Source organism: Macaca fascicularis, chromosome 20 (assembly GCF_037993035.2).
Source record: "Macaca fascicularis isolate 582-1 chromosome 20, T2T-MFA8v1.1".
Taxonomy (NCBI): Eukaryota; Metazoa; Chordata; class Mammalia; order Primates; family Cercopithecidae; genus Macaca; species Macaca fascicularis.
Window position 1 is genome coordinate 63131313 of NC_088394.1, and position 216014 is coordinate 63347326.

At 53.0% G+C, this 216014-nt stretch overlaps 17 protein-coding genes and 2 long non-coding RNA genes across 191 annotated transcripts; 10 read left to right on the forward strand and 9 right to left on the reverse strand.

Moving 5' to 3' along the window:
• Positions 1-533: 533 nt before the first annotated feature.
• PHAF1 (phagophore assembly factor 1) lies at positions 534-38745 on the forward strand. 3 transcript variants are annotated; one of them, XM_065536869.1, is made up of 18 exons: positions 534-597; positions 712-832; positions 8471-8612; positions 10338-10420; positions 15697-15780; positions 20398-20441; positions 21548-21627; positions 21919-22013; positions 23917-24014; positions 24104-24216; positions 30059-30192; positions 30580-30663; positions 34194-34276; positions 34735-34778; positions 35277-35320; positions 35471-35529; positions 36482-36554; positions 37245-38745. In XM_065536869.1, the coding sequence occupies exons 3-18, from the start codon at positions 8567-8569 to the stop codon at positions 37329-37331; spliced, it is 1251 nt and encodes a 416-aa protein (XP_065392941.1). In that variant the 5' UTR covers positions 534-597; positions 712-832; positions 8471-8566; the 3' UTR covers positions 37332-38745. The 3 variants fall into 3 exon arrangements, with proteins under 3 accessions (XP_065392941.1, XP_005592251.1, XP_045238290.1); XM_005592194.4 differs by lacking the exon at positions 8471-8612; XM_045382355.2 differs by lacking the exons at positions 8471-8612; positions 20398-20441; positions 21548-21627; positions 21919-22013.
• On the reverse strand, positions 38308-41425 carry B3GNT9 (UDP-GlcNAc:betaGal beta-1,3-N-acetylglucosaminyltransferase 9). Of its 3 annotated transcripts, none has more exons than XM_045382357.2 (2): positions 41332-41425; positions 38308-40858 (listed from the first exon to the last, which is right to left on the reverse strand). In XM_045382357.2, coding segments are annotated over exons 1-2 (1392 nt in total). In that variant the 5' UTR covers positions 41334-41425; the 3' UTR covers positions 38308-39468. The 3 variants fall into 3 exon arrangements, with proteins under 3 accessions (XP_045238292.2, XP_005592250.2, XP_045238291.2); XM_005592193.4 differs by lacking the exon at positions 41332-41425 and adding an exon at positions 41050-41147; XM_045382356.2 differs by lacking the exon at positions 41332-41425 and adding an exon at positions 41044-41147.
• Positions 41426-44492: 3067 nt separating this feature from the next.
• Positions 44493-53947, reverse strand: TRADD (TNFRSF1A associated via death domain). 4 transcript variants are annotated; one of them, XR_012429011.1, is made up of 6 exons: positions 52809-53947; positions 51454-51594; positions 46821-46979; positions 45687-46512; positions 45418-45604; positions 44493-45282 (listed from the first exon to the last, which is right to left on the reverse strand). XR_012429011.1 is itself a non-coding variant. In XM_074027341.1 (6 exons), the coding sequence occupies exons 2-6, from the start codon at positions 51497-51499 to the stop codon at positions 44972-44974; spliced, it is 981 nt and encodes a 326-aa protein (XP_073883442.1). In that variant the 5' UTR covers positions 51500-51594; positions 52809-53947; the 3' UTR covers positions 44493-44971. The 4 variants fall into 4 exon arrangements, 3 of the variants coding, with proteins under 3 accessions (XP_073883442.1, XP_005592259.1, XP_045238223.1); XM_074027341.1 differs by having other exon boundaries at positions 45687-45964; XM_005592202.5 differs by lacking the exons at positions 51454-51594; positions 52809-53947 and adding an exon at positions 50137-50211 and having other exon boundaries at positions 45687-45964.
• FBXL8 (F-box and leucine rich repeat protein 8) lies at positions 50243-54507 on the forward strand. 2 transcript variants are annotated; one of them, XM_005592200.5, is made up of 3 exons: positions 50243-50356; positions 52076-52278; positions 52970-54507. In XM_005592200.5, exon 3 carries the CDS (start codon positions 53087-53089, stop codon positions 54188-54190), a length of 1104 nt encoding a protein of 367 aa, XP_005592257.2. In that variant the 5' UTR covers positions 50243-50356; positions 52076-52278; positions 52970-53086; the 3' UTR covers positions 54191-54507. The 2 variants fall into 2 exon arrangements, with proteins under 2 accessions (XP_005592257.2, XP_005592256.2); XM_005592199.4 differs by having other exon boundaries at positions 53182-54507.
• Positions 54508-54992: 485 nt separating this feature from the next.
• On the forward strand, positions 54993-60237 carry HSF4 (heat shock transcription factor 4). 20 transcript variants are annotated; one of them, XR_012429009.1, is made up of 14 exons: positions 54993-55218; positions 55807-55915; positions 56004-56131; positions 56231-56355; positions 56593-56668; positions 56830-56894; positions 57395-57497; positions 57578-57677; positions 57750-57874; positions 57995-58222; positions 59124-59229; positions 59329-59394; positions 59572-59641; positions 59926-60237. XR_012429009.1 is itself a non-coding variant. In XM_005592198.5 (13 exons), the coding sequence occupies exons 1-13, from the start codon at positions 55096-55098 to the stop codon at positions 60078-60080; spliced, it is 1389 nt and encodes a 462-aa protein (XP_005592255.1). In that variant the 5' UTR covers positions 54993-55095; the 3' UTR covers positions 60081-60237. The 20 variants fall into 20 exon arrangements, 7 of the variants coding, with proteins under 7 accessions (XP_005592255.1, XP_073883434.1, XP_005592254.1 ...); XR_012429010.1 differs by having other exon boundaries at positions 60023-60237; XR_012429001.1 differs by having other exon boundaries at positions 57578-57874.
• Positions 58827-61019, reverse strand: LOC123570537 (uncharacterized). The gene is made up of 2 exons (XR_006694802.3): positions 60837-61019; positions 58827-60522 (listed from the first exon to the last, which is right to left on the reverse strand). It is a non-coding gene; the product is annotated as an uncharacterized lncRNA (long non-coding RNA).
• Positions 60376-66146, forward strand: NOL3 (nucleolar protein 3). Of its 5 annotated transcripts, XM_045382290.3 has the most exons (5): positions 60833-61048; positions 64427-64465; positions 64581-64883; positions 65039-65356; positions 65459-66146. In XM_045382290.3, the coding sequence occupies exons 3-5, from the start codon at positions 64589-64591 to the stop codon at positions 65464-65466; spliced, it is 621 nt and encodes a 206-aa protein (XP_045238225.1). In that variant the 5' UTR covers positions 60833-61048; positions 64427-64465; positions 64581-64588; the 3' UTR covers positions 65467-66146. The 5 variants fall into 5 exon arrangements, with proteins under 5 accessions (XP_045238224.1, XP_045238225.1, XP_005592262.2 ...); XM_045382289.3 differs by lacking the exons at positions 60833-61048; positions 64427-64465 and adding an exon at positions 60376-60493; XM_005592205.5 differs by lacking the exon at positions 64427-64465.
• On the reverse strand, positions 66014-74304 carry MATCAP1 (microtubule associated tyrosine carboxypeptidase 1). Of its 7 annotated transcripts, none has more exons than XM_074027337.1 (8): positions 73606-74304; positions 70645-71025; positions 70400-70474; positions 70174-70317; positions 69789-69921; positions 68560-68865; positions 68365-68462; positions 66014-67342 (listed from the first exon to the last, which is right to left on the reverse strand). In XM_074027337.1, the coding sequence occupies exons 3-8, from the start codon at positions 70454-70456 to the stop codon at positions 67178-67180; spliced, it is 903 nt and encodes a 300-aa protein (XP_073883438.1). In that variant the 5' UTR covers positions 70457-70474; positions 70645-71025; positions 73606-74304; the 3' UTR covers positions 66014-67177. The 7 variants fall into 7 exon arrangements, with proteins under 7 accessions (XP_073883438.1, XP_073883439.1, XP_045238219.1 ...); XM_074027338.1 differs by having other exon boundaries at positions 69255-69921; XM_045382284.2 differs by adding an exon at positions 71863-72044 and having other exon boundaries at positions 70400-71025.
• Positions 74305-74354: 50 nt separating this feature from the next.
• On the forward strand, positions 74355-77138 carry LOC123570538 (uncharacterized). Of its 2 annotated transcripts, XR_010583752.1 has the most exons (3): positions 74991-75420; positions 75693-76060; positions 77010-77138. It is a non-coding gene; the product is annotated as an uncharacterized lncRNA (long non-coding RNA). The 2 variants fall into 2 exon arrangements; XR_006694803.3 differs by lacking the exon at positions 77010-77138 and having other exon boundaries at positions 74355-75420; positions 75693-76197.
• Positions 74724-80531, reverse strand: EXOC3L1 (exocyst complex component 3 like 1). Of its 19 annotated transcripts, none has more exons than XR_012428993.1 (14): positions 80296-80531; positions 79962-80014; positions 79370-79530; positions 79070-79289; positions 77572-78184; positions 77376-77493; positions 77114-77239; positions 76912-77012; positions 76592-76702; positions 75711-75818; positions 75483-75605; positions 75247-75402; positions 75031-75155; positions 74724-74949 (listed from the first exon to the last, which is right to left on the reverse strand). XR_012428993.1 is itself a non-coding variant. In XM_074027290.1 (14 exons), exons 2-14 carry the CDS (start codon positions 80005-80007, stop codon positions 74739-74741), a joined length of 2238 nt encoding a protein of 745 aa, XP_073883391.1. In that variant the 5' UTR covers positions 80008-80014; positions 80296-80531; the 3' UTR covers positions 74724-74738. The 19 variants fall into 19 exon arrangements, 12 of the variants coding, with proteins under 12 accessions (XP_073883391.1, XP_005592268.3, XP_073883389.1 ...); XM_074027290.1 differs by having other exon boundaries at positions 75483-75624; XM_005592211.4 differs by having other exon boundaries at positions 75711-75840.
• A 1953-nt stretch (positions 80532-82484) lies between these two features.
• E2F4 (E2F transcription factor 4) lies at positions 82485-89261 on the forward strand. Of its 2 annotated transcripts, XM_005592219.4 has the most exons (10): positions 82485-82680; positions 83080-83189; positions 83328-83489; positions 83798-83841; positions 84740-84801; positions 85023-85323; positions 86135-86362; positions 87955-88002; positions 88223-88267; positions 88364-89261. In XM_005592219.4, exons 1-10 carry the CDS (start codon positions 82546-82548, stop codon positions 88477-88479), a joined length of 1251 nt encoding a protein of 416 aa, XP_005592276.1. In that variant the 5' UTR covers positions 82485-82545; the 3' UTR covers positions 88480-89261. The 2 variants fall into 2 exon arrangements, with proteins under 2 accessions (XP_005592276.1, XP_045238965.1); XM_045383030.2 differs by lacking the exon at positions 88223-88267.
• A 228-nt stretch (positions 89262-89489) lies between these two features.
• On the forward strand, positions 89490-94035 carry ELMO3 (engulfment and cell motility 3). Of its 4 annotated transcripts, none has more exons than XM_005592221.4 (20): positions 89490-89761; positions 89910-89950; positions 90049-90121; positions 90316-90366; positions 90556-90725; positions 90815-90914; positions 91020-91171; positions 91253-91331; positions 91431-91481; positions 91566-91688; positions 91787-91918; positions 92022-92123; positions 92221-92329; positions 92442-92578; positions 92672-92835; positions 92937-93049; positions 93151-93255; positions 93359-93441; positions 93529-93615; positions 93697-94035. In XM_005592221.4, the coding sequence occupies exons 1-20, from the start codon at positions 89684-89686 to the stop codon at positions 93907-93909; spliced, it is 2163 nt and encodes a 720-aa protein (XP_005592278.2). In that variant the 5' UTR covers positions 89490-89683; the 3' UTR covers positions 93910-94035. The 4 variants fall into 4 exon arrangements, 3 of the variants coding, with proteins under 3 accessions (XP_005592278.2, XP_005592279.2, XP_045238963.1); XM_005592222.4 differs by having other exon boundaries at positions 89490-89534; XR_012428997.1 differs by lacking the exon at positions 92937-93049.
• Positions 94036-97212: 3177 nt separating this feature from the next.
• Positions 97213-118098, reverse strand: LOC102131866 (Leucine-rich repeat-containing protein 29). 50 transcript variants are annotated; one of them, XM_074027314.1, is made up of 8 exons: positions 118048-118098; positions 114895-114996; positions 100321-100611; positions 98668-98871; positions 98386-98529; positions 97947-98164; positions 97673-97847; positions 97213-97438 (listed from the first exon to the last, which is right to left on the reverse strand). In XM_074027314.1, exons 1-7 carry the CDS (start codon positions 118069-118071, stop codon positions 97679-97681), a joined length of 1152 nt encoding a protein of 383 aa, XP_073883415.1. In that variant the 5' UTR covers positions 118072-118098; the 3' UTR covers positions 97213-97438; positions 97673-97678. The 50 variants fall into 50 exon arrangements, with proteins under 50 accessions (XP_073883415.1, XP_073883399.1, XP_073883398.1 ...); XM_074027298.1 differs by having other exon boundaries at positions 100321-101259; XM_074027297.1 differs by having other exon boundaries at positions 97213-97494; positions 100321-101259.
• Positions 118099-118205: 107 nt separating this feature from the next.
• On the forward strand, positions 118206-120330 carry TMEM208 (transmembrane protein 208). Its single transcript, XM_005592223.4, has 6 exons — positions 118206-118297; positions 118905-119000; positions 119426-119485; positions 119566-119702; positions 119855-119939; positions 120034-120330. The coding sequence occupies exons 1-6, from the start codon at positions 118292-118294 to the stop codon at positions 120169-120171; spliced, it is 522 nt and encodes a 173-aa protein (XP_005592280.1). The 5' UTR covers positions 118206-118291; the 3' UTR covers positions 120172-120330.
• Positions 120331-120441: 111 nt separating this feature from the next.
• On the reverse strand, positions 120442-139122 carry FHOD1 (formin homology 2 domain containing 1). 42 transcript variants are annotated; one of them, XR_012428962.1, is made up of 24 exons: positions 138850-139122; positions 130984-131090; positions 130539-130603; positions 129371-129438; positions 129193-129298; positions 129025-129119; positions 128648-128759; positions 128468-128562; positions 128232-128375; positions 127959-128107; positions 127551-127682; positions 127409-127432; positions 127020-127073; positions 125393-125508; positions 124702-125312; positions 123075-123230; positions 122669-122851; positions 122462-122581; positions 122224-122291; positions 121636-121826; positions 121349-121541; positions 121101-121263; positions 120828-121025; positions 120442-120753 (listed from the first exon to the last, which is right to left on the reverse strand). XR_012428962.1 is itself a non-coding variant. In XM_005592239.4 (24 exons), exons 1-24 carry the CDS (start codon positions 139048-139050, stop codon positions 120671-120673), a joined length of 3528 nt encoding a protein of 1175 aa, XP_005592296.3. In that variant the 5' UTR covers positions 139051-139122; the 3' UTR covers positions 120442-120670. The 42 variants fall into 42 exon arrangements, 24 of the variants coding, with proteins under 24 accessions (XP_005592296.3, XP_015298484.3, XP_065392918.1 ...); XR_012428960.1 differs by having other exon boundaries at positions 127551-127727; XR_012428961.1 differs by having other exon boundaries at positions 122224-122380; positions 127551-127727.
• Positions 139123-140615: 1493 nt separating this feature from the next.
• SLC9A5 (solute carrier family 9 member A5) lies at positions 140616-164454 on the forward strand. Of its 18 annotated transcripts, none has more exons than XR_012428982.1 (17): positions 140616-140838; positions 144175-144477; positions 146654-146817; positions 147009-147087; positions 147376-147553; positions 148092-148312; positions 148534-148736; positions 148968-149057; positions 149154-149224; positions 149940-150069; positions 151521-151609; positions 151770-151896; positions 154151-154228; positions 156284-156454; positions 156969-157035; positions 158021-158158; positions 163021-164454. XR_012428982.1 is itself a non-coding variant. In XM_005592244.5 (16 exons), exons 1-16 carry the CDS (start codon positions 140652-140654, stop codon positions 163491-163493), a joined length of 2691 nt encoding a protein of 896 aa, XP_005592301.2. In that variant the 5' UTR covers positions 140616-140651; the 3' UTR covers positions 163494-164454. The 18 variants fall into 18 exon arrangements, 6 of the variants coding, with proteins under 6 accessions (XP_005592301.2, XP_065392923.1, XP_045238247.1 ...); XR_012428983.1 differs by having other exon boundaries at positions 156972-157035; positions 163021-163191; XR_012428980.1 differs by lacking the exon at positions 154151-154228 and having other exon boundaries at positions 156265-156629.
• A 6790-nt stretch (positions 164455-171244) lies between these two features.
• Positions 171245-181516, forward strand: PLEKHG4 (pleckstrin homology and RhoGEF domain containing G4). 2 transcript variants are annotated; one of them, XM_045382626.2, is made up of 21 exons: positions 171245-172246; positions 172414-172509; positions 172585-172708; positions 172794-172887; positions 173282-173359; positions 173441-173554; positions 173724-173822; positions 173916-174064; positions 174219-174357; positions 174458-174574; positions 175994-176176; positions 176432-176934; positions 177009-177255; positions 177981-178070; positions 178152-178373; positions 178466-178636; positions 178717-178894; positions 179934-180050; positions 180202-180438; positions 180527-180642; positions 180839-181516. In XM_045382626.2, exons 1-21 carry the CDS (start codon positions 171745-171747, stop codon positions 180842-180844), a joined length of 3582 nt encoding a protein of 1193 aa, XP_045238561.2. In that variant the 5' UTR covers positions 171245-171744; the 3' UTR covers positions 180845-181516. The 2 variants fall into 2 exon arrangements, 1 of the variants encoding a protein (XP_045238561.2); XR_012428959.1 differs by lacking the exons at positions 177009-177255; positions 180527-180642; positions 180839-181516 and having other exon boundaries at positions 180202-180315.
• On the reverse strand, positions 181468-213692 carry KCTD19 (potassium channel tetramerization domain containing 19). 5 transcript variants are annotated; one of them, XM_065536848.2, is made up of 15 exons: positions 213309-213692; positions 196254-196404; positions 194956-195147; positions 193606-193737; positions 191162-191372; positions 189255-189415; positions 187918-188018; positions 187022-187164; positions 186751-186834; positions 186362-186476; positions 185329-185956; positions 183399-183590; positions 183065-183219; positions 182635-182736; positions 181468-181719 (listed from the first exon to the last, which is right to left on the reverse strand). In XM_065536848.2, the coding sequence occupies exons 1-15, from the start codon at positions 213591-213593 to the stop codon at positions 181606-181608; spliced, it is 2766 nt and encodes a 921-aa protein (XP_065392920.1). In that variant the 5' UTR covers positions 213594-213692; the 3' UTR covers positions 181468-181605. The 5 variants fall into 5 exon arrangements, with proteins under 5 accessions (XP_065392920.1, XP_065392922.1, XP_073883384.1 ...); XM_065536850.2 differs by lacking the exon at positions 182635-182736; XM_065536847.2 differs by lacking the exon at positions 181468-181719 and having other exon boundaries at positions 182289-182736.
• On the reverse strand, positions 206094-206445 carry LOC123570559 (large ribosomal subunit protein eL43). The gene has a single exon (XM_045382627.2). It carries the CDS (start codon positions 206411-206413, stop codon positions 206135-206137), a length of 279 nt encoding a protein of 92 aa, XP_045238562.1. The 5' UTR covers positions 206414-206445; the 3' UTR covers positions 206094-206134.
• Positions 213693-216014: the final 2322 nt, after the last annotated feature.

A 216014-nucleotide genomic window follows, 5' to 3' on the forward strand; every position in this document is an offset into this window, starting at 1 on the left:
TAACGCCCACAGTCCTCACTCGGTTCGACTCCTGCCCCAGGGGCGACCGGGTGGGGACGTCATTCCTGAACAACTAAAAGCTGCTGCGGCCAGCGTCACCTCCAGCCCCAGCGGAGACGGTGGGGGCCGTAAGGCTTAGGGACTCCGCGTCCTCCCTCCAGCTGGGCCTCAGCGTGCCCTCTGTACTTGCCTTCTGCGACCAGTCAATGTGAGTCGGATGTGTGTGTGGACTGCAGACGGGTGTTGTGCAGCTGTGTGACGTGTGTGTTGTGTGGTGAACCGTTCTTTGTGTAGATATGTGACGTGTGTGTGCTGTGGTGCACGGATATAGGGGCTCACGAAGTACCGGACTCCTCGCTCCTAGAGCCCCGATGGTTGCCGACGTTACAGCCCTGCCCGGCTCAGCCTCAGCAACCGCGGTGGAACCCGGAGTTTGCGCGTGCGCGGCTCCGCCTCAGGCTCCTCCCCCGCGCTGGCACTCCCGCCTCCGCCGGCCCTCCCCGCGCTTTACGGCCCGGCACGCCACTTTTACTGCAGTCGCTCCCGCCGCCGCCGTAGCCCCCACCGTAGCTTGTGCTGCAGGTGAAGTGAAGTGAGGTGAGGTGTGGTGTTGGGCCGGTGCCGCCGCCCCTGCCGCGGGGGAGGAGGTGGAAAGTGGGGCTGCGGCGGGCCAGCGGGGGCGGCCTGTCAGCCGCTGCTTTGTCTCCTCAGCTTGGGTCCAGTCTGCGCTGCTGCACGGAGGCCGCCCGGGCCAGGCGAGCCGAACCAATGCTGGACTTGGAGGTGGTGCCCGAACGCTCTCTGGGGAACGAGCAATGGGAATTCACGCTGGGTGAGTTTGGGGTCCTCTGTCAGGACCCCATTCGCTGATCCTTGTTTTCTTCTGGGCTCTTCCCACCTCTGTTCTCAGTCTCTCACGCCCCTGCGCCCGCAGCTCCTCACCTCTTTCGTCCTCTCGGCTGTCCGAGCTCCAGGCACTAGACACCAGCTCCAAGTGGCCCGATTTGCCTGTCAGTTGCTCATCTCGGGTCTCAGCAGGGTCTCTTCTGGGACGGTGGGACAGTAGTAGTAAAGACAATAATAGCTGGCTCTCCCCAAATGCCTAATGCCCGGCCCTGCTCTTTTTGAACGTAATTCTCTCTAGTACCCTTCGCCGGCGCCTAAGGATAGGTACTATTGTTATTCCCATTTCCATTTTACAGACTAAATAATGGCTGAGAAGTGGCTGATCCCTCTGATCACCACTGTGGCCTGTGGTCTGTCTCTCACTGCTTTTCTGGGCTGTGGCTTCCTTCCCCTTTTTTGGATGGGAAACCTAGGTTTGGAACCCATGTTGGGGCTCTGGTCAAGGGAGTTGAGTTTGTGTGTGTTAAAGGAACAGCTGACTTGCTTCCCTCTCTTTTTTTTTTTTTTTTTTTTTTTTGAGACGAAATCTGACTCTGTCGCCCAGGCTGGAGTGCAGTGGCGCGATGTTGCCTCACTGCAACTTAACGCCTCGTGGGTTCAAGCGATTCTCCTGCCTCAGCCTCCCCAGTAGCTAGGATTACAGGCACGCGCCGCCACACCCGGCTAATTTTTGTATTTTTAGTAGAGACGAGGTTTCACCATGTTGACCAGGCTGGCTGGTTTCGAATTCCTGACCTCGTGATCCGGCCACCTCGGCCTCCCAAAATGCTGGGATTACAGGCGTGTACCACTGCACCCGGCCCCGCTTCCCTCTCTTTTGAAATGTAGTCTGTATCGGATGCTGTAAGCCTAAACCCAGACCTCAGTTGTGACAGGTGAAGGTTGGATGAAATAGGAGTTAGGGGGACGTAACATTTAGTTTCTAAAAGATGCAGTTTGGTCGTTTGGGGTTTGCTGGCCCAGCTTTCTCCCTTCACCCTCTCCATTCCCAACATCACTGCTTTTATGTGTACAAGGATGTTTGTATTCAGTAACCCCTGTGTGTTTACTTTGATGTTCCAGCACTAAGAAAAGGGGGTGGGGGTAGGTGTTGGTGCTGTTTGTTTATGCAGGCCTGAACTTTAATCACTCTAATGTGAGCTACTGGACTAAATCAGCTGCTTCATTGGATTATATATTATCCTTGACTCTGGAAGACTCAATTCTGTGGAGACAGTGTATTGGAGAAACCAGGTGGTACAGATTGCTGGTAGGGCCCTGCTGATACTTAGTGGCTACATACATCCTGTGTGTTGTAAGAGCCAGTTTTTGTTGTTGGTGTTCTGTTTTAAGACAGTCTCACTCTGTTGCCCAGGTTGGAGTGCAGTGGCACAATATCAGCTCAATGCAACCTCTGCCTCCCAGGTTCAAGCAATTCTCCTGCCTCAGCCTCCTGACTAGTAGCTGGGATTACAGGTATCTGCCACCATGCCTGGCTAATTTTTGTATTTTTAGTGGAGACCAGGTTTCACCATGTTGGCTAGGCTGGTCTTGAACTCCTGACCTCAAGTGATCTGCCTTGGCCTCCCAAAGTGCTAGGATTACAGGTGTCAGCCACCGTGCCCAACCATAAAAGCCGGTTTAATTTAGGGGTCTTGGTCAAATTCTTTCATAACTTACACCACTCCTGCAGAGTTCTTTCCAAAATATTAGCTGGTACGAAATGCTTCATTCTTTTGTGAAGCACTAACAGCTTAGTTGGGAGGCTAGTGATACCATGCTAATGCTGTTTGGCTTTTTGTTAACTCCTTTCCTTCCCTCTCCTTGACAGCTTCTACCCAAGCAAGATCCTCCCAGGGCTGGGTAAAAACCACAGCCATAGCTTCAAACTGTGCTTGATAGTGTGACTAGGTTGTGGATCTCTTGGTGGTACAAGCATTCAGAGTCCCTTGGTCAAAAGTAGTGGCTAGGGACTGGGTGCAGTAACTCATGGCTGTAATCCCAACACTTTGGGAAGCTGAGACAGGAGGATGGCTTGAAGCCAGGAGTTCAAGACCAGCCTAGGCAACATGGTGAGACCTCGTTTCTACAAAAAAAAAATTAGGTTAGTCAGGCCTGTAGTCTCAACTACTCGGGAGGCTGAGATGGAAGGATCACTTGAGGCTGGGAGGTCAAGGCTGCCATGGGTCATGATCATACCACTGGGCATGATCCTGGGTGACAGAGGGAGACCCTGTCTCAAAGAGACCAAAAAAAAAAAAAAAAAAAAAGTTAACTAGGATATTAATTGAGATCAGGATTTCCAGAAAACTGAGTGAGAGAGCAAGGCTTCTCTCGGAGCTGTTGTTTTGAGACCCTAACCCTGACACCTAGCTCTGGTAGTTTCCCAGGAATCAAGGATTTACATAGTTCTTTCAAACTGTCTAAATAGCAACCAAAAACAGTGAGAAGGGCATTTCTGTATATTAGGTCCAGAATTGAATTTTAGGGGAAAGCTCATAGACTGACCCAGAGCCTTCATGATTCCCGTGGGTCTTAAAATTCATTTTTACATGGTGTCTGCTTGAGAGATGGTGGTCATTTAACTTTATCAGTCATTTTCCACCCCTTTCAATCAGGAAAGTCATTTTCCACCTCTTTCAATCTCCTCCCTACCCCTGAACACATCCAAACTACATTTGGGGCTGTTAGGTAGGGATTGGTCTCAGAAGGGAATCTGTTTTAGAATTACATGCCTAGGCTAGTGAACCAGGAAGAACTTACCTCTTGCCACCACAAGCTTGTAAGATAGGTGTTGTTATCTCTTTTTGCCAGGTGAGGGACAGGTTCAGAGAGAGAGATGATAAATAAAAGTTGGCAAACAGGCATTTCCTGCTTCCCACGGCTCTGTCCTTCTGAGAGTGGACTCAACTTTGTCACCAGGTTTCTTATTGGAATCTGTGCAATTGCAGATGCAATTATCTGCCTGGCATCACAATGGGAAGCTGCATCCTGGCAGCTCCTTGGCTGCCTTCCTGGTGGTATAATGTTGGATGATTAGGGAAATGCCAGCAACACAGGGACAGGAAAACCTGGGCCAAGCAGAATCTCTGTGAATGTGAATGTCACTGATGGTTTGACCAGCGGTGGAGTAAAGGCAGTGCAGATTTGAAATGGTTTTTTTTTTCTTTTTTTTTTTTTTTTTTTTGAGACGGAGTCTCGCTCTGTCGCCCAGGCTGGAGTGCAGTGGCCAGATCTCAGCTCACTGCAAGCTCCGCCTCCCGGGTTCCCGCCATTCTCCTGCCTCAGCCTCCCGAGTAGCTGGGACCACAGGCGCCGCCACCTCGCCCGGCTAATTTTTTGTGTTTTTAGTAGAGACGGGGTTTCGCCGTGTTAGCCAGGATGGTCTCGATCTCCTGACCTTGTGATCCGCCCGTCTCGGCCTCCCAAAGTGCTGGGATTACAGGCTTGAGCCACCGCGCCCGGCCTTTTTTTTTTTTTTTGACACAAAGTCTTACTCTGTCGCCCAGGCGGAGTGCAGTGGCGCGATCTCAGCTCACTGCAGCCTCTGCCTCTTGCAATTATAGATGTGTGCCACTAGCTAATTTTTTACTTTTAGTAGAGATGGAGTTTCACAGTGTTTACCAGGCTGGTCTCGAACTCCTGACCTCAAGTGATCCTCCCGCCTCGGCCTCCCAAAGTGCTGGGATTATAGGCGTGAGCGTTTGTGCTGGGCCCTGAAATGTTTTCGATGAGAGTTGCAGAATGTATTGATGCAGAGGCAAGTCTCTGAATTTGTTTTTGAAATTAGTCTTGAAAGGGACTAAAAAAGGTAGATTTAAAGGGTCAGTGGAGAAAATACCTTCTCCGAGATTACCTTGTTCCACAGAAACTGAAGGCTCAGTGTGTTGAAGGCATCATCTACCTCTGTGAATTGCTTACAAACATTGAAAATTAAGTAATAAACAGTGCACAGTGATTCATGCTTGTAATCCCAGCACTTTAGGAGGCTGAGGTGGGGGAATCACTTGAGCCAAGAGTTTGAGACCAGCCTGGGTAACATAGTGAGACCCTGTCTCTATTTAAATAAAAAATAAATAAAAATTTTTTAAAAAATGATCTTATTCCCTGAAGAACTTAGTCTAGTGATAGAGAAGGATTATAGAAATAGTTCGTTTTATTATAATCAAGTAGAAGATGTATAGGGTACTGTGGAGGGGAAGAAGGGACTTAACCTGACGTAGGAGTTCAGAGGAGGCTTCCTGCCAACCAACAGGAGCTGGAAATCTTCTAGTCAAGTGAAAGAGGAAAAGAAGAACACAGGAGAAAAGATAAATGATGTGTGCAGGGAACTATAAGCAATTTGGTATTATAATTAGAGCATGATGTACTGGTAGAAGAAGAAAATGGATTTCCCATAGTCCCAATTCTGTTTGGTTTTAGCTGCCTGGGATACTATCAAGGATACTTTGTGCTGGAATCTGTGCAAATCTGTGGAAAAGAGGATATGTATTAGTGAAGTGTATTGTGGGCATTGGTTTAGGAAGAACTGGATTTGGCAAGGTGGGGAAGGAGGAGAATTCTAGAGGTTTTTGACTTGAGAAACTCTGTTAGATGTTGGACATACATATTGAGACCTAGAATACAGAGAAGATGAAAAGATCACTTTAATCTGTTGACGTTTATTTGCCTTTAGATGTATATAGAAAATAGATGGAGATATGAGTCAGAAACTGGGTGGTTAGTTGAACCAGGGATGAGCAGAAGAAACATAGCCCATTGGAGAGACTTGGAAAAGTTAGAGGAGAGTAGTATTGGTGGAGAGACAATAGGAGTTCCAGAGAAAGAGGGTGGTCAACAGGATTCATGGTATAGGACCTAAGTGTTCACCTAATTGCTTTGTTTCACAGATGTGCATGACCACCGACAGTTGTGCCTGGCACAGTGATTGGGTGCTGGGAGGTATTGAGGTGAACAAGACAGACAAGGTCCTACCTCTGTGAGGATATAAGGGAGACTAACAAATAAATGGTATGAGAGACTTCATTGAATAAGGCGGTTAGGGAAGTGAGGTGTGACCAAGACCTAAAGTGCAAACAAGAGCCAGCTTTGGGTAGAACATTCCAGATTCCAGCAGCAACAAGAGCTAATTCAAAGGCCTGAGGTGAGAAAGAGCTTGATGTATGCAAGTAACAAAGGGTGAACGGTGAAAAGAAGATGTAGATGGCTAAGATCCAGAATATTCAGGGCCTTTGGTGATGACATGTTGCTTGGGTTTTATCTGCCTGCAATGGGAAGCCCTTCCATTGAGAGGTTATAAGCAGGCAAGTGATGAGATCTGTGAGACAAAGATTTGTGCGGTTTAGAAGGCTGACCATTCTGTTAGAGCTGGGATAGTGCTCCTGTTTCTTTGCCATTCATATAGTTAGTTCCCTTTAGAGATCTTTCGTAGCCCTCCTTTACCAGTAGCTGTGTGATGACCAGTCATCATGGCTGCTTCATCTGCTCTGGGTGAGTTTCTTCTTGGGTGACTCAGGATCCTAAGATGCTGAGACATCCTTTGATGTGGTAAGTGGAATCCTCCCTCAAGAAACTGGCATGGGCTGGGAGCGGTGGCTCAGGTCTATAATCCCAGCATTTTGAGAGGCCGAGACGGGAGGATAGCTTGAGCTCAGGAGTTTGAGACCAGCCTTGGTGGCATAGCAAGACCCCGTCTCTTTGGAAAAAAGAAAAAGAAAGAGACTGGCCATGTGGATCAGAGAAACCATGCAGCCTTCCTCTTTCTTGACATCTAACTGACTGAGCTTGTCTGTCTTCTGCACATGGATGTTTGTCCATTCCTCCTGGGATTGACAGCATAGATGTTCCTCCATTTAGGAATGGCAAAGGTGAGGGATGCATCCAGCTTGTTCATATTCTCGAATATTTATTGAGTCCCTACTATGTGCCAGGTTTTATGCTATGAAAGGCTGAAAAGTACTTTTTAATTTTTTTTTTTTTTTTTTTTTTCGAGACGGAGTCTCGCTCTGTCGCCCAGGCTGGAGTACAGTGGCTGGATCTAAGCTCACTGCAAGCTCCGCCTCCCAGGTTTACGCCATTCTCCTGCCTCAGCCTCCCGAGTAGCTGGGACTACAGGCGCCCGCCACCACGCCCGGCTAGTTTTTTGTATTTTTTAGTAGAGACGGGGTTTCACCGTGTTAGCCAGGATGGTCTCGATCTCCTGACCTTGTGATCCGCCCGTCTCGGCCTCCCAAAGTGCTGGGATTACAGGCTTGAGCCACCGCGCCCGGCCCTACTTTTTTAAAGATTATAAGTCAGCCTTGCGATGATTGCCTTCAACTTTCTTCAAATGAAGAATGGCCTCTCAGATGAGGGCAGAATCAGATTGTTTGTTTAAATGAGATGAGCCATGAGCTTTTTACCTTCTTTTTTTTTTTTTTTTTTTTTTTTTTTTGAGACGGAGTCTTGCTCTGTTGCCCAGGCTGGACTGCAGTGGCCGGATCTCAGCTCACTGCAAGCTCCGCCTCCCGGGTTCACGCCATTCTCCTGCCTCAGCCTCCCGAGCAGCTGGGACTACAGGCGCCCGCCACCTCGCCCGGCTAGATTTTTTTGTATTTTTTAGTAGAGACGGGGTTTCACCGTGTTAGCCAGGATGGTCTCGATCTCCTGACCTCGTGATCCGCCCGTCTCGGCCTCCCAAAGTGCTGGGATTACAGGCTTGAGCCACCGCGCCCGGCCGAGCTTTTTACCTTCTAATTAATTTTTCATCTGTAAGCTCTTTTTTGCACATCTCATCTCTTTGACCTGGAGGCCAACTGATTTAAATGTGAACTGGCTGCCATCGGATGAAGCCATGGTCCCTTTTCCTTCCTTTCTCTTGTCACCCATCCTACAATCCATCAGTCCCACTCAGTAAATATTTATTCAACAGTCACTGGATTGGCCAGGTGTGGTGGCTCACACCTGTAATTCTAGCACTTTAGAAAGCGGAGGTGGGAGGATTACATGAGCCCAGGAGTTCAAGACCAGTCTGGACAACACAGTGAGACCTCTTCCCTACCAAAAATTTGAAAATTAGCCAGTTGTGGTGGCACATGCCTGTAGTCCCAGCTACTTGGGAGACTGAGGTGGGAGGATCTCTTGAGCCTAGGAGACAGAGGTTTCAGTGAGCTAAGATTGTACCACTGCACTCCAGCCTGGGTGACAGAGTGAGATTCTGTCTCAAAACAAAACAAAACAAAACCAGTCACTGGGTGGTTAGCTCTGAGCAGGGTATAAGGCATCCAGAGAGTGGTGAACAGCAGACACACTGTTTTCAAATTCATTTAACTATTAGTCTTTGTTTTTTGATTGTCCAGGACCTGTCTCTATGTGTGTTTCTACTTGTTTAAATTATAATGGACTCTGGAAACATTTTTTTTTTTTTTTTTTTGAGATGGAGTCTCACTCTGTCACCAAGGTTGGAGTGCAGTGGTGGCATCTCAGCTCACTGCAACCTCTGCCTGCCAGATTTAAGCAATTCTCCTGATTCAGCTTCCCGAGTAGCTGGGACTACAGGCACGCACCACCATGCCCAGCTGAATTTTTTTTTTTTTTGTATTTTTAGTAGAAACGGGGTTTCACCAAGCTGGCCAGGCTGATCTCAAACTCCTGACCTCGTGATCCGCCCGCCTCAGCCTCCCAAAGTGCTGGGATTACAGGCATGAGCCACCGCACCCAGCCTGGAAACAAACTTTTTGATGGTCTCGGTGAGTCCTTAGAATGTTGGAGATGTCATTGGAATTTGGATTACTTAAACTGGAGGCATATGTAAATCTGCTTATAATGGGCCATGAGTTAAAGAACCAAGTGTTAAGAGTTAGATATTCAGGAATGCCTCACCCTGTCGCTTTTTTTTTTTTTCCTCCTGAGGCAGCACCTGGATCTGTCACCCAGGCCAGAGTACAGCCTCCACCTCCCAAGCTCAAGACATCCTTTCACCTCAGCCTCTTGAGTAGCTGGGACTACAGGAGCACACCATCATGCCTGGCTAATTTTTTTTTTTTTTTTTTTTGAGGTAGAGTCTCACTCTGTAACCCAGGCTGGAGTGCAGTGGTGCAATCTCGGCTCACTGCAAGCTCTGCCTCCCAGGTTCATGCCATTCTGCTGTCTCAGCCTCCCAAGTAGCTACAGGACTATAGGCACCCACCACCACGCCCGGCTAATTTTTTGTTTTTGTTTTTTTTCTGTTTGTTTGTTTTTTTCAGTAGAGACAGGGTTTTGCCATGTTAGCCAAGATGGTCTGGATCTCCTGACCTTGTGATCTGCCCGCCTCGGCCTCCCAAAGTGCTGGGATTACAGGTGTGAGCCACTGTGCCCGGCTGCCTGGCTAATTTTTTGATTTTTTGTAGAGGCAGCGTTTCATCCTGTTGCCCAGGCTGGTCTCAAACTGCTGAGCTTAAGCGATCCACCCACCTTGGCCTCCCAAAGTGCTGGGATTACAGGTTCGCGTGAGCCACTGCACCCAGCCCCTGTCACAATTTTTTTTTTTTTTTTTTTGAGACAGAGTCTCGATCTGTCACCTAGGCTGGGGGTGCAATGGCATGATCTTGGTTCACTGCCACCTCTGCCTTCCAGGTTCAAGTGATTCTCCTGCCTCAGCCTTCTGAGTAGCTGGTCCTATAGGCGTGTACCACCACGCTCAGCTAATTTTTGTATTTTTAGTAGAGACAGCATTTCACCATGTTGGCCAGGCTGGTTTCGAACTCCTGACCCCAAGTAAAAAAAAAAAAAAAAAGTTAGCTGAGTGAGGTGGCTACACTTGTAGTCCCAGCCCCAGCTACCCAGGAGGCTGAGGCAGGAGAAATGCTTGAACCTGGGAGGCGGAGGTTGCAGTGATCCAAGATCATGCCACTGCACTCAACCTGGGCAACAGAGCAAAACTCCATCTTAAAAAAAAAAAAAAAAGATGCATGGACCTTTTTTACATTTTACATTTTTATTTTTTTAAAGCTTATTAACTATCATTAGTGTTAGTCTCTTTTATGTGTGACTCAAGACAATTCTTCTTCCATTGTGGCCCAGGGAAGCCAAAAGGTCGGGGTTTCACCATGTTGACTAGGCTGGTCTTGAATGCCCGACCTCAAGTGATCCTCCCGCCTTGGCCTCCCAAAGTGCTGAGATTGCAGGCATAAGCCACTATGCCTGGCCCATGCATGATTTTTGTGATATCCACCACCACAGATAAGCAAAAGAGTCCTTGCATTCAAAGAGTTGGACACCTGTGCACAGTCCAAGTATTCTCTTAGTGCTTGCTGCTTAACTTTATTGTAGCTCTTACTGCTTATTGAACTCTTATTTACTCATGTATCTGTAGACCTTAGTAGCCCCTAAACATCCCCAGGCTTTACTATAGGGACCAGTGCCTAGTGAAGTGGTAGATGTCAATAAATGTATAGCCAAAATAACCACACAGGTTTCTTGCTTTATTTCAGGAATGCCTCTGGCTCAGGCAGTAGCCATTCTTCAGAAGCACTGTCGCATCATCAAAAACGTCCAGGTTCTCTACAGTGAACAGGTGAGTGGTGGCTGATTTGTTTATTGAAATAGCATCCCTCGGCAGTGAGTCACTTCCAGAGCTGATGCTTTGGGAAAGGCTGACTGGCAAGGATAGCTGTGTTCGAATGGGAGAATCTCTAGCACCAGCCAGTTATCAAGTATCTTTTCTTTGATTCTGAAACTTTTGCTCTTGATTATCTAGTGCAGCTAGGTTTGGAAGAGCAGTAATAATTGAACCTGTGTTTCACCTGTGCTCAACTTGCCTACAGGCCCTTAAACAGGGACTTTTCAGTGGTAGGTTGCTTCAGAGGCTGTCGCTGGTCTTTTAGGGTGCTTACCGTCCACTTCCGTGTTTAAAATTGTCTTTTCTGCTTTGTTGGTTAGTTTGTGTTCAGGATTGTTGTAGTGCAGATCTCTAGCGAGCACAGCATACCAGATTTGAAAGGAAACAGATATAATTCACCCCTTTATCTCTCTCAAAGTGTAGTCTTCCCACCACTGGACTCTCCGAAATCTGCAGTTCTGTGACACAGACCATGTGCCGCCATGTTGAACAGCCTTTGTGGTGTCCTATGTGTCACAAGCCTCAGGGAATAGTTTTGAGCCTACAGAGGCTAAAGGATGTCCTCAATGACTTCTCTGAGACCCTTTGAATACTAGTTTGATTATTTCAGTTCTATTTGTTCCAATTAGTTTCAGATCCTAAAGCAAACAAATGACAGCTTATTTCTGACATGAAGAATGTTATAAATTATAGGTGGGCAAAATTTCTGAGAGGCTTCTCAGTTTGGCTTGGAGCAGAGTCGGAATTGAGCCTGTTACCTATACCCAGAGATTACATTCTGCCATGTTGTACCCCTCTACCAGCCTAGTGAGACCCTCAGGTGAGAGATCTGAGAGAACACATGCTTAGTCTCCAAGCAAGTGCTTGAGTATTCATGTGCCTGTGACAGAACAGAGGACTTGTAGGAGTGCGCAAGGTTTCTTGAACCAGTGTGAATTCTCAATGCCAAAGTGGATTCTCATTAATTTTATTTATTTATTTACCTTTTTTTTTTTTTTTTTTTGAGACAGAGTTTTGCTCTTGTTGCCCAGGCTGGAGTGCAATGGCGCAATCTCAGTTCACCTCAACCTTCACCTCCTGAGTTCAAGCGATTCTCCTGCCTCAGCCTCCTCAGTAGCTGGGATTACAGGCATGTGCCACCATGCCCCCGCTAATTTTGTATTTTTAGTAGAGACAGGGTTTCTCCATGTTGGTCAGGCTGATCTCAAACTCCCAACCTCAGTTGATCCACCCACCTCGGCCTCCCAAAGTACTGGGATTATAGGCGTGAGCCACCACGCCTGGCCTATTTAACTTTTAAGAAAATGTATTTTACGGCCGGGCGCGGTGGCTCAAGCCTGTAATCCCAGCACTTTGGGAGGCCGAGACGGGCGGATCACGAGGTCAGGAGATTGAGACCATCCTGGCTGACACAGTGAAACCCCGTCTCTACTAAAAAATACAAAAAAACTAGCCGGGCGAGGTGGCGGGCGCCTGTAGTCCCAGCTACTCGGGAGGCTGAGGCAGGAGAATGGCGTGAACCCGGGAGGCGGAGCTTGCAGTGAGCCAAGATCACGCCACTGCACTCCAGCCTGGGCGGCAGAGCGAGACTCTGTCTCAAAAAAAAAAAAAAAAAAAAAAAAGAAAATGTATTTTACTTTTTTTGAGACAGTATCTTGCTTTGTCACCCAGACTAGAGTATAGTGACACGATCACAACTCACTGCACCCTCAATCCCCTAGGCTCAAGTGATCCTCCCACCTCAGCCTCCTGAGTAGCTGGGACCACAGGTTCATGCCACCATGTCTGGCTAATTTATTTTTATATTTTGTAGAGATGGGGTCTTACTATGTTTTCCAGGCTGGTCTCAAACTCCTGAACTCAAGTGATCCTCCCACCTCGGCCTCCCAAAGTGCTGGGATTACAGGCGTGAGCCACCATGACCAGCCAAAATTTTTTTCTTTTTTCTTTTTCTTTTTTTTTTTTTTGAGGCGGAGTCTTCACTCTGTTGCCCAGGCTGGAGTGCAGTGGTGTGATCTCGGCTCACTGCAAGCTCCGCCTCCTGGGTTGGCGCCATTCTCCTGCCTCAGCCTCCTGAGTAGCTGGGACTACAGGCGCCCGCCACCGCACCCAGCTAATTTTTTGTATTTTTAGTAGAGACGGGGTTTTCACCAAAATTTATTTCTTATATCACCACCATCATTGTTTGTTATTCCAATATTTGGGTATAAACAGTGCTAGCATTAAGCTGATTTCCCCCAATATCTTCTAAACAACTTTAACACATTAGCAAATATGGGTTTGACCAGGCACCGTGGCTCACACCACTAACCCCAACACTTTGGGAGGGCCGAGGCAGGAAGATTGCTTGAGTCCAAGAGTTTGAGACCAGCCAGGGCAACATAGTAATTCCCCATCTCTACAAAAAATTAAAAATTAAAAATTAACCTGGAGTGATGGCGCACGCCTATAATCCTGGCTATTCGGGAGGCTGAGGTGGGAGGATTATGAGCAGTGAGGTATGATTGTGTCATTGCACTTCAGCCTAGGTGACACAGCAAGACCCTGTCTCAAAAAAAAAAAGGGGGGGGTTTTGAGTCTGAATCCTGATTTAGATCTCTGCTTTTCTCATTTGTAATTCATGAGAGTTGTGGCATATTAATAAGTAATCTAGTTATCTTTCTGTAAAACAGTATAGTTTCTTGATAATAGAATAATCTTCGGGTTTGTTTGTTTTTGAGACAGACTCTCGCTGTGTCACCCAGGCTGGAGTGCAGTGTCACGATCTCGGCTCAGTGCAACTTCCACCTCCCAGGCTCAAGCAATTCTCCTGCCTCAGCCTCCTGAGTACCTGCGATTATAGGCATATGCCACCATGCCTGGCTAATTTTTGTATTTTTAGCAGAGATGCGGTTTCACCATGTTGGCCAGGCTGGTCTCAAACTCCTGGCCTTAAGCATTCCACCTGCCGCGGCCTCCCAAAGTGCTGGCATGAGCCACCGCACTGAACCAATGTGATGCTTCTTAAATTTGGGTCCTGTTCTCTTCTTCTGCCTACTTTCTTCCCTTCCTTACCCATTTGTCTCTTTGTTTCCCAAATGCAGAAAACATTTTGTCTGCATTAAACGTTTCAGAAATATCTTCTTGTCTGTATGCAAATCACACCTTGGAAATGAAATGTCAAGTACATCCCATCTTTCTTAGAGGGATAAGGTATTAACTAGTAGCAGATACTTTTTCTGAACTGCTTCATATGGAGGACAGCTAGGTTACTGGAAGAACCTGCTTAAATGCCACATAGTACATGTGTATTTTGGTTTTAGAGATATAAAGTTTAATAAAACATTGACTCTGAAAGTAATTTGATTGCTTTTGAAAATTGCTAGGTTATGTCCTGAATTATAACAATGCCAGGGGAAAAAAAAAGATCAGATCTTGGGAAAGTATAGGAAAATCCAGATCCTGGCACATTCCTCCTCCAAGCAAGATTCCTGAGAGACTAAAATGTTGCTTCACTCTGCTTACTTCCATGGAATGGCTCTCTCCAAAATGGAACTTTGTGTTCTGGGTTGATACTGGTAATCCAAGGTCAGAGTTCATTGTTCCATTATCTTGCTTGAGACCTAATGGTTTAGACATTCATATAGACCTACTAGAAAATTATAACATTCTTCCTTTAGTTTTTGTCAAGCATGATGGTACTACCTGGGCCTGCTGCCTTGTGGGGATCATTGGGATGGAAGGAAGCAACCTGCACTAATCCCAAAAGACTCTTAGGAGAGAATTTCTCCAATAAGGCCAACACCAGCAGTGACTTGTGGCCTTCCAGCCTGTGTCTTTGTCTCTGATAGCCATATCTCCATCATTCACTTTGTCTAACTTGAGAAGCTCTATAAAGAAACTAAACTTTTGGCTGGGCGCAGTGGCTCACACCTGTAATCCCAGCACTTTGGGAGGCCGAGGCAGGTGGATCACGAGGTCATGAGATCGAGACCATCCTGGCTAACACAGTGAAACCCCGTCTCTACTAAAAATACAAAAAAATTAGCCGACCGTGGTGGCGGGCGCCTGTAGTCTCAGCTACTCAGGCGGCGGAGGCAGGAGAATGGCGTGAACCCAGGAGGCGGAACTTGCAGTGAGTGAGATTGTACCACTGCACTCCAGCCTGGGCAACAGAGCAATACTCCATCTAAAAAAAAAAAAAAAAAAGAAAGAAACTAAATATTTTGAGCAGCTATGTGTTAAAGAAGGGTGGGGTTTTAAATGGTGTTTTTCTTTCTACTATTGGGCAGCCTCGATCAGGGCTGTGGAGAATCTTCAGACATTGAATCCTTGAATTAATTGAATTGGACCAGAAAGACGCAGATGGGGCAGGCACAAGAGGAGAGTGCTGTGTGCTCGGTATTGGGCTAGGTGCTTTCTGACCTACTGTCTCTGTCCTCCTAGCAACCCTGGAGGGAAGGGATGAAGGTATTCCTATGAAGAAACCAGAGCTTAGAGAAGTTTTGAGAGTTACCTAAGGTCACCAGGGTTCTATTCACTGCTTTGTTCTGCTACTCCCCTCCCCCAGGATTCAGAGGGGGCAAATGCAGAAATGTGACTCTTTAGATCTTTGATTTAGGCTTTTCAGGAAGAAGCACATATGAAATGGGATGGGAGGTTGGTGGGAGAGAGAAGAGGGATAAGAGGGTCATCTCATAATCAGATCACAGTATATTTCTTTGTCCTAGAATTTGATCTAAACCATCAAAGAATAAAAATGTGTTGCCTGTGGATGGTACGAACAGCCCGAGTCTGAATGGATGTAGGTTCAGCTGGTAGGCGTAAGCAGTATCTACTGAGTTTAGATCCTGGACTAGGCCTTTTCACATGACGTGTATTCCTCACCAACTGCTCTGTAGGTTCGATGGCAATGAACTTCATACCGCATATGTGGACCCTGGATCCTGAAAGGAAAATGACCTGTATACTCATATAACTTTGTCCCTTTTCCCAGGTATTTTTACTCAAGCCCAGAAGGGAGAGGCTCTTTTCATCCGATATTAAGAAACAGCAGCTGCAGGCTAGAAGTAAAAAACACCATGTATTCATGCAGCAGTTTTTTTCTGGTTTCCAAGCATCATTAGCTGGAGGAGAGAGGGACTGCCTGCACTTAGATATTCCCTGTGTGTTGCATTTATATTGTAAGGCTTTCAGTAGGTGTTCGGTGAATAAATCAGTTACTCAGAATGTGTTTTATTTTTGTTTTGTAGTCTCCTCTAAGCCATGACCTCATTCTTAACCTGACTCAGGACGGGATCAAACTACTGTTTGATGCTTTCAATCAGAGACTTAAGGTAACTATAAATGACAACTAATGTTTCATGTCCAGCTGGGCCAGTCTTTCTGGAGCTGATTAGTATGTGCTATTGTGAGATGTTTCAAAAACTTATAAGTAGGTGTGGACTTCTTTAGTTCAGAGATCACTACAATGTAGGGAACTGAAGCTGTGCCCATTCCCCTAAAAAGAGGGAAAATGGAAGTGGTTGGGATGGTCATAAAGAGGCTGGGAAGAGCTGCTTTCCCAGGCTCCAGAGGGGAAGGTGAAAGAGTGTTGAAGATTTGGGAAACATGCTGTGGGGAAGGGGCTTTCATGTCCAGGAAAACAAGATAGTTTTACTTTATTCTTTTGTCAAACACTGTAACTTGGTTAGAAAATGGAAACTGTTCTTCCTAGAATGCTGGGGCTTGGGTTAACACCACCAGCAATGAGTTGATTCTTTAACCCTGAGGAGGAAATGTAATAAAACAACTTACTAATATGTGGGGCTATCTTAATTGGCATTTGAGTGCAATTTGCTAATACCTGTTTCAGTCCAGTCTATTTTTTTGTTTTATTTTGTTTTGTTTGAGATGAGGTCTAGCTCTTTCACCCAGGCTGGAGTGCAGTGGCTCAATCTTGGCTCACTGCAACCTCCACCTCCTGGGTTCAAGCAATCTTCTGCCTCAGCCTTCTGAGTAACTGGGACTACAGGTGCACACCACCACACCTGGCTAATTTTTTGTATTTTTAGTAGAGACGGGGTTTCACCATGTTGACCAGGCTGGTCTCGAACTCTTGACCTTGTGATCTGCCCGCCTCAGCCTCCCAAAGTGCTGGGATTACAGGCATGAGCCCCCGTGCCCAGCCCAGTCTTTTTTTTTTTTTTTTTTGAGACAGAGTCTCGCTCTGTTGCCCAGGCTGGCATGCAGTGGGGCAATCTTGGCTCACTACAACCTCTGCCTCCCAGGTTTAAGCAATTCTCCTGCCTCAGCCTCCTGAGTAGCTGGGACTACAGGTGCGTGCCACCACGCTCGGCTAATTTTTTGTGTTTTTCGTAGAGACAGGGTTTCACCATGTTGGCCAGGCTGGTCTCCATCTCTTGACCTCATGATCCACCTGCCTTGGCCTCCCAAAGTGTTGGGATTACAGGCGTGAGCCACCGTACCCAGCCCAGTCTGTTTATATATACTCTGTTTATAAATGCCTGGGCCTCACAGGTTAGTCATGTGACACCAGAGTCATGCCTCAAAGTCATGAGGTTGAATGGGCCCTGGGCAGTGGCATGCCAGAGTTGTTGTCCTTGGGTTACGGAGTAGCCTTTCCAAAAGACTTGGGTACTTCCCAGTTCTCATCATCCATGTCACAAGTGAACTGCTAAGGAGAGAAAACAGAATGTGGAAAGAAAATCAGTATGTGGAATTAGAATTCCTCATTCTATCCTGTCTTCATGGCCAGAAGTTCCACACTGGGAAAGGGCAGAGGATAATCATCAATATGGCATAATCACTAATTGGGGGGAAATTAATCTAGTAACATGGAAATGCCTTTACAAGTAGTCATTTCCCTTTGACTTGGTAAAAGTCCACTTTAGAAAATGTAACCCAGAAACACTGGGGGAAGGTAATGGCATTTCATGGTAATGAGAAGCTGGAAGTAACCTAAATGGGCAACAAAAGGGATGGCCAGCAGCCCATAGAATCACAGCATGGTGAAGACAATGTCATATGTTTAGTGAGTGCTTAGTACATACTAGGCACATGGCTGGGTGTTTCACACGCATTTTCTAATTTAATCCTAACACGCCTGTGAGTAGGAACTGTTTACTAGCAAGACAACCGAGGGACAGAGAGGATAAGTAGGCTACCTGATGCCAGGCTTTTAACTCAATATTGACAATATATGGTAGCTGACCACTTAGGCTCTGTTGATGGGTCTGGGAAATAAATGAGAAAAGCTGAAGAAATGTACAGAAGTGTGAGGAATGGGAAGTACCTTTGGATAGGAAAGGAGATAAAATCGAACCGGCAATCCTCTTCTGCTTTCTGTGGGATCCCCATGAAGGAGAGACTGGGGTCCTGCCTGAGTGTTCTGGAAACTGAGCAAGTAATCACCCAGATGTTTTTGGTTGGCACCAGCGTGACCTGACCTGTCTTCCTGCCCTTCCATCCAACACCTTGAGAATCCGCCTCTTCTGATGCTGCCTCCTACAGTTGCTCCCCACCCCCTGCCTCAAGCCTAAGAGAGACAGCCCTGTGGAATGAGGCTTTATAAGTCACAACCTTTACAGCCACCTGTCTTTTCCATTTTTATCTTGGCTGCTGCCACATCTCATCCCCTCTGGGGAAATCAGGAGCTTCTGTAGCCCAGAGGTGGAAAATTATGGGTTTTAACCTTCCCAGGGGCTTGTCCCTGTAGTGCAGCAAGCTCCAAGAGATGAAATCTGCTTATTCATGCTTCTGGTGACATGAAGGACTCCAGGGTGGCCAGCACTCTGGGTCCATTGCCACAAGTACTGCTTCGTCCCCTGTGATTAGCTCTGGTCCACTCTTTTCCTGTTGATCAGGCAGGGTCGAAGCACCTATATGTGTTAGATCCATATGGCTGTTGGCAGGTGGGGTGCCAGTGATACAGGAGGAATATCGTGCAGGCTCACTTGCACAGGGCGGGTGGTGGGAAGCTTTGGGGGATGATTGGCCAGCTGTAGGGATAGAAGTGAGGGAGGTGAGTGCCTGCGCCTGCTATGAGCCTTCTGGCTGAAGGTAGAGGCCCTCTGCTAGACGAGCCTCAGTAAAATGGCATGCCAGTTTGGCATGGTATACTCCCATGCCCAGATATTCTGAAGGGGACAGTGGCTATCTTCTGAATCATAGCTGTTCCCCTGCCCTTCCTTCCACAGCCCCTTCTGGCACTTCTTTTCATGCTTTCAAGCTTCACACCAGGCAGAATTGCCTAACATGAATTGAACACCTTCCCTATGCAAATTAATGAGTCCCTCAAGGGGCTTAACTTAGTGGACCAGTTAATAGAATACACAAGTAGGGAGGAAAGGGTTCATTCCAGTGCTGTGATTGCCTAGCAGAGGGAGCAGTTCTTTCTAGCATATAGGATCAAAAGAGCTACATTGTAGGCAAGAAGTTTCCAATTTGGTTCAGTGTTGTGGTCTCTAAATAAAGTTAGGGATAGGGTCTCTGGCCAAAAGTGAACCTACTATCTATTATGTCTCAGTTTCTGTGGCAGTGCCAGATAGTCCTGCATACAATGCCCCACAGCCTCTTCTACAATCAGGGTCAGATTGGCAGGACAAACATATTGAGCCAGCTCTGCTTGTGTCTCCACAATGAGAGCCAAACCTCCCAACTGGAGGATGGTAGATGGTGCTCTGAGCCCCTACTTGTGCTGCTGGCTGCCAAACCCTTGACACCATTGCATGGAGGACTTCATAGTGCTTATTACTTGGCACCACTGATGGCGGAGTGTTAGGTGATGCCTTTTCCTTTATCTCTGCCCTGCCCTGAGTTCTTTGAATTTCATCTGAGGCTGAACCCGTTAAAGAGCAAGCTTCACAAAGGTCCTGAGGCTTTCTTGTTTCAACCAGATCCTCTTCATCAGGGACATAACTGAATACTGTCACACTTGTGTGACAAATACTATGGCTTGCTTTCTAACGGGATAGACCTCCCCCTCCATCTTTTTGTTTTGTAAACAAAATCAACTTCAAAATAAGCTTCCTTCCTTCCTCCCTCCCTCCCTCCCTGCCATCCTTCCATCCATCCATCCATCCATCTCACTCTGTCGCACAGGCTGGAGGGCAAGTGGCGTGATCTCGGCTCACTGCAAGCTCCAACTCTCGGGTTCAAGCAGTTCTCCTGCCTCAGCCTCCTGAGTAGCTGGGATTACAGGCGTGTGCCACCATACCCAGCTCATTTTTGTATTTTTAGTAGAGACAGGGTTTCACCATGTTGGTCAGGCTGGTCTGGAACTCCTGACCTCATGTGATCCACCCACCTGGGCCTCCCAAAGTGCTAGGATTACAGGCGTGAGCCACCGTGCCCAGCGAAAATAAGCTATTTTCAAAAGCAACCTGACCTGGGTTTTAAAATGCAGCAAAGTATGAGATGGGAGGAAGGGAGCTTAGTGTCCAAAGCAGAGCCTTAACAAGCTTCATGTCTGTGGAAGAGATCATTGTCCTATAGGGTGGTGTGTGCTCCAGCCTGACCCAGGAGTGGATTGCATGTAAGAGCCTTGACCCAGAGCATCCATGGACATCTGTTGAGCAGTCCACTAGGAGAGGGCGAGGAGGTTATGCTGTGTGTTTTCTCCGCAGTTTCAAAATGAGAACAAAGGACTGTCGTGGTGGCTCATGCTTGTAATCCCAGCACTTTGGAAGGCTAAAACAGGAGAATCATATGAACCCAGGAGTTTGAGACCAGCCCGGGCAACATAGTCTTTTAGTTTTGCTAGGATTCTATCTCTACAAAAAGTTTTTTTAAAAATTTTAAATGAGAACAAAAGACAACATGCAGTGCTTCCATAAAATTTCTATTAGTAATAGATTTTTTTTTTTTTACTAGTTATTCTATAAATGTATTTTTAATTGTTTTTAGTCTCTCATCACCTTCAGAGCATTGACAACTCTTAAACTTTTTTTTAGGTGATCGAAGTGTATGATTTGACTAAAGTAAAGTTAAAATATTGGTAAGTTTTCTCCCCTGCTGGTATATGTCACACTTGGTATAGACAGTCCATATATACTACCTTCGTTAAGTTAGTAAAGATTCACATCTGTCACAGATGTGAATTATAGCCTGGTGCCATGATTTCCTGAGGCAACCTTCAAGCCTGCTCAGTTTCCTGGAGAAGAGAAGTAAACCTCATTAAGAATACGTGATGTGTTTAACACTTCACGTATATGTCATCTAACTTAATCCACTCAACAAAGCCAGACCTCAGCTCAGAGGTGATATGACAGTCTCCTCGGTCATAGCTGCCCTCCCCCTGACAGCCTCTCTTATCACCTCTTTTCATGTTTTCATGAGTAATAGAGGTGGTACAAACCAGATAGGTCTGACTCCAAATCCTATGCTGAAGAGAATGCCAAAGAGACCACCATTTTAGAGCTCTAATGTACTTTTTTAGAATTACAGCGGGAATGACATGCACAATCCAAAGTTGTTGATCCCCCATTATGGCAAGGCAGCATGCCCCATCTAAAAATCTAGAATACTCCTTTCTTTTTTTTTTTTTTTTTTGAGACGGAGTCTCTCTCTGTCGCCCAGGCTGGAGTGCAGTGGCGCCATCTCGGCTCACTGCAGCCTCTGCCTCCTGGGTTCAAGCAATAGAATACTCCTTTCAGTAAGGCTCCTTAACTGGCTTCCCTTTCCCTTTTTGAGGGTGTGAAGAGGACCTGATTCCTGGGGCAGGCTCAGGCAGTTTTGCTGATAGAGGAGTAGACAAGCAAATGTGTGGTACCACTGGCCCCTGCAGGTTCTGGTTGTCTTTTAGTTTTACTGGGGCTTTCATACCTCAGAGTCTGGTGGCTTCTCTTCTCTACCCTCTTCTTAAGAGTCACTGGTGTCTTAAAGCCCCAGAGGATCAACTGTGTGTATCAGCCTCATGAGAATTGACCTTCTCCTGACCTCATTCTCTTATTTAAAAGTTCTCTAATTAAACTTTGTATTTTGATATAATTAGAGACTCACCTGCCTGCATCTTAAAAATAACTCTCCCAGCTACTATCATCTCACATGATCTGTGAGCCCATCTTGTGAAGCCTAGTATTAAAAAATATTTTTGTTTTTCAGTGGCGTGCATTTTAATTCTCAGGCCATAGCTCCTACCATTGAACAGATTGACCAGTCTTTTGGCGCAACCCATCCTGGAGGTAAGCCAAGTCATTCTGATTCCTCTGGTCATCAGTGGCAGTTCATAGCAATAAACCTGCCCAGTAGTGCCATCCCACCCCACTTGCTGGAGTCAGGCTCCCATAGGATTGTGGGGTTGGTACTTGGGTGTGAAGGAAAGATCCTCCCCCTTGTTTTCAACTCAGTAGGTCAGTTCAGAAACAAGCCACAAGGAAGGTGTTGTCAGTCATCACTCCCTGCCAGGCTGGTTTATGTTAGCCATTTCAGATGCCAGTCAACCATGTTATTTTCTTCTCCCCCACCCCCAACAGTGTACAACTCCGCTGAGCAGCTCTTCCATCTCAACTTCAGAGGACTGTCTTTCTCTTTTCAGTTAGACTCATGGACCGAGGCTCCAAAGTATGAGGTTAGCCCTTCCTGTCCCCTGGTGTTTGTTGCCCAGTGTCTGTGTGGTATGGCTCAGCAGACGGTGTCATGGGATGGGGATAGAGGAGTGGGTATTAGATAGGCAGACTTTCTTTGGTTTCCATGTATTTGAGCTCTTTACGGGACAAGGAAGGGGCAGAGTGGGTGGGACTGACAGAGGAAGAACAATGCTCAGGCTGGCATTCCCAGGAAGAGGATATTTGCCACCATGGAGTGAGGTCAGGCTCACTTTTCAGAGATAAGTTCATTCATTCCTTATTTTCAAACTCCTAATCAGCAGTTTTCCTGGTTACCTAGAATCTGGAGATTTCATCCTCTGGATTTTCAATTACCTTTATTTTTGCAGACATTTCATTCATTCTTAGGGCTGTGAAAATGATAAGCTTTCATAATGCTTATTTTTTTTTTTTTTTTTTTTTGAGATGGAGTCTCGCTCTGTCGCCCAGGCTGGAGTGCAGTGGCGCTATCTCGGCTCACTGCAAGCTCCGCCTCCCGGGTTTAGGCCATTCTCCTGCCTCAGCCTCCCGAGTAGCTGGGACTACAGGCGCCCGCCACCTCGCCCGGCTAATTTTTTTGTATTTTTAGTAGAGACGGGGTTTCATTGTGTTAGCCAGGATGGTCTCGATCTCCTGACCTCGTGATCCGCCCGTCTCGGCCTCCCAAAGTGCTGGGATTACAGGCTTGAGCCACCGCGCCCGGCCTCATAATGCTTATTTTAATTAAGGAAGCATTTCTGCATTTTCCCCTATGAAGAAAAGGAAAACTAGGCCGGGCGCGGTGGCTCAAGCCTGTAATCCCAGCACTTTGGGAGGCCGAGGCGGGCGGATCACAAGGTCAGGAGATCGAGACCACAGTGAAACCCCGTCTCTACTAAAAATACAAAAAATTAGCCGGGCGCGGTGGCGGGTGCCTGTAGTCCCAGCTACTCAGGAGGCTGAGGCAGGAGAATGGCGGGAACCCGGGAGGCGGAGCTTGCAGTGAGCCGAGATCACGCCACTGCACTCCAGCCTGGGCAACAGCGTGAGACTCCGTCTCAAAAAAAAAAAAAAAAAAGAAAAGGAAAACTGACTAGGTGTGGTGGCTCACGCTTGTAATCTCAGCACTTTGGGAGGCCAAGGCGGGAGGATCACTTGAGGTCAGGAGTTGGAGACCAGCTTGGCCAACATGGTGAAACCCTGTCTCTACCAAAAATATTAAAAAAAAAAAAAAAAAAAAAAAAGGCCGGGCACAGTGGCTCACGCCTGTAATCCCAGCACTTTGGGAGGCCGAAGTGGGCGGATCATGAGGTCAGGAGATCGAGACCATCCTGGCTAACATGGTGAAACTCTGTCTCTACTAAAAATACAAAAAAATTAGCTGGGCATGGTAGTGGGCGTCTGTAGTCCCAGCTACTCAGGAGGCTGAGGCAGGAGAATGGCATGAACCTGGGAGGCGGAGCTTGCAGTGAGCCGAGATTGTGCCACTGCACTCTAGCCTAGGTGACAGAGCAAGACTCCATCTCAAAAAATTAGCCGGTTGTGGTGGTGCATGCTTATAGTCCTAGCTACTCGGGAAGCTGAGGCAGGAGAATCACTTGAACTCGGGAGGTGGAGGTTGCAGTGAGCTGAGATCGTGCCACTGTACTCCAGCCTGGGCAACAGAGTGAGACTCTGTCTCAAAAAAAAAAAAAAAAAAGAAAAGGAAAGGAAAACCAAGCAGAATTAAAGGTGGACTTGCATGGTTTTGGGGAGTTTACTGACCCAGAGCCAGAGAGCCAGGTTTGAGGATGTGCTTTGACCCTTTGACCTGAGCAGCTCTTGAAGACCATGAGTGACAGGGAAGACCAGAGCCTGAGTCCCATGACCTGTAGTGCCCTAAGTAAAACTCTTGACCTTTGTTTGCAGCCCAATTTTGCCCATGGCCTGGCTTCTCTCCAGATACCCCATGGAGCAACTGTAAAACGAATGTATATCTACAGTGGCAACAGCCTACAGGATACCAAGTAAGTGTAAGGAGCATGAGTTTCATGCTAAGGCCTGGGCTGCCTAGGAGAAAGAACCAAGCCTCTGCTCATTCTGTGCCTGTCCCCAGGGCTCCCATAATGCCTCTGAGCTGTTTCCTGGGCAATGTGTATGCTGAGAGTGTAGATGTTCTTCGAGATGGAACTGGACCTGCAGGTTTACGACTTCGGCTACTTGCTGCAGGTCAGTGACTGGCTTTGAGGTTGGTACATTCCCCATTATACCTATGTTGAGACAGTCTAAAATCCCATGTATTTAGGATGTGTCTTAGTCCATTTAGGCTGCTGTAACAAAATACCATAAACTGAGTGGCTGCTAAACAACAGAAATGTATTTCTTACAGTTCTGGAGGCTGGGAAGTCCAAGATCAAAGCACTGGCAGATTCAGTATCTGGATGCACCTGCAGTCTAGTTCATAGAAGAGACTTCCTCATATGGTGCAAGGGGCTAGCTAACTCCGTGGAGTCTGTTTTGTAATGGCACTGATCTCAATCCTGAGGTCTCTGCTTCCATAATGTAATCACCTCCCAAAGCCCTCCCCTCCTAATACCATCACTTTGGGGGTTAGGATTTCAACATATGAATTTTAGGGGAACAAAAGCATTCAGTCCATTGCCACATAGTTGGTAGAAGGCAAATTATGCAGATGTTTATGGTTAAAGCTTTTGTTTAGTTTTATCAAGGGACTGGACATAGTTTTTAATTAGCAAATCTTAATAAGCAACAGCACTGCTTCTCTCAGCATGCACATAGGCCTGCTGTGTGCTTATATAGCTTCGTGGCAGTTCCCAAATGTTTCCTGAAGATGCATCCTGTGGGTTACAGTGCTACTACTCTCCCCTTTTTCTTTTTTTTTTTTTTTTTTTGAGACAGAGTCTCGCTCTGTCGCCCAGGCTGGAGTGCAGTGGCCGGATCTCAGCTCACTGCAAGCTCCGCCTCCCGGGTTCACGCCATTCTCCTGCCTCAGCCTCCCGAGTAGCTGGGACTACAGGCACCCGCCACCTCGCCCGGCTAGTTTTTTGTATTTTTTTAGTAGAGACGGGGTTTCACCGTGTTAGCCAGGATGGTCTCGATCTCCCGACCTCGTGATCCGCCCGTCTCGGCCTCCCAAAGTGCTGGGATTACAGGCTTGAGCCACCGCGCCCGGCCTCCCCTTTTTCTTTTTTTTCTTTTTTTTGAGACAGTGTCTTGCTCTGTCGCTGAGGTTGGAGTGCAGTGGTGCGATCCCAGCTCACTGCAACCTCTGCCTCCCAGATTCAAGCAATTCTCCTGCCTCAGCCTTCCAAGTAGCTAGGATTACAGGCGCGCATTACCACACCCAGCTAATTTTTGTATTTTTAGTAGAGACGGGGTTTCACCATGTTGGTCTGGTCTCGAACTCCTGATCTCATGATCCACCCGCCTCGGCCTCCCAAAGTGCTGGATTACAGGCATGAGCCACCGCACCTGGCCAGCTCTCCCCTTTTTTCTACCTTTTGTTTTGTTTTGTTTTAAAAGAGATGGTCTCATTCTGTCATCCAGGCTGTAGTGCAGTGGTGTGATCATAGCTTACTGCAGCCTCAAAACTCCTGGGCTCAAGTGATCTCACCTAAGCCTCCCAAGTAGCTAGGACCATAGGTATGTGCTACCATGCCCAGTTAATTTTTGTGTATGTAGAGATGGGTCTTTCTGTGTTACCCAGAATGGTCTTGAACTCCCGGGCTCAATCAATCCTCCCTCCTTGGCTTTCCAAAGTGCTGGGATTACAGGTGCAAGCCGCTACACCCAGCTTTTCTCCTTGTATTGCCGAGGCCTGTGTGCTGCAGTGGAATACTGTGGCCTTGAACTCCTGGACTCAAGCAATCCTGCCTTAACCTCCTGAGTAGGCTACAGGCACGCACCACCATGCCTGGCTCCCTTTTTCTACCCTTAATGCTAAGTTCTCAACGTAGGCAAGCAGACGGGACTTGTTGAATTGTGGTTTGGCCACACTTTGTCAAGAGTTTTGCCAACCATGAGCAACAACAACAACAACGAAAAGACAGAGTTGGCCAAGCGCGGTGGCTCATGCCTGTAATCCCAGCACTTTGGGTGGCCAAGGCAGGCGGATTACCTGAGGTCAGGAGTTCAAGACCAGCCTGACCAATATGATGAAACCCCATCTACTAAAAATACAAAAATTAGCCATGCGTGGTAATGCGTGCCTGTAATCCCAGCTACTCAGAAGGCTGAGATGGGAGAATCGCTTGAACCTGGAAGGCGGAGGTTGCAGTGAGCCGAGATAGCGCCATTGCACTCTAGCCTGGGCAACAAGAGCGAAACCCCATCTTACAAAAAAAAGAAAAAAAGAGTTGTCACCTTCAGTAGCTGGTCCCTCCAGGATCCATGCCTCATTTTGTGACTTTCCCATGCCTGGCCAATGTCGGCTGCTTTTGGTTGTGAATTGTGCTTAACGGGACTGGGAGCTTCAGTGTGGAGTTTGTTCCCATAAAGATAGCTGAGAACCTTCATGGAGCTCATAGCCTAACCAACCAGCATTTGTTTTCCTGCATCAGTCTCTGAGGCATTGGGTTTTTTTTTGTTTTTTTGGGGGGTTTTTTTGCTGCTTTTTTCTTTATTTGAGACATGGTCTCCTGCTGTCACCCAAACTGGAATGCGGTGGCACCATCATAGCTAAGTGCAGCCTTTAACTCCTGGGTACAAGGAATCCTCCTGCCTCAGCCTCCAAAGAAACTGGGACTACAGGCACACATCACCACCACACTCAGTTAATTCTATTTTTTTGTAGACATGTGGTCTCCCTGTGTTGCCCAGGCTGGTCTCAAACTCCTAGCCTTAAGCGGTCCTCCCACCTCAGCCTCCCAAATGGGTCTTAATTATTAAGAATCTGGTATATAAACTCTGAGCCCACTTCTGTGAATGATTAGATAGTTCACAACCTCCAGGTTAAGAATTTCTTAAAATGTGATTTTCTAGCCAAGACAGAACAGCTACTTAAAGGAGTATCACACTTGAGCTGTGGTTTGGGGGTTTTTTGTTGTTGTCGTTGTTATTTTTTGAGGCTAGAGTGCAGTGGCACGATCTCAGCTCACTGCAACCTCTACCTTCTGGGTTCAAGCAATTCTCATGCCTCAGCCTCCCAAGTATCTGGGATTACAGATGTGTACCACCACGCCAGGCTAATTTCTGTATTTTTAGTAGAGATGGGGTTGCACCATATTGACCAGGCTAGTTTCAAACTCCTGACATCAAGTGATCTGTCCGCCTCAGCCTCCCAAAGTGCTGGGATTACAGGTGTGAGCCACCGCGCCCAGCATGAGCCATGGTTTTTGAGAGAATTGAGATGTGACAGCAAGGTCAAGTGATTTAGTATGTTTTTGCCCAAGAGGATCACTGCTTGAAACAGCAGGGTGGTCAAGGACCAGGGTCATTAATCATCCCAGATGACAGCAGGAGGAGCCTGTTAAGGGTGGACTCCCAGCCGATTATGTCTGCCACCTTGTACAGCACATTCCCAGCAGTCACACTGCTCACTGCTTACACTGTCAGCAGGGCAAACGATTTGTTAAGTCAGGGCCTCAGAGGGTTATCGTCTTCACTGAGAGTTTCCTGTGGCAAGCACAAGTTTCTTGACCCACTCATTTCTCATATCCTTCCTTATGGAATATGGCTGCAGTGATGGTTTTAATGCAGGGAGTCAGTTCAGCCATCTGGGTCTCCACAATAATTTGTAGAAAGATACACTCTGGGGAATCACAATCTAAAAAGTAGCCTGAAACTGGGGGTAATTCTACCTAGATATACTTCAAGCAGAGGGAGACAAAAGAGAAGACTCACCTGTAAAGGGTTCCTTCCCTGCAGCCCCCATCTGTCATCCACACATATCTGGCACCTGAAGAAATGTGTTAGGCCACTGGATACTTTGGGCCCACAGTCCAGCTTGACAGGACTTTTGGTGGGTTCTATAGGTCACCCAGGCTTGCCTAAGCCTTTATTTGCCCCTCAGTGTATACTTGCTGAGAATAGAGATTCTTGGGTTAGTTGAACTCAGTACCTAGTTATTTCAGATTTGGGTTCTCTAAACCTTCTGTATATAGCAAATGGATTGTTACACATGAGAGAACTTTGACAACTGTAAAGCCTTGTGCTGAGTAAGATGGTGTCAGTGATTATCATGGCACCAGGAATTACAATCCTTCTCAGATTCTTTGCTTCCTTTTTTTTTTGCTGGGGGCTGGGAGCAAAACGCCTTGTCTCCCCCTCCACAAAATGGGGAAATGTTTACTGTTGGTGTGTCTATTACTGTGCTACAACCACTTCTACATCTGTATGTTTGTGTGTGTGTCATTAACTGTAATCATTTCTGAAATGTTGTATTAGAAAAAGTCAGAGCTTAAAGATTCTTCCCAACGAATAAACTTTTGGCAAATCAGAAGGTCTTTTATTCCTCTACTTAGCTCGTTTGTCCCTTTTAAGTGATAATGGCTCTTGTCTGGGTTGGAGGGCTCTGTCAGGTGTTTTTGTAGAATTAGGGAGTCAAGTAATGCATGCTTCACTCTACTTGTTGATAGAGCAGTCTTAGAGGTTCAGTGTCTCTATTAGGGGTTACCATTGAGAGTACTTTTGTATCTTTTTTTTCTTTTTCTTTTCTTTTCTTTTTTTTTTTTTTTTTTGTGTGTGTTTTTTTTTTTTTTGAGACGGAGTCTCGCTCTGTCGCCCAGGCTGGAGCGCAGTGGCCGGATCTCAATTCACTGCAAGCTCCGCCTCCCGGGTTCACGCCATTCTCCTGCCTCAGCCTCCCGAGTAGCTGGGACTACAGGCGCCCACCACCTCGCCCGGCTAGTTTTTTGTATTTTTTAGTAGAGACGGGGTTTCACCGTGTTAGCCAGGATGGTCTCGATCTCCTGACCTTGTGATCCGCCCGTCTCGGCCTCCCAAAGTGCTGGGATTACAGGCTTGAGCCACCGCGCCCGGCCTCTTTTGTTTTTTTTTTTAAAGACAGTGTCTCACTCTGTCACCCAGGCTGGAATGCAGTGGTGTGATCTTAGCTCACTGCAGTCTCTGCCTCCGGTGCTCAAGTGATCCTCCCACCTTAGCCTCCCAAGTAGCTAGGACTGCAGGAATGTGCCACCACGCCTAGCTAATTTTTGTATTATATTTTGTGGAGCCGGGGTTTCACCATGTTGCCCAGGCTGGTCTTGAATGCCTGAGCTCAAGCAATCCACCCCGCTTGACCTCTCAAAGTGCTGGGATTATAGGCAGAAGCCACCGCACCCAGCCAAGAAGTACCTCTTAACATAAATCTTTGCATCTTACCATAGTTGTGTGATGATCTGATTAAGGTCTTCTCCAGCACACATAAGCTCCAGTGATGGAGCTTATGGGGAAGAAACAGCACTGCCTTTTTTTTTTTTTTTTTTTTTTTTTTGAGACTGTCTCTGTCACCCAGGCTAGAGTGCAGTGGTGTGATCTTGGCTCACTGCAACCTCTGCATCCCGGGTTCAAGTGATCCTCCCACCTCAGCCTCCCAAGTAGCTGGGACTACAGACACCCAACACCATGCCCAGCTAATTATTGTATGTTTTTGTAGAGACAGGGTATCACCATGTTGCCCAGGCTGGTGTCGAACTCTGAGCTCAAACAATCCATCCACCTTGGCCTCCCAAAGTGCTGGGATTACAGGAGTGAGCCACCATGTCTGGTCAGAAACTGCACTGCTTTTGTTTCACTTTTGTTTCTTCAACATCTAGCACAATGTCCTAGCACATGGTAGGCAATAAAATAGTTAGTGAATGAATAAGTGAATGAAGTCTTCAGAGCTTCATGTCACATGTGGGGTATTGAATAAGTCCCTGGCATTATTTTGAATAGATAGTGATCTCTTGTACAGTCTTAAGCCCTGGTGACCTGATGTTTCTGCTTACATGCAGTCTTGCCCCTTGCCAGACCTAATAATGTAGCATGAAGCCAGTAGCTTCTCTTGGGCCCCCAGAGAGGGTCTCTGGTCCTAACCATAACCTGACAACCTCTCTCTTGTTTTTTGCAGGTTGTGGACCTGGCCTATTAGCAGATGCCAAGATGCGGGTATTTGAACGTTCAGTGTATTTTGGTGATTCCTGCCAAGATGTTCTTAGCATGCTTGGCTCTCCACACAAAGTCTTCTATAAATCAGAAGACAAGGTAGGGGAATTATGTTGCAGTCTCTCTCCCTCTTTTTTTAAATCAACACCAAAGTAAACTGTTTGCTATTTTCCCATAGAAGTTGTTCTAATTAAAGCTAATGGTAAAGTAAATTGAAAACTGTTTTCTAACCCCTGTAGTCTAATTACCCTGACTCTGTCCCTCTCCATAGTGCCTACCTTTCCTTGGAGACCAAGGCAGTCCATAATCAATGACAGCTGGCCCCCTCTCCTCCTAGCCTGGTCAGCACCGGGAGCTGAGACTCCCCACACTCTTGCTTGTACCGCAGCTTAATGTTACTCATGGAACACAATTTGTAGACTTTATGTTAATCCAGAACTATATTAGAGGGATGGATTTTAATTTATGGTTATTTTTTCCCTACAGATGAAAATTCATTCTCCTTCCCCTCATAAACAAGTTCCATCGAAGTGCAATGACTACTTTTTTAACTACTTCACTCTTGGAGTGGTAAGTTGTGATTCCTCAGAGAAGCCCTTCATTTCTATTGGGGTAGACAGTGCACTTTTGCAGATTTGTGTGTCCACATGCAGCTGGAACCATGGGCATTGGAGAACCTAGTGCCAGCTGGCTTTGCCCAGGGTTGTTTTGCATAGGCTCTGGTACTCCAAAGTAGACCTTTCCCGCAACCAGGATTGCTCAGGAGCGCTAGGTTCCCTGGTACATGTTGACTTCTTTTCTGAGAGAAATATGTTCCACAGATGGAGGCCTTGGAAATCATTCAGATTAAGCTGTTTGGGGAACTGCCCTTTTGTAAAGCATAGGACCCTCTTCTTGAGTCACAAAATGGAGACTGAAAAGGCTTGGAGACGTGTGAGGTGTGCTTGTATATTTTTAGAGGACACCCCAGAGGCATTGCTGTATCCCTGTGCTCTGGACCCAGGGAGCTCAATGTAGCTGGTAGCTGGCCAGTGCGGACAGTCCAGCTGGTGGGTAAGATGCAGACATGAGAAATGATTGTGTAAACAGTGTTTCAGCAGGAAACATCTCAGAGGGCAGGGCTGGCCTGGACCATGGGTCTTGTAACCTTTGAGTTTTCTAGGGTCTGAGGTCCTGAGGCAGCAAAGAGTAGATTCCAGAGAGGGAGTGAGGAGAGACTGAGTCTGTCCAAGTGGGAAAGACCAAACACAGGAGCCAAGAGTAGTAGTGTAGCTGCTGTCAGGTCATGAACTCCTGAGAGTAGGATGGCGGCAGGAGGGAACAGTGCTGTTGCAGCTGGACCTCTGGTTCAAGGGCCAGTGATGATAGTATCTCGAGAACTTTAGGGTGTTGCTTTTCCAGCTGGAAACTTCTGTGGCCGGTGGCACCTTTGCCCCAATTTTTGCTTGGTCCCACTGGGCTCATTCCGCTCACTCAGCCTGGCAGGTTGCGCTTGGCTCACGCTATCGCCCTGGATCCCATGCCTGCCAAGGGCAAACCAGGCATGGAATGGCAAGGGGTGTGAGCGAGTGAATGTGGCGTCCGGCCACTGCGCCCAGCCAGGCACACTGACTGCTGTGGTGGGGCGAGCGGCTCCAGGCGCCAGCATAGGCACCGGCTCCATGTAAGGGTAAGGCTAGATCACATGTACTGCAAGCAGCTTCCATTGCTGGCACCTGTGTCTGGACAAGGAGAACGCAGTGACGCCCGGAAGCTTGGAGACACCAGGAACCACAGAGCCCCAAACAGGGTGTCACAGCTCTGGCTCGGGGAGCTCCTAGGTCTGGGCTTCCTGAAGGGCTGCAGCTCTTCTTGTTGCTCGCAATGGGGAAAGCGGGGCAGGGCATTTCAGCCCTATTTATGTTACACTTCTTTCAGTCCCACCATTCAGTGGGTCCCAAGTTCTTGTCCTGCGTCCAGGAAGATTGAGGTATGCAAACAGCTGGAGGGTAAGCAAAAAGGAGAGGAGCTTTATTGAGCAACAGAACAGTTCAGAGGAGACCCATAGTGGGCAGCTCCTTTCCACAGGCAGGTCATCCGTATGAGTGTCCAGCTCTCAGCAGAGAGAATACCCATAGTGGGTAGCTTCTTTCTGTAGGCAGGTTGTCCTGAGGAGTCAAGGAGACCTGAAGTGGGTAGCTCCTTCCCACAGCTGGTAGTCTTGATGTCTGTCCAAGTCTGGCTGAATCCGGGGTTTTTATGGGCTCAGAAGGGAGGAAGTGCATGCTGATTGGTCCATGAGAAGGCCCACAAAAAGCACCATAAATTCTCACTCCACCCACAGATTCTACCCAGAGCTGGCAGCCCGGCCCCCAGGCCTTAGGCCATCCCTGGCTTGAAGGTGGGGTTTCACCTGGGACCCAGCCCTTTCTGCCCAGGAGCCCTTCTGCTTCCTACCGCCATCAACATGCCATCCATGGTGCCCATGCTGTGCATGCCGAGGCAGCAGGGGGCTAGTGTGTGTCAGTGCCCCCCTGAGCGTGTGTACTCCCAGCCAGGTTGCGACAGCGCCTGGGCTGAGCCACAACTTTGCTCCTCCCCAGAGCAGGCACCGGGAGTGGGGAGAGGCTAGGGAGTAGAAGCAGACACTGTCAAGCCTGCCAGGGCAAGGGGCCTTCTGGGGCCCTGAGAGTGCAGGGATGCCAGGGTCTGGAGCTGCAGCTGGGAGGCTGCAGTTACACTGAGGAGCATGGGCTCCTGCCCTGCCAACTCAGTAGAGGGCAGGGCTCTCACCTGTTCCCAGTTCCCACAGACTCTGCACAGTTCTATGGGAAAACAGGTCCTGGCCACACTTCTCCTGCTGCAGTCAGCATCCTCCCAGCGGCTGCTCCAGATGGGCCATTGCTGCCATCAATAGGTGACAGGGAAGATGGAGAGAAGGGACTGGCCACAGTAGGACTTAGTTGGCTGTGGGTACGGGGGTAGAGTCAGAGGTGACCCTGAGGTCACAGGCCCAAGCAGTTAGATAGATATGAAGCTGGGAAGGGTAGGGGATAGGAGGGAAGTATTCACTGGGTGGCATCAAATCCAGGTCCAAGTCCTGGAAAGAGGTCAGGCTCTAACTTCAGTTCCTGGAGTTGCTGACTCCCACAGAGTGTGTAATGGAAGCTAGAAGGATCTGATGGATCGTGGAATTCAGAATAGTCAGGTGGCCTTGAGCCAAGAACCAGGTGACTTGGCCAGCATGGTGGCTCACGCCTGTAATCCCAGCACTTTGTGAGGCCAAGGTGGGTGGATCACCTGAGGTCAGGAGTTCGAGACCAGCCTGACCAATATGGTGAAACCCCCATCTCCACTAAAATTACAAAAACTAGCCGGACATGGTAGTGTGCGCCTGTATTCTCAGCTACTGGGGAGGCTGAGGCAGGAGAATCGCTTGAACCCAGGAGGCAGAGGTTTCAGTGAGCCAACATCGTGCCACTGCACTCCAGCCTGGGCGACAGAGGTGAGACTCCGTCTCAAAAAAAAAAAAAAAAAAAAGAGGTGACTCTCAATCTTCTTGGTAGCCTTAGAGCCAAAATCTGCTCTCAGTTAGATTTTTTTTTATCAGGTGCCATTGGCAGGAAGGATCTCCCTTACATTTTTGTTCCTAAGAACTGGTAGCTGCAGCCCCTGTGCCTGTCAGGTCTGTAGATGGTTGGGTCCCCACTTCATTAGCCTGGTCAACATGGTGAAACCCCGTCTCTACTAAAAATAAAAAATTAAAAAAAAAGAAACTAGCTAGGCGTGGTGGTGAGCACCTGTAATCCCAGCTCCTCGGGAGGCTGAGGCAGGAGTATTGCTTGAACCCAGGAGACGGAGGTTGCAGTGAGTTGACACGGTGCCACTGCACTCCAGCCTCGGTGATACAGTGAGACTCTGTCTAAAAAAAAAAAAAGAAAAGAAAATGTCTAAAAGCTGGTTGGCCTGTCCCCTGGACTGTTGTCTGGAAGAAAGGTGATGCCTGCAGGCATTCTCACTGTGGAGTGGAGTGGATGTCCCAAGTTGGGCATGCCCTTGGAAAGGCCTCTGCCCTGCCTCAGTAACATTCCCTCCTTGAGTACCCTTGTTTTCTATTCCAGGACATCCTCTTTGATGCGAATACACACAAAGTGAAGAAGTTTGTTCTACACACCAATTACCCTGGGCATTATAATTTCAACATGTGAGTACACCTGTCTGTACCTTCCCCTCTGTAAAGTGAGTTTTGGACTGAAAACCCCAGGAAAGAGCTTGTGGCTTTGGGTGTTCACTAATTTATCTACATCTGAATTCTTGCTGTTTCATGGGAAGTGAATTTCCTGAGTGCTTGCTGTGTTCCTGGCACAGGGTCCAGTGCCTTATATCTCTCTGTTTGAACCCATTTTATAAATAGGGAAATCGGTTCAGAAAGCTTGATGTCTTATCCAAGGTCATAGGCTCTCCAAACCCCAGGGCCAAGATCTTTTCTGTTTGACTTCCATGCCTAAATCTGGCCTCTCTCAATGAACACTGTCAGGGGCTCAGAGCCAGGTCTTTGGGCAGGTGTGTTTGGTTCTGTTTCTCCTGGGGTATGGGGTTGGAATATGGGAGTGGCCAGGCCTTCTAGGAGGCCTAGCCTTTACCCATCTGCCTTCTCTCTAGTTATCATCGCTGTGAGTTCAAGATCCCACTAGCCATAAAGAAAGGTGAGTAATGAAAGCTCTCAGGGTAAGGGAGGGGTTTTAGAGTCTGTTTTCCACTATGAGAAGGGAGAAAGATCGAAGCAGTAGTTGGGCGTGTAGAGCCTCTGCCCATGGCCTCAGTTCCTCTGGGGTGCACTCATTGTTCTGGGGGCTGCAGTGTTCTTGGTCTGAGTCTCCTAGAGGCCCTTGAGGCCTTTTCCTTTGACTGTGGGATTGCTGGCCTGTGGAGGGGGGAGTTTCTTATCTACAGATGATCATCCAGGGGCCCCCAGCCTATCCTTGTTGCCTGCCACCCACTGCCAGTTGGTGTAGCTCACACCTGACTGACCTCCCTTCACCCCTCCATCCTCTTCTACCCTGGAACTCCAAAACAGCCTGTTAGTCCTCCCCATGTACTCCAACCCTAGTGCAAAGGGACACCAGGTCTGGATCCTGCCTAGGGCTGGGGCCACAGGTAGGCTGGGCCAGCTACCAATCTGCCCTGCTGTCTTCTCCTTTCAGAAAACGCAGACGGTCAGACAGAAACATGCACGACCTACAGCAAGGTGAGCACCTATCTTCCTACCTGGCACAGCCTGAGAATGAGGTGGACATGAACCTGCAGGCAGCATGGGGCTGTGTCCTCTAGGCCAGCCATTGGTCACAGGCACGTTCATGTCCCTACTAACCCCTGCTCCCCTCTGTCCCTCTTGCAGTGGGACAACATCCAGGAGCTCCTGGGCCACCCTGTGGAGAAGCCTGTTGTTCTGCACAGGTGAGCGGGAGTTTGATGTCCCTGGCCATCCCACCTGACTCCTCAGAGCCCAGAAAGTCCAGGGAAGCCTGGCACAGTGGATGTTGCTTAAAAATTACAGAAGTTGCCCAGGCGCAGTGGCTCACGCCTCTAATCCCAGCACTTTGGGAGGCCGAGGCGGGCGGATCACGAGGTCAGGAGATCGAGACCATCCTGGCTAACACGGTGAAACCCCGTCTCTACTGAAAATACAAAAAATTAGCTGGGCGTGGTGGCGGGCGCCTGTGGTCCCAGCTACTCAGGAAGCTGAGGCAGGAGAATGGCGTGAACCCAGGAGGCGGAGCTTGCAGTGAGCCGAAATAGCACCACTGCAGTCCAGCCTGGGCGAAAGAGCAAGACTCCGTCTCAAAAAAAAAAAAAAAATTACAGAAGTTTCTGGTGTTGCCACAAGCATAATTCCTGCCCCATTCCACATTAAGAGTGAGTCAACTGTTCTCTGTGTTCACCTGTGCTAGAGAGGCTGTCCCCATGGGTAGCTCCCGTCTCCCAACCCTACCTCCAGGTAGGGGGCCTTCTCACCTTTAGTTATGAATTCATAAGGAAGGAGGGCTTGGCTGGCTGGCCTGGGCTGTCTTTTTCCCATCAAAGCTGCTGCCTGCTGACGTCCACAGCCCCATTCCTGGTTGCCATGCTGCCTGAGATTCTCTGACTCAAGAGAGCCCTCTTGACTCCTCCCCACCCTAGTCTAGTTCCACAGTAACTTTTTGTGCCCTGTTGGGTTCTGTATGTACGATTCTGAGTTGAGTGAGGCCATCCCTACCCCTAGGACCTTGCAGGCCTGTATGGGAAACAGACAAACACTCACAGCCATGAGACTACTGGCCAGTATCCCACACCCCAGAAAACACTGGATCCCTTGTTTCAAGGCTGTGGCCTCTGTCTGCCCCTCTAATTCTGAATTCTCTGGCCTCAGGTCTTCCTCCCCAAACAACACCAACCCATTTGGTTCCACATTCTGTTTTGGTCTTCAGCGAATGATCTTTGAGGTAAGCTGTGGAAGCCCTAGAAATAAACTGCCTAGGGGGTTGCTGGTCATGGCAGAGCCAGGTGAATGATGGAGTGAAACTGGGGAGGGCCTAACTGCCATAGTGGGCAGATTCATCCTTCTCCAGCAACCCTGTCTGCTGCATGTCTGACCTCCCCACATTTACCAGTGAAGGTTCAAAAATGATGTTGAGAAATCTGGGGTCACAGAGGCCAAAGCAGTGGTCTGTATCCAATAAGATGGGAGGTAATGAATCCCAAGTTTCTATCTGAAAACACGAGTATAGCAGGGAAGGGAACCACAGGGAAAGTGGGGCCCACCTGAGGGTGTTGGGGGCCCTCCAGTGGCATGTGAACGAATGCATTGTAGGGGAGTGAGTGGCTCTGGAGGCCCCACTGACTTGGGAGAACAGTGGGCTGCCCTTGTTTTCCCTGTGGATGCGGTATCTCCAGCAGACACCAACAGTTCCAGAAGGACTGGACACATGGCCCTGGTAAAGGCTGTGTATAACCATTGAGAAACAGGCAGATCTCAAGTAGAGAGGGGCCCTTAGCAACCAGGGGAGGTTGAGGAGTTGGGAAGCCTAGCCCTTAGGTACAGGTGTGTCACACAACCTCCAGCCCTCATGCACAGGATCTGCCTACATCCCTCTACCCCTCCCCCTTGACCCACTGTCCTCTTCTCACACCAGGTCATGCAGAACAACCACATTGCCTCGGTGACCCTGTATGGCCCCCCTAGGCCTGGTAGCCACCTGAGAACAGCGGAGCTCTCCTAGGGACATCCCCACCTATGCCCCTCTGTCCCGTGGAACTGTGCATCACATCCTGCTCAGTGGGCCTCTGTACCACCCTGTGGGTTTTCTTGGACACCTGGCCAGTGTTGAAGGGCTGTTGTGATGTTCTGAGGTTGGGCTCAGGCTGCATGCTCTGCCATAGGCTGAGTGGCCCAGATATTCCTCTGTCCATCCTTGGCCTGCTGGTGCCAGCAGGGGACACAGACTGCAAAGAGAAGCACAAAGTTTGAGCCTTGATTCCTGGACCCAGGAGCTCTCAACAAACAAGCAAGGAGGCAGGACACGTCAACCTTTGTCCCATGCACGTTGGGAAGACTTGGGGCTCTTTCTGTGACTGAGGACGTAGGCACCCAGGATAAGGACAAAGTCCTGCCTTTGGCCCCACATTGCCATATGACCCTTAAGGCAAGCAGGTAGCGTGTCCGTAGTACTTGGTTGCAACATTTGCACTACATCCACTTTAGTTACTTGATGAGCTGGCTGTGGCCAGGGTGACCCACCTGCCCTTCCCTGTTCCTTTCTTGCACGTGCTCCCTGCCTGGGCACACCAAACTGGTTGAAACACAGCTTTCTACCATCCAGGTACGTGCCCAGGCCTGGTTCTCACCCCTGTTGGAGTCAGCTTTCAAGATTGCCTGTGCCCCTGCTCTGCCCCAACCTGGCTGGCAGGGCTGCATGTTTCCATGCTGTTTGCCTCTTTTATTTAATGCCAAAGTTTTAGCCAAAGACATCTTCCTACTTCTGTTGTGTTTCAGCATTCTGTTCTGCACTGTGGGCTGGCTCCCTGCCCCAACCCTGGGCACTGGCCCCTGGCTGAGCCATTTCATGGCTCAAAGCCTCTGGGGGCTCAAGGAAGGCTGGGCTGCTCAGTCCTTTCATGGGTCTTGCTAATGGAAAGTAGCATCTATGTGCTTTAAAAATATTAATCCTTTTGAAAAGAATTGAGAAGAGAAATGTATAATTTTATCCCATTTTTAATATTTTGGTCTAGCAACTTGTGATACATAGATGACAATTTTGTGAGTTTTTCAAATGTGTGTACAGATTTTTGTAAATATGACTCTTTTGTAATTAACTCATGTACAGCCTCATCCTGTATAGTTTAATGATGAATGTGCAGGGGACCTGCCTCAGGCTCCTATATGGTTCCTGGGCCTTATAGCCAGGTTTGTGTGGCGCTCCCATGACTTTGTGACTGACTGGTGTCTTCCCATTTGGACTGTGGCCTGGCCAGAGCCCCTTGCATATCCCCCACTGTCAGGGGCAGCCAGGACTGTTCCCATCCTCCTGGAATGTGGGAACCTTCCTTATCCCGTGCCCACATCCCCTCTCCAATAAAGCACCTGTGTCCTCAGCAATGGCCTGCCATGTGCTGTTGCTGGGATGTTTGTACTAAGTGTGGGTATTGGTTTTTTGAGCAAGGGGGTGAAGAATATGGGAAATTAATAGTGGTGGCGTCTCAGGGGAAGACATTCCTTGGCTCCTCTGAGGGGATACAGCCTCCAGTGGGAGACTGGCATTGTTGTGTGGGTTCAGGAGGTGGGGGAAGACTAGGTGGGACCGTGCACTCATTTGTCCCTGTGTGGCTCCATCCCTGGTGCTCGGCCACACCTGGGCCCAGGAGAGGTTGTGAGAAGCACAATGTCTGTTTTCAGATGAGCTGTGGCAGAGTGCCTGCCAGGTTCATGAAGGCTGTGGCGGCCGGAGCCCCTCCACCACTCTGTGGGGCCTGGCCTTGAGAGCCTCTGCATGCGTCCCCGTCAGCCTAGAGGTTTCAAATCCAGCAGTGTGGTAGAATTCCATGAGTCCCTGCCACCCCACCTGAACACACCTCTGTGCTACTAGGAGGACCAGACATGTCCATTGCTCTGGGACCTGTTGGACAAGAGATGGTCATCTACCACCCAGCCGTGGCTCGCTCAAAGGGTCACCATTACACGGGTTTCAACTGGTTCCAGCAGGGTGGACCACCAGGAGCCAAGCTTAACCCCCATCCCCTGGGATCCTGTGGAGACAGGCACCTGGTGATCGGGGAAGAACCACATACACGGCAATAATCTGCCTGGGAAACCGGCTCCATCTTGGGTCTGAGTTAGGACCTTGGGGCTGTAATTGGGAGCTAGGAGTCCCATTGGAAGGGGCCTGCAGCGACAGGCTGTGGATGCGCACAGGCTGGCCCATGTGGCCCGTGCAGCAGGCGCCACATAAGCCAGATGTCAGCGGCCGAGAGCCCATGCACTACAACCAGCTCGCGGTAAAAGCAGGGGTCGAAGGTGCTCAGATGCGGCGCGGCTGAAGGCTGGGGGATGCCAAAGGTGCGGAAAGCAGGGTGAGGCTCGGGCGTGAGCCGCAGGCGCTGCAGACACATGCCCAGAAAGACGTCGTCGATGGGGAAGAGCTCGACCTGCGCACAGGCGCCAGCCAGGCGGTGCAGCGTGGCCCCGGAAAGCACAAAGCCACCGCCGCCCGCGTAGGCCGGATAGGCGGGCAGGCCGTACACGGCCTCAGGAATGTAGTACTTGCTAGCCCGCGTGCGGATGGGCCGCGCCTGCACAATTACGTCACCAGCAAGCAGGTCTTGCGCCGGATCCCGCGACGCCAGGAACTCCAGGAGATTCCCCACGTTCACGAACACATCGGCGTCGCCCTTAAAAACGAAGCGCACGTCGGGGCAGAAAGCTGAGGCCCAGGCTAGAAAGTGGATCTCCTTGAGCGTTAGGTTAAAAAAGGTGTCGTCGAAGGCCCAGAGCAGGATGTCCGCATAGGCAAGGCTCTCGGCCCGCAGCAGGGCGCGCCAGTGGGTTCGTGCGCCCTCCCCAACTTCGTCGGCCCCGCCCGAGCCTGCGCCCCTGGGCACGCCCAGCAAGAACACGCGGCGCACCAGCGCCCCCTGCACCCGACCCTCCGCGCCCCACGTCTGGCGCACGGCTTGGCGCCGCTCGAAGTCCTCTGCCACTGACTTGACAGCAATAAGCAGGTCTGGGCGGCCACCGGGTGCTCCGTCGCCGCGGCACTTGTGCGGTTGGTTAATGAGCAGCGGAAACCGCCGCTGGTCCTTGGCGCGCAAATAGCGGGCGAAGTCAAAGGGTCCCGTGGGCGTGGGCGGCACCGGTGTGTCTCCTTCGTAGGCCGGTGGGGCTGCACCCGCGTCGGGTAACTGGAACGCGCGGGGCGGGGGAGTGGGCCTTGGTGCCGCCCTCCCTCGCGCTCTCGGCGCGCTCGTCGTCGGGGTCACGCCGTCGCGCTGCGCATAGAGTAGGAGGCCCAGGGAGGCGCAGAGGAGCAGCGTGAGCGAAGCGTCTCTGCGTAGGCGCAGCCTCCTCATCTCCGCGCGGCCTGCGCCCTCCCTCCCCTGTAAGGGTCGCAGTCGGCGGCAGGGGGCAAGGAGCCCCGCCCTCCCCAGATGAGGGGGCGGGAGGCCACGCCCCGGGGGGCTCCAGCGACCGGCGGTTGAGCCCTTCGCGTCGTTCTCCTCCTTCCGGCCGTGTCGCACCGCCGGGACGGGCAGCCTGAAGGGACGAGAAGTTCACCCATGTAGCCAACTCCCTGGCAGCCTCGCTTCGGCCCAGGACCGCGACCCAGGACCGGGCAGGGAGACGGGAGTCTCGGCCCCTCCCCCGCCCGCCTCCCTCGTGCTGAGGCCGAATCCTTTCCACCCCTGCCATCCCCTCAACGTGGGCCCTGGGGTCCCTACACTCACGCTCGGCCCTCGGAAGTGGCGCAGCCCCGGACGCCCTGGCCTCCGGGGCTCAGCGCAGGGTCCCAGGGGCCGCCATGGACGGGGCCTGAGCCAAATGCAGCGTTGGCAGGAAGGGGGACCGGTGCCGTGCCACGTGACCCTCCAGCTGTGCGCGCCCGGACATCTGGAGCTCAGCTCCGCCCCGGCGCCAGGAGCACTTCGGCCTCCGAATGGGGGACTAATCCCTGAGAGGGAGCCTCCTCACGGTCAGTCCCTCTGGGAAGGGCTGATCTGGGTGCTCACATGCCAAATTCGCCTTTCCGGGGTTGAGAAGAAGCATCAACTCCTCTGGTTAGCTCCCCCAACTCTCCACTCCCCACTCCCGCCTCTCCGGAGTGGGGCGGAGCCTGGGCTGCTAGGAGACCCTGAGCGGGCCGGTTCCAAATGCGCATGAACCTGGCCACCATCCCGGGCCCGTCCTGCAGGCCTCTCCTCAGCAGCCCTGATTCCATGAGGCAGGGTGCATACGCTGCCCGAGACATGTGGCTGCCTTCTTACTCCTGGTACTGTCATGCTTCCCACCCCCAGTAAACACACGCACGAGACAAACAAGGCAGCCCACCAATCCTTAGGACAACCCTGCCAGCAGCTCTCATTCATGCCCAGATGGGGGACACTGGGGGCTCCTCAGGGAGTTAAGTGACTTGCCCAGGATCAAAGGGCCAGAAAGCTCTACCCCCAGGTCTTCTGAAATTCCGCCCAGGATTCTTTCATCTGTCCTTGCCCCGCTCATCCATCCACTGGGATACAGAACAGGGGGCCAACCCAGTCTGCTTTAATTTCACAGGCAAGCACTTCAGCCTGTCTCCCCCGGGACTAATGGACCCGAGCCCAAGCCAGGTGCAGTTCTGAGTCCCCTGGTCTCCAGTATAGCCTACTGCAGGTATAAATAATCAGCCTGTGCTGCTGCAGGTCAGACTGGGCTGGCAGGGATGGGGACAGCTTGGGAAGACTCCTGGCAGAGGCCTTGGCTTAGGGATTGCTCTGGGATCCAGGTGGGCAGAGGTGCTCTGCAATGGAGAGCTAAGTCCTTGCCCAGCTCAGCTGCCAGTTCTCTCTTTCTTGGTCCCAGCCCATGTGGTGGAGCTTGGAATAGACAGCCTCCACCAGTCTCTAAGAACCCAGCCCCATCCTCTGTTCAAGGATGGCTCCTGATGGCTTCTTCCCACCAACGTTCAACCTTAAAAAGCCAATTCTCTGGCTGGGTGTGATGGCTTATGCCTGTGACCTCAACACTTTGGGAGGCTGAGGTAGGTGGATCACTTGAGGTCAGGAAGTCGAGACCAGCCTGGCCAACGTGGTGAAACCCCCTTCTCTACTAAACCCCCTTCTCTACTCTTCTGTACTAAAAATACAAAAATTAGCCAGGCATGGTGGTGGGCACCTGTAATCCCAGTGACAGAGGGCTGAGGCAGGAGAATTGCTTGAACCTGGAAAGTGGAGGTTGCAGTGAGCCAAGAACGCACCACTGCACTCCACCCTGCGCAAAAGAGCGAGACTGTCTCAAAAAAAAAAAAAAAGGCCAGTCATGGTGGCTTACGCCTGTAATCCCAACACTTTGGGAGGCCAGGGCAGGTGGATCACTTAAGGCCAGGAGTTTGAGACCAGCCTCCTGGCCAACATGGAGAAACCCTGTCTCTGCTAAAAATATAAACATTAGCCAGGTGTGGTGGCACGTGCTTGTAATCCCAGGTACTTGGGAGGCTGAAGCAGGAAAATCACCTGAACCTGGGAGACGAAGGCTGCAATGAGCCAAGATCGTGCCACTGCACTCCAACCTGGTGACAGAGTAAGACTGTCCAAAAAAAAAAAAAAAAAAAAGCCAACTCTCCACCCTGAGCCTCACTCTTTCTGGTCACGAAGTAATCAGGAGTCCTCTGCTCCAGCTTTCTCCACGGCCTCACCTCCCATTCCCTCCTGTGATAAAGCTTCGGACTGCCTCCACCATGACTCAGAAAGACCCCTGCCTGGTAAGCTCCTTTTAACTGAGTCCAACAGACGCTCCTCAGTCTTGACTAATTACCCACTCCATTATAGCGGGTGGGTAATCCCCTGGTTTCCAAATCTCCTGGTTTTCCTCCTTCCTCTTTGGCTGTTCCCATTCTGGTTGGTGTCCTTCAGGACATCCCCTGGGGCCACTCCACCCACTCCCACTTGTCTATTCATCAATCTTTAGATTGGACCCTTGTCCTGAACTCAGAACTACAGACCCAACTGCCCTCATACCCTCTCCCTGGATGCCCTGCAGGAACATCATGCTCAACTTGTCCCAAACAGAGCAAGCACTTCACTTCCCCCCGGGGCCCCATCCCAGCAGGCAGTCCCACCCACCATCCAACTGGCAAAGGCAGAAACTTGGGGTCCTCTCTCAGCCATTCCTCACTCAGTGTCACCAGGCTTGTTGCTCTTCCACCCACACAGCTCTTGGTGGTAATCCCCTTCCCCCATCTCTGCTGCTGCTGCCCCAGCCTGGGGCCACCATTTCCCCCACCCCCATCCTCATCAACCTCCCAGTCTTGGCCAGGTGCGATGGCTCACACCTGTAATCCCAGCACTTTGGGAGACCAAGGAGGGTGGATCACCTGAGGTCAGGAGTTTGAGACCAGCCTGACCAACATGGAGAAATCCCATTTCTACTAAAAATACAAAATTAGCTGGGCATGGTGGTGGGCGCGTGTAATCCCAGCTACTTTGGAGGCTGAGGCAGGAAAATTGCTTGAACATGGGAAGTGGAGGTTGCAGTGAGCCAAGAACGTGCCATTACACTCCAGCCTGGGCAATAAGAGCGAAGCTCCATCTCAAAAAAAAGACAAAAACAAAACAAAAAAACCTCCCAGTCTTAACTTCCGAAACCCTTCAAAGGCTTCTCACTGGCCTCATTGAAAAACCCACACCCTGGAAAATGGCTTATCAGATCCCCCCACACACGTGATCAGCCTCAGCTCCAGGTCTCAGCAAATCCACCAAACCACAGATCCAGACACTTTTAACTGTCCTTCTAATGTCCCTCTCTGTCATCTTCCTCAAGCTCTTGCCTAAGGCTGTCGGTGCCCTGAACATTGCCCTTCTCTTGATACCCCACCCCATGCCTGCTCACACTCATCTCCAGGAAGCCTACCACCTGTCCCCTGTCCAGGTTAGGCTCCTTCCTCCATCCTCCACAAATTCTTTTTTTTTGGGGGGGGGCGGGGACAGGGTCTCACTCTGTCACCCAGGCTGGAGTGCAGTTGCTCAATCACATCTCACTGCAGCCTCAACCTTCCACACTCCAGGGATCCTCCCACCTCAGCCTCCTAAGTGGCTGGGACTACCCAGGCTGGTCTCAAACTCCTGAGCTCAAGCAATTCTCCCGCCTCTGCCTCCCAAATTGTTGGGATTACAGGTGTAAGCCACTACTACTTGTATGTCTCACATCAAAACCCATGTTATACTTTATTATAATTGCTTTACATTCGGGGTCCCACACTGAGTGTGAGCTGGGGGCAGTCAGGATTGATTCGTGTTTTACTTCACTGCAGTATCTGCAGCACCCAGGATGAAGTCCAGGACACCAAAGGTCAAGGTGCTTCATGAGTGAAACTGTAAGGGCTGGTTGTAAGCTCCGCTTCTGGGTGGGAGAAGGTGAGGTTGATCTCCAAAGCAGCTCCCCCCCGCCCCACACTCTATCAAAGTACCTGAGGCAGAATCCCCAATGGTGCACCCCCAGCGGGCTCAGTGGGTGCTGGTCTGGCTCCTGGGGAAGGCAATCAACTCTGCCCCAGCAGGTCCAGCAGATAGGCCAGATGGGGTTTCAGGGTCCCATGGATGGACAGGGGTTCAGCAATAGCAGCAGAAGGAAACCTAGGGCCATCCAGGTTCTCCAAAAGCTGGCTGCACCCCTGGTCTAAGCCAGGCCGCCATTGGGATCGGTCAGGCCCAGCAAGTCCTCTGCCAGGCTGGTGAGCTCGTTCTCCTCAAGTGCCTCCACCAGGCGCTGCAGTGTGGCGCGGCGGCCCTCGGCCTGCACGAAGCGCCGCAGCAGCTGGAAGGCCTGCTCGTACAGTCCCTCGCGCTCGTACTCGTAAGCCAGCGAATCCAGCGCCGGGTCCCGCAGCGCCCGGCAGCCCCGCTGCAGCGAACGCCCCACCTTGCGCCATTTGAGGCCCACGGAGCGCGCGAACGTCTGTTGGTCCTGCAGGCTCAGCGGCCGGTTCACTGCGGAGGGAGTGGGAAGCCGGGTGAGGGCGGGGACCTCCAGCGCCGGTCCCACCCATCCCCACCCGGCAACGAGCCCTGCCCCTCCCCAGACTCCAACCTCCTGGTGACCCTGCCTCTCCGCCTGCGCCTCACCTACAGGCTGACCCTGGAACAGAAAAGTCTGGGCAGGTGGCGGCTTCACATCCGACAGAGAGGGCACCGGGGGCTGCGAGGGGGCCGATGTGACCTCCCCGTCGCCACCCTGGGTCCCCGAGCCGCACTTCAGATTTCGCAGCGCATCCTCCAGCTCGGCCAGTTCTTCATCCCGGAGCCGGTCGGGCTAGGGGAAGGGAGCATGCCGTCACGGGGCACTTAGCCGTGGATCCCCGCCCTACACCATCCTGACCCCAGCCGGGCCGCACCTGCTGGGCTAGGATACAACTCAAACAGCGCTCCTCGTCCGCCAGCAAAGCGTCCAGCCGCTCAGCGCCGGCGCGCAGCTCCAGTTGCAGCGCCACGGAACGCTGGGCGAGTGCGGCCGCCAGGGTCCTCTGCAGCGCGGCGCGCAGCGCCCCCTCGCGGTAGGCGCGGAGGAAGCGGCCGCAGGGCTGCCGCCCGCAGAATCGCAGCTGCACGATCAGCTGCGGGTCGCTGCGGTGGATCTTCAGCATCTGCAGCACTTCCGGGCTCCCGCCGCTCTCTGCGGAGGCGGGCAGTCAGGCGCCTGGCGGTCCCCAAGCTCGGTCGTTCTCCAAACGGCCAGAGGAGGGGTGAAGCCCGTGGTGAAGCCCCGTGTCCCATCCCCTGACCTAGGGTGCAGGTACCCCAGAGTACCCAGCTGGGAAGCAAAATTGGGATGCAAACAGCAACAACCCAGAAAGAAGACCAGGACCTGTCACAGGGAGCACCCCAAGACAGAGTGGGTGCCACCTAGTCCAAGCTCTCACGCCCCAAATGAAGGTTGACAAAAGAGAGGGACTTCGAAGCACAGAAAAGGGGGCGTGTGCCCTGGGCAACCAAGCCGTCTGGGTAGGCGGCCAGCAGGGCAGAAGAGGGCGGGAGGTCTCAGGTGTTCGGCCTCCACCAAGCGCGGCTCCCACTGCTCGGGAAGAAGAGCGGCGGCTGTCGCTGCTCTGAGGCCACGAACAGATCCCCCAACCCGCTTCAGCCTCCTGTGGCCTCTGCCCTGAGATGGGAAAGGGGGGCCTGGAAGGGTAGGTACTGGGGAGGGGTCTTGAGCAAGGAGTGCTGGAGTAAGAGAGGAAAAGAGGAGAGAGACATCCACAATTAGTAGAAAGGAGTGAGCCAGCTGGTGGAGGGGGGCGGCGATGGAGCAAGAGATGTTAGTGCACAAATAGGTAAATCATACACAGACGAGGACACACGTCTACCGTCAAGGTCATGCCACAAGCAGAGAAGAGAGCCTGCACAGCCAGGGGTCCTCTGTCTTGCTCCTCCCACCCTAAATCTTCTCCTTAAAGGTGGCTAAGCCCAGGCCCACCCACAAAATGCCCCAGGCCACCCCTTCCTCTCCACATGCCCGCCCACCCACGCACCTGCCAAGGCAGCCTGCAGAGCCCTGTACACTGCCACCTTCTGCTGGGGGTGCGCGTAGGCATCCGACAGGACCACCTTGTCCAGCGAGGATTCCACAAACAGGTATGCGCTGCCCACCCACTCTTCGTGCCCATTTTGCCCAGCTGCCATCTCACCTCCTGGAGATGCAGACAGTCGGGTATCCAGTTCATCCCCCCTCCCTCTGCCCTGGAGACAACCGTCCAGCCCCACGTGGTTCAGCGTCTCCACAGTAACCTCAAGTCCCACATGGTTCAGTTGTCCCCACCACTGGTTGGCATACCTGGGACAGGAGTTCACCATCTCACAGGAAGCCCCTTGAGCTCCTGGCCCTATACTGAGTCCCACCCACCCCACGCTTGCAGTGAGGACTGTCCCTCCACTGCCTTCTCAGCGAAAGAGCCCAGGGTCACAGTGGAGGGGAGCAGAGGCAGATTCTGCAGTGGGGCTTCTCTGCCTCCTCCTCAGGCCTGTGTGTCTCTCTAACCACCATGGACCAGAGACATCTTCATGCTGGATGGTGCTCATGCCCCAAAGCCAACAAGACCCATATGCTCCTGGCCTTGCCTTCTGAGTAGACTTGAGCCCAGCATCTCTGGAGGACCTCAGCCTAAGACTAAACCTCCTGTCTTCACTTTGAAGGACACCTGCAGTTTGCATCTACCCAGATTCCCTCCTGAAAGCCTGACTTATCTTAGGGACTTCCCTCCTCCCTCTTCTCAATCCATGTGCCTGTGTCCCACTCCCTAGTTTCAGGTCGGGCTTGTGCACCAGACCTGGCTAATCTGCACATTCCATTCACATTTCTGCAGTGATTAGTTCAGAGCAGGGTGTAGGACTTAAGTTGGACCCATGAGAATCAACCCTGCAACTCTGGTTGAGCCAATAGGAAAGAGGCACTCCTTTCCCTTCCCTTGGGACTGAACTGGAAGGAAGAGGTAGCTCTCCTTTAATACTGCTTGGGAAGAGTCTGGCTGGGAATGAAGCTGACACAGAAAGAAATAGTCAAGAGATGGAGCAGTGCACTCCCAACCATACTACGCCCCTGGATCCAGCTGTTCCTGAAGCCACTGCACCCTGGACTTTTCAGTTATGTGAGCTAAATAATCCTTTTTTGTTGTAAAGCCCTTGGAGTTCGGCTCTGGTCATTTCCAACACAAATTGTTCTATTCCTTCCCTGTCCAGAAAAAGCCAGGGCCCCTTGGTGCTAGCATAGTATCTCCTTCCTCCATCTTCTGACAAAAACCTAGCCCTGGACCAGCTGAGGCAAAATTCCCAGCCAGGGAACCACTGCACTGCCCCACAGCTCAGTGGTCTCCCAGTTACTACCCCATGAGACAGCAAGTAAGAAACTGCCCTCCCTCTTTCTCCCCACCTTACCCTTTTCCTAGAATCATGGGATCAAGGCCCTACCTCCTGCCCCATCAGTCACACTCCTGCACTCTCCAGTCATCAGGGTTTATATATGGTGGGCTAGGAGGAGTGTTGAGTGTTAGCTATGGGGCAGGACAGATGGGGTGGCCCCAGCTGCCATCTGTTTACATGAGGAACAGGAAGCTATCCTGTCCTGGCCTCGCAACGTGCTGGAATTACAGGAGTAAGCCACTACTCTCGACCTTTGTTTTCTAAATTTTGTTTTTGAGACAGGGTCTTGCTCTGTCACCCAGGCTGGAGTGCAGTGGCACTATCACGGCTCACTGCAGCCTTGACCTTCCCGGCTCAAGCAATCCTCTCACCTCAGCCTTTCAAGTAGCTAGGACTTTAGGCATGCGCCACCAAGCCTGGCTAGTTTTTGTATTTTTAGTAGAGATGGAGTTTCACCATGTTGCCCAGGCTGGTCTCAAACTCCTGGGCTCAAGCGATCTGCCCACCTCAGCCTCCCAAAGTGCTGGGATCACAGGTGTGAGGCACCACACCTGGCCTCCTAATCTTTTCATAGAAAACATTAATACTGTGTACTTACACCAAACCACAGTCTGGATAGTAACAGGAAATTTGCATTTTGTTTATCTCTGGGCAGGATGGAGGGAGGGAGGTGGGGGTGGGGAAGGATTGTGGGTGATTTTTATTTTCTTTGTATTTAGCAATATTTTCTGCTTTATGTGAAGTAGAGACATTTTCTTTGTATTAAAAGAGCAAAATAAATTTGTTTTCTTTAAAAGCAAAACAAGAAAAAGTGGGAAACTCTGCAGGTGACAAGTGGGTCCATGATAGGGAGCCAGCCACGGAGGTGAGATAAGGGGGAGTCCTAGGAAAGCGGCCTGGGGAGTAGGAGAGAGTGAGAACCTCCCCTGGAAACGTTCCCTCTTTCACGTCTTCCTAGCCCCTTGACTTGGGAGTGCTGACCCGATGGTTGTGGCCCCACCCCAAGGGGTGGAAGTGGGGACCAAACGGGACCAATGTCTGCCCATCAGGTCTGCAGGGGAGGGTGGGGAGGCAGGGAGTACTGGGAACCTGGAGACTGGGGATGCTTCCTCACACTCACTAGTACCAGACCCATGGGGGAGGTAAGCCAGGCTGGAGGTCGAGTTAACAGGGTAAAGAGGCCAGGGCCCTAGTTTCGCATCCGCCGATTGGCAGCTCTTCTAACGTGTTCTTTCACAGAAGCCCCTCCTTGGGAAGCCCCGCGCCCCACCCACCCGTAGTCGTCCCTTTTTGGGAGGGGCTGAGGCTTCCAGGCTGGGTCCTGAGAACGTTTGGTGGCCGGAGACTGTGGGGCACTTGGGTACCGACCTAACAACGTCTGCCGCCATTTCCAGGGGCGAGCCACGCACGGTGCCCCTTGAACACTTAACAGTCCCGGGGGCAGCCCCACCTCTGGCTGGGTGGACAGGGACAGCCTGTGGGCGTGGCCCAGAAATGAAAGCCTGCGACTCCTTGCGACCCGCCGGGCACACCCCCTACTCAGCTACGCAGCTCCCGAGCGCTGGAGGGGAGCTTCCCAGGCTCCCACTAGCCCACCCTCAAGCTGGGGTTTCGCACGTGCGATCGGCTGGGGTGGACAGGGGGGTCTCCGCTCAAGGAGGTGTTCAGAACCACCCCTCCTCCCCCACCCTCTCTCCTGCGGGGCCCTACTGCTCCTCGAAAGCGCTGGCAGGGACGAAGAGCCTGCGGGGGCCAAATTCAGTACCGCCCCCCGCCTCCCACGGGAACAGCCCAATAGGCCGCCGCCACCAGCTGGCTGGAGCAGCCGCTGGTGACATCTGCGCCGCGCCCACGCTTCGGAGCCAAGATCCACCTCCGCTCCCGCCCGCACTGGGGAGCCCACCCACACACCCACCCACCAACTGCACTAACCTGGCCGCCTCGGCTGGGCCTGGGTTCCCACGCCCGCCAGGCTCCGCTCTACTCGCGCCGCTTCCGGGTGTGCGCGGAGGCGCTGGGGCGGTGCCCTAGCCCGAGCCTCCTAGTCCGCCCGCGCGTCCTGCTCCGCGGGCTCCCGGTGGCTGCTTCCCGCCCGCTGCCCTCTGCTGCCAGTCCCCTGTCCCGGGCAAAGCCCATCTGGTTCGCTGAGCAGGTAAGACACCAGCGCCCAAGGTTAGACGGCAGGAAGACCGGGACTTTGGGGGTTTGCGATTTTTACGAGGCCGGGGGCTCGTAAGAGCGAGAGCTGCCAGATTTCGGTAGATCAAGGGAGCGCCCCCTGGAGACCAGAATTTTCTGGTGCCCCTGGGGATCCGGCTTCAAGATCGCTGCTGCCAGTGGGCACTCAAAACGGGGTGCCCATGTGTCCCAGGTACAAGCCCAGCCGAGCGTATCTGAAGCCCCAGGAAACACGTGGCACAAATTCCGGGAGAAACTGTTAGCCCGGAAGATATGGGAACATTAACTGGCGAGTAGTGTGAAGCCTTGTGTACGCAAACCTTCAGGAACCTTAAAACAAGATTGGCGGCCCGGCGCAGTGGCTCACGCCTGTAATCCCAGCACTTTGAGAGGCCGAGGCAGGTGGATCACCTGAGATCAGGAGTTCAGGACCAGCCTGGCCAATATGGTGAAACCCCATCTCTACTAAAAATACAAAAATTAGCCGGACGTGGTGGCGCGCGCCTGTAGTCCCAGCTACTCGCGAGGCCGCGGCAGGAGAATCTCTTGAACCCGCGAGGTGGAGGTTGCAGTGAGCCGAGATCTCGCCACTGCACTCCAGCCTGGGCGACACAGCTAGATTCCGTCTCAGAACAAAACAAAACAAAAAGAAAAAACAAACAAGATTGGCAACTTCAAAGAGGACGCACACTTTTCCAATAACCCATCCCCCTCTAAAGGCTGCTCTCCAGGGTGGGTCCGCGGAGTTCCAGCCAAACCCAAAGTGCCCAGCGGGAGCCAGGACTGCTCAGGGGTCGGCACTTGAAACTTGAGCCCCTCAGGCACCAGAACCGTCAGGTCCCAGAGCCCCAAGTTCTTTTTCATCTTGTGGGGCTGTCTTAGGAAGCACCCGGGACATCTCCCCCGCGAGGCGGAGGCGGGGAAGGAGGCGGGGAAAGAGCCTCCCCTCCCGGGGCGGATCCAGCTTTGCCCCGCCCACACCTCGCTTCCTGATTGGCTCATGGTCCCTGACAAGGAAAAGTCTACATTAATGCTCCCGCCTTATTAACCCTGTAGTCACTTTCTACTAACCGGCCGGGTTAAGAAGGGGTTTCTCAGGCCGGGCGCCGTGGCTCATCCCCGTAATCCCATCACTTTGGGAGGCCGAGGCGGGCCGATCGCTCGAGCCCAGGAGTTCGAGGTCAGTCTGGGCAACAAAGCGAGACCTCGTATCTGAAACAAAATTACAAAAATTAGCCAGGCGTGGTGGCGTGCCCCTGTAGTCCCAGCCACTCGGGAGGCTGAGGTGGGAGGATTGCTTGAGCCCGGGATACAGAGGGTGCAGTGAGTTGTGATTGCGCCACCACTGCACTCCAGCCTGGGTAAAGTGGGAGACCCTGTCTCAAAAAAATAAATAAATAAATAAATAAAAAATAAAGGTTGGGGGGTGAGTTCTCAACGTGGAACCTGTGGAGTCACCAGGGACTTGTTGAAATGCAGATTCCTGGGCCTTACCCTTTCCGGAGAGCCTGATTTAGTAGGTGAGGCTGTGAAATCTGCTTTGTGAACAAGTGTTCACAAAGCAGTTATCTGATGCCCCACGCTGTCTGAGAGGCCCTCAGTTACTCAGGCCACAAGCATTTGTACACCTAAGATGGGTCTTCCGGCAACACTTTGCGCCTTCCTAAGCCCAGAGACGTCCCTTTCTCTCCAGGCCGGAGCTATTGGGAGTGGCGGATCCTCCCACCCCAGCCGGATCCAGGCCATGGCCGAGACTGGAGAGGGACTGCCAGAGGAGGTGTTGGCGCTCATCTTCCGTCACCTGCCCCTGAGAGACCGTGCTGCCGCCGCCAGGGTCTGCAGGGCCTGGGCCGCCGCTGCTACCTGCAGCACTGTGTGGCACGACACAAAAATCAGGTGAGCCTGCTCCTCGACACTCCCCTCCCCATGGCCCACTCACCTTCTCTGTGGAGTCGTGGGCTAGAGATTCAGGTTGACTCCCCCATATTAAAAAATAATTGCTGGCAGGGTGCGGTGGCTTATGCCTGTAATCCCAGCACTTTGGGAGGCCGAGGCGGGTGGATCACCTGAGGTCAGGAGTTTGAGACCACCCTGGCCAACATGCTGAAATCCCCTCTCTACTAAAATACAAAAACTAGCCGGGTGTGGTGGTGGGCGCCTGTAATCCCAGCTACTTCGGAGGCTGAGGCACGAGAATCGCTTGAACCCGGGAGGCGGAGGTTGCAGTGAGCCAAGATCCCGCCACTGCACTCCAGCTTGGCAACAGAGTGAGACTTTATCTCAAAATAATAATAATAGTAATAATAATAATTGCTGACATGTATTGACTACCTAATATATACCAACCATTGTTTTTAAGTGCCTTACATATATTAACTGATTTAATCTTTACGAAAACCTGTGTGGTAAATAGGTATTATCATTACCTCCATTGCCCAGATAGGAAGCTGAGGCAGACAGACTTAATCACTTCCCACAGGTCACTCAGCTAGGGAATGGCAGGGGCAGAATTCGAACCACGCCAAGACTTCTTAGAGACAGCTGAGAAAGCCCAGTTCCTAAAATATCATTGGCTCTCCATGTCCAGGTTTCATCCTGTGGCAGACGCCACTGAAATCTTCTAAAAGGATAGGATGAGAGTTCCCTCCTTTGGGGCAACAGTCGCGGTCTGGACAGAGACGTGGGGAGGGAGGCAGGAAATGGGATGGCAGCTGGAATCCCAGCTAAGGGGTGGATAGAGGGTTCTTCCCTGGTCGCGGGGACTCAGCCGAGGCCTTTTCTGCACGGCTCTAACTCAAGTTGCGAATGTGAGCTGGAAGGCATGCTGCCACTTTATCTGTCCACCTGCCTGGACCACGTTCACAACCTCCGGCTGGAATTTGAGCCATCGAGGGAGGTGAGCCGCCGGGCGGCCATCGAGCTGCTGATGGTTCTGGCGGGCCGTGCCCTGGGGCTGCGAGGCCTGCGCCTGGAGTGCCGCGGAGAGAAGCCGCTCTTCGACGCGGGCCGCGACGTCCTGGAGGCTGTGCACGCTGTGTGCGGGGCGGCCCGCGAGCTACGCCACCTCGACCTGCGGCGCTTGCCCTTCACACTGGACGACGCGCTAGTGCTGCAGGCGGCGCGCGGCTGTCCCGAGCTCCACAGCCTTTTTCTGGACAACAGTACCCTAGTGGGCAGCGTGGGTCCCGGCTCAGTGCTCGAGCTACTGGAGGCCTGCCCGCGCCTGCGCGCTCTCGGCCTGCACCTAGCCAGTTTGTCCCACGCTATCCTCGAAGCGCTGGCGGCGCCAGACCGCGCGCCTTTCGCGCTCCTGGCTCTGCGGTGCGCGTGCCCCGAGGATGCACGCGCGTCCCCGCTGCCCAACGAAGCCTGGGCAGCGTTGCGCCGCCGCCACCCTGGGCTGGCAGTGGAGCTGGAGCTGGAGCCCGCGCTGCCCTTTGAGAGCGTGACGCGCGTCCTGCAGCCAGCGGTCCCCGTGGCTGCTCTGCGCCTCAACCTCTCAGGCGACACCGTAGGCCCAGTGCGCTTCGCAGCGCACCACTACGCCGCAACCCTGCGCGCACTCGAGGTGCGCGCAGCCGCCTCAGCCAAGCTGAACGCCGCGCTGGAGGAGCTGGCGGCGCGCTGCGCGGCCCTGCGCGAGGTGCATTGCTTCTGCGTGGTGAGCCACTCGGTGCTGGAAGCCTTCCGCGCGCACTGTCCGCGCCTGCGCACCTATACCCTCAAGCTCACGCGCGAACCGCATCCCTGGCGGCCCACGCTGGTGGCGCGATTGGGCGACTTCTCTCCCCCGTCCCCGCAGACGTAAGCGCTCCGAGATGGGACGGATGTGCCCAGGCGCGCCCCGACTGCTAGTGCCTTCTTTCGGGATTGTTGCCCGCCCGGGTCTTTACGGAGTTGGGAACTGTGATGGCATCGGGACCAGTACTGGGCGCCCTCAGACCACTCGCTGCTCTCACCCTCTGCAGACGCCCCACCCGCTCGGTCCTGGACACACTGCCCCCCCTCTTGCCTCCACCCCTCTGCGGACTCTGCATCTCTGCGGCCCTCGCGCGGGGAGAGGGAGGGCACGGGCGCGGGCCGGGCCTCAGGGGTGAGTGTGAAATAAACAAATCCTGCAGTGTTTCTGAGAGTCCTGTTAAAGGCGGGGTCGGATCTGAAAGGGAAGGGCAGGGAACTCACGGGGGACCGGAGGAGCCATCCCGGCAGAGGTGGGGTTTCCTCAGGGTCCTCTGAACTGACACAGCTGCGGGGGGTCAGGGGCGGGACACTCGCACCCTTGGAATGACTACCTCCAAGGGCTTGGGCGGGAGCCCCACCTTCCTATCTGCTTCCCCTGCCTGGGGCTTCACTGTGCCTCTGGCCATTACCTTCTAGCACTTGCCCAGCCCACACCAGGTCGCGCACCGGCTATTTCTCCCGTAGAACAGAGAAGGAAATAGAGGGACTGAGAAGGGTGGGACTCGGACCCAAGTCTCCCACTCGCCCCCCCCCCCCACTCTACTCCACACATCCCATCCAGCCAGCCTTTTCTGCCTGCTGGTGCCTCGGCGGCTGTCCCAGCCCCGCCCCGCGGGCTTGCACGTGGCCCCCGCCTGACCCGGCGCCCTGGGGCGGAGTGGGGCGGAGCGGGCGGCAAACGCAGCACTTTCCGCGGCTTTGACGAGCCCGCAGCGGCCGGGCCCGAGCGCTGAGCCGGGCCGACACTGCACCATGCAGGAAGCGCCAGCAGCGCTGCCCACGGAGCCAGGCCCCAGCCCCGTGCCTGCCTTCCTCGGCAAGCTATGGGCGCTGGTGGGGGACCCAGGCACAGACCACCTGATCCGCTGGAGCCCGGTGAGGGCCGGGGCCCCTCGATTCCCCCAGTGGTCCCGGGGTCCCTCCACGCCAGTGAACACCCATGCCCGCCCAACCCCCGCGTGGGACTGGCCGTGGATCCCCAGATTCAGCCATTCAGAGAAGTTCACCGTGGAGGGGGCGTGCGAGACGGGGGTTTCCTCTGCGGCCGAAGAAGGCAGCCTTCTGGAGACCTAGAGCCCGAGGGACCTTCGAGGCCATTTAGTTCCCACCCTACCCCATCCGACAGATGGGAAAACAGAGGCCAGGAAATGGGAAGGGCTGGTCTAGTTCAGGGCACACTGCGGGGCTGGGGCCTGTCCAAGGCTGCAACCCCGTCAGCCTCTCCTTTCTGAGAACCGAGCATGGAGTCAGGGTCTGGCTGGGGATAGGGACTCACTGTGGTCGCTCCAGGCCAGGCCTCGGAGCCCATTCTGGCCTGGCCTCGACCCATGTCCCCGTAAGCGGTAGGCCTGGACCCCAGAGTGAGTGTGTGTGCGCACGCCGGAGCGCAGGACTAGCCGTGGGCGGGCACCGCTCACCCTCTTGGTCTCCGCCCGCACGGTGGGCGGGCGGCGTTCTTGGTAGAGCGGGACCAGTTTCCTCGTAAGCGACCAGAGCCGCTTCGCCAAGGAAGTGCTACCCCAGTATTTCAAGCATAGCAACATGGCGAGCTTCGTGCGCCAACTCAACATGTGTGAGTCCCTACGGCCGGGCAGGGAGCGGGGATGGGGGATTCGGTGCCGGGGATGGGGCGACCCACGCCCCCACGCCCCACTCCCCAGACGGTTTTCGGAAGGTGGTGAGCATCGAGCAGGGCGGCCTGCTTAGGCCGGAGCGCGACCACGTCGAGTTCCAGCACCCGAGCTTCGTGCGCGGCCGCGAGCAGCTACTGGAGCGCGTGCGGCGCAAGGTGGGGGCGGCCTGTGGGAATGAGCAAAGCGGAGGAGAGGTGCTGGGACTGCCGTCCTTGCTCCTGCGACCCAGTCCCGACGGTGCCTCCCGCCCGCAGGTGCCTGCGCTGCGCGGCGACGACGGCCGCTGGCGCCCGGAGGACCTGGGTCGACTACTGGGCGAGGTGCAGGCTTTGCGGGGAGTGCAGGAGAGCACCGAGGCGCGGCTGCGGGAGCTCAGGCAGTGCGGGGGCGGGTGGGGAAAGAGGGGACGGGGGGTGGAGGGTTCGGGATGAGACCATTACTGGCCGGCAGGCGGTTCTGGGCAGCCCCTTCCTTTCTCCGGCCTTGGCGCTTCCATCCATCTCTAGGATGGCCAATCATCGGGGTGGTCTCCTGGGTCCCCGGCCTCGCCATTCTGTGGGGGGTGGTGACTGGGCGAACCCTCAGATGCCTCAGCACCCTCCCACCCCTTCCTCAGGCAGAACGAGATCTTGTGGAGGGAGGTGGTGACACTTCGGCAGAGCCACGGTCAGCAGCACCGGGTCATTGGCAAGGTGTTCCTCTCCCCATGCCTCACTTCTCCCTCCCACTCCTCGACACCCCATTCCACCGCCCAGTCCCCCGGCGCCCCTGGTTAAACCTCCCTCCCTCACCTGGAAGTGCAGGGGTGGGAGGGGTGTCCAAAGTATGAATTAAGCCTTTGCTTTCTTTTCAGCTGATCCAGTGTCTCTTTGGGCCACTTCAGGCGGGGCCGAGCAATGCAGGAGGCAAGAGAAAGCTGTGAGTGAGAAAGCCAAGAAGGCCCACACCCACTTCCAAGACCCCCCAGAAGACCCCTTGCAAGGACCCCTTCTCCTCCAGAAACTCCTTCATCAGGAATCCTCATTCCTCCCCCTGCACTACAGGCTTCCTCACCCCATCTAGGATCCACTTCCCCCAAACTCTGCCACCTGATACCCCCACTCCCAGATCCTCTCATTCCAGGACCTTATTCCCAAATTCCTGCCCCAGCAGCCCCTTGCCCCTCCCCCCAAGGCTTCCCAACAGCTGAGGGCCTGGGGCTCAAACCAGGTTCCCTCCCTCCCCTCTCTGCCCGCAAAGGGCCCCCATCTCTGGGGGGAGCCCCTTCCACCTCCAGCATGTGACTGACACCCTGGCAACAGGCCTCAGCTCTGCTGACTTGGCTGCTGGGGCCTGGGAGGGAGGGAGGGAAGTGCAGGCCGAGGGGCATGGGGGCTGACCCTGCCCCACGCCTGCCTGTGCCCTGGTCGACCACACAGGTCCCTGATGCTGGATGAGGGGAGCTCATGCCCAACACCTGCCAAGTTCAACACCTGCCCTCTACCTGGTGCCCTTCTGCAGGACCCCTACTTCATCCAGTCGGTAGGTTTGTCTTCTTCCCCCTTCCCAAGGGCATGGCTGGGCTTATGGAGAGCCTGTTCCTTCTCCCCATCCCCTAAAAGGAAGAGAAGATGGAAGCCAGTCTTCCCCCCAACCAGACCCAGGCCCTCCAGCATGGACTGAGCCTCTTTCCTCAAACCTTCTCCCTTAGACCTGGCCCAGGTGGGTGTTGGTGGGGTTCTGGCTCTCCCTGTACCTACAGGCCAAGGGCTGGGCCTAGCCTTCTACTTACAGCCCCTCCCAGAGACGACTTTGGGCCTCAGCCCTCACAGGGCCAGGGGCCCCATCATCTCTGACATCCCAGAAGACTCTCCATCCCCTGAGGGGATCAGGCTTTCTCCCTCCAGTGATGGCAGGAGGTAAGGGGGACAGGGCTGCCCCTGGGGGGCCTGTGGGGGAGAGCCTGGCAGCCCAGATGGCTGTGGGGGTAAAGGGAGAAATCAGTGCCAGGGTCTGGTTGAAGCTTTTCTCCGGTGCAGGGAGAAGGGCCTGGCACTGCTCAAAGAAGAGCCGGCCAGTCCAGGGGGGGATGGCGAGGCCGGGCTGGCCCTGGCCCCAAACGAGTGTGACTTCTGCGTGACAGCCCCCCCACCGCTGCCTGTGGCTGTGGTGCAGGCCATCCTGGAAGGGAAAGGGAGCTTCAGCCCCGAGGGGCCCAGGAATGCCCAACAGCCTGAACCAGAGGATCCCAGGGAGATACCTGACAGGTGAGCAGAGCCCCAGCTGGACCATGAGCCCTGTGATAGAACAGCCCTTACCAGCCCACAAAGCTTCCTAGCCATTTGACTCCATGATACTCACCTGATTTCTTGGCCCCAGCATCAGAGTCCTGTGGAAAGCAGAGCCTCCCAGTCAGGGCACTCAGCATCTGTGGAAGGGCTTAGGAACCTACATATTAAATGAGTTCCCTGGGGTGATTGTAAAATACACAATAGTTTAAGAAGCATTGGTGGCTATGATTATGGCTCATGCCTGTAATCCTGGCACTTTGGGAGGCTGAGGTGGACAGATCACTTGAGGTCAGGAGTTCAACACCAGCCTGGCCAACATGGTGAGACCCCCCCCCCACCTCTGCTAAAAATACAAAAATTAGCTGGGTGTAGTGGCATTTGCCTGTAGTCCCAGCTACTCAGGAGGCTGAGGCAGGAGAGTCACTTGAACTTGGGAGGTGAAGGCTGCAGTGAGCCCAGATGGTGCCACTGCACTCCAGCCTGTGTGACATAGTCAAACTCTGTCTCAAAAAAAAAGAAAAAAAGGAAAAGAAAGAGAAAGAAGGAAAGAAAGAAGAAAGAGCGAGACAGAGAGAAAAGAAAAGAAAAGAAAGAAGCATTGATATTGACATTTACATAGGGAGGGGAGGGGTCCCAAAGCCCCAGCTCCACCACCCAAACTCCAGGTCCCAGGTAGGAAGCAGAGGCACTTTCTCTGTGCCCCTTTATGGCAGGGGTGGGGAGGTTGGGGGTAGAAAAAGGATGGGGGTCCTCTCGTATCATTTTCTAAATGTTGGGGGATTTAAATCTTGATGCATCTGGGTTCCTTGGGAACTTAATGGAGGGCGTACACTGCAGGCCAAAAGCAGTTCTCTCAAAAGCAGTTCTCTCTGCACAGGGGGCCTCTGGGCCTGGAGAGCGGGGACAGGAGCCCAGAGAGTCTGCTGCCTCCGATGCTGCTTCAGCCCCCTCAAGAAAGTGTGGAGTCTGCAGGGCCTCTAGATGTGAGTACCCCTTCTGCTGAAACAGGGGCATGAGACCTGGTGGGGTCTAGCTCTCTGTGGAGCCTGGAGAGGGCACCACTGACCCAGAGCTCTCCTCAGGTGCTGGGCCCCAGTCTCCAAGGGCGAGAATGGACCCTGATGGACTTGGACATGGAGCTGTCCTTGGTAAGAAGTGGATCCGGGAGGGCAGAGGCCAGGGGTGGCTGAGCCAAGCCCTCTGGTCCATAGCTGTTCTCTGTGAGCCAGAGCCATGTCTCTAGGAGAATTGCCGCAGTGATTTCCCAGCTGTTCCCCTCAGCTGCTAGGTCCCCTCCCCAGCTGCTCCCTGCGGTTCTCACACAGATGCAGCCCTTGGTTCCAGAGCCGGGTGAGCCTGAGCTGGCGGTCAAGGGGTTAAATTCTCCAAGCCCAGGTAATGGTTGTGATGACTCATACCTGGGAGGACGCCGTGATTGGGCTGAGCTACCTTGATTGAGTGAGGGGGCAATCTGCAATTTGCAGGGAAATCCTGAGTTCAGGCTGCCCTGCAGAGCGCGTTCATTGAGCCACCCGTGCCCTCACCATTGGGCGAGAGTGGGGAGTTTAAGAATGGATGCTTCATCCTAACTGAGCAGAAGGCAGGCAGGGAGGGCTCTCCTTCCCTGAAGAAAGGAGGGGGAACCTTTCCCCTGGTGAGCACAGCCCCGCTTCTCCTAGGGAAGGACCCCACGCTCGGGGCCCCACTCCTGCTGGATGTCCAGGCAGCCTTGGGAGGCCCAGCCCTGGGCCTGCCTGGGGCTTTAACCATTTACAGCACTCCTGAGAGCCGGACCGCCTCCTACTTGGGCTCTGAAGCCAGTCCCTCCCCCTGAGACCCCGCGCCTCTGAAGGGGCTTGGAACCAGTCCGCGGCTGCACATCCTTCTTGGCTTCCTGGCGCCCCCTGGCGGGAGTGAGCGAAGCCCCTACTATTCAACGGCCTCTCTCCACTACCCCGACGAACCCTGCACATAAACTCCATTTTTTTTTCTGTTTCGCGTCTCTTTTCTCTATCGACCAGGCAGCACAGGAGTTGTGGGTGGGGGGTGATTTTGCACTGTAGAAGCGTCCAGATACTAGGTCTTTAATAGAGGAACCCCAGGAGGGTGGAGGTGCTTGGGGATCCGGTGTCTAGCTCCCTTGCTTAGGCCCGGATCCAGGGCTGGCGCGGCGCCGCTGCAATCTCTGGGAAGCGGGGGCTTCTGAGTCGCACTCAGCTCTGCAATGCATGCGTTCTGTGATCCTGGGTGAGTTGGTACCCTTCTGTGAACTTCGTCTGTGACAGGCAGAGAAGAGGGGTCGATGACAAGATAGATGGAAAGCACCTGGAAATTGGCAGGCCCTGAGTGGGCACTGGACGTGTGGGGCCGCGGGCCGAACTGCCCCCTCCCGGCCTCATCTCCTGGTGCGCCCCGGGTGGGAAGGGAAAGCTGACTACGTGCACGTCCCCAGCCCGCGCGCGGCTTCCGCGGCGTGGCTCCCAGTGCCCGGGGAAGAAGCCCTCACCCTCCCTATTCCCAGCAGCCCTGGCCGCCCCGCCCCCGCCGCAGCTGCTGCACCCACCCCCACCCTGCCCGGGCCTTTCTGCACCGTCATCTCCTGCCCCGCCGAGGCTCGACCCGTGAGTGGGGCCGCCCAAAACGGGCCAGACCTGGAGCCCCACTCCCGGCTGTGGGAGGGACGGGAAACCGAGATTGGGCAAAATCAGCGCCCCGTCACCCGCTGCGGCCCTCGGGGTGAGGTCTGTGGACCCCGCCCTGCCGCAGGACTCTCAAGCTCTGGGACTGGGTGAGCTCTGGGAGGTAAGGCGTGGGGCGGGGAATCCGTGCGGCCGCACATGCGCAAAGGCTCTTCAGTGACCCAAGACCCTGGCTTCCCCGCCAAAGAGCCCGCGCTGCTAGTTGGGGTTGGGGGCTAGGGCCCAGCTCCACACCCCGCCACGTGGCTCTCTGGGAAGCATCGGACCTGTCACCCTCGAAGGACTGGCCGCTAAATAACTTCGGTATTGAGAGCTCTGAGAGCCTCAAAGGGAGGGCCCAGACCAGCTGGAGTCACTACCCCTAGACAGGATAAAGGGCAGGACTTGGGGTCATAGGAGGAGGAGGCTAACATGAAAACAACGTAGGCTGGAGAGAAGGAGGGGGCAATCCAATCTGCACCCTCCCTGTGTCTGTCCCAAGTAGGTGCTGTCCCCCTCTCCCTTCCTATGCCCACCAATTGGAGGGACACTCTTAGGAAGCCTCAGTTGAAGAAAGCAGATAATCTGCACGTACACAGTGCAGTGATGTCAGTTAATGCGGTGGTGAGGACATATGTTGTTCACTGGGTACACAGAAGAAGGAACCACCTGCCCTTGGGACACTTAGACATTGGTGTAGACAAGGGAACATTTGAGTCCCGGAGGATGGATAGGTTCATGAAGAGGAGGGAGGGGGAAAGGATTCCAGTCTTAGCGATCAGCATCAGCAAAGGCTCCGAGGTGCCAGAGGCATAGTGAGTTCTCCCAGCCCTGACTCGTGGAGGGAAGCTGGGAAGGGCCTGGCTGTCCAGAGTGGTGGGAGGAGGCTAGAGTAGCCAGACCAGATACTTTTGGTTCTCTCAGATGGGCAGTGGGGTTGGCGGGGGGAGGTAGATAGGTATTTAGGATGGAATTCTGCTAGACAGGAAAATATAGTTAAGTTCCTCATAGTTCAGGCTGGAGCAAGTAAGATTCCAGTTTTACCACTGAATCTCTGAGCCTGTCTCTTTCCTCATCTGTAAAACAGGAACAGCAATCCTAGCCCAGAGAGTTGTCAAAATCACTGTGCTATAGGGCCTAGTGGAATGGGAGTGAGAGGGGCTCAGAGGAACTGTTACAGGACATGAGGTGACGATGGTGGGGTGGCAAGGCAGGAGCTGATGGAGACTCACTGAGAAGGGAAGCAATACTCATCACAGATGGGACATAAAGGGAGATGGAAGGGCAGGGGGTAGTCCTGGTCTCAGCTTGGTGGCCCGGGGGAAGGGCTTCAATGGGAGGGAGCCAGGGTGTGACGGGGGAGGTATAGCATGACACCAGAGGGTACTGAGAGAGACCTGGGAGGCAGGATGGCAGCTAGGACCAAATCCTCTCTCCCAGAGAAGGTCCAGCCTCCTAGAGCCAGGGAAGGAGGCGGAGGAGGGACAGCAAAAGGAAGAAGAGATGGGAGGATGCCTTGTGAACAAAGCCAAGGCAGGGAGGAAGGGAGGTTTTATCGGGGTGGGGGTGGGCTGAGGGCATGGTCCAAGACCTGATGTCTTTGCCTCCTAATGCCGGGGGTCTTGCTGGCTGGGTAAAGTCACTCATAGGAATGGGCCATAATCCTTGGTTGGCAATAAATGGACAAAGCAACTGAGTGCGGTGGCTCATGTCTGTAATCCCAACACTTTGGCAGGCCAAAGTGGGTGGATCACAAGGTCAGGTGTTCGAGACCAGCCTAGCCAACATTGTGAAACACCAACACCATCTCTACTAAAAACACAAAAAATTAGCTGAGCGTGGTGGCAGGCGCCTGTAGTCTCAGCTACTTGGGAGGTTGAGGTAGGAGAATCACTTGAACCCAAGAGGCGGAGGTTGCAGTGAGGAGAGAATGTGCCACTGCACTCCAGCCTGGGCAACAGAGTGAGACTCTGTCTCAAAAAAAAAAAAAAAAAAAAAGGATAAAGCAAATTAATTCTCCCTAATAGCTGCTGTTGGTAGAGATAGTCTCTCAAGAGTAATCCCAGCACTTTGGGAGGCTGAGATGGGAGGATCGCTCAAGGCCAGCAGTTCGAGACCAGCCTGGTCAATATAGCAAGACCAGGCCCGGCAGGTGGCTCACGCCTGTAATCCCAGCACTTTGGGAACCCGAGGCAGGTGGATCACGAAGTCAGGAGTTTGAGACCAGCCTGGCCAACATAGTGAAACCCCGTGTCTACTAAAAAAAATAAAAGAATAAATACAAAAAATATATAGCAAGACCCCATCTCTTAAAAATTAAAAAAAAAAAAAAAAAAGGTCGGGCTTGGTGGTTCACACCTGTAATCCCAGCACTTTGAGAGGCCAAGGCAGGTGGATCTTTTGAAGGCAGGAGTTCAAGACCAGCCTGGCCAATAAGGTGAAACCCTGTCTTTACTAAAAATTAGCCAGGCATAGTGGTATGCGCAAGTAATCCCAGCTACTCTGGAGGCTGAGGCACGAGAATCACTTGAGCCCAGGAGGCAGAGGTTGCAGTGAGCCGAGATTGTGCACTGCACTCCAGCCTGGGAACAGCAAAACTCGATCTCAAAAAAAAAAAAAGGTCTCTCAAAATAGGGCAATCCATGGAGGAAAATCAGTCCAAGTTCGGCAAGCATTTGTCGGTAGCTTGTGTGAGCTAGGCCCTGGGTACTTCAAGATCAAACAACAAATGTCTGTAGGTCATTCCGAGGTCAGCAGGGAGCCAGGTGGGTCAGCAGGGAGACAGTCACATTGGGAGTTAGGGCTTCAGCAGGGAGACAGGTGGGTCTCAGGTGATGTCAAGAGATCTCGGTCAGAGCTAGGCCTGAAGAAGATTCTGGTATCTCTGCTCAGGAATCAGGGGACCAGGATGGGCCATGAGACCACATTGGCGTTGCATTATGGTGGTGGTGTTGGTGGGAGGGTGGAGAGGCAGGGCTTGTCATGGAAAGTTGGATCTCAGGGTCAAGGTAAGGGGAGAAAGGCAGGGAGGCTCTCAGCACTTTGTGCTCTGGGTGCAGAGGGGACTGGAGGGTAGATTATGGAAGCAGGGAGCTCTAGTCCTGGGTTCTGCAGGGCCAAAGCAGGAGGCAGAAGGCTGGACTTAGTAAGTAGTGAGGATAGTGAGAGAAATATTCAGCAGTCAGACTGGAAAGGACTTGTCTGCAAGCTGGGTGTAGAGTATCAGCATCAATCCTAGGTTTTTCTGCCTGGTTAGGTGGTGAAGCAGATTTGAGAGAAAGACCTTAGTTTGGATAAACGGGGTCTGAACCCGCCTCTGATTAGCTCAGGAGGTCCCGGTTGGGGAGGGCACTCAGAGAGTAGACAGAGTCCTGGGAAAGGCAGGGGAGGAGAAGAGATTCACAGCTGACGTTTGGGGACAGAAGGAGGAGCCTGAGGAGGAGACAGGACAGAAGCGTCTGGAGAGGCAGGAGGACACTGAGTTCCCTGTGTTGGCCTCCAGGTCCTGTGCTTGCGGAGACCACTGGCGGCTGGAATCAAGGTGAACTTAGACCCCAGCCCGGGTGTTCACTGGGGGCAATGAGAGAGAGGTCACAGGCAGCGAGGGCAGGGGGGAGGGCAGCCCTCTATTACTTCTCTCCCCTTTCTCCATGCAGGCCTGACAATGGGCAACGCGCAGGAGCGGCCGTCGGAGACTATAGACCGCGAAAGGAAACGCCTGGTCGAGACATTGCAGGCGGACTCGGGGCTGCTGTTGGACGCGCTGTTGGCGCGAGGCGTGCTCACCGGGCCAGAGTACGAGGCATTGGATGCACTGCCTGATGCCGAGCGCAGGGTGCGCCGCCTACTGCTGCTGGTGCAGGGCAAGGGCGAGGCCGCCTGCCAGGAGCTGCTGCGCTGTGCCCAGCGTACCGCGGGCGCGCCTGACCCCGCCTGGGACTGGCAGCACGTGGGTCCGGGTGAGTGCTCGGGGCGGGGCCTAGGGCAGAGCGGGGACGGGGTGGGGCTGACCAAAGGCCCGGGGAGGGTGGGGTTGTCGTCTCCCCTAGAAGTAGGAGAGTGTGAAACCTCACAGGGATAAATTGAGCCTCAGTCACTCCCACTTCCGCCCCAGGTTACCGGGACCGCAGCTATGACCCTCCATGCCCAGGCCACTGGACGCCGGAGGCACCCGGCTCGGGGACCACATGCCCCGGGTTGCCCAGAGCTTCAGACACCGACGAGGCCGGGGGCCTGGAGGGCTGCGAGGCGGTGCAATCCGGGACCCCAGAGGAACCAGAGCCAGAGCTGGAAGCAGAGGCCTCTGAAGAGGCTGAACTGGAGCCAGAGCCAGAGCTGGAACCCGAGCCTGAAGCAGAACCAGAGCCGGAACTGGAGCCAGAACCGGACCCAGAGCCCGAGCCCGACTTCGAGGAAGGGGACGAGTCGGAAGGTGTGAGGCCACCCAAACCCTGAGCCGGCTTGGCGGGAGGGCATGGCCTGGGAAGTGGATGCGGGACCCCAACTCTTTGACCACTGTTCCCGTCATCTCTAGATTCCTGAAGGCCAGAACTCTGACTGGCCGTGCTCCGCCCATCCTGGATAGGACCTGGGATGCTGCTGGAGCCGAATCGGATGCCACCAAGGCTCAGTCCAGCCCAGTACTGCTGGAAGTGAATAAACTCCGGAGGGTCCACCGGGACCTGGGCTCTCTCCACGATTCTGGCTATTTGCCCAGGAACAGAGGGTGGGTACCTCTGAGTCCCAGGGACCTGGGCAGCCCCAAGCCTACCACAAGCATCATCCAGTCCTCAGCCCTAATCTGCCCTTAGGAGTCCAGGCTGCACCCTGGAGATCCCAGACTAATCCCCTTAGTGGGACAAGGACCTGACCCTCATGCCCACATACACAACCCATTTCCCCTCATGAGCCACTTGGCAGCCTGTGTAGGTACCAGCTCAACCCCATGCAAGTCCCTGGGCTGAACATGGAGCAAGGGGAGGGTGACTTCTCTCCACGTAGGGAGGGCTTAGAGCTCACAGCCTTGGGAAGTGAGATTAGAAGAGGGGAACAGAAAGGGACCTTGGGTAGACAGAGGCCACACACATCATTGTCATTACTGTTTTAATTGTCTGGCTTCCCTCTGAACTGGGAGCTCAGTGAGGACTCTGACCAGTAACTTACACAAAAGGCGCTCTATACATATTATAATATATTCAATGACTAAATGAACAAGGACTTTCCAACTGTGTTTCTGAGTTTTACAGATGGCAAAACTAAGGCCAAAGGATAGGAGTGGGGCTCATACAGCTAAGTCTGAAGGGAAACTGGAAGCAGCAGCCACCTCTGCACCTCACCTGGTCCAAGAGGGGTTCAGGACTTGGGCCACCAAACTCTAGGGCCTGTCCCTCAGGCGCAATTGCAGCTGCTCCTAGGCTATGCCAACCTCTGCCAGAGACCAGCTGTAAGGGTGTGAGCAAAGACAGGAACAGCAGAGGCCAGTAGAGGGAGTGGTGACAGGGCCAAGGGAGCTCTTGGGCTTGACTCTCAAGGCCTGAATCACTGTGTGTGTGTGTGTGTGTGTGTGTGTGTGTAATGGGAGTGGGGCTGGGAAAATTGGTGCCTTCCAGGAAGGAATGTCCTGTTCCCCCGCCCACAAAACCTTCAGGAGCTGCTGCTCCCAGTCACAGGAAGTAGACCATATAAATATGGAATAAATATATGACCAGTGACAGATGCAAAATGTCAGAAAGCAGACCCCAGACCAGCTGGGTCTCTACTACCAGGACCCCAGGCTCAGGCCATCAATCACCCCAGGAGAAGAGATCCCAACCCCTACCAGGACCCAGTGAGAGGTAGACAGCACGATTGCTGAAGGAGCACCAAGGGGCCAGGTGAGGGAAGGGAGACTGGAGTACTGGGACAACCAAAGCCATCTCATGCAAGAACAAGTTTCTATTCCCAAACCACCCCCATCCCCATCAATGCTCAGCTCCCTTCCTGCCCCCATGGCTTCCTTCTGCTCAACAGAGAGCTGGAGGCAGGAGGGGGACTCAGTTTGCCAGACATGCTGCTGCAGGTCCCCAGGCCCCAGGGAGGCTAGCAAGGGACACAAACCCTTTGATGTTGCCACTCCTCCTCAAGGAATGCTCCTGCCCTCCCAACACCCCCAAGAAACACCCAGGCCGTGGAAGCACGGAGCAAACAGCTTCATGTTCTCGGGGCCTATCTGAAGCTTCTGTCCAGGACCTCTGTCTGCAGCCCTCAACGGACATCAGTCGGGTAGCAGGCGACCCAACTCTGCCTCATCCAGCCGGTTGGTGGCCATGATGTGCTCCAGCTGCTGCCGGTAGCGTGCCAAGTCCTGCATGAAGTGGGGCACCCGGGTATTATCCAGCACCCCATGGGGCCGCAGGTGGTCCACATCCTCATAGGACACCTGCAGGAGGAAGCTGGGCATCAGGCATAGGCAGCGGCCCCTGGCTTTTAGGTAGTGGGTTCCAGCCCACTGCTTACGGCTCACTGCCCTTTGCTCCAGGACTCCCCTCCTGATCCACAATTAGCTACAACGTTTTATACCTCTAGACTCAATCCTTGGTCTTTGCTCTTTCTCTCAATAGTTTCTTTTTGTCATAGATGCCCTACAACCCCACTTCTCTCTCTAGCCCAGCCTCTCCCCTCACCTCCAAACATGGACATCCAACTGCCTCCTTAATGTCATCCCCTGGATAGCCCTCAGGGTGGCCCCATGTCCAACAGTCAACTCCTGAGTTCCAGCTTATGCCAGCTCCACCCTCTTCATAGTCACCCAGGTCAGATTCCAGGGAGGGGGCTTGGACTCTCACCCTCCCATCATGGTAGCCACGGAGTTAAAAGGATTCCCCTCTCTGAAGAGCTCTCCAGCTCGTCCCTTCATCTCCAACCCAATGGCCACTGCCTGGTTAGGCCAGACCACCATCCCTTCTGCAGGAGTGACAGGAAAGGCCTCCTCCATGCCCCTGCACTCCCTTCCCTAGTCATCTCTCCAATCCACCTCCCATATGACGTCCAGAAGGAGCCTTCTGAAGCAAGTATCAGTGTCAGTCCTCTGCTTAAAGCTCCTCCCACTCCCCGTTGCTTCAGATGAAGTCTGCTTTCCTCGGCCTGGCACAAATGCCAGTGCCAGGGAGTTGCTCCCTGGCCATTTCTGCAGCCTCCTTCCCTTGGCCTTCCCCTGATGGCTTCCTTGGCCTGGAATGCTCACCTCTTTTGAGATGCAGTATTTACATACACCTGCAGCCTCCGTTAAGCACCTGGTTTTGCTGCCAGTCATTTCATCTCCTGTTCTCACTTCCATCCACACTCCCCCCACCACCAGAGGCCTGGCATCCAGCCCTCGGTCTAGCACCAATCCGAGGCTCAGGGAATTCTACAGCGAGGCAGGGAGCTGGCCGGAACCTCTGAAGGTCCACAGCCCCTCACCTTGCCCAGTGAGGTCAGCAGCGGGAAATCGATGGTCTGGCGATGTCGCAGAATGCGCACGATGCCGTCCAGGTACACCTGGTCCTTGCTGAAACAACCTGGGAGCGCAGGAAGGCGGTGAGCCCCTCGACCGAGGCCCTGCCCCTCTCCCCGCCCCCACCCCGCTCTAAGCACCTCCCCTGCGCTGGCGCCCACCTGGCAGCGAGGTGTCGGTCTGGCCGCGCTTGGCGCGCACGCAATACTCCCAGCGCACGTCGGCGTCCTGCACGTAGCGCGCCAGGTCCTGGAAGAGCTGACGGAAAGACATGCGCGCGGCGCGGTGGATGGTGTAGTAGAGCAGCGCAGCGCGCCACAAGAACGGCTGCTTGCGGAACAGCACGCTGTGTAGGCTGGCCAGGCCCTCCTCCGTGGGGTTAGCCGGCCGCAGCCCGTACCGCAGCCGGCCCTCCGCGTTGTGCCACGGCTGGCGCGCGTTGTTCACGCCCCGCAGGTAATGGGTGCCTGCGGGGAAGGCGAGGGGAGGCGGCGCTGGGTAGGGCGTTCAGGGACCCGCCTGTGAGCCCAGTCCTGGCCCCTCTTCACCTGGCGGGGCTCTGGCCGCGACACTTCCATCCTCATGCTCCCAAACTCAGGCTCGCACAGAAGCTCTCCCAGCCCCAGGCAGCGTGAAGCTCCTCCTCCGGTGGACTCGCACCCAAGGATCCACAGAGGCTCACATACATGAATCCTCTCCCACCCATCCGTCCCCCACCTTACACCCACGCACCCACACACGTGCACGAACTCCCGAACTGACACTGCCCCCAGCCCTCCTGGGCACAAGAATACATATACCACCCTGCCCAACATCCTGGGTGCCCACATCATCTTGAACAGTCACGCTGATGCACCCGGTAAAAAACACCTCTTGCCCAGAGCAATAGGATTCTCGAGGAAGAGGGACAAACAGAGAGGAATAGCAGTGAGTGCCCTGCATCCTCCTGCCCAGGCTGGCCAGTCCCCTCCTAAACCAGGCGCCATGTGTCCTCCAGCCAAGTCCATTCCCAGGATCTGGCCTTCCATCCACCCTGGAGGGCCTGCGTGGCGGGTGGCCTGGTGGGACCCTGAGGCTTCTCCTTCTGGCCTGTCAGGGCCTCACCAGCCTTACCCCCACTGTCGAGAGAAGTCAGAGAGGAAGTGGAGAGAGAAAAATATATCCGAAAGGACCAAGAGATGAGGGCAAGCCCAGAGCATGGGCAGGCATGTTCTGGCCTACCTCTGTGAGCCAGAGGGCGGAGGTAGCTGCTCAGGAAGGGAAAGCCCTGACCTCAGAAGGGAAGGGGTGGAAACAAAAGGGGGAGTTATTGGGGCCCCTCCTTCCCACCCCTCCCAGCTCCCAGGCCCCTTTCATGCCTACCCATCCACCCGGATACCCACACCCTGACCTATCTCATGCCGCAGCATGCCCTCCAACCAGTACTGGCGGGCTCCGGTCAGGTTGATCGCCAATGTGGGCCGGCTGTTCTCCACCATCATCACTGCCTGGGACAGCAGGTCCTCACTCAGCTGCACCACAACCTGCAGGTGGCAGTGCTCTGAGCCATGGCCACCAGCCTGGGGCCAGGGTGCAGGTGGACCCAATGATGCCACAGGGCAGCAGGGCCAGACAATTGGCCAGGGCACCCGCGCTTCATCATCTCTGCTCAGAACCAGCTCCCACCTCACTGGGGCAGGGGCAGGGGTGGGTTATGTGTGGAGCTGGACCTGGGGTCACCCACAAGACACCCTGATTTGGGGCATGTAGAGGAAGGGCTCTGCAGGCAAGCTCACCTCCCCGACGCAGCCCTCCTTCTGCATGTATTTGCGCACAATGGACCATATCTGGCACTTGGTGAGCAGCTGCCCCCCGGTGGCAGCCTCAAAGTGTTCATAGGTTCCAAACTTCTCCAGAACAGCTTCAATGATGCCAACTGCCTGTACACGGGGCCACAGTGGCTGGTCAGGACAAGCCCCTTGGGTGGTCAGGGCCAGGGTATGGTGGGGAGGCTGGACTGACCTGATGGATGAACTGTCCAGAGGCCTCGCAGTACTTCTCCAGCACAGCTGTGGGCATGGGCTCCTGGTACTCGAACTGTGGATTGTAGGTGTAATGGGACTGGAAGAACTTGTCCCGCTCACGGTCCATATTGGTTGGCCGCAGGGCCACCAACATGCAGGGGCTCTTGCTGGCACTATGGCCTGCATCCCTTTGAGTCTTAGCAATGTGAGGCAGGGAGGCTGCAGGCCGCAGGGTGCCCCCACCTGGGTTCTGTCCCCGTCCAGGTGGAGGCCGTCCCAGGGTGCCACGTCCCCGCCGGCCAGTACTATTTACAGAGTAGGTGCTCTCACTGCGACGCATGTGGCCACGGTGGCCCAGGTGCATCTGTGAGAAGGGCTGCTGCTCAGGCTCGGGCTGCAGTGCTGGGGGGACTGCCAGAGCCAGGGGCAAGGCCAGGGACTGAGACCAGGGGTACAGTGGTGGCCCATCTCGGTCTGAGGGCTTCAGCCTATGGCGCAGGGATGGGGGACTGGTAGGCGGGCTGGGGGGTGCCTGATCATACGCCTGAGCCCCGGAGTCCAGCACCATTCTGTCTTGGGGGTCACATCCAGCCGGCTCACTCCAACTCCCGACACTGTCGACCTCTGGGGACACAGAAGGGCATGTGGAGACCAGCATGAGTGGGTGTGACCAAACAACCAGCAGGCCCTGTACTCCATATTGCCTCTGCTGGGCCCTTGGTGGACCCAGGCTCTGCTACCAGGGGTCTGATTGGCTGTAGCGTCCATTGCTTCCAGCAGACTCACCGGAGTATGCTGGGCCGGGGGAAAGCACTTTTTTGTTTTTGCTCTTTGAGACGGGGTCTTGCTCTGTCACCCAAGGTGGAGTGTAGTGCAATGATCGTAGCTCATTGCAGCCTCCAACTCCTGGCCTCAAGTAGTCCTCCTGCCTCAGCCTCCCAAAGTGCTGGAATTAAACACATGAGCCACCGCACCCAGCCGAAAGCAAGTTTTAAACACCCACCTAGATGGTGGTTACTGGAATCCTTTCAGCCTGAGCTCCTGAAGGCAAGGACTGAGCCCCTTACTCGTGATTCTAACCTCTGTACTCAGCACTCACTTAATCTGGGAGGTGGTACAGTGTGGCTTCAGCTGCCTGGGCAGATTAGGTAGGTGAGAAAGCCTCAGGGGCTGCCTTCTGCCTATGGCATCTTCTCAGTGCCACCCCTGCCCACCCATCTGGCTTTACCCACATCATCCTGCCCATTTGGCCTCAGTCAGTTTCAATGTCTGAGGGCCCCATGCTTACGCCAGTACCCCCCAGAATGCCTTCTCTCCTCTGAGCCATCTGTTGAAATCCAAGTTAGAATCTGCTTTTGGGGAACAGAAGGAAGCTTCGGCAAATCCAAGCCAGTCCCTGGCTTGTCACCTATCTGAGGAATCTTTCCAGTGGTCATCCAAAGCCAGTGTCAGGGCGCTCACCCTGACTCTGTTCCAGGACTCAGTCCAATCTTGTCTCTCCCCAGAGACTGCCTAGAGAGGCTGCAGCTGCTGAGCTTCCTTGCCTGCTCAGCGACTCACTTCCATCACTTCCTACATCATCAATCTCTTCCTCTCTACTGGAGTCTTTCCATCAGCATAAACACATGCTGTTATTTCTCCATCTTAAAAAACAAAACAAAACCCTCACTAGAACCCACACTCCTCCAGCTACAGCCCCACTGCATCTTCCTCCATCTGCTGCTATTGCAGCACATACCTGTAGTCATCTATACCCAGTCTGCAGTTCCTTCTTTCCTGTTCTCTCTTAAATACACTCCAATTAGCCTTTTATTCCCGGCACTCCATCCAAATTGATCTAATCAAGGTCACCAATGACCAGCAATGACCTTCATATTGATCAGCACCCGATACAGTTAATCACTGCATCCTGGAGGCCAGGCAGGGTGGCTCACACCTGTAATCCCAGCACTTTGGGAGGCTGAGGTGGGCGGATCACCTGAGGTTGGGAGTTTGAGACCAGCATGACCAACATGGAGAAACCCCGTCTCTATTAAAAATACAAAATTAGCTGGGCGTGGTGGCACATGTCTGTAATCCTAGCTACTCGGGAGGCTGAGGTAAGAGAATCGCTTGAACCTGGGAGGCGGAGGTTGCAGTGAGCCAAGATTGCACCACTGCACTCCAGCCTGGGCAACAACAGCGAAACTCCGTCTCAAAAAAAAAAAAAAAAAAAAAAATTCACTGCATCCTGGAAACATGCTGTCCACTTGGTTTTCCAAAGACACTCGAACTTAGTTCTCCTCCTACCTTGCTGGTCATCCCTATCTCCCTGACCTCTTAACACTAACACTCCAGGATTTGTCTATGGAAACTTCTCCATTTATGTTCACTCCCTAGGTGTTCTCATCCACTCTCGTGGTTTTAAATACAGTAGCTCAGACTTCTTCCATAAAAACTTTAGACCAGTGTTGCCAATTTTGGTGCAATTTGACATAGTGTCTATTTGCCCAGGCTGGTCTTGAATTCCTGGCCTCAAGCGATCTTCCCACCTCAGCTTTCCAAGTAGCTGGAACCAAAGGCACATGCCATCATGTCCAGCTTCAGTGCACTGTCGTCACTTGAATGTTTAACAGGCATATCAAACAGAATATGTCCTCTGTCTGGGATGTTCCTCCCCCTATATAATGGCATGGGTCACTTTCTCACTTTCCTCAAATCTCTGTATCAATACCATGTTATTAGAAAAGCCTCTCTAACACACCCTCTATAAAATAGTAAACCTCCTCTCCCCTCTCCACTATCTTCCCTTCCCCAAATTATTGTTCTCTCTAGCAGTCATCACCATCACTTCAGTATACTTTATATTTGAATGATAGGTATATTGATAGTTATCTGTTTTATCCTTTCCATCAGTCACAGCTATGTCCCCAGAACACAGAACAGTGCCTGGCCCGCAGCAGTTGCTCAATAAATAAATGAATCCAAGAGCCCTTCTTTCAGAACTAGAATTATTCCTTCCCTGCACTTTGCTTCCCTATCTAGACCTCATCTTCCCCCTCTCCACTCCCCTCTACCCTGCCTAATGACCAGCTGCTTGAAAAGACTACAGGTCCCAGGTTTCACTCCCTTTAACTAACTGTACACTTTTTTGGACTCCTCACCCCTTTACAGGCTTCTGCCTGGCCCAGTCCCCTCCATCTCCCCTTCTTTCATTCGACATACCTCCTCGAAATTACCAGAATATGCCTGTTTCTTTCACGTCTCAGGTCCTTCCGCCAAGAATGCCTTTGCAATATATTTCTGGAGCAAACTCAACCATTCTTCAAGGCTCAGTTTAGGCCTCATTTCCTCCAGGAAGCCTTCCCCGCATCTAGTGTCCCACTGCTTCGGCGACTTCTTTACTCAGAGCTGTCACTGTCGGAGCCTAGGTCCGTGTTCTCCCACCATCCCCTGAACTCCCCGAAGGCAGGAACGGGGTCTGATTCAACCCCCTGTACCAAGCACCCAACACTAGGTGCATAATGAACGAAGGATGGATGGGGGAGGAGCCCTCGACTACTAAAGGCGGGGTCTGGTGACAAATGAGAGGGTGTGGCCTGTGCGGATAAGAAGCCCCGGGAGAGGACAAGGTGAAGAGCCAATGGGGAACCAGGAATTGAGGAGGGGCGTGACCTGTAGCCAATAAACGGTGGGGGATAAGGCGAAGGGCGTGTCCAATGGAGGGTGGGGCCAGGAGACAATGGAGTGGAGGGTTCTCCGGGAGATCAGGAAAGGTCGCGTCGCGCGCCTCCTCCCGGCGTTTGGGGGGTTCCGTCCGCGTGCGGTGCCCCCACCTGTTCGCCCTTTATCTTGCCGCCCGCCGCTCCAGCTCTGCTACACCAGCCACCTGCCGCCCCGCCGGCGGGAGCCGACGCCGATGACGTAGTCCTCGGGCGCGCGCACGCTCTTACGAAAGCGGGGAGCTTCTAGTCAGTCTCCACGGCGGCGCGCCCCCGAAGCCGCTGGGAGCGAAGCCAGGCAGGGCTGAGGGGGTGGTGTTCGTGGTCCTGGGCCCGCCCCCTTCCCAAGGCCCCAGCGAGTTACTGGGCTTCAGGGGCTCCCAGGTGGCCAGGGCGGCCGAGACTCTTGCTCACGGCCTGGGCGCTGAGACGTGGGGGCGTAGCCCGCGGCCTCGGGAACGCAGTCCGCACAGAGGGCAAATGCCTGCATAGGCGGGGCGCAGCCCGTGTACCAGGTCGGGAGCCAGGATACTTTAAGCGTGTCACTATGCAAGGATTCCCTGAACCCTCGTGGGCACTTTTATTCCATCCCACCTTCCCCAACACACACACACTCAGGCGTCCGGGAGCCGTGGTTTATTCTGAGAGCAGCCGGGCTCGGGCGCAGGACCCCGAGGGCAGGCAGGAGGCCGGCGCGGGTGCTGGGGCGGGCACGAGGCTGAAGAGGGCGCGGCGGCTAGCGCGGGGCGAGGGCGGCAGCGCAGCCTGAAGCGAGCTGAGAGCGGCCAGTTGCTGCTCCCGGGACAAGTCACCGCGCAGGCCCAAGAGGGCGGAGACGTGGTCCTCGCTGCAGGGGCACCAAGGAGGCGTGTCAGCCCCGTTCTCCCCGCCCTCCGGCTTCTCCTCCCTCCTGGACCCCCGTCCGCACCTCACGTCGGGAAACTGTTGCTGCAGGCCAGCCACCTCCAGGCCCAGCAGCGCGGGGTCGCGGAGGTTTAGCAGCTCTCTCAGGGCGAGCAGCACCGGCGCGCAGTGCGCGTTCTCCTCCAGGCCCTGAGCACGTCGGGGTAGGGTCTCGCGCCAGCCCTCGTCTCCCACCCAACCACTGAGACTCCCGCCCGTCTGCCCGCCAAGAAGCTCTCACCAAACCGAGGAAAAGCTGCTGAAGCTGGGCAGCATCGTGCCGCAGGCGCTCGGCCGCCTGGGTCCTCTCGTCCGCTCCGCGGCACACCAGGCGGCCTTGCATCAGCGCGCGCAGGTACTGGAGCACCACGGCGCGCTCGGCCTCAGCCAGTAGCAGCTGCGGGGAGGCAATCAGGTGGGTGCAGGTCGCCTCTCTCACCCGCGCCGCCCCTTCCCCAGCCTTTTCCCCCAACACACCTGAACCGTGGGGTTCCGCACGCGCCCGAAGTCCCGGCAGAAGCGCCCCGTCCGTTCGCACACACTTTCCAGCAGCTCAGGGCTCGACAGCCACTGGCGCGAGGGCAGGTCCGCGAACAGGGGCTGGGGAAATGATCCAGACCTGGCATTGCCGCGGAGACCCCCATTGTACGCTGTACCGCCACCACTCCACCTCCTTCTCCCATCCAGACCTGAAGGAGGCCTCACCTGGAGCTCCACCTGCAGCGCCTCCAACACCAGGCGGCAGATCCTCCTCTGTAACTTGTCCAGCGCAGCTTCCACCGGAGCCAAGGCCCCTGAAGGCGCCCCGTCCAGCTGCAGGACAGACACTGAGGAGCTGGACCGAGCAAAACTACGGCTTCAGGACCAAGGCCAAGGCCCGCATGGCCCTCGGTGGTCCAGCCCCTCCGGCGCCACCTTGTGGGGCAAGTGTTGATAGGAGGGAGCGAGAACAGCGGCTCCCTGCACTTCTGGTCTCAGGCATGGACCAGGGCTGGGAGGCGGCGCTCGGCGAGCTACAAAGGACACAGCCCAGGGGGACCTGCCTCTAATTCGTGGTGCGACCTTGAGCAAAACATTCTTTCTGTTTGTGTTTCCTCATTCGTAAAGGGAGGGAACTATCCCAGTGAGGAGGGAGTAAAAATCATCACTAACTTGTTTTCCTTGCCCCCACCAAAAAGAACATACCACCCAAGAGGAAGGGAGTGTGTGTGTGTGTGTGTGTGTGTGTACACACAGCTGTAACCCCAGATATTACTGGCACAGAGTAGGGCCTTGAAATATTCGCTGGACGAATGAGCAATTGACATCATGTGCCAGGCACTATGGTAGGCACTTGACATGTTATCTCATGTGATTCTCGGAACATTCCATTAGTACCCACATAATACTAATGAGAAAAGTGAGATTCAGAGAGATTAGGTAACCCATCCAAGGTCACATAACTAGTAATTAGCAGAACTAGAATTGGAACCCCAGGGCGATGTGAGTCCAAAGTCCCTAGTGTCCTAGTGTGGGCTGGGCCCATACACAATAGGTACTCAATAGGGGGTTAGTGAAGGTGGGGTTCCCCGGGGGCCTTCTGGTACCTGAGTGCTGACTGGTGGTTGAGGGCGGCCAGTAGGTAGGGCACGTAATGAGGGACCATTGCTTTCCCCCTGAGGTGGTCTCGGGAGAATCGGATCAGAGCGTCACTGAAGCTGCAATGGGCAGAGGTGGCTCCTGGACTTGCTGCTATGCTGGCAGCCCCACAGCCCCAGTCCCTGGTACTCCTGTCCCATCTCCAAGATACCCAAGTCCTTGTTTGAAAGAGCCCTTTCCCTGTGATATGTCTTATTCACACAGAGTCCCTTTCGGCTGCCTGGGGAGCAGGGATAGGGATCAGGAATGGGTCAGTGTCTCGACAGACCTCCTCAGGAATATGCCCAGTTCTGACAGTGCCATGCCATGCACTCGCTGTTGTAGTGACTCACTGACCAGGCTGGCCACACGAATGTTCTCTTCCAGGATCTGCAGGCAGAAATGAGCAGCCATCAGCAAAGCCTCCCTCCTTTCTCTCCTCCCCATTGCCCCATGGAGGGTGCCTGCCTGTCTGGCCACTTCCCACCTACCTGCAGCACGATGGCTGGCATTGGTGAGTAATAGGAGCCAGACGGGTCCGTGTTGGGCCCCTGCTCCCGGCCCCACTCAGCTACCTCCCCATCCAGTGCATTCTGCAGCCACTGGGACACGCTTGCCTGGAGGGAGGGGCCAGGGGCAAAGGAATGTAGCAGGGATCTGACCCTGCCGGAGATGGGTAGACATTCCACTCTGCAGATAAAGGCCCACAGCAGATGCATAGGACTGCTCTGGACCTTTGCCTCAACTACTCACCTGGACGTTGGCCACAAATGTTGCCTCCAGCTGCTCAATGTTCTCCAAGGTCAGGAGGGGCTCCAGCTGCGACACATCAGCCTCAGGCCCCAACTCCAGGCTCCCCATCATTTCCTGCCTGGAGATGGGTGGCCTGGTGTCACACCAAGTCCCCAGCCTCTGATCCCCCACATCCCGCCGCCCCAAAGGCACTGACCCCAGGTATACATGCAGTGCCCAGTGCAGCAAGGCGAAGGCATCCGCAGCTTCCAGCTCAGGCCCTGCAAGGAGGTGCTGCAGGCTGCGGCGCAGACCGCTATGCAGTGTGTGGGCCCATAGCTGGACCACATTGTACTGCGGTGGGCAGCAAGGCGCTACTAGTGCCTCAGCTGTGGCCAACTCAACTGGCAGGGCCACTCGCAGAGCCTCCAGCCACCCTGGTAGGGCCCCTGGCGCAGGCAGCAGAGGTGACCCAAAGTGGGTCTGCTCCAGGCCCTCCTGTAGTGCCCTCAGACAGCGCTGCCGCCAGTCCCGGGGGACCTGGCCCAGGGGGGTTGTTCGTCCAGTCTCCACCTCCGCCACACGCACAGCAGCCACCAGCAGGGCTGGGTCCTCCCGTGCCAGCTTCCCTGCGGCCCCTGCAGCTGCTTCCACAGCCTGGCCCAGTGCCTCGAACAGAAGGTCCAGCCCCTGGAAGACTGGCAACTCCAGGCCCCCCAGGGGTGCCCACGTATCCTCTCGCAGCTGCTCCAGCTCCCGAAGGCTCATATATGCCTCCAAGAACTGTTGGGCATCAATCAGGGTCTGTGTGTGGGCCACTGCAGCTGGCACTAATGAGAGTGGAAAGGAGATGGCCCTGGGTCTCAGCCTTCCCACCGCCTCAATGTGTACGGCAGGGGATACTGAGGCCCAGGGCTGGGGTGATGTATAAAATATTTAATAACCAGTAGAGTAGAGTAAGCTGGGCACAGTGGCTCATGCCTGTAATCCCAGCACTTCGGGAGGCCAAGGTGGGCAGATCACTTGAGGTCAGGAGTTTGAGACCAGCCTGGCCAACATGGTGAAATCCCATCTCTACTAAAAATACAAAAATTAGACAGGCATAGCGGCCTGTAATCCCAGCTACTTGCGAGACTGAGGCAGGAGGATCGCTTGAACCTGGGATATGGAGGTTGCAGTGAACTGAGATCGCACCACTGCACTCCAGCCTGGGCGACAGAGTGAGACTGTCTCAAAAACAAAACAAAACAAAAAATGAACAAAAAACCATAAATACATTAAAAAAAATAACCAGTAGAGTACTGGCCAATCTAAGAGGATCTTGGCAATGTCCTGGTGGGCCAGAGGTCAACCCATGAGCTCATGGAACATGAGGAAGCTGAGGATCCCAGAGGGAAGGCAGGGGAGATCGGGGGGTCCTGCCAGTACTCACTCAGCCACTCTGTAGGGAAAAGTTTCAATATACTGATAACCAGGTAGCCAGAGTCATGTGACTGGGTGTCCGTCCTGACTCAAGCATCCCACATGTGGGAATCCCAGGATGAGTTGATTTGCACCCTGCCTCGTAGGCCATGGGAAGCCCGGGCTACTCTCTGGGAGGTCCCTGGTGTGCCCCTCTATGCAGTTCCCCATCTACTGCCCCAGCCCCTTCATTAGGGATGGGTGTTTGTGGACTGACTATTGGAGGCTGAGGCCCAGGGTCCCTGCACGCTCACCTGCCCGCAGCCGAGGCAGCAAGTGAGACATGGCCTGCAGTTGCTTGTACTGGGCAACCCGCTCCCGTAGAGGCTGCAGAGTCCGTAAGGCCTGGGACATGCCCTGGAGCAACCCACGGGCCTGGCTCAGGGCCTCCCGGGTTCCCTGCACCGCCTCAATGGCCTGGGCCAGCTGCCACACACCAGTCTGCACGCCTTCCAGGTATGACTGCACCACTGACTGTGGAGAGATGGAGCCAGTGAGACCAGGCCAGCCCTGCAGCACAGTCCCAGCACCGGCACCCCCCACCCCATGCCTACCTTGAGGCGTGCTTCCAGGGAGCAGGTACGCTGCACCTCGCGGCTGCGGTACTGGCCTAGCCTGGCCAGCTGCTCCGGCCGGTAGAAGATGCCTGAGGCCCACTTAAGCGCTGCACCCCGGGCCAGCTGCTCTGCCCGCTCCTGCTCCGGCCACTCAGGCCCTGGGCAGGAAGAGCCTGGGCAGCCGTGTAGTTAGGGAAGGAGGGCCCAGTGCCCCCAGTCCCAGCTTTCTTATTTATTTCTTTGTTTGTTTATTGAGACGGAGTCTCGCTCTGTTGCCCAGGCTGGAGTGCAGTGGTGCAATCTCGGTTCCCTGCAACCTCTGCCTCCCAGGTTCAAGTGATTCTCCTGCCTCAGCCTCCCGAGGAGCTGGGATTATAGGCGTGCGCCATCACCCCCAGCTAGTTTTTGTATTTTTAGTAGAGACAGGGTTTCACTATATTGGCCAGGTTGGTTTCGAGCTCCTGACCTCAGGTCATCCGCCCATCTTGACCTCCCAAAGTGTTGGGATTACAGGCGTGAGCCACTGCGCCCAGCCAGTCCCATCTTTGTTGCCATCATTCCTCCCCCAGTCCACCCAGAAGGTTCATACCAGGGGACAACTCCGGCTGCATCTCATCCTTGGCTGCTGAGTCCATTGCCGGCCTGGAGGAGCCAGAGCTGAGGTGGGCCCGGGGCAAGCAGGCAGAGTAGATGCCCCTCTGAGCTGCTGCCTCTGTCTAAGCCCTTCTGGGAAGGAGGAAGGAGGTTCTTCCTGGCCCTCTCAGGAAGTGAGAGGGAGGGGGTGGCAAAACCTGGGAGGCTTTGCCTGCTAGGTTTCCCAAGCGTGCCTACTGCAGATGTCAAGCGAGTCAGGGTGGGCACAGGCCTCCACTGGACCCTGGTCCTGTTCTGAGCTGCACAGGACAGTTTGATACAAAACTTACCAGATTTGATCAGGCGTCCAGTTCTCCCTCCACAAATGACCTTGGCCTTGAGAACAGCCCTCTCCCCCGATGCAGCTGGGCACGCCTGCCACTTGCTCACAGGGCCTGGGCAACTCCAGCTGACTCCAGTGTGCAGCTGAATTCCTCTCCCCAAAGAAATCTCTCTCCCACTCCGCAGCCCAGAAGCCCCTTCTTCCCACCAAGGCTCCTCCCTCCCCAAGGCCATCAACAGAAAGGAAGGAAGCTGAGTCGCTGGCATTTTATTCCCAACAGGAAAGAGTGTCTGCACGGAGGGTGGGGAGGGCTGGGCGACACTTCCCTGAGGGGTGGAGGGGTGGGGTGTACTTGTATTCAACCAGTCTTGACCAGCCCACCCAGAACCTCTTAGTGCTCAGGAGAGGAGACAGGGATTTGCTAGACTTGGCCTCAAGCTGGGGTGGTGGGCAGGGTGTGTAGATATGGATGCAGACGACTTCAACAGCACAGGATGAAAACTGTGTTGGTCAGCCTCCGAGGAGGATGTGTACCTCTGCGGAGAAGTGAGAGGTGGCAGGCTGTTGTGAAGAGGGGTGTGGTGGGGGATGGCAGGAGAGGGTCATGAAAGCTGTGTTTTTTTTTGTTTTGTTTTAGACAGGGTCTCGATCTGTCACCAAGGCTGGAGTACAGTGGCACCATCATAGCTCACGGCAGCCTTCTGGGCTCAAGTGATCTGCCTGCCTCAGCCTCCCAAAGTGTTGGGATTACAGGCGTGAGTCACCGCAACTGGGCAGCTGTGTTTATCTTGAGAGTTATAGGGAGCCAGGGAAGGGACTATAAGGTGGTAATAATTTAGTGGATGTTCAGTCCACCACCCAAATCCACCCTTCAGGACAGAAGTGCTCATTCTCCAGCTGCCAGGAGTGTAGGCTGCTGAGATCAATATTGGGGTGCAAAAGCATGGTACCATCACGTGAACATAAACTCTTCAGAAGTGCTACCCCAATTTCAGAGATCCTAGTGGCATAGGCTGAGGCCTATAATATAATTGCATCTGCCCAATTCTGCTTGTCTTACTCCCTTAAAGGTGTGGATCCTGACCAGGTGTGATGGCTCACGCTGTCATCCCAGCATTGTGGGAGGCTGAGGTCTGAGGATCGCTTGAGCCCATGAGTTCGAGACTAGCCTGGACAATATAGTGAGACTCTCATCTCTACAAAAACTAAAAATAAATGAGCCGGGCATGGTGTGTGCATGCCTGTGGTCCCAGCTACTTGGGAGGCTGAGGTGGGAGAATCGCTTGGGCCCAGGAAGCTGAGATGGCATTGATCTTGCCACTGCACTCCAGCCTGGGCAACAGAGTGAGATCCTGTCTCAAAAAAAAAAAAAAAAAAAAGAAGTGTGGATCCCCAACAAACTTGCTGCAAAACCCTGTCTCGAGTCCCATTTCCCATAGAACCTGACCTAAAAGAAACAATAATAAATAGTAACAATGTTACAAGTAACAAAATGACCCTAGCAAACTTTCCTACATGCCAGAAATGACTCTGAGTGCTTTACTGATATATACACATAGGTAAATACGTTTGCATTGCCTGAAGTGTATATAACCCCATAGTCTCTGAGCACTGTAGCGGGAGGACAAGATGAGCGAAAGATGAGGCTAGGACCATGGATGGAGAGAGGTGGACAAGGTAGATATAGTTAGTGCTTGCTGTTTGGCAGGAAGTGAGGGACAGGAATAGATGGGGTGACCCCAAGACAGTAGGGGAACCTTTAGGAACATTTTTGATGTGGCAGTAAAATGAGTTTGAAATATAAAAGAATAAATAAAGAGAAAAAAATTTAAAAGGAACTGATTTGAGGGAACAGATTGGATTAGTCAGGTAGTGTGGTCTTGTCTCCCGAGATGGGGACTGGGCAGAGTTAGTGATGTTGGGGCAGATTGGCAAGGAAAGTTCCGATGGCATCCCTTTCTCTACTGCCAGGGCTGCCCACTGACGCCCTCCTCATTCCTCCCTAACTTCATCCCAACTCCCGGTCTACCCAGGTAGTTTTCGTCTTATTCGGCGGCTGGACATTTGCTAATGGTCCCTGAAGTTTTGCGGTTGCACCCACAGACAGCAATAGCGCCGCGTTCCCTGGAAGACGCACGGGGCGGAAGCGGAAGCAGCAACGCTGGCTCCGGCTGCCGGACGGCCAGGAACGGAAGCGGAAGTGGCGGCGGCGCCGGCCTGGCCTGGCCTGGCTGAGGGGAGGCGGCGGGCGGACGCGATGGCGGAGGCCGGGCCGCAGGCGCCGCCGCCCCCGGGCACTCCAAGCCGGCACGAAAAGAGCCTGGGACTACTCACCACCAAGTTCGTGTCTCTTCTGCAGGAGGCCAAGGACGGCGTGCTTGACCTCAAGCTGGTGCGGCCCGGGCTAAGGGGCGACAAGGGAGGATGGTGGACCAGGCCTGGGCCGGTAGCGGGAACCCCGGGGGCGGCCCAGCTGGGTCCTCCGAGAGCCGGCCGCCATCGTGTGCTTTCTCACAGGAGAGAAGCCGGGGAATGTTTCATTCATTCGGCCGAGGCCATTGAGCTACAGCTATGGGCCAGGCTCGGGGCTCCAGGTGTTCGTCCTCGTGGCCCTTCCTGGCTGGCGAGGAGAAGAGCTGCCTATGGGACAGAGCTGCGGGCCTGAGCTGCAGTAGCGCCTGGCAGGCACTACAGGGTTGGAATCCAGGTTACTCCCTTCCCAGACCACGTCTCAGGGTGGCTGGGGGTACACCCGAGAGTGGGGCTGAGCATTCTCCACTCTGTCTGCCAGGCAGCTGACACCCTAGCTGTACGCCAGAAGCGGCGGATTTACGACATTACCAATGTTTTGGAAGGTATCGGGCTGATCGAGAAAAAGTCCAAGAACAGCATCCAGTGGAAGTGAGTGGGGATAGTGGGAGGGTAGTAGAGTCTCCCACCCAGAAGTGTCGGGGGTGGGGTGGAGGGTGCCAAAGAAGGCAGGGGCCGTGGGACCCAGAGTTCTCAGCAGTCCCTCTCAGCCCCACTCCCTGGGCTCAGGGGTGTGGGGCCTGGCTGCAATACCCGGGAGATTGCCGACAAGCTGATTGAGCTCAAGGCAGAGATCGAGGAGCTGCAGCAGCGGGAGCAAGAACTAGACCAGCACAAGGTGTGGGTGCAGCAGAGCATCCGGAACGTCACAGAGGACGTGCAGAACAGCTGATATCCTCCTGGCGTTCCCTCCTGGGGGGAGTGGGCAAGGGGCCCTCTGGTTCAACTTGCCCTGGGCAAGCTCCCTGTTCCTCTTGGGAGCTTGTCCTGTGGCCCCTGGCCATGGCCCAGCCTCAGGCTCCCTCCTCAGAGCCTCTCCCCTTCCAGTCTTAGCCTGTGATCCCTCCCCCAGTGGACCTGAGTCCCCAGAACTTTCTCTGAGGGGCCTCTGTGTCAGACCTTGGCTAAAGAATTGGGTCTTTTTTGTAGTCTGCCATCTGTCACCATAGGGCATCGGCCATTCTCCTTAACCCTCACACTTTGGCCTACGTCACTCATGAGGACATCTGCAGATGCTTTGCTGGTGAGCAGAGCCTGGGTAGGGGTGAGGGGGTGGGCTGGGCTCAACCAAATCCCTGAGCACTGGGCTCAGTGTCTCAGGAGAGTTCCGTCTCTTAAGAGGGTTTCTGGGGCCTGCTCAGAGAGGAACCAGGCAGGGTAAGTCTTCTGTCTGAGTGTCACTGGGACCCTGTGGAGGTCAGCTATACCAAGAGGGTACAGGAATTCTGGAGTGGGTTCCTGGGTCTGTTCCCAACTGTACTGTTTCCTGGATTTGGCTTCTTGAGTATGATAGAGGTACAAGGGGGAGAAAGGGAGAGAGGATATGTGTGTATTTGCTTGTGTTCAGGCTCTTACATGCAGGGCATGGGGGTGCCCACTTCCAACTTGTTAGTTTAATTGCATTGTGAATGCAGGATATGTTCCTTTTTTTTCTTTCCTTTTTTTTTTTTTTTAAAAAGAGACAGGGTCTTGCTATGTTGCCAGGCTGGTCTTGAACTCCTGAGCTCAAGCTGTCTTCCCCGCTCAACCCCCTAAAGTGCTGGGATTATAAGTGTGAGCCACTGTGCCCCGCTGATGTGTTTCTTCTCCATCATGTATCCTCCTGACTGGTCATGGGAAAGGGATGTTGGCCTTGGCTAGAATACCTTCACCTAGGGAACAGCCATCGGTGGAAGAGTGAGGTGCCTGTGGCCAGTGATATTTGACTCCACATACTTGAACCCAGATTTCCTGGTTACTGACTCTGGGCTCTCAGGAAGAGAAGAGCTTTAGCTCTGCCCAGCCACTATGGGGAATGGGTGAGGTCCACTGTCTAGTCCCTCAGAGACCATGATCTCCTGCCTTGCTCCAAAAGACAGGCACCTCTGTTCCCAGCTCAGATTGAGCCCATGGGCTCTGACCCATTCTCCATGTCATTCTAGGAGATACCCTCTTGGCCATCCGGGCCCCATCAGGCACCAGCCTGGAGGTGCCCATCCCAGAGGTGGGTGCTTAGCCCAGGCAGGCGGGGTCAGCTGAGGGCGGGTGCTGGCTGTGGAGACTGATAAGTCCCGGGTGGGGCAGGTAGGGGAGGCCTGGAGTTTGGGGTTATCTAGGAGGATGGGCATCCTGGGTGGGAGAGGACACTGGTCCTGACAGAGTCGGGCAGGAGCCAAGCCTGCTTCCAATTCTACCCATCTCCCATCCCTTACCACCCATCTCTAGGGTCTCAATGGGCAGAAGAAGTACCAGATTCACCTGAAGAGTGTGAGTGGTCCCATTGAGGTTCTGCTGGTGAACAAGGAGGCATGGAGCTCACCCCCTGTGGCTGTGCCTGTGCCACCACCTGAAGATCTGCTCCAGAACCCACCTGCTGTTTCCACGCCTCCACCTCTGCCGAAGCCTGCCCTAGCCCAGTCCCAATCCCAGGAAGCCTCACGTCCAAATAGTCCTCAGCTCACTCCCACTCCTGTCCCCGGCAGCGCAGAAGTCCAGGGAATGGCTGGCCCAGCAGCTGAGATCACAGGTGAGGCACCATGGGAGCTTGTGACAGAGGCCCAAGAGGCAGTATCTCTGTGTTGTGAAACACCACACTCAGAGTTGGAAGAGACCCTTCAAGATGGGGATTGTCTTTTTCCTGACCTCCACCTAGCCTTCCCTTGCTGTGGTAATGAATGAGCCTTTTTTTTTTTAAATTGAGACGGTGTCTCACTGTGTCCCCCAGGCTGGAGTGTGCAGTGGCGCAATCTTGGCTCACTGCAACGTCCGCCTCCCGAGCTCAAGAAATTTTCCTGTCTTAGCCTCCCGAGTAGCTGGGATTACAGGCACCCACCACCACACGCAGCTAGCTAATTCTTGTACTTTTAGTGGAGACGGGGTTTCACCATGTTGGCCAGGCTGGTTTCGAACTCCTGACCTCAAATGATCCGCCTGCCTCGGCCTCCCAAAGTGCTGGGATTACAGGCTTGAACCACCATGCCCGCCTGAATGGGCCCTTTTTAATAGGGAACCTCTGACTGTGGGAAGAGACATTGCTGGTGGCAGTTTTCTCCCCCAGATCCACATCCACTGGTGTCTCAATTGCCCTGGTAGCCTGTCTTGAAGTACGGCCACAGCAGACATGTTGACCACGAGTCTCTTTCTGTAGGTCTTATGTTCCTGTCTGTCTCCTGTAGTGACAAATTTTAGGTTACTTCCTCGGGGGTGACTGGCAATGCCTAATTCTCCTTGGGTCTGGAAACCAGGCTTGGGTCCTCCTGGGTCTGGGTTCCAGCACAGCCAGGTTTAACAACCTCTTCTTGACCTTGTGTGACTGGGTTTGGGGGCTATCATTGCAGTGAGTGGCGGCCCTGGAACTGATAGCAAGGACAGTGGTGAGCTCAGTTCACTCCCACTGGGCCCAACAGCACTGGACACCCGGCCACTGCAGTCTTCTGCCCTGCTGGACAGCAGCAGCAGCAGCAGCAGCAGTAGCAGCAGCAGCAGCAGCAGCAGTAACAGCAGCAGTTTATCTGGACCCAACCCTTCTACCTCCTTTGAGCCCATCAAGGCAGACCCCACAGGTGGTGAGTACCTGCCCCCTAGGGGCAGAGAGAGAGAGTCTAGCCTCAGTCCAGTCCTAGGTCAGAAACAATGGGGATGGAACCCAGCTCTCCCGTCAACCCTGTCGGACACGAGAGCTCTCTGCCAGCACCTCTGGGTCAGTGCTGGAGCCCCCTCTAGTACCCCATCCTAGGCTAACACAGAACTCCCTGCCCTCTCTCAAGCCCTTTCCTGCCACCTATTGGAGTACCGCCTCACTAATTGACACTTCTCTGTATCACTCTTTCTCATCTTCTCTGTCTCCTTTCTGTCTGGACTCCTTGAAAAAGTAATCTCCACTCATTGGTCTCCTAGTCACCTTTCAAGTTGCAGCAGTCACTCCCCCAGCCCCAGTGTTACAGCAGTGTCACTCTTGAGAAGCTACCAAAGGCCTGCCGAGCCCAGCAGCCTCCAGCCTGTTTTGCTGGTGCTCTCTTGGTCTGTGTCAATATTCTTTCTTCCTTTGGCATAATTATGCCAGCTCTTGGCTCTCTTGTCTCACTGGCTTCTTGAACTCTCCCTGGCATGTCCTTAAACATTGCTGTTTTTGAGGGCTATGTCCCATTCCACTCCTGGAGAGGGCTGTAGCTCTGGGTGAACGAATCCCCAGCCTCCGCCTGGCCTAGATCTTTTCCCGATATGCACTTTGGTGTCCACCTGCCGTCCTCTGTACATCCAATGGACACTTTATTCCTGCATGTCCTCGACTGAAGTTAGTTTCTCCCTGAAGCTTGCTTTCCACCTCTGCACACCCTACCGTCGGCCCTATTTATCCAGGCCTGATCCTTGGCTCTCACTCTTAGTTCCAGCTCCTTCTCCCTCCTCCTTCTGCTGCCCACCCCATGCCAGCTAAGCGAGGTCTGTCCCAGATGTCCTCTCCTATCCCCTGGTATCCTCAGCACTCAGGATGACCCCTGGCCACCTCTGTCCTGGATTCTTCAGCATCTTTCTCTTTACCCTGACTGACAGACTAATCTTTCTGAAATGCAGGCCTGACAGAAAAATGTGGCATTTCTCTGTTTGCAAAAGTACCTTTAATGACTCCCTGAGGGCCACCAGATAAGATCTGAACTCCTGAGCCTGGCATGTGAAATCCCTCATGGTCCTCTCTGGTTGCATTTTCTTCTGCTTCCCCTGTGTCCTCCTGGCCAGAGGTTTGTAGTGGAGTCATCACCCTGTAGCGCCACCACCTCTGCCTGGTGACCTGACCCAGGGTCTGGTCTCTGAGTCTTGCACAGAGCAGATGCTCAGCAAGGGTGGGACAGATGGGGTACCTTCCATCAGACAGGGGGTGCATGCTGAGCCCAGAAAGACGCTTCTGTGACCTTTCTGAGTTAGAAAAGCTGTACCAATCACTTGCAGTGGGCCTTTGGTGCCCTGGGCTCAGCACTGAGGAATTCAGGTTTAGCAAGTGAGGCCAACAGACAGTGCCAGCTTGGCCTAGGCAGGGCCTACTACATCTCCTCAGCTGTGTGGAGCCTCAGGGTGGGTGGTATAGGATCCGAGGAAGCCACGGGGCTGTAGTGGTGCCAGGTTGGACCTCTTGTGTCCTGAGCATGGCTTTCTTGTTTTTCAGTTTTGGAACTCCCCAAAGAGCTGTCAGAAATCTTTGATCCCACACGAGGTAGGCTGCTGCATTCCTCCCTGGGGGTAGGGGTAAGGGACACAGCCCATTGGGTCCTACGGCTGTTTTCTTGCCCTTTTGAGGACCTTGTGGTGGCGCTTATGGTAACTGGGGCAAAGGGTGAAGTTCCTGATGGGCAGGTGGGGTTCCCTTTCCTGGGCTTTGGTAGCTGGAGAGTTGGGAGCTGGAATGTTAGTAACTGAGCTCCCTCCATTCCCAGAGTGCATGAGCTCGGAGCTGCTGGAGGAGTTGATGTCCTCAGAAGGTGGGTGGCCCTGGAAGGTGGGAGTGGTTGTGGGCAGGGGTTGGGCTGCTGCTAGGGGAGCCCTGGCCCAGGGCCTGAGACTAGTGCTCTCTGCAGTGTTTGCCCCGCTGCTCCGTCTTTCTCCACCCCCCGGAGACCACGATTATATCTACAACCTGGACGAGAGTGAAGGTGTCTGTGACCTCTTTGATGTGCCTGTTCTCAACCTCTGACTGACAGGGACATGCCCTGTGTGGCTGGGACCCAGACTGTCTGACCTGGGGGTTGCCTGGGGACCTCCCCCATCCGACCCCTACACAGCTTGAGAGCCACAGACGCCTGGCTTCTCCAGCCTCCCCTCACCACACAGTTCTGGCCACAGCTCCGGCTCCTGTGCTGGCACTTCTGTGCTTGCAGAGCAGGGGAACGGAATCAGCCCCCATCACCGTGGAGCCAAAGTGTTTGCTTCTCCCTTTCTGCGGCCTTCCCCAGCCCAGGCTCGGCTGCCACCCAGTGGCACAGAACCGAGGAGCTGCCATCGCCCCCCCATAGGGCAGCTTGTCCAGCCTCACTGTCTTGCTCCTGCCAGCTACTTCCCCTAGGAGTGAAGGGTGGCATGGAACTGGGCACGTGCCAGCACCGCCCCTAGCTTCCTTCGCTGTCCCCCACCCCCTGACCCTCCAGCTCCTCCTGGCCCTCTCACGTGCCCCCTTCTGCTGGGCCTTTAGCCCTAGAAGCTGCAGGTGGTGGGGGTGGCTACCAAGAAGGAACAGAGGTCTCAGGAGGAGTCTGGGTGGTCCAGCCCTGAGGATTGACCCCACCTCCTGCTGCCCCATATCCTATCTTCATTTCTGCTTATTCATTTACCCTCATTTAGAGCCATTTGCAGAGATTTAGAAAGATTTACAGTAACGAATGGATTCCTATATAAAGATTATTTTTATACTTTTTGCAGCAAAAGGAAATTGTAATATTTGTACAGTGTCCAAGTGAATAAAAACCGTGCCTAAGGCTAGCTCTGATGTGGTTCTTTCGGGACCCTCCTTGGGACTGTGCTGGATTGGCAGTGTGACTGGGTGGGTCACCTTGCTGGAACCGGGGGTGTGGGGCGGCCTCCGGCAGCCTGCCCTCCCCGCCCCCACCTGCTGCACGTAGGTGTGGGGCGGGGACGCCTCGGCGGGGCGGGGCAGGCGGGGCGGGGCAGGCAGAGCCGTCCTACCTTCCTATCCCCGGACTCCAACCCGGAACTAACCTCGGCTCTCATGGGAAGGCCGCACTGCATGGCCAGGTCAGTCTGGGCCGCGAGTGCGGGACACCAAGGTCAGGTCTCGGAAAGAGGGAGGACCTCCTCGTCCCCAGGGGCCCCAAGCCAGGTGTACCCTTGGCCGGAGGTGCACGGTCTCCGAAAAGTGCAGGTGCCCACGCCCCGGCTGGACCATGACGCCTCCGCGGAACGTGGTGAAGATTGCCATCCAGATGCGTGACGCCATCCCGCAGCTCATCCAGCTGGACCAGGTCACCTGGCTGGTCCCGCCTCCATCTGCCCCGCGGCCCCACCTCCCAGTAGCCCCCTGGCCCTCGGGGCAGCCCGCCCCACCCCTCCCCCCAGGCTCCTCCCCATCCCTCCCTGCCCCAGCCGCGAGAATGACCGCTCCACTTGCAGGCGAAGCCCCTGGCCGCTGTGCTGAAGGAGGTGTGCGACGCGTGAGTGCTGCTGGGCCAGGGCCTCTGGAGGGCGGGAGGGCGGGTGGACAGGAGGGGCGGCTCCCCCTGCCGGCCTCGCTGAGCCTCGTGCCCCGCAGGTGGAGCCTGACGCACTCTGAGCGCTACGCCCTGCAGTTTGCGGATGGGCACAGGAGATACATCACTGAGAATGTGAGTACCCTCTCCCCCGCCCCACCCTCCGCCTTCCGACCCCGCTAACCCACCTGGCCCCGATATCTCTGGCTCTTCATCCCACTACCGGAGCGCGATATTTTACTGACCCCCAGCTGCCCTCACCGACACCCCAGCTGATCAGTCCTCGGTGCCCTCCCTGACCTCACTGCCCTTTCTGCTGTCTTCTCCAGAACCGCGCGGAGATCAAGAATGGCAGCATCCTGTGCCTCAGCACGGCCCCAGTAATCCCCCTCGCGGCCTGCCTACCCCATCCCTGCCCCTTTGCCCCAGGTCCGGAGGCCCCTACCCCAGAGGCCGCCGCCCCAGACCTGCCTTGAGCCACCTAGTTGACACCCGGGGCCGCACGCTTCCAGGTCCCACCCTTACTGTGCCCAACCTCTTCACCTCTGTTCCTGCTTCGTTCCTGCCAGGACCTTGAGGCTGAGCAGCTCTTGGGTGGGCTGCAGAGTGACAGTCGTGAAGGGTGCCGGGAAGCCCTGAGACACCTCGTCCCTCTGGCCTCGGACATGACCTTTGCCAGGGAGGTCATCAGCCGTAATGGGCTCCAGAGACTAGGCACCATCATTGAGGATGGGGACGAGTGAGCACAGGGATGTGTGGGCTGGGGGAGATGGTGGGGCTTTCTGGTCCTGATCTGGTCCTGCTCAGCCCCAGATGTCCCCCCTCCAGCCTAGGAGAGGTGCTGGCCCTCAGCCTGAGGGCCTTCTTGGAGCTCATGGAGCACGGCGTGGTGTCCTGGGAGACACTGAGCATCCCCTTTGTGAGGAAGGTGGGTGGGCTTTCCTAGGGCAGCGAGTGGGGGCAGTGGAGCAGTGTGGCAGTGGTAGACCCGGGTTCCATGGGGGTGAGGTGGTGACACCCCCACCCCTTACAGGTGGTGTGCTACGTGAACATGAACCTCATGGACGCCTCCGTGCCACCCCTGGCCCTTGGGCTGCTGGAGAGTGTGACCTTGAGCAGCCCAGCCCTGGGCCAGCTGGTCAAGAGTGAGGTGCCCTTGGATAGGCTGCTGGTGCACCTACAAGTGTAAGCCTCTGGGGCTGGGGTCCAGATGTGGGGAGCAGGGCTGGAGCCTGAATGTTCCACTGAACCCTCTTCTTGCCATAGGATGAACCAGCAACTGCAAACCAAGGCCATGGCCCTGCTGACAGCCTTGCTGCAGGGGGCCAGCCCTGTAGAACGCAAGGTTAGTGTCGATCAGTGGCTGGATGTGGACAGCACCCGGTAGGCACCGCCCCACCCTAGGGCGAAATAATCTAAGCCCCCTTTCTTTCTACTCCCTCAGCACATGCTTGACTATCTCTGGCAGAGGAACCTTCGCCAGTTCATCTATAAGGTAGGAGGTGGTGGGCCAGGGGCACCTCTCTGCCCCTCCCTCCCAGTGAGCCCTTGCTCAAACCTGGGTCTGGCTGTCCTGCAGAACATCATCCACAGTGCAGCACCAATGGGCGACGAGATGGCTCATCACCTGTATGTACTGCAGGCCCTCACGCTGGGGCTGCTGGAGCCGCGTATGCGCACGCCCCTGGACCCCTACAGCCAGGTGTGTGTCTTTAGTGGGGACAAGGCGGGGGTGGCTTGGAGTTTGGCCTTGAATCTATAATATTGATCCCTTCTCCTGCCACCCGACACTGACTCCAGGAGCAGCGGGAGCAGCTGCAGGTCCTACGCCAGGCTGCCTTCGAGGTGGAGGGGGAGTCCTCGGGTACCGGGCTGAGTGCTGACCGTCGCCGTTCCCTCTGTGCCCGAGAGTTCCGCAAACTGGGCTTCTCTGTGAGTATCCCCCCTACCCAACTCCCCAACCCTGCCTCAGCCCAGGGCTGTTGTTCTGGGGGGCTATGACCCTTCTTGAACTGCCTGTGCCCACTTCCCCCAGAACAGCAACCCAGCGCAGGACCTGGAGCGCGTGCCCCCCGGTCTACTGGCCCTGGACAACATGTTGTACTTCTCCAGAAATGCACCCAGCGCGTACAGCCGGGTTGGTGACAGGGTAGGGTGGGGGGTGGCAGCATCCCCCAGGCAGGGTCCCCATGGGCTTAGCCGTGACACCTTGCCCCATTCTCTGCCCCCTCCAGTTTGTGTTAGAGAACAGCAGCCGCGAGGACAAGCACGAGTGCCCCTTTGCCCGGGGCAGTATCCAGCTGACGGTGCTGCTGTGTGAGCTGCTCCACGTTGGGGAGCCCTGTGAGTGGCCGGGACTGGGCACAGCATGGCTAAGAGCAGGGGACGGAAGGGCAGAGAGGGCCAGGGGCTGCATGCACTTTCTCCCTGAGCCCCTCCTGCCCCCCCGCTCCAGGCTCTGAGACAGCCCAGGACTTCTCACCCATGTTCTTCGGCCAAGACCAGAGCTTCCACGAGCTCTTCTGTGTGGGTATCCAGCTGTTGAATAAGACCTGGAAGGAGATGCGGGCCACACAGGAGGACTTCGACAAGGTGGGTGGGGTGGGAGCTGGGAGGCCTGGGCCAGGGCAGGGGGCTGATCTGGGTACAGAGCTCAGGCCCTGAGCTGAGCTTGGGCGGCCCCAGGTCATGCAGGTGGTGCGGGAGCAGCTGGCCCGCACTCTGGCCCTGAAGCCCACCTCCCTGGAGCTCTTCCGAACCAAGGTGAATGCGCTCACATACGGGGAGGTGCTGCGGCTGCGGCAGACCGAACGGCTGCACCAAGAGGGCACACTGGCTCCCCCTATACTGTGAGTTTGCGGGGATGGATCTTCAGTCCTAGCCCCACCTTCCCTGGTGCCCCCTGGGCTACTCCCCAAGTCAGATGTGCTCAGTGACACCCCTCTATCAGGGAGCTGCGGGAGAAGCTGAAGCCAGAGCTCATGGGCCTGATCCGCCAGCAGCGCTTGCTCCGCCTCTGTGAGGGGACGCTCTTCCGCAAGATCAGCAGCCGGCGGCGCCAGGGTCTCTGAGTGGGCATGGGTGGGGGGCAGAGGGCAGGCAGAGGGCGGCTGGCTTGGTGTCAGGACCTCTCAGCACTCTGGCCCTCTTCCTTTTCTCCACAGACAAGCTGTGGTTCTGCTGCCTGTCCCCCAACCACAAGCTGCTGCAGTACGGAGACATGGAGGAGGGCGCCAGCCCGCCTACCCTGGAGAGTCTACCTGAGCAACGTAAGGCGGGCAGGGGCGGGGGCCAGACACCTGCTCTCCCCAGACCTCCTTGGGCCCCGGGGCTGCTGGGGCCGCAGTGCTCAGCCCAGCCTTCTTCCTGCAGTCCCTGTGGCCGACATGAGGGCACTCCTGACAGGCAAGGACTGCCCCCATGTCCGGGAGAAGGGCTCCGGGAAGCAGAACAAGGTGGGTACAGCAGGCCAGGGGCTCCTTCCCACCCGCCTCTGCCTGCCCTGTCCTCTGCTCAGTGTCCCCGCTCCCTTGCTTCCCCAGGACCTCTATGAGTTGGCCTTCTCGATCAGCTATGACCGCGGGGAGGAGGAGGCGTACCTCAACTTCATTGCCCCCTCCAAGCGGGAGGTGAGTGTCCGCCAGGCTGAGGTCAGCAGGTGGGCAGGGGAGGCAAATGGGCAGACCCTCATGGCTCTGTGCCACCCCCAGTTCTACCTGTGGACAGACGGGCTCAGTGCCTTGCTGGGCAGTCCCATGAGCAGCGAGCAGACACGGCTGGACCTGGAGCAGCTGCTGACCATGGAGACCAAGCTGCGTCTGCTGGAGCTGGAGAACGTGCCCATCCCTGAGCAGCCACCCCCTGTGCCCCCACCCCCCACCAACTTCAACTTCTGCTATGACTGCAGCATCGCTGAACCTTGACAATGTGCCTGGCCACGGGCCACAGCTGCGGCCACTGCAGCAGCCATGAAGGGCGGAGGGTAGAGGAGTGCAGGCACCCTGGCCAGCAGAGACTGCTGCAGAAATAAAGTCTGCTTGGCTTTTGGGGTATGTTGAGCCAGCTCTGAACCTTGTGGGCTGAGCCTGTGACAGTGACAGTCTTCCCCTTCTGCCTTCAAACTTAGCTGGTGGATAAGATGGGGCATCAGGCCAGGCCACAAACTTTGACAGCTGCGGTTGAGGGGCTGGTGTTTTGAAGCAGGTGGGGAGAGGATGGGACTGCTGCCCTTCTCCAAGATGAGTCCTCAGCCTCCCTCCATGCTGGGCCTGCGGGGAGGGCTGGCCTGTGGTCTGGGGGTACCTGCCAAGGGAGAGGCTGGGCTGCCAGCCTGCTGCAGGAGAAGTGACAGGGCAGGAGGCACTGCTCCAAATGGATGCCTTCCTGGACAGCATTAACAGGGGCATAGTCTGGGAGCCATCTCCAGAAGGCTCCTGACAGTCTGACCTCAGTCCTCAAGCTTGCATGGCCCTGCCTGGTATCCTTTGTAGGACTTGGAGGTCTCTGGTGAGAGGCCTGAAGGGAGAGAGGCAGAAGGGCAGGCTCAAGATCCCCAGGCCAGTGGGAGGATGTGGGCTGATTCTGACAAGAGCCACTTCTGTGCAGGAAGCCCCAGATTCTGATTAAAACCTAACTTAGGGCCGGGCTTGGCTCACGCCTATAATCCCAGCACTGTGGGATGCTGGGGCAGGCCAATCACCTGAGGTTAGGAGTTCAAGACCAGCCTGGGCAATATGGTGAAACCCTGTCTCTACTAAAAATATAAAAATTAACTGGGCATGGTGGCACACACCTGTAATCCCAGCTACTCAGGAGGCTGAGGCAGGAGAATCGCTTGAACCCAGGAGGTGGAGGTTGCACTGAGCTGAGATTGCACCACTGCACTCCAGCCTGGGCGACAGAACAAGACTCCATCTCAAAAAAGAAATTAAAAACCTAACTCAGAACCATGGGTAGGGTGGGGGCCAGAGACAGGCCAGAGCCCCTGGGGGCAGAAGCAGCGAGAAGTATTGGGTCCAGCTGGAGGTTTGGTCACGGGGCAGAGGCTGTGGTCACAGACCCCAAGCCCTTGAGGAAAGAAGAGCCCATCAGTCTGTGGAATTCACAGGATAGGTTGAAGCCACCGCCCCTCAGACTTCTCCCTGCCATTCACCTCCTCTCTCCCCAGTGCCACCTCCAATTTCTTTTCTTTCTTTCTTTCTTTCTTTCTTTTTTTTTTGAGATAGAGTTTCACTCTTATTGCCCAGGTTGGAGTGCAGTGGCGTGATCTCGGCTCACTGCAACTTCCACCTCCCAGGTTTAAGCGATTCTCCTGCCTCATCCTCCCAAGTAGCTGGGATTACAGGCATGCACCACCACACCTGGCTAAATTTTTTGTATTTAGTAGAGACAGGGTTTCACCATGTTAGTCAGGCTGGTCTCTAACTCCTGACCTCAAGTGATCCACCTGCCTCAGCCTCCCAAAGTGCTGGGATTACAGGCATGAGCCACCGCACCTGGCTCCAATACTGTTTGTTTGTTTGTTGTTTTTGTTTTTTTTAGATGAAGTTTTGCTCTTGTTGCCCAGGCTGGAGTGCAATGGCACCATCTCAGCTCCCCGCACCCTCCACCTCCCGGGTTCAAGCGATTCTCCTGCCTCAGCCTCCTGAGTAGCCGGGATTATAGGCAAGCGCCACCATGCCCAGCTAATTTTATATTTTTGGTAGAGAAGGGGTTTCTCCATGTTGGTCAGGCTGGTCTCGAACTCCCAACCTCAGGTGATATGCCCGCTTCGGCCTCCCAAAATGCTGAGATTACAGGCATGAGCCACCGCACCTGGCCCCAATAACGTTTTTAACTGTTAACCGTCAACCTGGCTGACCTTGAGAACTGATGAAATGGCACTTCCTTTGGAGAGTGTGCTGGAGGGCACTTGCTCCCCCTCCCCCAGCTAAGCTTCAGATCCTTGGGCATCCAGGGCCTACCATGCCCATGCCTAAGGACTTCCCACCACAGTTGGAGCAGTCAGCCATGGAGTTCTAGGTGGAAATGGGGGCAGGGATCCCTGATGCTGTCGGCCTCCCTTCCCAACACTGTGGGCCAGGCCTGAGGAGGGAGTGTGTCTCAGGATTTTCTCCGCCTGCCCCAGGGCCACTTCAGCTGAAGTTGGGAGGGGAGGGGCCCTTTAGGGGCCTCCCTGTAACCGTCAATTACTCCTGCTTAATGTTTCCAGTCCCTTGTGCGTGCCACCATCATAGCAACAGCCTCCCGACTTCCGGCCTCCTGTCTTGCACTTCTAATGCTCTCAATACCAGCTACCCCAACTGCTTTCACCGATATAAATCTTATCATACACACACACACAAACATCCCATATATTTGATGTCACCCTATCCATGTCCATGGGTTAATGGCCACAGTTTCCATGACTGAACCTGAGTTGAGCCAGGTGAGTCACAGACATACCGTGGTTTAGCCCTTTCACCTGAGCACCTGTGGCTTGCAGTGTTCTTGATGCTTGGTCTGAGCTGGCATCCTCCCTGCCTAGACTACCCCCTCAGTGACAGCTGTGGCCTGCCTGTGTGCACCCCCACAGTGCCTTCTACCTGGATCACCCCATTCCTTTCTTCTGGCCATTTTCACTGCCCTGATTCCTTCCTGGACCCTCCAAGCCCAATTTGTTGCTCCCTGGGCTCTGGTCCCAGGTGCTTGTCTCTCTTCACCCGCACCCTGCACGCTGGACTGTCCCTGCTAGCTGGCTTCTCTGCCTCCCCAGCTGGCCCTGGGGCTGGGAAAGCTTTGACCCCTCTGAATCCCCACATAAAGCACAGTCCCTGCAGGCACCGAGGGAGCCCTGGCTCGCTGCTACAACCAGCGAACACGAATACGGACGAGGTGCGGGGACACACCCAGGGCCAGAGCTGCCATGGAGAAGTCACCAGCACCATTGAAGGGGCTGGACTAGGTGACCTCTAGTGACCCTCTCACCCAGAGATGCTGGCCTCTTTCATTCTTTTCCTCTTATTTCCCCCTCAGGACAGCCTCATTGACTCAGGCATCATTCATCGGTAGTTCCTGGAATCTGGCTGAGACAAGCACACAGCTTGTGCCTTTGCCTCAGGACACACCCAAGCCTGCAGGGTCTCCTACTGTGTGGGGAAGATGCTAGGAGTGTCAGGCCAGGGCGGGAGCCCTCAGCTGAAGTTGGGAGGGGAGGGGCCCTTTAGTCAGAATTTAAGACAAGGAGGTACTATCTGGAATGTTTAATCTTAGGGTTTACAACATAGACCTGGGCTCAGCTGCTGAAGCTCAGTGCACACAGGGTGCTGGGAGAGTCCCACAGGAGTAGGTGGAGCTGGGCCTTAGGTCTGAGAAGAGGGCAGGCAAGAGGCAGGGGCTTTGCTCCTCCCAGCACCAGACCCCGCCTGCTGGGGGCCTGGCCTCCCGCCCAGGGCTTGGCCAGAGAGCAGGAGCCTGTGACGGCAAACAAGCAGCTAGCATTTCCAGGGGCCTGTGGCAGCCACGTGTAGCTGGAAAGAGGCTACTGTCAGGTGGTGTGGCGGGAAGTTCCCTCTGGGCTGCCTGGATTGGCCCCACCCCCAGTCCTAGAGGGTCTGCAGTAGAGGGAGGCAAGAGGCAAGCCAGGTCAAGGCCAGGGTTGGGGACTGGGGGAGTCAAGGAGGCTGTGCTGCAGGGCTGGTTACTGACCCGGCCTCAGAGTGTTAGGGTCAGGTCAGCCCCTCCCACGAAGCGGGACTGGACGCAGGACACCTGGGGCAGCTGGGCTTGGAAGCGTCTGATGGCGGCCATGTTGATGCCAGGGCACATGGCCACATCCAACACCCGGAGCTGCCTGCACGCCTGCCCAATGGCATCCAGTGTCCTGTGGGGAGGCCACTGGATGAGTGTCTGGCCCGGCGTGGGACCCAGCCCAGCCCCTGCACTGTGGCTCCATCTGCCCAGTGTCATCGGACACACTCACTGCTCTGTGAGCTGACTGCAGCTGGACAGGTTGAGGTGCTGCAGCCTCGGCCAGGAGCTGGCTGCCTGGGCCCAGCCCTTGTCACTGACGCGGGTGCAGTGACTCAGCGCCAAGTGCTCCAGGCTAGGACAGCCCCCGGCCACAGCCAACAAGCCCTTGTCTGTAAGTTCTGGCAACAGGCTCAGGGACAGCTGCCTCAGCTGGGGGAACTGGAGCACCTACACGGATGGGGAGGGTCGGGGAGAAGTAAATGCCACTGGAGCCCACAGCCTTGGCCTTTCCAGATCCTCCCACCCCAGCCAGGGCATGACTAGAGGCAGCAGAAGCCAATGAAAAAGGAACTCCAAGGTCAACTTTTTTCCAAGCAAAAAGTGGGTTGGCCCAGACCCCTGACTTCAGCCCCAAGATCCTCAGCCTACCCGCACCCGCAGCCCCACACCTTGGCTAAACTGGCATCAGTCAGCTTGCTGCAGGCTGTGAGGTCCAACTCCTGCAGGGCCCGAAGCATGAGCAGGGAGGGGCCCTGTGGCTCGGGACAGGGGTCCTTGGTGCCTGAGGCCTGATGCTCCAGCTCTGGGCGTGGCTGTAGGAAGAAGCCCTTGCTTCTCAGGTTCCTCCTGAGTTTGCCCTTAAATGTTCCTACAGAGAGACTTGGAAGGGACAGGAGGGCAGCTGAGCCCAGGGGCCACCCCATCCTCCCAAGACTTCGAGGGTCCCGCACCTGGGTCCCCTGCAGAGGCTCCTCCAGCCCCAGAAGCCCCCAGTCACACAGCTCCCTGCACCAAGCCAGGCGTAGGACTGAGAGGTGGGTGAGGTAGGTGCAGATGGCCTGCAGGGTCCGGTTGGTGAGGGCCACACAGGAGGACAGGTCTAGCACCCTGAGGCTCAGGCCCAGCGCTGGGATCATGGAGAGCACTGAAGCGTCCTAGGAGGGAGGAAGGGAGGAGACAGGATGGAGCAGCAGCTGGTTGCCTATGCCACCTGGCCTGGCAGGGGTAGCTAAGAAGGGTCTGTTCAAGGTTCTCACCCCACAGGCAGGAGGGAGGGAGGGGAGCTACCAGAGGGTCCAAGGAAGGAAGCAACATGGTCCCTGTGCTGGTAGTGAAAGGTGGGAGTGGGCAGGGTGGGCCATGGGGGTTGCTGCAGGAAAAAGGCCTGGACTGTGGCTGGGGCAGGAAGGATGCAAGTGGCAGGGCCTAGGGTGGCCACCCTGCCTATGCTCCCAGCCCCTGCCAAAAGAGTGAATGAGGCCACCTCAGACCACAGCTCACTGGACCAGCCAGTTGACTCTGCTAAGCCAATCGGAGTCGCTCCCTCTAGAATTGGAACCAGAAGTATGAGATGGAGGTAGAGCTGCCAGCTGACAGGGCAGTTAGGGATGGGGAGCAGGAGCTAAGGGCAGAGTAGAGGAGGCTGGTTTGTAGAGAGATGCACAGAGGGGAACAGATTCGTACCAGGTGCTACAATCTGTTGCTTACCACCTGGGCCCACACCTGCAGAGCTTGTCCCTGGGTGGAGGCAGCCCCACAGAGGCCTCCTTTGTGGCCCTGATCCTGGGATGCCCAGCCCTGTGTGTCCTTGATCTCAGTGGCTGCAACAGCCTCTTCACCTCTGGCACACTGCTGGCTCAGCCCGAGATGGCACAGAGGGACAAAAGAACGTGAGGCCTGGAGGCAGCAGCTGAGAGGACACGGGGATGTTGTACCACATATCTGACATGCTTGGTGCCAAAGAGAAGGAGGAGTAAGGCCAGGAAGAGAGACACTTGGAGGGTAACAAGGTGGAGAGATGGTTTTTAGGTTGGGAATGCCCTGGTCAAATGGACAGGCTGAAGAAATAATCCACTAAAGAGGGACAGACTGACACTGCCAAGACAGGGGCGCCACCCAGAGGGACAGCACTGAGCCCCGCTAAAGGGCCTGGCCTTGGCTACGAAATGACCCTGCTGCTCCTGTCACATCACCCTCACAGGCCCTGCCCCAACACCTTCCTCAGTGCTCCTTCCCTGCCTTCCTTGCCCATCACCCCCTTTCTTCAGCCCTCCCAGCTTCGGAACACTCGTCCTTAGCGCCCCTCCCCAGACCACATGCACTTGGCATGTGAGCTGTTGGCCGCCTTGTGGGCTGGGTCACCTTGGCCACTTGGACCTCCTAGGCCCACAATGGGGGCTTTGGGGAGATGTGCTGGCAGCAGCAGCAGCTGTCTAGGCTCTTGTCCTCCTCCAGATTGGGTCCCAAGTACATTTCTAACTGCCAATCATAGGCATGAACACTGGGGAGTCCCTTCCTGGTGCCACAGGCCCACCACCACCCCGGTTCCCCCTCCCGCTGTCCTCAGCCCTGGAGAGGAAGGGAGGGGATGATGGTGAGCTCACCTTCAACGAAGAGCAGTGGGCCAGGCTGAGGGAGGCCAGCTGGGATGGAGCCCCGTGCACAGAGCCCAGGGCCTGGGCCAGTTCCCGCCCTCTCACCAGGCAGCACTCGGACATGTTGAGGCTCTGCAGCTCCTGCAGGCCACCCAGAGCTGTACATCCTGCGTCTGTCAGCCACTGCAGCTTCCCCAGGCTCAGGCGCCGCAGGTGCCGCAGGCCCCGGCTCACGGCCAAGAGCGCCCCATCAGTCAGTTCTGAGCAGCCGCTGAGGTCCAGGGAGGTAAGGCCTGGTTGCTGGAAGCACAGGGTAGCCACAGCCTCTGTGGAGAGGTCCCGGCAGCTGTGCAGGCTCAGCTCCTGCAGTTGCAGCCCAGCTACCTGGCCCAGGGCCTGCAGGGCCTCGGGTGGTAAGCCAGTGCCACTCAGGTCCAGGGCACGCAGCCTGCCAGCCCGCTCTTGCACAAATCGCAGCAGGTTGCGGAAGGAGAACTGGGAGGGAGAGGAGTCTTGGGGGCTGATGGAGCCTCGGACTGGGCCTAGCTCGAAGGTGAGGTGGCAGTATGCCAAGGAGAGGCGCTCCAGGCTGGGGGCACAGCTGCTGAGCCGGTTGAAGCTGAGGTCAGCCAGGTCTCGCAGGCCAGCCAGGTTGAGCTCACGGAGGCCACTCAAGGCCTGCCGGACGCTCTGTGCCATCTCGGGCTGAGCCAGCAGTGTGCCAGAGGTGAAGAGGCTGTTGCAGCCACTGAGATCAAGGACACACAGGGCTGGGCATCCCAGGATCAGGGCCACAAAGGAGGCCTCTGTGGGGCTGCCTCCACCCAGGGACAAGCTCTGCAGGTGTGGGCCCAGGTGGTAAGCAACAGACTGTAGCACCTGGTACGAAGCCGGAGAGCCATCCACGTTGGTCAGGCTGATGCAGCAGATGCCCCTGAGGCCCAGGCTCTTGATGGCCGAGAGGGAGGCAGAGGACACTGGGATGTTGTATCGCACATCTGTCTATGGAGCAGCAGCAGGCCTGGGGGTAGCCCTCTGGCTTCAGAGGGTGCTGGGCATTGGGTTTGGTGACAAGTCACTGGCCAGAGGTTGAGGGCAGGTCAAGGAAGGGCCCTTCCACAACGGGGACCCATCGTGGTGTGTGGTATCATGTGTGGTCAAGTTGGGCATGGGTAGGAAGTGGGAGCTGAGGTTCAAATGAGATGACCATCAGAGGAAGGCAGGAAGGTTAGTGATGGATAGGACGGGATGCTGAGGGAGGGGCGGGGACAGAGTGGGGAGTTGGCATGCTGAGCACAGGAGGGCTGAGATGGGACCTAGAGGAAACCCAGTGAAGTCCCCAGGGCGTGGGAGGGCAAAGTATGCCAGACCCCAACCTTTGGGACTTTCAGAAGGAGGCCCTGAGATCCATGGACTCAGCCTCCTACTCCAGGGACTTGACATGAGCTAAGCAGCCAGCTTCCCCAACTTTCTAGAGAGCATAGCCCTCTGAAGAGTGGAAGGCGAGAGAAGTGAGGTAGGTGTCACTCACCACAACCCTCTATGGCCCAGGTGACAGAGGTCTGGGGCAGGCAGTGAGGCCTAAGTCCCCTGGTGGCCTGAGAGAGTCTGTCACATGAATGTTTGCAAAATGTATTCTCTGTTTAAGCAAAATGTGAAAACTGTATTCTGTGTTTAAGCAAAAATGTGTGCATGTGCATATATGTGTATGTGTCTGTGTATGTATGTGCATGTGCATGTGTGTGCATAGAGCTGCCTGGTATTGGGCCCTGGATGCTCCAGCGTTCAAGATGTGCTTGTGATCCCTGCAGCATATCTCCGGAGAGGACATCTATCTGTCAAGGTAAGGACACTGAAGCCTCCCATTTCCGTGCATGGGAGCTAACAGAACACACCTCACCCGTGCCAAGGAAGTTGAGCTGGCTGTGCGTAGAGAAACAGGGGAGTGAGAATGGGGAGTGCACAGTTGGAGCCGGGTGGGACCCAAGAGACAAGCCAGGGCTACATGGTGGGAATAAGTTGGCTTGTGCAGGCATTTAGGAGCTCCCAGCTAAGGAGATATCTTCAAATAACTTTTCCTGATATTGCACTGGAGTGAGCCAAAGGGAAATTGGTAAAATTTGTGTGGAACAGATCTTTGGGGAGAGGGAGAGGAGGGCTTGGATTCTAAAATCCTTGCCCCATCTCCCTACCTCTTGCCCATGTTACAGGCAAGTGGTACTCAAAGAGGGCTCTTGTATGAATCAACATGGTCCTGATGCAGAAAAGAAAGCTCCCCTAAACCTGTCTTGTTAGTAACTGCAAAAACAACCTGCTGTTCCCTGCTGGTACCCCACAGACCATCATCAAAAGGGAATCCAAGCCAGGCATGGTGGCTCACACCTGTAATCCCAGCACTTTGGGAGGCTGAGGCGGGTGGATCACTTTAGGTCAGGAGTTTGAGACCAGCCTGGCCAACATGGTGAAACCCCATCTCTACTAAAAATACAGAAATTAGACTGGGCACGGTGGCTCACGCCTGTAATCCCATTACTCTGGGAGGCCAAAGCAGGCAGATCATGAGGTCAGGAGATCGAGACCATCCTGGCTAACATAGTGAAACCCCATCTCTACTAAAAATGAAAAAAAAGGCCGGGCGCGGTGGCTCAAGCCTGTAATCCCAGCACTTTGGGAGGCCGAGACGGGCGGATCACGAGGTCAGGAGATCGAGACCATCCTGGCGAACACGGTGAAACCCCGTCTCTACTAAAAAATACAAAAAAACTAGCCGGGCGAGGTGGTGGGCGCCTGTAGTCCCAGCTACTCGGGAGGCTGAGGCAGGAGAATGGCGTAAACCCGGAGGGCGGAGCTTGCAGTGAGCTGAGATCCGGCCACTGCACTCCAGCCTGGGCGACAGAGCCAGACTCCATCTCAAAAAAAAAAAAAAAAAAAAAAAAATAGCCGGGCATGGTGGCAGGCGCCTGTAGTCCCAGCTACTTGGGAGGCTGAGGCAGGAGAATGGCGTGAACCCGGGAGGCGGAGCTTGCAGTGAGCCGAGATTGCACCACTGCACTCCAGCCTGGGCAACAGAGCAAGACTCCATCTCAAAAAAAAAAAAAAAAAAAAAAAAAACAGGAATGCAAAAAGTAGAAGTGACTCACAGGATGTGCTCCTGCAAGATGCTTATCAACAGGATTCTCCTAAGAAACACAGGACGCATTCCCAGGTGTGGAGAGACCAGCCTGGCTTCTGCCAGAAAGAAGTGGCACCCATGGCTGTAATGACAGGAAGGAGCAGTGTAAGAGACAGGAACCAGCTCCTGGCCTCTTTCACAGGAACCAGGGGTCAGCCAGGTTCCCCTTCCAGCCCCTACTTCTGGAACATGGTCATTCCAGATGAGAGGGGCACTCACCACAGGTCTCCTTGTGGGCAGTGGATCAGGGATCTCAGGTGAAAGGGAGGCTGGGAAGATCCCACTGTGTGAGGGTGGAGAGGGCAATAAAACATCAGAGAGGAATGGAGGGCATTCCTCCAGCCATTCCCAAGCCCTGCAAGCTAGACAACTCCATCGGATGCAGATGAGAGGAAACTAGCTGGGGCAGCTGGGGCAGAGCTGGCTGTGAGGCAGCACCTCCTTCCCCAACTCACACATCACTGAGGAACCCCTGAAAGTCCTGCAGGCCCCAGCTCTGGCGGCACAGCACCTTCAGGGGCTCAGCCTGACTTCTTTCCTTCCCTTCATTCTGGAGCCTGGCTGGCCAGGAAGGGTCTCTTCTCTTCCACTGCCTCCCTATGAACCAGGCGGACAAAAGACCTTGGAAGGCTCTGGCAGTGCCCCCAGGGCCCAAGTCCAGGGCTGGCTCCTGGCAGCAAGGCCACCTGATAAAGAAGCACGGCTTGGTTTAAAGGACTTCTAGCTCTGGGGGTACAGAAGAGGCTTGAGACCATTTCCGGGCCCCACCGTTTTTGCTGGTGGGATGGGAGCAGCCTCTAAGCCACCTCAGAGGTGCCTCCTGAGGTCTGCTCCTGAGGTCACCTGCTCCTGAGGTCACGTGGATTTAAAACTGCAGGAGTTGGCCGGGTGTGGTGGCTCACTCCTATAATTCCAGCACTTTGGGAGGCCAAGGCAGGTGGATCACAAGGTCAGGAGGTCGAGACCAGCCTGGCCAACATGGCGAAACCCTATCTCTACTAAATATACAAAAATTAGCTGGGTGTGGTGGCAGGAGCTTATAATCCCAGCTACTCGGGAGGCTGAGGCAGAAGAATTGCTTGAACCCAGGAGGCAGAGGTTGCAGTGAGCTGAGATCGTGCCACTGCACTCCAGCCTGGGCAACAGAGCAAGACTCCAGCTTAAATAAATAAATAAATAACCTGCCGGAGCCCAGGAACATCCTTTCAGAGATATTTCTCTGTGTGAGGGCACAGCAGCAGGCTGAAGCAGGCCTTCTGGGTTCTGGACTTTGGCCCTGGTATAGGACACCCCTTTCCTGGGCCCTGGGAAGATGCTTCTAGACCCACCCAAAGAGGACTGCATGGCCACATGCTCTAGCTCTAGCTGCCCCATCTACAGAGGGAGCACCTTGCCCCCTGGTGTCCTCCCTTCCTGATGCTGGCCTCTTAAGAGTAATCGCTGGCTGGGCATGGTGGCTCATGCCTGTAATCCCTGGACTTTGCCCCAAGGCGGGCAGATCACTTGAGGTCAGGAGTTCAAGACCACCCTGGCCAACATGGTGAAACCCCATCTCTACTAAAAATACAAAAAAGCCGGGCATGGTGGCAGATACCTGTAATCCCAGCTACTCTGGGGGCTGAGGCAGGAGAATCTCTTGAACCTAAGAGGCGGAGGTTGCACTGAGCCGAGATCCTGCCACTGCACTCCAGCCTGGGTGACAGTGCGAGACTCCATCTCAAAAACAAAAAACAAAAAACAAAAAAAAAGAAAAAAAAAAGAGTAATCGCAAAATCATTTGGGAAATGCTCTGAATCTGCTACAAGTGATGTATGTGCCTTTTTTTTTTTTGAGACGGAGTCTAGGTCTGTCGCCCAGGCTGGAGTGCTGTGGCCGGATCTCAGCTCACTGCAAGCTCCGCCTCCCAGGTTTACACCATTCTCCTGCCTCAGCCTCTCGAGTAGCTGGGACTACAGGCGCCCGCCACCTCGCCCGGCTAGTTTTTTGTATTTTTAGTAGAGACGGGGTTTCACCGCGTTAGCCAGGATGGTCTCGATCTCCTGACCTCGTGATCCGCCCGTCTCGGCCTCCCAAAGTGCTGAGATTACAGGCTTGAGCCACCGCACCCGGCCTGATGTATGTACCTTGTCTGTGGGAGACCAGGGTTTTGTTTTACCTAGTGAAGCCCTGAACTGAGACTGCAGGCCTGTGTACAGACTTGGAAAGCCATGTGACAGAGAAAATGGCCCTTCATCCTGCCTAGTACAGGACTCCAAAGCTACCATGCCTGTTCTCCAGGAGGCCGTTGGGAAATGTATGCCCTGGCACCCAGGGCATTGGTCTTTAGAGAGGAGTCAGACTGGTGGGTCATACAGAGGCTGCTCCAGGACTTCATCAATCCCTCCGGAAGGGGAGGGCGCAAAGAGCTCTCTTCAGCTATTGCTTCATGGGGACCAACCAGCAGCAGGTAGCCAGGGCTCCCCACAGGAACGGACAGGGCCGGTGTATATGGAGGGTGCTGCCTTTGCCGGCATCCTTATTGGAGAAAATTGGGATTAAGGGAACAGCTGGGACTGGTCAGGGACAGTAAGTCCCCAAGACCAGTGTCCTACCCTAGCTGGGCCTGTGTCTTCCATAGCACCTAACTGGCACCTAACTGGTACTGCCTCAGTATCCACCTGCCCATGCCTGAGCCCTGGGAGATGGTTCCTGCCTGCAGGGTCCCGCAGGTGCTCTCGGGCACATGGTAGGGGTGATGCCAGGTACCTGTGGCCTGGCCTCCCAGTGCTCCCAGCCTAGGTGGGGCTGAGTTTTGCAGAGGCACTAAAGGGTCTTTGTCAACATTCCTTTTCTCTTTTTCTTGTTTTTGGTTATCCCAAGGCTCTGTCATCTGTCTCTGTCCGCATTCTATCTGGAGAGCATAGTTGGCTGGAGCAGCTCCCGCTCTAAAACACTGACTCTGGCTTCCATCTCCTTCCTCCAGCCCTCACCCCTACTCCAATCCTATCTGCGCCTCAGGGCCTGGCTGCCCCCCTTGGGCTCCTCTGACTGCCCCATCTTTGCTGGGCTCCATGAGGCTTTGCCTGTGATGACATCTCCTTGGGGTCCTTGTTGCCCTGCCTCAGTCATGCTGCTGTACCCATTCTCCTGGCCTGGCCAGGACTGGTGAGACCAGCTGCCTCCTCTGAGTCTGTACCAGGGATACAGAACTCCGCCCAGGAAGTCATGGCCTCCTTGCTCACTTCCCACCCCAGACAAGTTTTCTCTCCAAGCCCCTCCCACTCCAGCTCCTGGCCCTACTGATACACCCTCCCTCACCCAGGATTCTCAGAGATGGCCATCAAGTGGGAAGTCCCTCCCTTTCCCCTGTTCATGTCCACCAGCTGCCTCCAGGCAGGGCCCATCTGAACTTTACTCCTTCTCCTGCTCTTTTGCTTCCAGAAGACCTCTTCTGGCCTCCTTTACCCACTGCACCTTCTCCTCTGAGAACCCTGCTGTTTCTTCCTTTCCACTGCTCCTTCTTCAGAGGCCACAAACACCCCAGAGTCTTAAACTGCAAATAAAAGCCTCCTTTCATCCTGCACCCCCTCCTCTTGTCTCTCCTCTCTCCCCTCCCTCTACAGCCACACTTCTTGGAAGCACACAGGCACAGGCATGCCTGCTGTCCGGCCACTTGTTGCCCTTCGCCTCACCTGCTCACTCCTCCACCTTGGTCCCCACAGGATCATGCATTCCTTTTTTTTTTTTTTTTTTTTGAGACGGAGTCTCACTCTGTCGCCCGGGCTGGAGTACAGTGGCCAGATCTCAGCTCACTGCAAGCTCCGCCTCCCGGGTTTATGTCATTCTCCTGCCTCAGCCTCCCGAGTAGCTGGGACTACAGGCGCCCGCCACCTCGCCCGGCTAGTTTTTTGTATTTTTTTAGTAGAGACGGGGTTTCACTGTGTTAGCCAGGATGGTCTCAATCTCCTGGCCTTGTGATCCGCCCGTCTCGGCCTCCCAAAGTGCTGGGATTACAGGCTTGAGCCACCGCGCCCGGCCAGGATCATGCATTCCTGGCAATGGCTCCCTTCCAGCAAGGTCACCAACATGTGGGGGCTTCACCTCAGACCTCCCACCAGGGATCTCTCTGCCATGTCTCCTGCTCTGCATGGCCAGCAACCACTCCCCTTGATGCCATCTCCCACTGGGGTTCTGCAACTCTGCCCTCCTGGCTTTCCTGCTACCTTCTAGCCTGCTCCTCTTCAGGCTCTTTTGGGGTCAGCAAAGAACAGAGATCCAGTCCACAGATGAGTGGGTTCCCCGTGGTTTGTTCCACCCAACAACACACATACATGTGTGCACGCGCACATATGCACACGATCTTTGCGACCCTCCAAGTGTACCCTGGCCAACTGCATTTTGCCCCATGGGGCCATCATTCCAACTACTGTCTTTCCGATCCACATCATTTTCCTGAACACCAGACCCTGGGAGCCAAGTGCCTGATCGACCTCTCTCCAGAGGGAGATGCGGCACGCCCAAATCTGAATTCATGACCCCATCCTCCAACTCCGCTCCTTCTAAACTCTCCCCACCCTCTATTCAGTCACCCAAGTGGGAAATTTGAGAGTGATTCTAGAATCCTCCCTCACTCCCCACATCCACAATAACCCAAGTCCCTTCTACTCTGTTTTCCTAATATGGTGCAATCAATCTGTCCCTCTGCTCCAATCTCACTGCTTCTGCCCAGTTGAGGTCCCCTTACTCTAAGCTCAGATGATGCCAGCTTCCTCCTTATCAGGTCCTGGCCTCCAGTTTCTCTGGCTCCAATCCACCCTGGGTTTTGTCACCGGGTGACCCTTCCAAAAGGCGATTCTGCCTGTGCTTTCCAGACCCTCTGCCAGTTCCGCACGCCTCCGCGACACAGGCTAAGCTTCCTAAGCAAGCATTCAAGCCCTTCTAGGACCCAGGGCTTCAGTCAAGCTCTTCCCAAGCCCGTTCCCTTTCCTCCTAGTCCTGGTTCTGAGGCTGCCATTTCTGACCACTGTCCTGTACCGCACGCCTCTGCTCAGCTGATTTTTCTGTTCTAGGGGGTCTCACCCCTCACCTTCTCCTATTGGTCTATTTGGCGAATGTTTATTACTCTCTCGAGTCTCAGGCCAAACACCTCCTTCTCCATGGAGTCTTTTCTGATCTTTTCTCTGCACCCATGATGTACCTCACACAGACGTCAAATGCAGCACCCCAGCCTCTTTTGACTCATCTGTGCTCACTACACACTCCCCAGCCCTGTGCCTTCCTCAGTTTTGCCTTGCCAGTGCCCAGCACAGTGCCTGGCACAGCAGAAACACTTGAGAAAGGCTGCCCACACGCTCTCCATGTGTCTCTGGTAATTTTCCATCTTCCTCCTGTCCTGTGACTGCTCCAGTCCTCTCTGCTGAAGCCCTGACCTCTATGTCTCTTTTCACTCTCCTCCTGAGACAACCTGGTCTCCAAATCCACTGAGCAAAGGGGCTGCTGAGGAAGGAGCCGCCTCTGAGGAACTTCTCTGCAAATAGCTCCATGTTTCCACTCCCACCTCTCTGCTTCCTCAGGAAGAGGTGACATCCTTTTTTTCACCAAACTGATGCTGAAAAAACAAAAAAGAAACACACACACACACACACACACACACACACACACACACACAAAAAAAAAAAAAAAAAAAAAGGAAGAGGTGATATCCTCTCCATCCTATCCCAGACAAGCTTGGTATATGGAAGCCTGTCCCTGCCACCATCTTCCACACCTGACCTCTCTCCTCCCCCAAACTTCAAACTTCACCCCTCCTCTAGTGACTCCCTGAAGCATTTATTTATTTATTATTTAATTTATTTATTTACTTTTTTTTTGAGACAGAGTCTCGCTCTGTCACCCAGGCTGGAGTGCAGTGGCACGATCTCAGGTCACTGCAACCTCCTCCTTCCAGGTTCAAGCAATTCTCTGCCTCAGCCTCTTGAGTAGCTGGGATTACAGGTGCCCGCCACCACGCCGGGCTAACTTTTTTGTATTTTTAGTAGAGACGGGGTTTCACTATCTTGGCCAGGATGGTCTTGAACTCCTGACCTTGTGATCCACCCGCCTTGGCCTCCCAAAGTGCTGGGATTATAGGCGTGAGTCACAGCGCCCGGCCTCTTTTTTTTCGAGACGGAGTCTCGCCCAGGCTGGCTGGAGTGCAGTGGCACGATCTCGGCTGACTGCAAGCTCCACTTCCTGGGTTCATGCCATTCTCTTGCCTCAGCCTACCGAGTAGCTGGGACTACAGGTGAACGCCACCACACCCAGCTAATTTTTTGCACTTTTTTTTTTTTTTTTTTTTTTAGTAGAGCTAGGGTTTCACTGTGTTAGCCAGGATGTTTTTGTTTTGATTTGTTTTGTTTTGTTTGTTTTTTGAGATGGAGTCTTGCTGTGTTGCCGAGGCTGGAGTGCAGTGACACAATCTCAGTTCACTGCAACCCCCGCCTCCCAGGTTCAAGCGATTCTCCTGCCTCAGCCTCCCAAAGAGCTGTGATTACAGGCATGCGCCACCATGCCCAGCTAATTTTTATATTTTTAGTAGAGATGGGGTTTCACCATGTTGGCCAGGGTGGCCTCAAACTCCTGACCTCAAGTGATCTACCCGCCTTGGCCTCCCAAAATGCTGGGATTACAGGTTTGTGCCACTGCACCGGACCACCCTGAAGCTTTATTTATTTATTCATTTATTTATAGACAGGGTCTTGCTCTGTCACCCAGGTTAGAATGCGGTGGTGTGATCTCTGCTCACTGAAACCTCTGCTTCCCAGGTTCAAGAGATTCTCATGCCTCAGTCTCCCGAGTAGCTGGAATTACAGGTACGCACCACTGCGCCTGGCTAATTTTTGTATTTTTAGTAGAGACGGGGTTTCAACTTGTTGGCCAGACTGGTCTTGAACTCCTGGCCTCAAGTGATCCACCAGCCTCAGCCTCCCAAAGTACTGGGATTACAGGTGTGAGCCACTGCGCCCAGTCTCCCTGATAAATCCAAACACATTTCAGATTTCTCCAGAAGAGAATCCTTTTGTCAAATCCATCTAAACTTCTCATTTCTGCCCTATTTCTTTTTCTCTGTCTTTTTTTTTTTTTTTGAGAAGGAGTCTCTTTCTGTCCCCCAGGCTGGAGTGAAGTGGAGCAATCTCGGCTCACCGCAACCTCCACCCCTGGGTTCAAGTGATTCTCCTGCCTCAGCCTCCAGAGTAGTTGGGATTATAGGCACCCACCACCATGCCTGGCTAATTTTTGTATTTTTAGTAGAGGGGGTTTTGCCATGTTGTCCAGGCTTGTCTCAAACTCCTGACCTCAGGTGATGCACTCGTCTTGGCCTCCTAAAGTTCTAAGATTACAGGTGTGAGCCACTGTGCCTGGCCTGCACTGTTTATTTCCTTCTTTCCATGGAGAAATTTCTTGCCAACGAGGTCACGCTCTACACTTCCTACTTCTCTCATTCACTCCTCAATCCACCTGGCTTTTTCTTCAGATGCCAAATATCGCTGAAGCCATTGGTGGCCTCCTTGGATAACAAATCTCATGGACACTATTTGTTCTTCATTTTGCTGGGCTTTTTGTGGGATCTGACGTTGTTAATCATCCATTCAATCCTTTATTTATGTATTTATTTTTTTGAGACTGAATCTCGCTCTGTCGCCCAGGCTGGAGTACAGTGGCTAGATCTTGAATCACTGCAACCTCCGCCTCCCTGTTTCAAGAGATTCTCCTGCCTCAGCCTCCTGAGGAGTTGGGACTACAGGCGTGAGCCATCACTTCTGGCCTCATTCAATCCTTTAAATGCTCTCCTGCCTTTGATGTCTGTGCCCTCCTCTCTCTGGGATCTCCTCATTCCCCTCTTTGGGTGTCTCCTCCTTTCTGTGCCCTTGAACTTGTGTCCTCCCCTGGGGCTTCTCTGTGGCCTGCACTTCTGTGGCTCTGCATGTTCTCTCTGGGGGAAGTTACTCAGATCTGTGGCTTCAACTGCCACCCATTCTTTAATGACACCCAAATCTATATTTATTACCCAGACATTTCTCTTGAATTCCTCACTCAGAAATGCAACTACCAAGTGGATCTCAACATCTAGATCCTCACACTTCAAACTTTTAACATGTCCAAAATCAAATTCCTTTGGACAATGAGATCAATGACACTGTATAAACAGAATCTACTTATATACCCATATTTAATATGGGATAGAGGATTCCAACCAGAGAAGGAGAAGATTAGATGTAAATGGTGTTTGGGCTCTTTGAAAATTAATCAGTTTAGCTTCTTACCTCATAACATAAATCTAAATAAATTTTACTAATAAAAACATTAACACAAAAATTCAAACCAGAAAGCAGAAGAGACAGTTTTGCTGTAAACCTAAAACCGCTCTAAGTAAGAGTCTATTTAAGAAAAACAGAAGAACAGTATAACAGGACAAGGAATCATTAAGTTTAGAAAACAATGGAAGAAGTAAAAAAGAAAAGGATGTTCAGAATCAACAACAGAGAAATTTAACTTCTGGGCCAGGCATGGTGGCTCATGCCTGTAATCCCAGCACTGTGGGAAGCTAAGGTGGGCAGATCTCTTGAGACCAGGAGTCTGAGATGAGCCTGGGCAACATGGTGAAATCTCGTCTCTGCTAAGAATGTAAAAATTAGCCGGGCGTGGTGACATGCATCTGTAGTCCTAGCTACTCAGGAGGCTGAGGTGGAAGGATCACCTGAGCCTGGTGAGGTCGAGGCTGCAGTGAGCTGTGACTGCACGCTGCACTCTAGCCTTGGCAATAGAGCAAGACCCTTTCTCAAAAACAAACAAATGAAATTTTTAAAAAATTTAATTAAAAATTAAATTAAATTTTAAAAAAGAGGCCAGGTGCAGTGGCTCACACCTGAAATCCCAGCATGTTGGGAGGCCAAGATGGGCGGATCATGAGGTCAAGAGATCCAGACCATCCTGGCCAACATGGTGAAACTCCATCTGTACTAAAAATATAAAATTTAGCTGGGGCCGGGCGCGGTGGCTCACGCCTGTAATCCCAGCACTTTGGGAGGCCGAGGCGGGCGGATTACAAGGTCAGGAGATCGAGACCATGGTGAAACCCCGTCTCTACTAAAAATAGAAAAAATTAGCCGGGCGCGGTGGCGGGCGCCTGTAGTCCCAGCTACTGGGGAGGCTGAGGCAGGAGAATCGCCTGAACCCAGAAGGCGGAGGTTGCAGTGAGCCGAGATCACACCACTGTACTCCATCCTGGCAACGGAGCGAGACTCCATCTCAAAGAATAAATAAATACAAATAAAAAAAGAAGCCAGGCACAGTGGCTCACGCCTGTAATCCCAGCACTTTGGGAAGCCAAGGGGGTGCAGATCACTTGAGGTCTGGAGTTCGAGACCAGCCTTGCCAACATGGCGACACCCCATCGCTACTAAAATACAAAAATTAGCTGGGTGTGGTGGCACACACCTGTAATCCCAGCTACTTGAAAGGCTAAGGCATGAGAATTGCTTGAACCTGGGAAGCAAAGGTTTCAGCGAGCTGAGATGGTGCCACTGTACTCCAGCCTGGGCGACAGAGTGAGACTCTTGTCTCGAAAAAAAAAAAGTATATATATATATATATGTATATACATACACACACACACACACACACTAAATATATATATATATATAAAATACCAAAAAATTTAATTTCCGTATCTCATAAATAAAAGCACATATCTACAAATCAAATTAAAAGGCAAACATACTAAGAATATATTTCAGGCCAGGCATGGTGGCTCATGCCTGTAATCCCAGCACTTTAGGAGGCCAAGGCGGGCAGATCATTTGAAGTCAGGAGTTTGAGACCAGCCTAGCCAACATGGTGAAACCCCGTCTCTACTAAAAATACAAAAATTAGCCAGGCATGGTGGCGAGCACCTGTAATCCCAGCTACTCGGGAGGCTGAGGCAGGAGAATTGCTGAGGCGGAGGTTGCAGTGAGCTGAGATTGCACCACTGCACCCCAGCCTGGGTGACAGAGCAAGACTCCATCTCAAAAAAAAAAAATTAGCTGGGCATGGTGGCAGGTGTCTGTAATCCCAGTTACTTGGGAGGCTGAGGCAGGAGAACTGCTTGAACCCAGGAGGCAGAGCCTGCAGTGAGCCAAGATAGTGCCACTGCACTCCAGCCTGGGCAACAGAGCGAGATCTATCTCCAAAAAAAAAAAAAGAAAAGAAAAGAAAAAAGAAAAAGTCCATACAAATGGAACAGAAAAATACTAAGACCTTAATAGTTAAATGGATACAGAACATGAATAAACAAAAGGGGGAAATACGAAGGGTGAGCTAATGAGAAAAACAGTGCAACCTCACTAATAAATCAAAATTAAAACAATGAGCCATCACTGCCTGCCTTTCAAACTAGCCCAGATGTCTGCATTCACCTCCTGGCTGGCCTCCTCCCTATGCTGTCTCACTCTCCCAGTCCATTCTGCACTGCAGAGTTCTAATACAAATCACGCTGTGTCACTTGCCTGCCTAACGGGCTCCTTGATGGTCACCAGAAGAAAGCCAAACTCTGCTGCCTGGCACATCTCCCAGCTTGCAGCCTGACCCCATTCTAGCCTCGTCTCCTGCCATGTCTCACTCAGTTCCAGCCACACGGAATTTGTGCGATTGTTTCCAGAACTATTCCACACCATGGTGCCTTCACTTGTGCTATTATTGATCACAGAGCTCAACCTTTCTTCTCACCCTGTTCCTTCAGAAAGCCTTCCCTGATGCTGCCAGTCTCCTCTGGACGTCCTTCTTCATGTTCCATCAAACCCTTTTTTTCTGAGGCAGAGTCTCACTCTCTTGCCCAGGCTAGGGTACAGTGGCACGATCTCGGCTCACTGCAATCTCTGCCTCCCGGGTTCAAGCGATTCTCCTGCCTCAGCCTCCTGAGTAGCTGGAACTACAGGCACACGCCATGCCACCACGCCCAGCTAATTTTTGTAATTTTAGAGATGGCGTTTCACCATATTGGTCAGGCTGGTCTCAAACTCCTGACCTCAGGTGATCCATGTGCCTTGGCCTCCCAAAGTGCTGGGATTATAGGCGTGAGCCACTGTGCCCGGCCGTCCCCTTCAAACTGTTTCTTCCCAGTGTCATAGCACTGAGCACACAATAGCATGATCATTCATATTACTTGTCTTTCTCCTTCACTGGAATGTGAGCTCCTTAGGGAACTGTGTCTTATTCGTCTGTGTAGCCCTAGCACTGTACCAAGAGCCAAGTACGTATGAATGTATGTATACATGTGTATATATGAGCATATATGGATGGATGGATGGATGGATGGATGGATGGATGGATGGATGGAGACATATGAGCAGGGCCACAAGTAAGCTGAAGTGAGAAACACCCGAGGGTGGGACGGGGGAGGGTGGGTGCCTTACCTCCCGAAGGGCATTCTGGGCAGCACGGTACCAAGCCCAACTCACGAGGGAGGCCTCTTTCTGATCTGACAGAGGCAGGAAGCTCAGAATATATGTGAGCATCTGAGGGGAAAAGACAGGGCATTGGGGACTGTCAGAGCTGGGAGGTCTTTGGAACCGACTCCAGCTGATAGCACCATGGGTCTGAGGGCACCAGAGCACTGGCTTCTATTTTATCTTGGACGTGAAGTTTCACAAAGCATTCACTTCCCCGCTCCAGGCTTCAGGTATCTTTCCTGTGAACAAACCTTTCCTGAGCTGGGTGAAGGCTTTCACTGACTGATAACAATCAAACTTCCCACCTAGCTGAGTAGAAAAAGCCTGGGCACTGAGGCCAGATAAACCTAGTTCAACTATCTACTCTGCCAACTGACCTCTAGAACTTTGTTTTCCTTATCTGCAAAATGGCAATTGTAGTGAGGTTTAAATGGGTTATTGTGAGAATTGAAGAACACAGTCAAGTGTCTTGCATAGGACTGAGAGCACAGCAGGCCAGGTGTGCTCACTCTAGTCCTCAGGAAGTCATGCTTGGTCCTCCTGCCCTCATGGCTCAGGCTCTGGGACCCTGCTCTTTTTCCATCTTCTCCACTGCCACCATGCCCTCTCCACTGGTTGTTAAGATGCGATCCCAGCAAGACCTAGATTGGGAGGCTCAGGCCTTTCCCCCACCTAGGGGGTGGTGAGGTTCAAGGTCCTAAATGGGACTGGGGAAGGGGTTGCCAGTGAGGTCTAGAATGATTTGATATTAAATATTTTTTTCTTCTGGAATCTTCCTCCCTGCATCCCAATTGCCTCGTTTTTGGATTCTTCTGTGGCTCCCAGGGCTCAGACCTGGGTCTTTTGGTTTTCTGTTTACCAACACAGGAATAACCAACAATTCAATATTCCCATATTGTCCTATTATCCAAGTGCTAGTCCATATTGCCAATTGTCCATGCAAATGTTTAGCCATCACTTTAATCTCAACCAAAACTCATATTCTACCCTCCGCCCCAAACAGCCCCTCCTCCCAAATTCCCCTTTCAATGCCAACAGTGCATCTACCTGATAACACTTTCTACTATTCAAACCCCTCTGTCCCTTGCTCCTAGATACAGGTGTAATGCACAGGCTTTAGGCCAGGCTAACCTAGACTCATTCAAATTCCAGCTCCACTACTTCCTGTCATGCTGCTGTGTGACCTTAAACAAGGTATTTGACCTGTCTGGGTTTGTTTCTATATCTATAAAATAGGGATACTTTTTAAAAATCTAGATCATAGCCTCATGGGGATTAAATTTTACATATATATAGTGTGTGTGTGACAACTAGATGTTCCATAAATGGTTGCTGGATTGCTGTTACTAAAATTTCTACTTTTGCAACTTTCCCACCTCAGTAGCTCAGATTTCTACCACCTCAAACCTTGATTCCTTCCACAATGTCCCACCTGAACTCTTTACCTCCAAGTTCATCCTTGCTAATACATTATGCACACTGTCACAAGGTTAATTTTTCCTATAAAACAGTTTTCAGTGTCAGCTCACCCCTGCTGTAAAACTTCAGGGTTCACCAGTACTCTCAGGACAGTCTTCACTCCTGGATCAGCACTGCCAGGTCTCTGTGGCTGATTGGACTCGCTGGTCCCCAAACTTCCCCAATCCAGTCTCCCTACTGCCCTACAAACATAGCATGTCTATTTCCTTTTGCCTATGCGGGCCTTTTCCCTGGGATCCCCTTCCTGAAGCTTGACTTCACCAACCCATTGTGATCTCTCCTTCCCTTCTCAGATGCCAAGCACGCAGGCACAGTGCTCAGCCAGTGCTTACTGGATTAAATTAAGGTTGGGCAGTCCAGTCCTCTACCTCTATTTTCACCAAGAGTATGCTCAAGGAAGGGGTCAGGGAAATAAAAGTAGTCATTACTGAGAGGACAATGACTGGGAGAATAGAATTCTGAGCCAGGGAGGCTAGGCATAGGGAAGACAGTATTGATGGGGACTGGGACTGACCATGTCCCAATCCCTCCAGGGAGGCAGGGAAGCCTGTTTGAGCTGAGTTAAGACAGTGGCCATCTTGTCTTCTGGGGCTAAGCAGCCAGCCCAAGAGCAAAGGGAGAGGGGAACAAACCTGTCATCCCTTGGGGTGAGTGGGGGAGGGACACAATTCATTGACCTAAGAAGAGGGTGGCCTTTCTAGAGGGATGAGAGGAGGCAGTGATGAGGATGGAGTGGCCATCCCATGAGTCCCATCTCAAGGGGGCTACTGGAGATAATGACTGGTCACTCATGGGGTCTATGGGGATGGAAATAGCCCCTAAATCTAAGGGGGAAAGGAATAGCACTGCAAGCTAAAGGGGGTGGGAACAGGCCTATTTTTGCTAAGGATAGGGAGCATCATTCCAGGACTGGTAGGAAAGGGTGGCCCGTTTCCCATGGGCAGAGAGAGGGGGCTGCCAACCTTCAGGACAAAAGAGATGGAGAAGCCATTCCAACAGGCCACTGAAGACAAAACCTGTTATCTCCTCGGCAGATGGGGCAGAGTGGTCTTGCCCCTGGCTAAGGGGAAGGAGCAAACATCCCATGGAGTGAAAGAGGTAAAGGCGGCCATCACTAGGGGCCTAGGAATGGGGAACAGGCCTATCCTTGATAAAGGAATTCAGAGATCATTGCAGTTGATACGTAGGGAGCAGTCTGTTTCCCACTGCCAGGGAGAGGGGGCGGCCGTCTCTGTCGGGGCGTAGGAAATGGAGAGATCATCCCAAGGGACCAATGGGGATAAGATCAGTTACCCTTCGGGACGATGAGATGGAGCGGACATCTTCCAGAACTGAGCGGGGAGGAGACAGCCACCTCAAGGGAAGGGGATGGGTAGAGGGCCTGTTCTTGCTGAGGTGACAGGGCAGCTATCTCCTGGGGCCGATAGGGAAGGGGAGGACGGTCCCTCAAGCTAAAGGGACAGAATGGCCCAAAGGAGTAGCCGTTACCCAGAGCTAGAAGGTCGCGGGATCGGGAGGGCAAGTCGTTTCCGCCAGGCTGGAGGGGCCGGGCTAGCTATCTGACAGCCCCTCCCCAAAGCTCGGGACCCCGAGGGCGGGGCCTGTCCGGAGCTAGGCCTGAGGGCGGCTTCCTCTCACCTCCAGGGGCAGCGACTCCGCCATCGCATCCCTGCCGCCTCCGCCCCCCCCGCGCAAGGCTTTCTGGGAAGTGTAGTCTCGCCCCTTTGGGGAGGGGTTTGGGAAGGAAGTGAGCCCTATTTCCGTCCCAGAATCTGACCACTTTGGTCTGCGCCGGAAGTACATGTGCTGCCGATGTCGTGCTCAGTGATTGCGGTTTCGGTCGCTCTCCCTTGTTCCCTGGGCTGAGTATTTGCCTCGCACCATGGCGGTAAGGAGGATGTGTAGGGCGGAGTCCGCACCAGCCAAGCTCTCCAGGGGTTGTGAGAGTGAAAACTGAGAAAGGACATTAAGGGATACGGGGTGGGCCAGAGGGGGGCACCATCCCCTGGCCAGACCGTACTAGAACTGGGCTGGGGGAGGGCGGCGCAGGACCATACCAGGACTAGTGCCGGAGCGGCTTGGGCATCAGTACCAGAGCAGGCCAGAGATATAAGTGACCTGAGATGGGCGTTAGCCCAGATCGGGACTACGCCAGCGGAGGCCTGAGGGAGGCATCATTCTACTCCGCCCAGGAGTACCCTTGGAAGAGTCGTTGCCTAAAGCTAGACTACCACGGGATCCAGAGGCGGTATTAGCTTAGGGTTGAATTATTCCAGGGCGAGCAGGAGGCGATCCTAGCTGTGGGTGCTGGAGAGAGGGCGTCAGCCCCTAGATAGGATGGACTGGAGGATGGGTGGACATCCCAGGGATTGTGCTAGGTTTCAGCACTACGGGGACCTGGCTGAGTTGCGGCTGGAGCTCTATAGCTAACCGGGCTGGTGGGGAGAATGAGGAGGACCGTGGCCTCCTGACGTCATCTCATCATCCCTCTGCAGCCCAAGGGCAAAGTGGGCACGAGAGGGAAGAAGCAGATATTTGAAGAGAACAAAGAGACCCTGAAGTTCTACCTGAGGATCATACTGGGGGCCAATGTAAGTGCCTGCCTCCTTGCTTCTATGCCAGCTTATAGTCAGTCCCCTAGTCCTCAGCACTGCTTGGTGAGAAGTAGTGGTACCCGAAAAAGCTGTAGAAGAGAGTTCCAGTCAAAAAGAAATGAGAGATCTGGGCACAGAGAAAGTACTGACTAGTAAAACACAAAGGAAATGAAGGTGTGAGTCGTAGCTGAATGTAAGAGCCCTTCCTACCTCCAAGCACACAAAGGCTTCTTTCCTGGGCTGAGTTGGGTGTTAGAGGAGAGTCTGGATATTTGGGATTCAGGGAGCAGGGCCCTTTCTTCAGCCCTGTAAGAACAACCTTGCTCATCCCACAGCCTGGCCTAATTCTTGGTCAGAGTTGAGGGAGACCCATGGTTTGGAGGTACCTTCTGACCCCAACCTGATCCTGTGATTGCTTGCAGGCCATCTACTGTCTTGTGACGTTGGTCTTCTTTTACTCATCTGCCTCATTTTGGGCCTGGGTAAGTATCTCCATCCTGGGAGGTGGATGAGTGCATAGGGTCAGTGGCTGACCTTTGATACCCTCATTCTTGCTCTGCAGTTGGCCCTGGGCTTTAGTCTGGCAGTGTATGGGGCCAGCTATCACTCTATGAGCTCGATGGCACGGGCAGCGTTCTCTGAGGATGGGGCCCTGATGGATGGTGGCATGGACCTCAACATGGAGCAGGGCATGGCAGAGTGAGTGTCCCCCACCGCCAGCCCAGGTGAGCGGCCCCAGGGCTGGAGCCCAGATAGCCCAAGAAGCACAGCTACTTGCAACTTGAAAAGGGTGGAAGGGAGTTGAACTGGGGCCCATCTGCTGTCTTTGGCAGCTTTATTTCTATCCACAGGCACCTTAAGGATGTGATCCTACTGACAGCCATTGTGCAGGTGCTCAGCTGCTTCTCTCTCTATGTCTGGTCCTTCTGGCTTCTGGTACGTGGGCTGGGGACGCTCCCAAGAAGGGGCATCTAACCCTCCCCATCTTTTATTCCCTGCACCTTGCTTCAAGTTACCGTTTCTCTTGTAGGCTCCAGGCCGGGCCCTTTACCTCCTGTGGGTGAATGTGCTGGGCCCCTGGTTCACTGCAGACAGTGGCACCCCAGCACCAGAGCACAATGAGAAACGGCAGCGCCGACAGGAGCGGCGGCAGATGAAGCGGTTATAGCCATTGACATTGTGACCACAGGCCACTGGCCCTGGTTGACTCTGTCAAGGTGCACGGCCCCCCATGCCTGGAGCAATGAGGGTCTAGTCTAGGGGCCAAAAGCAGTCTGAGGTATTGGGTATACTTTATAGGGTCGTTGAATAAATGGCTTAGAGTGTGGCTGATGGCTGTGTGGGTGATGAGGGATGAAGCAGGAAAAGCCGGTCCTATGGGATTTCCCTCCTGCTACAGACCCAGCCTAGTGGGGACCCTGAAAGAAGAGAAAGCCTGTTGGATTAGCTAAGAAAATTTTATTTTGCTCTGTGAGTTCAAGGAGCTCACACACATGCTCATGCACGTACACACACACACTTACATGCACACACACAGCTAATACTGCTTAAGGCATGGCTCCTGGGCACAGAGTTCTGGGGCCAGAATTCTGCTCTGGGCCTTCCTCATTCTATCATCTCTTGCACTGCAGTCCAGGGTCCAGATAGATTTCCGGGATGCAGCACCTTCACACCTCCAGGCCAGGACCCTTGCTTAGTCCCAGTGCCTGCACCAGGTCATCTCCGAGCCCACTCTTTAACGTCCGTCTCACTGCAGGGACACAGTAGGGTTGGAGGGAGTTGATGGGGTTCAGGTGGGCAGCGGGGTTGTGGGGGGTTACTTACAAGACTTGCGGTTGCCGCGGGAACGCTTGCGTTCCCTAGCAGCTAAGGCACGAGGACTGCTCTTGGTCACTGACTGCACCAGAAGGTCCATGATCTCATCTGATGTATCACTGGGTAAACTGGAGCCTGGGGGTTCTTCTGGGGGTACAGTGGAGGGCCCCACTGTGGGCATGACTGGGGAGCTGCTCTGGACCATGCCTGAGGGAGGCCAGATAGGAAGGTCAGGCCAAGGTGGCCCTGGAGCCCATTCCCCACAGCAGCTATGAGCCTCACCTCTGCTGCGGCGATTGTGTGTGGTGTCCTCAGGCCTGCTGGTCAGCAGACTCTTCATACTAGCATGACTGTCAGCATCTCCCCGGCCTGGCCCACTGCTCACTGCTACTGGGACAGAGGGGTTGTTGGGGGCTTCCCCAGCCACACCTGAGAACTTCTCTGTCTGAAGAAAGAAGAAGGGTGAGCTGGGAGGAGTGAAGGAAACCAAGGAGGTGGCAGTGAAGACTAAGACCTGGAAGGGCACCCACCTCAGTGATCATGCGTCCCCGGGTCTTGTTACGCTCACGGTATGTGGCCCGCTTCTGCTGCTGCTGTAGTACTCGTTCCCGGCAAGTCCGATACTCAAGCGCAAATTCCCGCAGCGTGTGGCAGAACTGCGTGATGCGAACTTCACGGGCCGCCTGCGGGGTGTAGCCCAGGTAAAGCAGGAAGGCATGGAACCTAGGCAGGTCAGAGTGGGGAGGGACGGTGAGTCCTGCTTGTTGTCTGAGGGAGGGTGGTGGCCGTCCTGCCTCTCTTGGGTCCATGCCCCTACCTATTGCAGACACGGCGGTGCACTATCCTCAGCAAGGCAACACGGCGGGCACGCTGGGCCAGGAAGTGGGTGAGGCGGGCACGCAGGGCTGGGGCGAGCTCATGCTTGGCCAAGCTCCGCAGGCTCTCCTCAGCTGCCCAGCTCCGGCGCTCCAGCTGCCCCAGGTTCTCAGTCAGCTGTTCAAAGTCCACCTGAGAAAGCAAGGGGGTGTACATACTGTCCCCCAACACCCTGTAGATAAGACAGGGCCCGAGGCTGCCTCTGAGCCAGACTGGCCAGCTTGGGCCCTGAGGACACAGACATTCAAAAGCTCATAGACTAGTGCAAGAGACACAAGTCCATTTGATTTGAATGAGGAACAGAAGGTTTATTGGGGGAAGTGGCAGTTCAACAGACCCAAAGACTGGGTAGGTGTGGCCAGGCCAATAGAGGAAAGAGCATTTCTGGCAGAAGGCATAGCTCACACCCAGGTGGCTGGAGGAAGCCCTGGCATAGCAGCCCAGATAGGGAGAAGAGGGAGGAGCCAGGCCCAGGAAGCAGTGCTTCTCATGCCTCGTCCAGCCTTGGTTGATTCTGGCAGGTGCTAACCTTGGCACAGCGGGTCAGGGCAGGGATTTCTGAATAGAGGTCGGAGGACTCAGGCCGAGTCTGGAGCACTAGGGAGCAGAGATGGTGTAGCAGTGACTGTCGGCGCACCGTGTCTTTCACCTCTGACACCTTCTCCAGGTAGCTCAGCTCAAAGCCGCTGCTCTGAAAGGACCCTTTCTGAGCCTGGGCCTGGTTGGCTCCAGAACCCTGACTCCCCCTAGTCCCCATGTACTCTCACCTGGGATCCATTGAGGAAGTTGCCCACAGCTAGGAGGGTAGCCAGGATGCAGCGGAAGGTGGCATTCTGTACCAGCTGTTCCATACCCACTTTCAGGTCAAACAGTGGCTCAGCAATTTCCTGGTATGGGAGACCAGGGACTCTTAGACTACGTGGTCATGATGCTTACCTGTCCCTACTGTCTGTCCCACTCCAAGATCCAGGTACCCGTTCCATGCTGTCATAGTCCAGCTTGAAGGCCCAGAGTTGTAGACGAGCAGCGAGGCCGCCAATGGAGGCAAGAGTTATCAGGAAGTTCTCGGCTGGGCCCAGGGGTATGTCAGGGTTGGCCAGCTGGGCTTCCTCAATCTTCTGCTGCTCTTCCTCCGTGGGCATCATGGTCAGTAGCTTCTGAGGATGTAGCCAGAGCCTGACATGCCCCACTCAGTGCAGGCCTGAGGCCTCAGGCATTGGTCTTGACCCGACCCTCAGTCATCTAGGGGAGGCCCCAGAGTCTGGGGACTGCCCTGCAGAAAGGCCAAGCCCATGCCCACCACTAGAGGGACAGGAAATGCCCACCTACCAAAGGAGAAGGCCAGACCTCCCTCCCACACCCATAGCTGGGTGACCCCACCTCTATGCCATCCTTGCTGACAGCAAACTCATCAAAGTTGAGCAGGGCAGCCTTAATGACATGCACAGGTGGCAGTGTGGTTAGGCCGATGTTGATGGCATTGCTGCGTTTGGGGTCCAGTACTGTGGTCATTGTCCGGCGGCCCTCACCAGCTTTCTGCATGGTTGGGGGAAGGGCAGTGTAAGACTGAGGAAGGGGGCCGGGCGCAGTGGCTCATGCCTGTAATCCCAGCACTTTGGGAGGCCAAGGCAGTTGGATCATGAGGTCAGGAGATGGAGACCATTCTGGCTAACATGGTGAAACCCCATCTCTACTAAAAATACAAAAAAAATCAGCCGGGCGTAGTGGCTGGTGCCTGTAATCCCAGCTACTCGGGAGGCTGAGGCAGGAGAATGGCGTGAACCCAGGAGGCGGAGCTTGCAGTGAGCTGTGAGCTGAGATCACACCACTGCACTCCAGCCTGGGCAACTGAGCAAGACTCCATCTCAAAAAAAAAAAAAAAAAAAGACAGAGGAAGGGACTAGCTGGGACAGCAATCTAAGAGGGCACTGCAAGGTCCTCCTCAAATTGCCAAATGATCCCACAACTGACAAACTGGCAACCTGGGATGTGTAAGGCATGGGGATGAGCTTAGATTCTTTTGAGACAGGACCTCGCTCTACCACCCAGGCTGGAGTGCAGTGGTGCCATCATAGCGCACTGCAGCTTAGCTTCTGGGATCTTCCTGCCTCAGCCTCCCAAGTAGCTGGGATTACAGGTGTGTACCACCATAACCAACTTTTTTTTTTTTTTAACTTTTTGTTTTTCCGCCTCCCAGGTTCAAGCAATTCTCCTGCCTCAGCCTCCCAAGTAGCTGGCATTGCAGGCATGAGCCACCACACCCAGCTAATTTTCATATTTTCAGTAGAGACAGGGTTTCACCATGTTGGCCAGGCTGGTCTCATACTCCTGGTCTCAAGTGATCTGCCTGCCTTGGCCTCCCAAAGTGCTGGGATTACAGGGGTGAGCCACCATGCCCGGCCAATTTTTTTTTTAAACATTTATTTATTTATTTATTTTTATTTACTTATTTATCTTTGAGACGAAGTCTTGCTCTTGTCCCCCACGCTGGAGTGCAATGGCGCGATCTCGACTCACTGCAACCTCTACCTCCCGGGTTCAAGCGATTCTCCTGCCTCAGTCTCCCAAATAGCTGGGATTACAGGTGCCCACCACCACGCCTGGCTAATTTTCTATTTTCAGTAGAGATGGGGTTTCGCCAGTTTGACCAAGCTGGTGTCAAACTTCTGAACTCAAATGATCCACCTGCCTCGGCCTCCCAAAGTCCTGGGATTACAGGCATGAGCCACTGCGCCCGGCCCAACTTTTAGTAGAGATAAGGTCTCACTATGTTGCACAGGCTGGTCTCAAACTCTCGGATTACAGGCGTGAGCCACCATGCCCGGCCAAGTTTAGATTCTAGTTGGGGCATTGCTGATCCCTTGTTAGGAGACCTTGGACAATTCCCTACTCCTTTGTCTTAGTTTCCCCATGTGGGAAGTGAGTGACTGGCTCCAACAGGTCAGATCCTTGAGCTCTGATTCCCTCCCGCCTCCAGTGGGGCTGCCTTGCAGATGAGTGGATTTACCTTGGAGGGCAGCACCTCTTTGGCACGAGACTCAAAGAGGTGTTCCAGCCGGGCTGTGTCCACTGAGACAGGCTCCAGTGAAGCCCAGAGGGTGGCGCAGGGCCCAAAGCGGCTTGCAGAGACTCCATGGCCCCCACCCAGCTTTAGCTCACGCCAGAAAAGTTTTACCGTCTTCCTCTTGGTGGGGAGGGCTGAGCTGTCAGGCAATGAATGGGGAAGAGGGGCAGCCAGAGGTAGAGGTGGAGGTGGTGGGAACGGGCCTTTGATGGGTGGGGGAGGTGGAGGTGGGGGAGGTGGAGGGACTCCCGAGAGTAGGGGCAGTGGGGGTGCGGGAGCTGGGACCTCTTTCCCAGCCTCCACAGACTCTACATTCAGCATGTCCTGGTCTTCCTCCTCCCCTAGATCTGAAAAGTCCAGGTCCCCAATAGAGAGGTTGGGTGCACGAGTAGGGAGCTCCCAGATGGGCTCAGCCTTGGGGCTTGCTGGCATCAGTGGCTCCTTGGGCTCTGGCTCAAGGCTTCGCTGGGCCTGGAGCAGGACACAGGGGGCAGGGCTCTGGGGTGTTCTGGGTGCAGGTGCTGTCTCTGGGGAGTCCCAGAGTTGCCGGGCATCTAAAGAAAGGTAAGGAGCTGTCAGTGCCATGCCCCCTCAGAGCAACAGGCAGGCTCTGCCTGCCCACCCACCTACTCACCTGGGTGTCCATCTGCCTCACTGGGCATGGCCTCGGCCAATGTCTCTGCCCGGCCCTGGGCCAGCGCAACCTGCTTCTCTGTTTCTGCTGCTGCCACATTCTCCAGGAACCGGGCTCTGAGGGAAGGTGCTTGTCAGTGACAGTGTCTGACACACCCCAGCCCAGGTACACATGCCTTGCTGAGCCCCTGGACACCACCCCCAATTGCAGGCACACACAGACACATGGGGAACAGTCCATGCACTGAGCAGACCAGAACCGCGCCCACCAAGGCCAGCCCTTCTTCAGTCCTCCACATCTGGGGAGGATTACTACCAACCCTGCATTCCCAGATGAAAATACAGGGAGAAGTTCTACTTAACATCTAAATTGCAACCTCGTTCATGTTCACTGTCCTGATTTTTTGTTTGTTTGTTTTTTAGAGACAGGGTCTGTCAGTCACCCAGGCTGGAGTACAGTGGTGTGATCATAGCTCACTGCAGCCTCAATCTCCTGGGCTTGACCCTCAACCTCCCAAGTGGCTGGGACTACAGACATGTGCCACCACACCCAGCTAATTTTTAAATTTTTTTGAGGAGACAGGGTCTCGCTATGTTGTTCAGGCTGGCCTTGAATTCCTGGCCTCAACCAATCCTCCCACCTCAGCCTCCTGAAGAGCTGGGATTACAGGTATGAATGATGCACCCAGCCAAATTTTTAAAAATTTCTTTGTAGAGATGAGGTCTTGCTATGTTGCCCAGGCTGGTGTCTTGAGTCTAGACAAGGACTCTTAGAGCAGGGGAAGGGGATAGCTGTCCCAATGGGCATATCAGGCTGTCCCTCCCTTAGCATGTCTGGTAGCTTCTGGGAGCCTATGCCTAGGAAAGGGCCTGGTAAACAGGCCAGGTGCGGTGGCTCATGCCTGTAATCCCAGCACTTTGGGAGGCAGAGGTGGGTGGATTACTTGAAGTCAGGAGTTAGAGACCAGCCTAGCCAACATGGTGAAACCCTGTCTCTACTAAAAATACAAAAATTACCCAGGTGTCATGGTGCAGGCCTATAATCCCAGCTACTTGGGAGGCTGAGGCAGGAGAATTGCTTGAACCTGGAAGGCAGAGGTTGCAGTGGGCTGAGATTACACCACTGCACTCCAGCCTTGGAGACAGAGCAAGACTCCGTCTCATAAAAAAAAAAAAAAAGGACGTGGTAAACAGTGGACCCTCAGTTTATGCTGAAATAATGGGTGCAATCCAGTGTCTCTTTTCTGGCCCCTCCTCTGTTGGCTCTCAGTCCCTGCCTTTCCCTCAGCCTTAGGTTACCCCTCTACCCCTACACCACACAGCACCCTAGGTCCCCTCCCTCCTCAGTCCTGAGCTAAGGACATGGCAGAATGAGCCCCAGGTTGGGCGTCCACATCCCCATCTCTGGCTGCTAAGGTGTTGCTATTGAAGCACAGGGACCACTGTGACCCCAGTGAATTTGTTCCCAGTGCTTAGCCTTTAGGTTACCGAGGGGGCATATGTCTGGAAGAGGATAGGCCTGAGTTCCCCAGCTTTGGTTGCATCAGGCACGTGGAACCCCTGCTGGGGGAAGCAATGCTGAAGCCCTGAGCACATGGCAGGCCTGGCAGGCCGGCCTCTGTACTTACTCCAAACTGGCCTGCCCAGGAGGGGATTGGGGGACAGGTGGGCTCTCAGGGGCCCTGGGTAGGGAGGATGAGAGAAGAGATGGTAACTGTGGTGCCAGCTCTGTGGTTGCTCATACCCACACAGAGCTGGGCAGTGATATTGGGGTTCCTTCCCAGCCACAGTGGGAAGCGGGACAAGGCATGACACGAGGAAACTAGAAGTGGAGGGGAGAGACTGACATGGAGCAGGACAGGGTGCCAGAAGAGATGGAGGCAGCAGAACAAGGGAGTGACAGATGGGGGCGGGAGACATGACAAAAGGCAAAGACAGGCAGAATGTCGGAGGAGAGGAGACCACAGGAGGAGGAGATCTAGTCAGAGCCTAACCCCACCCGCTGGCAGTCACTTACCAAGCGGGAGCAGTTTGGTGAAGTCTGGAAAGAGAGAGAAAGCACGCGTTTGGGCAGAGGAGGCTGAGTGCCCATGGAGGGGCGCAAAGCGGAGGGACAGTGGGAGAGAGGACTCCAGGGTGACTTCTGTCTCCCTGCTTACTTGTAGATGCTCCTCTCGCTGGAGGTGTCAGCTGAGGGTGCCACAGAGATGGTAGGAAAAAGGTTCACTGAAGCTCGGAGGCTGGAGGGAGGGCCCACAGGGCTGGAGGTGGGGCCTGTCAGCGGGGCGGGGCTGGTGAAAGAGGTGGGGCCTACCGGTGAGGCGGGGCCTGTGGGGCTGAAGGCAGGGGCTCTCAGTGGGTTGGGGCCTGAGAAGCTGGAGGCGGGGGCTGTCAGTGGGGTGGGGCCTGCGGGGCTGGAGGTGGGGCCTGTCGGTAGGGCAGGGCCAGTGGGGGAGGTGGGGCTGTCTGTGGGGCGGGGCCTGAGGGGTTTGGGGTCAGGGCTTGACAGCTCACAGGGCCTTGGCTAGTAGATGCACCCTTCACCATCTACGGAGGCTCGTACTTACCCAGGTTCCAGGGCACGCGCGGGGCAGCCCCCGCCTTCCAGCGAACGGCGGCTCCTCTTGCCCTCCTCAGAAGAAGGCTTTCGTCGTTCCCGCCGCCCACCGCCGCCTGGGGCTTCTTCGATGTCTCCATCCTCCAATTTCAGGGCGTTCTAGCAGAGGTGCACCAGGATGTAAGAAAGTGGTTAACATGCATGCAGGTGGGGTGGGGCGCTGGGGACAGCGCTTCTCTCTTCCTTCCTTCCAATCCCCCTCAGAGCGTAGGGCCCAGCCCACCTCGTAGAGCACAAGTTGCGTGCGCAGGTCGACGTCAGTGCCTGCAGTGCCCAGGTGGCGCTGGACCAGCGCTTCCATGCCCTGCTGCTCCAGTGCATCTGTCACATCGTAGAAGGAGTCCTGGTCCGGGAGCGCCGCCAGCGTCTGGAGGGCAGGGATAAGAAGGCAAGGCTGAGGTTGGTGGGGAGGTCAGGAGCCTGAGCATCCCAGAGCTGGTACCCAGTCCTTGGCCAGACCTTGTTGATGAGGGTGACCGTGTACACCAACAACTCAGGGTCAGTGCCATTCTTCTCCTCCAGGATGGATACCAGATTGGCCCAGGGAGGAGCGCCTGCCACACAGAAAGTGGAGCAGTCATGGGGGGATGGGTAGGAGAGAGGGCTCTGAGTGATGGGGGAGAAGGGACAGTCTCTGACCGGTGGCGCTGGCCACAGAGTTCACTGCACAGATGAACAGCGGTGCGTTGTTTTCGGAGTATTCTACAAACACCAACAGCAGCTTCAGGGCTGTCTTCACCACCAAGCGGGACTGAGGGGAGAGGTCAGCACATATGAGTGGGGCTTAGGCCAGACCTGTGCCAGCTGTTGCTGGGGAAGGGGAAGGGCTGCTGGGGCTGGACCCAGAGAGAATCTAGGCAGAATGACCCTGGCTTCAGGCCCAGGCACTGAAGTGCCTTCTAGGCTTAAGAGAGGCTTAGATTCACTCCCTTCCAGCCCACTTTGCAGAACGGGAAACTGAGGCCCAGAGAGAAGCACTAGGCAAAGGGTATAAGGCTGGGTGGAGAGCCACTTACCAGGCTGGCACACAATGTGTACAGCCACTGAATAGTCTCACTGTGGGCCACCACCCCCAGCATTCCATCCACAAAGAGCATCAGCTGGCCGAGCGCTGGGGACACAGGGATGGGCAGAGTCAGCGAGGGTCGCTGGAGCAGGGGTCATGGGGGAGGGGAGGGGCTGACCTCTAAGGATGTAGCTCTGGTAGTTGTGGTCGGCAGCAGCACCCACACGGATCAGGCAGCTCAGCCCCTCCGAATGCACGAATTCAGGCACGAGATCTTTGTCCTCCTGGAGGCACCATGGGGGAGTTTAGGGAGGCTTGGGCTACACACTTACTCCCAGCCCACTGCAAGGCCTCACCTGGAAGATCTGCTTCAATGAGAAGAGGGAGCGGCGGAGCTCAGGGCCACTGGAGCCATACAGCTTTTCTGCAAAAGGTAGGGTATGAAACCGTCAATGGGACACAGACTCACTGTCTTCCTCTACTTGGATACAACCACAACTCTCCACCAAAGAATAGTCTAATATATATATATATAATTTTTTTTTTTTTTTTTTTTTTTTTTTTTTTTTTTTGAGACGGAGTCTCGCTCTGTCGGCCAGGCTGGAGTGCAGTGGCCGGACCTCAACTCACTGCAAGCTCCGCCTCCCGGGTCCACGCCATTCTCCTGTCTCAGCCTCCCGAGTAGCTGGGACTACAGGCGCCCGCCACCTCGCCCGGCTAGTTTTCTGTATTTTTTAGTAGAGACGGGGTTTCACCGTGTTAGCCAGGATGGTCTAGATCTCCTGACCTCGTGATCCGCCCGTCTCGGCCTCCCAAAGTGCTGGGATTACAGGCTTGAGCCACCGCGCCCGGCTATAATTTTCTTTTTTTTGGTCTAAGAGACAGGTCTCACTCTGTCACTCAGGTGGAGAGTGGAGTGCAGTGGCACAGTCATAGCTCACTGCAGCCTCAAACTCCTAGCCTCAAGCAATTCTCCCACCTTGACCTCTCAAAACACTGGCATTGCAGGCATGAGCTACCACGCCCAGTCTGTTCTAACATTCTTTTTTTTTTTTTTGAGATGGAGTCTTGCTCTGTTGCCCAGGCTGGAGTGCAGTGGCACCATCTCAGCTCACTGCAAGCTCCGCCTCCCGGGTTCACGGCATTCTCCTGCCTCAGCCTCCCAAGTAGCTGGGACTACAGGTGCCCGCCACCACGCCCGGCTAATTTTTTTTATTTTTAGTAGAGATGGGGTTTCACCGTGTTAGCCAGGATGGTCTCAATCTCCTGACCTCGTGATCCACCTACCTTGACCTCCCAAAGTGCTGGGATTACAGGTATGAGCCACCGCGCCCGGCCTTGTTCTAACATTCTTGAATCCCCCTCCACTCCCACCCTGGCCCTGGAAGGAGAGGTCAGGATAGGGAGAGGGAGAGCACATCCAGCTAAACATACTTTGCCCACTGTTCAGCACAGGCCTGAAAGTGAGCCAACTGGGCTATGGGGAGGAGGTGCTGCTGGACACGGATGCCCTCACACACTCACCCAAGATAGCGTTGACCCTCACAGAGAGCTGGGTCCGAAGGATCAGTGTGGGCTTCCGCCCTTTGCTGAAATCAAGGATCTCCGTCAGCAGCTCCCAGCCCATCCCTCAGCATCCCTCCCCACAAGCCAAGGGAGCCAAAGACCTCCCCATGCCAGCCCCAGCCCAGCTTGTTCCTCCCAGCTGCTCCTCCAAGGACCCAAGGGTTGGTCAGACAAGAGGGTTGGTGCAAACACAGGTATCTCAGGTATGTGGGAGAGCCCCTGACTCCTACCTTGGGCAGCAGGTAACACTGGCTAGGCTTTAGAATTCTCTTGGCACACTTCCCTGGGACAGGAGGTGACCCATGGCCCAGGCTAGTGATCGAGTGTCTCAGCTGCTGACATTTGAGCCAGCCCCTGGCAAGGGTGGGGGTAACCTTGCCTCCCTGGCCCCATCAGTTCTGACCTGATCTCTTCATAGAAGCCCTCCAGCATCTCCCGCTGCTCTTCCAAGGACAGCTCAGGGTCCAGGTAGTATCCAGAGGGAGACACTTGCAGAGCACAATCCTCCAACTGGGGGCAAAAGGAACAGCTGTGAGACTGAGGAAGAGGTGGCAGGGAAATGTATGAAGACCCCTGACCTCTTACCTACCACTTGGGGGGTGGCAGAGAGACACAGGGTCTGCACTACAGCTGTGCATTCCTTCAGCATTTGCTTCTCAAGCGCCTACTATGTGCAAAGCCCATCTGTGTCAGGCACCAGGCTTTCTTGGCCTTTGTTTGTACCATCTCCTCTCTTGGCTGACACCTACCTATTCTTTAGGTTGCTATGCAACCCACTCCACCCTGTATGTATGCTCCCCTCCGAGACCTTCCACACAGCATTCTAATATCTGAGCCACTGGTCTCCTCCTCTAGCTTCATTCTCTGGGTTCAGGCACTCCGTCTGTCTTGCTCCCTGCTTTATCTGTAGAGCCTGGCATAGCACCCGACACACAGTAAGCACTCACTAGGACTTGTTGAGCTAATAAACACAGATGAGGAAGGGGAATGGAGAGAAGATGGGAGGAAGTTCCTGCCTTCCAGGAAGCTCACAGCCCTGTGGGGTGATAAGCTGTAGTCACAAAGAAGCCCCAGAGAGAAAGAGTTAAGATGGCTGGGAGGCGCAAACCCACCTGGGAGAGTGTGTCTGTGTGTGCGTGTGTCTCAGTGAGTAAGAGGGTGAAGACAGTGTCTGATCCATAGACTTCCCAGTCCACCAGATTTCAGGGTCTTTGCCCTCCCCCAAGGCGGGCTACAGTTACAATGGTCCTAGCTGGACCTCAGAGACACCCAAGGGACCTATTAAAAAACCAACTTTAGGCCAGGCGTGGTGACTCACGCCTGTAATCTCAGCACTTTGGGAGGCCAAGGAGGGTGGATCGCCTGAGGTCAGGAGTTCGAGACCAGCCTGGCCAACATAGTGAAACCCTGTCTCTACAAAAATACAAAAATTAGCCAGGCAAGATGGCAGGTGCCTGTAATCCCAGCTACTGGGGAGGCTGAAGCAGGAGAATCGCTTGAATCCAGGAGGCAGAGGTTGCAGTGAGCCGAGATTATGCCATTGCACTCCAGCCTGGGAGACAGAGCGAGACTCCATCTCAAAAAATAAAATGAAACAAAACACTTTAGAATCTGACTCAGTCTACAGTAGGACCCCAAAGCCTGCCTTTGTAACAAGCAGGCACATGCTCCATCCACGTGTCCATGTTTCCCTCCCCGGGCTCTCCTCCCCCGCCACAGGGCATGGCACTTAGCCCCTTGAGAAGTGCCTGTAGAGAAACCTGAGGGAGGTGACTCCCGTGTGTCAGAGGGTGGCACTCTGCCTCTCCCAGACACCTCCCCCCATTGCACAGTACAGGCATGCAGGTTCAGCAAAGTCCCCTTAACTTAAGTGGCTCTGGCCCTTGAGATGCCTTGGCCCAGGGAGAGCCCACCTCTGGAGAGGCAGGGGGTCTTCTGGTCTCCATCTTACTAGGCAATGTCAATTCCAACATTTGTCCTGCTGTTTGGTCAGCCCTGCCCTCTTCTGGACCCCGCCCAAGGGCTTCCAACTGGCCTTGGTTCCCTGGAGAAAAAGGGAGTCCAGTTCCTGCCCCAGCCCCCGCCTCTGTTTAGCACCCCTTGCTCCTGCCTTAGAGCCTGACCTGGCTCTTTCCCCACAGTTTAACATGTGGGGCCCTTGGGTGACCCCCTTCCCCCACCCGCCTGGGACCTGGGACATAGGACAAACACTCCAGCCTGTTCTCTGTCCCACTTCCTGCCTGGCTGCCTGCCCTCCCCAGGGTGCCTTGGGCGGGCCTGGCTGCTTTCCCCTCCCTGGGAGCAGAGTCATCTTCTCCAGGGCCTACTGGGAACAGGCCTGAGAAGGGGCAGCAAGGCCCGAGGGCTGGGGTATCTTGTCCAGGGCCAGCTCAGCTGAGGGCAGCCCACATTCTTCCTGATCTCTTCCCACATGGTGACTCAGCAGCCTACCACCCCACCCCCATTCAGGCATAGCCACATCTCCTTCCCTTGGCCTGGAAGATTCTGGGACCCTAGAAGAACACATCTACCCCAGAGTCACCCCCGTCAGGGATCCCCTCGAATCACACACATATAGAACATCTCATTCATTTGAACATTCATGACCAGGCTGGTTTTAGATGCAGAGGACCTAGGAGGAATCAGACACTGCCTCTGCCTTCCCTTCCAGCCCAGTGGGGCAGATGGGCAGACAGACAGATTTGAGTCAGAAAAAGCTCATGAATGTGGAATCACAACTTCCATGGGGGCTAAGAAAGGGGAGGGGCAGAGTGCTATAAAGATAAACGGGAAGGGAAAACATGTTACACCTGGTAACTGCTTACACACCCAGGTATAAGATCGGGTATGCACTGGCCAACACAGGCCGAAGCAGCACAGCCCCAGAAAGGTCAGGCCCACCACGCTGTCCTGCCTCCTTGCATACTGTAATCCCAAGGGAGCAGAGAATGTCCCTCTCCTTCTAGGACACCTGCATCCATCTGGGGCAGGGTCCTGAAGGTTAAATGGTCCACCTTTTTTTTTTTTTTAGATACGGAGTCTTGCTGTGTCTCCCAGGCTGGAGTGCAGTGGCGCGATCTCGGCTCACTGCAAGCTCCGCCTCTTGGGTTCAAGCGATTCTCCTACCTCAGCCTCCCGAGTAGCTGGGATTACAGGCATGTACCACCATGCCTGGCTAATTTTTGTAATTTTAGTAGAGACAGGGTTTCAGCATGTCATCCAGGCTGGTCTTGAACTCCTAACTTCAAGTGATCCGCTCGCTTCTGCCTCCCAAAGTGCTGGGATTACAGGTGTGAGCCACCGTGCCTGGCCAACGGTCCACATTCTCTAGTCTCCTCAGCTGAGCAGGTTCAACCCTGTCCCTTCGCTGTGGTGGCAATGTCCTCCTTAGCCACTTTGCCTGTCCAGTCCTGCTAGGGCCCTATTTCTGGGGAGGTCCTGGGAAACAGGCAGTCCAGTGCCTTCCAGGACAGTGTTTCCCCACACCCAGCTGTCTGTCCTGGGTGGAAGTGTGGGGTGGTAGGCTAGAGTCAGGCAAGCAGCAAAGAGCAGGAGACTTCCTGCCAGCAGGATAGCACTTGTCCCTCACACCCCTGTCCCCTTCCTGAGGTCACCCTTCTGAGAGAGCCAAACCTCTGGGTCTTGTTTCTCACACCCTGTGGCTGGGCCAGGCCTGAATAAGCCCAAACCCTGGTCCTTGCTGACAGGGCTTAAGGTCAGCATGTAGTATGGGCCCACATCCCTGACACCTGCCTGGCTCTTGTCTTCCTCACTTCTGTGGTCTCTGTCTTGGGGTGGAGTCTTTCCCCCATTCTTCCCAGGCTCAGCTTCTCACTTTGGCCTCCAGCCCACTATTCTCTTGACTCTTGAGGCTCAGGCTTTTCTGAGCACCCAAAACCAACTGGTTATATATGGTTTTATATGCAGGGTCAAGCTCAGGGGACTATGGTGTCTACTTCTCTGTCTCTTTCTAGATATCTATCTATCTATATATAATATATAGATATAGATCTATAATACACAGGTAGATGTCTATAGATATCAATAATTTATATCTATATATAGCTATATATCTGTTATATATACACATCTGTTGCATATATCTATTATATATTTTTTTCTCCCTTGTTTCTTTGGACTGTCTTACCCAATATTTTTAATAACAGTGTAATCAGGTAAGACTGAACATACCAGAGCAGGGTACAGGGAAGATGGAAAAGAGGCGGGATTATAGGCTGAAGGGCTTGTGTTTTAGAAAATAATTGGTTAATTGCCTGTTTTGTCTCCTTTCCTATAAACACAGGACCCTGTGTTCTGAAGACCCTCCTTTCCTGTTATCGTGGGTCTCCAACTAGAGTGTGACTTCCTGAATGAGATGACAAGGATGGGCCTTGGGGAAGGAAATCCACTTTTATTATCTTTTGTTATGCTTCCTCTGTGCCAGGCACCGGGCTGCCTCTTTCTTTTCTTTCTTTCTTTTTTTTTTTTTAATTTAATAGAAATAGGGTCTTGCTATATCACCCACTGTTCTTGAACTCCTGGCCTCAAGCAATCCTCTGGCCTTGGCTTCCCAAAGTGCTGAGATGACAGGCATGAGCCACCATGCCCAGCCTGAGCCACATATTTCATTTGATTCTACCAATAATCCTTTTACAGATAGGGAAACCAAGAATCAGAAAATGAGCGCATTGCCCCAGGGTGCACAGCCAGGAGCCAGGGCTAATTGACCAAATCTTGGGCAGATGGGCCCTGGAAATGCTCCAAGGAACCTTAGAGGGGAGGTGGAGTGAGGGCTGCGGCCAGCACGATTGCCAAGAGCTGAAGACATCCTCTTAGTTTTCTGGACTCTGCAAATACCCCAAACTGGTCTTCCCAGTTCCAGTAAGGTAACACCAAGACACACGCACCCCATACAAGCTAGGATAATAATATCTACCTCTGCCAGAACCTAGGTGTCAGGGTCCCTCACCAGGCTGCAGCTCAGCCACTCTGTTCCAGAATGACCAGCAGATTGGATAGACCAGCCCCAGGGAAGGCTAGGAGACCAGGACTCATGCCCACACCTCAATTTTCTACAATCTCCCAAAGGCTCCTGAGATGTAAAAAGGCTAGAGTGGGTTGGGATAGGGTCAGGAAACATTCCAGGACAGTGCCACCCCTGTCCTACTTATTTTTAGCCATAGCTAGGGAAACAAAGTTGCTAGTAATGACCAGATTTATAGGGCTGTCTCCACTGCCAGGAGGAGAGGGCTTTCCTGGCCTTCGCAGCAGGGTCAGAGAAGCACCCCAGGTCCCCCTACCTGGAGTTCAGGGAGAAGTCAGTGCTATACCAGGTGTGGTAAGACCTTGGGTATCAGGGAGAGGCTCCTGAGACACTTCCCAGAGGGAAGGTAGAACTGGGAAGCTCTAGATTAGGAGATGAGATGCAAGGCCAGAGGGACACATTCTCCCCTGGGGCAAAGGCAGGTCCCTGAGCTGGGGGAATATTTTGGAGGGGTGGAAGGCGCTCCTGAGTTCCCCCAGGGACACTAGGCCTGGCCCAATGCACTGTCAGGCTCCCTTCCACCAACCAGGGCCAGGAGATGAGTCAGAGGCTGTGGCCAGGAGCTTCCTCCTAGACTAGGAGGAAATGAGCAAGGGTTTCTGAGATCTGAAAGCTCTTTAAAAAGGAAGCCCCCAAGGGAACTCTAGGGGTTAGGCTCTGCCCAATGGGGTGTGTGGGTGGAGCCCCAGGGAGAAAGCAGACTGGCCTCTGTACATCCCCAGGGACAGGGCTCATCTGCTGGGATGATCAGGGCCAGTACCCACAGGAGGACAGAGGCCACTTGGCTGTGTCCTGTCCTCTGCTGGACAACTGTACATAGGACAAAGCAATGAGTAGAGAACCCCTTCCTCTTATTTCTGCCCTACCGCTTGGGACAGGGATGCCCCAGTTTCTGGGCCACCTCTCCCCTCTAGAGGGCCAGCAAGACAGGCCTGAGTCATGTCTGTGACTCTGGGGCACCCACTTACAGGACTACGGGAGGAACAAGCTGTTGACATTTCCTGCAAGGAGGAGCCCTGCTCCCCCTCGCTCAGCTCTCTGATGTCCCTGCCCCTGCCCTATTCTCAGCCCCTCTTCCTCCAGCCTTCTATTCTGGGGCTGTGGTCACAGTTTATATTTGGGTTGAGCACATCACAGTGCATCTGACCATTCCTGGCAGAGTTGCTAGCCCCAGGGAGTCCTGGCTTCTGGCATTTGTGGTAACCTAGTGTGCCGCCTCCTTATCCCTGTGGGGGAGGGGAGGCAGTCCTCAGGTGCTCCAGGTGGGAGAACATTAAATCGGGGAGACCAGGAAGGACTGCATTGGGGATGAGGAACTTATATTCTCCACGAGAGCTCAGTAGTGTCTTCAGTTAAGGAGCAGGGAACACAGGGCAGAGCACCTGGTGGGGTTGGGTGGGGACAGGGGTCCCATGAGAGGGAGATAGAAGGGGTGGTTCTGAGCCTCTTTCTTGCAGCTGACCTACCAGGCTTGCCCCCAGTTGGGAAGAGGGGTGTCAAGGGGCCGGGCACCATGGCTCAAGTCTGTAATCCCAGCACTTTGGGAGGCTGAGGTAGGCAGATCACCGTCAGGAGTTTGTGACCAGGCTGGCCAACATGGAGAAACCCTGTCTCTACTAAAAATGCAAAAATTAGCTGGGTGTGGTGGTGCACACCTGTAATCCCAGCTACTTGGAAGGCTGAGGCACGAGAATTGCTAGAACCCGGGAGGTGGAGGCTGCAGTGAGCCAAGATAGCCCCAGTGCACTCCAGCCTGGGGGACACAGCCAGAATCCGTCTTAAAAAAAAAAAAAATGCAGGGGTGGTGTCAGGGCTAGGTCCAATCCTTGAGTGGCAGGATAAGAGGAATACCATATTTTCTCTAGTGCTCCACCCTTATTTCAGGACCCGGACTTTGGGAGCCTGGGAGCGGGAACCAGTCTTAGTTCAGCACTCCTGTCTTCCCAGCCCCCATCCTGAATGGGAGGTGGCCGCCAGCTGCACACGCTTCTTCCAGGCACACCTCAATTTGCCCCTCCGAATAGGGCAGGACAAGCGGGGGCTGCGTCAAAACTCTGGCGGTGAGCAGTGTGCTGCATTCTTCCAGCCATGGCCTTGAAGCCGGGGTTCTGGCCTGGACACGCGCCACCCCCCATAGTCTCACCACCCCTCCCGCCAGCGCTCAGAGGCGGGGCTGGCCGCAGCGCGAGGAATGCGGGCTGGGGGCCCGGGGCACATTCCAGGGGAGACCCTGGGCCCAAGGGGCAAGTTTACGCAACTCGGCGCCCAGCTGAGGCTGGGAGCAGGGGAGGGCACCCACCCCGACTCTCTCTCTTCCCCAGCAGTTCTCTTCCCCAGCAGTCTAGGCGGCCGGGCTGGTGTGGAGCCTGTGGGGGTGGTAGTGCGCCTCCCAAAGTCCTGGCCCGGAAACAGCGTGCCGGAAAGGGCTGCTTGCGGGGGGCTGACGGCGGCGAGAGGGAGGGGAGAGGAGGTAGGCTGGCCATCTGGAAAAGGGCCTCTTTCCGCACTGTGCACAAGTCGGCTTCGGGGCGGCAGCAAAGTAGGGCAGGCCGGCGGTTTAAAATTAGCCCGGCCCTCCCTCTCACTTCCAGGCGCGGGCCGATGGGCGGCGAGTGTCCGGGGGTGGGGGCGGGAGCGGTGACTCAAAGGGCTTTTCCACCCGTGCAGCCTCCTGCGCTCCGCGTATGCCGGGCCAGACCGCTTCCCGGGGACTCCCCTCACCCCGTGAAGTCTCTCCTCGGCCGGCACTCCCAAGTTCCCATTGACCTACAGAGTCAAGCCCCAATCCAGCTTCTTGACACCGCAGGAAACCTCTGCCACCTCTAGTAGCCCGCGCCGGGCCCGCCCCTCCTCGTGGTCCCGCCCCCACCTCACCTGAAGCAGGTGGAAGCTGGTCCCTCCCCAGCTCCGCCTCCAGGGTCCGCTACGGCCCAAGCGGCTACCGTCATCCTGACCAGGGAAGCCACCCTGGCAGACGGACGGCGAGGGGAACTCGAGCCCCTCCCCAGGTGCTCGACAAGTTCCTAGCACCCCTCTTCAGTTTCCCCTCAACTTGAGAGGGGACTCCCCCGCAGGCGGGGCAGAGTGGACCCTGGGACCCCAGCCCAAGACTTTTCCGGAGGAGAACACTCGCTCCAGCCTCTTCAGGAGGGGCACCTCCCACCAGCTTTCATGGCGCCCACCCTGAACCCCCGATCGCCCCAACCTTTCTCCGGCCCCCCTCACCTTGAGCGGCGCTCCCAGCAGGCGGTGCAGCGCGGGTATCTGCGCGCCCAAGGGCAGCGCCCCGTCCAGGCTGCAGGTGGGGGCCCGGCGCGGCTCCGGGAAGTTGGCACACGCGAAGGGGTCGGTGTCTTCCAGGTACTGCACCCTCACGGTCACCACTGATACCGGCTCCTCGTCCCCGCGATCTTCCCCGCCCGCCATGGCTCCGCGGCCGGCTCGCGCGGCGCGCCTCGGAGTCCCGACCCCAGTGCAGCTTCTACTCAAGCACACTATAGCTCCGCTCTTCGGGCCGGGCCGGACCGGACGCGGCTGGAGGGGCGGGGCCAGACGGAGGCGGGGCCGAGGAAGGGGGTGGAGCCAAGATTAGTCCCCGAGTGCGCGCGTGGAGGTAACCACTGCCGGAGGCGGGGCCGGCGCTAGCCACTCACAGGGCCCGCTGGGAATCCCGTTAGTTCACTGGCTAGGAGGGCGGGAAAGGCCGAGCTCGCGCCCCGCCTTCGAGAACGCGCAAAAGGCTGGAAGGCTTTCTTAGGTCTGGGGGTAGAGAGGCTGCGTTCTCTCTGAGGGGTGTTAAGGCAGATGGGGCAGAAGTTTCCTTAGATAGTGGCCGGCCAGGTCTCCCTCAGTTGAGGGGCAAGATGGCCCTCATTCCTTCCATTTGAGGGATGAGTGCTTATGGTTTCCTCATTTAGGGAAAGCAGTGAGAGGGGTCCCTTCAATTTGGAGCAAGAAGTGAGAGTAGATTCCACCCAGTTTGAAGGAAGAGGTGGGATCAGTTCCCTTTAGTTGTGGGAGGAAGAGGGAAGGATGCCCTTCAGTTTTCAGGGAAAAGATTGGGATGAGTCAGTTTGAGGGGGCAGATAGAACACGTTCCCCTCAGTTTTGGAGAAAAAGTGGGATGGGTGCCCCTCAGCTTGAATGAAAGTGGAGACGGTCCTCCTCTGTTTGGGGCGAGATGAGCCGAATGCCCCTCAGATTTGGAAAAAGTTGGGTGCATCCCGCCTAGTTTGAAGGGAATCAGGAGGCTGGGTTTTCCATAGGTTCCTGTCAGCTTCATGAAAGAGATGAGACAGTTCTCTGTAGTGTGCTGGAAAGGGCGGGCCAGGTGCCCCTTGGTTTGGGAGATGAAGAACAGCCTCCTTCTTCGCCTGGAATGAGCTGGGCCAGTCTGGGCCTTGGGGTTTCTGGGACATTGGGGGCAGCGTTGTCCATCACTGCTTTGGGGAGCGTCCAGTGCGCGTGCGCAGCTCAGGTCCGGGCGGGGGCCGGCAGGGGGTCCCCAGCTTGGGAGCGCCGCGCGGAGGGCGGCCAAGCACTGTCCCCTGCCGTTTGCACCCGGCCACGCCTGGGCCCCAGGGGGATGCTGCTCGCCGCCCAGCAGCGCTGGCCGAGGAGGAGTCGTGCCCCTCCCGTCTTGACCGCGCCCCCCGCAGACCCCCGCTCTTCACGCTGCTGGCTGCCCCGGGGGGCCGTGGCCGCGCACCGCTCTGGATCTGGTGGGGGCGGTTTTGGGGAGGTTTGGGGGCGCGGACTCGAAGGAGTAGGTTGTGGAACTTGGGGGAGAGCTGCACTGGGGAATTTCCGGAGCTGGGACTGATTTAGGGAGGAAAGAGGAGGGAGTCCCCGACTACGAGAGTCCGGGGCAGGGTCTCGGAGCCCGGACCTGGCTTGGGGGTATCGGAGCCGGGATTGGGGGGAGCGAGCCCCACGTGCCTGTGACGCGGGGGCGCCCGGTAGGTGGCGGCGGCGACGCGGGGCCGGCGGCCGTGCGGTGCCGGGAGGGCGGCTGGGCAGGCTGCAGGATGCTGCGCGCGGCCCTGTCCCTGCTCGCGCTGCCCCTGGCGGGGGCGGCCGAAGAGCCCACCCAGAAGCCAGAGTCCCCGGGCGAGCCTCCCCCAGGCTTGGAGCTCTTCCGCTGGCAGTGGCACGAGGTCGAGGCGCCCTACCTGGTGGCCCTGTGGATCCTGGTGGCCAGCCTGGCCAAAATTGGTGAGTGCGTGTGTGCGTGCGCCAGGTCGACGGTCAGCTGCGGACCCGCCCCCAACACCCTCACCTCCTCGGTCCTCAGATTGGGGCTGGCTTCTTGTACGGTGCTGGGACTTAGGTTTGGATTCCACAAATCCGAGCTCTCGCCCAGTTCCTGCGTCGCCTCCTGTGGGTCCCTGGTCCCTGTCTTCTCCCCTGGGAGCTCTGAGGATTTACCTTTCTGAAGGGCTGTCCCTCGCTCTCCCCAACTCCATCTGTAGGCTCCTTTGCCTTCTCCGCTCCCCTGTTCCCCTTGCAGTAGGCCCTCTTCAGTCTGGTCTCTCCCCCACCAATCCCCAGCCTCCCAGAAACCTCTGTCACCGGTGAGGACGTGTGGGGACATTGAGGGGAGGGTGTTCTCCCACGAACACAGGCATCCTGGTTCTGAAAAAGCAGCCTCCCCTGGAGACCACGTCCGAGTGTCCATTCCCTTGGGAAACTACACTGCCACTTTTCCTCCAGCTCTCCCCTGCTGCCCACTTAAAGCTGCTGCCTTCTTGTGCCTGTGTGTGGGGGCCCCCCAGCCCGGTTCAGGTCCACATTCTTCCCACTTCAGGGTATAAGAAACTTCCATGTATGGGGGCCTTCCTGTGTGCTGCCTACCCTAGATGCTTTCATACATCCAACCTCTTCAGTCCTGACAGCATTGAAGGCTGTGCTTCAGACTTCTTTTTCCCTGAATAGAGCTGCTTTTGCTTGCATCTGCTCCTTCCTCCTCCCTTCTGAGCAGCCAGTGGTCCCTCCTCCCACCAGAGACCCTCCTCCTTCTCTCTGTTGTGCAGGCTCTGCTGTGGGGGTGACTAATTATAGCTGAGCGTTGCTACTCTCTCCCCATGGATGCCGGCACAGCCTGTACTCCAATCTCACCAATACAGCCTTCATGGAGGAATCACCCAGAGCCTAGAAATTGCCCCCCTTCTCCACAGGGACACTGCTCGGGGGTAAGGGGGCTGGGCAGGAACAGAACTTTCCACTCTGCTGTGGCAGCCTAAGATTAATAATGGAAAGTAGAACTCAATATGCCTTCGGGGAGCATGGTTCTGTGGGGCTTAGATCACAGGGCTGGGGTTAATGCATAAACAGATGAAGATAAAATGGGGTCCCTGAAGGAGAGAAGTGGAAGACCAAAGTAGTAACAAGTACAGAGAGATCTATGACCACGTTTACCTTAGAGGCCCAGCAGCAATGACAGTAAGAGTGGAAGGAGCCTCAGATTTGGAGCCAGCAATTGGGTTTGCTGAGAAGTCTGTGAGTTGCAGAAGAGTTCCTGTCTTAGGGCTTATAGCAACAACTGTAGTTTTCCCCATAAATCATGGTTCTTTTTCTAGTTTGGATGACATCTTCTATGGAAGTGGGAGAAGAAAGCCTCGTTTTCACAAGCCAAAGAAAATCCTAGAATGAGAGAAAAGGTAGAACATTCAGGAACACCTTCCCCCAGCTTCATTGCTAGACTTTTTCCCTTTTATTAAACAAATATCTACGTAGAACTCACTATGTGCCAGGCACTGTTCTAGGCCCTTTGGGTACAGCTTCCAAAGGGCACTGTCTTGGCATAGGGTCTCACACAGGCTAATTTAGAGGTCTGCTTCCCCAGCACCCCAGGGATCATGTAGAGAGAGATGTGTTCACCTGTGGTCTGAGGACTTAAAGGAGAGCCAAAGAGTTTATTTTAGAGGACAAAAGTAGGAGTGGCAATAGTGTTAGAAACCCTTTTCTTCTCTCCTCCTACAGACAGAACTATTCTATTTAATTAACATTTGGTGTGTGTCTAACATACTATGTGTCTGACATTATGCTAGGCACATTTGCATACTTTATATCATTTTATCCTCACCCTTGATGCTGGGTATTTTTCCTATGTTACAGAAGAAGAAAATAAAGTTGAAGTAAGTTAAATAATTTGCCTGAGATCACACAGAATGTGCTAAGGCTGGAAGAAGACTTGGAGATCTTGTGACTGCTAAAGCCAAAGTTTAAAAAACTACGCAGTCCTGAGTGAGCCCATATAATGAAAGGCACATTGGGCTAGGAAGTCTACACAGCTCCTAGGAGGTATAATATACATTCTGGTCCAGTTAAGGAGTGAGGACATTATAATAGGTAACATTTATTGAGTGCTTACTGTAAATTAGTGTGCTAAGTGCATTTGAGTAGATTGTCTTTCTTTTTTTTTTTTTTGTGACAGAGTCTCACTCTGTCACCCAGGCTGGAGTGCAGTGGCATGATCTCAGCTCATGGCAACCTCTGCCTCCCAGATTCAAGTGATTCTCCTGCCTCAGCCTCCCAAGTAGCTGGGACTACAGGCACCCACCATCACGCCCTGCTAATTTTTGTATTTTTAGTAGAGACAGGGTTTAGCCATGCTGGCCAGGCTGATCCAGAACTCCTGACCTCAAGTGATCTGCCCACCTTGGCCTCCCAAAGTGCTGGGATTACAGGTGTGAGCCACTGCGCCCCACCTGCAGACTGTCTTTTTTAGTGGTCACAATAATCTCATGAGATCATTATTGTTTTTACTCCCATTTCGCTGATGAGAAAACTGAGTCAGAGACGTTAAGTGATTTGCCCTAAGATCACAGAACTAGGCTTTGAATCCAAGCAACTTGTCTCCAAAGGCCCTGATTTTTACAGCTATCTTATATATAAAAAGATACCAGGTAGCATTTGCTGAGGTTCAAATAATGGCTATGGATAAGGATGTCAGAGAAAGGTGAGGTCCCCTGAAGATGAAAGTATAAAGGAAGGGACACTTCTAGAAGGGGAAAAAGCAGTAAAGGCCTAGGTTACCATGGTGTGACAGGAGCACTAAGAAACAGATGACTTTGACTGCAGAAGAGGGTTTGTAGCCCTGGAGATTGGAAATTCTAGAAATCTTACATATTTCTCCTCCCTTGGTCCCAGTCTTAGAAGGTTGGCCAGGTGCAGTGGCTCACGCCTGTAATCCCAGCACTTTGGGAGACCAAGGCGGGTGGATCATGAGGTTAGGAGTTCAAGACCAGCCTGGCCAACATAGTGAAACCCCGTCTCTATTAAGAATACAAAAAAATTATCTGGGCATGGTGGCGCATGCCTGTAGTCCCAGCTACTTGGGAGGCTGAGGCAAGAGAATCACTTGAACCCAGGAGGTGAAGGTTGCAGTGAGCTGAAATCGCCCTACTGCACTCCAGCTTGGGCAACAGAGTGAGACTTCGTCTCAAAAACAAAAACAAAACAAAACAAAAAAAACCTGGGAGGTCATAGGCCTGTTTGTGGGAGGATATTCCATAAACTGATCTATCCTGTACTCTTTTTGCATTGCAGTATTTCACCTGTCTCGGAAAGTAACATCTCTGGTCCCTGAGAGCTGCCTGCTGATTTTGCTGGGCCTGGTGCTAGGGGGCATTGTTTTGGCTGTGGCCAAGAAAGCTGAGTACCAGCTGGAGCCAGGCACCTTCTTCCTCTTCCTGCTGCCTCCTATTGTGTTGGACTCAGGCTATTTCATGCCTAGCAGACTGTTCTTTGACAACTTGGGTGCCATCCTCACCTATGCCGTGGTAGGCACACTCTGGAATGCCTTCACAACAGGCGCTGCCCTCTGGGGCTTGCAGCAGGCTGGACTTGTAGGTGAGTGACCCTAAGACCTGGGCTTTGCCGGACCCATCACCCCTCTCCCTTCTCCTCAAGCTCTGGAGGTCCATGCTGGTGTGAGCCATGCCCTGATAACTCCATCCTAGGTCCCTCCCTCTGGAGTGCAAGGCAGTGCTCCCGATGGGGTTCAGGCCTCATCTAGGTCTCTGCCAGTCTGGGCTTCTGCAGCATAACAGCTGAGCAGGAGCCTGGCTCCCAGCTGTGTGTGGGCTGCCAAGGCTGGGGAGCCTGCGTTACCACTCTGTTGCCTCCTGCCCTCTGTTACCACATTGCCACTTGCCAGCCCTGCTCCCCTGAGGCACAGCTGCACATCATTTCTGCAAGGGCCTTCTGTCCTGGCTCTCCCCAGTCCAGGTCAGGGTGGTTTTCTGTTTTTATTATTATTATTATTTTCTTAACTATATGTTGTCTAGAATAAATTCATTATTTTAAAACATTTATTTTTTAAGTAAATATAATAGGTATTTAAAAAATAAATAACTATTATAAATCCATCAAATGCTGGCACTACACTGGGTTTTCTCTCCTTACCTATCCCACTGACTCTTCATAGCAAACCTTTTGTGTAGTTTGTCACATTTAATGGATGAGGAAATAGAGCCCCTTACATTTGTTTGCTATCAGGTCCAAGGTTAGCAGAAGAGGTCTGTTTTTTGTTGTTGTTGTTGTTTCTTGTTTTTTTGAGATGGAGTCTCACTCTTGTCCAGGCTGGAGTGCAATGGCATGATCTTGGTTTACTGCAACCTCCACCTCCTGGGTTCAAGCAGTTCTCCTGCCTTAGCCTCCTGAGTAGCTGGAATTACAAGCATGTGCCACCACACCCGGCTAATTTTTGTATTTTTAGTAGAGATGGGGTTTCACCATGTTGGCCAGGCTAGTCTTGAACTCGTGAGCTCAGGTGATCTGCCCGCCTTGACCTCTCAAAGTGCTACGATTACAGGCGTGAGCCACCGCACCTGGCATCAGGTCTGTTTTACTGAGGCTCTTTGCCTTTAGGTTGCCCTCTCTTGCTATCTTCTTTATTTCCTAACGCAAGAAATTCATTCAACCCTCAAGGTTGATGATTCACACTTTTTCCAAGGTATTACAAGAAAACGTTTACAATTGCTACCTGGGACTCTAACCTGGTTTCCCTATTGAGGTAGTGAACTATTTGGGGCAGGAAGGGAAGGGAGGACATCAGATCATAATAACAGTAATAGATAATATCTTTTGGGTGCTTAGTATATGTTAGGCATTGGCTAACTAAGGAAATTTTATTAGTTTCAATTGTAGACTAGTAAGTCTCAATTGGAGACTCATGGAGAAACTGGGGCTCATAGAAATTATATGACATATTCAAGTCCCATCTGTGGTGCTTTTCTTACTATATTCAGTCCTCCACCCCTGCTGAGAATTGTGTCACATCCCTTTGGCTAGGAACCACAGGTATGGGAGAAAGCACTCTTTTGTTATTCTCCCTAACAAAAATAGTTGGCAGCCAATTTCCATTTGCTGGTAGTCATTATTACTGTTGCTACAGTGTTTTCTCCCTATTTTATTATTTATTTTTTTTTGAGACTGAGTCTCACTCTGTCACCTGGGCTGGAGTGCAGTGGCACGATCTCGGCTCACTGCAGCCTCCGCTTCCCTGGTTCAAGTGATTCTCCTGCCTCAGCCTCCCAGGTATCTGGGATTACAGGCATGCACCACTGCACCTGGCTACTTTTTATATTTTTAGTAGAGACAGGGTTTCACCATGTTGGCCAGGCTGGTCTTGAACTCCTGACCTCAGGTGATCCAGCCGGCCTCGGCCTCCCAAAATGCTGGGATTATAGTCGTGAGTCACTGTGCCTGGCCTTTTTCCCTATTCTAAATGGCTGGGTTGAGTTTTGAAACAATCTTGTGAGGCAGGCAGATGAGGAGGCATGGCTTAAGGTAAGCCATATGACAGTGACAGAACCAGCATCATACAGTTGGTAAGTGGCAAAGCCAGGCCTTAGGCATAGGTAGTCTTTTGATCTGCAGGCTGATGCTGTCTTTGCCAGCCCAAGTCCTCTTTGGGCTTCCTTGTTGTATCAGCAGGGGTGGAGCTTGGGCTTGTCCCAGGGCGTGCTGCAGGAGACTGGGTCGTCTTCAATGACTGGCCTGTTCTACATGTGTCCCTTAATAGCCCCTAGGGTGCAGGCTGGCTTACTGGACTTTCTGCTGTTTGGGAGCCTCATCTCGGCGGTGGACCCCGTGGCCGTGCTAGCTGTCTTTGAGGAGGTGCACGTCAATGAGACTCTCTTTATCATCGTCTTTGGCGAGTCCCTGCTCAACGATGCAGTCACCGTGGTGAGCGTGCTCAGCTGACTGCCATTCCCTGACCCCAGGCTGCATGCTCTGACCAGCTAGGGGTCTGTGCAGACTCAGACCCTTCCCGTGGGTCCCCTGGGGGCAGAAATATGCTGTCTGCTTTCACTGTCTCCCAGCAGTCCCAGTTGCTGCCTTCCCACCTCACTGCTGACTCTCCTCTTCTCGCTCAGGTGCTGTACAAGGTCTGCAACTCCTTTGTGGAGATGGGCTCTGCCAACGTGCAGGCCACTGACTACCTGAAGGGAGTCGGTCAGTATTTCCCTGCTCCCAGCTGGCACTGGAGGTCTGCCTCCCCTGGGTTGCTGAGGCCCTCCCACCCCACATCAGGACAGAGGAGGCTATTCGGGTTGCCTCATCTCCTCCACTCCTCTATAGATAAATGGGGTCTGGGAGGGGCTTGCCAGGGATCCTGGCTCTGGGTTTTGAGCTCCTGGAAGTGCGGTGGGCATCATCTCTCACTCCCTGCCAGGCAGCAGTCTTGTCAGCCCAGGTAGGGTCCAGGCCAGGGGTCATGCTGACAACCCACTCCTCCCCCAGCCTCCCTGTTTGTGGTCAGTCTGGGCGGGGCAGCCGTGGGCTTAGTCTTTGCCTTCCTCCTGGCCCTGACCACACGCTTCACCAAGCGGGTCCGCATCATCGAGCCGCTGCTGGTCTTCCTCCTCGCCTACGCAGCCTACCTCACTGCTGAAATGGCCTCGCTCTCCGCCATTCTTGCGTGAGTTCTGGGGGCCTTGCAGGCAGATAGCTGGGAGGGGGCACTGGAGATGGTTGCCCCTCATAGGGACACAGGCAGGAACTTCAGGAGTCCATAGGTTTCCCTGAGCCCTTGTGGTAGTGGGAGCCTCAAACTCTCCTGGGGAGTCAGTAAACCTCAGGCAATATTTCAGGAGCTGCCTCCAGAACTGTCCTCAGCACCCTCAAACTCTCTGGGTATAGGCTGGGCTGGAAATAGACTTCAAGGCCTGGGGCCGCCAGCTCTGGAGGCCATAGCACTTCAGAAGGTGCATCAGAGAGCCCGCTAGTCAGAGCACATTCCTCCCACCTTCCCTTCCAGGAGACACTGAGTGGGAAGCCTGGAGATCTGGACGATTAGCCCAGCACTACCACTCAGTCTTCAGGCCTCCCTGGGCTTCAGCTTTGAGAGTCTGACATCCTGTGATGGGCAATGCCCCCTCCTGCAGTATGCTCAAACCCCAGAGGCTAAGCACCCTGGAACCCTTCCCCACTTGCCCTGTCTCTCCATCCTCTCCCAGGGTAACCATGTGTGGCCTGGGCTGTAAGAAGTATGTGGAGGCCAACATCTCCCATAAGTCACGCACAACTGTCAAATATACAATGAAGACTCTAGCCAGCTGTGCTGAGACCGTCATCTTCATGCTGCTTGGCATCTCAGCTGTGGACTCTTCTAAGTGGGCCTGGGATTCTGGGCTGGTGCTTGGAACCCTCATCTTCATCCTGTTCTTCCGAGCCCTCGGTATTGCTGGCACCTTCTGCTTTCCCACTCTCCTTCCTGTCCCGCCCCTCCCCGCAGCTCATCTCCCCATCTGGGTCCACATCCTTGTCAATTCCTAAGCCTCCTCTTGTTGCTCACTTGTCCCAGTCCCTGTTAGACTTCAGCCCAGATACGTGGTGCCATCCACTCCTGCGTCCTCCACTCCCAACGCTTTGCTCCCACTGGCCTCCCTCCCGCTGTAGGCGTAGTCCTGCAGACCTGGGTGCTGAATCAGTTCCGGCTAGTCCCTCTGGACAAGATTGACCAAGTGGTGATGTCCTATGGGGGCCTGCGGGGGGCTGTGGCCTTTGCTCTCGTCATCCTACTGGATAGGACCAAGGTCCCTGCCAAGGACTACTTTGTAGCCACCACTATTGTAGTGGTCTTCTTCACAGTCATCGTGCAGGTGGGAGTGCCCACAAGGCTGGGTAGGGAGAGGGTTGGGCAGGCCCTGGGGGAGTCTTGAAGCCTATGGGACAGGGGCTTCTCTTCCCACTGGGAGATGGAGGGCCCTGACTTCCCAGACCTTGAGTGCAGTGGGGTGGGGGTACTGAAGCTGAAGCCTCATTATGGGGAGAGAAAGGCAGCAGGGAAATGAATAGGAATAGGGCAGGGCTCACCTCCTGCCTGTCCATAGGGCTTGACCATCAAGCCACTGGTCAAATGGCTGAAGGTGAAGAGGAGTGAGCATCACAAACCCACCCTGAACCAGGAGCTGCATGAGCACGTGGGTACCAGAACCCCAGCCCTCGCCTGTGCCTCTCGACCTTCTCCTATTTTGGGCAGAGTCCTGATCCAGTCCCCCTACCCACCCCCCTTCTAGACTTTTGACCACATTCTGGCTGCAGTGGAGGACGTTGTGGGGCACCATGGCTACCACTACTGGAGGGACAGGTGAGGGAGCTGCCCCGAGGCTCCTTCAGCAGCAGCAGCCCCACCAGCCAGGGAAGCACGGGGGATGTGCCACACTTCTGAGAAGGGACAGAGCCAGGTTCAGGCTGGGTGACCTCTGCCTGAAACCCCTCAGTGGCATCCCAGTGCTCTCAGGTTAAGACAAGGCTCCCCAGCGTGGCCTGCTTGGCCCTGCATGGTTTGGCAACTGCCAGACTCCAGCCTCGTCGTGCTCTGCTCTGTTTTTAACTGTCTGCCTGCTAATTCCATGGACCCTGCCTTACAGCCTCAGGACCCACCATGTTCCCCCAGCCTGGCCACTGGGACCTTCTCTCTACTAGAACACTCCTTCACCTCCCTCTCACTTACTCAACTTCGATTCATCCTTCACAACTCATCATAGGCTTCAATTGTTTAGGGAGGCCTTCCCTGGCCTCCCTGGCTAGGACATACCTGTGTCATATTCTCTAATTATCCTTTGTAGTTCTTGTCATGGTTGCAATTTTACAGTAATTTGTAATAATTTCAATTACTGTCAGGCTTTCCCATGACACTGTAAATTCCATGAGGGCGGGACTAGCCTTGAGATTCTCTCTGGCTGAGGCCCATATCTAAAAAGCCAGGCCAGTGCTGACAGTGTCCTTGCCCCGTCTGAGGAAGGGCCACCTGGCCAGGCCTTGGGAATGGGACTCAGGGCCGGGCCTGGCATCCTCTGTAGGTGGGAGCAGTTTGACAAGAAATACCTGAGTCAGCTACTGATGCGACGGTCAGCTTACCGCATCCGGGACCAGATCTGGGATGTGTACTACAGGCTCAACATCCGGGATGCCATCAGCTTTGTGGACCAGGTGGGCCAGCAGCTACCAGGTGGGCCCGTGGTGGGTAGGCAGATGGGCAGCAGAGCAGGACAGAAAGGGGTGGTAAGCAGGCTGGCCCTGAGCAGGGAGTTGGGAACTCCCAGCTGGCTCCATGGTCTGGTGAAGTGGCAGTGGCAGGAAGCAGCTGGGTCTGGTGCTGACATTCAGAGTCTGGCAGGCAGTCCAGAGAGGTGGGAAATAACTGGACTCTGGAGTCAGCAGATGTGGCTCAACCATTATCACTTCCAAGCTTGTGATCTTGGGTAAGTCACACTCTCTGAGCCTATTTCCTTAGCTGTAAGAAAGCAGGCATAAGAGGCTGGGCACGGTGGCTCATGCCTGTAATCCCAGCACTGTGGGAACCTGAGGTGGGTAGATCACTTGAGGTCAGGAGTTTGAGACCAGCCTGGCCAACATTGTGAAATCCTGTCTCTACTAAAAATGCAAAAACTAGCCAGGCGTGGTGTTGCATGCCTGTAATTCCAACTACTCGGGAGACTGAGGCAGGAGAATCGCTTAAATCTGGGAAGCAGGCTGGGTGCGGTGGCTCACACCTGTAATCCCAGCACTTTGGGAGACCAAGGCGGGTGGATCATGAGGTCAGGAGTTCGAGACCAGCCTGGCCAACATAGTGAAACCCCGTCTCTACTAAAAATACAAAAACTAGCCAGGCATGGTGCTGGGCACCTGCAGACCCAGCTACTTGGGAAGCTGCGGCAGGAGAATTGCTTGAACCCTGGTGGAGTTTGCAGTGAGAATGCAGTGAGCTGAGATTATACCACTGCACTCTAGCCTATGTGACAGAGCGAGACTCCGTCTCAAAAAAAAAAAAAAAAAAAAAAAAAATCCGGGAAGCAGAGGTTGCAATGAGCCGGGATTGTGCTACTGCACTCCAGCCTGGGTGACAGAGTGACTCTGTCTCAAAAAATAATAATAGGCCGGGTGCGGTGGCTCACGCCTGTAATCCCAGCACTTTGGGAGGCCGAGGCGGGTGGATCACGAGGTCAGGAGATCGAGACCATCCTGGCTAACACAGTGAAACCCCATCTCTACTAAAAATACAAAAAATTAGTCGGGCGTGGTGGCGGGCACCTGTAGTCCCAGCTACTTGTGCGGCTGAGGCAGGAGAATGGCATGAACCCGGGAGGCAGAGGTTGCAGTGAGCCGAGATTGTACCACTACACTCCAGCCTGGGTGACAGAGCAAGACTCTGTCTCAAAAATAATAATAATAATAATAAATAATAATAATAAGATAGAAAGCAGGCATAAGAGTACCTATGTTATAGATTTTGTGAATTCGATATGCAAAGTGCCTAGCACAGTACCTGGCATGTCAAAAGAGTAAACTAAGTGTTCATTATTATTATTTTCTTTATTATCCCTGACTCCTGGGCAACCCTCCATCTGATTGGCGGCTGAACTTGGTCTTGATGCCTGCAGGGAGGCCACGTCTTGTCTTCCACAGGTCTCACTCTGCCTTCTATGCCCAGCCGCAATTCTGTGGCAGAGACTTCTGTCACCAACCTGCTGTGAGTCTTTGAGCCCCATCCCCTTCCTCATATTCCTCTCCATTGTGCCCTTTCTCTGAATCCCTTCTGGGGGAGATTTGTCAGCATCTTTGCATCTGCCCTTCTCCTGGCCTGTGCCTCCTGCCCCCTCCCCAGCACATGTGTCCCCTGCTTCCGGCAGGAGGGAGAGTGGCAGTGGAGCATGTCTGGATCTGCAGGTGATTGACACGGTACGCAGCGGCCGGGATCGTGAGGATGCTGTGATGCATCATCTGCTCTGCGGAGGCCTCTACAAGCCGCGCCGTAGGGTGAGAGCAGGCAGCATCGGGATTTTGAGGGGGTGGAGGTGGTCTGAGGAGAGCTTAAGAGGCAGTTGGTGCCAGCTTGTTGGAGAGCTGCAGATGCCCAGCTAAAGAGTGTGGGTTTCAGCCGGGTGCAATGGCTCACGCCTGTAATCTCAGCACTTTGGGAGGCCAAGGTGAGTGGATCACTTAAGGTCAAGAGTTCGAGACCAGCCTGGCCAACATGGTAAAAGTGAAACCCCATCTCTACTAAAAATACAAAAATTAGCTGGGTGCGGTGACACGTGCCTGTCATCCCAGCTACTCAGGAGGCTGAAGCAGGAAAATCACTTGAACCCGGGAGGCAGAAGTTGCAATGAGCTGAAGTCTCACCACTGCACTCCAGCCTGGGCGACAGAGCAAGATTCCATCTCAAAAAAAAAAAAAAAAAAAAAGAGTGTGGGTTTTATCTCATCAGTAATAAGAAACCTCTGCTTTATTTTTATTTTTTGGAGAAAGGGTTGACGTAATACAAGCACTGTTTAAGGATACCTTCTCTGGTAGCAGAGTGCAGATCAAATTGGAGGGGGTGAGTTGAGAAGCTGGGAGAGCCAGTTGGGAAGCTGGAGTGAAATATTGTGGATTAGGGCTGGGCGGTGGGAAGGGAAAGGGGCACATAGGCCTAGGTGATTGGCTCTGATGGTGAGAGGAGGAGGAGGAGACAGAGTACTGGGGCCCTTGAGGGTTACTGGAGAATGATGGGGTCACAGACAGAAGCAAGAGCACTGAGGAAGCCTCCTAGACCAGCTTAGCCTATGGAAGGTAGGCATCTGTTTTAAATAATGGGAGTTAGTCCAATGCAGATCATGAAGCTTTACAGCTGGAAAGGCCCAGCTCATCCAGGAGAGAATCTGTTGCAACCCCACAAGAGGGCAGCAAGCCATTATCTTGCACCTTTCTAAAATGGGAAGCCGGCTGTCACCAGTTCTGGCAGTTTCAACAATCAAAGCTCTTACTACTGTTGAAACAGAATTGGCCTCCTTTAACTTGCACCCACTGGTCCTGATTTGACTCTTTGCAGCTCTGCAGAATAAATCTTCTAAAATTTCAAGACAGTTCCCTTTCACACAGGCTGTCTTGCCCTCAGGCCAGCATCTCTTACCTCCTGGTATGTCTTCTCTGGACTTAAAAAAACAAGACCCAGAATGGAAGTTGCTATTCTAGCTGTGGCTGGCCAGGGAAGGACCTAGAAGCTCTCTCACCATTCTAGTTCTAGAACTTGCTATTTCTCTTCCCAGAGCCCAAGATCCCTCCAGCCTTGGCTCACCACTCTGGGGCCCCACATTGTCCTTAGAAGCTGCTAAACTCCCAGGTCTTCCTCAGTTAATGGCTGGCAGACCCTGACTCACCTCAGCCTATGGGGATTTTAAAAAACATTTCTTATTCAAAATTCCAGTAGAGTGAATAAAATAACTCATATTGATCTATCAACTAGCTCTGAAAAATCAGTGCATGATTAATTCTATTACATTCTGCAGCCCTACCACATCCCGCCCACACTTTATCTTAAAACAAACTCCAGACATCATATCACATCATCTCAGAATATTTCAGTATGTCTCTCTAGGTGGCAAGAACTCTTACATCCAGTCAGTATTCAATAAGTATCTTTTTTCCAGCTGGATGTTCAAATCAGGGTCTAAATAAGTCCACACTTAGCATTTGAGAAATATGTCTCTTTGTTTTAAAAAATCTATAATAGTTCTTTTTCCCCTCTCTATCTCCCTTGCTATTTATTTATTGAAGAAGCTGGATACTTTGTCTTGGAGAATTGCACATTTTCTAGATTTTGCTGACTGTGTTCCAGTGGTGTTGTTTAACATGTTCCTCCGTTCCCTATATTTCCTGGTTGTTAAATCTAGAGGCCTGATCAGATTCAGGGACATTCAATAGGTATGCTATATATTTTCTGTGGTGTCACATCAGGAAATACACAATGATTTGGTGTGTGGGGTGTGTGTGTGTGTGTATGTGGTGTTTGTGTGTAAGATTGGTCAATGGGTTCAGTCCAATCAGTTCATGTGTAGTCTGTTTTTCAAAAATCTGGAATAAGTTTGTGTGTATCCTGTTAAATGTCATCTTACTTGCTTTAGTCCATCATCCCATTGTTTGGTTCCTATGTCTGCCACCAAATGTCTCCTTCTTAGATTCATATCATCTGAAAATTTGTAAAGACTGTTAACTTTGTATTCATCCAAATCCACATAAACATGTTGAACAGGATAGAGCTGAGGACAGAGCCCTGTGGCATGCTACTAAAGACTTTCCTCCAGACTGACATGGATCAAGCATTTTTGGGGTATGGTAACTCAACTAGTTCTGAATCCACTTAGTATGATAACACAATCCACAATTTCTCATCTTCATCGAAATACCATTAGAGAGAGACAGAGATATCTAGTATGCAGTTAGAAGGATTACAGTTTAATAGAGAGATAAGGGCTGGAGAGAGATTTGGAAGCTCCATATCAGGTTTTGTCACCTGGCTACCATAGAATCCCCTGGGGAACTTCCTGGCTTCACCTGGAGATTCTGATTCTGTAGTTTGGAGTGGGACTAAGAATCTGTGTTCTTACTAGGTTCCCCAGGTGATTCAAATGCAGCTGGTCTGATGACTGATGTTGGGGGACCACAGATCTGTATCACTGGGATATCTGGGGCGGAGAGAATGGATAAGTTTTCTGGGGAGAGTGTTTCGTGGGGCGGGAGGAGAGCTAAGGATAACACTGAGGAGTGCACATGCAGGAAAAGGAAAGAGAGCCAAAGACAAGGAACTCTTGGAGAAGCAGTGGCAGGTGGTGCCTCAGGCCTGGGGCAGAAAGAGGGCTAGATGCTGTGCAGAGGCCTGGCCAGCACCTAGGCAGAGCCCACAGCACTGGTGACCAGCAAGAAGGCAGCACTGTGGAGTTGTGGACCCTGGAGTTGCATTTCTGGTATTTAAGGAAGTAGTGGGTAGGAGAGAAAGTGTCAGAATCAAATTATAAAAGTGTAGCAGCAAAATGGAGACAATGGTGTTCAGGGGAAGACATTCTTTAAGGAGGCAAGGGCAGGAGCTTCAAAACAGAGGGGAGGGAACCAAGTGGTGAAGGAAGGAGTGAAGATACAGGAGAGTGGATAAATAGGAGGCAGCAGGAACTGCTGGAGGCAGGAAGGAGGGAACTGAGCAATGTGGAGGCCGGGGCTGGGCAGCAATGAGCCTTGTGAAGGAGATGGACCCCTTCTCCCCAGGAGAGAGGGTGCCTCCTGGTGCAGAGTTAGAGGAGGAGGACAGATGGGAGACTTGAAGGGGGCTCTTAGAACTGGTTCAGGGAAGCAGAAAATATGAGATAAAGGGACCAGACTTGGGATATGAGGCAAGATAAGATGATTTGGCAGGCACTGGGCAGTATTTCAGGGGATTACCAGTAGATGATGAAAAGGTCCTAAGCAGGGAGGGTAGAGGCAGAGGCAGTCTAGATGAGTGTGTAGTGGACTTGGTGTTGATAAGGGTTAAAAAGAGCATGGCCAGGCACCGTGGCTCATGCCTGTAATCCCAGGACTTTGGGAGGCCAAGGCAGGCGGATCACCTGAGGTCAGGAGTTTGAGACTAGCCTGGCAACATGGTGAAATCCTATCTCTACTAAAAATACAAAAATTAGCCGGGCGTGGTGGTGGGAACCTATAATCCCAGCTACTTGGGAGGCTGAGGCAGGAGAATTGCTTGAACCCCAGAGGCAGAGGCTGCAGTGAGCAGAGATCATGCCATTGCACTCCAGCCTGGGTGACAAGAGCAAAACTCTGTCTCAAAAAAAAAAAAAAAAAAAGATGATGGGGGTGATCCTGAATTATTGGGACTGAGAAGGTCCAGGGTGTCAGGGGAAATAGTTATGAAAGTTCAAAGTGCAGCCCAGAATATCATGGTGGTGGATGTAGAAATGGCTAGATGGGAGATTCCAGCTGGAGAAAGGATCCTGTGGTGTAACTAGAAGGGGGCAGGTAGGCTGGATGTGTGGGAGAAGCTCAGATAAATGGAGGTACAAAGAAGAAAATGTCCCCTATGTTGTCACAGTAGCGGAACAAGACAGAGGGTCACCTTCAAACCAGAGAGAATCGGGAAAGGTTGGCAAGGGATGGGGAAGGCCAGGTTTGGGGGAATAAGTTCTGGGATAAAGGGAAGCTTTTCCCAGGGAACTGAGAACACAGTGTCTCTGGCTGGGTTCCTGTTGTATTTTTTGTTTTGTTTTTCAATCCATTGTTAATTCTGGAAAAGCTGGGCTGGCAGGGCCCGTGGTGAATATGTTGGGGCTGTGGCCTGGGGTTCCTGTGGGAGGCCAAGGCATCCGTCCTCATAGCCAGGCGGGGCTGTCATTGCCAGTACAAAGCCAGCTGCAGTCGCCACTTCATCTCAGAGGATGCGCAGGAGCGGCAGGACAAGGAGATCTTCCAGCAGAACATGAAGCGGCGGCTGGAGTCCTTTAAGTCCACCAAGCACAACATCTGCTTCACCAAAAGCAAGCCGCGACCCCGCAAGAATGGCCGCAGGAAGGCACGTCTTCCCTCAGGGACTCCTCTTCGGAGCTGGAGGCTGACAGCATGCAGATTTGAGCCCCCAAGTATTAGGATCCAGCTTAGGGGGACCCCCAGTTGGACAGTCCTCAGGGACTTGATGACTACAGCAGTTTGAGTTCCCTTTTAGATGTTCCTGGAGCCCCAGAAGTAAGGTGAGACCTTCAGAGGGAGAGCAGCCTCTTGGCCATGTGGTCACCTGCTGGGAGGCAGCAGGGCCTCCTACCAAAGATGAAAAAGGCAGGAGAAAAGGAGATTCCTTTGAGGGGCAGCTCCATGAGCTCCTAAGTCAGCCCAGGCTGATGCATCCAGATTTCTTGCTGGGGCATGGGTCACTCTTGCCTGGTTGGCCAAGGGATGGTAGAACCACTGGGACTGACACAAATTCCCTCCCCTGCTGGGTTAGGAAAACTTGTCCTGTTGACCCCACCAGATGACAGGGTTGGGGTGGGAAGTTGGGGCCAGAGGCTCAAGTTTTCTTTCTTGGTCCTCAGAAGGATGGAGTGGCAAATGCTGAGGCTACAAATGGGAAACCTCGAGACCTGGGCTTTCAGGACACAGGCAAGCAGGGAGCAGTGTGGGATTGAGGATGGGAGGGAGGAGGGAAAGGGCTGGGGCTCGCCAGCCAGAATCCTGGATGACCCGCTGTAGGGTGCATTAAGCACTGTGAACTGGGGCTCTTCCTCCAGGGACTTGATTTCCAAGTTGGAAATGTTCAAAGCAGTAATTAGACAATATGTGACAGGAGTCATCTGATTGCTAACTATGGGTTATAGGCCCCGAGGACTTGGAAAAGGTGTCATGGAGAAGGGGGAGCTTGGTCTGAGCCTTGGAGGATGGGTGGACCCTGGGGCCCAGGGTCCTGTCTGCAAAGCCAATTTTGTTTTGTTTTTTGAGATAGAGTCTCACTCTGATGCCCAGGCTGGAGTGCAGTGGTGCCATCTTGGCTCACTGCAACCTCTGCCTCCCAGGTTCAAGAGATTCTCTTGCCTCAGCCTCCCAAGTAGCTAGGATTACATGTGCACGCCACCACACCTGGCTAATTTTTTTTTGTATTTTTGGTAGAGACAGGGTTTCACGTTGCTGGCCTGACTGGTCTTGAACGCCTGACCTCAGGTGATCCGCCCGCCTCAGCCTCCCAAAGTGTTGGGATTACAGGCGTGAGCCACCGCACCTGGCTGCAAAGCCAGTTTTGTATGAGCTGAATGTTGATGGGCCTTCCAGCAATCCAAGTGCTCATGTTTCCAGTGGATCGTGGGATTTGGGGCTGAAAGAAGAGGATGGGGGAGCTGGAAAGTGTAGTCCTCATGGCTTCCTCTGAGGACTTAGCTTCCTCTGGTCACCTCCTTGGGCTCTGCAATGTCAACTTCTCTCCCTCCCAAGTCCCCACCTCTTAGGCCAGTGCTTGAAACAGCCAGAGGAGAAAGCAGGTGTCTCTACCAACATGTGTTCTGCCTAGGGAGAGAGCGAGCTGGCTTGGGACTGTGCAGTCCCAACAGGCAGCTGCCAACCCAGGCCACCTGACTCTGCTCTTGTCACTGTCCAGCTGCTGTGATATTAACCGTGGAGTCTGAGGAGGAGGACGAGGAAAGCGACAGTTCAGAGACAGAGAAGGAGGACGATGAGGGGATCATCTTTGTGGCTCGGGCCACCAGTGAGGTTCTCCAAGAGGGCAAGGTCTCAGGTAATGGCTTCCTCCCTGCCCACCTCCCTTCTGGAACAAGCTGGTTTCCTTTCTCTTCACTCATGGCCTCTACTCCAGACAACTCCCTTTTCCTATTCACTAGTTTATTCCTATTCACTAGTTTTCCTATTTCCTAGAATAGTTTTCCTCTTCACTAGTTTATTCATGCCAGCATTTGCAGAGCATCTTCTTCATACCAGATGCCCAACATAGGTGATATTCAACTCTCACAACAACCAAGATGGGGAAACTGAGCTCAGAGAGATTAAGAGACTTGTGACTTGTCCAACATCACACAGTAGAACCAGAATTTGAAGCTGACTCATCTGACTCCCAAGCCCACAGCCTTTCTTTTTTAAATTTATTTATTTTATTTGAGACAGAGTTTGCTCTTGTCATCCAGGCTGGAGTGCAGTGGTGCAATCTCCGCTCACTGCAACCTCCAGCTCCCAGGTTCAAGCAATTCTCCTGCCTCAGGCTCCCGAGTAGCTGGGATTACAGACATGCACCCCCAAGCCTGGCTAATTTTCATATTTTTAGTGGAGATGGGGTTTCACCATATTGGCCAGGCTGGTCTTGAACTCCTGACCTCAGGTGATCCACCTGCCTTGGCCTCCCAAAGTTCTGGGATTACAGGTGTCAGCCACCATGCCTGGCCTTTTCTTTTCCTTTTTTTTTTTTTTAATGCCATTTTTGCATTGCTATAATCTTTTGTTGTTGTTGTTTTTTTTTTTTGAGACAGGATCTCACTCTGTCACCCAGGCTGGATCATGGATTGCACAATGGCATGATCATGGCTCACTGCAGCCTTGATCTCCAGGGCTCAAGTGATCCTCCCACCTCAGCTTCCTGAGTAGCTGGGACTAGCACACCCAGCTCTTTTTTTTTTTTTTTTTTTTTGAGATCCGTTTTCGCTCTTGTTGCCCAGGCTGGAGTGCAATGGCGTGATCTCGGCTCACGGCAACCTCCGCCTCCTGGGTTCAAGTGATTCTCCTGCTTTGGCCTCTCAAGTAGCTGGGATTACAGGCATGTGCCACCATGCCCAGCTAATGTACTTTTAGTAGAGATGGGTTTTCTCCATGTTGATCAGGCTGGTTTTGAACTCCTGACCTCAGGTGACTCGCCTGCCTTGGCCTCCCAAAGTGCTGGGATTATAGGCATAAGCCACCATGCTTGGCACCCAGTTGATTTTTTAAGATGTTTTGTAGAGATGAGGTTTCACTGTGTTGCCCAGGCTGGTCTCAAACTCCTGGCAATCTTCCCTCCTTGGCCTCCCAAAATGCTGGGATTACAGGTATGAGCCACCATGCCCACTCATATCCTTTCAAGGCCATGCTGCTTCCCTTTATAGTCTAGTGAGGAACAGGAGGTGGTGAGCAAACCATGGGCTCTGTTGAGACCCATGCCCTCAAGTAGAGCCCCAGGTGAAGGTGGCAGCCTGATCTGGGAGAGGAACCTAAATTCGTCAAAATGGAGTTATTGTGGACAAAAATACAGTATATAAGCATGTTTATGTACGTATAGAGACCTAATTCACTCATAATGTTAGTATCACTGATGGTTGGCACCCTCAAGTGTCTTTAAAATTTATTATAGAAAATTTCAAAATATACAATCTTAGAACTATAAAATAAACTCCCATCTATCCGTTACCCAGCTTCAACAATTACCTACTCATAGCCAATCTTATTTCACCTAAGCCTCACCTATGCTCCTCCCTCAACTATTCCTTTGATGCAAGTCTCAAATATCGTATCACTTTATCAATAAATACTTCAGTACGTATCTCTAAAAGATAAGGATTCTTTTTTTTTTTTTTCTTTTGAGACGGTCTCTCTCTGTCACCCAGGCTGGAGTGCAGTGGTGCGATCATAGCTCACTGCAGCCTTGAATGCCCCGGCTTAAGCAGTCCTTTTGCCTCGGCCTCCCGAGGAGCTGGGACTACAGGCACACACCATCATGCTCAGCTATGTTTTTTTTTTTCTTTTTCTGGTAGCGATGAGGTCTTGTTATGTTGCCCAGGCTAGTCTTAAACTCCTGAGCTCAAGTATCTTTACTTCTCAGACTCCTAAAGTGATGAGATGAAAGACGTGAACTACCATACCTAGCCAGATAAGGATTTTTTTTTTTTTTTTTTTTTTTGAGTTAGGATCTCTCTTTGACACCAGGCGAGAGTGCAGTGGCTAGATCATGACTCACTGCATCCTCAACCTCCTGGGCTCAAGCCACTCCACCTGGCCTCAGATAAGGATTCTTGATGTGTGCCTATAGTCAACTGAGCCCAGGAGGCTGAGGCTGCAGTGAGCTATGATCACGCCACTACACTCCATCCTGGGCAACAGAACAAGACTCTGTCTCTTGGGGGACAAAAAAAAGAAAGGATTATTTTAAAAATATATAACCACAATGCTTTTACCATATCTAAAATCTGTCATCAAATATCATTGTTCGAATTTCCCTGGTTGTCTATATATATATATATACACACACAGTAGGCTTGTTCAATGTCCCTTTTAACCTATAGCAGTGATTCTCAAGGGGGATGGTGGTGGAGTGATTTTGCTCCCCCAGGGGACATTTGGCAACGCCCAGAGACATTTTTGGTTGTCACAACTGGGGAGGATGGCCTTGGATTGAGGGGTAGAGGCGAGGGATGCTGCTAAACATCCTACAATGCACAGGATAACCCCCCACAGCAAAGGAGTAGCTGTCCCAAAATGTCAAGTATCAAGTTTGATGAACCTGATCCATAGGTTCCCCCAACCCCCTCCTTTTTTTTCTTCACAATGTATTTACTGAAGAAACCTGCTTATTTGTCCTACAGTCTTTCTCTGTCTGGATTTTGTTGATTGCATCCCCAAAGTGTCATTTAATATGTTTCTCTGTCCTTTAAATTTCCTTTAAACCAGTAAATCCACAGGCAGAGGCTCACACCTATAATCTCAGCACTTTGGGAGGCCAAGGTGTGCTGATCACCTGAGGTCAGGAGTTCGAGACCAGCCTGGCCAACATGGTGAAAACCTGTTTCTATTAAAAATAAAAATAAATAAAAATAAATAAAAATAAATAAAAATAATAAAATAATTAGCCAGGCATAGTGGCAGGTGCCTGTAATCCCAGCTACTCTGGAGGCTGAGGCGGGAGAATAGCTTGAACCTTGGAGGTGGAGACTGTAGTGAGCTGAGATCGTGCCACTACACTCTAGCTTAGGTGACAGAGCAAGACTCCATCTCAAACAAACAAAAAAACTTCGCCTCATGAATTATTTGGTTACTTTGAGGTACAGTTCACCCAGTAAATGCTTGATTCTTTCATTTGTCAGTTTTCAGACCAAAGAGTTCATTCCCTAGCAGCCTCTAAAGGTGAATACCAAAAGTTTTTTTGTTTTACACTTTTTGTTGTTGTTATTACATTTTAATATGCCAGATCTTTCAAGAGATACCATTTTACTTTTAATCATACCATCAATACATTTCACACATGTATTCAAGCAAGAAGCTTACTGGGCTGCTCAGGACTTTATCAATGAACAGATACAGGCTGTGCTTTACTTTGGAGAGCTGGGGTGGTTGGTGGCCACAGGGATTCTTTCCAGGTTTCTTCCTGCAGAACCTCAGGCTTCCTGTAATTCAGCCCCACCCCTGCAGTTCTGGGATTCTTAACTCAAGTCCCCTATACCTCGTCATCCCCTTTGCGGCAAAGCTCTGGCCTCCTGTTAGGTTTGCATGAGCTCACACTCCTGGGCTTTGTCCTAGCAAAGGGCTGTGGTGGGTACTCAGGCAGGACGCCTAGCAGAAAAACCTTTGGCCTGCAGCCTCCAGGTGTTTCTTTCCCTCCCTGGTCGCTGGCATTTCTCCCTCGCTGGTTGGCTGGGATGGGGCTTGGCAGGAGGCTGTTTCAGAGACCGGTGCTACAGTAGGGTGAGGGGACTGGAGATGGGGCTTCCTTCATGCCTGGCTCCTGCTTTCGCTATCTTCTTCTTATTTTTTATTTTCATTTATTTATTTATTTTTTAATTTTTTTTTTTTAGATGGAGTCTTGCTCTGTTGCCCAGGCTGGAGTGCAGTGGCGCAATCTCGGCTCACTGCAACCTCTACCTCCTGGGTTCACGCCATTCTCCTGCCTCAGCCTCCCAAGTAGCTGGGACTACAGGCGCTTGCCACCGTGCTTGGCTAATTTTTTATATTTTTAGTAGAGATGGGGTTTCGCTGTGTTAGCCATGATGGTCTCGATCTCCTGACCTTGTGATCCACTCGCCTCGGCCTCCCAAAGTGCTGGGATTACAGGTGTGAGCCACCACACCTGGCCATTTATTTATTTTTTAGATAGAGTCTCACTCTTTTACCCAGGCTGGAGTGCAGTGGCGAGATTGTAGCTCACTGCAACCTCTGCCTCCTGGGTTCAAGCGATTCTCTTGCCTCAGCCTCCCGAGTATCTGGGATTACAGGCATGCGCCACTATGCCCGGCTAATTTTTGTATTTTTATTAGAGATGGGTTTTCATCATGTTGGCCAGGCTGGTCACTAACTCCTGAGCTCAGGTGATCCACCACTTTGGCCTTCCGAAGTGTTGGGATTACAGGCGTGAGCCATGGCGCTCGGCCAACTTTCCTTATTTTCATTTGTTCGATGAAAATAATGTTTGATTTCTTGAGCAACTACTGTGTGGCCGGCCTGTGCTAGGTGTTGCGGACACAGTGGAGAGTAAAACAGGCTGTGGTACTTCCCCTCAGCAAGACATTCATCAGATAATTGCACAAATGGACGGCAGATGGAAACTGTGGCATGAATTTATGAGAATGTGCTTATACTTGAGGTTTCCACTGTATTGGTAATGAGTTCATGCGTACTCTCTGTCCTCAGGAAACCTTGAGGTGTGCCCAAGCCCACGAATCATTCCCCCCTCCCCAACCTGTGCAGAGAAGGAGCTCCCCTGGAAGAGTGGGCAGGGGGACCTGGCAGTGTACGTGTCCTCGGAAACCACCAAGATTGTGCCTGTGGACATGCAGACCGGTTGGAACCAGAGCATCTCATCCCTGGAGAGCCTAGCATCCCCTCCCTGTAACCAGGCCCCAATTCTGACCTGCCTGCCTCCCCATCCACGGGGCGCTGAGGAGCCCCAGGCCCCTCTCCACCTGCCTTCTGATCCACGCCCTAGCTTTGCCTTCCCCCCAAGCCTGGCCAAGGCTGGCCGCTCCCGCAGTGAGAGCAGCGCCGACTTCCCCCAGCAGCAAGAGCTGCAGCCCCTCATGGGCCACAAGGACCACACCCATCTCAGCCCAGGCACCACTACCTCCCACTGGTGCATCCAGTTCAACAGAGGCAGCCGGCTGTAGCCCAGGGTCTCAGGGAGGAGCAGAAGGTGGAATCCCTGCAGGAAATGCTCCCTGGGCAACGGGTAGAGCCCTTGCAACTTGACATGGGGCCAGAGGGGCCTGGCTTGAAGTAGTAATTGGGCTTCCTTGGGGCTGTTCAGAGGGGTCACCTGAGCTGGTCTTCACAGGGGCCTTTCTCACCACCTCCCTGCTCCTAACCCCTGCCACTTTCTGTTTCAGTAAGGCCTCTACTGTGGCTCAGGACCCAGTCCAGGCCTTCTACGGGCTAGGCCCAGAGACTTGGGTTGCTGCTTTCCCTTCCCTAGTGGGTTTTTCCAGGGACTCTATAGGCAGCTGCTCCTGCTCCCAAAGCAAGGGCATCATTCCTATTCTTCAGTGGATGCCAGCCTTCCCTGCCCCCACTCCCTCCCCAGCACTGGGTCAGTGGTGTCCTGGCAGTGAGGCTCCGTGAGAGGAACCGGGGTGGGAGGTGGGGCAGGCCTCACCCTCGGGCTTTGCTGCCCTGTTGGGTCAGCTACCCATAGTCCATTTTTTAAGGGCAGTGGGAACTTCTGTCTCCACATCCTGCTTTAGTCCCTTCCCTTTGCTGCCAGGTATTGGGGTAATAGTTCCTCCTTTTCCAAGACCAAGGCCAGGAGGCTGGGTCAGGCTTCAGTTCAGGCCTGTTGCTTAACTGGGGTCACCCTGGGATCTGCTGCTCTGGTCTAAGTCTGGACCTTTCTGATCCTTGGGTCTGGGTTTTTTGAGGAGGGGACATAGTGGCCTCTGGGCTGCAATGTCACTACCTGAACATTCCCCAAACAGAGAAGGAACCCAGCATCTCAGGGCCACTGCTCCACTGCTCTGGGGGCTGGGATGCCTGGCTAAGCAGGGGCTGACAGCAGGTGACTTTCCAAGGGTCAGCACCTGCCTTGTGTTTTGTACCTTGAACCTAAGATACATTAAACATCTCTCAGATGGATGGGTGTCTTGTGTCCATGTGTCAGAGCATTCTTAGGGTGGGGGGCAACAACAGGGGCATCTGGTGAAGGAGGTGAGAACCCAACTGCCTGCCCCAGGGATTGAGAATGGAGGGGAATCCTAAGCAGGACTGTTCATCCTTCTGGTCCCATCATGTGTTCCCCAATACTTTCCCAATATTGTCCCCTTAGCAGGGGTCCTGCCATGGTAGTCGAGGGGATCACTGTTTTGGCATGGAGTTACAGAACTAGAAGTCTACAAAATGAGAAAGGCTAGCAGGGAAAGACCCCAGAGGTCAGGTGCCAAGCTGCCCTGATGCAGCACCCCACATACCTAGGACCAGATGAGCATTTTTTGAAAACCTGGATGCAGGTACAGGACACGTGAACATAGGTGGCCTTTTGCACATAACAGATGGGAAGGCAATCTCAAGGGCTCACGGGATTTGGTTACCCCGAGTGTTTATTTTTTATTTTTGGAAACAGGATTTTGTTCCATCACCCAGTCTGGAGTGCAGTGTCACAATCAGCTCACTGCAGCCTGGAACCCCTGGGCTCTAGGAATATTCTCGGCGCAGTCTCCCAAGTAGCTAGGACTACAGGTGTGTACCACCATGCCTGCTAAATTTTTAATTTTTGTTTTTATTATATTTATTTATTTTTAGAAACAGGATCTTACTCTGTCGCCCAGGCTAGAGTGCAGTGGCGTGATCTCGGCTCACTGCAACCTCCACCTCCTGGGTTCAAGCAATTCCGTCTCAGTCTCCTAAGTAGCTGGGACTATAGGCACATGCCACCGTGCCTGGCTAATTTTTTGTATTTTTAGTAGAAATGGGGTTTCACCATGTTGGCCAGGCTGGTCTCGAACTCCTGACCTCAAGCGATCTGCCTGCCTCAGCCTCCCAAAGTGCTGGGATTACAGGTGTGAGCCACTGCACCTGGCATATATATATACATATGTACACAAACACACACACACACATATATATATATATTTTTTTGGAGGTAGGGTCTCACAATGTTGCCCAGGCTGTTCTTGAACTCCTGACCTCAAATAATCCTCCTGCTTTGGCCTCCTCTAGAGTTGGAATTACAGGTGTGAGCCACCTCACCTGGCCATCTCTGAGTGTTTATGATGCAAAGCAGATAGTGTGGGGTCCAGAAACACGAATAGAAATCCCTAGATGGCCGGGTGCGATGGCTCACACCTGTAATGCCAGCACTTTGCGAAGCTGAGGTGAGCGGATCACCTGAGGTCGAGAGTTCGAGACAGCCTGACCAACATGGAGAAACCCCGTCTCTCCTAAAAATACAAAATTAACTGGACGTGGTGGTGCACACCTATAATCCCAGCTACTCAGGAAGGCTGAGGCAGGAGAATTGCTTGAACCCAGGAGAACAGCTTGAACCCCGGAGGCAGAGGGTGCGGTGAGCTGAGATCACACCATTGCACTCCAGCCTGGGAAAGAAGAGTGAACCTCCGTCTCAAACAAAAACAAAAACAAAAACAAACAAAAGAAAACAAATCCCTAGATTAAAGCAGTCCCAAATCCAATTCCACTGGTGTCTAAATGACTTAAAAGAAAAAAAAAAATTTGGCCCAGCACGGTGGCTCACACCTGTAATCCCAGCACTGTGGGAGGCTGAGGCAGGTGGATCACCTAAGGTCGAGTTTGAGACCAGCCTGGCCAACATGGTGAAACCCCGTCTCTACTAAAAATAACAAAAATTAGCCAGGCCTGGTGGCGTTCACCTGTAATCCCAGCTACTCGGGAGGCTGAAGCAGGAGAATGGCTGGAACCCAGGAGGCAGAGTTGCAATGAGCTGAGATCATGCCACCGTACTCCAGCCTGGAGGACATAGAGAGACTCCATCTTAAAAAAAAAAAAAAAAAAAAAAATATCTTTGAGAGCTGGGCACAGTGGCTCATACCTATAATCCCAGCACTTTGGAAAGCCAAGGCAGGTGGTTTGCTTGAGGCCAGGAGTTCAAGACTAGCCTGGGCAACATAGCAAGACCCTGTCTCTACCAAAAATCCAAAAAATTAGCTGGGTATGATGACTTTAATCCCAGCTACTTGGGAGGCTGAGGAACCAAAATTGCTTCAGCCCTGGAGGCGGAGGTTTCAGTGAGCCGAGATTGCACCACTGCACTCTAGCCTGGGCAACAGAGCAAGACTCCATCTCAAAAAACAAAAACAAAAACAAAAACAAAAACCATATATATCTATACATTTGAGATATAAGTCACATAACATAAAAATTCATCCATTTAAAGTGTACAGTTCAGTGTTTTGAATATACCCATAGAGTTGTGCAGCCCTTACCACAATCTAAGTTTAGAACATTTTCATCATCCCCCAAAAAAACCCTGTACTCATTAGCAGTCAGTCCTCATCCCTGGCCCTCCTCAGCCCTAGGTAATAACTAACTTACTTTCTGGGTCTCTGGATCTGAAGGACTTCTGAGACACTTGGAAGGTTATACTTTAAGCCAACTTACCTTTACTTTTTCTGCATTATGCGCAGGGAAGGTGTGATGAGAAGGAAGAGTGACTTGGGCTTTGCCTTCAGGTTGTGCACAGTCCACAGTGATAAGGTCTTGTAGTTAACTAGTAGTCAACAGTTTATTTTTTTAATATTTATTTATTTATTTATTTATTTTGAGACAGTCTCATTCTATCACTCAGGTCACTCAGGCTGGAGTGCAATGGCATGATCTCGACTTACCACATCCTCTGCCTCCCGGGTTCAAGCAATTCTCCTGCTTCAGCCTCCCAAGTAGTTGGGATTACAAGTGCCCGCCACCATGCCTGGCTAATTTTTTGTATTTTTAGTAGAGACAGGGTTTTGCCATTGTTGGCCAGGCTGGTCTCAAACTTCTGACCTCAGGTGATCCACCCGCCTCCGCCTCCCAAAGTGCTGGGATTACAGGTGTGAGCCACCACACCCAGCTGTAGTCAACACTTTCAAGTCAACAGCCCCAGCTGCCACTCACCAGTGTCATTCTGGGTGTGTTACATGCTCTCTCTGAGCCTCAGTGTCCTCATCTCTCAAATGAGATAATCATACTCACTTCATAAGGCTGCTGTCAGGATTAAATGATAAAATTTAATGGGAAGAATCTACCCATAGCCTGGCTCAAGGTAAGGGATCATAAATGTCATTATTTGTCAGGCTGGGTGTGGTGGCTCATGCTTATAATCTCAGCACTTTGGGAGGCCGAAGCGGGTGGATCCCTTGAGGTCAGGAGTTTAAGATCAGCCTGGCCAACATGCCAAAACTCCATCTCTACTGAAAATACAAAAATTAGCTGGGCATGGTGGTACATGCCTGTAATCCTAGCTACTGTGGAGGCTGAGGCAGGAGAATCACTTGAGCCTGGGAGGCAGAGGTTGCAGTCATGGGGCAGATGAGCATGGTGGGTTTGATGGGGAGGTAGGCAGGTGTCTTGGATGCAGGAGAGCAAATGCATCAAGCGCTCATCCATGGGTCCTTGCCATGTGACTGGGCAGGGTGGCTTGAGCTGAAAGAACTTGGCTGGGGAAGGCTTTGTGAAGGAGGTGCTGCACCCAGGCCTCAATGGAGGAAGGATTTTGATTAGGGGAGATGGGCATGGGCCTTCAAGAAGAGGAGCCAGTGTGAGACTAGACTAGTGATCAGATTTGTTTTCCAGGCCAGTCTGGGAGGTAGATGGGAAGGCTGTGATGCTTCTAAGTGGCCTTGACTGTCATACCAAGGAGTCTGGAGTTTATTTAGGTCAAAGGCAAGTGAGGTCTGGAAGTTCTGGGGTATTTGTTGCCCTCAGTATTTGGGGTAGTACTGAAGAGGGGTGTGCAAGGCGAATGACTATGGGTCTGTTGTCAATAGGTCCAGTGAGGCCCAGAGCCCTCCCCTCCCTTTATTTATTTATGAGACAGAGTATTGCTCTGTCACCCAGGCTGGAGTGCAGTGGCGGGATCTTGGCTCACTGCAACCCCTGCCTCCCAGGTTCATGTGATTTTCTTTTTTTTTTTTTTTTTTTTGAGACGGAGTCTTGCTCTGTAGCCCGGGCTGGAGTGCAATGGCCGGATCTCAGCTCACTGCAAGCTCCGCCTCCCGGGTTTATGCCATTCTCCTGCCTCAGCCTCCGGAGTAGCTGGGACTACAGGCGCCTGCCACCTCGCCCGGGTAGTTTTTTGTATTTTTAGTAGAGACGGGGTTTCACGGTGTTAGCCAGGATGATCTCGATCTCCTGACCTCGTGATCCGCCCGTCTCGGCCTCCCAAAGTGCTGGGATTACAGGCTTGAGCCACCGCGCCCGGCCCATGTGATTTTCTTGCCTCAGCCTCTCAAGTAGCTGGGATTACAGAAGCCCGCCACCACATCTGGCTAATTTTTGTATTTTTAGTAGAGACAGGGTTTTGCCATGTTGGCCAAACCAGTATGGAACTCCCGACCTTAGGTGATCTCCCTGACTTGGCCTCCCAAAGTGCTGGGATTTTGTGGCATGAGCCACAGTGCCCGACCCATTTTATTTTTTGATTGAGTCACGTCGGCAAGAAATGGGAGGCTGAGGGAGAGTTGGGGAAGGGTCAGGGGAGGGAGGCCCATTCCCATTTTATGATCTCAGTGGAAAAGGCTGCTGTGAGTTGATTCTGCTGCCAGGAGAGCCACAGAGATGGGCCCCATGAGTCACTGCTCAGTCCTGCAAGCTCAGCCCACAAAGCCTGCTGTGGTCAGCCACCCCTGGCTGGCTTCAGGCCCAGCTCCCCAATATTCCCCACTAGGCCTCAGTGTGTCCTCATTTCTATCTGTACCTTTGCCATCCTGGGGCCATGCAACCTGTAGCTCTCTGCCTCTTCTGTCTCCTTTCGGGCTGAGTCTCTGAATCTGTCTCCATTTGTGACTCTGGTTTCCATCTGATACATAGATGTGGAGCCTCAGGAGGGCAGGGGTAGTGTGATGAGTGTCAAGCGCCCCAAAGCATTTATTCTGTGCCAGGCCCTGTGCCGGATGCTGGAAGGACGGAAGTGGATAACATACAGTCTCTGTTTCCGTGAAGCTTACAATGCACATTCTCTGTGGAGTGGAGAAACCAGGGCCTAGCCCTGCCTCTATCTCAGTGTGGCTGTACCTCCCCTGAATCTGCCTGCTGTGCCCAGAGTGCCAGGGTCAGCTATAGCCTGTGGCTTGAGGCTTTTCTTTGCCTCTGGCATTCACAGGGGTATGTGTGCCTGCCAGCAGGTCCCTCCCAGCTCTTAGGGCTCCTGGGGGCCTTGGCTGGTGGGTGCCAGTGGGCAGCAGAAGGGGAGGGAGGGAGCAGAAGGCAGTGACTCAGTGGGGGTGGCCCTGGGACAGAACCGGGGAAGAAGCCAAGGTTGGAAGATGCTTTCTGAAGCCAGCAGGGTGGGAAGAGAGGTCTGGCTGGGAGTTAGGGATAGAGCAGGACAACTCCAAGGCTCCCCTCTGGCAGCCAGACCTGCTCATGAAGGCTCCTCGGTAGCTGCCTGAAAGTCTGGACTCTGGGGGCTGGGCTGGGCTGGGTGGGGAGACTGCTGTTGGTCCTACTGTGCCTGCTGTCATCCCCACGTTCGTGAAAGAGGCGCCTGCCTTAGAGCCAGGGAAGCCGTAGCACCGGGTGCCCCCTCTTCCCAGGGACCATGGGCCTGGGCACACCTTGGGGCTCAAGGTCTTCTCCTGGTCACAGAGCTGACCTTCCCACAATCTTCCCACAAATTCTGGGGAGTGTCAGGCCAGGCCCACATGCCCCAAAGGGAACTTAAATCACACAGCTACCCAAGTGACTTTCATCAGTTCAGGATTCCCTGACTGGGGGTGGTCAGGGTGAAATGAGGGGGCAGGGCACCAACACAGCCTGAGTGCTGGCAGCAGGTGGACGTATAACATAGGGAGTCTTCCCCAGTCCTCATGGCAACCCCAGGAGAAAAATGACTTTCCATTTTTACAGGTGAGGAGGGTGAGGCTCAAAGAGCAGAGTTCCTGGAGAGCCCCCAGCAGGTAAGTGGAGAAGCCAGGCCTGGGCTGGGTGCTCTGGCTCCAGGACCCCACCTCAGCACCAGCCTCCTGCATTGGACTTTGTGGAGAAGGGGGTAAGGGGGTGCCACGGATGGCAAAGGGGTGGTGGATCTGGGGGACTCTGGCAGGCCTGGATCAGTTCCACCCATTGGTCTCACTCCCACCCCGATGGCAGCCCCATCCCGCGTGGGATCATGCGACCTGTCTCTGGGTGCCCGCGCCGAGGCAGCGTCCCGCTTCCCTACACAGAAGCCCTTCCCCTCCCGTCTGCCGTCTGCTCATTCAGCCGCGGAAGCCCCTGGGAGCCCCCACCCCTCCCCATCCCGCAGTGCTCTCCCCGCCACTGCCCCCCGCCCCCCCCGCCCCCGCCGCGCACTCACCCTTGCGCACCCACGCGGCCTTCCTGGCGGGACAGCGCTTCCGGCGTCCTTGCCAGGCCCGGGAAGTGGGCACGGTGGTGCTGCCGGCCGTTGGTCGCTGCCCCGACCCACGCACTGCGACGCCGCGGGTGGGGCGCGAGGTCTGCGGGGCCCGGGGTTGCGGCGGGGCGGGGCTGGCGGGCCGTCCGGGCCCGTGGAGAGGACCGCGGCGAGCGGGGGTTGCTGAGGGGGCCGGAACCTCATCTTCCCCGCCGGCCGGGCTGTGCCCCGTCGAGACCTGCGCGGGCTGTGGCTCCGTCCTCCGGCCCCCAGGGGGCGGCGCGGCGCGGCGCCGCGCCCCGGCGGCCCTGCCCTCCCTCCCTAGCGGCCAGGAGGCGGTGCCCGGTGACGCCGCGCGGGCACGCTGTACTCGCCGTCGAGGCCGCCGTCTGTTCGAAGGCTCTCCGGCTTCGCGGTTCCCCGCGAAGCGGCCCGGGGGCGTGAGTGTCGCCAGAGGGCGACGTGGGGCGCGCGCCAGGCCCCACAACGAGGCCAGGGCCCGGCGGGGCCGGCGGGAGAGCGAATACGAGGCAGCGTGGCGCCATGGCGGGGCCGCCCCCATGGGCATGGGCCTGCAGAGAGTGGCCGTGGGGACGCTGAGGGTGGGCGCGCACGGAACAGAGGCCCACGGGCGTCCGACAGGCGACCTGGACAGAGGGACGCCCCTAACATTATTCCCTCTCCCCAGGCCTGAATTGCAGTTCCTGTGCCCTGGCACTAAGACGGGCACCTTCTGCGGCCCATGCCTTTCGCCTGCATTGCCCACTGAATCCCACTCGACTGTCTTCAGCCTGGTTCACACTGAGGCCCAGCCCTCTCCCACTGGCCCGGAGCAGGCCCACCTTTAGGAGGGCGTGATGGAAAGGCCCCTGGAGGATGGGGATGAGTCCCCAGACTCCCAGGGCCATGCCACCGACTGGAGATTTGCTGTGTGCAGTTTCAGGGATGCCTGGGAAGAGGAAGAACCTGCTTCCCAGATGCAGGTTAAGGACCCGGGTCCTCCAAGACCACCAACCGGGGCCGCCCAGGATGAGGGGCTACAGGGCAGCCCCTTGTCCAGGAAGCTTCAGTTACTCCTGGCTGCAGATGAGTCGGGGGATCCCCACAGGGGCAAAGTAGAAAGCTCCTCCGTCCTGTCAGAAGGGCCAGGTCCCTCTGGAGTGGAGAGCCTCCTATGCCCCATGTCCTCCCACCTCAACTTGGCACAGGGTGAGGGTGACACCCCAGGGGTAGGGTTGGTAGTGGACCCAGGTCCAAGCAGGGTGATGCCATCTGGCTTGAGCCCTGGGGGATTGGACAGCAACCCTGTGGGCCTTGGAGACCCTTTATCAGAGAAATCATCAAAGCTGCTGGAGGCAGGTAAGGAAGGCTGGGCTAGGGAAGTCTGGGAAGGGAATAGGGATGCCTGGAGAAATGAGTGTCAAGACCTTGGAGGTCTCTGACCCTACTCAGGCTGAAGCTGGGATCCAAGGAGGGGTCTCTGGATAGGTGGCCCAAGGCAGACCCAAGTCATTTCCCTTCCCAAGCCCCCAGTGGATCCAGCTTCCCTAAGCCTGCTGACTGCCTCCTGGCCCAAGATCTCTGTTGGGAGCTGCTGGCCAGTGGTATGGCCACCTTGCCAGGTAGCCGGGAGGGCCTAGAGGCGGTGGAGGTGGAGTGGCCCAATGGGGCAGGAGTTCACTGCTTCCTCCCCATAGGGACTCGCGATGTCCAAGGCCGGGCAGTACTGCTTCTGTGTGCCCACAGCCCAGCCTGGCTTCAGCCTGAGTGCAGCAGCCAGGAACTCATCCGCCTCCTGCTGTACCTGCGAAGCATCCCCAGGTTTGAGGGTGGGGGTTGGGAGACTGAGCCTGAGCCAGCTGTGAGGACTGGGAGTCAGGTACTGAACTGAAGCTCACCCCTTTAGGCCCGAAGTACAGGCACTGGGACTGACAGTGCTAGTTGATGCCCGAATTTGTTCCCCAAGTTCTTCCCTCTTCTCTGGGCTCAGCCAACTACAAGTGAGTACGGGATTGTAGCTCCCCTCATTCCTTTTCTCTTTTCTTTTCTTTCCTTTCCTTTCCTTTTCCTTTTCTGACGGAGTCTCACTCTGTTGCCCAGGCTGGAGTGCAGTGGTGCGATCTTGGCTCACTGCAAACTCTATCTCACGGGTTCATGTGATTCTCCTGCCTCAGCCTCCCGAATAGCTGGGATTACAGGCACCTGCCACCATGCCCAGCTAATTTTTGTATTTTTAGTAGAGGGGGGTTTCACCATGTTGGCCAGGCTGATCTTGAACTCCTGAACTCAGGTGATCCTCCTGCCTTGCCTCCCAGATTGCTACAATTACAGGCATGAGCCATTGTGCCCTTTTCTGTAGAGTTGGGGATAGGGCTGAGCTCAGGTTCCTTGCAGGAAGCAGCCCCAGGGGCCGTGTACCAGGTGCTGCTAGTGGGAAGCACGCTGCTGAAGGAAGTGCCTTCCGGGCTGCAGGTACTAAGCCCAGTTAGGCTAGGGGTAGGGGCGGGGTGCCTCCTCCCTAGGCCTGGGTCACAACACCTTCCTCTCCTGTAGCTGGAGCAGTTGCCCTCTCAAAGCCTGCTGACCCACATCCCAACGGCGGGGCTGCCCACTTCACTAGGAGGAGGCCTGCCTTACTGCCACCGGGCCTGGCTGGATTTCCGGAGGGTCAGTATACTGGGCGGGGTGTGGGGGCAGTTATATAGGCAACTTGGGATTGCGGAGGAGCCTCTTGGACTGGCTTGAACAGCACAAAGCTGGCTGCAGTGGCCTGGAACCCAGGAAGCCCGGGACCAACACTGCGTGCTGCTCCAGTCATGCCTGCCCCTGCTTACAGCGGCTGGAAGCCCTACTGCAGAACTGCCAGGCGGCTTGTGCCCTGCTCCAGGGGACCATCGAAAGTGTGAAGGCTGTGCCCCAGCCCATGGAGTCTGGGGTGAGTGTCCCCTCCCAATCCCTCCATGAATGCTCCCTGTCTCCCTCCTTTTCTCCCACGGCCACCTCCACTGCTTATTGCCCTCAATCATAGGAAGTCGGTCAGCTGCTACAGCAGACAGAGGTCCTGATGCAGCAGGTGCTAGACTCGCCACGGCTGGCATGGCTACAATGCCAGGGGGGCCGGGAGCTGACATGGCTGAAGCAAGAGGTCCCAGAGGTGACCCGGAGTCCAGATTACAGGTGGGTGCAAGCCCGGCCCCCAGATTTTGCCCCAGCCCACCATATTCTATGCCAGGACTCATCTGGCTAGCTCAGAACCTGGCAGGATTGTGGGTGCCAGGACAGCGTGGAGTGGTGCAAGGCAGGGGGTCTAAGATGGTATACCCTCCACCAGGACAGCAATGGACAAGGCTGACGAGCTATATGACCGGGTGGATGGATTGCTGCACCAACTGACCCTACAGAGCAACCAGCGAATACAGGCCCTAGAGTTGGTCCAAACACTGGAGGCCCAGGAGGGCGGACTGCACCAGGTCGGAACTACTTGCCCAGAGTGGGCCCTGCCCCCATCTCAAACGTGAGCCCCCAATCCATGGCAGCTCTCTTCACCTTGCCCTGCTTGTGCCCCTCCAGATTGAAGTGTGGCTGCAGCAGGTGGGCTGGCCAGCGCTGGAGGAGCCTGGGGAGCCCTCGCTGGACATGCTGCTCCAGGCCCAAGGCTCTTTTCGGGAGCTGTACGAGGTTGCCCAGGTATGTGTGGTCACTTGTTCATGCCATGGGTATTGGGATGCAATGCCAGGAACTAGGAATGCAGAACTGTGAAAGAAATTCAATCCCTTGCTCTCTTGGACCTTATAGTCCAATAGAGAGTATCAGTTATAATTAATCACAGTCATATACGTGCCTGTAAACCCAGGCAGGATCTCTGGAGAGAATCAGTGCAGGTGATTCTGCCTGAGGGTATAACCAAGACTTTACCCAGCAGGAGTGTCAGGCAAGCTTTTTTTGGGTGACTTTTGAGCTGAGAGTTGAAAGATAAGTTGAGGTCAACCAGGCAGAAGAGGGTTGAGGGTGGGGGCACATTCCAGGCTTAGAAGACAGCATGCACAAAGATCCTGTGGCAGGAAGGAGGGTGGTGTGCCTGAGGAAACATAAGGCCAGTGAGGCTGAAGTGCAGAGCAGAGAGGGAGAAAGAGTGGGGGCAGTTGTGGTGGGACAAGCCTGGTCAGTGGCCACATCACTGGGCCCTGTAGCAGTCAGTATAAAGATTAATCAGGAAGGCCACATAATCAGATCTGTATTCTAGGAAGATTACATTAGTTTCCAAGTAGACAGTGACTTGGAGGATGGGCATGGGGAGTGCAGTGAAGAGGCAGTTGCAGTAGTCCAGGTGGGAAATAATGCCTTCTCTGGACAGGATAGTGGCAGGGGAGACGGGTTGGAGAAGTTGATGGGATTTGCTGTGGACCCGTGTGGGAGGGTAAGGGACAGGGATGTTGCAAGGATGAATGGGCGCTGTTCCCTGACAGACTAGGAGACGAGGTCATCTGGGGGAAAGGGCATTCGAGAGTCCAGTCTTGGGCATGCTTTTGAGATGGCTGTGAGGGATGAGAGGAGGGCCCTTGGGTCTCGGGCCTGGAGCTCAGAGGAGCAGTCTGGCTGGAGAGGATCACTTGGTGGGTCCAGGTGTTTGGATGACGTTTGAAGTCAGTTACATGAGAGTGCCTGGGAGATTGAGTGCACTGTCCTCAGGATCCCCAGTGTTTAATGGCCTGGGTGAGGGAAGGGGAGGAGGACGAGCCACCGGAGAAGAGTGAGGACAATCAGGAGCATGGGGAGGAGCGGGGGGAGCCCAGCAGAGAGTGGGCTGAATGGCGCTGAGAGGTGGACTCAGTGAGGCCTGAGAAGCGCTGCGGATGGGGCAGAGTGGAGCTAGAGAGGGCTGTAGGGAATTTGGCTGTGGAGTGGAGCTAGAGAGGGCGATTCCTGTAGGGAATTTGGCTGTGGAGAAGGAGAGTGGATGTGGGTGGCAAGTGGGAGATAAGGGGTAGGTGTTCCACCACAGGACAGACTTGATGGGGACATGTCGATATGTCAGCAGGAAGGATCTGGGTCTGGGGGCTGAATCACCAAGCCCGGACTGGCTGAGCCTAGTCTCTGTCTCTGCAGGAGCAGGTCAGGCAAGGGGAGAAGTTTCTGCAGCCACTGACTGGCTGGGAGGCGGCTGAACTGGGCCCCCCTGGGGCACGCTTTCTGGCCCTGCGAGCCCAACTGACTGAATTCTCTAGGGCTTTGGCCCAGCGGTGCCAGCGGCTGGCGGATGCTGAGAGGCTGTTTCAGCTCTTCAGGGAGGTGGGTGAGAGTCTCCCCAGCAACAAGTGATCCATGAGGCCGGAGGGGTGGCAGCCCCAGCTTCAGCAGAGCGTGAGCTCTTCTTGGTCATGCTGCCTGTTCTCTTCCCTGGTCTTCAGTTTGACCCTAAAACCCAGTCACTGGGGCTGTGTCCTGGGCAGCATCCTGTGGGGATGGGGAGTGGGTAGAGGAGCAGAGTGTCCAGTGGGCTTGGCGGGATTCTCCTCTAATGCTTGTCCGGCCCTGGTGTTGCAGGCCTCGATGTGGGCTGAGGAGGGGCAGCGAGTGTTGGCAGAGCTGGAGCAGGAACGCCCAGGGGTTGTGTTGCAGCAGCTGCAGCTGCACTGGACCAGGCACCCTGACTTGCCTCCTGCCCACTTCCGAAAGATGTGGGCTCTGGCCACGGGGCTGGGCTCAGAGGCCATCCGCCAGGAGTGCCGCTGGGCCTGGGCACGATGCCAGGACACCTGGCTAGCCCTGGACCAAAAGCTTGAGGCTTCACTGAAGCTACCACCGGTGGGCAGCACAGCTAGCCTGTGTGTCAGCCAGGTCCCCACTGCACCTGCCCATCCTCCCCTGAGGAAGGCCTACAGCTTCGATCGGAATCTGGGGCAGAGTCTCAGTGAACCTGCCCGCCACCGCCACCACGCGGCCACTATTGCTGCCTGCTGCAGACCAGAGGCTGGAGGAAGTGCCCCGCCCCAGGCATCCCCTACTGTGCCTCCACCGGGCAGCTCTGACCCCAGGAGCCCCAACAGGTATGGGTAGTAGGCAGGGTGGGGAGGGCAGTAGAGGAGAAATGTCTTGGGTCCTGACTCCCCATACCTGGTAGGCTACAGCTGGTGCTGGCAGAGATGGTGGCCACGGAGCGGGAGTATGTCCGGGCTCTAGAGTACACTATGGAGAACTATTTCCCCGAGCTGGATCGCCCTGATGTGCCCCAGGGCCTCCGTGGCCAGCGTGCCCACCTCTTTGGCAATCTGGAGAAGCTGCGGGACTTCCACTGCCACTTCTTCCTGCGTGAGCTGGAGGCTTGCACCCGGCACCCACCACGAGTGGCCTATGCCTTCCTGCGCCATGTAAGCCCAACAGGCCACATGGTATCAGCTCGTTCTGCCACAGTCCCCAAGTTGCTGCTGGGCACATACTTGGTGCCAGTCCCTGTGCTGGGTACAGCTATGAGCAAGACTGGCAAGCTTCTGCACCTGAGGGTGCTCTTAGTTCAGTGGAGGAGACATAGAAGCAAGAACGATACTTGTAGATTATAGTTGGGGCTAGGAGGAAAATAAGCAGAATAGATGTTTGTGAATTACTGGCGGGGCAGAGGTTCCGCTTTAGAGGGCCTGAGTGCGGTGCCAGGACACCTGGTACAAGAGGAAGCCTTTGAGGGGCTGATATTTAAGCTGAGGAATAGGGGAGGGGCTGGAGTGAGTGTCCCACCCAGAGTGCAACGTCATATGGAGGAAGGGGGCCTGCCAAAGGGGTGGCTGAGTGTAGTGAGCAGGACAGTCCCAAGTGAGGTGAGCTCTTAGAGCCATGGGAGGAGCAGAGCTGAAGGCAGGGGCTCAGTCCGAGGGCAAGGGGCTTCTTCCTCAGGGGCCTGTGGGCACACCCCCCTCTGCCCAGTACTGTTCTCGCCAGATCACCCCTTGTTCAAAGCAGGGCAGATTGGGTCTGTAGGGAGAGGCCTTCCTGGGAGCCATATACTGGCATCTTGGTCCTCTCAAGCTGAGGGTGGTCTATCCTGTGCCAGCCTTAGGGAGCTGGCCCCTTTGCACTGGGGCTGAGCCACATGTCTTTGTAGAGGGTGCAGTTTGGGATGTACGCGCTCTACAGCAAGAATAAGCCTCGTTCTGATGCCCTGATGTCCAGCTATGGGCACACCTTCTTCAAGGTACGTGAACCTGAGACTAGGAAGAGTAGGGGATGCGGGGAGTGCCCCCAAATCACTCAGTGGTCTCCCACCCGCCCACAGGACAAGCAGCAAGCTCTGGGGGACCACCTGGACCTGGCTTCCTACCTGCTAAAGCCCATCCAGCGCATGGGCAAGTATGCGCTGCTGCTGCAGGAGCTGGCACGGGCCTGCGGGGGCCCCACGCAAGAGCTCAGTGCGCTGAGGGAGGCCCAAAGCCTTGTGCACTTCCAGCTGCGGCACGGAAACGACCTGCTGGCCATGGATGCCATCCAGGGCTGTGATGTGAGTCATCCCAAGCTGTGATGGGCAAGGGCGGTGGGTGTGGAAGAAGAAGGCAGAAGAGGCCGGCCACCCACTGGCCCCCAACTCTGCAGGTTAACCTCAAGGAACAGGGGCAGCTGGTGCGACAGGATGAGTTTGTGGTGCGCACTGGGCGCCACAAGTCCGTGCGCCGCATCTTCCTTTTTGAGGAGCTGCTGCTCTTCAGCAAGCCTCGCCATGGGCCCACAGGGGTTGACACATTTGCCTATAAGCGCTCCTTCAAGGTAGGCCTGCCCACCCCAGCCCTGCCACTTATGTTCCCGACCCATGCCTTACCAAGCCCCTCTCTCCCCGCTGGCCACAGATGGCAGACCTTGGTCTCACTGAGTGCTGTGGGGACAGCAACCTGCGCTTCGAGATCTGGTTCCGCCGCCGCAAGGCCAGGGACACCTTTGTGCTTCAGGCCTCCAGCCTGGCCATCAAGCAGGCCTGGACAGCTGACATCTCCCGCCTGCTTTGGAGGCAGGCCGTCCACAACAAGGGTGGGTCCCTGCCCCTCCTTCACCCCACACTCCCCTCGCTGGAGAGCTTACATTGACCCATAGGAGCCCAGGGACCTGGAAAAGCTTGGGAAGTGAGGAGGAGGCCCAGCGACAGCCACCAGTGCAGTAGAAAGGAATTCAAAGCCAGGCAGCCTTGCTGTCACTGCCTCTGACTTTGAATACAACATGAACTTCTCGGAGTATCAGGGGCATCATGGCTGTCTCTCTCTCTTTATTTTTGGAGACAGGGTCTCACTCTGTCGCCCAGGATGGCATGCAGTGGCATGATCTCTGCTCATTGTTGCCTCTGCCTCCTAAGCTCAAGCATTCTTCCCACCTAAGCCTCCCAAGTAGCTGAGACTACAGGCATGTGCCACCATGCCTAATATTTTTTTTTTTTTTTTTTGAGACGGAGTCTCACTCTGTCCCCCAGGCTGGAGTGCAGTGGCGTGATCTCAGCTCACTGCAAGCTCCGCCTCCCGGGTTCACGCCATTCTCCTGCCTCAGCCTCCCGAGTAGCTGGGACTACAGGCGCCGCCACCACGCCCAGCTAGTTTTTTGTATTTTTTTTTTTAGTAGAGACGGGGTTTCACCGTGTTAGCCAGGATGGTCTCGATCTCTTGACCTCGTGATCCGCCCGCCTCGGCCTCCCAAAGTGCTGGGATTACAGGCGTGAGCCACCGCGCCTGGCCACCATGCCTAATTTTTAAAATTTTTTCATAGAGGTCTCATTATATTGCCCAGACTAGTCTCAAACTCCTGGGCTCAAACAATCCTCCCACCTCGGCCTCCCAAAGTGTTGGGATTACAGGCATGAGCCACTGTGCCTGGCCAGGGGCCTCATCTTTAAAAGGGGAATATGGCACCTGCCCCACAGGATTGTTGGGAGGAGGGCACCTGGCACTAGAAAGGCTCAGCTCACAGGACAATTTAATGTGCTGGATGGAGGTGTATGGGAAAGACTTATTTAGGGGGTGGTAGAGGCCCAAGGACAAGCTTATGTCCAGAAACGTCCCACTTATGTCCACTCTCCACCCAGAGGTGCGCATGGCTGAGATGGTGTCCATGGGTGTGGGGAATAAGGCCTTCCGAGACATTGCCCCCAGCGAGGAAGCCATCAACGACCGCACCATCAACTGTGTCCTGAAGTGCCGAGGTAGCAGGCAGGCTACAGGGTGTCGGGTAGGAGTAGGAAAGCTGTGCGGGAAGCACTGTGGCCTTCCGTCAGTGCTGACCCGCACTCTCCTTGGGATCTGGGGTCAGGCTAGGCTCTGGCCTGTCCCAGACTGACCCTCTCTCTTATGCAGAAGTTCGATCTCGGGCGTCCATTGCCGTGGCCCCGTTAGACTATGACAGCCTCTACCTGGGGGCCTCGAACTCCCTTCCTGGAGACCCTGCCTCTTGCTCTGTTCTGGGGTCCCTCAACCTGCACCTGTACAGAGACCCAGCTCTTCTGGGTCTCCACTGTCCCCGGTATCCCCCCAACTTCCTGGAGGAAGCAGCACTGGAGACTGAGGCAGAGCTGGGCAGCCAGCCCTCTTTGAGTATGTCTGGGCCCAGCCAGAGACAGGAGGGCATGGCTTGGGGTCTGGGACCTTCCGTGCTGACAGCTCACCCAGTCTCCCTCCCTAGCTCCTGAGGACTCAGAGGTCTCATCCCAGTGCCCATCAGCCAGTGGCTCCAGTGGCTCTGACAGCAGCTGTGTGTCAGGGCAGGCCCTGGGTAGGGGCCTTGAGGACTTATCCTGTGTGAGTGCCATTTGCCCTTACCCACCAGCCCTTCTCCAGCCCAGGCTGGGCCTGTGACTGTGACCAGCCCCTCCCAGGACAGGGTAGCCCTTTACTTTGGGTAGAGCTTGGGGTGGGTGGGCCAGAGCCATTCCCCAGACACCCCCTGGGCCCAGAGTCAGGGAAACAGGCATTCATGCCTGGCCTGGCTCTGCAGGTCTGAGCTCGGGACTGGACGAGCAGTAGATCCAGCAGCCTGCAGCTCCAAGGAACATTGCCTCTCTGGATCTGCTGTGACCAGGGTGTGGCGGACACCTGGGCCGCCTCCAACCTACGTGTGCAGCACTGTTGACTACCCTTTCTGATGTGTGTGGCCATTGGACTAACTGGCACGGGGCCTCTCTAGGGGAGTCTGGTTGTAGAGCCTTAATAGGCTCCTGGCCCCATGACCCCTTCTCCTGTCCTCAGCTCCCATCCCAGTTGTGGGTTAAGAACAGGCTAGAGCAGACATTGGGTGTTTTCATGCTATAGGCTGGTGGGGGACCATGTGCCTCTGGGCAGTGACTAGGCTGCCCCCACCCCTCAGGAAGAACATAGGTGGGCTCCTAGCAGCTGATCCCCAATCCCTGGACTTAAAGCCGAGCTGTTACCATAGCGGCAGGTCCACCTCTTACAGGGCCCTGATGCTTGCCTGTCCTGGCCCCCAGGCCCAGCCACTTCTTTACGGGGGCATTTTGGTTATTTTGACTTGATGCCTTTTGAATAACTTTCAACAGAGTTGTCTAAAATTATCTTACTGGTTGTTAGGCCTTTGGTGTCTCAGAGAAGGAGTCTAGGTCTTTGATGTGTGATTTACTGTTTTATTTGTTTATAATAAAAAATAGACTGATATGTACCCACTGATGGGCACATGCATTCTGGGGCTATCTCCAGTTAACATGAACCTTGGTGGGTGGGGCACAAAGGGCTGCATCTCTGGACACCCTAGTCCTCTTGTAGGTACTTTCCCAGGATGGAGTACGAGACAGACCTAGACAGGCCCCTCTGGATGAGCAGGTCCATGCAGCGGCCATATTTCCTGGCGAAGGGCAGTGTAAGCTGGAAGGAAAGGCCAGTCTTATCCCTGATTTCCTGGCCAGTTGCCTACTCTAGCTCCTTGTGGGTGGGGTTCTCCCATCCGGGCAGGGACAGGGCAAGCCCGGCTGTAGAGGACTTTTGATGCTCTAGGGCCCAGCTCTGCCCAAGGGCATCTCACAGGATGGGGCTAGAAATGGCTATCAGGGAACTAAGCAGAAAGACTGGAGGGTCAAAAACATGTTTCCTGCTACCAGTTTTCCACTTTCTAGCCACACACGCTGACTTCCCCTTTACAAACCACATATGAGCCAGATGCCTAATGGTAACTGGGTACTAGAGGGCTTATGGTGAAAGGTGTTATAATAATGCTCTTGATTATAGAAGTGTCAGATCAATGAGAAACTGCCTAAATCGTTTCCACCTCAATGTTAAAATTAGATTAAGGAATCAGAAAAGGAAAAAAAAAAAAACCACAACAAAAAAACCTTTGATCATTTCTTTGCCCTTACTGAACATTTTCTTTTTCTTTGTAAAGAATGCTTAAAAGTAGTTTAAATATGAAAGGAATGTACACAAGTGGTGACATCGTGGCCAGATAGGTGAAGCTGCTATCACTGGTTGAAAAGGCCTCACTCCCATATGAGTCAAAGCTTGGGCTCGTATGATATGTGTACCTAAGTGTGGCCAGGGTTGTTAGTGATGAAGGCAGTTGGTATCATTAGAGGAAAACTATAAAAACCAGTGACCTAAATACTGCTTTTGGACTACTCTGGATTGGTTAATTTCATCCAGTTTCTCCCTCCCTGGGAGCAGTGGCCTAAGGTGCCTGTCTAGCTTTCTGGGCAGTACTGACCCAGCCCTGGTGCAGCAAGACACATGTCCATCTGAGGCATCCACAGGGTCAGTGGATTTCCAGGGGTTGCAAGTGACCCTCACCTCCACCCAGCTGTACAGGCGCTCCTGGGTGTGCCGGTCGTCCTTGAAGCCGGTGATGGCCAGCAAATCTACCACAAACTGCTTGGGGCTGATGTGCAGGGTCTGCCAGGAGAGCCCACGATCAGGCAGGGCTAGGGCAGCTCCTAGCCCCTCAGAGTGAGATGCAGAGCAGTGACTTCTCTGGGCCTGCAGAGCCACAGAGGTAGGGGGCAGGCACTGTCACTGCAAATCTGCCTCTTGGCTGAGGCTCAGTCCAGGTGCAACTGCTCTGCTTGCCGGTCCCTGCCTGTCCCACCACTCTTCTGGTCCTGGCCTTCTGCTTAACCCCATCTTGGCTTACTTCCTCTTGCCTTGCACCACTTACTGTGGGACAGGGGAAGAGGTGGAGAAGGTACAGGGTGCCCCAGGGCCTGGGGCCTATCACACATACCCACAACTGGTTGGCCAGGGAGACCACCTTGGCTGTGATGGCTTTGGGGTCCTTTTGCCTGATGGAATCCAGGATGATGTCAGCCAGGAAGCAGTGACATTTCTGTGCATAAAACATCTCTTCCCAGGACAGAGAGAAACTCAGGAAAGTCACTTCTGTGGAGGAGGGAAAGTAGATGTGGCCACATCTGTCAACAATAGGGCCTTAGAGACAGTGTGAGGAGGGGGAGAGGGGTAGGGCCCCCAGGCCACTGTCTCTGCCTGAAATAACCTGGGAGGGGGCTCAGGCATCCTCACGAGGAGGCGCAGGGCTTGGCCTGGTTCCAGAGCCTCACCTTGGGGCTGGGGGCTGGCTGTGGGTGGTGTATGCCTGAGGTTGTCCATCTGTGTGGTGTAGATGATGCTGTCCTCAAAAAACATGCAGAAGCCATCGTTGCCCACCACAGGGGGGTGAGTCACTTTGAGGATAACCCCTAGGCTGTCCACCTCACTGGCCTCAGGCAGAGGCTGCTCAGGGGCAGGGATTTCTGTGAAAACAATATAGGGAGGGGGCTCTCCTTTTAAAAAAATTTATTATTATTATTATTTCTTGAAATAGAGTTTTGCTCTTGTTGCCCAGGCTGGAGTACAATGGCACAATCTTGGCTCACTGCAACCTCTGCCTCCCAGGTTCAGGCAATTCTCCTGCCTCAGCCTGCTGAGTAGCTGGGATTACAGGCATGTGCCACCATGCCTGGCTAATTTTTGTATATTTAGAAGAGATGGGGTTTCACCATGTTGGCCAGGCTGGTCTCGAACTCTTGAACTCAGGTGATCCACCCGCCTCAGCCTCCCAAAGTGCTGGGATTACAGGTGTAAGCTACCACACCCAGGCTTTTAAAATTCTTTTCTTCAATTACCATCAAATCTACCTAAGCAGGGGCTCTCCTTAAGCTACCTCAGAGCCCAAGGAGGGAGGGGACCTCTGGTGACAGGACAGTACAATCAAGTTACCCCAGCCTTGCAACAGCTGCCATCTCTAGTTTCTCAGAAGTGACACCCTGGGCTGGCAGGGGCCTGTCCTGGCCGCTCCTCTCTTCATTGCCCTGGCATCACTGCAAGTCAAATCCTGAACATTTTGGAACTCCAAGAAACTCCAGATTCCTCTGTTGAATTAAGACGTCTCAAATGGAGTGGACAGCAACCCAGCTGAGGGCTAGAAATCTATATAAAATTTTAAGTTGAGAGCTTTTGGGGCCAGCCTTTGATGCATGTCCAGAGAGTGGACATGCTTTGTCATCCCAAGCTTAACAGACCAACTTATGGCTCACAGGCAAGAGTCCAAGAAGGCCCCTCCAAGCAGGGCTGGAGCCACTAATAGGGAAGGTGACAATACTGCAGGCAGGGCTTTGAGGGAGCAGAGGCAGCAGCCTGGCACAGCAATTATCAGCACAGTTCCTTGGCCGCCTCCCCTTAGCTGGCTACACACACTATCCAGCTCAGTCCCTGTAGCCCCTGCTACCTCCTGGGCTTCTCCACCTGGATGTCCCTTGGCATTTCACACTTAGTGTGTGTCCTTCCCCAAGCTCTGCTCTTTCTCTTACTCACACCTCAGTAAGGGCCCATCCACCCCCTTGTAGTCCCACAGGCTAGAAACCTGGCTCCTCCTTGGCCCAACCCTCCTTCCATCCCCTAGCTGCCTAGCCTCCTTCCCCTAGCCTAGAAAGAACTCCAAGTGGCTTCGAACACCTAGCTCCTGCTGCATTTCCTCTGCTCCTGGAGCACACTTTCTGATGGGCACACCTGATCCCTGTGCTCTTGTCTAAAATCTGTCAGAGGCTGCTCACTCCTGTCCTGGTCAGAACGGAGTACCACATCCTGAAGCTGGCCCGCAAGCCCTGTCCTGATGACTTCTGTCTTCAGCCTCATCTTTTATCACATCTGCACATGAAGCCTGGCCTCCAGCTAGACTCATGCCCTGCACTTCCAAACATCCTGGACTTCATCCTTCCCCTGCTGACTCCCCAGCCCTCAGCCTCTTTTGTGCTCCTGCTTCATAGGCACCCTCTTCCCACAGCGCTCATCCCTTCACCATGTGTTCTCCTGGCCCCTCCAGCCATGCCAATGTGCCGGTCATTTCTGTGTCTGCTGCCTGGCACAGAGATGGCATTGGTGAACAGGGGGGGTCTAGTCCTCCTTTGTCACTAACTTGCTCTGCCATCTTGGCCAAGGAGTTTGCCTTCTCTGTTGTGAATAAGACTTAGATCAAAGTGGGACAGGACTCACCTCTCTCCTTGGCCCTCTGCTTGCTCCAGTCCTTCAGGGTGATGGGTCTTTTTTGGGGGAAGTATGGCTTGAAGGTTGGCTCTGGCCCCTTGTCTTTCGGTCCAGCTCCAGCCCCTGCCTGTGGTCCTGGATCCTTCTCTGAGGCTGTGGAATGGACTTTCCAGGCAGCTGAGGGGCTGGGCTGGGAAGCAGCCTCACTTCCCAAGGGGAGCTGCAGGGTGGCCTCCTCCAAGGGGCTGCTCCGGGAGGCTGTCAGTGGCTGGAATTCCCACTGTTTGCAATTGACCATGTCCCATTCTCTCACCAGGGAGATGAGTTTTTGCATGGGAGTGGCGGGAGGGTCTTTGGTTTCAGATTTCTGTGTGAGGTTGATTGTGGTGCATTTCTTCTTTGGGGGGCTCTCAGGGTGGCTCCCCCAGTGTCCGGGGTTGGTACATAAGCCAGGGCAGTGTGAGTATGTGCTGGGGTTGCCAGCCCTCTTGGCATTTCGGCATAGGGACACCTGGATGGGCCGGGTATACTGCTCAGCCTCCTCCATCTGGTTGGACCTGGCCAGGTTTCCTTTAGCCTTGTTCCATGGAGCCCTGTCACTGCAGTCTTCAAAGTCCACAGGCATGTAGGCTGTGGTCTGGGGAGGGAAGGGCACAGTAACTCTGGATAGGTTGGGCATGGACATCAACACCTTGCCCAAGATCTAATAAGCTGGGCCTCCAGGACTTCACTTGCTCTCCCTGAACAATCTCATCCCTGATAGGGGTCACCCACTTGAGCTTTGCTCAGGCTGAGTAGGGGTAGTACCAGCCCAGTGGCCTGTCATTCCAACAGGAGATTCAATCAGCATCGCAGGCCACAAGTGGCCAGTAAGTTCCTGTGCCTCCTTCACGGTTCAGAAACCAGGTTCTGTCCTAGGAATCCATGTAGGCCCTGCTCTTTCGTTTTACTGCATCCCTCAGTAGCTGAGCCTGCCTCCCTCCACCCTGAGCCTGGTGGTAGTGGTTTTTGAGGACAACAACCAGAGGAGGCTGGGGCTTACTTCTTTAGTGTCTCTACTGAACTCTGCCAGTGACCCTGGCCCTTCTGTCACCACGTGCAGCCTCCTGATGGGAAAAGCTTCTTCATTTTCAGATTCTTTCTCCTGAGTCCATGACCTGCAGAAAGAGGGGTGGGTTAGTGAGCAGAGACTTCCATCAGGCCATTGGCCAGTTGGTCAGATCTGCCCTTTGGCTGGGAGTTAATGCTAGACAGCAGAGAAGAAGGGGCTCTTAAAGGGTTTTGCCTAGGTCACTGGCCAATCCTGGGCCTGCTTCACTCCCTCAACCCCAAGGAGAACAGGATCCTCTAGGAGTGGGACTTAGGACAGGATTTCAAGAGGAATTTAAAGGACCAAATTCTAAACATAGAGTCGTGAAAAAGTTTCCTTACTTGTATGCTTCACATTGTGCAAGGGCTTCTGAGAGGGATGGAATGTGGTATTCCTCCACCTCCTGGCAGAAGAGGGGCCATTCCCTACAAATGACAAGATGTCTGACTGGGCAGCTAGGGTGGGAGTGTGGGAGGGGGCATAAGTTCCTGGAGCTGCTGCCGCCGAAATAAAATAACCTCCTCCCTGAAGGCTGCAAATCAGGTCTCCTTTGTTGCTAAGGGAGGGGTCAGCCTTCATGATTTCATCTTACTGTGTCCTTGCTTCACTTACTTAAATTCAGATGGTAAAAAGAGTTTGCCAAGTCTCAGGAAGTTGAGAATGTGTCGGAACATCTGGCCATCCCCGTGGATGAGCAGGGTTTGTCCATATGTGATCCAGTACACTCTCTGAGGGTTGGACAGCAGTTCTGGATACTGGAGGGGGTTGGACACCAGACTCAGTCTCAGAGCCTCGGTCTTTGGGAAGGGACAGGCCAATCTTCTTTCACTCCCCTTTCCCGACTACACTAGAGCAGAAGCTTTGAGATTTCCATCTCCCTGTCTTGTCAGTCACAGGGAACTATGGTAGGGAGCAGAGCATCCAGGGAGAAGCACATCATCCCTGCTTCAACTTTTCATGGCCCCTAGACCACCATCTCAAGGCATTTGGAAGCCCACCGTACCTCCTTCTCAGTCCAGGCCCCTCAGAGCTGGCCCCCTCCCTACCCAAACTCCAGAGGGCCTTCCCAGCAGGCTGCTCGGTTCACTTGCGCTCTGTTTGTTTTGTTTTTTGAGGCAGAGTTGCACTCCGTCACCCAGGTTGGAGTGCAGTGGGGCAACCTCGGCTCACTGCAACTTCCACCACCTGGGTTCAAGTGAGTCTGGTGCCTCAGCCTCCCAAGTAGCTGGGATTACAGGCACGTGCCACCACACCCCGCTAATTTTTGTATTTTTAGTACAAATAGGGTTTCACCATGTTGGTCAGGCTGGTCTTGAACTCCTGACCTCGTGATCTGCCCACCTCAGCCTCCCAAAGTGCTGGGATTACAGGCATGAGCCACTGCGCCTTCCGGGAAAGTCTTTGTTCTAAGCAAGTGCTGGAAGCTGTGTGAGGGCCAGGTGATGGCCCCCAGAGCAGCTCAGGTGGTGATGCCAGATGGGGAGCAGGGCAGCCAAGGCTGGCAGTACCTTCAGCAGTGTCTGCAGGGTGGTTGCATACCAGTGGCTTCCAACATACACTTTGATGATCTGTTGTGGGGAATACACAGTGATCTCTGCTGTCCACTCATCTATGGGAATCGAGATAGAACACATAATCATATGGCCAGAAAGGAAAGCAGGTAGGGCCCTTTGGTCAGTAGTGTATTTCATGTTAAGTCTCAATATCTTTCCTCAGTCATATTGTGTTGCCTACTCTGAGAAGCAGCAGAAATCCCTGACATAAACGTTGCTTGCTGCAAGGTTTCCTGGGTGGTGAGGTGGGAAAGGGCACTGCCCCTCTTCACCTGACCCTCCTCCCTCAGGAAAGCTGGGTTGATGACCCTGTCCACCTACAATGCCAACTGCCTCCAGTTTCTGGCTGGGTGTGTCCTGGGTGTGTAGCTTTTCATGTGGCCACTCAGACTGAAGCTAAGAATCTCCCTCTGCGTGTTTGTGTTTGTGGTTTGGCAAATGTCATGGAGCCTACTCCCATCAAATCCCTGTCACTTTTATGAGACTAAGCCTCTAGGCATGTCTGGAGAATGGGGGCTATATGCTGGGAAGATGAACCCATGACCCTTTTCCTGGAGCTGACTATATGTAGGCCTTGTTCTGATGTTTGGGAAGCAGTTTCTAATGAGCTCTGTAATGAATGAAGGGTATATAACTAGATTATATAACCAAGAGGTAAGATGTATAGAACTAGACTGTGAACTCTAGGAAGACAGAGACTCTGTTGCTTACTTCTGTACCACCAATGTCTACTGCTGTCCTGGTATATGGCCAGTACTCAATAAATGTTGAATGGTGCTAAATGATAGTAATACAGCTTAAACTTTGCCCCCCAGATTTTTGGTAATAAGAAGTTATAGGCAGCTGGTGAAAACAACAGTAGCTTTGGACTCAGTCAAACCCCAGCTTGACCACTGTGTAACTTGAGCGAGTTTTCTTCTCTGAACCTATTTTTCAGCTATTAAATGGACCCAGGGACAGCTCTGTTTAACATCGAGGAGGCTCCTCCCTGCATGGCTATGAGAAGCACAGCAAGTCAGCTCCCAGGGTCAAGGCAGGCCTGCCTTGGGGGTCCTGCATGGCTGCAGACTGGGTAACAGCCCTGTCTGCTGCTGGAGATGAATTGTGGGCTTGGAGGTGAGGACAGAGCACTTAACATTATAGTTTCCCTTTCGTAAAAATCCAAAATATTGGCCTGGCTTTCCCCTCCTCCTCCATCTACAGTTCCTCGTCCTGGCCACCTCATCTATTCCCTCCAATCCCCCAGATACTCCCCTGATGCTAAATTCAAACCTAGAAGCTTTCTCACTTACTGAGCACATCCATGGGTGCCAAAGTCCTCGGCTCCAGATGAGTCTTCAAAGCCACTTTCATTGGCTCGTAGGTGATGTCCCTTTTGTCCAGGAAGGCACAGAGCTCGTATACCTCGGAAATGGTCTCTGTCAGGGGCAGCCGGCAAGTCCCCAGCCAGTTCCTACCCAGAGGAAAGGCGTGTTATGAAGAACATCAGCATTGCACCCCAATAGAGTCGAGCCTGTAAACTTTCCATGCCTAGGATGCCTTGCCACAACACTGGCTCAAATCAGGCATTATTAACATCGTTTCCTTGTTTTTTTTTTTTTTTTTTAAGACAGAGTCTCACTCTGTCGCCAGGCTGAAGTTCAGTGGCACGATCTCAGCTCACTGCAACCTTCACCTCCCAGGTTCAAGCGATTCTCCTGCCTCAGCCTCCAAAGTAGCTGGGACTACAGGCACCCAACACCACGTCCAGCTAATGTTTTTTTGGTGTGTGTATTTTTAATAGAGACGGGGTTTCTTTTTTTTTTTTTTTTTGAGACGGAGTCTTACTCTGTCACCCAGGCTGGAGTGCAGTGGTGCGATCTCGGCTCACTGCAAGCTCCGTCTCCCAGGTTCATGCCATTCTCCTGCCTCAGCCTCCTGAGTAGCTGGGACTACAGGTGCCCGCCACCACGCCCGGCTAATTTTTTGTATTTATAGTAAGGAGATTCTTAGCTTCAGTCTGAGTGGCCACATGAAAACGGGGTTTTACCATGTTGGCCAGGATGGTCTCAATCTCTTGACCTCATGATCTGCCTGCCTTGGCCTCCCAAAGTGCTGGGATTACAGGTGTGAGCCACTGCGCCCGGCCCGTTTCCTTGTTTTAACTGGAAATCTGTCTAACCTTGTAGGAGAGTAAGCCTGGATAACAGGTCACATTTTTGGAACTGAGCTTGACTTATTTCAGCAAAGCCCTCTAAATGGACTAATTTCATGTCTCCAGGCCCTGTTTCAGGTTCCAGGGCCAGCCGAGGGCCCAGCCACTCCCTTTTTGCCCCATACGCATTTGCCCAAGACATCTCAGTCACTGTGCCGCAGCCTGCCACAGTCTTGGAAAAAGACTGGGGTCTGAACATCAACCCCCTTCTCCAAACCCTCCCTTCCAAGGCACCTGTCTTTGCCCTCTGTGACATCAGGGTGAACATCTCTGAAAGAAATGGACTTTATGGGCCAAAAGAGCCCAAAACAACAATATTGGGAAAAGACAGCATTCAGGGTCAGCTGACCCTCTCACAGGGGCTCCAGAAAACCCACTTCTACCTTCAATTTTGGTACCAGACTATTTTGCGACCCTCAGAGAGTTGCTCTGTTGTTCTGCACCTCAGTTTGCCCTTCTACAAAACAGGGTTGGATTCCTTGCCCCTGCACTGAAGACATCCTGAGCTCATCCCACAAGGCAAGGGCTGGGGATCAGCACCTTTGGGAAGCCTGGCCTGGCCTGCCATGCCCTGCTTCTAAGGAGGGCTCACCCCTGGCTATGGCCATTCTGTGTGTCCAGTGAGCCTCCCAAGAGTGGCAGAGGACCTTTGTAGAGGGGTCTGCACAGGGAGGTACCCAGCTCCCTGAGGGTGTGACTGTGGCCTGGTCACCTCAGACCTAGCACAGGGCTAGAACCAGGGAAATGGACTGCAGAGGACAGAAAGAGGAAATGGTCTGAAGCCTTTGAACCTTAGCAACCCTCGTACCTTGGCACCAGCCCTCTCCTTTGAGGCCCTAACCTGGTGGTAGTTTGGCGGTGCTGGTGATGGGAATGGCTAAAATGATGGGCTGGCCCCAAGGACACACTTCCCTTCTGGCTAGTGGGAAAGGCCCCAGTTTATTCCGAGAGGGAAGGGCAGAGCCAAGCGTGATGGGACTCAGCGTGCCCTAAGGAGGGCCTCACTTGACATGCTGAAAGAGGACACCATTCCCTGTGATGTACAGTCGGCTTCCGTCTAGCGTGCTCTCGATGCGAAGCTGGCCCAGCGCAGAGTCCGGGTACTTGACCAGCAGACCCAGGGCCATCGTGTAGAGCGGCTTCACAGACTCCAGGCTGACTGTGCGGGCCCCCTTCCCGGGGCTCAGGGGAGGACAGGTGGTCCGGGAACAGCCACCTGTGTCAAGGAAAAGGGTGTATAGAACTAGACTGTGAACTCTAGGAAGGCATGGTCTTCCTAGACCCCCATGGTCATAGCTGGATTGGAGGCTTTGGGGCTCGGTTCCTACTGCTACATCCATTATACTGAGGAGGCTCAGAGGGAGGATATTTCCTTGCACAGTCCAAGTCGAGATCTTCTCAAAATCAGTATAATTTTTTTATATACTCAGGCTTAGAAATCATAACTATTTGTTGGAAGGTGAGTTGGGAGTGGGGGGATTCATTTGCTGTATCACTAGCATCTGAATTTCCTAAGTTTCAGGAAAGCAGCCATCTGGCCCCAGCCTCTGCAGGAGTCTTCATTAGTCCCAAGCTCTACTGTAACCATCCAAGGGTAAGGAACGGCAACCATAGCCTGGAAACTCTATGTGTGTTACAGGCTTCCTGGATTCACAGCCCCTATTGCTGGCTCTCCTGGGCAGAATTTCCCCCAGAGACATACCTTGTGGCATTATTTTCAGGGTGGGTATTTGGGTTGCTGGTTTATGGGTGGGACCTTTTCTCCTACAGTGGGCCCAGGGTACAGTCCAGAGAATACAGTTATCACAGCCTTCAGGACCCTGCTGCTGTGGCAACAATGTGCCAGTGGGCACACTGCTGGGGGATGTTCGTGGATCATCTCCAATCCTCAGAGCAACCCTACAAGAGGGGGTAGTGCTATCATCATTTCATGCTGAAGAAGCTGCCCTGAGAGGCTAATGAAGTATCTTGCCCTGAACTGCAAAGCTAGGCAGAGGCGGGGCTAGGATTTGAGGTCAGCTCTGTCCAGCACCAAGGTTACCACAGCTGTTTCCCTTATTGTGATGTTAAAGCCACCTTTTGTGTTTGAGGAGTGCTGCCAGCTTCCAGAGCCTGGATGTCAACACAATTCCTCCATCTTTGCATTGCTCTGTGGAGCAGGGACTATGCTATCATCCCACAGTGATCTATGTTCTCTGAGGAACAGAAGGCTTTGAGGGAAGGGGCTGAACTCACACTGCCTTAAGTGGATTCTAAGGCCCTGGGACAGGGTCCTGAGACCTGCTGCAGCATGCCACTCCCCACAGAGGGTGGGTTTCTTTTTTGAGAAGGAGTCTTGCTCTGTCACCCAGGCTTGAGTACAGTGGCATGATCTCAGTTCACTGCAGCCTCCTCCTCCCAGGTTCAAGCAATTCTCCTGCCTCAGCCTTCCAAGTAGCTGGGATTACAGGGACACACCACCATGCCCGGCTAATTTTTGTATTTTAGTAGAGATGGATTTTCACTGTGTTGGCCTGGCTGGTCTCGAACTCCTGACCTCAAGTGATCCGCTTGCCTTGGCCTCTCAAAGTGCTGGGATTACAGGCATGAGCCACCAGCGCCTGGTCAAGAGGATGGGTTTCTATTTGTCTGGGAGAAGGCTGGGAAATCTATGCCTGAAGATAAGGAAAGGCTTGATTGCCATGGGATAAATGTCTGGTGATGCCCAGGCCAAATTTCCCATGCGCAGTGCAGTCCTACACATTCTCAGGATGGTGGCTGAAGCCATGCTTAGGTGGCTGGTGCCCTATAACATGCACAGTAGCTTTCATGGAGGCGGAGTTGGGAAATGGAATGATGAACGGCCCTGAGGAAACCATGAGGAGAAGAACAAGCTGGAATGAGGTAGGGCTGGGAGCACGAAGGCCTGGGCTGGACAGGGGTCAGCAAGTGTCAGGAATAGGCAGAAACAGGCACATCTGCCGGGAGTTTCCAGGTGAGGTGATGAGGGAATTTGGGGGCAGGTGAGATGCTCGAAGCACTGAGCATTTCCCACACCTCCAACCATACCTGGAAGAGGAAGGATGGGAGTGACTGGTGGGTGCTCCTAGTCCCCAACACTTTCACAAGCAGGGCAGACCTCCCCTACCCCTGAGAAGCCTGCTCTCAGGTCTGAGACATTCCAGCCTGGCTCCCCACCCAGGCTGGGCTCCTTCTGATCCAGGCTGGGCTGGGCTTCCTACACCCCTGGCTGGTTGCCCACTCCCTACCCTCAGTGGGAAGGCTGAGCCGGCAGAGCAGCATGCAGGATTTCAGGCTGTGAATCCTCTGGGATTCAGAGTCAGCCAGAAGACCCACTTCTCTCACTAACCCCCAAAGCCCGAAGTGGTTGTGGAAGGGGAGATTGTTCTTGGCTTTTCCAGGTCAAACCAAGGCTATCAAGGGGAGGCCAAAGTTTCCTGGCGACATACCCATGTTCATCCGGTACCACCTTATGGCTTCAGTGAGTGCAGGGATTTCCAGAATTTCCACTTCTGCTTCTAATACATCAATGTTGGAGAAATTATCCGGTAGTAAAATCTTCTGTGAGCGAAGAAAATTCACTTGAAAAACAAAGGGGAACACAGTGAGTTAATGAGGCTATTTCTGGTTTAACTGCAGGTCCTGGTTTTGGCAGATTTCTGGTGCTGTAACTTATCCTAGGTTCTCCTTGTTCTGAAACAACTTCTCAACATACCTGATTAGATTAGCTTTGAGTGTGTGGTTTTCAAGGTGAAAGACCCCACATTACTTTGTTTTCCTGTGTCTGAGGCCATGGGTGTGGCCTCCCGTGGCTTGGCCTGGGGCTCCCAAGCCAGGCCCTCCTGGTGGGCACACTGGCCCTGAGACTTACCCTGCGAGTCTTGACCCAAGAGCAGGTCATTCCAAAAGAGGGAGTTGTCTTGCTGCTTAGAGAGGAGGGGCCTGGCCGAGCCTGGGCTGGCGGGTGGCACTTGCAGTTTGTCCCTGCCTGGACTGCAGTATGGGAGGCAGAGATGGAGCCAACGCTAATGTCCTGTGTGAATCAACTTGGAGATACAGAAGCACATCACAGACAACTTTCTAGGTGACTATGAATATGAATGACTGGGGTTCCAGACATTTGGGTTCCTAGTGTAACTTGAATGTTTACTGCCCTATCTCTCTAGATAGCAGTAGCATCTTGGGGTCAAAGAGGTCATTCAGTTCGCATCCCAAACAGAGCTCATCCTGGGGCAGTAGCGGGAGAGAGCCTCTCTGTCAAAGGTGGAAAATCTCATCCTTCCTTAGGCCACTACCTCAAGTGGACAATTCTGCTATGACTCTGAGGGAACCTGTCACTATCTACCCTCCTTCCCTTTTATTCTGAGTTTGCTGACATTAAGAGCAGGTAGCATCATCCTTTGAAACAATCTGGATTCCTCATTTTATGGTGAGAGGAACTGAGGCCTAGAGGCCAGTTGGATACATAAGGGCAGAGTAAGAAGAGAAGCCGACTGGCAACCAGCTGAGCTCCCTGCCCTTCACACCAACTCCTGTGGTCCCTGACACTTTCCAGTGCCCTTTTACAGCCAGGCCATCCCAAAACAAATAGGGAATAAAATAGCCCTGAGTCTAGCAAGATTCTAATGCTGGAATCTGCTTGCCTCCTGGAAGGCTCTGTCATGCTTCCACCACCTCTACCCAGGGAAGCTCCTGAGGCCCTGAGCTCCAAGCTGGGCCTCTGTGGGACATGTAATGGGGAGGGGTGAATGGGCCCTATCAGCCCACCCCCCCACCCCACCCCTGGACAGAGCAATCACCAATGAAGCGGAACTCGCTGCACTCGCACTCTATGAGGGCCACCGTCTCAGCCAGCCACAGCAGGTTGTCTTCAGTCACTAGGCTGGGATACTTGGCCACCAGGTCTAGGGGCAGGAAGCAGTAGTGCACCTCCTCTTCTGTGTCTAACAGGGGTGTGTCCATGAGCCCCAGAGGTGCCTTATCATGTAGGCCTGGAAGAGAACATGTAGGCAGTGTCGCCACCTCCCAGAAGCCAGGGGATCTGATTCCAGCAGGGCTTTCACTGACCCAGGGGCCCCAGAGGATGCTAGAGAGACTACCCAGGAGATGGTCCTTGCCACTTGCCAGACACATCTTCCTTCTTTCTCTTTTCAGTTGTAGCTCTAAGATTTGGAAGGCATGTGGTAGGAAGTGGGGCGTGGAAGTCTATTTTTTTTTTCTTTTCTTTTTTGAGAGGGAGTCTCACTCTGTTGCCCAGGCTGGAGTACAGTGGCGCCATCTCGGCTCACTGCAACCTCTGTCTCTCACATTCAACTGGTTCTCCTGCTTCAGCCTCCCAAGTAGCTGGGACTACAGGCATGTGCCACCACACCCAGATAATTTTTGTATTTTTAGTACAGACGGGGTTTCACCATGTTGTCAGGCTGGTCTCGAACTCCTGACCTCACGTGATCCGTCTGCCTCGGCCTCCCAAAGTGCTGGGTTACAGGCATGAGCCACCGTGCCCAGCTGGAAATCTTTTTTTTTTTTTTTCTTTCTATAAACAGTGAAGGGCAGTGGGACATGTGACATTTCGACTTATGTACCCAAAGTCATTAAATTCATTTACCCATTTGATCCTTTCTAACTGATCAAACCAAACACAGTGATCCACAGACAAAATAGATACTTTTGACACTCCTGGAAGCTAAAATCCATTAATAATCATAAATGCTTTGTACTCATGTCTCAGATAGGCTGAACCATGCTGCCAGGCACCTATCAGACAATGATCATTTGGGGACATTCTGTGTGTGATGGTTGGAGGAAACTCAAAAGAATGGTGGCATTCCCTGATGAATAGGAGGGAGTGGAATGAAGCCTTGCCTTGCCCATGTGAAGCCAGAATGCAGAGGAGTGAGTGTGGAGGAGGATGTTGGTTCCAGCAGGCAAGCAGCCATGGAGAGGGCCTGTGGCAGGGCAGAAGATCAAAGGAGATGACAGAGACTGCCCCAGAAATCAGGCACTCTCTGCTCTCTGGATGGAAGCCATTTCTGTTAGAGTATGGAGAGGGAAAGTTGGTGTGGGCTTTAGGGAGGGCCAGTCTATCCCAATTTACCTGTAAAGGCTGGGCTTTTGATTGGAAATTCTGAGGGTTTGCTAATACACTTCCATGTACGCCAATAGTTCAGAGATGCTCTCTCAGCAACAGGTATGTCTGCAGGCCGCACGCGTAGATGGTGTTTCCCTTCCTTCAGATTATCTAGAGTCTGTTAGATAAAGAAGAGTACTATCTTGAGAATCTAAACCAAGTAACTATCTACCAATTCTAGTGTGACGATCAGGAAAAACAGTATGTGACTTACTTTGGTTTTTTTCTTTTTTTTTTTTTGAGACAGAGTGTCGTTTTGTTGCCCAGGCTGAAGTGCAGTTGTGTGATCTCAGCTCACTGCAACCTCCACCTCCTGAGTTCAAGCGATTCTCCTGCCTCAGCCTCTCGAGTAGCTGGGATTACAGGCACCTGCCACCACACCCGGCTAATTTTTTTTTTTTTTTTTTTGTATTTTTAATAGAGACGGAGTTTCACCATGTTGGCCAGGCTGGTCTTGAACTCCTGATCTCAGGTGATCCATCTGCCTCGGCCTCCGAAAGTGTTGAGATTACAGGCATGAACCACCGTGCCCAGTGACTTACTTTAACTGTTTTGAAATAAATTAGGCAATCACACACAAAAAAAATGTAAAAATGTAGGGCTATAGGGTGACATGCTGATATTCAAAGTCCCAATGATTATTTCTCTTCTGATTTTTGAAACAAGTTTTATTATACTTTTATGTTGAGTAATAGTAATTTATCTTGCACAATCTAAAGAGTAATTTCTATTTAATCATTAAAAACTTGTTATTTTTTGCTATCATTTTCCTTCAAGTGCTCAAAACCACTTTTGACCTGTTATAATTGTGATTTGCTATTGTTTGTGTTCATCCTAACCCTGGGTAGTGATCTAAGTGGTGAGATTGAGGTATAATAAACATGTCTTATATTGCCACAGGGCTCCACATTTTTCAATGCACTTTGACACGTTTGCTCATTTACCATGACATGACTGTGAGACAGATGTGGTTGGTGTCTTACTGATGAGGCAGCTGAGGTCAAAGGCTTTGCAGCCTGCCCAAGCAGTCTTCCAAGTCCAGAGCTTGTCAGCTTGAAGGATCAAGCGACCAGGGGTGGGCTGAAGCTGGAGTGGAACACCCCAACTAGGCAAGCCTGAAGCTCAGGGCGGTCTTTGTGCCACCCTAACCCAGGGACCCATTCTCCCTCAAAAGTCCTGCAGGGGGCAGATTATCATAACATCAGCCCCCCCCCCTTTTTTTTTTTTTTCTGCCTTTACTCTAGAAGAAGATACATAGGATTTTCCCAATAAATTTCTGGATATAGCAGGGCAAGTGGTACTTTAAAGGCACCAGGTCCTCATAATGGACAGATGCCCCAGATTCAGTCTGAAACTAACAAAAGTATCTGCCTCTAAATGCTGCTATGTCAATGAAGCCCTTAAGTTGCTCTCAAAAATCCTGAGCATTGAGACTAGCCCTCTGGTGGCCAAGCTATAAACTGTGCCCGCATAATCACTTAAGGTCGATGCAAAAGAAGGCGGGCCAGAGTGGGAGAATCTTTCCCACTTTGGATGGTTGGAGGGTTTGCAAAAGCACTGGGCAATGGTGGGATCATGGGGAGTGCTTTCCTGTGGCAGTGAACAATGGGGGAGACAGTGTGTGTGTAGAACGCTGGAAGACAGTCTGTCATTCATTTGAGAAATACTCATTGTGCATCACCAGGGCCACAGTCAGACACTGTGCCTGCCCTCAAGAAGCTCTCAGCTTGGGAGAGAAGAAAGACATGAAAAACCACAATTTACGTATACTGAGATTAGAGCCAGTGTCAGTTACGAAGTTTCTGGACTTCCAGGAACCCTGGGATTTCTTTCCACAGCATTAGAAGGGAGCATTAGAGTCTCCCTCTGTCACCCAGGCTGGAGTGCAGTGGTGCAATCTAGGTTCACTGCAACCTCCGCCTCCTGGGTTCAAGTGATTCTCCTGCCTCAGCCTCCCAAGTACCTGGGATTACAGGTGCCTGTCACCATGCCCGGCTAATTTTTGGATTTCTACTAGAGATGGGGTTTCACCATGTTGGCCAGGATGGTCTCGAACTCCTGGCCTTAAATGATCCACCAGCCTTGGCTGGTGCTGGGATTTTAGGTGTGAGCCACTGCGCCCAGGCCTGCCTCTCCATTTTCTCTCCTTTCCCCTAGTCCTGGTCCCCTAGCCCCCAGGTCCTCTCCACACAGTGATCTTGCAAACATATGAGGTGAGTCCAAATCACTCCTCATCTTAAAAAACTTTAGTGCTTCCTGTTGCTATGGGATAAATCCAGATTCTCCTTTGCATTGCACATAATGTCCTTCACAATCAATGGAGGGAGTAGGGTATACATGAAAAGCACAAGGGCTTTGGACTCAGCATATCTGGGGTAAATCCTGACTCTGTCACTTAAGAGCTAACATTTATTAGCCATGGACTTTTAAACTGAATCCTTCCAATCTTCCCCTGACAACAAACTAGGCTCTGGTCTCACCACTCCCTTTGAGGACATGGGAAACTAGGTCCAGGAAGAGGTAGGGGACTAAGTGCACCAAGTAAGTGGAGATGCTAGGAACGAAACCCAGGACTCTGGAGCCCAAGCCCTTAGCGACTGTTTTGTTTTTATTGATATGTAATAGTTGTTCATATTTTTGGGGTACATGTGATATTTTGATACATGGATACAATGTATAATGATTAATTTAGGGTAATGAAGATATCCATCACGTCATTTTTTTTTTTTTTTTTGAGACAGAGTCTCACTCTATCACCTAGGCTGGAGTGCAGTGGCATGATCACAGTTCACTGCAGCCTCAACATACTGGGCTCAACTGATCCTCCCACCTTACTCTCCTGAGTAGCTGGGACCACAGGTGCACATCACAATACCCTACTATTTTTTTTTTTTTTTTGAGACAAGGTCTCACTCTGTTGCCCAGGCTGGAGTGCAGTGGCACAATCTTGGCTCACTGCAACCTCCGCCTCCCAGGTTCAGGTGATCCTCCCACCTCAGCCTCTGGAATAGCTGGGACCACAGGCGTGCATCACCATACCTGGCTAATTTTTTTGTATTTTTAGTAGAGGTAGGGTTTCGCCACATTGCCCTGGCTGGTCTCAAACTCCTGGACTCAAGTGATCTGCCTACCTCAGCCTCCTAAAGTACTGGGATTGCAGGCATGATCCACCGCGCCCGGCCCACAGCCAGCTAATTTTTAAGTTTTTTTGTAAAGACAGGGCTTTGCCATGTTTTCCAGGCTGGTCTTAAACTCCTGGGCTCAAGCGATCCTCCCACATTGGCCTCCTGGGATTATAGGCATGAACCACTGGGACAGACCCATCACCTCAAACATTTATCTTTTCTTTGTAATAGAAACATTCCAATGATTTTCTTCTAGCTAGTTTGAAATATACAATATATTATTGTTAACTATAGTATTCCTAGCACACTACCAAATACAAGAGCTTATTCCTTTTATTTGACTGTATTGTACCCATTATTCAAATTCTTTTCATCCCCTTCCCTCCTCCTACTTCTCCCAGCCTCTGCTGCCTTCCACTTGTCATGTAACTTCTCCAAGCCTCAGGTTCCTCACAGGCAAAGTCGAGGCAGTAAAATCTGGAAGGTGTTGTAAGGATTAAATGAAACAGTATGTTAATTTCCTTTCTCTTGGAGGTCATATCCTAAATTTCCTTCCTCCCTCCCTCCCTCCCTCCCTTCCTTCCTTCTTTCTTTTCTTTTCTTTTTTTTTTTTTTTTAATAGGGCCTTGCTGTGTCACCCACACTGGAGTGCAGTGGTACAATCATCATGGCTCATTGCAGCCTCGACCTCTTGGGCTTAAACAATCCTCCTGCCTCAACCTCCCAAGTAGCTGGATCACAGCTGTGCGCCGCAACACCCAACTAACTTTTTGATTTTTTGTAGAGATGAGGTCTTGCTATGTGGCCCAGGCTGGTCTCAAACTCGTTAGCTCAAGTGATCCTCCCACCTCGGCCTCCCAAAGTGTTGGGATTACAGGCATCAGCCACTGCGCCCAGCCTAAATTACCTTTCCAGCCTCATCTCCCATCATTCTTTATGTTTACACCCCATCATCAGTGACACTAAACTCCACAAAACTCCAAAAACACATCACATTCTTTGACACCTCCCTAGCTTTGTGTACGCTATTCCATCTGCCCAGAATACTCCTCCCCGTTCTGTTCCTGAAGAGGCTGGAACCTCTCCGAGCCAGAATGGGTCATCCTCCCACTTTGTTCCCATAGACACCCAACACTTTCACTTCTCTCTGCAGGCCTCTGGCTCAGTTTCGGGCCAGTTCTTCCCCCTATACCAAGCTTCCTGGGGAGAGGCTGGTTTGATGCATCCCCATTTTGTATTCTAGAACCTAGCATGCATATGAAAGAATGCATGAAAATGGAGGGCTAGCCAGGTGCGGTGGCTCACACCTGTAATCCCAGCACTTTGGGAGGCCGAGCTGGGCAGATCACTTGAGGTCAGGAGTTTGAGACAAGCCTGGCCAACATGGTGAAACCCTGTCTCTACTAAATATACAAAAAATTAGCCAGGCTTGGTGGTGCATGCCTGTAGTCCCAGCTACTCTAGAGGCTGAGGCAATCATTTGAACCCGGGAGGCAGAGGTTGCAGTGAGCTGAGATCACGCCACTGCACTCAAGCCTGGGAGACAGAGCGAGACTCCAGCTCAAAAAATAAATAAATAAAAAATAAAAAATAAATAAAATAAATAAATAAAAGAAAAAGGAAGGGCTGGAGGGCTGATTTTCTGCAAAGAAAAGCAAAAAGAGACATGGGAGATCTCCAAAGGAACAAACAGAGTAGACTGCACTCATAAAACTGAGAAAGATGGAAAGATGTTGAGTATCCAAAACCACAGGAAAAACCAGCACAAGATTTCAATGGGCAGAGCCTATGGAGTTCAGAGGACAATGAAGACAGGGATTCCACCTTGGAATCTGGAGGCCAGAGGGAAGACCTAAGCGGGAGAGGGACAGGGATGAAGGAGAGGGAGAGAGGATGGCAAGAAGAAAGAGTTCAGCTTAGGTCTGATTTGTGATGGACAGAAAGACAGTAGGTGAAGTAGCAAGAAAAGGGTGAAACTAGGGAGAGTCAGCTAGGGGAGCCTAGCACTCTAAGCCCATGCTCAGTGGACCGCATCACAGGAACCTGAACCTGCCACTTACTTCACCTGCAGATTCAAGCCCCAAGATTCTGTCTCACTGGAGAAAATAATAGTGCCCTTGAACAAGTCTAAATTGGCCACATAGGAGGAGGCCTGTGGTGGGGAGAGGAGGATATAAATCCCTGCGCAGGACAACACTCCTATTTGGAGGTGTTTGGTACTGGATGTGTCCTCTGGAATGGGTCAGTAATGATAGTCTAGCTAGTTTGAGAGGAGATGTGCTAGTTGAGGAGAGAATGATCTATTTTGCAGAAATGAAATCTCCATTTCCTGCTATTTTCAAGCATGTAAAGTGCTAGCAGCACCACTTCCCCCAAGAAAAGTATGCCTGAGAAACCTTAAAAGAGAGAAAAACTGGCCAGGCATGGTGGCTCACACCTGTGATCCCAGCACTTTGGGAGGCTGAGGGGGGTGGATCACGAGATCAGGAGACTGAGATCATCCTGGCTAACACGGTGAAACCCCGCCTCTATTAAAAATACAAAAAAATTAGCCGGGCGTGGTGGCGGGTGTCTGTAGTCACAGCTACTCGGGAGGCTGAGGCAGGAGAATGGCATGAACCCAGGAGGCAGAGCTTGCATGAGCTGAGATTGCGCCACTGCACTCCAGCCTGGGCGACAGAGCGAGACTCAGTCTCAAAAAAAAAAAAAAAAAAAAAAAAAGAGAGAGAGAAACTACTAAAACAAACAAGTCCACAAAGATTGCCATCCTTGCCAGTCAGGTCATGCTGCATGCCAGGCCCAGGCATCGGCCTTGACCTAGGCTCAGGAGCCTCAACAAGGCTGTTTTCCAAACTCTGTCAACCAGTACTTGCTCTGACTTCTAGAAATACAAGTCCTCTACTCACGGAAAGCCATTCGGGTGCTATAAGAAATCACAGAAACCATTCCTCAGCCCCTCACTTACTTATTTTTGGTCTGCCAGTTTCCCCTAATAGATATAATCTCCCCAAGACCTCAGGACCTTGACTGTTTTGTCCTCTGCCGTATTTGCAGCACCTAGAACAAGGCCTGTGGGGTCTCAAATACCTTTTTGTTCAATGAATGGCTAAATGAATGAAGAACATTCCAGAGAGCCTGGGCTTCCAGCTGCCCTCTAGCTTTGCTGACTGAAGTTGCAACAGAGTGTGTGGCTGGTCTGCTATAGGCTGACTTCAAGTCTGCTTTCATCTGCCTGAATACAACTTCTAGGAATTTTACTTTTCACATGTAATGAGCTGGAAAAAGTTATTGGAGAGAGGATTTCTTAAGGAAAATACAGACCTTAAATCAATTCAGATAGCTAATTTCTAGCACAAGGATAACTGATGTTGCTTTTGGCCTAGATAGTGATGAAAAAAATATGTCAATCAGAAGCAACATAAAACTGATGGCGTGGGGAAGTATGTGTATGTATATGTGTGGTTGCAAAGATGGCTGACAAATGCACCCTGCTGGCAGAGCTTTGGGACTTAGCAGAGGTTTTCCAAAGCAGCAGCAGTTCTCAGAGATGCCTTATGCTGTGATGTAGGCTGTTGGAAGGAATGTGATGGTAAAGGAGCTTGGGGGAACTTGCAAATCCCTGACTGCCTTGTAAAGACAAGGAGGGCCAGCACTGCTTTAAGGCTCAAGGAAACCAAGGCTGGTAGAACAAAAGGATGTGCAGAACAGCTGCTGTCAGCCCCCAAAGCCAAACAAGACTCAGCTTTTTGCATTTCAAATCTACCCCTTCACTGCTGGCTCCAGTCCCCTTACTCTGCAGAAGTCATCTTAGGCATAGCATAGAGTGCTCTCTCAGCAGATATGTTGTTAAGCACATGCAAATGCTGGGTACTGTGATAGGTGCTAGGTGTTTGTTTCATGAAAACATGAAAAGAGTACAGTCCAGTGAGGGAGAAAGACATATGAATACATGATCACAATAGAATTAGCACTGCTAGAACAGGGGAATTCAGTGTGTTATGAGAGCAGAGAGACAAAAACTTAGGAAACGTCAGGATAGTCTTCCAGTGGGCCACATTCAGGCCAAATCTTTTTTTTTTTTTTTTTTTTTTCCCGAGATGGAGTCTCGCTCTGTTGCCCAAGCTACAGTGCAGTGGCGTAATCTCGGCTCACCGCAATCTCCACCTCCCAGGTTCAAGTGATTCTCCTGCCTCAGCCTCCTAAGTAGCTGGGATTACAGTTGCCTGCCACCATGCCTGGCTAATTTTTGTATTTTTAGTAGAGATGGGGTTTCACCATCTTGGCCAAGTTGGTCTCAAACTCCTGACCTCAAGTGATGCACCTGCCTCAGCCTCCCAAAGAGCTGGGATTACAGGCGTGAGCCACCGCCCCTGGCTTAGGGCAAATCTTAAAAGGCGAGAAATCCAGGAAGAGGAAACAGCAAGTGAAAAGGTATAGAGAGAAAGCATGTGGGGTGCTTGGGGTGTGGCTGAACTTCAACGTGTGTGTGTGCCTGTGTGTGTTCATGTGTGTGTGCATGTGTATGTGGCCCTGCCTGCATGTAGGTGTGTGTCTTTGTTGGGATATGAATCAGCACAAGCAGATGGGCCAGCCTATGAGGAGCCCTGATGCCATGTCAAGGGGTTTGCATTTGAGTCATCCACTTACCCATACCACAGACAAGCTACACAGTTGGGATGAATATCTGCTGCTTATGTCATCCTCTTCCTTTCCAAGATCACAGTCATAATCTCACATCATGAGTAATGGGAAATGTGAGACTGCCACTGGTCTATTTTCTTAAAAACATCATTTGTGTGATCAACATAAAAACTCCCTGGCTCCCTTGAGCACAAGGAATGAAGGCGGGTTTGGGTTGCTTGCTGGTAGCAGAATGCTCACAAGGGGAACAATTTAAATTTCCAAACTGAGAAGTCCCCAGAAGGTGTGAAAAAGGAAACATAAGTAGCATGTCCTGTCAACACATTGTCCTCAGTGGACTTCAGGGGGAAAGTAAAAGAGAATAGATAATCTGCCATGAACCTTAAACTCTGGTGAATGACCCTGAAGGGAAATTCCACACTCTGCAGCTGTGACTCCCACCCAGGCTGATGGATGTGAAGGGCTCAGATCAGTTTACATTTAGGTGAAGTGGCCTTCCCAAATTACACAGGAAGTTCTAGGAGGCCCTGTGATATTAATGTGTGGATCTGTAATGTCTACTTTGTATTTCTCCTATAAACAATATACAGTATTCCAAAACATCCAGATTCATGGATTTACATATCAGCTTTTATGACTCCCAAATTTTTATCTCTAGGCCTAACTGTTTCCATGAATTCCAGACCTGTACATCTAGCGCCTCCTGTTTACCTTCCCTTGGATGGTTTTATTGCACTTTCATTGTCAAACTCAACATGTTCAGATCCTAACTCCTGATTTTCCTCGCTAAACCTGTGTACACATCCCTCAAAATCCATCATTCATCTGGTTGCTCAGGAAAGAAACAAAGGAGTTGTCCATTCTCTCTCACCCTACATTCAATTCATCAGCAAACCCTGTCAGTTCTACCAGCAAGACATATTCAGAGTGTGAACACCTCTAACACCACTATTACCACCATAGACCAAACCACCATTATCTTTCATCTGGATACTGCAGGAGCCTCTTAACTGGTCCGTCCACTTCCTCTCTTGCTCTGCTGTAGTCTAGGCTGGGGGTCAGCAAGTTTTTTTCTGTAAAAGGTCTGACAGTAAATATTTTAGGCTTTGCTAACCACATGGTCTCTGTCAACTCAACCACTCAGCTCTGTGTTATAGCTTGAGAGCAGCCGTAGACAACACATAAACAAATGAGCATAGCTATATTCCAGTAAAACTTTATCAATGGCACTGAAATTTGATTTTTTTTTTTTTTTTTTTTTGAGACGGAGTGTTGCTCAGCCGTCCAGGCTGGAGTGCAGTGGTGTGATCTCAGCTTACTGCAACCACCGTCTCCCGGGTTCAAGCAATTCTCTCATCTCAGCCTCCCAAGTAGCTGGGATTACAGGCACTTGCCATCATGCCTGACTAATTTTTGTATTTTAGTAGAGATGGGGTTTCACTATGTAGGCTAGGCTGGTCTTGAACTCCTGACCTCAGGTGATCCGCCCGCCTTGGCCTCCCAAAGTGTTAGGATTACAGGCGTAAGCCACCACGCCCCGGCCTGAAATTTGAATTTCATATGATTTTTACATAGCACAAAATATTTTTGATTTTTTTTCAACCATCTAAAAATGTAAAACCCATTCTTAGCTCATGGGCTTTCTAAAAAAGGTAGTGGCTGAATTTCGTCCATGGGCTGTAGTTTGCAGATTCTTGATCTAAGGTTAAGCCAGCAGCCAATGATCTTTCTCTTTTTTTTGGAGATAGAGTCTCACTCTGCCGCCCAGGCTGGAGTGCAGTGGTGTGATCTTGCCTCACTGCAACCTCCACCTCCTGGGTTCAAGCGATTCCCCTGCTTTAGCCTCCTGAGTAGCTGGGATTACAGGCGCGTGCCACCATGCCCAGCTAATTTTTGTATTTGTAGTAGAGACGGGGTTTCACCATGTTGGTCAGGCTGGCCGCCTCAGCCTCCCAAAGTGCTGGGATTACAGGCGTGAGCCACTGCACCCAGACTTTTTTTTTTTTTTTTTTTTTTTTTTTTTGTTACATAAATTAACCCATTTATTATAGGCCAGTGATGTCTCAAAGAGTAGAAGAGCGTCTACTGGTCTTTCAACTCCTTCAGTCTTCTGATGGCGGACTTTACCGTGACAGCGGAAGTGGTATTGTATGTCCAGGCACCGCCGGCCACTGTCTTCATGCAGGAACCACAGTGCCAGATCCCCACAGCTCGTCTCTTCATCTTGGTTTTGCCACAGAAAGAGCAAGTGTACTTGGCGTGCTGGCTGATTTCAATTTTCTTCACCATTTTCCGGAGGGAGGCCCCATAGCGCGTCCCGTATTTACCGACGATCCCGACTTTCTTGGTACGTTTGGCCATGTCGTCGCGAACTAGGTCCGAGCCCAGAGAGCTTTTTTTTTTTTTTTTTTAAAGAGAAGGTCTTGCTCTGTCACCCTGGCTGGGATGCAGTGGTGAAATCTCGGCTTACTACAGCCTTGAACTCCTGGGCTCATGTGATCCTCCTGGCTTCAGCCTTCTGAGTAGCTGAGACTACCGGCACATGCTACCATGCCTGGCTAATTTTCAATTTTTTCGTAGAGATGATGTCTTGTTATGTTGCCCAGGCTGGTTTCCAACTCCTGGCCTCAGGTGATCCTCCCACCTCAGCATCCCAAAGTGTTGAGATTACAAGTGTGAGCCACCGTGCCCAGCCCCTCTCTCCCTCCCTCCCTCCTTCCCTTCTTTCTTTCTTTCTTTCTTCCTTCCTCCCTTCCTTCCTTTCTTCTCTCCCTTTCTCCCTCTCTTCCTCTCCCTCCCTCCTTCCTTCCCTCTCTCTTTCCTTTTTTTTCTTTCCTTTTCTTTCTTTCCTTTTCTCTTTCTTTCTTTTTCTTTCTTTTTCTTCCTTCCTTTCTCTTTCTTTCTCGTTCTTTCTTTTCGTTCTTTCATTCTTTCTTTTCTTCTTTATTGAGATATATTTCACATATTTTAAAACTTACCCATTTAAAGCATGCAATTCAGTGGCTTTTAGTCTATTAACAGAATCAAGCAACCATCACCACAATCTATTTCAATATCCCTAAAAGAAAGCCTATACCCATTAACAGTCACTGCTCATTCTCCATTCTCACTCATCCATCCTTCCTACTCTGAGCCCCAGCCCTAGGAAGCCACTTATCTACCTTCTGTCTCTATAAATTTGCCTATTCTGCACATTTTAGATAAATAGAATGATACAATATGTGGTGCTATTTTATTTATTTATTTATTTGTTTGTTTGTTATAGAGATGGGGTTTCGTCATATTGCCCAGGCTGGTCTTGAACTCCTAAGCTCAAGTGATCCACCCACCTCGGTCTCCCAAAGTGCTGGGATTATAGGCATGAGCCACCGCACCCAGCTGTGTCTATCTTCTATACACATAATCATACAAAAGGACTGTTTATTTCACTTAGCTGATTTTTTTTCATTTAGCATTTTATATATACATATATATATATATATATAGAGAGAGAGAGAGAGAGAGAGAGAGAGAGAAAGACAGGGTCTTGCTTTTGTCATTCAGGCTGGAACACAGTGGTGCAAACACGATTCATTGCAGCCTTGACCTCCCTGGCTCAAGCGATCCTCCTGCCTCAGCCTCCCAAGTAGTTGGGACTATAGGCATGAGCCATCATGCCTAGCTAAATTTCGTTTTAAATTTTTGGCAGAGACGGAATCTCACTTTGTTGCCCAGGCTGGTCTCGAACTTCTGGCTTCAAGCAATCCTCCCGCCTCAGCCTCCAAAAGCTACCTATAACATTTAGAATAAATCCTGTGTCTTCACCATGGCTTTCAAGGTTCTGCAAGATCTGGCTTACTCTGACTTCACTGTCAACCTTTGACATCTCCCTACCTCTCACTGTACTTTACAATGGCCTCCAAGTGGGCCAAAGAGTCACTATAACCTCAGGGTATTAATGTTTAACTACTCCTTTTTTTTTTTTTTTTTTTTTTTTTTTTGAGATAGTCTCACTCTGTTATCTAGGCTGGAGTGCAGTGGCGCAATCTCAGCTCCCTGCAACCTCCACATCCTGGATTCAAGTGATACTCCTGCCTTAGCCTCCAGAGCAGCTAGGATTACAGGCATGAGCCACCATGCCCAGCTAATTTTTTGTGTTTTGTTTGTTTGTTTGTTTTTGAGATGGAGTCTCGCTCTGTTGCCCAGGCTGAAGTGCAGTGGCACGATCTCGGCTCACTGTAACCTCCACCTCTGGGGTTCAAGCGATTCTTCTGCCTCAGCCTCCCGAGTAGCTGGGATTATAGGTGTGCAACACCATGCCTGGCTAATTTTTGTATTTTTAGTTGAGATGGGGTTTCACCATGTTGGCCAGGCTGGTCTTGAACTCCTGACCTCGTGATCGCCTGCCTCGGCCTCCCAAAGTGCTGGGATTGCAGGCGTGAGCCACCACGCCCAGCTACTTTTTTTGTTTTTTAGCAGAGATGGGGTTTCTCTATGTTGGCCAGGCTGGTCTCCAACTCTGGCCTCAAGTGATCTACCCACCTTGGACTCCCAAAGTGCTGGGATTATAGGTGTGAGCCACCGCGTCTGGCCTAACTATTCTTAATGTCTGTAAGTTCTTTCCCCAGATACCTGTATGCCTTACCCCTTTGCCCCTTTTTCATTCAGATTTCTGCTCAAATGTTGCCTTGTCAATGAGGCCTGCCTGATCACTGTTTTCTTATTTAAGTATTTATTGACAAGGTCTAGCTCTGTCACCCTGGCCGAAGTGCAGTGGTGCAAATACGGCTCACTGTGGCCTCAAACTCCTGGGGTCAAGCAATCCTCCCACCTCAGTCTCCTGAGTAGCTGGGACCACAGGCACGCACCATCACGTCTGGCTAATTAAATTTTTTTTTTTTTTTTGTAGAGACAGGGTTTTGCCATGTTGCCCAGGCTGGTCTTGTCCTGGACTCAAGAGATCCTCCTGCCTCGGCCTCCCAAAGTGTTGTGATTGCAGGTGTGAGACACCATGCCCAGCCTCTGATCACTTAGTACAGGAGTCACTTCCCTGGCTCCAGTCACTTGCTATCCCCTTACCCTTCTTGCTGCATACTACACATCTGAATATTAAAAGACAAGGAGATTCGATGTGAATGTTTTATTCTTTCAACTAAGTTCTAGTACTATAAGGACAGTAAAACAATGATATACTGGGGAAAATGTAGCAATATACATTTGCTTAAAAGACTGATTGAATAAGCAAAAACTACAAAAAAAAAAAAAAAAAGAAAAAAGAAAATCATATAAACACAATCTGAAATTCCAAGAAGTCCTGGAATACAGAAATGCCCTCCTCCTTCATTACACAGGAAGCACTGTTTTGTTTTCATAGCATATATCTCTACCTGACATTGTACAGCTATAGGCTTCACTCCTGTATCTCCAGAACTTGGTGTAAGTTTGGTGCTCAATGTACAATAAGACACTAATAAACAGCAAGTGTATCCTTTGGAGGCCACAACTACGGGCTAGGGGTGGGGGTTGGGTGGGCAGGTGGAGTTGGGGGATGTGGGAATGGGGAGGGGTGGAGAGCAGAGCAGCAGCATGAGCCTGGGTGCCTGTCCTCCAGAAGCTTCCCATCTTGTGCTGATTGGTGGTCATTCTACATGGCTTTCCATCAAAGCCTACTATGTCACAGATAATTCTCAGTAGAATATGCATTTGTTGAGTGCATGGGAACCTTAGTTAGCAGGAGGAAAAGTCCCATTTTTATTGTTAGGGGCTAAATCTGAAAGACACTGTGGTAAGGAGTACTAACAGTTTAGAACAGTTTAGATATATGCTCCCCAATATGGTAGCCACTAGCCACGTATGATTATTGACTACTTGAAATGTGACAGTCTGAGACCCAGCACGGTGGCTCACATCTGTAATCCCAGTAATTTGGGAGGCCGAGGTGGGCAGATTGCTTGAGGCCAGGAGTTTGAGACCAGCCTGGCCAACATAACAAAACCCCATCTCCACTAAAAATACAAACATTAGCTGGGCGTGGTGCTGCACACCTGTATTCCCAGCTACTCGGGAGGCTGAGGCATGAGAATCTCTTGAATAAGGAAACAGAGGTTGCAGTGAGCCAAGATAGCACCACTGCACTCTCGCCTGGGCGACAGAGTGAGACTCTGTCTCAAAAAAAACAATAAAAAAAAGAAAGAAAGAAGTGTGACAGTCTGAATCTGAGATGTGCTGTAAGTATAAAACACATAACGGATTTTGAACGCAGTACAAGGAATGTAAAATTTCTCAATTTCTAAATATTGATTACATGTTGAAATAACATTCTGAATATATTTAATAATGCTTTGAATACATAGTTAATATTTTGAGTATAATAATATATTATTAAATTGACATCATCTCTTTCTTTTTACTGTTTTAGATGCAGCTGTAGAAAATTTAAAATTACATAAGTGGCCCACATACATGGCTCACATTATACTTTTATTGGATCATCCTATGTTTTCCCCAAAGCCCACAGGAATAATGCCTGGAACCCAGAATGCTCTTCATAAATATTGGATGAATGCATTAAGTTGGGCTGCCTGAGTAGGGTCTAAAGACTAAGAATTGGCAAACTCCAATTTCTCCAAGCAAAGTGTTTGCTCATTTAGTAAAAAAATCTGAGTATCTGATAGGCCTTAGCAGTGGGAAAGTGGTGGAAATGTGTGAAGCTGTTGATTAGCTTGAGGCGACTGTTGGTTCCCAGCTGTATTTACACTCTGCTTCAAGAAATAAACACTATTTCAGTTGGGCCAACTCAAATATTTATTTCTTTGAAAACACCATTTCCAAAGTGTAAGCACTTGTTTTACAGTCTTTTTTAGGGAGGCAGATCCACATGATTCTTCAAATACTTCTACTCCTCACACAATGTGGAACTTTGGAATTGGACCAACCCATTGGCTTCTGAGGTGCAGCCTCCCATTTAGAAGCTGCCTGTGGCTGGACATGGTGGCTCATGTTTGTAATCTCAGCACTTTGGGAGGCCAAGGCGGGCGGATAACTTGAGCTCAGGAGTTCAAGACTAGCCTGGCCAACATGGTGAAACCCTGTCTCTACTGAAAACACAAAAATTAGCCGAGTGTGGTGGCACAAGCCTGTAATCCCACCACTTGAAGCCTTAGGAAGGAGAATTGCTTGAACTCAGGAGGCGGAGGTTGCAGTGAGCCGAGATAGTGCCATTGCAGTCCAGCCTGAGACAGAGAAAGGCTCTATCTCAAAAAAAAAAAAAAGCTGCTTCCTTGATATATTTTGTTTCAATTTGGGAAGTGAAGACAGCAAAGGGGTTAAAGGGCTTAATACACTGTACAATAGGCTTGTATTCTTTAAAATGTTCTTTAAAAAATTGCCTTGATCTCTGATTTTCTGCAACAAGTAAGTTACTCCCTCCCTTCTACCTCAGAATGATGCCTTGGCATAGAGTCGTCAGCAATCCTGTCATGACAGGCCATTTAAGTGGTTTTGAAGCCACTTGTAAACAATTCTAGTACTCCATTCCTGGGGCAGTTGGAAAAAAACAATTAAATTCAAGAAGGTAGCTTGAAAAAGAAAAAGAAAAAAAAAATACAGCAACTTGCCTGGGAATATATTAAGAATTTGTAGGCGAGGCACGGTGGCTCACGCCTATAATCCCAGCACTTTGGGAGGCTGAGGTGGGTGGATAACCTGGGGTCAGGAGTTCGAGACCAGCCTGGCCAACACGGTGAAACCCCATCTCTACTAAAAACACAAAAATTAGCCGGGTGTGGTGGCGGGTGCCTGTAATCTCAGCTACTCAGGAGGCTGAGGCAGGAGAATCACTTGAACCCGGGAGGCAGAAGTTGCAGTGAGCCGAGATTGCACCATTGCACTCCAGCCTGGGTGACAAGAGTGAAACTCCATCGCAAAGAAAAAAAAAAGAATTTCTGATATTCCAACTATAGAATGACTTTTAAGAGAAAACACTAAATTATTTAGTAAGAAGCATCCATAAAAACATACACTATGAAATGTTCTCATTCCTCTATGGCCCAGATACGCATGGTCTATTTCAATTTTCTTCTAAAAAGTGTTGAGGTACAGTTGGTGGTTCACTGAGCTACACTGCAGCTTGTCAGGTTAGTGCTGATAGAGATGGAATAAACAACTTGTATAGACGGTAGGATTAATATGGAGGATGGTCAATAGTCCTTCCCAGTTGTAATATTTAGTTCTTCCAGGTTAAAAAGAATTGTTCAAAAACTACTGAATAAACTACTTAAGATCAGTCACAGAAATGATTTCTGTGGCTTGGAGAAAAATTAGGAAGGAAAGGTAATGTTTTTTGGCAGTACTTTAATGGTTTATAAGTAAAGGTATTTAAAGCTCTTATAATAATAATAATAATAAAGTTTCTTGGAAGACAAAGAAGTGATAGTAAAGGAAAGATTCTGCAGAACTTGTTTTTTTCTCTCTCTCTCTTGACATTTGGCCCAAGATGAGAACTTTTTGCTTTGCTGTAAATGCATCTTGTGTACCTAACAGGCACAATGAGAGGTGATATTCTTGATAAATCTTTTAGATTTTAAATCTCAGACGTCATGTACATAGCAAATCCTAAAATGTCTAAAGTGTTCTCCTTTTAAGATTCAAAAAACAAAAACGAGAAGCAGCTTAATACAGGATTTTCAAGAGCCAGGGGCACCCTCTTAGTGGATAGTAAATCCCATTCTGGGTCCATGGTGGCTGCTAGTATAACTAAAGCACAGTTGGGATGAAATCATTTATTAAGAATATGTAGGCTGGGTGTGGTGGCTCATGCCTGTAATCCTAGCTCTTAGGGAGGCCAAGGGAGCACTAAAGGAGGCCACTTAGAGAGGATAACTTGAGCCCAGGAGTTCGAGACCAATCTGGGCAACATGGAAAGGATTGGCTGGGCATGGTGGCATGCACCTGTGTTCCCAGCTACTCAGAGGGACTGAGGTGGGAGGCGGGAAGATCCTTTGGGCTTGGGAGGTAGAGGTTGCAGTGAGCTGTGATTGCAACAGACACCCTGTCTCAAAAAAACAAAAGCAGGTAATTTCAGTGTATTGTTTTTTACTTTTTTTTCCTTTTTACTCACCCCTATACTAATGAGGAAATTATTTATTACTTTAACATACTTATTACATTTGCCCATTAAGAGGGTCATCTCAGCAACCAATATATAACAGAAAACAACATTTAGTGATGTAAAGCCATGTTACTGATCCACCACTCCCAGAAAACAAGAGCATCTTACCTGCAGCAAAGGCATCAGCTGCAAACCCAATGCTTGCTCATACAGCAAGTTCAGTTCCGCACAACTGGAGAAGGAGAGTTTGGAGGTGTAGAGGTAATAGTGCACGTGCCTAAATGTGGAACCATCTCTGTCAATAAATAGCCTCTGGCTTTCTGAAGAAGTCAAGGCTGAAGCCTCTTTCCACAGCAGGGAGTCTGGAAACTGAGAGAGTTTGCTTCTGGGAACCGAGAAATGCCAGCCCCCTACGTTGAAATGAAACAAGTCCTCTGATGATTCATGAGACATGCCAAACTCCTCCTAAAGGGGGAATGAAAAAGAGATCTACGCAAGAAAAAGAAATAAAAAGGCATCCAGATTGAAAAGGTAGAAATAAACTATCTCTGTTTGCTGATGACATGATCTTGTATGTAAAAAATCCTAAGGAATTCACCAGAAAACTATCAGAAATGAGTCCAGGCCAGGCATGGTGGTTCACACCTATAATCCAAGCACTTTGGGAGCCTGAGGTGGGAAGATGGCTTGAGACCAGGAGTTTGAGGCTGCAGTGAGCTATGATTGTAACACTGTACTCTGGCCTAACAGAGCAAGATCCTATCTCAAAAAAGAAAAACAAACAAAACAAACAACAACAACACACAAAAATGAGCCCAACAAGTTTGAAAGATGCAGAGCAATATTAAAAAATGTTGTATTTTTATACTTTAGTAATGAACACTCTGAAAGTGAAATTAAGAAAACAATTCAATTCCATTTACAATAGCATCAAAAATAACATACTTAGGAATAAATTTAACAAAAGAATGAAATACATGTACACTGAAAACTTCAAAACATTGTGAAAATTTAAAAGACCTAAATAAATGAAAAAATATTTGATGCTCATGGATTGGAAGATATAACATCGTTAAGATGACAATAGTCTCCCAATTGATTTACAAATTCAACACAATCTCTGTGAAAATCCTGACTTTTTGCAAAAATTGAAAAGCTGATGCTAAAATTCATATGAACATACAAGGGACCCAGAATAGCTAAAACAGTCTTGAAAAAAGGAGAACAATGTTTAAGAAGTCACATTTCCCACTTTTTTTTTTTTTTTTGTAAAGGCAGACTGCCACATGCAGTGCCTTATTAGGATGTGTCTGAAGTCTTGGAAGCTTGACTACCCTACGTGCTCCTACAATGGACCTTGAGAACTTGTTTGGAGGTTCTAGCTAAGAAGAGCAGATACTTGTATACCCTTGACTGAAGACAGGTCCTCCTTTATTGGGGATGGTCGTCCTCTTTGACTGAGCACGCAGCTTCAGGAGGGAAGCACATGGAGCAGTGAGGGAAGAGGGGGGACACCCACCTAGCCAGCCAGATCAGCCAAATCAACCCTGGCAATCAATGAAGTGACAGATGTCACAGCCAGATCGCCCTCACATCCCCCACTTTTAAAACTTATTACAGGCCGGGCGGGGTGGCTCACGCCTGTAATCCCAGCACTTTTGGAGACCGAGGCGGGCAGATCACGAGGTCAGGAGATCAAGACCATCCTGGCTAACATGGTGAAACCCCGTCTCTACTAAAAATACAAAAAAATTGGCCGGGCATGGTGGCGGGCGCCTGTAGTCCCAGCTACTCAGGAGGCTGAGATAGGAGAATGGCGTGAACCCGGGAGGTGGAGCTTGCAGTGAGCCGAGATTGCGCCACCGCACTCCAGCCTGGGCGACAGAGCGAGACTCCATCTCAAAAAAAAAAAAAAAAAAAACTTATTACAAAGCTAGATCAAGACAGTGTGCTACTGGCATAAGGATAAATATAAAGATAAGTGGAATAGAATTGAGAGTACAGAATAAAACCCTTACATTTATGATCAATTGAATTTTGATAAGTGATTCAAGATGATTCAATGGATAAAGAATAGTCCTTATAAAAAGTGGTGCTGGGACAACTGCCCATCCATATGCATAAAATATAATAACAATAATAATAAAGTTGGACACCTACCTCACCCCACAGACAAAAATTAGCTCCAAGTGAAACACAGACTTAAAACTATAAAATCCTTTTTAACCCACAGAAATGGAACAAAATATTTGCAAATCATTTGTCTGATAAAAAATTTGTTTTTAGAATATATAAAGAACACATAAACTCAATGATAAAAAGACAACCAAATTCGAAAATTGGCCAAGCATCTAAATAGACATTTCTCCAAAGAATATATACAAATGACCAATAGCACGAAAAAAGATGCTCAACATCCTTAGTCATCAGAAAAATGCAAATCAAAACCCACAACAAAATGCTACTTCACACCCATTAGTATGGCTAGAATGAAAACAATAGATAATAACAAGTGTCGACAAAGAAACCAGGACCCCCATGCACTGCTGGTGGAGGTGTAAAATGGTGCAGGCACTTTGGAAAACAGTTTGGTGAGTCCTGAAAATGTTAAGCATGGAGTTATTCTACTATGAGCCAGCAATTCCACTCCTAGGTGTGCACTTAAGAGAAATAAAGACGTATGTCCACACCAAAATTTCTAGACTAATGTTCAAGAACATAATAGCCAAAAGGCGGGAATAAACCTAACGTCCATCAACTGACAGATGAGTAAATAAAATGTAGTATATCCATAAATGGAATATTGTTTGTCAATAAGAAGGAATGGGATGAACATGGTGGCTGGTGCTTGTAATCCCAGCACTTTGGGAGATT

Bases quoted from the DNA above. Each gene is read 5' to 3' on its own strand.
- PHAF1 (XM_005592194.4), top strand. From the start codon at position 769: ATGCTGGACTTGGAGGTGGTGCCCGAACGCTCTCTGGGGAACGAGCAA. The intron at 30,193-30,579 runs GTAGGGGAATTA...TTTTCCCTACAG, and splicing joins TCTATAAATCAGAAGACAAG to ATGAAAATTCATTCTCCTTC. The intron at 34,277-34,734 runs GTGAGTACACCT...CCTTCTCTCTAG, and splicing joins GGGCATTATAATTTCAACAT to TTATCATCGCTGTGAGTTCA.
- TRADD (XM_074027341.1), bottom strand. From the start codon at position 51,499: ATGAGCCACGGCGCCCGGCCTGAGAAACCCCTTCTTAACCCGGCCG. The intron at 46,980-51,453 runs GTTAGTAGAAAG...CTGCATCTCCAG, and splicing joins ACCCCTTCTTAACCCGGCCG to GAGGTGAGATGGCAGCTGGG. The intron at 45,283-45,417 runs GTGAGGCGCAGG...CTCCCTCCGCAG, and splicing joins GTTCCAGGGTCAGCCTGTAG to TGAACCGGCCGCTGAGCCTG.
- FBXL8 (XM_005592199.4), top strand. From the start codon at position 52,127: ATGGCCGAGACTGGAGAGGGACTGCCAGAGGAGGTGTTGGCGCTCATC. The intron at 52,279-53,181 runs GTGAGCCTGCTC...CTCTAACTCAAG, and splicing joins TGGCACGACACAAAAATCAG to TTGCGAATGTGAGCTGGAAG.
- HSF4 (XM_005592197.5), top strand. From the start codon at position 55,096: ATGCAGGAAGCGCCAGCAGCGCTGCCCACGGAGCCAGGCCCCAGCCCC. The intron at 55,916-56,003 runs GTGAGTCCCTAC...CCCACTCCCCAG, and splicing joins CGTGCGCCAACTCAACATGT to ACGGTTTTCGGAAGGTGGTG. The intron at 59,230-59,328 runs GTGAGTACCCCT...AGCTCTCCTCAG, and splicing joins AGTCTGCAGGGCCTCTAGAT to GTGCTGGGCCCCAGTCTCCA.
- NOL3 (XM_045382289.3), top strand. The intron at 64,884-65,038 runs GTGAGTGCTCGG...CTTCCGCCCCAG, and splicing joins CTGGCAGCACGTGGGTCCGG to GTTACCGGGACCGCAGCTAT.
- MATCAP1 (XM_005592215.4), bottom strand. From the start codon at position 70,969: ATGGTGCTGGACTCCGGGGCTCAGGCGTATGATCAGGCACCCCCCAGC. The intron at 70,318-70,399 runs GTCAGTCCAGCC...CCCCGTGTACAG, and splicing joins CTGGACAGTTCATCCATCAG to GCAGTTGGCATCATTGAAGC. The intron at 68,463-68,559 runs GTGGGCGCCAGC...CTGCGCTCCCAG, and splicing joins GACCGACACCTCGCTGCCAG to GTTGTTTCAGCAAGGACCAG.
- EXOC3L1 (XM_074027287.1), bottom strand. From the start codon at position 80,007: ATGGACTCAGCAGCCAAGGATGAGATGCAGCCGGAGTTGTCCCCTG. The intron at 75,841-76,591 runs GTACCAGAAGGC...TGCTCGGTCCAG, and splicing joins AACCACCAGTCAGCACTCAG to CTCCTCAGTGTCTGTCCTGC. The intron at 75,156-75,246 runs GTGAGAGCTTCT...CGACGTGCTCAG, and splicing joins AGCAGCTTTTCCTCGGTTTG to GGCCTGGAGGAGAACGCGCA.
- E2F4 (XM_005592219.4), top strand. From the start codon at position 82,546: ATGGCGGAGGCCGGGCCGCAGGCGCCGCCGCCCCCGGGCACTCCAAGC. The intron at 83,190-83,327 runs GTGAGTGGGGAT...CCCTGGGCTCAG, and splicing joins AAGAACAGCATCCAGTGGAA to GGGTGTGGGGCCTGGCTGCA. The intron at 83,842-84,739 runs GTGAGCAGAGCC...ATGTCATTCTAG, and splicing joins CATCTGCAGATGCTTTGCTG to GAGATACCCTCTTGGCCATC.
- ELMO3 (XM_005592221.4), top strand. From the start codon at position 89,684: ATGACGCCTCCGCGGAACGTGGTGAAGATTGCCATCCAGATGCGTGAC. The intron at 90,367-90,555 runs GTAATCCCCCTC...CGTTCCTGCCAG, and splicing joins TGTGCCTCAGCACGGCCCCA to GACCTTGAGGCTGAGCAGCT. The intron at 91,172-91,252 runs GTAAGCCTCTGG...TTCTTGCCATAG, and splicing joins CTGCTGGTGCACCTACAAGT to GATGAACCAGCAACTGCAAA.
- LOC102131866 (XM_045382316.3), bottom strand. From the start codon at position 118,071: ATGGCGGAGTCGCTGCCCCTGGAG. The intron at 101,260-114,894 runs GTAAGGCACCCA...TCGGCCATCAAG, and splicing joins CCCAGAATGCCCTTCGGGAG to AGCCTGGGCCTCAGGGGCAT. The intron at 98,165-98,385 runs GTGTGGGGCTGC...CCATCCGTGTAG, and splicing joins CTGATGCCAGTTTAGCCAAG to GTGCTCCAGTTCCCCCAGCT.
- TMEM208 (XM_005592223.4), top strand. The intron at 119,001-119,425 runs GTAAGTGCCTGC...GATTGCTTGCAG, and splicing joins GGATCATACTGGGGGCCAAT to GCCATCTACTGTCTTGTGAC. The intron at 119,486-119,565 runs GTAAGTATCTCC...CTTGCTCTGCAG, and splicing joins CTGCCTCATTTTGGGCCTGG to TTGGCCCTGGGCTTTAGTCT.
- FHOD1 (XM_015442998.3), bottom strand. From the start codon at position 139,050: ATGGCGGGCGGGGAAGATCGCGGGGACGAGGAGCCGGTATCAGTGGTG. The intron at 127,433-127,550 runs GTAAGCAGGGAG...CTCTCTTTCCAG, and splicing joins AGCGAGAGGAGCATCTACAA to ACTTCACCAAACTGCTCCCG. The intron at 122,386-122,461 runs GTGAGAGTACAT...GGGTCCTTTCAG, and splicing joins ACTTCCTCAATGGATCCCAG to AGCAGCGGCTTTGAGCTGAG.
- SLC9A5 (XM_005592244.5), top strand. From the start codon at position 140,652: ATGCTGCGCGCGGCCCTGTCCCTGCTCGCGCTGCCCCTGGCGGGGGCG. The intron at 146,818-147,008 runs GTGAGCGTGCTC...CTTCTCGCTCAG, and splicing joins TCAACGATGCAGTCACCGTG to GTGCTGTACAAGGTCTGCAA. The intron at 151,897-156,283 runs GTGAGAGCAGGC...TGTCATTGCCAG, and splicing joins TCTACAAGCCGCGCCGTAGG to TACAAAGCCAGCTGCAGTCG.
- PLEKHG4 (XM_045382626.2), top strand. From the start codon at position 171,745: ATGGAAAGGCCCCTGGAGGATGGGGATGAGTCCCCAGACTCCCAGGGC. The intron at 172,888-173,281 runs GTGAGTACGGGA...GGTTCCTTGCAG, and splicing joins CTGGGCTCAGCCAACTACAA to GAAGCAGCCCCAGGGGCCGT. The intron at 174,358-174,457 runs GTCGGAACTACT...GTGCCCCTCCAG, and splicing joins AGGAGGGCGGACTGCACCAG to ATTGAAGTGTGGCTGCAGCA.
- LOC123570559 (XM_045382627.2), bottom strand. From the start codon at position 206,413: ATGGCCAAACGTACCAAGAAAGTCGGGATCGTCGGTAAATACGGGACG.
- KCTD19 (XM_065536847.2), bottom strand. From the start codon at position 213,593: ATGTCTCATGAATCATCAGAGGACTTGTTTCATTTCAACGTAGGGGGC. The intron at 188,019-189,254 runs GTAAGTGAGAAA...CGATTCCCATAG, and splicing joins GGCACCCATGGATGTGCTCA to ATGAGTGGACAGCAGAGATC. The intron at 186,477-186,750 runs GTAAGGAAACTT...CTCTTTCTGCAG, and splicing joins GCACAATGTGAAGCATACAA to GTCATGGACTCAGGAGAAAG.